The sequence below is a fragment of the Chelonia mydas genome, chromosome 6, assembly GCF_015237465.2.
Source record: "Chelonia mydas isolate rCheMyd1 chromosome 6, rCheMyd1.pri.v2, whole genome shotgun sequence".
In the NCBI taxonomy this organism is placed as follows: Eukaryota; Metazoa; Chordata; order Testudines; family Cheloniidae; genus Chelonia; species Chelonia mydas.
The window spans coordinates 126493908-126741238 of NC_051246.2; the positions used below are offsets into that span (position 1 = coordinate 126493908).

At 47.8% G+C, this 247331-nt stretch overlaps 1 protein-coding gene across 9 annotated transcripts; it reads left to right on the forward strand.

The window, feature by feature from the left end:
• The first annotated feature begins 79460 nt into the window (after positions 1 to 79460).
• On the forward strand, positions 79461 to 203441 carry TRIM9 (tripartite motif containing 9). 9 transcript variants are annotated; one of them, XM_037901330.2, is made up of 13 exons: positions 79471 to 80391; positions 146910 to 147005; positions 150234 to 150356; positions 167153 to 167263; positions 168915 to 169068; positions 175771 to 175916; positions 183093 to 183231; positions 189359 to 189547; positions 192736 to 192777; positions 193576 to 193599; positions 194811 to 195114; positions 196964 to 197126; positions 201264 to 203441. In XM_037901330.2, exons 1-13 carry the CDS (start codon positions 79570 to 79572, stop codon positions 201324 to 201326), a joined length of 2376 nt encoding a protein of 791 aa, XP_037757258.1. In that variant the 5' UTR covers positions 79471 to 79569; the 3' UTR covers positions 201327 to 203441. The 9 variants fall into 9 exon arrangements, with proteins under 9 accessions (XP_037757262.1, XP_037757258.1, XP_037757257.1 ...); XM_037901329.2 differs by having other exon boundaries at positions 79473 to 80391; positions 175759 to 175916; XM_043548933.1 differs by lacking the exon at positions 193576 to 193599 and having other exon boundaries at positions 79473 to 80391; positions 175759 to 175916.
• The last annotated feature ends 43890 nt before the right edge of the window (positions 203442 to 247331 follow it).

A 247331-nucleotide genomic window follows, 5' to 3' on the forward strand; every position in this document is an offset into this window, starting at 1 on the left:
GGGGTAGAACTCTTGACCGTCTGGCTCTTAATGTCCTTACATTGTTGCCATTTATTTTCATGACAGCATGGAGCCAGATGTTCTGATATGATATTTTTCTGTGCCATTATGATACTCAATCTGTAGAAAAGAGTATTTTTGTGCTTGTTTGTTTTTTAAACCACTGGAGGTTGTTGCAGTTGCCTTTCCCTAGCAATCACTCCAGATTCTGAATCGCAGAATCACAGAAATGAAAGACAGAGGAAATCTATTTGTTCCTCTTGTCCATGGGCCTGCCAGTGCAGGATTGTGTCTTACACTATATTAAATGCCATGGATGCTAAGGGAGTCAGATTCATTAGCACTTCATAACTACTCACCGGAGTCCAATAAAAGAAATTAATTTCACAGACGGGCAAACGAAAGTTGGGAATTTCCAAGCCACTGATGGGACCCAGCTTCCCTGCGTCTCCCTTTGCAAGGGAGACATTTCTCAGCTCAGAACCTCTTGCCCTTAGAGTCGCAGCTGATGAAGAGGAGACTGAAAATTGTTCTGGGAGAAATGCCAAAACAGAAACAAATGGGGAAATACATCTACACAGAAAGCAGAGAGAAAGTTGGGACCTGATCCAAAGCCGGTGGATGTCAGAATATCTCCATTGCCTTCAGTGGGTTTTGGACGTTCTTAAGGAGTCAATAGAATTCACACCTAGCCAGCAGGTAAGCACAAGGCCAGTGCACCACATACATCTTCAAATTGAGGTTAAGTCATGTCTAGTCCTTGGGCTTCCTGCACAGAAGTAAGTTTCATTTCGCCCACTGCGCTCATGGGATTTTCTGTCCGATGGAAACAGCAGGAAGCGTATGACAGCTGGGGACAATTCTTCTCCACTCCCAGCATCTCTCACTACCCATTGACTCCAGGAATCAGATTTGTGCACATAGAATCATAGGATTGGAAGGGACCTCGAGAGGTCATCTAGTCCAGTCCCCTGCACTCTTAGGGGGACTAAGTATTATCTAGACCAGGAGCTCTCAAACTGGGGGTTGGGACCCCTCAGGGGGCCACAAGGTTATTACATGGGGGGTCACGAGCTGTCAGCCTTCACCCCAAGCCCCACTTTGCCTCCAGCATTTATAATGGTATTATATAAAAAAGTGTTTTTTAATTGATAAGGGGTGGGGAGGGTCACACTCAGAGGCTTACTATGTGAAAGGGGTCACCAGTACAAAAGTTTGAGAACCACTGATCTAGACCATCCCTGACAGGTGTTTGTCCAACCTGCTCTTAAAAAAAACCCTCCAATGATGGGGATTCCACAACCTCCCTAGGCAAGTTACTCCAGTTCTTATCCACTCTGACAGGTAGGAAGTTTTTCCTAATGTCCAACCTAAACCTGCCTTGCTGCAATTTAAGCCCATTGCTTCTTGTCCTATCCTCAGAGGTTCAGAAGAACAATTTTTTCTCCTTCCTCCTAGCCTATTAACAGCCATACACTGGGCCCCACAGTCATTACGGGACCACGAGTTTACACGACAATGAATTGGAAAAATACAATAGTCTGTTATAGCGAGACATTAAGAACCTGACAGGCTAAAAAGGTGAGAGTAGCTTATTTTTCAGAGAGCAGCAACATTGTCTCTTATGGTTGTTCAGAATATGGAAGGATCAGCTTGCTGTTTCTTCCCCATGGAGGTTGAGACAGACAGGTGGCTCAGCCCAGCTGAGACAGAGATGGTGCAGACGTAGTTTGAAGCTCAAACCTTCCTACAAGCAGGGAATTTCCCCATCTCTTCGCTCCCACAGCATGGTGTGGGGAGGCAGGGAAGAGAAGGTTTGCATTGAAAGGTAGTGCAGAAGCAGCATATTTTCAGGATGGTTTGAAAGTGGATGGGAAATTGCTCGTTGGCCAAGAAGGGTCTTCCCGCTCCAGAGGGCAGCATGGAAGAAGGTGAGATGGCAAGAGGGGGAGAAGGAGTAATTGGCAGAGAGGTTTGAGAGGTGCAGAGGCCATCAGAGGAGGAATTAAGAGACTGATTAAAGGATTGGAAAACATGCTTTATAGTGATTGAATCAAGGAGTCCAATCGACCGATCTTAACAAAGAGAAGGTTCAGGGGTGACTTGATCACAGTCTAAGTACCTATATGGGGAACAAATAGGTAATAATGGGCTCTTCAGTCTAGTAGACAAAGGTCTAACATGGCTGGAAGTTGATGCTAGATAAATTCAGACTGGAAATAAAGCGTAAATTGCTAACGGTGAGAGTAATTAACCACTATTATTTACCGGGTCCTGGTGGATTCTCCATCACTGATCATTTTAAAATCAAGATGGGATGTTTTTCTAAAAGCTCTGCTCTAGGAGTTATTTTGGCTAAGTTCTCTGGCCTGTGTTAACAGGAAATCACACCAGATGATCACAGTGGTCTCGTCTGGCCTTAAAATCTATCAGAGCAGAGATCCACAGTAATATTTACGTGGAGCTGCACAGTGTTTTGTAGACTGGTTGCCTGAAATTATCTTCAGAGTCAGGAGACGAACTGAAGCATCTGGATTTGTGCGCACAGCTCCTGCAGTTAGGCGTGCACATTGGGATATGCACATGCAGATGGAGCTAGTTAGGCACCTAGGCAGCCAACTTGTGTGCGCATGCCATTATTGTCACGGCATGGATCGATGCAGATGGGCATGCATGGGCACCTGAGCCTCCAACTTCGGCGTATGTGGTCTTCAATGCACTCATCAGTGCCACATGTCCCTGAAAAGGTGGCAGCCACATAAGGGAAAGTCACCCGAACAAAGCTGCCGGTGTTGCAGTAATTGGATTTTCACTGTAAGTGAAGTTGTTACAGTGATTGTCTCCCGTGCTTTTGGAGATTCGACAATGGAGTCTAAGCTGCAGCTTTGGCTGACAGGCCAATTTACGTGCTCTCTCTGCAGGGGCTGGACAAGCAGAGGCATTTCCCAGATCTCAAGAGACCAGGGGCCTACGCCTGAGATGAAAGGCCTGGTAGCCATGTGTCCGTGAATACTCACTGGTGCTGCTCCAGCAACAGGGGTGGGGGATTCTGTGGTTAAGGCAGTTAAATCTTCACTGCGTGTCCCAACATCACCCCTAACCACTGCCCGCTGGCACACATTTTGGCTGCTACAGTATTATCGGGTGCTCCAGCTGGCCTCCCACTCCTCAGCTAGAACCTCGCCAAGCGGTGAGCCACAGTCATTCTTCCCAGCCTACAGGCTGTGCGTCATGCCTGTGGAGGATGTTCAGCGTATGGTGTCTGTGAAATACAAAGCTCTCCAAAACAGGAACATACCAACTTTCAGACTTGCCTGCTGCAGCAACTCCTTCACTTGGCATTTTAGTTTTGCCTTCATTTTTTATTCTGGTTCTTATTTTAATCACCACCTATTTGCAATTTATGCATGCAGCTGGAGTAATGTAGGAGTATCATTAATCGGTGTATTAGAAGCCCCAGCATGCCAAGCATTGTACCAACAGTAAGAGACAGCCCCTTCCCCAAAGTGTGTATGGTCCAAATAGACAAAGGATACAGAGGAAACAGGCCAGGTCACACAGCAGCAGACCAGAGACAGAAACCTGCTCTCCTGCCTCCTTGTCCCTGGCCCCACTGACCGTACATTGCCTCAACGGAGCATGCTGTGCACAAAATCAGCTGGGTCAACGTGTGACACAGGTCTTTTCCTCAAAATTTGCCTCTGATTGTTTTGCAAATACCCAGGGCTTAAATCTTGAATTCAAGCCAGGCTGTGCGACCACTGCCCATCCAAGGATTTGACCATTCAATGTACCACTTTCCTCCCCTTTTTGTTTTTCCAGCAGTCTTTAAAGCTTCTTTACTTGTGCATAAAAGTCTGACTAAAAATAACCCAATGCCATTTTAATTCTTGGCGTTGCAATTAAAGAGCTATCGCTCTGACTCACTGTGAGCTGAAATCCCTTTATGCATGCATCTCTGGAGTCAGAGCTCGTGTGTGTGTATATATATATATATATATATACACACACACATATGAAAGGGGAGAGTTAAAGCTGAAATCTGAGACTAACAAGTAGCTTGGCTTTGTGACGTTTGATTGTACGGTGATCAAGGTGGATTTAAATCGTGGGTTCTTGCTTGCTGATTTAAATTATTGATTTTAATCCTGTTTTGCATTCATACTTTTTAATTTTCCTTTAAAAAAAAGTTCATTCTCACTGGTTGGTAACCATTAAAACATGTTGATTTGCAACTAAATATAGATTTTACATAAGTTTGGTGCTTCTTTTTGCTAGCCAGGATACATAATTGCTTAAATAAATGTGTATAGATATAGTGTTTCTTAGTTGAAATATTTTTTATTTAGAACATGGTGAATGACATTTCTGATTTACCCGATAAGTTTTTGCTTGGGATTTGTGTCAAGCTGCATTGGATGGAAGCTGGAATTAAATTAAAAGCGTACAGAACAAGCATTTCAAAATTGTTTTTAGTTAACTAAAACTGCCTTGAATATGCTAGATACACAAGGGAAAAATGTAAGTTTCTCTAACATTTTGCATCGAAACCTAACAAAGGAAGGGATTTATTAAAAACTACCATTCACTATGCTTAGTGTATTGAGAGATTGTTCCTGGTTACCATGGGGGAGATTTTCAAAGGTATGTAGGCGCCTAAAGATGCAGAAAGCTGTCTAGTGGAATTTTGAAAAGTGCATGACTCCCATTGAAATCCACAGGAGCTAGGCTGAGCCACGAAACTACGTAGGCACCTAAACGTTCCCTCTGCATCCATATTACTGCCTCTGAGATGTGCACTGCTGCCTCTCTCTAAGCATCTGAGCACTGATCTCCCCGCCAGGCGCGATCCATGACCCAGGGCAAGACAGGCAGTCAGCTGCCTCAGTCGCGTGTGGGACCTGAACCATTAAGCGTGCTCAGAGGGCATCGCCTACTGGATCAGTCCCATTCAAAATCCAGTGGGAGAAGGAGGGGGGAGGAGCCCACCTTATCACTTTTAGCCCAGTGGTTAGAGCACTCACCGGGGATGTGGGAGACCCTCATTCAAATCTTTTCTCCTCCTCTGGCAGAGACAGGGCACTTGAACCTAGGTCTCTCCCATCCTGGATGAGCAAGCTAACCACTGGGCTAGAAGTTCTGAGGTGGCTCCTTCACCACAATGTTCTCCGCTGGCTGGATCATGTGGCGCGAGGCAGCTACCTAACTCATTCCCACAAGAAACGCCTCAGACACCTAAGTCGTCCGACTCCCGGTGGCAGGTGCCTGTTTGCAGATCGCTAAGTAGAGCTAGGCACCTATCTCAGAGAGGGGCGGAACTTAGTGCACTCCCATCTGATTGGTGTCTCCTACTGGCTAGCTTAGGCAGTCCACGCCCAGCCTGCTGGCTTTTGTGAGATCGCGTTCTTAGAGGTCTCTCTCTCCCCCCACCTTCATTGTATAGAGAGCCCAGGTGCCTACCAAGGCTTTGTGGATCACGGTGTTCCTGGGAATTTCCAGGTGCTGTGTTGTAGCACGTAAGTCCCTTCATGAATCCCACCCCATGTTCCCAATCTGCTGAGGTGCTATTGAAAATCCCCCTTGTTGCCAACTGCATCTTTAGGTGCTTGAAAATCTGATCCCATGTCTTCAGCTAGTAGATCTCATCCTCTCCCCTGCTTTTTATTCATAGATGGGAAGAGGAAAACAAGCTTTCCTGCTTTTCCCATCTCCCAGTCAGCTTCTCAACTCAATGAATTAGACCAAATGAAGGAAGTATTCTCTCTGTGCCTGCTCTGACAGCAAAAGTCATGAAGGCAAAAGCTTTTCTCCACCCCAGAACCTGGAAGTACTTCCATTTGGAAAAACAATATCAATCGTGACCCATGGACCCCTCAATGACAACTGGCAAGAGAATTTCCAATAATATCCTGACCTGTACATTTTGGTTCATCAAAGGTCATGTGAGGTCTTAAATAAAAGCCAGGGTCATGCTGGTCATTGATATCCTTGTGAAATGTATGTACAGATACCCTGTAAGGAGTTGTGTATATGTTCTAAAGTCTGTATAAAGTTGTGTATAAAGTTCTAAAGTCTAAAGGCAGAGTTGGGAAACAGGTTGTCAGACAAAAGATGTTTCTTCACCAGTCTCATGGTCAACGTGAGAGCATTGTAAGCCAACACAATGGAAGCCTTATTTACATATTAATGTCAACAGAGGAAGGAGGATGTGAAATCAATAGGGAGGCAACACACTGGAGAATAAACCACAAAGGTTATCTTGATGCAGGTACAGACAATGAATTTTGGAGACTATAAGGAGAAGGCAAGAAAAATCACTCCTTTAACCTGCCCCTAGGAAGTAATCGGGCAGTGTGATTACACTGATGAAAACAGGATCACAACCACCATGGTTGAAATGCTGCAAAGGATATTTGGGGTGAGATAAACTTCTTTAGACAGAAGGTTTGCCTGTTAAGTTCAGTCGAACAATCGTGTTGTCTGTCACCTTTCTGTTTCCATTATCCTTACACCCGGTCTCTGGAATCTTAAATCTTTGGTAATAAACTTATATTTATGGTAAAAACAACTCTATCAGTGCAATGGTATTCTACAAGGAGCTGATCCTGAGTGGACTCATTCAAGCTGATGTGTGCACTGTTTCCTTGGGGACAGCAGCACTGGTATTTCTGTGAGTGTTGGGTGCATAAGGGGAGTGGACACTACAAAAAGAGGCATTAGAAATAGCCGCACATGGAGCTAGAGGAGCGGGTGCATGAGGAGAGGGAGCACAGATGCTGGACACTACAGGGGAACGCTTCAAAGGAGCTCAGGGCCTGTTAACCTGCAAGGAAAGTAAGGGCTGGCATAGCCAAGAGGAGATTGTTTGGGGGGCTAACAGGCTGGTGGTGTATGATGGGACACACTCACCTCTTGTTGGCTGTTGTCCTTGTTAAGTGGGTCTTCAGAGGCTCAGTCCTCCAGCCAAGTCACACACAGACAAATGCATGAAGGAACCCCTTCTGGGGTAACACGGCCAAACAAATGGTTGGCCCTCCTCAAGGTCTTCAGTCCCATCTCTAGGCCTGTTAAAATTCTAGCCCCTTTCCTCAGGCTTTTAGTACCGAGTCTTATCCCCTCCTTGGGGCTTAGGCCACTTCCCCAGTGGCCAGCATGGGGACCCAGGCCAGCCCACTACTTTGGGATTGGTCCCAACCCAGGGGCCCTATAGATAGCCACCACATACTGCTTCCCGTTCGAGATCACTGCTGCTTTCCCTAGGCTGCTTCCCACTTAGTCCCTTCCTCTTCACCCTTCCCTCAGAGCTGAAGTTCAACCCTCTTCTTCCTCACTGAATGCCAATGCCACCAGAACTCCTCTGCTAGTTCTGTCTTGAATTCCAGTCACCAGCAAAGAGCACCCTTCTTTGCCCCTCTGATCCCCCCCAGGAACTGACCTGCTCAGGCCCCTCCAGCGCCTTTTAACTGAGCCTGCTGGGCTCTGATTGGCTGCTTCCCTGAAGCCTTTCTAGACAGGCCTGGAGGACCCACCTTCACTGCTCCTTTCCTGGGGTAGGGTGTGGTAGGACTACAAGGCCTCCAGCAGGGGGCCTCAAAGGGCCTGGTACACCCCATTGCATGGTGTCATGGAGCTGACACCCAGCTGAGCACAAGCAGCAAACCCTCACCCTGGAGGCAGGGGTAACAAGGTGACTCACAGTGAGGGTACCCTGAGAACAGTCACACCAACAAATCAAAATGGAGATATTTAGTGTAGTGATTTTGTAACATATTTATAAAGTTTGAGTTCAACTCAAAAGTTTAAAATGCCTCCCCCGCGCCCGTTCTACATGTAATTAAAAAAGAAATATTTAACTTATTCAAATCTGAGACGGGCTCATTGATGCAGCATTTTAGTATTTTTTTAAATGATGAATAGATAAGTAATTTAGGCCTTTCCATAAATTGTCATAATTTCAAATTTAATTTTAAACAGGTTTATTTTTTAAAAGAAAATTACATTTAATGTAAATTGTAAAAAAAAAAAGAGAGAGAAGAATACCTAGCTAAGCACAAAAATAAACTTGATTTTTTTTTAATCAATTTTTTTTATCCCCTCTGCCTGTGATAATTTGCTCAGATGGAGCAGTTACCCCGTAACAGAAGGCAGCAGGGAGTGATCTAAAATGCAAAGGAATTACCATCTTTCTCTTGTGCTGCTTCACCCCTGCAAATCCAGGGCCCTGCTGTGAGCATTCTGGCAGGGCATTGGTGCTTGGGATTCATTGGCTCTCTTTTTTCGGCTAGCTACTTTGGGTACTTATATTGAATTGCTATGCTGGGGTTTAATTATTTCACATTCTATAATTAAATAAATGGGGTTGTCTTGGTCGCTTAGTTACTGTGGCTAAGTGATTTGTTTCGTGTTGTCAGGTTATTTTAGTATTAGCTTAGTGTGGTTCCCCCCCTTCCCCTCTTGAAAAATTGACATCTCTCCCCGCTGGACCCTGGTGGCTAGGCTAAGCTGAAGAGGGGACACTGCCCCAGGAGGCGCACTGGGAAAGGATTGAGACTTGGACAGTAAGTATTTCTTCCTTCCTTGCTTCCTCCCCTGCTCCAGGAAATTACTGCAGCTCCACCAGCTGGCACCTTGCGGAGGAGGGACGGACGCAAGGTTGTGTGACTGTGCAGATCCAGCGGCCGGGCCCTTGGTGGTCAGTGCACGTCAGCCACCAGGCTACGGTAGCACTGAAGCAGCAGGAGCTATAGGGCAGCTCTGCTATCATAGAATATCAGGGTTGGAAGAGACCTCAGGAGGTATCTAGTCCAACCCCCTGCTCTAAGCAGGATCACCCCCACTAAATCATCCCAGCCAGGGCTTTGTCAAGCCGGGCCTTAAAAACCTCTAAGGATGGAGATTCCGCCACCTCCCTAGGGAACCCATTCCAGTGCTTCACCACCCTCCTAGTGAAACAGTGTTTCCTAATATCCAACCTAGACCTCCCACACTGCAACTTGAGACCATTACTCCTTGTTCTGTCGTCTGCCACCACTGAGAACAGCCGAGCTCCAGCCACTTTGGAACCCCCCTTCAGGTAGCTGAAGGCTGCTATCAAATTCCCCTTCACTCCTCTCTTCTGCAGTTCCCTAAGCCCAGTTCCCTCAGCCTCTCCTCATAAGTCATGTGCCCCAGCCCCCTGATCATTTCAGTTGCCCTCTGTTGGACTCTCTCCAATTTGTCCACATCCCTTCTGTAGTGGGGGGCCCAAAACTGGACGCAATACTCCAGATGTGGCCTCACCAGTGCCGAATAGAGGGGAATAATCACTTCCCTTGATCTTCTGGCATTGCTTCTACTAATACAGCCCCATATGCCATTAGCTTTCTTGGCAATAAGGGCACACTGTTGACTCATATCCAGCTTCTCATCCACTGTAATCCCCAGCTCCTTTTCTGGGAAACTGCTGCTTAGCCACTCGGTCCCTAGTCTGTAGCGGTGCATGGGATTCTTCCTACTAGAGTGGAAGGTTCCTTTCTCCCTGGATCCAAGCAGACAAGCTGGGTTTGGCATGGAGCTGGGAACCTCTCTCTCTCTATTATCAATTTCTCTGGCAGGTGGCTTTGCCCTCTTCCCTCCTCCAACCACACAGAGTCAGGAGGGAATCTCTGGGGTGATTTACTCCCTTTCAAACAAAGGTTCCCTCCAGATGGGCGGGCTCAATACTCAGAACTGGCAAAACAACCATCCCCGACTAGTAGCCTAGTGTCAGCGACTAGTTGTCTCCCATTAGCTTCCCCAGTGCACCATTAGGAAGACACCCACGTCCTTCTCATGTCAACCCCAGTTCAGCAAGGCACTTAAGCATGTGTTTAAAGCCCACTGACTTTCATGAGACTGTAGCACATCAAATCAAGCACATCCTTTAGGGACTAAAGCCCAGTGAACACAATCTATAAATGCTTTGCTGAAGAGGAAGGGACGCAGTTAAGCACCTGCTTAAGTGCTTTGTGGAATCAGGCCTCAGTGCATGGGGGGGGTTATTTTTAATCCCTGCAGTAAGTGCTGGGCTGAGGACAGTTGCCAAGGCCATTCCATCCATTGCTACCGCCAGATCGTCTATTTCTTCAGTGGGCCTGCTAATGATGGCAGGAGCTGCCAGGGAGGGTGGATAGTGTCCATTCACTTCATCCCATGCTGCTCCATCTCCTCTGCCTCACTCCCTCGTCAGCCCACCCTGTTGTCGGGGAGGAAAGCTCCCACCGTGCTTCACAAACTCCCCATTTCCCACTGAAATCCAGCTTGCTTTGGGGCGCTTTCAATGCTAAATAAATAAACGGGGGTGAGGAGGGCCTCAGCTTCTTCTTAGAGAGCCCTGAAAGGAAATGTAGTTTCCCGCCTGCTCTGAAGTGAGTCTGTATCGACACACAGCTGATTCTCTGACCTCTTCGTGCGATTGAAAAGCCACTGGAGCTGTCTAGCCGGGGATTCCCCTCGTGTGCTGGAGCAACCAAGGAGTGTAACATTGGCATTGCCAGCACATGCGCTACCCCTGCAGACATGAGGCAAGCTGGGGGTGAAAGGGTGTGGAGCCAGAATGAGCTATGCTCTGGCAATCCCCAGCTGGAAAACGTTTCTGCAGGGACAATAGCCAGGTGCCACAGAGCAGAGCAACCCCAAAGCTGCTCTAAACTATACCAGAGCCAGCACAGAGCAGACAGGAGAATCAGCCAGCCACAACGAGATCCTGGCACCTCCCAATGACCCGCTGCTCTATTGTGCAGAGGCTGGATGCAGCAGATAATCTAGGCCAATATGTTTAGTCCAAATGTGCTTCCTGGAGTTTGGTTCCAGTAGTAACGTCAGTAATAAAATAATCCTGAGCCTTCTCCACAAGCTAAGTTGATTTCAGGGTTCCCTGGCAGAGACCTCTTGATCCCAGCCCCTAGTTCCTTTTCCTTTTCGGGGGGAGGGATAGCTCAGGGGTTTGAGCATTGGCCTGCTAAACCCAGGGTTGTGAGTTCAATCCTTAAGGGGGCCATTTGGGTTCTGGGGCAAAAATTGGGGATTGGTCCTGCTTTGAGCAGGTGGTTGGACTAGATGACCTCCTGAGGTCCCTTCCAACCCTGGTATTCTATGATTATGTTGTTACTCCATGGAAGCCCCCACAGCCACTCCCACTTCCCAGGGACAGTTTTAACTAGCCACAGTGAGTCAGCAGCAGCTGCGAAGAGAATGCCAACACCTGCTAAAGGTAGCAATATCAGCAAAAGAGCCTTGCCTCCCCCTTTCAGCCATCTACTGGCCGGTGTCCAAGGGAAAGTCATTTGCAGAGACACGGCGTAAGAACAGCAGGCACGAGCAAAAATCCAGGCACATGGCCCAGCTGGTAGCTCCCATAAACTACTTAATCTTCGAGATGCCCGAGGAGGCAGTCACTGTAACTCAAACCTTTCCACACGACTGTTAATACAGGCCCAAATCTTGCTCCCATAGAACTCAGGAGCAAAACCTCAGTTCACTCCAATGGCAGCAGGATCCGGCCCATAAAGGAGAAGTTGCTTCAATAGTTATGATTGTGCAGAGGCAATGATTGAAAGACACAGCTTGGAACAGCCAATCTACAGCCTGGAGCTAACAGGAGAGTTCACACCCAGCTGAGCAGACAGCCAAATACGGTACCCATAGAGTGCATGCTTAGGACTTATTCTGTGGTACTCACCCAGGCCAAACTCGAGGAGTGCAGCAGAATCAGGCCTCCAGAACAGGACTATAGACATTTCAGGGACCAGTAAACTAAATATGCCCAGGAGTATATCATTGCCTGCAGCTACCTACCCAGGAAGGAGAGCTCTGATGCTGAAGGGCTCTTTAATCTAGTGGACCAAGCATAACAAGAGCCAATTGCTGGAAGCTGAAGTCAGAAATATTCAAGCTGGAAATAAGATGCACATTGTTAACGGGGAGGGTGATTAATCATTGGAATGGATTGCCAAGGGATGTGGTAATTTCTCCATCACTTAGGGTCTTTAAATCTAAATGGGTTGTCTTTTTAAATGATGGGCTCTTCTTGTTCAACCTCAACTGACAGGGCTCCTTGCAGGAATCACTAGGTGAAATTCTGTGGCCCATGCTATGCAGGAGGCCAGACTAGATAACCCTAATAATCCCTTCTGGCTTTCAACTAACATCTGGGTAGTTACATGTCCTCAGTATTTATTATATTTGTGGATATTTTGATAACTCTGTTCTCTGAATCTGTTGTATAATGTACACCCAGGAGAGCAAGCCTCCGTACATTATCCCATATATTATGACTTTTGACAGCAATGGAATTGAAAAAGAAAACAGAATATTGGCCCTGTTTGTGGATCGCATGTCCTGGTGTTCTTTCAGTTAGCTAGTCAGAGAGATTTATTTTTGTTTAGTGACCCAGAATGCAAAAATCATTCTCTTTATGTTAATATAACAGGACTAGGGAATAAACCTCTGAAAACATTGCTGTGTAGTTTATTCACAACAGACATAAGAATAAATGAACGCACGTCGAGCCCCATCAGCCATTGGGCTCTTGAATATTTTCCATCTCTGCGTCTGGATGTCTGACAGACGGTTTGTTTACAGGCTCATTGGGAGGAACAGCCTAAATTTTTTGGCTTGGCATCAGGACCAGCCTCGGTTTGTGCAGCCCACAGTGCCAGCTTCCACTGAATTTTAATAAGGTTTTAACAATGCCTGGATTTATTGTTGTTGTTCGTGGAAGTGTGTGAAAGGATGGGGAGACAGACACTTATTATGGGATATAAAGGGATTAATAATCTGGTTCCCATACATCTGTGCCACATGAGCTGTAATGAAGAGGTTCTTTCTCACTGGCACTGGACATAATGCAGCCCTGCCCGCCTCTAGAATGGGCTTCATCCTCAATCCAGCTGGATGACACAGGGCCAGCTTTTGCCGTGGTTTATGTTCTGCTGCCCTCTCCAGGGTTGCCCCCTGTTTCCACTGGGTGCTAAAAGAAACTACCCATCTGTTAGGAAGATTACGGGAGCGACCTACTGCTCTCTCTAAGGAGGGCACCTACCCCTCGCTGGCTCGTGCCTTGCCCAGCCCAGGAGCGCTGTTTTCTCACTTTGCGGTTCAAGGACTCGAGGCACTAGTCATCCATTGCTGATGGCTGAGTAGAGACTCAGACACCCGAGTCTGATTTTCAATAGTACTGAGTGCCCACAAGGTCTAGCGAGAGAGTAGCTCCTTAAACTGGGCGCCTCTTTTGCTGGAACTCCACAGCATCTGGAGAGTTTGCAGTCATCCAGCCTCGCTGGGCAATGCTTCTGACCAGGTGTCACTGTGCGCAGTGTTGAATAGTCAGGGCAGGTTTTCTTTCACAAGCTGGAGGAAACCAAGCTAGATTTCCCAAAAGATGCACCCAAGTTGGGCGTGCGGAAAGGGCATTTGCACAGGCAGTCCTTGCACAAACAGCTACATCTCCCACCGGCAGCACTTAGAGTGCAAGATCTATTGCAAGAGGCAAATGACAATACAAGGCTGCAGAGGGGTGTCTAGCCATCTTCCGACTGGCACCCTAGCTATCATATTAGAGTTTAGTGCAATCTACTCTGGGCTGGATTGTGTCCAGGTGCAGGGAGAGGAATGGAGAAAGGACAAGGAACTTTCAGCCATCAGCCACAAAGAAGAGACATGGAGTCCCTGCCCCCCTTTGCACCAGCCAGACTTCCTCCCCCTATGGTCAGTGTGGGGAGCACATGCTGGAGTTTATCAAAGGGGGTTAGGAGAACTGCACTCCATGGCCCTGCTAAGAGGCACTGTGCCTGCCTATTTCTAAAGGCCCCTCTCTAGCTCTTATCAAATTAGTGTGGGCCGGATTCTGCCATCTTTGCTCATCTTGAGTAGTCACACTGGAATCAATAGGATTACTTGCAGAGTAAGGTACCACTCAAGGTGGGTGAGAACATCAGAATACGTATTTAGATCTGTTTATATCAGCAGTTCTCAAACTGTGGGTAGGGACCCCAAAGTGGCTAGCTTAGACTTGCTGGGACCTGGGGCGAAAGCCAAAGCCTGAGCCGCACCACCCGAGGGCTTCAGTCCCAGGTGGTGGGGCTCATGTCACAGGGCACCTGCCTGGGGGGGAAGCCCTTGACCTTTGGCATGGGCCCCCTGCCCAGAGCAGAGGGGCTCAGGCTTTAGCTTCAGCCCCCCCTACCCAGGGTGGCAGGGCATGGGTGGGCTCAGGCTTCGGTTCCCCCTCCTGAGGTCGTGTAGTAATTTTTATTGTCAGAAGGAGGTCGTGGTGCAATAAAGGTTGAGAACCCCTGGTGTGTGTGTGAGATTGTGCATGTGTGTGTGTGTGATTGAGCATTAAAATTCTACAAAGAAACAAGCATGACAAAGATACGTGACACAAAACAGAACAATCTAAGAAGGGCAAAAGAGCGTAGTCCAATGTAAACGATCCTAAACAAACACAGTTATACTGGAAACACTTTGTCCTTCTCTGATCCACTCCAAGTATTTATTCAGGGAGAAAATAACCTATTCTGAGAGTGTGTGTCAGACTCCAATAAAACCTCACAGTCCAAGTATGTATGACGAGCTGCCAGAGCCTGTCTATGCCGTACCAACCCCAGCAATCTGACAGGTTTCCTCCTTTGTGAGGAGAAAGAAATGTCAGTTTCACCCCGCCACCAGGGCTTACAGGGCAGTGTTAGCTTCCAAAAATTATTTGCAAAGCAGCATAGATTGTAAGATCATTTGGGCAGGGGCTGGTTTTTGGTCTGTGTTTGTTGCTGATGTAGTTTATTCCATTTGAAGAACTGGTTTAAACTATACCAGCAAAAGACCTCTTTTGCCGGTAGAAGCCGCATCTCCAGTAGGGGGTTTAGCTGGTATAGCTGTACCCTTTGAGTGCAGACAGGGCATCAGAGGGAACGCCCACACAGCCTGCAGCAGGGAGCCTCCCAGCCTGGGTCGACAATTTGTATAGCCCAGGTCTCTGGGGCTGTATAGAGAGTGCTTTGAAGTTGGGTCTCAGGCTCTGAAAATCCCCCCAGCCCAAGCCACATCCTCTACACCACTATTTATAGCACTGTAGCACGAGCCCCCTGAGCCCAAGTCGATGGACCCAGGCTGAGAGGCTCACTGCTGGCTGCGGACTGTGTAGACATACCCTAGTCACAAGGCCTCCCAGGGTTTATTCTTACCCATGCTGAAGGCTGTGCCTAATGTCACAACGTAGCCCTCACAACACATCTGGGAGGTAGGGGGCTAAATCTTATCCTTACTTTACTTATGGGTAAACTGCGGCCGCGAGTCTTGCCTGCGAGTATGCAACAAGTCAGTGGCAGACCTGGGATTAGAACTCCCAACTTCCCGATTCCCAGCCTTCTACTCATTCCTCCTGATCTCTCTGCCAGCCCTTTGGAGTTTAAGGAAATCTGATTAGCTAAATAGGATGGGTCAAAAAATTCCATCAACACCATTTAACAGAAAATTGGGGTTTTGACAAAATGAGGTTTTTTGGTGTAACATGGCCCTGGCCAGGGACTCCAGCCTGCACAGATTCCGCTCAGCAAGAGTGGGGACTGCCAGGTGTCCAGGGAAATCTGATCCAGCTGGGGATCCCAGCCCACAGAGGAAAATGGGGACAGGAGAAGCAAACTATAATTCCCATGAAGCATTGCAGCTCCCCCCCCTTTTTTTTTGGCCAAAATATTTTGGTTTTCAAGTTTTGGGTGTTAAAATAAAATAATAATAATAAATTTGTTTTCATTTTCTTTGAAAATTTCTGTGGGCAAAATTTTTTGGATCAACTCCAGATCCTTATGAATGATTCCAGATTTATTTGCATTGCTGACATTTTAAAAAAAGCTGGATTCTGTATTGAGCCGTAACCAAGAACGGTGCAGTTGATGAGGCATTGCACAACTAACCTTCCAGTGGGAGATGCTTCATTTTACATGCTAATGAAGTTCTGTTACCCAGACGCATTAGCAAAAGAAAAGACGGGTGAATGGAAATTGACAGCACGTTTTTTGTAGATTACAAAGATCGGTGAACAGGAGAAGTTTGGATGTTTATCCAGCTGATTCAGAAGGATGATAGGACCTGTCTGAAATAGCTTCCTGTGTATTATCACTAAAGCGGAAATTATAACCATCTATATTGGATTTCAAAGAAATAGGAATCTTAATCAAAAGATCATGGGTATTTTTAACACCACACTAGGGGAAAGCTTTTTTGGTAAATACCGGCCTCATCGCACAAGAGATCTGGTAGAATGTAACTGGGTTGAGCTTTAAGCATAGCCACATAGATTCATAGATTCCAAGACCAGAAGAGACCATTGATATCCTCCAGTCTGACCTCCTGTATAGCACAGACCAGAGAACGTCCCCAATATTGTTCCTAGAGCAGATCTTTTAGGAAAACATCCATTCTTTGAAGAGATGTCCCTAGCATTACGTGTTCAGAAGAGAGCTCCCATTGACATCAGTTGCATCTGGAAGTTCTCAGCACATCTGCAGATCAGACTCCAGCTGCATCCAGTTGGGTACTCAGAAAATGGGGAATGCCCAGTGGCCACCTGTGAAGAGTTTGGTTTATGTGACTTGTGTGGCATCACTGGGGGGGCGAGGGGCAAGTATGTGATCATGTAACTAAAGACAGTATCATAAGACATATGCGCAAGGGGGACAAATTAAGGTTGCATGGACGACGTTTGTTCTGGCATTGCTTAACAGTTGGGTGCTTGACTTTGCAACCTTCATAATGTTCTTTTAACACAGTTTTTTTGGATGTAATTTCCTAAGTTTAAAAATTAAAAAAATTTAAAAACCAAAATCCTGCAGAACTATGCATATGCCCCAGATGGGATACTCTGCAGGACTGGGACCTCTAGATCCACAACTCAGCCCTCGACCACTTGAGCCGGAGTAAGTGATAGCAGTAGAAGCTGCCACGACAGGGAAGGGAGAGACACACTTTGCCATTATTTGCTAGAAAAGGAATGTTGGGACGCATGGGTCCTATTCCAGGTTCTGCAGGGGAGTGTTCTCTAATGGTTACAGACCTTTCTGCCACAACCCCCCAACCCTCTCCCTGTCCCCGCCACTACAGCTATCTCCCTCTTGCCCCTGATTCCTGCCAATCCCCCCAACTCATCTGGGTTTCAGTGCAGGCCCAGAAGGGCCAAATGACAGTGTTCCCTAACAGCACCAAAGTGCATCACTGGGTAAATGTCACCCGTGGGCAAGTGCACTCTCAGCAGCTGGTTTCTGTGGTAATCTGAACCCAGCCATATCTCCAGGTGAGTGCAGGTCAGCAGATAGGAGCTCAGAGCTGGAGTGGTGTGGGGAGGTTGATGTCAGCTGTTTCCCTGCAGTCAGGGGAAACCATGCCTACTCTCCCCAAGCCCACTTCCATGATGCAGGCAGGAGGTGGCTGGGCTTGCAGTCTGCCAGATCACCAGCAATGGTAGGTGTGACGTTGCACTCCATATGTTTTATGGAAATATGCAAATGAGTGTGAATATAATGTATCTGGAATATGCTTTATGCAAAAGGTCTCTTGTAAGGTATCATTTCAAAGCTTATAATCTACTGAGTGTGGTCATCTAATTTGTATGAATGTATCATTCTTGTATCTGAAACTTGGAATATGAAAAAACAACGAGGAGTCCTTGTGGCATCTTAGAGACTAACAAATTTATTTGGGCATAAGCTTTCGTAGGCTAGAACCCACTTCATCAGATGCATGGAGTGGAAAATACAGGAGCAGGTATAAACACATGAAAAGATGTGAGTTGCCTTACCAAGTGTGAGGTCAGTCTAAAGAGATAATTCAATTAGCAGCAGGATATCAAGAGAGGAAAAATAACTTTTGAAGTGATAATGAGAGTGGCCCATTTCAGACAGTTGACAAGAAGGTGTGAGTAACAGTAGGGGAAAATTAGTATTGAGGAAATTAGGTTTAGGTTTTGTAATGACCCAACCACTCCCAGTCTTTATTCAGGCCTAATCTGATGGTGTCCAGTTTGCAAATTAATTCCAGTTCTGCAGTTTCACATTGGCATCTGTTTTTGAAGTTTTTTTGTTGAAGAATTGCCACTTTTAGGTCTGTTTTTGAGTGACCAGGGAGATTGAAGTGTTCTCCTACCAGTTTTTGAATGTTATCACATATATCACATTGCCACCACGTGCCAACAATGCCCCTCTACCATGTACATTGGCCAAACCAGACAGACTCTATGCAAAAGAATAAATGAACACAAATCTGACATCAGGAATCATAACATTGAAAAACCAGTAGGAGAACACTTCAATCTACCTGGTCACTCAATAACAGACCTAAAAGTGGCAATTCTTCATGGCCACTCTTATTACCACTTCAAAAGTTATTTTTCCTCTCTTGGTATCCTGCTGTTAATTGAATTCTCATTAGACTGACCTCACACTTAAGGCAACTCACATCTTTTCATGTATTTATACCTGCTCCTGTATTTTCCACTCCATGCATCTGATGAAGTGGGTTCTAGCCCACGAAAGCTTATGCCCAAATAAATTTGTTAGTCTGTAAGGTGCCACAAGACTTCTTGTTGTTTTTGCTGATACAGACTAACACAGCTACCACTCTGAAACTTGGAATATGAAGTATAACTCTGAGGTCCTATTGTAATTATGCAAAGTGTGGGCCATTAATGGTGGTTTGGAAGCTTGATGGCTTCCATTGACTAGGACAATTGGTTGTAAATGGCTCTGTTTACTTGCAAACCACCCTGGGTATGTGCCAGCCAGCCCTGGAAGAATGAAGTCTCACAGGACATGTAACCATGTCACAGGATACTGGAATCCATCTTAAACCTGGTGCTTTTCCATTTAGAAGGAGAGGTGGAGATCCAGAGAGACAAAGGGTTCCCGCCTTGGGCCAAAGCTATAAAAGGGGGTGGAGCAGAACAAGAGGGGTCCAGTCATGAGAAAGCCCCTGCTTTTCACTTAAGATTCCTGCTGGAACTAACAAGAATTTTACTGGGGAAAGGATTGGGCCCAGACTAGGAAGAAGTCTAGTCTGTGAAAGAAGCTTATTGGAACATTTCTGAGGGTGAGATTTTACCTGTAAACAGTTTCTTAATGTATTAAGCTTAGACTTGCATGTTTTTGCTTTATTTTGCTTGGTGACTTACTTTGTGCTGTCTGTTATTACTTGAAACCGCTTAAATCCTACTTTTTATACTTAATAAAAACACTTGTTTATTAATTAACCCGGAGTAAGCGATTAATACCTGGGTGAGCAAACAGCTGTGCATCTCTCTCTACCAGTGTTATAGAGGGCGAAAAAATTATGAGTTTACCCTGTATAAGCTTTATACAGAGTAAAACCGATTTATTTGGGGTTTGGATCCCATTGGGAACTGGGTGTCTGGGTGCTGGAGACAGGTAACCTGCAGAGCTGTTTTTGGTTAAAGCCTGCAGCTTTGGGGGCGTGGACCAGACCTGGGTCTGTGTTGCAGTAGGTTAGCATGTCTGGCTCAACAAGGCAGGGTTCTGGAGTCCCAAACTGGCATGGAAAATTGGCTCAGAGGTAATCTCACCACATCAGGTGACAGTCCCAAGGGGGTCTCTGTGACCGAACTCATCACAGTAGGCAACTGCAGAACCCAGCCTGCAACTGCTGCAAATGTCCCATCCCTATTTTAACACGACCCTCCGAAGTGCAGGAAACGTGCTTCCCCTTTGCTACCAACACTGTGCAGGATCCCTGGTGGGATTGCATCTGCATTCTGGGCTCCAGTCAGCAAATCTGCCTCCACATGCAAAGGACCCACTCAAGGGTTACGCACCATTTAAGTCAGACTTCAGAAGGGCTTAAGCCATGCAAAGGCCTTGTGCAGGGGGTGAATTTCACCCAGGCTGATCATCTTCACTGGGAGTCTGATCCAAAGCCTATTAAAGTCAACAGGAATCTTTGCACTTTCTTCAACAGGGTTTGGCTCAGACCCTACAACAGGGCCACCTGCGGCTCCCATGGCCAGAGAAGTGTGCAACTTTTCTACTGAATAGGACCCCAAAATAGCAGACCATTACACAAAGGCAGAGTCAAAAGGAGTTCGAGAAAGGGTAATGTTTCAGATGACATTAGCCAAGGGGCTGCTTTTGGCTCCCTTGCCTGCTAAGAGAAGCACAGAAGAAAATAAAGCAGAATAGGAAGCAGTAGCTAAGAAGGGATTCGCATCATCATCTATTTTAGCAATGCCTTAGTCACAGAGCCTTGTGTTTCTCAGATATTTTTATCTGCACGGATTGGAAAGAGCATGCTTTGGGGACCCAGTTATATAACAGCCAGGCTCGAGGAGAGCAAATTGTTTATCCTTTCGCAGAGTTTTGCTGACTGTACTTGTAAGAATGAATTCTCCTTCCTTATTCTATTGGGCAGCTTCCCTTTGGCACCACATTTTGCCAGCAGTAAGCAAATATCATTGAGAAGGGTAGCTTCAGGTTTGCCCTTTTTATTAGGGGAAAGGGAACTGACCCGCATACTTGGGAAACCACAATAACAGAATAGATATGTAAAATCACCACCGGTACACAGGCCATCTAATTCCTTCCCACCCACCCCCAAGAATGTCCTACAGGTAACAATCTCCCTCCCCCATTCCCCACTGCACCCATCCCCAAAACTCCACTCACAGTTTGGCTGTAAGTAGCAGGAGCCCAAGCGGCTCTGCAAGTCAGTCTCCAGTCCCAAGGGAGCTTTTCTAATGTTATTTAGAAGTCCACTACTCCACAAAATCCAAGGTCATATAGCATTATGGTGACTCCACAAGTGTCGCTAGAGGAATTGTGGGTAGGCAGCCTATGCAAATGAAGCTATCTGTGGTCAAACTCTTCCCTTTTCACCAAAAGAGGGAGTGGAGAGCACTTTCTCCTCTGTAACTTCTGGCCATAGGGCTTACACAAAAAAGGCAAAATCGGTCATATAGCTAGACCTGAGCTAGGCAGTCAGCACAGTGATCGAAGAGGGGGTACGACCTAGGCTATGTCTACACTACAAAGTTGACTTAAGGTACATCAACACACAGCCACTGCTGTAATTAAACTGCTGTTGCACATCCACACGATGCTCCTTGTGTTGGTGGAGCGCATCCACCGTAGCAGCTCTTGCATTGACACAGCAAGCAGTGCACCATGGGTAGCTAGCGATCCCACTGTGCAGCTGGCCACAGGATGTTTTGGGAAGGGTTTGCAATGCCTCACGTCGGCAGGTTCAGCGTCACATGATGCAGGTTTCTCAATCCCATCCTTCCTTGGGCATCCTACTAGGTTTCCAGCCGCTTTTCAACTGCCCTGGTAGCCTGTGTGCCAGCCCTCTCTGTCAGAAAGCCTGGATCCTGCTCTGGTCTTCAGTATTGTGCTGTGCATTGCAAACACAAGGCTATAAGAGAAGCTGAATGCCGGGGGGCAGGCTATTCACCATCACCCTGACCCCAGCCCCTCCTCGTAGAAGTGGCATGTCTGTGGCTCTGCGCCAGAGTGGCTATTCACCTTCCTTGCCTTCTGCTACGCTTGCCACAGCTCTTTGATTTTTACACGGCACGGCTGTGTGTCCCTATTGTAGCCCTTCTTCCCCGTGCCCCGAGCAAGCTGTGCAGCAGGAGCCTCCCCCCACAGATGCTGGAGATCCACCACCTCCCGTGTACACCAGGCCGGAGGGCGTTTGCTGCACGGAGCCAGCAGGAGCAGTTGCTGTGTGAGCTCTTCACGCTGAGCAAACAGGAAGAGCGAGTTCAAAGCTTCCCAGAGCTTCAACACGGGAGGGGCGTTCACCTGTGTACCTGGCTGCGGGGCAGTGGAGTTCAAAACGGTGACCAGAACGGTCACGATGGGCATTGTGGGATACCTCCTGGAGGCCACTTAGGGCAACACACTGTCTACACTGGCACTGCGTCGCTCTAAATATGTCGCCCTAAGCTTTCTGTGGCTCGTCAAGGTGGTTTTTTAACGTCGGCGGGAGGAGCACTGCAGTGTGTACGCCTCCATAGGTAGGTTGGCGTAAGCTGCCTTGCATCAGCTTAACTTTGTCATGTAGACAAGGCCCTAGAGAAACAGAGAGAAAGTCCAAGGAAATTCTGTGAGCCTGTAAAGGGACTGAGGAGTCTTTGCACTTCTGGAATACGATGCTCAGTTTTGCTTTGGGTTGTTCCAGTGGATACTGGGCTGGAAATGGAGAGAGCAAGAGCCTCAGAGGATGTAGTTCTGGAAGACACTTAAATCTGGAAGATCACTGTCCAGGAAGAGTGTTGGTGAGGTAAGGTATGGTTCTGTTGTGCCGTCTGGCTTCAAAGCCTTTGGAAACCTTCTTGTTTTCCTCTGCTGCGTGGGTCCCGCTCTCCTGCAGCCACTTCTGAGATGAGTTGGCTTGCGATGACTGTGACTGCATGGCAAGCTAAGTATTGTTGCCATTTTCCGTATGCTGATAAAGCAGGGGCCTGTCCGCTGGCCTTTGGCTTTTCTGTTTCTCTGCTGACTTATGCAGGGTGACATTCCTGCAGATTAGGGGTCCACGGGGCTGATCACCCTTTTACACAGAAGGCATTTGGCTCGCCAGGCAGCAGAGGCTGGGTAAATCTCACACACCCTCTTCCAGGAGCTGCTCCTTCGCCACCTTCTGTGATTCTGGATGAAAAGGAGGGTGTGTTTTCCACTGGAAGGGGACCTCTGCCCACAGGCCTCCAATATATGGAAGGCAGTAATAAAGTTCTCATAGCACGGCACACCTATTAACCAACTAGCCCTCGCAAAGTGCGTGCAGATGGTGAGAATTCTGCTCCTTCCTCCTCGGGACTTTTCATGGTGGAACCAGGGTGGTTCCACTGTACAGGGGACGGGGAGAGGAAGGGGACAGAATTTTGGGAGACTTCACAGGAGAGTCCCTGTCCTGGTGCGGTGGGGGGGGCGGGAGAGGGGAAAAGGATGCAAGCAGGAGGATGTGAGGGCAGGGGAAGATCAAGACAGGGGAAGGGCCAAAGGTTTCATGATAGGGGACTTAGTGTAGCCCGCTGGTGAGTGTGTGTTACAAGTCCCCTCTGTGCCAGTCTACAAAGGCTATTAGTCTGTTAGAGCCCCCAGTTACAGAGCTTTGACTCTTTAGTTCAAGACGTTTATGCTTTTAGCTCTCGTGTCCTTGGTTCAATACTCAGTGCGTTGGCCAAGCCCATGGCTGTCTCATTAGCAAGGCATAAGTTTTAGGAGTCTCCAGCAGGGGGCCTCCTTATTGGCCAGATCTAGTCTCCAGTCTTTCATCTTCTGAGGCTACTTGTCTAGTCCCCCATTACCACAGCATCTGAGCCTCTCACCATCTTTAATGTATTTATCCACAGAGGAGGTCGGGAAGTGCCAATAGGCCCATTTTACAGATGAGAAAGAGAGAGGTTAAGTGATTTGCCTAAGGTCACACAGAAAGTCTGTGGCAGATCAGAGCCCCATACTGAGGTCTGCTGGGTCACAAGCTAGTGCTAGAACCATTAGACCATCCTTGCCCATGCAAACATTTTCGGCTAGGAAGAAGCAGACTGCTGACCCCAGCCGAGGCTTTTACTCCAGTCACATCTGCCTCCTCTTTACATCACCTTCCAATCTCTGACATGTCTGTGGAGGAACCACACCTATGACATCACTTTCCATAAATCCAGTCAGAGGAAGTGACATTTCCGTGGTACATAGAACTTCTTCCTCCCCACTTGAGTTTGACACTCATCTCTCTGACCCCCCCATGTATGAGGAGCCGCTTTTAGCAATGAGAGCTGTGTAGGTCACACAGAGACAGCTGCTTTCTCCCCAATTCAGGGCGTGTATAAGCACGGCTCTGCTTTTCCTTTGAAATGGCAGGAGTTTGTGTTTCTATAATCCCACTCTGGGTCTGTTTTAACAGAAGTTTGTGGCTCGACAGCCATCTGTCTGGCAGGTTGTTTAGAAGAGGTGACATGCTCAGCTTTTGCTTACCGGTTAATTGCCTGTTTACTTGTATTTCAATTTCAAGAAGGTTTTCAGGCTCCTTATTCCACTCGAGTCTCATCTAATCTGTACACAAGAGATGCTCGAAATTGGGGCGGGGGGGTGTAGGATGAAGGATTTAATGAAAAAGTCAGTGAATTTTTCCCATTCCCCCCCCCACACACACACACAAAATTTAAAATTTTCAATGAACATTTTCATAATTTCTACATTCAAAACATTCCACCCAGCTGCGTGGCACAATTGGAACACCTCATATGTTATTAAGAAACCATTCATTGTTTCTGAATTTAACTGTTTTAAGTTGCTCTAGCCTAACTCTTAGATGATTAATCAACTTAACTCTCCCGAAAAATACCTGGAGCTTGATATGCTTTGTTTAAGACACATTATCGTTCATCCCTTATGTTAACACTTTTAACACTCCTACTTCGGGACCTGTCTCATACATGCCCTGATGCTGGAAAGATAAACTCTTGTCTGTGCGGCTGAGAAATCAGAGGCTAAAAGGGTGATTTGAGGACACTTATCACGTAGCCAGCAAGGATGTGATTAATTCTGCATCCTGTACTAAAGTGGAATTCTAATATTGATTATAGGGTTGTTAATGAGTTGCAGGAGACTTAAGCTAATCCTATTAGATTTGGTTAATTGGTTTGTGGCTTCCTGGAGCAACACCAGCAGATATCCAACTCTTGTGCAGAAACTCATAAGCACATATAAATTGCATTACAAAATTAGGAATGGGCAAACAAGATCGGATAAGGTAAGAACAGATCGAAACCTGCCCAGAACTCAAAGCAAACTAAACTTTCTTTGGACTTCAGTTAACTTTGATATATACTGTTTACTATACACATTTCATTGTATTATTTAGGAGATACATTTGTTAGCGCTCATCAAGTATAGGACAATTCCCCCCCACCCCAACAGGGTTTGGCTCAGACCACACAACAGGGCCACCTGGGGCTCCCATAGCCAGAGAGGTGTGCAATTTTTCTACTGAAGAGGACCCCAAAATAGCAGACCCATTGCACAAAGGCAGACTGAAGAGGAGTTCGGGGAAGGGTAATGGTTCAGGTGACATTAGCCAAGGGGCTGCTTTCTCCTAGAAAATTCCTCTTTGACATCTCAGCTGCCCTCCACGCTTCTCTTTCCAGCTGGCCCAGCAACCTGTGCCATGCAATAAAAGACCACCATGGCCACGGCTGGCCCAGGTCAGCTGACTCAGGCTTGCAGGGCTAAAAACGACAGTGTAGAGGTTCGGGCTGCTGGAGCCCAGGCTCTGAAACCCCGTGAAGGGGCAGGAGCTCAGAGCCCGGGCTCTAGCCTGAGTCCGAACAGCTACATGGATTTTTAGCTCTGCAGCTTGAGCCCTGTGAGCCCAAGTCATTTGACTCAGGTTCCTGGACGCAGTGCTGCAGGTTTTTCATGGCAATGTAGCCATACACTTGAGGGTCTGGCCCACCCTGCTTAGCAATAGCTACATTTCTAGGCCTGGTTTTTAGCACTACCTAGGAGGGTGTCACGTTATTGACATAAACTGTGACCGTATAGATCATTGTTGCAACCACTGCTCTACATTTGCAGCAAATATTGCACAAAGGTTGTCATGTGAGGTGTCTTAAAAAGGCTATGATTTGCTGGTTATGATCATGCTGTCTGTATGTGTGTATCATTTTCGTATTTGAAGTTATGAATATTGGCAATGTACTTGTATCTCAAGATGGTTTGATTCTAAGTAGCTTCAGTGAAGCATTTGGTGAGCTTCTTGAGAAAGGACTTTTCTCAGTAAGTGCCCAATCAAGAAACACTTAACTGACAATGGACTTTGGGAGATGCCGATCCACATCTGAGCTTTCCTGGGAACATTCAAACTAACATGTAAACAATGGCATCGGCCTGTAAAGAACTGAAGTCATGCATGGACATGTGACTTGCCCATGTGACTCCAAACTCCATCTTGTTGCTGTGACTTTGTACAGAAGAACAAAGGGTTTCCGCCCACAGGAGAGAGAATATAAAAGGCCCTGGATACCTCTCCATTTTGTCTTCAGTCCTGCTTCTGACCTCTGGAGGAACTTTGCTACACTGAAGCTTTGAACCAAGGACTGAAAGACCCATCCCAGCTGTGGATGTTCTCCAGAGACTTGATTTGAACCTGCAGTTTATTCCATCACTGCTACAAGCCTGAATCAAGAACTGTATGTAACTGATTCCATTTAACCAATTCTAGCTCTCATCTGTATCTTTTCCTAATTAAACCTTTAGATTTTAGATTCTAAAGGATTGGCAACAGTGTGATTTGTGGGTAAGATCTGATTTGTATATTGACCTGGATCTGGGGCTTGGTCCTTTGGGATGGAGAGAACCTTTTCTCTTTTACTGGGGTAATGGTTTTCATAACCATTCATCCCCATAACGAGCAGCACTGGTGGTGATACTGGGAAACTGGAGTGTCTAAGCGAATTGCTTGTGTGACTTATGGTTAGCCAGTGGGGTAAAACCAAAGTCCTCTCTGTCTGGCTGGTTTGGTGTGCCTTAGAAGTGGAGAAACTCCAGTCTTGGGCTGTAACTGCCCTGCTCTAAGCCATTTGTCCTGAACTGATACTCTCAGAAGTGTCCCACCAGAGGCAGCTTCGTTACAGAGGGTCAGTTCGCAAGCTGTACTGGTGTTTTGCTAGACATACAAAGTCTGTTGTTACAGAAATGCACTGAACCTGGAAAGAGCTTGCCGTTGAATCGTTGCCCAGTGTCCACAAACTCTCAATCAGCCTGCTTGGCCTGCAGTGATCACCTCTCCGAAGCCTGGCTCAGAAGCTGCTGCTGGTTCTGGATAAGTCAGACAGAGGCAGGTTCTTCCCTCCCCAGCTCATGCAGCTTGAAACATTACATTCAAAATCTGTCACTGTGAAATTCTGCCCACACTTAAAGAACAGATGCTCGGTTCCCAGTCCCCACCGAAGAAGATATTAAATAACTCCCCCCTTTTTAGAATACCATTTTGTGTTTGCCTGTTCCTCAGAGGCTTCTACACCATATGTCCTGTAAGTGATGTGGCAAATAAAGAAAACATCCTCATTTAAAATATCAGAAAAACAAATCTGACATAGTTAGATGAAAATGCTACCGGCCTCAGTCTGCAAAGCCCAGCTCGCAAGATCCTACGCATGAGAGCTGAGATTTTCAGCAAGGTCTAGGGGGTTTAGACACACACATTTAATTAATAGGAACTGGATATGCACCTAAATCCCATAGGCTGTTTTGAAAAGCTCAGCCAAAACTCAGGAATGTGCCCATCACCCAGAGGGGGCAGGAACTTTTCGACCTTAGGCCAGAAACATTTGAAAAACCGAAAGGCTTTGGAAGCATATTTTAAAAGCAGTTAAATTTCAGGCCCAAAAGAAGGTGCTTTTATCCTTTTTAAACTGTGCTAAATTGTATATTGCCAAATGGACGGGGATAAGTAGATGAAGATTTCAGATGCTCAGATCCTATTCTCTCTCCTATCTGTGCTGCCAACACCTTTCCAACCACCCACCTCCAATTTACACTCCAGCTAATCGCCACCCACAGGCAGAGATGTAGCTGTAGCATCAGCCAAGCTGTAACATGTTAGAAAAAGAAAACCAAGGGTTTGGATCTGAGAGAGGCACAGAGCTCTCCGAGGCCCTGATCCTGCCTTGTGTGCCCTTCCAGCCACACAGCCACTCACTAACGTCACTGGGGCACCGCATGAGTGCAGAGCTCCTTGCACGATCAGGACCTAGAATGGTTGAGTTTCACAATTCTCCGAAGACCCCTGTGTGATGTTGCACTCCATTAGATTTTATGAAAATATGCTAATGAGTGCGAATATAACGTAACTGGAATATGCTTCATGCAAAAGGTCTCTTGTAAGGTATCATTACAAAGCTTATAATCTACTGAGTGTGGTCATTCTATTTGTATGCATGTATCATTCTTGTATCTGAAACTAGGAATATAAAATATAACTCTGAGGTCCTATTGTAGTTATGCAAAGTGTGGGTCATTAATGGTGGTTTAGAATCTTGACGGCTCCCATCAACTACGACAATTGAATGTAAATGGCTCTGTTTACTTGCAAGCCTTCCTGTGAGTCAGGCTACAAAGGGTCTCACAGGACATGTGACCATGTTACCTGGTACTGGAATCCATCTTTAACCTGGTACTTTTCCATTTAGAAGGAGGGGTGGGGACCCAGAGAGACAAAAGATTCCTGCCTTGTGCCAAAGCCGTATAAGGGGGTGGAACAGAACAAAGGAGGCTGCAGTCATGAGAAATCCCCTAGCTACCACCTGAGCTGGAACAAGGACTGTACCAGGGGAAAGAACTGGGCCCAGACTAGAAAGGAGTCTAGTCTGTGAAAGCAGTTTATTGGAACATCTCTAAGGGTGAGATTTATCTGTAATCAGTTTCTTAATGTATTAGGCTTAGACTTGCATGTTTTTGTTCTATTTTGCTTGATAAGTTACTGTTATTACTTGGAACCACTTAAATCCTACTTTTTATACTTAATAAAATCACTTTTGTTTATTAATTAACTCAGAGTAAGCGATCAATACCTGGGGAAGCAAACAGCTGTGCATATCTCTTTATCAGTAATATAGAGGGCGGACAATTTGTGAGTTTGCCCTGTATAAGCTTTATACAGAGTAAAACGGATTTATTTGGGGTTTGGATCCCATTGGGAACTGGGAATCTGGGTGCTAGAGACAGGATCACTTTCTAAGCCGTTTTCAGTTAAGCCTGCAGCTTTTGGGAGACATGGTTCAGACCGGGGTCTGTGTTTGTACCAGGCTAGCGTGTCTGGCACAGCCAGGCAGGGTTCTGAAGTCCCAAGCTGGCAGGGAAAACAGGCTCAGAGGTAGTCTCGGCACATCAGGTGGCAGTCCCAAGGGGTCTCTGTGACCCAACCCGTCACACCTGCTCTTTCGCATGAATTGCTATATGGAAAAACTGATTAACAGGGCCACTGGGTGAACGCGCAAATCATAACAATGATGATGCTAAGCACTGGAGCAATAGTCTTTAATGCAGCAGTTAGCTGCTGTTAGCAAGTCTTGCAGGTGAAATATCCAGTGTGAGACCAAATAGACCGAGGACATGGGACAGAGTTGTGGTAAACGAAAGATGAGGCAAGAGGTTGGTGGCAAGTAGAGTGATGCAGGCATCTGTGTTGGGCCCACTGGTGACTCCCAGTTGGAGGAGGAAACATGCAGCAGGCTGGGCAGCTGCTGGACTCGACCGATCCAGTGTGACAGTCCCTATGGTTCTGGGGTTCCTTTTCCAACCCTTCTTTGGTTTACTTTGGAATATGCTAGCCCCATCTCATTCCATGCCAGAGAGGGATCTGACAGCACCCCTGGCTACGAGGCCCCACCGCCAGATGCAGTGGTGACGGCCATCCTCCTGGCCCACGCACCAGGACTGAGCCAGTCTGCATTCTGCAAACACAAAGGGGGCCAATGGATCATTTATTTGTATTACAGCAGCATGTAGAGGTCCAAGCTAAGATCAGGGCCCCCTGGCGCTCGGTACTGTACAGCACAGATTAAGACACTGATTGCTCCGAAGAGGCTAGATGGACAAGACAGACCAAGGAAGGGTATTGTCCCTGTTTTACAGCTGGGGAGCTGAAGCCCAGAGAGACCAAGAGAGGAATTTTCAAAAGCTCCTAAGCAAGTTAAGCAATGGGCGTCACACCTAGGGGCCTACTCTGTGTGGGCACTTCTGCCTTGGTGGGTCCTGCGCTTATTGGCGGATTTGCTCACCTCAGAGGTTCATGGCAGCCCTCAGTTTGGCCACTTTCGTGGCTCAGATCTGCCATTCACTCAGTTAGCCTCATCACTGGCCAACATGGGGGAAAAGGAAGAACAATCCCCGCAGTCTCTGCTGATCTACCTAGTGGATCAGGGAACAGGCCAGAGACCTTCCCCTCTGGTGGAACCCACAGTCCAGGTCAACTCCTCCGGTATCAAGTAGGGAGTTAGGGGAATGGAGGGAATTTGGGCCTGCCCTCTACTCTGGATTCTAGCCCAGGGCGCTGTGGATTGCAGGTGTCTACAGTGGCTCCTGTAACAGCTGCGTGACAGCTACAACTCCCTGGGCTACTTCCCCATGGCCTCCTTCCAACACCTTCTTTATTCTCACCCCAGACCTTCCTTCTGATGTCTGATAATGCTTGTACTCCTCAGTCTTTCAGTAGTATGCCTTCTCACTCTCAGCTTCTTGCACCTCTTGCTCCCAGATCCTTGCACGCACACCACAAACTGAAGTGAGCTCCTTTATAAACCCAGGTGCCCTGATTAGCCTGCCTGTCTTAATTGATTCTGGCAGCTTCTTGATTGGCTGCAGGTGTTCTAATCAGGCTGTCTGCCTTAATTGTTTCCAGAAAGTTCCTGATTGTTCTGGAACCTTCCCTATTACCTTACCCAGGGAAAAGGGACCTGCTTAACCTGGGGCTAATATATCTGCCTTCTATCACTCTCCTGTAGCCATCTGGCCTGACCCTGTCACAGCACCTAAGCTCCACCTCCCCATTTACACTGCTAATTATGTCCCTGCTAGAGGGGTGTACTCCACACACCACTGCAAGTGTAGACATAGTCAATGAGTGACTTGCCCAAGGTCATGCAGGGGGTCTGGCAGAGCCAAGAACTGGAGCCAGGACTCCCAAGTCCCAGCCCAGGGCCTTAACCTCAAGACCATCCTTCTTCCCTTAGGCGCTAATAATCAAGTAGATGCTTCACTCAGCAGTCGTCTGGTTTTTGCCTTCCAATGTGCACGTCATTTCCTGTCGCCCTGCTTGGTGGCTCACTGAAATACACCATGACTTCTTAAAATTCACTTGCTTTAAAAGCAGTAACATTTGCCCATTTCTGTTGCCTAGCTATGTAAATCGTTAGTTATCAAAGCAACAAGAGGGGACAGACCTATTTTACAAGAGTTACCAGCATGCAAGGACACCAGCACACTAGAAAGGGCTAGACAGCCAGCCAGGAGAGAGCACCTGTGCCCAGAGTTCATTGGGCAAATAACTTCATTGCTCTCCACTGAGCCCACTAGCTGTTGTGATGGATTCTGATCTCATCTCCCTGAGCATCAGGAGCAATTCCACTCAGAGTCAGTGGAGTTATGCCAGTCTTCCGCTGATGTATGTGAGATCGGAATTAGGCTTGTTATGGGACATAGTTAGCAAGCTTTGAACCCGGGAGCACCAAGAATAATTGCCTGGCAACAATACTAATTTTGTGATGCCTCCTGGAGGGTCGCCGTAGTTGGGGACAACCAACCAGGAGATGGGTGGATGGGGTGCAGCAGCTGCTGAGTGCTTGAAGTCAGAGATGGATTGAAAATTCTGCAATGATGTCCCCAATAGTCAGACATGAATAAATGGATTTACTGCTCGCTGAGTCCGTTCCTACTCACTCACGCTGAGTGAGGGGCGCAGAACTAGGCCCCCACAAGGCGTTCTACTGCAGTTAGTCGAGCGACTAGGGCTGCAGGATCGGGCCCCTTTTCATGGCATTGATCCTCTTGTAACACTGTCGTGCGTTAACCCAGCTGGGACACGGGTCTTGACGAGGTAGTTGGGTCTAAATCCTGTCACCAACACACTATGGAGCCATATGTCAGGGCAGGGCACAGTCTCCTGCCACACAATAGGCTCTAAGCACAAACCAAATAGAATCATGATCACTGAACGGGGGTAGTCCTTCTGGATCAGGTTTGAGGCTGCTGTTGGGACAGACTGTGGAAACTTAACCTGCAAGTGCTGTCCAATCCTAGGCTGCCAGTCTACTTCAGCACTGCTGACAGCTGCCTGTTAAGCAAAAATGAACACCCGGTTATATTAGAGAGACAAGATGTGTGAACATTAAATCCCACCAAATGAGGGTAAATCCATCCTCATCATTGTATCCACGCATTCTACTCCACACCTGAACATAGCCATTATATGAACAACATACCCCCATATCTCAATGTCTGTACTTTGACCCATTAAACTTTTACCCCCAATCGGGGAGATTGCAGATTATGTATTCCTCATGCCACCCTTCTGAAACCAAATTTCACACCCCTTGATAATCTGTACCTTATTCCCTGATAACCAGAAACTTCTGTGCTTAAACTCTGTACCGTTTTCTTTTTACTTCAACATCATCTTAATAAAATTATTAAATCTGCTGTTGGGCCAACTTCTGTTGGTGAGAGAGAGAAGCTTTTGAGCTTATACAGAGCTCTTCTCCAGGGTATAAGCATTTTAGAGGGGAAGCCTAAGCATTAGAAAAGGCTACGGGGTTCTCACATGCCAGGATCAGTTAAGTTTATCTCATCCCAGACTATAATGAGCAGCCTTACACGGGCTGGAAGATGGATCTATGGGAATGAAAACAAGGGGAAAAATATAGACATAATCATTCCATCAATAACCCATAAAGACAAACACCAGCACAGATGGAAACGAACCAGGGTGACACACATCCCTGACCTTTGACCTCTATATAATGAGCCAGTCCCAGAGGGCCAGGAACAGTTCGGCTGTAGCCCACACACAGACTGCATCCATTTTTTAAAACCTAACTTAAAAGAAAGCTGGTGGTATTCGGGGAACATTAATCCTTTATTTACTGCTCGCTGCATGGAAGCCTGCAGGAAATATACAGCATTGAACTGATGTTTTGAAGGTTTGAACAATGACCTTTAACTTGTAGTGCTTACTTCATTTCCAAATTACAGTAGGCAACTTTCCCAGGTTTATTGGGTTTCTTCAACTTCTACAAATAATTCACATGATGAAAATACTGTGCTCTGTGCATTTCTGTGTAGCTGAATTAATTACTTGAGCTGCCCAGTTCTAAAGGGATCTTGTCCGATTTCAGGTTTGTTCGGGAGTTCAGTGTTATACTTTCAATAGAATTATGGATTCCTGATTATGGACCGGCTCCCACCCGCTGTAAAGTCAATAAGAAAAGGAGTACTTGTGGCACCTTAGAGACTAACCAATTTATTTGAGCATAAGCTTTCGTGAGCTACAGCTCACTTCATCGGATGCATACTGTGGAAAGTGTAGATGATCTTATTATATACACACAAAAAGCATGAAAAAATACCTCCTCCCATCCCACTCTCCTGCTGGTAATAGCTTATCTAAAGTGATCACTCTCCTTACAATGTGTATGATAATCAAGTTGGGCCATTTCCAGCACAAATCCAAGTTTTCTCATCCCCCCAACAAAGAAAATAACAGTCACTAGCCGTCACCTTAAGCCCCCAACTAAAAGCCCTCCAATGCATTATCAAGGATCTACAACCTATCCTGAAGGATGACCCAACACTCTCACAAATCTTGGGAGACAGGCCAGTCCTTGCTTACAGACAGCCCCCCAACCTGAAGCGAATACTCACCAGCAACCACATACCACACAACAGAACCACTAACCCAGGAACCTATCCTTGCAACAAAGCCCGTTGCCAACTGTGCCCACGTATCTATTCAGGGGACACCATCACAGGGCCTAACAACATCAGCCACACTATCAGAGGCTCGTTCACCTGCACATCTACCAATGTGATATATGCCATCATGTGCCAGCAATGCTCCACTGCCATGTACATTGCCCAAACCGGACAGTCTCTACATAAAAGAATAAATGGACACAAATCAGATGTCAAGAATTATAACATTCATAAACCAGTCGGAGAACACTTCAATCTCTCTGGTCACGCGATGACAGCCATGAAAGTTGCGATATTACAACAGAAAAACTTCAAAACCAGACTCCAGCGAGAGACTGCTGAATTGGAATTCACTTGCAAATTGGATACAATTAACTTCAGCTTGAATAGAGACTGGGAGTGGCTAAGTCATTATGCAAGGTAACCTATTTCCCCTTGTTTTTTCCTACCCCCTTCCCCACGTTCCTCAGACGCTCTTGTTAAACCCTGGATTTGTGCTGGAAATGGCCCACCTTGGTTATCGTGCACATTGCAAGGAGAGTGATCGCTTTGGATAAGCTATTACCAACAGGAGAGTGGGTTTGTGGGGGGGCATGGGGAGAAAACCTGGATTTGTGCTGGAAATGGCCCACCTTGATTATCATACACATTGTAAGGAGAGTGATCACTTTAGATAAGCTATTACCAGCAGGAGAGTAGGGTGGGGGGAGAGAAAACCTTTTGTAAAGGTTTGATAAACACCCATTTTTTCATGGTTGGTGTGTATAAAAACATCTTATGTATTTTCCACAGTATGCATCCGATGAAGTGAGCTGTAGCTCACGAAAGCTTATGCTCAAACAAATTGGTTAACCTTTAAAAGGCAACCTACAATGGAAGCAAAATTGGCTTGTGCTCTTTCCTGGACAAACAAGCCCTGAAAGTGTGGATTCTTTTTGAAAGGGGGTGTTTGTGCATGTGTTTTACACATTACAAATGTGGGTCCTGTCTCCTGTACTTCCTGAAAGACTCCATGGCTGACGAGAGAACTAGTAAGGCAGGGACAATATTGCAGGATGCGTACTGATCTTCCACTCTAAACCATCCTTTCGGGGAAGTCATTTCCTTGTGTGGTCTTAGCTTATGCATGCAGGATAGTTGTAGCTGTGTCAGTTTGAGGATGTTAGAGAGACAAGGTGGGTGAGGTAATATCCTTTATTGGACCAGCTTCTGTTGGTGAGAGAAAAATCTTTTGAGCCACACAGAGCTCTTCTTCGGCTCTGGGAAAGGTACTCCGAGCATCACAGCAAAATGCAATGTGGAACAGATTGTTTAGCATAAGTAGTGAGCACATATTGTAAGGGACAATTCAAGGTAGAGTGGCCTGTTGAAACCTCTGCAGGCATAGGACAAAACCAGGGGGTTAGTGGTCTAGACGAGTGGTTGCAGCCAGTTGTGATAAACCATAAATCCAGTGTCTCTGTTCAGTCCATGATCCTGAGAGTCTAGCAGAGTAATGAATTTAAACTCCCAGGCTCATCTTTTGCAAGTGTGGTGCAGGTTTCCTGTGAGGGTGAGGACTGAGAGGTCAGACACAGAGTGATTGCTTTGTGAAAAGTGTTCGCCTCACAGGAAAATGATAAATGCCAAAGAACAAAAACAAAAAACAACCCTATCAGTTTCCTGTGTAAGCTCATTTGAGAGTGTAGTGATTGCCTGGTTTCACTCACAGGGTTGTTACTGGGGCATTTGATGCACTGGATGAGGTACACCACATGTTGTGATCAGGAGCGCTGGAACCAGGCCAGGAGAGCCATGGTCCCCGCACTTTTAAAAGTGGGAGGGCTATGCCCACCCATTTTTTAACCTAGGCTTAGTTTGGGTATCAGAGGGCCATGTTGCCCCCCCAAAGTGCATGCCTCTGGCAGGCACAGAGTGGCACAGGCAGGGCCTGAGCTTCATGGTGGGGAGCTGATCTGCTGCAAAGTCCGCAATGCCAGCCTCTTCACAGTGAGGAGGATGAGGGGGGACTTAGCCCCCCCCTTGCCATTAGGCCCAGCCCCTTTCAGTGGCCCCGCCTCTGCACCCTGATGCCCCGCCCCCTGACCAGGCCAGAAGCCAGAGCTGGGCCATGGTAAGAGCAACCCAGGGAGCCCAGGCCACTGTGGGGAGCTCTAGACCCTCCACCAGCCCTGGGGCAGGGTCCGGGGTGCCCAAAAGCAGCCCCTGGCCCGTATTCCTGCCCCCTGGGGAGCACCGCACAATTCAGCTCTTGTATGAAACCAGGTAGCTGAAACAGGTGCCACCACACAAAACACAGGCACATGCAAGGAACATGTGGGCGGTGGGGTTTTGCTTTGTATTGTTTTAACAGAGCAGAAGGGGTGTGTCAGGGAGAGAGAGAGAAGCAAAGCCACGACTCACCAGCGTGGCACCTCCTGCTGGTCATCTCGGGAATTAGCTCTTTCCAGCCTTCGGAGCGCCCTCTGCAGGCCAGTGTCTCATCTGCTGCTGGCATCCATGTCCCTCCTGGACCCCCTTTACCCTGGGGTTCTGCCCCAGGGGTACCCTCACACTCTGGGTCACCCCTTCCTGGGGAACCCCCACCCCTCTAAACCCACCTTGCCTCAGTGGCTACTGCCAGTCATCATCTAGCCCCCGCTCACTAGGGCAGACTGCAGTGTAGTGGCCACTCATCGTTGGCAAGGGGTTAGGACCAGCTGCCTCTGCCCATTCCCAGGCTGCCCCTCTGCAGCCCCAGTACCTTTCTGGGCCTTTACCAAGGCCTGCAGCCTGGGGGTTTACCAGGCTGGAGCTCCCCAGCTCCCTTTGCCCTTCCCCAGCACTGCTCCGCTTAAGGTACCTTGGTCTCAGGCAGCTAGCCCTTCCCACTCCCAGGCTAGAGTGAGACTCCTCAGCTTCTGGCCCACAGCCCTCTTATAGGGCCAGCTGTGGCCTGATTGAGCCTGCCACAGCTGTGGTCAGCTACATAGTCAGCTTCCCCCAACTATTCTTAATCCCTTTTCCCAGCCCCAACCCCCTCCGGGCTGCTTTAACCCCTTCAGTGACCACCCTGCTACAGAAGGAGACACACAAGCAGTGAAAAACCACCACAGAAACAGACTCAGAGAAGGGGCAGAAAGCCCAAGGCAGAGACTGGAGATGTTCTGGGAACACAGCCCGCCCCCCAAAAAAAGTAAAGAGAGAGCATTTGGCTCTGAGCATTGAGTTGAAGGGGCTTGGAACTGTGAGCAAAGAAATCATCTCCTGTTCAATTCTTACCATGTTCAAGGAAATGACTGTGTACATTCTCTGTAAATAAACAAGCCTGCATCAAAGAAACACCTGATTCCCTCATCAATTTCTCCTTCTAATGGAGGCAACCCACAGGACCCCAAATTTTGGCTAGCTGCTTGGGTCACAAAGGGGTAACAGTATCTACTCATCCGTCTGCGTTGCAGTGACACTTCCATTCAATGCCATATTGCATTCATGGACCAAATCAGCAACAGAAAAGCCATCACCAAGCTCATCAGTCTCTTGCTCACAGAACAAAGTGGAAGTCAAATCATTTCCATCTGTTCAATCATTTAAATTCCTCATTCAATTCTCAACTTTTCTTTTCTTTTTAATTTGCCCATTTCTCAAAATGGTGAAATGAAAAACTGGAGATGGGCTTCTTCTGAGCCTTCTCCACATTAAAGGCCCTCAGCAAAGCCTATTGAAGTTAGTGGAAGGACTCCCACGGCTTTAAGATCAGGCCCAATGTGCAAAGCTCAGAATGACATTGGGCAATTAGAAGCCCGTACTCACACGTGCCCTAGGTCTCATAACCAATGAATGAGAAACTAGTTCATCCTGGCAGCAAGCTCACGCTGAGGAGATACCACGTGGGCTAACTGGGGCCAGCCCAGTGCCACTCAGTGTCTCTGAAGTATCACCAAGGCCACTCCATAGGGTGGAGCCTTGACCTCAGAGATCTAGGGAAGGAAGGACAGACTGCACTTATTCTTGGAGACCACAAACAGGAGGAACCCACTGGTGGGCGCAGCAAACAGAGAGGCAGTCCAGGGAGCATCTTAGCTGGAGCCACATAAGACACAGACTGATGGAATATTTTTGCCCTGCTGGCTTAAACCAGAAATTCTCAGTGCAAAGTCACCACCAGCTCTCCCTTAGACTGAAAGTTCTGCCGTAACACACGGTGCAGGCTAGAGAGAGGCAGCCTGCAACCACCACCCCCAGGATCCTGCCTGGGAGGAAATGTGTCTCATGAGACTACCCCAGGGAGCAGCATTTCAGAACAAATGTGTCTAAAGCCTTCATGTTATTTTATGCCGGTGGTACAGGACTATGTAATTATCTCTGGGCGTGTAGGCTTCACACAGTGGAGCTCACAGCAGGCTCTGCGTCAGCTAAGACTTATGTAAGTATTCTCTCCAGCAATGAGTATGCTGCACCCACCCACAGCTTTGCTTTAGATCCAAAAAGGTAAAAAAAATTCAGGCCAAGCCATAGTGGGAGGATTCTGTCCTTCATTAGCAATTCAGAGAGATCCCTGTTCACAGAGCATGTTCTTGGCTTTATAAATCCCGTGGGATCTCCCTGAGACCCCGTCTGACCTCTGGCCGGGTATCTCCCATTGCTTTGTTGATTGACATTGCTTTAGGTAACGTTTCTATGGTCAGCTGCAGCAGGGGAGGCCGAAGCCGTGACCAGAATCTATAGAGGTTGCCATGACAGCAGAAAAATGCAATCAGCCTTCGCAAACAGCTCTCAGAAACCTCTAAAACATCCAAGCTACCAATGCAAAACATACAGAATGGGGATCACTTGCATTCATACCTGTTTTATGTCCCTGTTTGCTCTGTAATACGTTTGTACAGAGCAATAAAACGGGCACGTACGGACAGAGACAGAAAGCTAGGACTGCTCTTTGCTGCAAGCTTGCTGAACACGGCTGGGTTTTTCCCCCTTTGAGAGCATTGGGCAACTGCCTCTCTATACTCCCGAGCCTGGAGCAGGTTTCAGCAGCAATGGAGAAGACAGGATATACATGACAGATCATAAAGAGGAATCAGTGATAGGAGTTCACACCTCCTCCCCCCCACAGCAGATTCTCATTGACAGAGAAAGGCTTGAGGTGAGCTACCAAGCATTAATAGCTTTGCTAGGCTGTGTACATGGGTGAATTAACTGTCCAGTTTTTAATCTTAAGTATATGAATACATTTGTGTGTCATTCAGCCACAACTCTCATCTTCTCACGTCTTGATTACTGAAACCTCCTTCTCTCTGGCCTGGACAAATGCAGTCTTGCCCTCGGATTTCCCTTCAGAAGGCTGCTGCAAAGATAATTCACCTAGCCCATGCTTTGACCATGTCACACACACCCTTTGTATCCCTCCTCTGACTCCCTGTTCTCTAACATGTCAGCCATAAGCTACTTGTCTTCACTTTCAAGGACCTTCACGGCCGAACCCCACTCTACCTCCCATCTCTCATTCACCATCGATATGTTAGCTCCTGCCCCCACTCAGCCCATTATCCCAGCCTCCAGCGCCCACTTTGTTACATTTTCAAATCAGCCGCTTTGTGCTTTCTCCCGGGCTGCTTCTCACATTTGGGAAGAGCTCCCTGTAAACATCCACCAAACTCACTCCTTGTCCTCCTTCAAATCCCTCCTCAAACCTCCCCTTTGCTGTGATGCCTGCATGAACCTGGATGACAGGCTGCTGTGCGCAGAGCCCACAGCCGATCAAGGCTGACCAGTATTGTCTCTTTGTTTCCTTGTACCCCTGGCTATCTGCATCCAGCTATTGTCTCTTAGCTTGCACTGGGATTGTAAGCTCCTTGGGCTGAGACTGACCTTTGTTCTGTGCACCCTGTGGTCATGGTCTGTGACTAGGGGTCCTAGGCATTACAATAATAGAAATAATATTTTATAATGCAGAGAATGGCTCCCCCAGAAAGCCATTAAGCTCCAGGATAATCTTTTCAAAAGCATCCAAGTCCCATTTTCACAAGTGATTCTGGCTCCTAAATATCCCTTAGAGCCAATGGGATTTAGGAACCTATGGCCCCAGCACCTCAAAGGTATTTAGGCTCTTAATTGCCATTGAAAACTAATCTTGACTCATGTGCCTAAGTCCCTTTTGAAAACGTTAGCCCTACACTGCAAATAAAAGGCACATTATACAGCCGTTGCTTTAACAGTCAGTAAGGGTTATACACATATTGACCTAATAGATAGTGTGTCCTTTGCACACATATACTAATAGGTCTTCTTATAGTTACTATCGTATTGCAGGTAAAGACCCGGGCCTCATTGTGTTAGGTGCTGTACGAAAATGAAATTAAAAAAAGACAGTCTGTAAGCTCTTTAGGGCTAAGTATGACAAGAGAAAATAGGAGCATATAGACAGATGGTGGGGGGCACAAAGTGATTATGAGACAGGCCCGGTCTGCACGATCTGGGCCTAAAATTTTACACTGAACTGACTCATTAACCCAAACATTGAATGCTTCAGCTGCAGTCACAATTTTGCACACATCACCACAGGCACCTTCGAAAGACAGCCCACAGAGCAACACCACGCTGCGGCCTTGACTCTGTTCCCTTTAAACTAACTGCCTGGGAGAAAGGCCGTTATTTTGTCAGGTGGATGCATGGTGTTACAGTGGAACCCCTACATCCCCCATCTTGCAATTGGGCAGGCCCCTGGGCCTCACTGACTTCAGCGTGTGATGATCCACCTGAGCCGCTGCAATGGCAGGGTCAATAACGGCATTAACAGTTCTGATTGGCTAAAGGAAGGAAATGACCTATTCTGTGGCAGCCAATCACAATTCAGTTGATTTACAAAGCTCACTTTTTAAAGGCTTCACTGTAGTTCTATGATTACGTGGCTTCAGAAAAGGGTTTTAAAAGCACAACAGTAAATCGGAGGCACCCATCTTGCAATGCAATCAGCTGACAGCAGTGACAGCAGTGACTTGGTACAGTAAAGTTACCTATTACCCCCTGTCACGTTATTGACTTGAACTGGGACCGTATAGAACATGGTTGCAACCAAGGTCCTGTAGTGGCAACAAATCTTGTATAAAGGGGGTCAAGTAAGGTGTCTCAGACAAGGTTATGGTTTGCTGGTTATGATTATGCTATCTATATGTGTGTATCATTTTTGTAGTTAAAGTTATGAATATTGGCTCTGTACTGTCTGTATTTCAAACTTATGCTATGCTTCTGGGTGACACCCCAGACAAGTTGGTGTCAGCTCTGCCTAGCCTGCTGGATGGCCCATTAAGGACCATCTGCTATACAACTGACCCATTGAGAGAAGGCAGACACACCTTGTGACACAGCAAGGTATGCAGGGACCTGCCTGTGGACAGAACTCTGAGGTGTTTCCAGGCCAGGTGATGGACAGCTTGTCTTTGAAACAAAGAAAAGAAAGACCACATGGCAAGAGACTATAAAAAGCTGCTGCAGCTCCTCCATCTTGTCTTCAATCCTGCTTCTGACCTCTGGAGGGACTTTGCTACCCTGAAGCTTTGAACCAAGGACTGAAAGACCCATCCCAGCTGTGGATGTTCTCCAGAGACTTGATTTGAACCTGCAGTTTATTCTATCACTGCTGCAAGCCTGAACCAAGAACTTTGCCGTGACTTTATGTAACTGGTTCCATTTAACCAGTTCTAGCTCTCATCTGCATCTTTTTCCTTTCATGAATAAACCTTTAGATTTTAGATTCTAAAGGATTGGCAACAGCGTGATTTGCTGGTAAGATCTGATTTGTACATTGACCTGGGTCTGGGGCTTGGTCCTTTGGGATCAAGAGAACCTTATCTTTTACTGGGGTGTTGTTTTTCATAACCATTTGTCCCCATAATGAGTGGCACTGGTGGTGATACTGGGAAACTGGAGTGTCTGAGGGAATTGATTGTGTGACTTGTGGTTAGCCAGTGAGGTAAAACCAGAGTCCTCTCTGGCTGGCTGGTTTGGTTTGCCTTAGAGGTGGAAAAACCCCAGCCTGGGGCTGTAACTGCCCTGCTTGAAGTAATTTGTCCTGAATTGGCACTCTCAGTTGGGTCCCACCAAAACCAGCATCATTACACCCCCCACCCCACCCCCAGGAATAGCAAAAGAGCGCCTCGTTAACATTCGTGCAGCAAACAGAGGAACTAGTGATAAATTGCCACTTATTGCAAAGTGCTACTTATAGGCAAATCCAGTTATAAATTAATTGTCTTAGACAAGGAGCCTCTATACAAGTGTCAGATGAGTGAAGCAGGGAGTGGAATTGTAAGTATATTATTTTCTCGGGTAAAGCAGACTTTTAAAACCTTACAGGATTCAGGGGAGACAGCAGCATCTGTGTCTGTCACTGGTTTTTCCCCTGTAGGCTGGGCCTGGGAAGCAGTGTTTGGATTTATGCTACGGTCTGGGGTTCAGGCTTGAGGCTAACCCAGAATTAGGATTTAGATTCTGGTTAAGAATTAGACAGCACTGAGGTCTTACAAGAGGTTTCTGCCACCTTGGGCCACAACCAAACTGGATGCAGAAAGTGGGACCCTTCAGGTCAGATCCCAAACTAGGAGTTAAACCGCAGAAGCAGATTCCGGGCCTTGACCCAATCATCCTCCCCACGCGTCTCAGAACATTCCGGGATCTGGATTTGTTTTTCCCAGTCTGGCCCCAATGTTGGTAGTTCAGTAGGTTTCCAGCAATGGTAACATCTATGCACTGCAGAACTGCTGCCTTCAGTAAACAGGAGTGCTGCGCTTTTCAATGGGAGTCTAAGGGCACATCTACATCGCAATCACTCACAGCTCAAGCAGCTGCAATCTAGCTAGCTCCGGTACCAGTGCAGGGACGCTGCGGCAGCCTGCACTTCTGTACAGGCCAGCCCTGTGAGTAATTACCCACGTTTCTAGGCACGCTTGTGCAACCCGCACTGAAATGCATGCGGCCCCAGCTTCGTTGCTCCAGGACCTGTGCGTGCGAAATTAGAGCTAGATCAGGTCTGTCTACACAAGCTGCAATCACACCTGGTGATTACAGTATAGACACCCTCAGGGCAGAGACTCTGATCCAAGCCACTCCCCCAGCAGGCTGGGGTAGCTGGTTCCTATGCCCCCATCCCCACAGCCCCTGGCACACAGCATGCACCAGGGATGGGGAGGAGAAGTGGGCATAGCATGGTGCATGCGAGTTATCTCCAGCTGGTTGATGGTGCCAAGGGTGCTCTAACATGGGCTGTGCAGAGAATCAAGGAGCTCGAGCCACAGGACGGCTCATCAGCTTTTTGTCCTCAAGATAAGGCTAAAAATAGTTCTTCTCCCAGCAATGGGAAAACAGCTCAAGTATTACGGGCCTTCTATTCATTGATTTTATTCTAAAAACAGGACTGGAGTGTGAGGCTGCAAAAGTGTCTCACGTCAGTGGTTAGGGCACTAGCCGAAGCATTCAGGGTTTGTCTACGGCAAAGAGAGACCCGTGGAAGCGAGTCTCAGAGCCCAGGTCTACAGCCTGTAGTCTGATTTTAGATTATGTATTAATTATATTGATAACTGGGAATTCTTAAGTAATCACTTTGAGGGTTGACAGGTTTTTGCCCCAAGATCAGGTCCAGTATTATCTAAATTATTCTATAATTGGGAGCCCTGATGTGCACAGCTGCATCATTTACACTATAGGAACTTTTTTATATTTACAAATATAGTTTATTAATACATTTAGCACAGTTACAAACACCCCAACTTAGTAAGATAGAGATAATATAGAATGTACATTTACACACCCATATACTTACACCATTCCTTGTAGAACAACCTGAAATATTAGCCATCATTTTTCTTATCACCATCACCTTCCCCATCATGACCAGTGGCCATCATTCTGGCACCTCTGAAGGACTACATCTCTCTTTCCACTGCCCCTAGGCTGGGATGCCACTTTTATACCGTGTTACACTGACGCTGTTATGTTCGATGCATATTCAGTAGGGGATTTTTTCCTTCTTATTTGTATTTCCTCATCTCACTAATATTGGGGTATCTTTTCTCTATAGGTTAGAATATAAAGGATTTTAACTTATTATATAAGTCAGTTCATTACCCTGGCCCTTTTGTGGTTACATATTACATTTGTTATTTTTGTCCTAACTGGTTATTTTGGTTTTCTCCAAGTTTTAAGTTGTGGTGTACCTGTTAAGTTTAAAAGGGTATTAACTTAGGAAAGCCCTTATGCCAACCTGCTTTAACGCATCCTCTACGTTAAACGTCGCAGTCATACATGGACCATATGCTTTAGCTCCATTTATCTAGGTCAGTGCTACTCAAAGTGGTGGTCCGTGGGTCTGCGCGCACATTGGAAAAAGAAATTGCCGGTCCCCCACATCAGATAGCTTGAGAAGCGCTGCTCTAGGTGAAAGGTCCCAGACAGATGTATGCTAACTTTGCCTTAGCTCACAATACAGAACGTGGCCTGCAGGTCCCTTGTGTTACAGCCAAAATATACCCTAACATAAACCTTTTCTAATAAAATATATAATTAAACCTATAAGAAAATAAGAAACTTATAAGAAAAGATATGTATATAGGCAAGCAAGCAGGCTAGCCTTAAATGTAGCTCATGTACCTGTTATGTACGCTAGTTCACTGCCAGGACACTTCTGTGGTTGAATTATTTACCTGTGGTCAGAACTTCCCCTCAGACTCTATTTTCAGCTCCCCAAATACTTGGGGTTTTTCCACTGGGCCATTTATCTGTTCAAAGATCATAGGCCTTAAACCTTATGCTAACTTGAAGCTAATGTCTTACAAGATACAGACAGGGGTGAAAGTAACTGAGGCCACTTACCGCAATGGGGCGGGGCGGCTCCGGCCTCGGGTGGAAGGGGCGGGGCCTCGGGTGGAAGGGGCGGGGCTGGGGGGGGAATCAGCATCCCCCAGCCGGCCCTTCCAGTCCGGCTGTCCCACGCCGCCCAGGGCTCCCGTGTTGATTTAAAGGGCTCGGGGCTCCGGACGCCGCTGCTGCGTCCGGAGCCCCGGGCCCTTTTAAATCGCCGGCCCCAGGGCAGCTGCTCCCTTTGCCCCCCCCGCCCATTGGCGGCCGGGGGGGGACAAAAGGGGCAGGGACGTTAAAACGCTGCAGGGTCCATTGCCATGGCAGCGCTTTACCGTTGCTGCCCCTTCCCACCCACCCCCCAGGCCGTCGGTGGCCCTGCTGGTACGGACCCTACCAGCAGGGCCGCCAACGGGGAGGCAAAAGGGGCAGGGAAATTGCCGCGGCAACGCTTTAATGTGGGCTGGGTATGGGCCGGTGCGGGTTCTTACCGGTACGCCGTACTGGCCCACTTTCAGCCCCGGATACAGGCCTGTAGGTTTCTTGCATTACTGCTGAATAATACAAAGCAAAGCAGTAAATATCATAAAAGCAAACTAGGCTACAAGCCAGGCTTGTGCTATGGCGCTGAAGAATAGCCATGGAGCCGCTTGGGCTCTGAAACCCGGGAGCGGGGATAGGTTTCAGACTGAGCCTGAATGTTTTGAGCACCGTAGCCTGAGTCTGGACAGACAGGCTCTCAGACTTGCTGTCGGCCCATGTGGTAATCCCAGTCAATGTCACCGTATTGAGTTTTAGGCACTTGCTTCTTCTCTGCGGTCAGAGAGAAGGTGGACCTCAAAGAGAGGCGATTTTCTCCCGGGCAGTACTTCTGGCGGTGGCTCTTGAAAGAGATGCCCTGCTGGCTACAATCATGCAGCCTAAAGCAGCCGGAAATGTATTGAGAAGGAGTGAAAACAGACTGGCCTGAGGGCTCATAAAAAACAAAACAAAAAAATTACCCCCTAAAACTAGAGCTAGAGGATTTGTGCTCACTCTGAGCCAAACCCAAAATGCTGCAACCTCAGATACTAACCTGTGCTCTTGACCTAATGGGTCTAGCAAGGCAGCTGAAATGCAGATTTTGTAACGTGGGGCGAATACATTTTAAAGGGCTGGTTTCTCCCTGCCGTAAATGTGTCAGATTTCCATTAGCACACTCCTTTTATCCTTTGCCATGTAGCGGGCATAACTCACCTCCAAACCCAGCGAGATGCTCAGCCTGTGCAACGCACTTCAATGGTGCTCTTAACAACATTCCTACACTAATTAATGCAAGCTAAGCACGCAGCTAACAGCAACGCTGCCTGACAGACGTTCCCCGGGGAACTGGCCAGAGGCCTCACAGGAGACACACAGCTAGCTCATGTCTTACTTATAAAGGCTCTTTCTAATACACTTCCTGGGGTTGTCAGGAAATCTGCTGGCTTAGGATGGTCCCTGAAAATAGCCCAGTGGATGCCCACGGTAAGCCAGGGCCTATGACCTATAGTAAAACAGTGGAGTTACAAACACAGCTGATGAGCTGCTTGCTGGCACATGTTTCAGGATCACTGGGGGGGCATTAAAAGGCACTGAGGGGGTTAAATAAAGGCCATCTAGGACATTAAATGCATTGGCAAGGGCTTAGGAACCCTAAGCACTGGAGTGTTGGGAAGGTTGATGCGCCTGCCAAGCAGACCTGTAATATAGCAAGGAGGAAAGATGGCCCAGGGGTTAGGGCCCAAGCCTGGGATGCTGGAGAGCTGAGTTGAATCCCTTCATCTGCCACAGACTTCCAGTGTGACCTTGGGCAACTCACTCTGAGTCAGTTCTCTCTGTAACATGGGGCAAATAACCCTGCCCTACCTCACAGGGGTGGTGTGACAGTAAATACAAAGATTGTGAGGTGCTCAGATACTATGGTAATGGAAGCCGTGTCAGTACCATAAATAGATGGACAGGGATAGTTTTTACAGCGCCTTTATGTTGCCAGGCAGGCATAAAAAGGTTCTTTGTGTAACAGACTCAGGCCCACAATCCATTTCTTCAACCAGTTTATACCTGCCGCCTTGCCAGCCGCTCCCCTTTTTTCTTATGTGGCATCTCTGCGACTAGAGGTTTGCAACTCTGGTCGTCCATTTTGTACAGTCATATGCTATCTTTTTGTTGCCCTTTTCTGAACCTTTTCCAATATATATTTTTCGAGATGTGGTGACCACATCTGCACACAGTATTCAAGATGTGGGTGTACCATGGATTTATATAGAGGCAATATGATATTTTCTGTCTTATTATCTATCCCTTTCTTAACGATTCCCAACATTCTGTTTGCTTTTTTGACAGCCGCTGCACATTGAGTGGATGTTGTCAGAGAACTATCCACAATGACTCCAAGATCTCCTTCTTGAGTGGTAACAGCTAATTTAGACCCCCTCATTTTACATGTATAGTTGGGATTATGTTTTCCAGTGTGCATCACTTTGCATTTTTCAACATTGAATTTCATCTGCCATTTTGTTGCCTAGTCGCCCAGGTTTGAGAGATCCTTTTGTAGCTCTTCGCAGTCTGCCTGGGACTTACCTTGAGTCGTTTTGTATCATCTGCCATTTTTAAAATTGCTCTTCCTGTTTGCTTGGTGTGGAGAGCTCACCTAGCAGCTTTCCAGCTGACCGCGGCGGCTCCCCGCAGCAAACACGCTCCTGCCTGGAGTACAACGAAGTTGTTGGATCTGCCGGGTCGGTGGGGAGAAGGGGCGGTGCAGTCACAGCTCTGCTCCAGCTGTAGGAACTTTGATACTTTGTGAGCAGATACAAAATTACTAAAGATAATTGAGACTCTCATCTGCACATTTTGCCACCTCACTGTTTACCCCTTTTTCCAGATCATTTATGATCTCTTTTGCTCTTGCCACTCTGGTGCCGACTTCAGCATCTGATCTTCCATCTTCTGGAATCAGGCTTCCTAGGTAGCAATAATTTTTCACTTGGTGTATGGCTGTCAGGTTTACTGCACACCATATTTTTTGTTTTGACCACATTCAACTCTGGATCATATTCATACATGATCTCCACTAACTTCATCAGACCTTCTTCTGAAATCAGCCAACAGGACTGATTCATCTGCTGTTCACTCATTTTCCATTCATCGTAATGCCGTCTTCTGTTTCTTTGATTCATCTCAAGCACTCGATGTGAATAAAGTCAGTGACATTATGCAACCTCGTTTTGCTTTAGGGCCAGATGATGAGAATCAGGGTCCTTGCTTTGTTTGTCCCTCTTTCATCTGGGAAAGAAGGAACCTCCAGGACTCTCATTGCAAAGAGCACAAGGTTGGGCCATTTCCATGGCTGTGACCTGAGCTCTAATGGAAGCACCATTCTTTCCCCTCACCAGAATCTGGTGGATGCGCACGCAGGCAGGGGAAGTGGAGTGTTATGGGAGGCCCTTTAGCGGTGAGTGAATACGATCAATGCTGAGAAGGAGATGTAAGCATCTCTTTTCCTCCAGATCTTTGCAGTGTCCCCAGCATGGAAGGGACACTCCAGTTCTTTACGTTCCTACATGGAGTGTTACCCAGCCACTGAATGGAGCTGTGTGGCAGAAGCTCCTACTGAGAGGCATGACATGCAGGCAAGTTTGAGTCTCCTTTTTCAAGTAACCTTCTCCTGGGGGAGAGGAGGTGGGTAGGAACAACAGCCGTTTCATCTCCAGCTCGAGTCCCAGAGAGTCCAAGCTATTTCCTGGCAGCTGTCTGCCACCGGGAGCCGCCTAACTGTGGCTAATCGAAGGCATCAGAGGTGTGGCAATGAGCAGTCCCCGGCACAAAAGCAGGCATATTGTGCCGAATGTAAGCGAGCCTCGCAGCAGACGATCAAGCCGGGGTTCCAAGGCAACAGCAGGCTGGGGCTCAGAGACCATTAGCAGAAATAATACCTCCACACTCAAGCTAGAGAAGGCCTAGTTTTAAGAAGTGCTCCACACCCTCAACTCTAAAGTCAGTGGGAGCTGGTGGACGCTCAGCACCTCTGACAGGCCCATAGTTTGGATGGGCCCTGTGCTTTATGGAAATTAGGCCCCACCATTAGTTTGTCTCCTTTTGGCTGCTGTATCTTGATCATTCATGCATTTTGCTCCAGCTTCCTCTGTACAAAATGTACTCTGCCCACACACGCACCCATGCTGACGACTAGCAGCCCAGAGCGAGGCGACGCTCGCTCCCCTTCTGTCACATTTCCTTTGACGAAGCAAAGGAGTCAAGATTTTTATCTAGCTACACGGAGCCAAAGTGCTGTCCTCCCTGCTTCAGCAAGTGCCTCCGCTTAGCATTTTGGGTAACGTATAGCAAAGAACTTCATTAGTCCTGGTGCAGAAGAGAAAGCGTCTCCCTGTTTAGAAGCCACAAAGTCAAGCTAAAGGATCAATCACAAATTGCCTAATGGACAAGACTTGGTTTCTCTCCATATTATTACTAAGCCAGACGTGCTGGAGGCTGCCACGATGAGTCACCGGACAGTTCTGAGAACGTACAGCCGATAGCATCTGAGCCCACGTTGGATGGATCATCGCTCTGATATTTGTTCCCTTCCCTCTTGGTGTGCTCTGAGTGATCATCCGGATTGGTACCCTCTGATGCAGATCTCTGTGTCCTGAGTGTCATCAGGAAACGTTGCCATAGCTTCCAGAGCCAACGGCAGCAGGAAAATCTGGGGCGATACGCATGCGTCATCTCCTATTAGAGACGTGCTCTCACGGTTAAGTCCCGATCCCGTAGTGAGCTGCACGTGGGTGGACTGAAGCCAATGGGGCACCCCCCGGGTATTGAGAGGCCTAGGGAGGCACTCCTCCTCCTCCTTTCTGGCACAGCTCTGGCCATAACCCTCCAGTGTCCAGAGGAGTTTTGCCTCAGTAGAGATCATAGAACTAGGCCTTGCCAGTAGTAAAACTTCCCTATTTCGCATAATTCAAAGGTGATTTCTAGTCTACTCCACTACCTCCTATTCCTTGCTGGGGGAAGATAAGCCACCTGTGACTTTTCCACTCAGGTCCTCACTGCAATCAGCTTTTCCTGCTCAGAGGAGAAAGAATAGAGGCTCAATGCATCACTGGTAACAAACCCATTGCCATTTGCACTAATGGTAGAGCTTAACCTGCTTCTTTTTGCTCTGGCACTGGCCTTCACCTCCTCTTCCTGCATGGATTATGCTGGTCTCAGGGCTGGCCAAGTGAACCTTCTGGGAGAACATGTCCCAGGCGCTGGTAGCTTAATTCATTCTTGAACCACCAGGAAGATGCTTCAGATGGTCAGACCTGGACTCCCTGAAGGCATTTGCTCTCTGCCTCTCACTGTGCAGGCTGCTCGTCTGCTTCAGCACCTGCTCTCCGAATGTCTGAATTGACCAGGCTTGCGAGGGCTAGGCTGGGCTGGCATCTCACTAGGTTCACAGTCATTAACTCCACTCTGCAAGGGATGGTGCCAGAGAATTCTTCCCACTTCCTTTGAAAAGGCCTTTTATTGAAATACCAGGAAATAGCTAGTATTTCAAATACAAATTGCTCAGCTCCCACCCACTCATGTTGATAACATAGGTCACCTCCTGTCTTTGGGCCCATCTTCCCGCCAACACTGCATAGCCAGAAGTCCAGGCTGGCTTCTTCTATTACCCCAGCTATTAATCTGAAAAGGAGATCGGTTCCTCTCAACACCCTTTTCCAACTTGGCAGTGGTCTTCTATCAAGCAGGATGAAAAATGGGGCTTTGTCAGCCAAAGGGGAGAGCCTTAATTAGAAGCAGGCTGTCAGCGCTGGAAAAATGTGTGCAAGAAAGGTAAGCTATAGTCTCCTCACTTTCATTGCCTCATTAATTCCCCTGCGGGTGTCACTGCATACCAATGGGCTTGCCCGTCCTCACGCGCCAAAATATCCTATTTGCATCGGGGTTTGCTGAGTATTGAAGCTAGTGATTCCAATTCTGACTTCGACCCTGTGCTCGACAGTACTGATTCCGCCCCAGTACTGGCCTATCGCAGAACTCTTCACTTTTCCTTCAAACAGACAGCTGCCAAGAGAAATCAAGGCCTGTTCAATACTACTGGACCAGGTCCACCATTCCTGTTTCTTCAGTTAGGAAGCTGTTGACCCAATAAACAAGCCCATATGCTTATGGGCTCTTAAATCAACCAAGCCTGCTATCTCCATCAGCAAAACACTGAATTGCACATTGGGCCTCCCTGAACAGGCCATCTGTCACTTTGCCACGTTCCCATGCACCATTAGGAAATGCTCCAAGATAGCTGGCAGTAACTCAGCGCTCCAGCTAATGTGTCAAATGACAGCATGTGTGAAGATGCCACTGGAAGTTTGGTGCTAGACTTGGATTTCACTTCCTGCAACTAGGGAACACCTCTGCTGCCGCCATTCACCCTAAATGGAGACACTCCATGTCAAGCACATGGAGAAGCTCACACTGGTAACATGCAGTTGTTTCCATCAGTGCACACACAGCATGGATACATGTTGTTACAACTGAGTGGATGTTGCACGCTGACCTACTGTGATGAGGCAAGCACTCCCTTCCTCAGTTTCTCTTCTCTCAGGGCCCCTTAAGAACTCCACACGGTCCAAAAGGGTTTAAAACAAAATTCCCCTGCTGGGGTTCCACATTACTAAATACAAGTAAACTTGCAATAAAGTCTCTTCCGTTGGGCTTGCGGGTTGCACAGCCCTGTCTTCAGGGACTGTGGTTGTCTAGCCTGGGTCCGGACTTCCCTTAAAGGGGCCAGCAACCCTCTCACAGCAGGAAACGGCATTTAAGCCTTTGATCACCTCACAGCCAATATGTGATCTGATACGATTATCAGCTTCTGCTCAAGTGAGACTGAGTGTGCAAAAGCAAGACTGAGGCACACTGCCAGATCTGGGGGGCGGGGAGGAGGGAGACGTTCATGGCACAGCCAAAACTTCATTAAAATAACTCACCAGGCAGGGTCTAGGACTAGCAATGTATTATTCTGAAATAATGGGAAATAAGATTTCCTGGAAAAAAGTCTGCATTCAACAACATAACTCATCGAAGCAGATGTTAAACAGCCACATTAAGTACCTAATTATCATGTTAATGACATTAATATCAAAAGAATAAAGGCAAGCGGATTGACTATTAAAGTTGTTCAGGACCTCTAGCCTAGAGACAATGTTCCCCAAGCAATTACTGTGACACTGAACATTGTTCAATAATTATAGATTTTAGGTCAGTTATGTTGTATGGCAGCGAAAGCTGGTTGTGGTTTGACATGTATGGGAAAGCTTTTTATTTTTAGCTAATTTGGTTACTATGGTAGCAACAAATATTTGCACTAGACTAGAAGAAGAAGTCGGATAAGTGGTGGGTTTGGGGATTTTTGCCTTTTACTCAGTTTATCCATAAGCTTTGAAACAGATTTCCAAAAAGAAGTCTTTAGCTATGAACTGCTCTATATAATTTCCACCTTAGAATAAACTAGTTGGTCCATTTTTCTTTACTCATTATCTACCCTTGAAACCTCTAGCTAATGCTGTTTGTTATGGAAGGTTACCTGTAGGCATTCATTTTCATATACACTTTTATTAATTCATTTCTGAAAACAAACCTATTATTCTCCTTTTAAAAACCAAGAACTCTTCCATTGCACAGTTCACGCAGATAGCATGGTTTTAGGAGTCCATCGCAATGCATGATGTAAGTTTTGCTAGCAATGAGCAGTATCTATACGTGAATGGATAAATACTTTGCCAGTAACGTCCCTGAGCCAGATCCAGAGCTGTGCTCAGTGCATCTGGTGGGGTGGGAATAAGTGACATCAGGGCTGCTCCCACTAGCACTGGCTGGAGCAGCCCCAACAAGCTGTTCTAGAAGCCCAGGCTTGCAGCACCATCAGCTGTCCACCTCTGATATGCTCCCTACGCTGCGGGAGGCGGTACAGAGTCAGCTACACCACCTTTACACCACCTAGGCGTTCCTGTGCAGAAAGTGAATCCTCAGCCAACTCAGTAAGGGTCTGATTAGACTCCCATTGATTTTAATTGGGATTTAGTTGGATCCGGTTCTTCCAAGGGAGGGAGTGGCAGCCAGGATCAATGGTTTCTTGTTGAAATGGATTGGCTTAGATGCTGCCTCAAGCAGGATCTCTTCTCATTTTGCCTTTGCCAGCAGGTGCATTATGTCAGAAATGCTTGGACTTCAGAGTGACCAACTTTTATCAGACACGCCAGCCATTCTCAAGGAAATGCAATATCTCTAGAGGCCTCTCATTCGCTTTCGGCCCTTTCTTCTACAGACGGTTTCAGCCAAAGGCGTGACACGCAGTTCATCTCAGCGGCATGTAGGCAGAGGGTATGGTAATGACATGGATTATTTGATTGCAGTTTTGCTTAGAGATTCCGAGATTGTATCAGTGAAGTGCCCCATCCACTCCCACAGATAGGTCGTTTCCCTTCTTAAAGGGTGAATGGATAATTACCCTCCCATTACTAGAATAATGAATGAAAGAAAAACTCACTTCCCTACCCAAATGACCTAAACAAATCCTGGTATCTTCTGCAGCTGTGAGCACAGACTTGGGTGAGAACAGAACCAGGAGTTAAGAATCATATTTGTTCTTCTCACAATGATGCATTTAGGGTTGAAATGCAAAGATGAAATGAATATTGCCCTATGCCCATTTATGTGCTGAATTTCTCTATTTACTGGACTGTAGTACAGAAATACATTGTCCTTACCTTTAATAAATATTTCTCCTTTTGCGCATTCAAAGTTATTTTCCCTGACACATCACAGGTACACTGAAATTATCCCAGAATTCATCATGCTTTGACATCACAAGATATCAAGGGTTGCTAAGAGACTCCTGCTATCTGGGATGTCACAGAATGCTGTATTACTCATCATGCTTTGGCACTTGAATCCCAAGACCATAGGTGCCTTATACATGCCTAGGACAGATAGAGAGGTTGAAGACATTCCAGCATCAAACAAACTGGAATTGCCAGCAAGATATCAGAGAGGGGAACAAGGCTTTTGTAGAAGAGGTATGTCTTTGCTGAATGACCTGTTCAGCCTGGTTTAGCACATGTCTGACCCTAACTCAGGCACTGAGCCAGATTCTCATCAGGTGGCAATGGCCATAATTCCATTATTTCCCGTAAAGCTAAGCCAATGTACATCAGCTGAGGATCCAGCCCATTATTTAAGTCGTAAATATTATGGGCAGACTGTAACTGTCTGGGAAGATTCTTACACCTAACTCCCAGATTCCAGCTACTTTCTCTCTGCCCAGGCAGGGATGCACTAATTTCCAGAAATCTTCCATATCAGAACAGCATATTGGTAATGCGTGGTTTTGGCTTGGGAAAGAATTTGCAAAACTGCCTCAGAATTACATGGCTCGCGCTCAACCAATCATTAGAGCCATATCTGGAGCTAGACTCTGTACCACAAATGTACTCCGTTTGTTCAGGTGTCTTGTTTCCACTTCAAAGCGCACAACAACGTTTCTAGCAATTCTCTGATCTGAAAATTCAGTCATGGTTCCTACAGCAACTGCCACTCAGCTGCATGGCACATATGCTGTATGCTTTGCCAGCCTCTAGGTGTTTCACAGGATGACAAGCTATTTAGAACAAGTTCACCCACAGCTGCAATGAAGCCATCTCTGGGGTAGGATGTGGCAACCAATCGAATGTGGCCAGCCATACTACAGAGCAGCTTTAGGCTATGTGAAGGAGAATGCTGTAGTCTGTCTCCTTCCATCCCAGCTAAGTTTTCTAACATCTCCTCATCCTGTGTCAAGCCACCAACCTAAGCCTAGCCAGGCCAAAACAGATCTCTTCATGTTTCCTCCCATGCCTTGCCCGTCTGCCCTCCTTTCCTCATCACTCTGGACAACATCACTCTCCCAGTCACTCAGGCCTGTAACCTTCCCTTGGACTCTGCCCTAGTCAACAGGCAATGTCCAAATCTCGCTACTTCTTCCTGTATAACATCTCCAAGATAGGCTGGCTTTTCCTTCCGGCAACACAGCCAAGCCCTCAACTTCTCATTTCCTCCTCTCTCGCCTTGAGAATCCCATCCCATCCCTCTTACATCCATTCAAAACGCTGCTGCAAAACTCTTCCTGGCTCGTTGGTCCAACCACGTCACCCCCATTTTTGCATCCCTTCATTGGCTCCTTGTCTTCACTTTTAAGGCCCATACCTATCATGACGTATTGGGTAATAGGCCATGGATGGCTACCTAGCAACGCCAGCCTTTATTAATCATCAGTCTTATTCTCCCTCAAACACCTTTGTATTCTCTTCCATGCCTTGGCTCACGTGATGCCTTGTTCTGCTAGATGGAAGAGCCATCTATGGGCAGAAATCTTTCCCATGAAGGAACCTATCGGATTGTGACCAAGTCACCTGTTAACTTTCTCCAATAAAACTAAATAGATTGAATTCCTTAAGTCTCACTATAAGGCATGAGTGATGTTATTGACATCAACTGTGACAGCATAGATCATTGTTGCAACCAGGGTCCTATGGTTGCACCAGTTCTTATACAGAGGAGGCCAAGTGGGGTGTGTATGGGAAGGTTGTAGTTTGCTGGTTATGATTATGCTGTGTGTGTGTATCATCTTTGTATTTGAAGTTGTGAATATTGGCTATGTATTTGTTTGATTCTAAGTAGCCTCAGCGAAGCATTTGGTCAGCTTCTTGAGAATGGGCACTTACTGAGAATAGTCCTATCAAGAAACACTTAACTGACAATGGACTTTGGGACACGTCAATCCACATCTGAGCTTTCCTGGGAATGTTCAGACTAACATGTAAACAATGGCGTCAGCCTGCAAAAAGCTGAATCATTCATAGACATGTGACTTGCCCAGGTGACTGCAAACTCCATCTTGTTGAGGGGATTTTACACAGGAGAACAAAGGGGTTTCCACCCACAAGAGAGGCCCTGGAAGCCCATCCATTTGTCTTCAGCTGGCTCAAAAGATAGCCTCTCCCCCCCAAAGGGATGCCTGAAAGAAAGGACAGTAACTATATTATGAGGAAGTCTAATCCGTCAAGGAAGCTTACTGGAACATCTCTGAGGGTGAGGTTTGCCTGCATTTAGTTTCATACTGTATTAGGCTTAGACTTGAGTGTTTTATTTTATTTTCCTTGGTAACTTACTTCGTTCTGTCTTATTACTTGGAACCACTTAAATCCTACTTTTTATATTTAATAAAATCACTTTTTGCTTATTAACCCAGAGTACGTAGTTAATACCTGGGGGAGCAAACAGCTGTGCATCTCTCTATCAGTGTTATAGAGGGTGAACAATTTATGAGTTTACCCTGTAAAAGCTTTATACAGAGTAAAACGGATTTATTTGGGGTTTGAATCCCATTGGGAGCTGGGTGTCTGAGTGCTAGAGACAGGAACACTTTCCAAGCCATTTTCAGTTAAGTCTGCGGCTTTTGGGGAACATGGTTCAGACCTGGTCTGTGTTTGTAGCAGGCTAGCTTGTCTGGCACAACAAGGCAGGGCACTGAAGTCCCAAGCTGGCAGGGAAAACGGGCTCAGAGGTAGTCTCAGCACATCAGGTGGCAGTCCCAAGGGGTCTCTGACCAACCTGTCACAGCATGTAATCTTGAATCATTCTTGTAGATCTTTTCTCAGCCTTTTCCAACACCTTTTTTGAAGTGCTGACACCAGAACTGGACACAGTATTCCAGTAATGGTTTCATTAATGCTGGATTCAGAGGTAACACCACCTTCTCTTGCTACTAGCTATTCCCCTGCTTGTACGTCTGAGGATTGGGTTTACCCTCTTAGTTACAGCACTGGGAGATTGCGTTCACTTGGTTATCCACCATTACCCCCCAAGTCCTTTTCAGGGTCACTGCATTCCAGGATTCCCCATCAGTTCCAGCACCTATGTTCTGTTCCTAGATGCATGACTTTGTTCAAACAAGCACCCCTTCCCCTGCTTAACCAAGTGATCCTGGTCAGCCTCGATTCCTCACCTGTCACACCATTATTCATCAATCCACTAGTTTGTGTCATCTGCAAGTTTTACAAGCAATGCTTTTATATTTTCTTCCCAGTCATTGATAAAGATATTGACTAGTGTTGAACTCTAGTGGTTCAGAGAGCTCTCAGCCAATTCTCTTAATACTCTTTGGTGCAAGTTATCCAATACTGCAGATTTTAAAATATTTAACTTCAATAGTTGCTGTTTAACATCCTCCCTAGTTACAGATGGAATAGAAAGTATTATCATTAATGAATACATAATCTAATTTCTTTTCAAATACAGAACAGAATTATTTGTTGAATACTTCTGCCCTTTCTACGTCATGATTGACAATTTTACCATCCTTGTCTAGTGTCAGGCCTATATCATTGCTAGGATTTTGTTTGCTTCTGATATAATTAAAGAATTCTTTCTTGTTGTCTTTAAATCTGCTGGCCGTAGATTTTACACTGATACCTTTAGCTTCCATTGTCAATTGCCCGCATTTCCTAGCTGCAGATTTGTACTCGTCACTATCAGCTTCCTCATTTGCTGTTATTTTAACTGAGCTTTCTGTAACAGTGTCACACCAACCTCTCGCAAGCACACCTCTCTTCTGTTCAGGTGTCTGCACTCTTTAGACAGTCCCAGCTCTGCTATTGGGCCATACCCCCAGATCTTCTGCCCTGGAGGCAATAGTTTTGCCTTCTTGGTCTGTTCCAGCTGGGCTTCTTAGCAGTTTAGTCCCTCTTCTAGGGGTTTATCACCGTCTGACTGTAGGCCAGTTCCCCAGTGGCCTGTAGGGGGGGGGGGTCCCAGGCCAGGGATCCTAAGAATAGCAGCCATCATGGCCCTTTAACTACACTGCTTTCAGTTTCCTGGGCCACATCCCCATGGCCCCAGCCCTGACCAAAGCTTCGCCCTTACCTCAGGGCTCACCTAAGTTCAGGCCCCGCATTCAGCCAGGAGCTCTTCCTTGCTGCCCAGGTTCCTGTCAGCACTGAGCTGTCCGTTGTGCTGCAGTTCCCTTTGGCCAGCCAGGAGCATTACCTACCCTACTCTAATTCCAGCAAAGAACTGTGTCTCTGGTTCTGCAGCTCCTTTTATATGGCCCTCCTGGGCCCTGATTGGGTGTTCCCTCCAGCCTCTCTGATTGGCTGCTTCCCTGCAGTCCCCTGTTTGGAGGACTCCTCTACTGCTGGGATGGGTATGGCAGAACGCTGAGGCCTCCAGCAAGGGGCCTCTGAGCCTAGTACACTCTGTCACACTTTCACCTCCTTCCTGAACCAGGAGGGGTTTGTTTGTTTTGTTTGTTTTCACCTTTGAGAAACTGGCTTGCTTAAAGCATCAAGCATATAAATATTACTGGTCTGACTATATCCTTTTTGCACATCACAAATCAATTTAGATCATGATCACGCGATCACTTAAAAATGGGGGCTGTTTGAAGTGGAGATCACAGTGGATCTCAGCGGAGATCACAACTGGAACAGCCTATCAAGGGTTGTGGTAGGTTCTCCATCACTAGCAAGATTTAAATCAAGACTGGAAGTTTTTGTAAAAGATATAACCGAATTCAAAAAAAGAATTTATTCTGGGACATCCTGTGGCCTGTGTTATACAAGAGGTCAGGTTAGATGATCACAGTGGTCCCTTCTGGCCTTGGAATCTATGAGATAAAGTGTGCAGAGTGCAGGTGAAACAGTCAAAGGAGCATGATACTCTTAGTTTAACTCCTCAGATTCATTAGCAAACTGGGGGCCAGATTTAATTCTCTCTTAATTAAAATTAGGAGTCATTCAAAAACACTTGAGAGTAAGAAAATAATTTCACAAGCACCATCAATTTCTTGTTAATTAGCAACAGTAGAGTTGTTGACTGTTGAGTAATCCTAGCTCGGAAGCATAATGTAAGTGTCTGGATTTTCTGTGGGATGCCTGCGACCAGCATTCAGCCTGGAGGGAAGGACTTCCCTGGGTACTGTTATACTAGCCGGGCCAACTTATGAGTCTCACAAGAGTCTCATAAGAAGGGCCATACTGGGTCAGACCAATGGTCCACCTAGGCCAGTACCCTGACTTCAGGTAGAAGCCAGGTGCTTCAGAGGGAATGAAGAAAACAGGGCAATTATCAAGAGATCCATCCCCCATCGTCCAGTCCCAGCTCCTGGCAATCTCCTGAAGAGCAAGTTTGCTGTCTACTTTTAGAGTGCACTAAATGGCACATATTTTCAAAGGCATTTCAAAGGGATTACCCACAATTCCCCTCCCCCGCCCCAGCAAACACATACACATTATTCCTCCGTCCTCACTCAGCAAATTACACAGCCTTCCGGGGACCATACTCAGGACCTTGAATGACTTCAGACAGAGCGGGCAGTAGTAGACTTCTTCTCCAGGGTTTTAATACACAGCAGGCTGCCGCTTGATTAAATCCTATAGGCGAAAATTCTCCCTGTTAATATTCCAGTGTTTGCTTCCACTTCCAACAGCAAGAAATGGAGATTATTTAATACTATAACAAATGCTTCATGACAACGGAGTGGTGAGTTTTTAACAAGAGCATGTTGCCTCCTAAGGCAGCATTATAGTTATTAAGTGTTTGCTTTTTTTAACCATTATATTTCACTACAGGCACACAACTGATGATTTTAATACAGAAAGCATGTGTGTGTTGTGTTTTTAATTACAGACTGTTAAAAAATCACTAAATATTTCAAATGCTTCTAGTAATAATTTATTCATTGGGATTTGGACAGCAGGGGTGGTTTCCTTATGCTAAGGAACCAGACTCCTAAGAAAGAAAAGAGTCGTCTCCACCAAATAGCACAAAAGGGCAAATACTGACCGCACTTGCACTCATGGGCCCCTGTCCATTTCCGTTGGTGTGATCACATGGGCATTGATTATTATTAATAATTATTATTTTATTGTATGGATGTGGCACCCAAACTGTGCTCCTGTACATGCTTCATAGATGGAAAGAGACATCGGGCCAGATTTTTTAAGGGATTTAGGCACCTACAAATGGAGACCAGCACCTAGGACCTAACTCCTACTGAAAGTGATTGGAGCTAGGCATGTAGGGTTCTGGAAAATCCTACCAGGCATCTACTTGCATCTTTAGGCACCTAAGTACCTTTAAAAATCTGGCCCAAAAGCTACCGCCCCAGAGTTTACGGTCTCAGGCACCGGGCCTGCCAAAATTCATACATGGGTCACTTCATGTGTGAGAATAGTCAGTGGTACACTCCAGGCATAAAGACTACGTCTCTGCAAAATGAATAGTAATCCCAAGCTCTTATAAAGCACGGTTCATCAGCAGATCTCAAAGCACTTTGACCAAGGAGCTTACGATCATCATGTCCGGTTTACAGGTGGGGAAACTGAGGCAGGGAGTAGGCCTGTACCTTGCCCTAGGTTACCCAGCTGGCCGGAGCAGAGCCCGGAATAGAATTCAGGTCTCCTGAGCCCCAGCCTCACATCCGTAAGTATTTGCAGAAATCAGGCCGAAGGTCCCTGCTGAGAAATAGCCTTGGTAGCGAAGCAGACCAGTTTAGCTACACCACTTCATGCCTGGGAGAAGGACCAGCTCCTCCCTCTCCTGACCCCAAATGCTCCCTGCCTGCCCCACTGTGTCCCTGAATCCCCCCTGCGCTGGGAGCTCTGGGATGCAAAGCAGGGGAGTCCTTTGCCTTGAGGTTATTCCTGCAAGTGTACAGGGCAGGTGTAGCATATCCTGCCTGCCTGACACACAGTGCCCCAAAATGCACCACCTCCAGCCCCCGCATAAGTGATGCCTCATGCTGAGAGCACCCTGAGGCTGTTTGCCAGAGGACTTGCTGCCCGTCAGCTGCAGCTGTTGCTGAGCACCCCCCCTCGTACTGCCCACTGTCGTGCTGTCGCACACCTTAGCCGACGCTCTTCCTCTGCTTGCTTTGTGGATTGCGCGGGTGCAGTTCCTAGTTGGGAACCAGAACCCTCGAAGTCTCCACTGACAATCTGTGTGAGCCAGCCAGCCGCGCTCCCTGTATATTAAATGCATAAATATAGCAAGATTGCCAGTCAGTCGGAAAGCCACGAGTCTCATCGCTGGGACTGAGGCTGAGAAGGAAGAGGGGACATCTTGGCACCTGTTTATTTCAGAATTCAAGTAGGGCCTGATCCAAAGCCCACTGAGGTCCGTGGCGAGATGCCTCCTAACTTGGGTGGGCTTCGGAGCAGGCCCCTGTTTTCTCCTTTCACATTTGCAAATCTTATCATCTACTTAAAAGGGTACAAGCTAAATGACACCTCTGCCGGTCCTCTCACATGGCTCTGCAGCTGTAGGTACACCACCTGTCATGAACGGGGACCAGGAAGCCGGCTACCCGAGCCAAGAGTCTGGCACCACAGCCGGTAGGGCTGGAGAAGGGGCAGGGTTGGGGACAAGGCAGGCACAGGACCGACAGCAACAGCAGAGAAGCCAGAGATCAGTTATTGCTGTTGGGCTTGAGAGCAGGCTTGCTGAGTGCCTTGGCCCATCCGGCTGGCCAATCAGGAGCCAGGCTGGGGCTCAGCTGTGCCCACGGGCTGCCTGGAGATTGGGCGGGGGCAGCTGCAAGTCCTAATTGCGGACACCATCTCCTGGAGTCGCTGCGGCCTGAAACGTAACACACGGAGGTGTCTCCTGTTCAGTATTAAGGATTATCTAGAAAGAGATTTCCATTAGCAGGGTCACAGATTCAATGATCACAGATTCAATTGAGCCTTGCTTCGAGCAGTGCTAGACCCGGCACGCAGGTGACCCAGACCTCTGGCTCAGTATCAAGACACTGAATACAGAACAGGAGTGTTTAATTTAATTTGCCCAGCTGTACATCCCACACCACCTCCCATGTTATATCTCCCACCACCTTTAATCATCTTTTGCGCAAGGCGAGGGAATGTCTAATTGCATTTTCGAAGCTGTCGTAATGTCGTAAGCTCCATGACTCACAATGAGCCTCCCCACTCCCTGAGAGGCAGGTGGGGTTATCCGGCCCTCACAGACGGGGCTCCTCAAGCACAGGGGGGTGAAGGCCGAAATTGACAAGGATTGTTGGGACATGAAAGATTTTGAACAGCTGTAGTAGGAATAAAGAAAAGGAGTACTTGTGGCTTTTCTTTTTGCGCATACAGACTAACACGGCTGCTACTCTGAAACCTGTAGTAGGAATGTAACTGAATAGCAAGGCAGAGATACTGACGTTGGTGCCCAACGCTGGGGTATGGAATTATGAAGTCTTAACTGTCATAACGTGGTGTAAAGCAGGCAAGATTGTCCCTTTCCCCCCCTCACTCAATAGAATATGCACACACTGCAATGGGTCCAGCTAGCCCTCACATCTGGGAGTAACTCCAGTGAAGTCACTGGCATTAAATCAGTATAAATCCCAGCGTACGTGAGAAGAGAAACAGGCCCATTCAAAAATCCAAACGTACCCACAAACGGGTATCTCAAATAAGAACAGAAGACACACCTCAGCCTATGCTTCCTCTCCAAACTTTACTGTTCCTTGCATTTCCCTGAAAGACTGCTTTGTCTTGTTCCTCCGCCCGCAAATGAAAGTGTACGAGAGAGAGCCACTGCGGGCCCTTTTAGCCTGGCTGGAGTTAGCAAGGTGTGCCTGCCACTCTGGCCACGTCCACCATACACAGTTTTGTCAGCAAAAGTCAGCTTTCGTCGACAAAACAGTGGAGGTGACATACTGCAATGCTCCTTCTGCCGATTTAACGCTTCTGCTATGCCGACATATTGAAACCACCTGGATGAGAGGCAGAGAGCTTTTTGCGATGAAGTTAGAGCGACGTAATGTCAGTGTAGACACCGCGTTGCTTATGTTGCCCTAAGAGTCCTCTAGGAGGTGTCTCAAAACACCCATCGTGACCGCTCTGGTTACCAGTTTAAAATCTGCTGCCCTGCAGCCAGGTACACAAGCATGCGCCCCTCCTCCTTTAAACATAAGAACGGCTATCCCCGGTCACCAAAGGTGCATCTAGCCCAGAGTATCCTGTTTTCTAACAGTGACCAATGCCAGGTGCCCCAGAGAGAATAAACAGAACAGATCCAGTGATCCATCCCCTGTAGCCCATTCCTGGTTTCTGGCAAACAGAGGCTAGGGACACCATCCCTGTCCATCCTGGTTAATAGCCATTGAGGGACCTAACCGCCTGAATTTATCTAGTTCTTTTTTTAACCCTGTTATAGTCTTGGCCTTCACAACATCCTCTGGCTAAGAGTTCCACAGGCTGACTGTGCGTTGTGTGAAGAAATACTTCCTTTTGTTTGTTTTAAACCTGTAATTTCATGGGGTGACCCCTGGTTCTTGTATTATGAGAGAGTAAAGAACACTTCCTTAGTTACTTTCTCCACACCAGTCATGATTTTATAGAACTCTATCATATCCCCCCTTAGTCATCTCTTCCAAGCTGAAAAGTCCCAGTCTTATCAATCTCTCCTCATACAGAAGCCATTCCATACCCCTAATAATTTTTGTTGCCCTTTTCTAAACCTTTTCCAATTCCAATATATATTTTTAGAGATGTGGTGACCACATCTGCACGCAGTATTCAAGGTGTGGGCGTACCATGGATTTATAGACAGGCAAGATGATATTTTCTGTCTTATTATCTATCCCTTTCTTAACGATTCCCAACATTCTGTTCGCTTTTTTGACGGCCGCTGCACATTGAGTGGATGTGTTCAGAGAAGTATCCACAATGACTCCAAGATCTCTTTCTTGAGTGGTAACAGCTAATTTAGACCCCATCATTTTATATGTATAGTTGGGATTATGTTTTCCAATGTGCATCACTTTGCATTTTTCAACATTGAATTTCATCTGCCATTTTATTGCCCAGTCACCCAGTTTTGAGAGATCCTTTTGTAGCTCTTCACAGTCTGCCTGGGACTTACCTTGAGTCATTTTGTATCATCTGCCATTTTTAAAATTGCTCTTCCTGTTTGATTGGTGTGGAGAGCTCACCTAGCATCTTCCCAGCTGACCACGGTGGCTCCCCGCAGCAAACACGCTCCTGCCTGGAGTACAACGAAGTTGTTGGATCTGCCGGGTCGGTGGGGAGAAGAGGCGGTGCAGTCACAGCTCTGCTCCAGCTGTAGGAACTTTGATACCTTATGAGCAGATTGCTCGTGTCATGCAGGAGAAGGGGCACAAAAGGGACACACAGCGGTGCCGTGCTAAGATCAAGGAGCTGAGGCAGACGTACCAGAAGGTAATGGAGGCCAATTGTCAGTCTGGTGTGTTGCCACAGACATGCCGCTTCTACAAGAGACTGCATGCCGTCCTCAGTGGTGACCCCACCTCCACCGCCAAGAGCCCCGTGGATACTAAGGGGGGACTGGAGGCAGCAGCCAGTGGGGTGAACCACACGGACAAAGTGGTGGATGCGGAAGTGGAGCAGGAGAAGGATGGGGGACAGGAGGCAGGGACATCCGGTAACATGGTGCATAGGTGCCGACTTCTGCTTCCACCAGTGGGTGCTCGACCCCCCTCTGTCCCCAGCCCTGCCCCCACTCTACCCTTTCCATGAGGCCCTGCCCCGCCCCAACTCCACCCCTCCCTGCCCTATTCCAACTCCTTCCCTAAATTCCTGCCTCAGCCCCACCTCTTCCCAGCCTCCTCCCCTGAGCATGCCACGTTTCCGCTCCTCCCCCTCCCTCCCAACACACCATCAAACAGCTGTTTGGTGGCAGTCAGGCAGGAAGTGCTGGGAGGGAGGGAGGTGGAGGAGCGGGAACGGGGCGTGATCGGGGGCGGGAGGAGCTTGGCTGCCAGTGGGTGCAGAGCACCCACTAATTTTTTCCAGTGGGTGCTCCAACCCCGGAGCACCAACGGAGTCAACGCCTATGGTATGGCGAGCCAGGGCCTTTTTTTTAAGTCCAGAGGGCTCTAGCCAGTCCCAGCACTCCAGCTCTGGCACGCTTGACCACAGTAAGTACTCATTGTGCTTTGATATTGCAGGGAGATATGAGGTAGAGCTCTTCTTTTTGTTGTTGTTGTTGTTCTAGGGTAGAAGAGGGATAGAAATAACCAGCACCAGCACTGTTTGCGTCAGCTCCTTATTCCCCTGTGCAATGAGGCAGAGGGGGCCCTGCAGAAAAGTTTGTTGATGCACACTGGGATGTCCTGCAAGTCCTCCGTAGAGATCTCTAGGAAACTTTCCTGGAGGTACTCTGCAATTCTCTGCTGAAGGCTCCTTCTTGTTTCTTCCCCCAGGCCAATCAGCAATCACCTCTGCAAGCATCATAGCGGCACACAGGCTAGCGGCATATGGACCCAATCTGTAGCCACACGCATGCAGGCGTTACACCCTTTCATCCTTGGTTACCCTAAGGAGCATGATATCAGCTACTATTACCCCCCTCCCCCGCCTGTGGAAAACAGTGTCAGTATTCACAATAGTGACCCTGAGCACTTCTATTGATATCCCTGTGAAACTCACCACCACCACCCTTTCTCTCATCTCTCATGCAAAGCCATGCTCTGAAGTGTCCCTAGCTTCTGTTTGCCAGAAGCCAAGAATGGGCAACAGGGGATGGATCACTTGATGATTGGCTGTTCTGTTCATTCCCTCTGAAGCACCCTTGGCCATTGTAGGAAGCAGGATACTGGGCTAGATGGACCATTGGTCTGACCCAGTATTACCGTTCTTATGTTCTTATCTTGCCCTTCCCCCCTGGGCCAAACTCACCATGGTTAGGGCTCTCACCGCACTGTGTGTCTGCCAAGGGAGAGCGAGAAAGTGATCTATCTAACTTTTCTGAATCAAGGCTATGAGTGCACTCATAACAGTGCCTCGGTCTATTGTTTCTTTAGCTTCTCCAGATGTGCCCTTGAGGGTTTCCTCCTGCACACCAGCTGAGTGGCTCCGAGTGATAAGGAGACAAACCAGGAAAAGTAAGGAAGACATGTTCAGGGAGGTGTTACATTTGTCTGATGCAGCTGTTAGCGAGCAGAGAGCAGGGAGAGAGACTATAAATGAAAGACTGAGAATGGATAGCCAGGAGAGGAAACAGGGGCAGGAGCAGATGATACAGGGGCAGGAGCAAATGATACAGCTTCTGGAGGACCAAATAGACATGCTGAGCTCCCTGATTGTGCTGCAGGTGGAACACATGCATGCTTACCTCCCTCTGTAGCTCATACAGAACTGCCTTCCATGCCTTCCTCAAACTCCCCACACACATTCCTCTCATCTTCCCAGGCTGTCCCAGTACCCCAGGCACTCCACCCCTAGGAACACGTTTCAGAATGACAGATGGACATACACCCAGCTGTGAGAGCCTCACTTCAAAAAGTGCTCAAGTGTCATGTCCCTTTTAGAAAATAGAAATTTTTGTATTGCTGATGATTAAAAATGTACTTATAGAAAGAAAATGAATTTTTATTTGTCTACAAATCACAGTGGTTGCTGCTGAAATTTATACACAGTGCCAATCAGTGTATTTGCAGAAACAGTGAATGAACACACAGCAATCATTACAAGGGTCAGACTACAGTACAAGAAAGCAATGCCTGGCTCAAAGTATTATAGAAAGGCACATTACTGGGGCTCATTATCAAAATGCTTCTTCAAAGCCCCCCTAATTCGAACAGCACCCTTTTGAGCCCATTGAACAGCGCTCGTATCTGGCTGCTCAAAAGCAGCCACCAGCCAATCCACCTCAATGCTGCATCCCTGCGGAAACTTTTCCCCTTTAGCTTCACAAATGTTATGTAGAGCACAGCAGGCTGCTCTGACCATGGGGATATTTTCCTCATTAAAGTCTAACCTGCCAAAAAGGCAGCACCGCTGACCCTTTAATCTGGCAAAGGCACATTCAATGGTCATTCTGCACCTGCTGAGCCTGTGGTTGAAGCGCTCCTTGATTCTGTTAAAGTTTCCGATATAAGGCTTCATGAGCCCAGGAGCAAGCGGCTGGGTCTTCCAGGATCACAACTGGCATTTACACATCCTCAATTGTAATCTTCTGGTCTGAAAAGTAAGTCCTTGCTTGCAGCTTTCTATACAGGCCAGTGTTCCTTAAGATTTTTGTGTCATGCACCACTCCTCATTGAGATCAGTGAAACGACCCCAGTGATTCACCAGCATCTGCAATACCATAAAGAAATAGCCCTTTCTCTTGATGTACAGTAATTCCTCGCTTAACATTGTAGTTATGTTCCTGAAAAATGCTACTTTAAGTGAAATGATTTTAAGTGAATCCAATTTCCCCATAAGAATCAATGTAAATGGCAGGGGGTTAGGTTTCAGGGAAATTCTTTTTGCCAGACAAAAGACTATATGTATACACACACAGTATAAGTTTTAAACAAATAATTTAATATTTTACACAGCAATGATGATTGTGAAGCTTGATTGAGGTGGTGAAGTCAGAGGGTGGAAGAGGGTGGGATACTTCCCAGGGAATGCCTTACTGCTAAATGATGAACTAGCACTCGGCTGAGCCCTCAAGGGTTAACACGTTGTTAATGTAGCCTCACACTCTACAAGGCAGCATGAATGGAGGGAGGGGAGACAGCATGGCAGAGAGAGACAGAGACACACACACCATGTGTGTGTGAGAGAGAGACGTGCATTGCCCCTTTAAGTACTCTGACCCCACTCTAAATACACTGCTTTCTTAAGTAGATCAGCAAGTTGAGACAGCAGCTGCTGCCAGCTCGGTCCTGAACCTTGTCCCGTCCCCTCCGCTCTGTGGAGATGGGGTAAAGGAACGGGGGGCAGGAGCGGGGGCTAGGGGAACACCCTCACATTAGCACCCCTCTTACCCCCACTTGCACAGCAAGCAGGAGACACCTGGGAGCAGCTCCAAGGCAGAGGGCAGGAGCAGCACATGGCAGTGGGGGGAGGGACAGCTGAACTGCCGGCAATTGATAGCCTGCTGGGCAGCTGCTGCACAGGGAACTTAGGGGAGTGGGGAGCTGATGGGGGGGCTGCCAGTCCACCCTGCTTCCGAGCCCCCACCAGCTAGCTCCAAAGGGCTGCTCTTCCTGCAAGCAGTGGACAAAGCAGGCGGCTGCCAAACAATGTTAGAAGGGAGCATTGCACAACTTTAAACGCGCATGTTCCCTAATTGATCAGCAACGTAACAACAAAACAACATTAACCAAGAAGACTTTTAAATGAGGAGTTACTGTACTCCATCACAAGGTGATCTAGGCCAAAATGGGGATATGCGTTCCACCTATCACCCCATCACAGTTAGGGAATTCCATTGCCACAAAGCCACCCATTATTTCCTGCACATTGTCCAGAGTCACTGTCCTTTGTAGCAGGAGGTGATTAATGCCCCTGCACACTTACATGACTGCAACCCCCACGGTGGACTTCCCACCTCCAGACTGATTTGCGATTGATCTGTAGCAGTCTGGAGTTGCCAGCTTCCACACAGCGATCGCCACTCGCTTCTCCACGGGGAAGGCAGCTCTCAATTTGGTGTCCCTACGCCAGAAGAGGGGGGCAAGCTCTGCACACAGTTCCAGGAAGGTGGCTTTGCGCATCTGAAAGTCCTGCAGCCACTTACCTGCATCACAATGTGATCCCGCCACTCAGTGCTTGTTTCCTGAGCCCAGTACTGATGGTCCACCCTGTGTGGCTGCTCCATGAATGCCAACAGCAGTCTGGAATTGTTCCTTTCCATGGCGCACGGCAGGGCAGACACCACGGTGTCATCATCAGATTTGCAGCTCATGAAATACTGTAGGATCAGTCATGTTGTGTTCATAGCACTCATCACAAGACTGGAGAGCAGTGCAGGATCCGTGCTTCCAGGCAGAGACGGCAAGCACACAGTTTACAGGGGCTGTTGAAAAGCAATACGAAAGGTAGTCAGAAGCCCATAGAATGATGGGACGCAGAAAACTGCATCACGGGATGGTGAGCCCGCCCCATTAGGCACTGCGATCCCTTCCCAGAACTCCCAGCGGCAGATGGTGGTGAGTTGCACAGTAGGATAGCTACCCATGGGACACTGCTCTCTCTGTCAACGCAAGAGCACCTACTGTGGACACACTCCACCGACAGAAGGAGCGTTGTGTGGTCACTCAACAGCAGTTTAATTACATCGACTTCAGTTGACGTAACTTTGGAGTGTAGACATGGCCTCTGACTCCACAGTCACTGCCCGACATGAGCATTGGAGTATATGCCACCAGAATGACTTGGCTGGAGTCGTTGGAGAAGAGAGCGGGAGGAGCAGGGCAAAGGGATGACATTTTTTCTCTCTCAACTTTGGACACTCACATTTTTGAAATTCAAAATGGCCAACTTTGAAAGACTGTGACCAGCTTGTGAGTCCCCAGAGGAGCCTGGCGTCCCTGTACAGTGTCTTAGAGCCTGCCTGGGGTTACACAAGGACACATGCTTTCCCCTTCAGTCATGATAAAAAGGCTTGCTCCCTGAAAAACAATGCAGCCTCTTGATGCTAGTTGATCGCCTTTAAGCCTTGCAAAACCCCACATTATATTTTGGATGTGATTCTCCCTTTATGGAATTTCTCCCTGATCTTTAAATACACACACCAGGAGGTTCATTTTTAAAAACAAATATCCGGGCATTTAAGCAAGATTTTCATCTCACTCCTTAAGAAGGGAATGGGTGCTAAAGAGCTGGCTGTTAAATAGCTTCCATCACTGGGTGAGGGAGAGATGCCCCATTCTGATTTCAAACACGACCAGCAACATTGCCACCAGCTGATCTATCAACTTCATGAAATCCTGGGGGCGGCTCACCCAGGCTCTGAGTTTTACCTGCCGGGAGACTTTTAATGGGCTGCATCTCTTCGCAGACGGGCAGAGACTGATCGTCTTACTGCAGATGGAGATGGCAGATTAATTGGCGACAGACAGCCTTCAGCTTCACGCTGCTTTTTGCTCCAGTATCCGATGGGAATATCTTACAGATTTCCTGAGCGCTGCCACTCCCCACCCCACCACATGGCCTGCCTCTTTCACACTTAGCTTGGAAAGCAAGATCATTAGCTCAGAAATCATTCGAAAGAGTGTACCTGTGGGCAATAGAGGCAACCACTTTCCTCTCCTTCCCTTTGTCCGGGAAATTTTACAGGCGGAATCTCTCAATCCACTGTGTGTAATTCTGCGATACACAGCCCTCAGTGCCTTGTTATTATTTTATATCATGCAAAATGTGTTAAATCCCCTTTGCTCTGTGCTTGCTGGACAACTTAAAGATTTCTGAAATGGGCAGCTGGAGATGCCCCTGGGTTGAAGAAATGCCCAGTTGGCATAGCCAGCTAGCTATACCATCACCTCCTGTCTCCAACCTCCAGCATAGGGGGCATGCTGCAGGAAGGGACAAGGATGGCTGGAATGCACAGTTCTCCAGTGACTCCCACCAGGATAAAGCTTCTAGGAGCCTATACCAGCAGGTGCCAGTTACAGCAGCCAGCCCTGAGGCGGATTGAAGTTGTGCCAGGTTCCCGACCTGTTCCCAAGAGCCCGGAAGATGGTGAGACCACCTCTGTCTCCAGCTTTGACAGACCTGAAGATGTGGCCCACAGTCTCTACCCCACAAGCTCACAAACATGACATAACAAGGAGGACAAACCACAAGGGGGAGTGTAGGGGACTTCTCTATAATGATAACAGGGCACAGAGGCTACAGAGAGACAGATTCTCATTTACACCAAGGCCTGTTTTCGCCATGGAGATAGAGAAGTGGAGACAGAGAGTTCAGGGACTCTGAGACAAACCCCCGTGCATTCATTTTATTCATGAGGAAACAGTTTAACGAAAGCAGTTCCCTGCAACCTGCCACGTCCAGCTCCCTCGAGGATGCTCCAGCACTGACAAGGCCCTGCCATGACATCATGAGTTTGATTTTGACCCAAGGCCGGTTCTAGGGACAGGAAAGCCAGGTAGTCACCCTGGGAGGCGACTTCCAGGGAGCGCCAGACTAGCTTTTTTATTATTTTTGCTCCACTCTGATTGGCCAGCCATTTTTATTCCACTCATGGGTCGATTGTGGTGGTTTTCTTTCCTTTTCTTCTCTTTTTTTTTGGCTTGGTCGCTCAGGTGGGAGGTGCCAAAACCTATTTCTTCCCTGCACAGTAAAATGGCTTAGACTGCTCCTGTTTTGACCAGTACAGTCTCTTAAACACTTGCAGTGAAAGATCACTGAGGAAGAAGAACAGGTTTCCCCAGATCAGATGGAAATTCAGAATCACTGTTTAGCCAGCACTGTGATGGACGGGCAGTCCAGGGGGCATGTTACCTCCCACCAGCCAAACTGTATGTCTGGTCTGAATGGGAGTCTGATTACCAGCGCTTTAGTGAAAGTTGAGGCTGCACCAGATGTTCTTTCAGACTGAACATCCTCTGATCACCTCATGTTATGTTTCCCAATTATGCTCTTCCTAGAGTTGTCCAGAGAAATTGTGCAGAGAATACATAAAATGGGAAGATGGAAAAAGAAAACATTCCATCAGCTCAAAGGATACAATCTGTGCAAGGAGATGCACCAACACTCCCCCGGGGAAAATACTCCCATGGGATATTAAATCACCAACAATAGCCACTATGCAAAATAGCTTACTCTGCTATTCATATGGGGCTCAATCCTGCAAGGTGCTGAGCACTTTTGCGAGGGGCTAAGTGCCCTCAATTCCCACTGCAGGCCCCAATTCAGCAAGGAACTTAAGCACATGCCTAACTGTAAGCACATGAGTAGTACGTAGTCTCTACGTAAAAGAATAAATGGACACAAATCAGAGATCAAGAATTATAACATTCAAAAAACAGTTGGAGAACACTTCAATCTCTTTGGTCACTCGATTACAGACCTAAAAGTTGCAACTCTTCAACAAAAAAACTTCAAAAACAGACTCCAACAAGAGACTGCTGAATCTGAATTAATTTGCAAACTGGATACAATTAACTTAGGCTTGAATAGAGACTGGGAGTGGATGTGTCATTACACAAAGTAAAACTATTTCCCCTTGTTTATTCCCCCCCCCCCCCCAGCACTGTTCTTGTCAACTGCTGGAAATGGCCCATCTTGATTATCACTACAAAAGGTTTCCCTCCCCCCCGCTCTCCTGCTGGTAATAGCTCACCTTTCCTGATCATTCTTGTTACAGTCTGTATGGTAACACCCATTGTTTCATGTTCTCTGTGTATATAAAATCTCCCCACTATATTTTCCACTGTATGCATCCAATGAAGTGAGCTGTAGCTCACGAAAGCTTATGCTCCAATAAATTGGTTAGTCTCTAAGGTGCCACAAGTCCTCCTGTTCTTTTTGCGGATACAGACTAACATGGCTGCTACTCTGAAACCTGTCACATGAGCAGTGTCACTGGCTTCAAGTTAGTACCACACAGAATCGAACCCATGATATATGGAATATTGCTCACAGCATATCGAATCCCTTATGCAAAGAGGGATGGCCGAGTTGAAGCCTTGGGTCTGACTGGACTCCTTTTGTGTTTAGGGCAGACTCCTGAGATTATCTGGCAGAGTTTTTGTAGGATGACTCTTCTTTGGGCTTTGTTTTTCTGTCGATTTAAGAAGCCTCACAGAAATATAGGGTTTTTAATACAATAGGTCATGAGAGAGCCTTTGGAAAAGGACCTGATTCCAAATTCATCCAGGGTATAATAACTGTGTTGATTTTAGGGGATGAACTTGGCCAAATGGATGATTGGTAACTTGTGAGGAGCTGTTATTGCTCATGTCAATATCTACACGGGTTGTTCATGATTTTTAATCCGCATTCGCAGCAGACAATGTAAACGCACCGGTGGACTGGGAGGGTGCATAGGGGCATGCTATGAATGGTTGAGAGCAGTAAGTTGGGATCCATAGTTACAAGACTTGTGGAAATGTAACGATATGCTGCAACCCTTACTAAGAGCACTTATTCGTAAGAACAGTACTTTACGTCAGCTGGGTGGTGCTTTCCACACACCCCAAAACACAGCTTTGTTGCAACAGAAATAATAACAGGCTCTTCATTCTGGCAGCATAAGCCCGGGCCATTTTAATGCTGCGATAAGGTTGCCCCTGTTACTTATTCAGGAGAACCTGGCAAACAGGACATGATGAAAGCAGAAGCCTGTAAAACAAGACAATTTCCCGTTCCTTTCACTTTTAATTGCTGATCACAGTGACATTTTTCTAATGAATCCCAAGGCTGGGGAAAGCAGTTGTTGCAGATTTTAAGCTACACCGTGTACATCTCGCAGGGTGAGAACAAGCAGGACAAGAGTAAGGAGCAGGCCATCAAAGCACGAGACTATTCCGCTCTTGCTGAGATAAAAGTAAAGAGAGAAGCCGCTGTGTCAAAAAGAAAACTGCAACGTGTTTCTGACTGCGGGGGTCTTCTTAGAGAATCCGGTGGCTGCATTCGTTTCCATCCTCTTTGCTTCTTTATACCTACCCTATTTACATGCTACACATGGAATTAAAACAGAAAGAGCAGCACCTACCTGTCACAGTGAAAAATGATGGAGTGAAACCACACAGACAAACAAAACAAGGAAGGAGGGTTTCATTTAGGCAAAAGGGCAGCTAGAGGGATGCAAGCTGCGAAAGAAATGTGCTAGTGGAAGCAACCATGGGCAGATACCGGGTGTCTGTAAATGAGGGACACCCAGCAGAATTAAGCGGACATACCGGTTTTCCTCCACACTGTTCTCAATAGATATGCAAAAATTGAGAGCTTCTGCAAGGAATCCAGAAAAGCCCAGGCTGCGTGAAGAAAAGTTGAGGCGATCTCGATCCCATCTCAGTTCTTCGCGAACTAGCTTGCAACCCTACCACCATACACTGTGAGCTTGCTCTGTAAAAGCAACGGAGAAAGGAAGGAAGAAATAGAAAGAGGGGGCAAAGAGAAATATATTTTTCTCTCTCTTGATTTATTCTTCCTTCCTTGTACAACTCAAGGACAATCTTGTATTCCTTGTGTGCCTTAAAGTCATCCCACTCCTCCCAGCACATTGAATGCAATTTGATGAGGCCTGAAATTTTAGATACACCCGACTGTGGATGGCCCTGCATGAATTTACAATGGTGGGGATGGCACAAGGAGCCGCCCCTTGGTCCACCTCCTGCAAATTGTGCATCTGCACAACCTCAGTGAGCCAGCCCCACTAAAATCCCACTTTAATCTTATCGATATCTACCAAAGCTGCTCAGGCAGCAGTGCTCGCACTCTCACAAATGCATACCACCAAATGCCTCCAGTGGTGTGTGTCTGTGAGTGCATTCCATATATCCTGCTAGTCAAAATTGTCTATCACTCTCCACCTACTGCTCAAGTCTTGGGGTCTTCTGAGTGTCACCACCTATGTCCTATTAGCCAAGACTAACAATCACTGTCAATATCTGGGTCTGTTCCATGAGCACACTGTGCGCTTACTGATGGAGGGCGACACACAATGCTATTTGATTGACATCTGCAGGAACTAAATTTTATGGTCCTTGTGATGCTGTTTTGTCTTCTATCTTAGGGCCTTGACAGCCATGCGAGAAGACATGGTGTGCAGCAATGGTTGATGAGCTACAGACACTTCTTTTGGGACACTAATACTTGTCCTTCTCCATGATTCTGGGTCATCCTGACTCCAGCCTGATCGATGTGGAGAGATTTGTGCTCCATAGAAGGCACCATTGCCACGTTGGTGACTGTGCAGGTGCTCCTGGGGGGAAGGTATTCACTGTCTATACCGTGTGGAAGCTCGGGGTTACGTTAACAAGGTCTGAGGCAGTGGTGCAGAGCATGGGGAGATGTTGCCCAGTAACAATACACATTTACATTGGTTGTATGGTCCCCGTGGGATTGCTGCCTTCTGCCCTGCTGGAATCCATTCAAGGGTTCTGCCCTGTGCTAAGGTAGTTCAGTGCAGGTGGGACCATGGCGCACAACTTGAATTTCTGAACTAAATGGCTGGTGAGTTGTACTAGAGGCGGGTTCAGTTCCCACCAATATCCCTTTAATCCACCCAAGATGCAGACTATGCCAAGTTGCCGGTGATTAACCAAAGGCAGCTAGAGCGAGTTGTTATACAGCCATAATATTTAATTTCTCACCAATACTCTGATTTCTCTGTACGTTGAGGATGGAGGTTTCTGAGGGTTGTGGGAAGCATTAATAGGCCCATGGCCATCGCAATTTTGCAATGCTAGGAGTGTGCTGGGATGACCTGAGTGGTGGACTCTGCAGACTTGTGCTCTGGCTGTGCTCATCAATGGACCGGCTGCGGAGAGGTGGTACTGATGAGCTGAAGTCCTACCACCATGGCTTGGCTTGATTCACGTGTGTTGTGAGCCATACAAAAGCACTTCTGGATCCTTAGGTTTGGGCCACAGCGCATCACTTCTGTTTCATCTGGATGACAACAGCATTTGGGCTGAGATTTGCCAGATGTCCCTTATCTGGCCAGGTCCATGTGACCCTGGTTTATTTTATACACAGCCGTTCCAATCGTCTTCAGCCTCTTGCTAAAGGATGCTTTCCGTGCATACGGCTTCTTCAAGCCCTATGGCCATCCAGCTCAACCTAGACCCAAACATTGAAAAAGACCTTGGCAAAGTGGAGAATTGGCCTGAAATCAACAAGATGAAATGCAATAAAGACAAGTGCAAAGTACTTCACATAGGAAGGGAAAATCAGATGCACAGCTACAAAACGGGGAATACCTGGCCAGGTGGGGCAGGGGGTAAGAGGGCGTCAGCTCTTTCTGAGTCAACAATGGGAGGCAGTTGCAAAAAAGGCAAATATCATTCTGGGGTACGTTGTGGGAGCAGCAGTGATCTGTATGCCCTGTATAATCTGTATGTTCAAAAGGTCTGTTACACCTTCCCCCCCACCCCCTTTTTGTCTCTTCTCCCTCTTTGAATACCTGTGAAGTGGCTTTCCCCCTCCCTCCTGGAATGCTTGGGGGATGAATGAGCTGCTTGAGCAGCAAGAAGATCAGAAGAGCTCCCAGGTAGACAAGGTGTCTGACACTCTGATTAGGCAGTGATCACATGCCCAATGCATGGACACTGCCCGAGGTGGAGCTTGACCAACCAGATGTGGCCAAATCATCTCTAATCGCAGGCCATGAGGAGCAGGTCCTTAAAAGGGGAAAGGGCCATGTGCTCAGGAGTGCACTCACAAGATTGTACCTCCCATGAAGGCTCTTCACCCGGACCGCCTGGCCAGTGGTTCGCCGCGTTGCATTTCATCGTGCCTCGGGAAGACTTACCTTCATCGCCCTGTCCATCGCTGCGCTGTGGGACACTTACCTTGAAGGATCCTGACATCTCCAGAGCCGTGCCTGTCCTGGGAGCGGGAGTATGTGAGTGTGAGTGTGACTCCCCCCACCCTACTTTTGAGCTTAGCTATCAGTATAATAAACGTGCTGCTTTCTGCCAAACTCTGGTGGGTCATTAGTCCGCCCTAAGCTTACGAGCTGGCCCAATTTTGGGTAACAGGGTACATTAACAGGAGTGTTGTAGGTTTGTTTTTTTTTGCCTCTGTCTTCATGAACAAGATCAGCTCCCAGACTACTGCACTGGGAAGCACAGCATGGGGAGGAGGTGACCAGCCCTCTGTGGAGAAAGAAGCAGTTCAGGACTATTTAGAAAAGCTGGACAAGCACAAGTCCATGGGGCCGGATGCGCTGCATCCGAGAGTGCTAAAGGAGTTGGCAGATGTGATTGCAGAGCCATTGGCCATTATCTTTGAAAACTCATGGCGATCGGGGAAGGTCCCGGACGACTGGAAAAAGGCTAATGTAGTGCCCATCTTTAAAAAAGGGAAGAAGGAGGATCCGGGGAACTACAGGCTAGTCAGCCTCACCTCAGTCCCTGGAAAAATCATGGAGCAGGTCCTCAAGGAATCAATTCTGAAGCACTTAGAGGAGAGGAAAGTAATCAGGAACAGTCAGCATGGATTCACCAAGGGCAAGTCATGCCTGACTAATCTAATTGCCTTCTATGACGAGATAACTGGCTCTGTGGATGAGGGGAAAGCAGTGGACGTGTTATTCCTTGACTTTAGCAAAGCTTTTGACACGGTCTCCCACAGTATTCTTGCCAGCAAGTTAAAGAAGTATGGGCTGGATGAATGGACTATAAGGTGCATAGAAAGCTGGCTAGACTGTCGGGCTCAACGGGAGGTGATCAATGGCTCCATGTCTAGTTGGCAGGCGGTATCAAGTGGAGTGCCCCAAGGGTCGGTCCTGGGGCTGGTTTTGTTCAATATCTTCATTAATGATCTGGAGGATGGTGTGGATTGCACCCTCAGCAAGTTTGCAGATGACACTAAACTGGGAGGAGAGGTAGATACGCTGGAGGATAGGGATAGGATACAGCGGGACCTAGACAAATTAGAGGATTGGGCCAAAAGAAATCTGATGAGGTTCAACAAGGACAAGTGCAGAGTCCTGCACTTAGGATGGAAGAATCCCATGCACCGCTACAGACTAGGGACCGAATGGCTCGGCAGCAGTTCTGCAGAAAAGGACCTAGGGGTTAGAGTGGACGAGAAGCTGGATACGAGTCAACAGAGTGCCCTTGTTGCCAAGAAGGCCAATGGCATTTTGGGCTGTATAAGTAGACGCATTGCCAGCAGATCGAGGGACGTGATCGTTCCCCTCTATTCGACATTGGTGAGGCCTCATCTGGAGTACTGTGTCCAGTTTTGGGCCCCACACTACAAGAAGGATGTGAAAAAATTGGAAAGCGTCCAGCAGAGGGCAACGAAAATGATTAGGGGACTGGAACACATGACTTATGAGGAGAGGCTGAGGGAACTGGGATTGTTTAGTCTATGGAAGAGAAGAATGAGGGGGGATTTGATAGCTGCTTTCAACTACCTGAAAGGGGGTTCCAAAGAGGTTGGATCTAGACTGTTCTCAGTGGTAGCAGATGACAGAACAAGGAGTAATGGTCTCAAGTTGCAGTGGGGGAGGTTTAGGTTGGATACTAGGAAAAACTTTTTCACTAGGAGGGTGGTGAAGCACTGGAATGCGTTACCTAGGGGAGGTGGTGGAATCTCCTTCTTTTGAGGTTTTTAAGGTGAGGCTTGACAAAGCCCTGGCTGGGATGATTTAGCTGGGGATTGGTCCTGCTTTGAGCAGGGGGTTGGACTAGATACCTCCTGAGGTCCCTTCCGACCCTGATATTCTATGATTCTATGATAAGGTATGGGAAGTAATTCTCCCACTCTGTTTGGCACTTGTGAGGCCTCAGCTGGAGGACTGTGTCCAGTTCTGGGTGCCACAATTTATGAAAGATGTGAACAAATTGGAGAGAGTCCAGAGGAGAGCAACAGCAATGATGAAAGGTTTTGAAAACCTGACCTATGAGGAAAAGTTAAAAACACTGAGCATGCTTAGTCTTGAGAAAAGAAGACTGAGGAGGGACCTGACAATTAAGGGCTTAAAAGTTTAAATACTTGAAGGGCTGTTATAAAGAGGACAGTGATCAATTGTTCTCCATGTCCACAGTAGGTAGGACAAGAAGTAATAGACTTAATCTGCTGCAAGGGAGATTTAGGTTAGATAGGAAAAATTTTCTACCTCTATGGATAGTTAAGCTCTGGAACAGGCTTCCAAGGACAGGCTGTGGAATATCCATCATTGGGGATTTTTAACAATGTGTTGGACAAACTCCTATCAGGGACAATCTAGGTTTATTTGGTTCTGCCTCGGCACAGAGGGCTGGACTTGGTGATTTCTCAACATCTCTTCAAGACCTACATTGCTATGATTCTGTGATTATCCGCTGGACTAGTACATTTTGTATCACTATATAGTTCTTATATGGGACCTACAGTAAATACCATATGGGGGGGTCTAAAGAAAAACATATTCATTGCAAGAATGTAGAACTCTCTATATATCTTACTTTTTTCATCGAACACATTGGCAGTGCCCCAATCGGTAAGTGCTTTAAGTTATAAAAGTCAGAGCATGCAAAGGTTGCAAGACACTTTTTAAATTAAATTCCACTTTTGTTCTCTGCATTTTGAAACAATTAGTTTCCTCCTTACTCCAGACCCTATAGATTTCTTCACCAAGTAAATCAATGCTGTACACAGCTATTTATAGGGAATCTTACTATAGAGGGATTTCAAGATGCATGTTTTGCAATAATATCTAGAGGAAATTAACACAGCTCAGCGATAAGATAGAAGCAAAACTGTTAACATTATTTTGCAAATGCTCACCGAGGGAGCTTTCCTGAGAAACTCCAGTGAAGTATTCTGTTGTGTCTAACACCACGCTACATGTACCCAATAAGGAGAGATTCACACATACACACGTACAGTGCTAGACTTGCTCTGTGTGTTTCCAGCTTAGGTTCAGGGACCTTTGTAGTCTCTATGTCTACTTCTAACAGGGGAGCCCACGAGACCTCTCTCCCAGAGACTGTAAGACTTGTACTAAGCTTGTCTCAGCTCCAGTGTCGAAAACAAGGGGGAATAATGAAGAGAGACAATCCTGCCCCGGTGGAGTATGTCACCTTCTCTGGAGGGTGCTGTAGCATCCCGACCAGAGGGGATTGTTATGCCTTGCTCATAAAGAGGCTTATGAAGACTGGATTTTGTTGTCTTGGCAATGTACCAGATGACCACTTTTCCCCCTGCCCACTTGTCCAAGGAAGGGATTGCCCTAGGCTGCTGCAGAGCACAGGGGGGCTGGCTGCCAACTTTAGGTCGCAGAAGGCGCAGGGGCCTGGGCCCGGGGGGCTTCGGAGCAGACGGGAGGGAGGAAGTGGCAGGCTGAACTTGGGGGGGCCCTTATTCATACGACAAGGGCCCCTCGGGGCCCCAGCTGAGCCAGTGGCCCAACTGTGCGCGGCGCTGCACAGCGAGAGCCAGACTCGCGCAGGCCAACGGGAGGGGCGCATTGGGAAACCGGAGAGAGTCCCGCGCGGGGGCCGCTGGGAACGGAGCCCCTCACGCCTCAGGGGCGCCGCCGCCGCCCCTTCTCCCGCAGCGCCCCCCTCTCCCCCCGCAGTCTGCAGGGGCGGAGCCTGGCGGGCGGGCCGAGCCAATGGCGCCGGGGGGGCGGGGCCGGCGGCGGCCAATGGGGCGGGCCCGCGGGGCGGCGGGCCGGCAGTGGAGCGGCGGCGGCGGTGCGGGCGGGCGCTCGCTGGCCAGGGCGCTGCGCAAAGACTCCCCGCGCCGGCTCCGCTCCGCGCCCTTCCCCGCCGCCGATGGAAGAGATGGAAGAGGAGCTGAAATGCCCCGTGTGCGGCTCCTTCTACCGGGAGCCCCTCATCCTGCCCTGCTCGCACAGCCTGTGCCAGGCCTGCGCCCGCAACATCCTGGTGCAGACGCCCGAGGCCGAGTCCCCGCAGAGCCGCCGGGCCTCGGGCGTCTCCGACTACGACTACCTGGACCTGGACAAGATGAGCCTGTACAGCGAGGCGGACAGCGGCTACGGCTCCTACGGCGGCTTCGCCAGCGCGCCCACCACCCCGTGCCAGAAGTCCCCCAACGGGGTGCGGGTCTTCCCGCCGGCCGCGCCGCCGCCGCCCCACCTGCCGCCGCCGCCGGCCGCCCTGGCCCCCGTGCCCCGCAACGCCTGCCTCACCTGCCCGCAGTGCCACCGCAGCCTGATCCTGGACGAGCGGGGGCTGCGCGGCTTCCCCAAGAACCGGGTGCTGGAGGGGGTGATCGACCGCTACCAGCAGAGCAAGGCGGCCGCGCTGCGCTGCCAGCTGTGCGAGAAGGCGCCCAAGGAGGCCACGGTGATGTGCGAGCAGTGCGACGTCTTCTACTGCGAGCCCTGCCGCCTGCGCTGCCACCCGCCCCGCGGCCCGCTGGCCAAGCACCGCCTGCTGCCGCCGGCCCAGGGCCGGGTGAGCCGCCGGCTCAGCCCCCGCAAGATCTCCACCTGCACGGACCACGAGCTGGAGAACCACAGCATGTACTGCGTGCAGTGCAAGGTGCCCGTGTGCTACCAGTGCCTGGAGGAGGGCAAGCACTCCAGCCACGAGGTCAAGGCCCTGGGCGCCATGTGGAAGCTGCACAAGGTGAGGGGCTGGCGCCGGAGGGGGCCAAGGGCTGCTCAGAGGGGGGCAGGGCTCAGACCTGCAGCTGGGAGCCAGCCCTGGTGTGGGGTATGTCTGTCTGTCTGTCTATGGAGCCGGTCTGTCTGTCCACCTCCCCCGGGGCTGTTCTGTAGCGCCCCTCTCCGTGGTGTCTAGGCACTGGCGTGCTTGGTGTCCCCTCCGCCTTTGCTAGCCCCAGCGCTGTGAACCGGGGCCTTTTTCTTTCTGAAATGGGCAGGGGAGGGGGGAGTGCACCCCAAGGTAATTCTTGCTCGTTATCCATAAGCAGCCAGGCTGGTGCTGCCTGCAGTCATTCAGCCTTCCCCAGGCTCCCCTGGACTTCAGAGAGGGTTTTGGCTAAGGAAGGGGTAAGCACAGCAGGGGCTGGCCTAGGGTGGGCAGATGCATCTGCTCAGAGTACCGGCCAGGCAGGTAACAGGGCATGACGGTTTGCAAAGGGCAAGTGTGCAGGCCTCCTGGGGCGCAGAGTGCCAGGCTTGACGCAGCATTGCTGACGAAGGGCTATGTGTGGGGCTGTGCATCTCTGTGTACCCTCAGTCAGCTGGAGTTGGGGGGAGATGAGGAGGAAGGTTGGGAATGGGTAGGCAGCTCCCTGGCTACATGCTTTACTGTATACGGATCAGCTGCTTTCTTGTGCTCTCCCACTTTATAATGCATCTTCTTTGGCAAAGGGCAGGTTAGGAGACTCCTGTAATGAAGCAGAATAATGAGAGGGGGCTGCGATTCCCACTCCTCCCCCCATGCTGAGAAATTCATTTTTAATCCAGGACTGGGATTAAGAGTTGGCCGGGGAGCTGGTGAATACTGGTTTAAACCCAGAACCTGGGATTTTATTAGAATACATGAATGAAAATGACTGAAAAATAGTTAACAATCTGATACTGGATTTGCAGTAATCTGGTCTGTTTAGTTCTAATGAAAGGGAATAAAATAAAATCCAAAAGAGCCTCTACTTAAAGCTGAGTGCTGTTGTCTTGGCTACCTCAAAGAGAACCTTCTCAATCTGGGAGTTCCCCTTCTGCGTTTAGCAGTGAAAATTAGGTGTTTGTTTAGTAAACAAAGAAGGGGGATTCCCAGGTTGAGAAGTTTCTCTCTGAGGTAAACTGCCAAACGTACTGCCCAGTCCAGTACTCTCTCTCGACCTGGCTGGCTGGAGTGCAAGTGTTGGAGCTGAACAATGTGAGTACCGTGACTCACGTTGAAATATTTCAAGATGCGCAAAGGTGGAAGACCACTTGACCCGATTCATGGGTTCATGAGAGAGTTCAGGAAGGTGGCACAGAGAGTCTTAGATGCTGAAATTGCAAAGAAAAAGTGAGTGGGAAGGCGGACCGTATGAGGAAACATTTTGCAAAATGCAGCGAAAAGAACAGTGAGATACCGGAACCACTGACTTTGGCTAAACGTGTGCAAGTATTAGAATCAGCTGCTAAGGACAAAGGGTATGGACAATACTGCACTACCATTGCCAAGCACATTGAAAGAAAGCCAGATCCAGGTTGGCCAAAGACAACGAGGAGGAAGTGCCACGGTTTTTCAACCACGAAGGCATATGTTGGTAACAAAACCAACTCCAGAACTGAAACGAAAGATAGATTTGAAAATTGCAGAATTTTTTTTATGGCTGTAATATTCCCTTTTCTGTTATTGAGCATCCAACGTTTCAAGCAATGATCTGCTGCCTAAGGCCAGGCTACAAAGCACCCAGTTGAAAGCAGGTGGCAGGTGAACTGTTAGACACCGTTACTGATGGTTTGAGGGTGGAAGCACGCCATGAATTACATGGAAAAGCAGTTACGTTAATACAAGATGGCTGGAGTAATGTGCACAGTGACCCAGTGATAGCGAACTGGGTGCAGATAGGGAAAACTGTGGTTTATGTATCGGCAGTTGATCCTGGAAGTAATAGGAAGACTGAAAAGTACTATGCTACACTGGCAAGAGAAGCCAAGGATTTAGCCAATGAACTGTATGGTTGTGGTGTTAAGAGCTACCTGACAGACAATGAGAGAACGATGCAAAGTATCAGAAGTGATTTGGAACTAGATGACGACACATTAGTTACGTATAGATGTGCATCACATTGACTCAATCTGCTTGGACAAGACCTTACCCCAAGTGCTTTGGTGACACGTGTTGTAGATTTACAAAAGTATTTTTGTAATCACCATCAGCCTGCAGCCTGGTTAAAAGAATGCTAAGGATCTGTACAACCCCAAATCCCTGGTGACGCACAATGGAACAGTCAAATAACATGTCTGGAAACATACATTAAAAATCAGCCACATTATCTCAGGATTGTGAGTGATCATGAGGCAGAACTTGAAGAGAGAGTGGTCAATATAATTAATCAAGGGATTTACCAAGAAGCAAAGAACTTGATCAATCAGTTGAAACCAATTGCCGGGGCATTTGACACACTCCAAAGGGACACATCAGCAATTGCTGTTGCATGCGAAATATGGTTGGATCTAGTGATAAATGAAGATCTTGCAGCACACAAAGCAAAAGTACAAAAGAGATTTCATGAGGCCATTACTCCTGTACACATGTTGACCAAACTCCTTCATCCAAAATATGCAGGAAAGAAATTGTCAGCTGAACAAGAAGAAATTGCCAGGCAGTGGTTGCTCAGCAAAAATCCCGACTTTCTGCCATATTTACTTGCATTTAAAGTAGAAGAAACTCCATATCCAAAATCAATGTTTTCATCCACTATCAAGGAAAAAGTTTCCCCTGTAACATGATGGAAGTATTTGAAGAATGCTGATATTCCATCTGACTTCATAGAACTGGTGGTCCAGCAAATTCAGTGGGCATAGAACGAATCTTTTCAAACGTTGGATACATCCATTCAAAACTGAGGAATAGGCTTGGTCTATCCGCTACATCAAAATTGGTCTTCTGCTACAGGATGCTGCGTGGCCAAAAGGACCTGGAGTGGTAATCTGCAACTCTGCATGTTTCTGATGGCTGCTCTGCATTATTGTCAATTCCATGTTTTTGATTATTGTTGATAAAATATTGAAAACTGACATCTGAGTCATGACACCTATAACCTCCTTAAGAAAATACCAAACCGAAATGTACACAGATATTCTGATGCTCAGGTTTATAATCATATATATTAAATATGTCTACTGCAGTTTAACTTTTTTCTTTGCACAACCCTAAATTAATCCGCAGCCATATGTAACCACAATTGGAATAGGTAACTAAAACGAAATGTAATGGGGTGTGCATTAACAAAACAGTTTTTAAAATAGAAAATGCCGTAAATGGAGACTAACTAGGTTTTCCTGGAGCGATTTTAAAAAAAACCCCAAAACATTATTTGACCTGGTAAATCCACCGCTGGTAAATACCATACCATGCCTGCTCAGATGTATGTTGGTGACCTCTCGTTTAAGGTAACTAGGGCAGAAGTGACTTGGATGTAGGCAGACAGAGCTCAGTGAAATGTGTATTCTGATGAGACATGAAAGCACAGCCCCGTTACTCGGGCTAACGTTGAAATAATTGCCCCTCTGTAATAAACAGGAGCTAGAGGGTGGGGCACATTGGAAGGAGTAGGTGTGATGTAAGAGATATTGACATGTGTGCCCATCTCTCCCAGCCCCTAATGAAATACTTTCCAGGAACATCTTCATTTATTCATGTTATGTTTTGACACAACATATGGAGGCAAACAGCCTTGTGGAGAATACACCAGGACTGCTGTGCTGTAATTCAGTTCTCTGTAAATTGGGCATGGGGGTGGGGGGCGTTCTCCTTGCTGACAGGCTGTCACTTCGCTTGACAGCTGTGCTGTTCCGAATGGAAAAGGAATTAAAGGCTTGTGCTACACTAGGCAATAGCGTACGTGTGTTGGAAAGAGGATTGTTCTTCTGGCATTTAAAGAGCTGCAGTGTTGATACAGCTGGGATGCAATGGCTGCATTTTAAGTACAATATTATTAGGCTTGGAAGGATTAGATTTTGACTGGTAAATGTCAGTAAACATAGATTTCACCACACACACACAAACCGACAACAAATATTTCCATCGATGATCAAAATTTACAGATAGGCAGAGTAAGAAACCTGCTGCCTGAGAATTTATTAGAGTTTGGTTTAAGGATACTTGCACTGTATATTTGGACATATGATGTTGTGTTTATATTTCAATGGTTATAAAGCTTTAACTTGTTGAATTTCAACATCTAGTGTCATTAAATCATTATTGTCTGACCACTTTCTTGCCTGATGTTCTGTCCCTCCCCATAATTTCCTGCAATTGTGGACATTTAAATCTATAAAAATAGGAAAAAAATGCTTAAAAGTAAACATGGATATTATCCTTCACAATTATAGAAAAATAAAAATTAAAAAAGAATGTAATATTATTGATAGCAACTAGTAGTTTTCACACTGATCTTTTGATGTCTATATCATCCGGCTGCTGCATCTTACAGCCTGACTAACATACAGATCTACTAATGAAACTCTTCTGCGTGTTGTGGTCCATCAGTGTGTTAATATCTCATGAGCCCTCAACTATTGTGAGTGTTGTGCTAGGTTTTACAGTGGGTGAGAGAAACAGCTCTTTCCCATTGAGGAGAATTGTCTGTTAATTTATCAAGAGCATCCTGTTTTCACACGGAGGACCCTTCGGGGCCAGATCTTCAGCTAGGGTAAATCAGTACATCTCCTTTGAAGTCAATAGAGCTTTGCTGATACACAGTAGTGGAGGACCTTACCCCCCAAATCATGCATGTAAATGTCTCCAAAACAATGGAACATCATGGGTAAGAGGTTTTTTCATTATGGTTTGGCTCTGAGCCTATCCCAGTTAACCCTTTATCTTCTGGTGCTCTTTAGCTCTTATGCAGCAAAGCGCTGAATTATGTGCTTAAGTTTAAGCAAATGCGCAGTCCTGGTGACTTTAAAGTTTAAGCATACACATACAATCTTTGGGGCTTTTGTTCTCTTGATTAGGCTTGGCTTTTCTAGTGTGTCTTCATTTTTAATGTCCTTTTAAAATAAAACTCTAGTGGAGAATTCTTGCTCTGTAAAGTCTTGTCTTCGGTGCCACACGAGCACACACAATTAGATTTTAATGCTGTTTGAAGTTACCATTTCTCATTCACATTTCCTCTTCTCCTGGAGAATTGAATCAGAATGTTAAATCGTGCTTTCTCCTGAGTCATCCGAAGTGTCTGCAGGTATTTGAAGGGCTTGCTGAGCTGCCTGCCGTGACCGAGAGGGATTTAGTGTTGTTTTCTGCTGGGGATGTGTTAGGGCAGGAGGGGATTGTCTGTTAGCTGGCATTTGAGTGGGGGTATGGTTGTGTAATTGAATTTATGACAGAGAAGCCAGAGCATGGGTCAGTGCCTTTGAGATCTCATACATCACAATAAATCAATAACATCAACTATTTACGCATAGGGCACACCTGTGCTGCAGCTGGGAGTGTCATTCCCAGCGTGGATAGACATACATGCTCGAGCTCTGCTCCAGCTAGCATGCTAAAAATAGCAGCATGGCAGCTGGGGGTAGCTCCCTGAGCATGTACCTAGGATTTCAGCTGGGCTTGTACCTGAGCTGCTGCCAACGCCCCTGTAGCCACACGGCTATTTTCAGTGCACTAGAGTTAGCATGTGTACGCTTCCCGAGCTGGGAATTACACCTCCCAGCTGCAGTATAGCCATAGCTTTAGGTCTGATCATGCAGGGGGGCTGCGTGCCTCGGGGAAGGTACCAAAGGGCCTCCAGCAGCCCCTTCTAGGGGACCCTCACAGGATCAGACCCTTAAACACAACCAAGCCTGGCTAAAAGAGCTACTTTCAAAGACTGAGAAATATTGTTCCTATTTGCTTAGTCATTTTGCTGTGACAGAGGTGGATTATTGGCTCAAATGCCGCTCTGAAGCTTGCAAGAAGGAATGACAAAGATTGCCTGTACATTGTGAACCACCTGCATAATTATAATACATGCAAAATATACTTTGCGCTACATTATCATTAATTTTAATAAAAGATTAACATGATCATTGGTTAAATCTATGATGAACGAAGAATGCCTTGAAAGCAATATTTATATATCGATACGCCCATGCAATTGCTGTTAAATATAGTATGCTTTAGTTAGGAATGAGATCAACCAGCTCCCTCTATACAGCTCTTTAACAAGTGACCCAGTTTTTCACCATCCCGTGAAAGCGGGCTGAATGCCTCGTTCTCTCAGATGATTATTTCAAAACACTAACTGCATTGGGGCACATTTAACCGTACATATTTCAGAGAGCAGTGACTTTGAAAGTGCACACAGATAAACAGAGAGATCCTTTTCTTAGCTGTCCTGTTTTCCACGGCAGCTGTTGAAAACGCCTTCATGCGAACATAGAGGAAAATGGCTTTACAGTCTGAAACATCCTCATTTTAAAAATATATAAAAATTGCTGCTCTCTGGACTTTCTCTGCAGACAAACCTGATTACTTGTTCTGTCAAAGGGAAAACCACAACATGGGTCTAAGTCCTATTCCTTGCACCTCCCAAGCTCCTCTTGATCTCAGTGGGAAATCTGAGAGTATAATGTTTGTTATTCATTATTATTATTTTATTATTAGTTTATTTATTATTAATCGTGTTTATTACAGCAGTGCCTAAGGGCCAACCAAGCATGGGGGCCTGTAGCAAAGTCAATGACCCGGCGCGGCACCTCCTGCTGGTCATCTTGGGAATTAGCTCTCCAGCATATGGAGCGCCTCCTCCCGGCCAGTGTCTCACCTGCCACTGGCCCCGTGTCCCTCCCAGACCCGGGTGCCCCTTATCCTGGGTTCTGCCCTCGCAGTACCCCCAAACTGGGTCTCCCCTCCCAGGGGAACCCCCAACCCTCTAAACCCACCTTGCCTCAGTGGCTACTGCCCGTCATCTAGCCAATGCTCACTGGGGCAGACTGCAGTCTGTAATGGCCACTCATCATTGGCAAGGGGTTAGGACCTGCTGCCTTTGCCTATCCCCGGGCTGCCCCTTTGCAGCCCCAGTACCTTTTGGGCCTTTACCAAGGCCTCAGCCTGGGGTTTTACCAGGCTGGAGCTCCCCAGCTCCCTTTGCCCTTCCCCAGCACTGCTCTGCCTCAGGTACCCTTCTCTCCCAGGCAGCCAGGTCCTTCTCCCTCCAGAGCCAGAGAGACTCGCTCAGCTCCTAGTTTACAGCCCTTTTCTAGGGCCAGCTGTAGCTGCTTCCCCCAATCAGCCTAGCCTTTCACAGCCGCAGCTCTCTTCAGGGTTGCTTTTAATCCCTGTTCTTCAGGAGTGGGGCGGCAGCCCCACTCCAGGGCCCATTGTGCAAAGTGCCGTACAGATGGTGTAGTAGGCGGTCCCTGCCCTGAAGACCTTACAGTCTAAATAGACAAGACAGACCCACACTATAAAGGCTATACCACAAGAATGCCAACACAGACTTTTGCCAAGGATTAAATATGTTTACAGGTTTTCTGAGTTAGTCACTGAAAAGGCCTTGGCATGGTTATTTCTGCCTCTCTAAGGGTTTTAGCCTGCTGCCCATCACTATAGTATCAACAGCACTAGCAAAATCCCTAGTGGACTCAATGAGGTCACTGGCACTTCTTCCTCTTTGGGGTAAAAACTCTCCTTGGGGTTGTGTTTTTGTTTTTGCCTTTTTAGATGGACTTGTTTTGTGTTGATTTGTTTGAGTGTTGTTTCGGGGCGTTATTCGGGTTGCTTGGGGTTTATTGGGTAGGAATGTCATTGTCGGGAAGATCTGTTATATGTTAGCCCTAGTCCCAAATGCCCCGTCACAACCCACATTAGTGCAGCCCAGAGATTTGTTTTCATCCTTTGTACAATTTAAGGGATTCAGCTGTCCTGACATAGCATGCAGGAAACTGCCACAGGAGATCACTGAAATATTTGATGGCTCACTTGCAGTGCAAATACACTGGAATCCGGATCAAATTTTATGGCTTATTCACAAACACAACCATTTGCAACAAATCAGGATACACACACGACTGGCAGAAAGAAAGATATAGGAAGGGAATTGGAAGAAAAAAGGGGGCTTTTGTGGCAGACCCTTGCTGCATGGCTAGGCACAGTTCTTTTCCTGCTGCTGGAATTAGAAATCTAGCTGCTGGCTTGCAGCAGTGATCTTTTGGGGTCGGCTGGGCTGAAATTTCAGTCGACACACTTGGACTTAGCAGGAGGCCCTTTCGGAGTCTGTGTTGCTGGGGTATCAAGAAGAGCAGAAAGGAACTAAGACAGAGGTACAGCAGAGATCAAATGAGATGTCACATCCCATCCTTCGGATTCCACACCCTTTTTTTTATTTGTTTGTTTTTAATAGTGCAAGCTAAGCAGCTCAACAAACAGCCAATGTATGCTATGAGTTGGGTATCTGAATACGCCATGCGACTTCCCCAGCCATTCAGGCACATCAACGTGATCTTATCATCTTCTTCTTCTCCTCCATCGTCTCTTTCTTCCTGATGTGACTTGGCATCAGAGGATCATCCCTGTAAGACCATAAGAGCGTAGGATGGGATGGGACCTCCTGGTCATGCAGTCCAGTCCCAGCTATCACGGGCAACCTCGGCATACGATCCTGTTCATAAATTTATCAAGCTCTGTCTTAAAATCAGTTAGGGTTTCCTGCCCCCGCTCCTCTTATGGGGAGGCCGTCCCAGAACCTCACTCCTCTGCCAGTTAGAAACCTTCTTCTGATTTCCAGCCTAATTTCCTCAGGGTCCATTCATCCCCATTTGTTCTTCTGCCAACATTGTTCTTTAGCTGAAACAGCTCTTCTCCCTCCCTGATGTATTCTGACGACCGCCTCATTCAGGCGTTCAGTGTAACATCGCTCACAAGTGAGAGAGACCTGCTGATGGGAGCCCCGGGTGAACCAAACGTTGCCACCCTTACTGATGCCGAGCGGCACAGTGCTCTGTGAGCAGTGCCACTGAGTTCGAGCCAGTGTTGAGAGCTGGCATTTCTAACCTACCCACGGATTTCTGCAATGGGCTTTTAGAATTGCATTTTCTCTATGTAGCTGTTTGAACAATTTTCCCTAGAAAACTAAGCAAGAGCTCCGAGTTTAGATCCAGGCTCACTTTTAATGAACAAGAGGTAACACCCTTCTTCCCCTAAGGGTGGGGAGCGAAGCAACAGGAATGATGGGCTGTCATTTTTTCCACATCTATCTCTTTAAAATTGCTTTTGCGTTTTTAGCCAATAGATCTTGAACGGGACCAGTGTCCACCCATGACTCTGAAAATGGAGCAGATTAGGAGATGGATCCAATTCCCAGTGCACTCAGTGAAAAGACTCCCACTGATTTCAATGGAAGTTGGATTGGGCCCTAGATTATAGGTTTCAAGTGGGATTTTAAGTGGTGATGGGCCTTGTACTGGTTGATCTGCCCAGGAGAGAATTTCACCTCCCAGAACAAGTCCATGGTAGCCCTCTTGTCTGATGGTGGATCTTTGCCCCTGCATCATCTGGGGAATCTCAGGTCATGGCAATTTTAATGGCTCACAGTAGCAAAACAAGGGCTTCACAAGTGACACTCCAATCTTTTATAGGCTGTCAGTAGGGAGAGGCTAATTGACTAACGTGTGATCTGGATATCTGTTGATCCAGGATGATGATGGAACAGATGAGGCAAGTGATGCAAAGAAGAGCTAATCTTTTATGAGTCATGAAATGAAAGTTCTTGTGAACTTAATTTTCTGCCTGCTGCTCTGCTCATCTGCACAAATAGAAAGTGAATAATGCTGCCTACACACTAGTATCTGCCTTAGGGACAGTAAGAGTCAGAGCAGGCGGCAGAGTCAAGGTACTGAATGGAAGACAGCGTTATTAATTAACTTACTTGCCTGGCCCAGCTTTATGTCATCTGCTGGAGAAAGAAGCTTTTGCAGGTAACCACTGTCTTGTGACACATAGTCACCGGCTCTAGAGGGATTCCCTTAACGCATGATGCTCATGGGAAAGATCCGAGGAGTCGCTTTGCAGGCAAAGCTGTATTTGCATTTGCGAAGTAAAGTATTCGCTATTAAAACAAGAGTGGCTAGAAGCTGCACTTTCCCAAGCTTCAGCGTTTTACTAAAATCCCAGTTTTATTTTTTTCCCCCCCCCCCACAGCCTCTTCATTCTTGCTTCCCAATGGCTAACTTCATTCCCGATCCCTTCATTTTTCTTTCTGATTTCTGGAGGCAGATGCTCAGCTGATGGAAATGAGCGCAGATCCTTTGAAGTCAAAGTGAGGTCAAAGTTTCATTGAGGTCAATAGAGTTACATGAGTTTACATCAGCTGAGGATCTGGCCCCTGATGGTCTTTAGTCTTGCTTTCCATAAATGTGTATTTCGTATGGCTTTCTGTCAATTTTTTTTTTCAAGCTGTGCTGCAGTTAACAGAATAATATGCAATCCGGAATAGCTAATTAATCAAAGCTAATTTAATACATCCAGTTTTACAGCACATTCTGGAGGATTTTGTGCTGCATTGGATGCTAGTAAAAGCCCTTCCAAACACTTGCAAATGAAAATGGACTCTGGGCCATATCTTCAGATGGTGTAAATCAGTACAGCTCCACTGACCTGAGTGGTGATTCCTAAAATGAGTTGATTTCAGTGAAGTTATGTTGAGTTACACCAGATGAGTATCTAGGACCAGATTTCTAAAGGTCTTCAGGTGCTTAAAGATGCAGATAGGTGCCTAGTGGCCAATGGGAGTTAGGTGCCTACGTGCTCTGGAAAATCCCACTAGATGCCTATCTGCATCTTTAGGCACCTAGATACCTTTAAAAACCTGGCCCAAATTCCTTGTTTTTTAATGGAAAATTAATTTCAGCCATTTCCATACATGAGGATCTCCTAGTCCTGATTCGCCTCACACTTACACTGGTGTAAATCAGGAGGAAGTCAGTGGAGAGAGACTGGTTTAAAACCAGTGTCATTGGGAGGTGAATGAGACGTCCTGTATTTCTGTTGGAAGCTGCAGCTGGTAGCAATGTGTCCTTTGATTCTCTGTATTCCAAGGATGAGAAAGCAGACAATTTAACATGCAGTGTAAACATTGCACAGGGTATTAAGTAAAAGATGTTAAGAGTGAAAAAAAATTGTTTATATTTAAGCTTCACAAGATGCACAGTGAGAACAAACAAAGAGTACACCCGCAGAGTTCAGCCAGGAATACTGTCCCAAGGAGATTACGCTTCTGTTCATCCGTGCTGTTTCTTCTCACTCCTCAATAAAAAAAAAAAACAACAATCCCCCACGGTCAGAGGGGTCATATTTTAAATAGATCGTCTCGTTTATTAATTTATATTCCCCCATTCTGTGAAGCTCCTGCCCTTTCCATCACTCTATTAGAAATCTTGGCTGTGCATAACTGAGAAATTGTACTGTATTTCCATGACAATAACCACTTGTGGTTAATCTTTTAACCAAATAAGAGGGTTGTTCAAGAAACAAAAGAAAAGGGCTAGTCTTTTAGAGGCTGTGAACCTTCTTATAGGGCATATGCTTTCTAGACATAAGAACAAATCATTCTGAAATATGAAACTTTCTTTCTTAGAATGTGAAGAAACTTCTGACCTCATTTGACATCACATGGTGGCATTTCCATCCAAGCTGTTGTTTTAAACAGTCATTTTCAAACTGCTAACAGCTGCCTTTGCAGAAAGGGCTTTTTCTTTAAAAAACGCCTTTTTTCCTCAAAGAGAATCATTTAAAAATGAGGCTCAACCCCGTGTCATTACACTGCCGCAACGCTACACATTGTGATGTTCTTCTTTTAAACATTACATGGACAGCAGTTTTTTTGTTCCAATTTGATCATGGCTAAGCCTTCCTCTGTACTTAGGATTTTCTTTGCTCTATTCGGGGTGGTAGATTGCCTGACAAACAGTCCAGCTCATCCTTACGCTCATGCAAGGTATCCCCACTCATTCCAAGTGGAAGAATTGTTGGAGTATGTGAAGTAGTTAACCAAACCGAACTAATAGAATGAATCCGACAAACACCATGCAGGTAACACTGAGGCTGACCTATCTGAATTCCAGTTATCGTAAAGGATCTAAATGATTCCTATTATGTCGACCTCCTGAGGGAAAAATACTAAGCTTCCTGGACAATGGAAAATATAGTTAGGCTTGGAAGAATTCAATTTTTATTCGTAAATGTTGGTAAACGTCGATTTCACAAACTGGTGAAAAAGTATTTCCGCCCATAATAATTGAAATTTACAGAAAGGCAAAGTACCAAAAAGGTGCTGCTTGAGAATTTATTGGAGTTTGATTTAAGAATATTTATGTTGTATATTTTGACATGATGTTGACAATTTGTGTATTAATGGTTATAAAGCTGTAATTTTTTTGAAATTCAACATCTGCTGTCCTTAAATAATTGTTGTTTGACCATAGAATTCCCAGTTGTTTAGATCTCAAGCAAAGCTCATGGGGGAATTGGTTGCAATTAGAGCTGGGTGAAATTTTTAATGCAAATTATTTTTTTACACTGAAAAATTCCAATGCAGGTGGACCGAAACAATTGATAGATCTGGGTCGATTTCTGCTAATTGTTTCGGTCGAATAAATTTTTTTGAAAAAAGAGAAAAGTCAAAACAAAATGTTTTCACTTTTTTGTTTCAGAAAGACTTTTTCATTTTGGAATGTTACTCAATTTTATTCTGTTTTAAATATGTTATGAAACCCACAAAGATAAAATGAAGCATTTTGGTTTGAACAGAAAGTTTCATGTGATCCCAAATGATTTCTATGTGTGTTACTTTTCCAGTTTACCAAAGAAACTGGAAAAAAAATCTGTTTCGGGTTGATCCGAACCAATTTTTTTTTCTTTAAGTTCAACCACCACACTGAAAAATCTGTAATTCTCATAGCTCGAGTTGCAACATATCTTTATTTTGCACATTTGGGGCCACATTCTGTTGGTGTGTAACGGAGTGTGACCCAGGTGCAACCGAGGGCAGGAGCTGGCCCTTATGTTTTACAATACACAATATTCTGGGATTGATTGATAATCCTGGCAGGTGGATGGAGAAATGTAGTATTATAATATCTTAAACAAGGGGGCAGAACTCGTAGCTAGAAAAAGAAAGTGAACGTTTGTTTTGAACATTCTCTTAAGCCAGCAGTTGCCCTAACAACAAATTAGATAGTCAAGACTTGAGGCTGCAAGATGTCTTGTTGAACTACCCAAAAACACAGGTTTCAGGGTAGCAGCCGTGTTAGTCTGTATTCACAAAAAGAAAAGGAGGACTTGTGGTACCTTAGAGACTAACAAATTTATTTGAGCATAAGCTTTCGTGAGCTACAGCTCACTTCATTGGATGCATTCAGTGGACAATACAGTGGGGAGATTTATATACACAGAGAACATGAAACAATGAGAATTACCATACACACTGTAATGAGTGATCACTTAAGGTGAGCTATTACCAGCAGGAGAGCGGGGCTGGGGGGACCTTTTGTAGTGATAATCAAGGTGGGCCATTTCCAGCAGTTGACAAGAACGTCTGAGGAAGAGGGGGGGAATAAACATGGGGAAATAGTTTTACTTTGTGTAATGACCCATCCACTCCCAGTCTCTATTCAAGCCTAAGTTAATTGTATCCAGTTTGCAAATTAATTCCAGTTCAGCAGTCTCTCGTTGGAGTCTGTTTTTGAAGTCTTTTTGTTGTAATATTGCAACTTTTAAGTCTGTAATCGAGTGACCAGAGAGATTGAAGTGTTCTCCGACTGGTTTATGAATGTTATAATTCTTGACATCTGATTTGTCCATTTATTCTTTTACGTAGAGACTGTCCAGTTTTACCAATGTACATGGCAGAGGGGCATTGCTGGCACATGATGGTGGCATAGATCACATTGGTGGATGTGCAGGTGAACGAGCCTGTGATAGTGTGGCTGATATGATTAGTCCCTATGATGGTGTCCCCTGAATAGATAAGTGGAGACAGTTGGCAGCGGGCTTTGTTGCAAGGAATGGTTCCTGGGTTAGTGTTTTTGTTGTGTGGTGTGTGGTTGCTGGTGAGTATTTGCTTCAGGTTGGGGGGCTGTCTGTAAGCAAGGACTGGCCTGTCTCCCAAGATCTGTGAGAGTGATGGGTCATCCTTCAGGATAGGTTGTAGTTCCTTGATGATGTGTTGGAGAGGTTTTAGTTGGGGGCTGAAGGTGATGGCTAGGGGCGTTCTGTTATTTTCTTTGTTGGGCCTGTCCTGTAGTAGGTGACTTCTGGGTACTCTTCTGGCTCTGTCAATCTGTTTCTTCACTTCAGCAAGTGGGTATTGTAGTTGTAAGAATGTTTGATAGAGATCTTGTAGGTGTTTGTCTCTGTCTGAGGGGTTGGAGCAAATGCGGTTGTATCATAGAGCTTGGCTGTAGACAATGGATCATGTGGTGTGGTCTGGATGAAAGCTGGAGGCATGTAGGTAGGAATAGCGGTCAGTAGGTTTCCGGTATAGGGTGGTGTTTGTGACCATCGCTTATTAGCACCTTAGTGTCCAGGAAGTGGATCTCTTGTGTGGACTGGTCCAGGCTGAGGTTGATGGTGGGATGGAAATTGTTGAAATCATGGTGGAATTCCTCAAGGGCTTCTGTTCCATGGGTCCAGATGATGATGTCATCAATGTAGGGCAAGTAGAGTAGGGGCATTAGGGGATGAGAGCTGAGGAAGCGTTGGTCTAAGTCAGCCACAAAAATGTTGGCATACTGTGGGGCCATGTGGGTACCCATAGCAGTGCCGCTGATTTGAAGGTATACATTGTCCCCAAATGTGAAATAGTTATGGGTGAGGACAAAGTCACAAAGTTCAGCCACCAGGTTTGCCATGACATTATCGGGGATAGTGTTCCTGACGGCTTGTAGTCCATCTTTGTGTGGAATGTTGGTGTAGAGGGCTTCTGCATCCATAGTGGCCAGGATGGTGTTTTCAGGAAGATCATTGATGGATTGTAGTTTCCTCAGGAAGTCAGTGGTGTCTCGAAGATAGCTGGGAGTGCTGGTAGCATAGGGCCTGAGGAGGGAGTCTACAATCCTGCTGTCAGGGTGCCACTGCCTGAGATGATGGGGCGTCCAGGATTTCCAGGTTTATGGATCTTGGGTAGCAGATAGAATACCCCAGGTCGGGGTTCCAGGGGTGTGTCTGTGCAGATTTGTTCTTGTGCTTTTTCAGGGAGTTTCTTGAGCAAATGGTGTAGTTTCTTTTGCAAAAAGAAAAGGAGTACTTGTGGCACCTTAGAGACTAACCAATTTATTTGAGCATAAGCTTTCGTGAGCTACAGCTCACTTCATCGGATGTAGCTCACGAAAGCTTATGCTCAAATAAATTGGTTAGTCTCTAAGGTGCCACAAGTACTCCTTTTCTTTTTGTGAATACAGACTAACATGGCTGTTACTCTGAAACCTAGTTTCTCAGTGGGATCAGAGGGTAATGGCTTGTAGAAAGTGGTGTTGGAGAGCTGCCTAGCAGCCTCTTGTTCATATTCCGACCTATTCATGATGACGACAGCATCTCCTTTGCCAGCCTTTTTGATTATGATGTCAGAATTGTTTCTGAGGCTGTGGATGGCATTGTGTTCTGCACGGCTGAGGTTATGGGGCAAGTGATGCTGCTTTTCCACAATTTCAGCCCGTGCATGTCGGCGGAAACACTCTATGTAGAAGTCGAGTCTGTTGTTTCGACCAAAAACACAGTAAACACAATAAATACATCTAATTTCAAAGATACATTTTTGCATCTGATTAGCCATCAAACTGATTGTGTTACAAGAATATAGAAATGCTAATAGATCAGTGCTCTGTTTCCTAATAGGGCATTCAGTAGATGAAGGTTTTTAAGCTCAGCCCAGGTCTACACTGGGGGTGGGATTGACCTAAGATACACAACTTCAGCAACGCGAATAGCGTAGCTGAAGTCGGCATATCTTAGGTCAACTTACCTGGCCGTGAGGACGGCAGCGAGTCGACTGCTGCCACTCCCCTGTCGACTCTGCTTCTGTCTCTTGCGAGCTGGAGTTCCGGAGTCAAAGGGGAGCACGTTCGGGGATTGATTGATCGCATCTAGACGAGATGCGATAAATTGATCCCCGATAGACCTGCCCTAATTACGTCTTTCCTATGACTAGCCTTTTATTATCTGAAAAAGTGGAGCAGACATGAACGTTAACATGGTGCGACTATTGCAGGCTCCCCGGGGTGCACGGTGTTAGCCATCGCCCAAAGATGAGGGGCTCAGAACTTCAGCTGGTGTACAGTGGCATAGCTCCATTGGAGCAAATAGAGCAGCACTGATGTTCTTGGGTGTAGAATCTGGCTCAAGCTTTTGAATGCCTGCTGTGGAGTTCCCAGTCTGATTCTTAAATGCAGTATCTGTTTCATCTGAGGCTGGCACTTGCATTTTAGAAACAGAATAATCACCTATTGAAGTCTGGTTTGAGCAGTCCTCAGAAATGACGGGCCAGATCTGCAGATGGCGTAAATAGCTGGAACTCCACAAACATCAGCGAAACCATGCTGTTTGCACAGCTGACGCTCTGTCCCTATGATCGAAACCTTCGCATTCAGTTCCATGATTCCCTTCTTGACATGCTGACCTTGGGGCGTTAGCCTGTCAATTTCCCCCCTCTTGTCACCGTTCTCTGCGGCAAGTTTGTATAGGGGTGTGCAAATGAATGAAAGCTTAAGGTTGTTTTGACAATTAGAGGCTGAATAATGCATTTGTGGCATCATTTAAGCCATAGCTCTCGGTCTGTAGCTACTTCTGTATTCCACCCCACGCTTAGAGCCTGGATTCTTCTGTGATGGAATCTCTCTGTACCCTTGGTATTACACTAATATGATCTTTTGTTGTGGTTCAAAGAGAATTAATAGGAATTTAAATAAGACATTAGATGAAGTGAACACTGCGTGTGTTTCAGGGGTTTCTCTCTTTGAGGATGGATGTAGCATTTGAAAGCGCTGCAGAGACATTTGTACATCTCCTTTACGATAATATTGTTCATAGTCGGAGGCAAATGAACTAATCCATAAACCTGAGCAGATGGCCAGTGAATATTCTGCCTGCCATTCTGCTGTCCTGGCAACATATGCTAGGAGATCAGCTTGGCCAAGGCATTCTTCCGACTTCTCCAATTTCCTTCTCCCCCTTACCTCTTGACCTTTGCACACCGCTCACACGCATCAGCTGTAGGCTAATGAGAAGATACTGCTTTCCGCCCACCCCCTCACTCCAAGCAGCCTGTGTTAGGCAGTTCTGGCTTAGTCTACGAGTTGCTGTTGACATCAGTTCCTCTGAGCCAGTCGGCCCTGCGCTTTGGGAGCAGTTTTTATGGACCCGCAGAAGAGGCCCGAGAACGCAGATTTGGATTGCATGCTGATTGTTTAAAATAAGACTGGGTCGTCACTGCATGACTCTGGTTTCAGCTGTCACGCCACTGGAATGAAAAGCTGGTGGTGAATCAGGCCTTGAAATTGCAAGTGTTCTATGCTGGTATATCAGGATATCGATCTTGAGAGCTAGAGGTATTGATCTGGGACCAGATTCACCAATACACTTTGTGCTGCTGTGTTGTCTCAAAGCAGCCATGACTTAGATCTAACCAGAGTGGCACAAAGCAGCTAGAGAACACTGGTGAATCTGGCTCTCAACATCTGTACCTGCGTTAATGTGTGAGAGAGATTTATAATGCAGCAAGAATGGGAACTGTTACCATTTCTTTGACACCCTTCTGAGGATACTTGAAAGATCAAGGGTGGGTTTGTGATTCAGGAACTAGAGTGGGATTGACAAGATGTGGATTCAATTTCCTACTCCGCCACAGATTTCCTGTGTGACCTTTGGCAAGTCTCTTATTCTCTGTGCCTCAGCTCCCATCTGTGCAATGCGGGTGTAATACTCTCCCTTGTCTGTTCTGCTTGCAAACACTTAAGAGCAGAGGCTGTCTCCTGCTGTGCATACCTTCAGCACCTAGTGCAATGGACCCGGATTTTATCTGGGGTCTCTACGAGTTAGTGTAATGTAAATTAATATAATAATGATTATGGTAATAGACCTAACATACTTCTACTGTACATGTTCTGAAAAATTAAGGTATGCTGAAAGCTTCCATGGGACTGGGCAAGGACTTTGTTAATCCAAGGTGCTATTTGGAATCCTCTCTCAGAACATACCAAGGGCTTTAGCTGGAGAATCTAAACCATGCCCATCCAGGAAAGCGCATGAGCTTAACTGTAAGGTGAAGTCACTGGCACTTAAGCACATGCTGAAATGCTGTTCTGAATTTAGGGATCAGAAGAGAGAAGTTGGTCAGGTTTATGGAAGTGGAAACCATCTTGGGCTTGGTGCAAGTCTAAGAATGACTAATAATAAATAATCCGAATTGCTATGTAGCCCAAAATGGCAGGTATTTCACTGTCCCTCCTCTGCAAGTAGTCCTCTTTCCCTAATTTTGCATTCTGAGAAAGCTGTTGAAATGCCACTCCATTGTCCCAGAGCAGTGTTTTACTGCTTGCCTGTCGTTTATGGCTCCCTCTTATTCTTTTCTTAATTTACAGGCCTCTCTGTGTAAAGGTGCCAGTTTATTTCTTCCGGTGAGGGAAAGGTTTAAGTTTGCCTCCTTGTAGGAAATGAACTCAAAACTCTCCAAAGAAGGCAGCGCTCGGCCACATGGACTTCAAGATATCCAGGGTTAGCGTTCCTGCCTTCTGTCCTGTGGAAGCTTTTGCTGTCTCCCTCGTGATCTGGTTGATATGCTGAATTCTCTGGGAATGCAAACAGATTGGAGCTTGAGATAGATTTATATGCCATGCATCAGCCAGAACTCCTGCACTAACACCCAGGTGACGTTTCTCATCGCCGGTTTTGTTAGTTTGTTGTTTTCCCCATAGTGCAATGTTTAGATATTGTAATCAGCTGGAAAATCCTGTAATAAGGGAAGGGTTTATACCCAGTGTTATCTTACGTTTCAGCCTTTAGCTACATAATAAAGTAGAGGAGAAATAAGCCCCAAATCCTTTCCCCTTCAGTTTGCTAATGGCAGATGATAATGTAGATCGGGGTGGGCAAACTTTTTGGCCCGAGGGCCACATCGGGGTTGTGAAATGGTACTGAGGGCCGGGTAGGGAAGGCTGGGCCTCCACAAACAGCCTGGCCCCCGCCCCCCATCCGCCTCCTCCCACTTCCTGCCCCCGACTGCCCCCCTCAGAACCCCCAACCCATCCAACCTCCCCTGCTCCTTGTCCCCTGACCGCCCCCTCCCGGGACCCCCTACCCCTAACCACCACCCCCCCCCGGGACCCCACACCCTATCCAATCTCTCCTGTCCCCTGACTGCCCCGACCCCTGTCCACACCCCCGCCCCCTGACAGGCCTCCCTGGACTCCCATGCGTATCCAACCCCCTCCCCCCCGGCTCCCTGTCCCCTAACTGCCCCCCCCCCGGGACCCCACCTCCTATACAACCCCCCCGCTCCCTGTCCCCCCCAACCCTCCGGGACCCCACCCCCTATCCAACCCCCCCCCGATCCCTGTCTCCTGACCGCCCCCTCCTCCCCGAACCTCCGCCCCATCCAACCGCCCCCTGTCCCCTGACTGCCCCCCGGGGCCTCCTGCCCCTTAACCAACCGCTCCTCTCCCCTTACCCTTACCATGCCACTCAGAGCTGCAGGACAGGCTTATTTGAAACCCTGGGAGGTGGGCGGGCGCAAGCCGCGTTGCCCGTGTGGCGGCGTTGCTGCGGGGAAGGGGGGACGGTGAGGGAGGGGCCGGGGGTGAGCTTCCCCAGCCAGGAGCTCAGGGGCCAGGTAGGACAGTCCCGCGGGCCGTAGTTTGCCCACCCCAATGTAGATTGAGTGTGAATGGCAAGAAGGTTTTTATTGCATTGATTGTGCAGTGGCTGCTGCTTATTATGCTGCGTTTCTGAAGCTACTAACCGATGACTGATTGGTCGATAAATCTGAGACACGGATTGCTGGCTAGACTCTGTCGGTTTCTGTGCACCGTGTCACGTTCTCAGATGGTGATGGATTCTGTCTTTGCAAGGCGCTAAAAGACACCGCCTCCCTCTCCCTGTGGTAGCTGTGTGGACGGCTGGGTCATCCAATTTTTCTCTCCTCTTCTGCAGGCCCAACACAAGTCAGGAGTTGTGAAGAGGGGAGATTATGAAGAGGTTTATACCCTTCTAGTCCCTTCCTACAGCACTGGCTGCTTCCTTCCCTCTCTACCTTATGGCCAACTCCTGTCAGACCATCTCAGAGCTAGTGCTTGAGGCAGTGTAGTCCAGCGGACGGAGGCTGAGTCGGGAGGCTTAGGTTTTGTTCGTGGCCAATGGCTCTCTTTGAGTTTAAGGCCAAACTGCTGGCCCCAAGTTTTCAAAAATGGCCTCTGGTTTCGGGTGCATGAAAAGAACATCCCCCCCCCCCCCCCCCCAAAGAGAGAAAAGTTTCATTGTGTCGTTCCGGAAAATGGACAAGGGAATGGTTCTGCTTTGGAGTGGACTGAAACTCCCATAAAGGTGCTCAGCCAAAAGCAGATGCTTTGACTGCGGTGCTCCTTCATCATGCATTCCGCAACTAGCAAAGGAATATCGAAGCAACGTGTCCTGTTTTGTGAGGTTCTGAGATTGTCAATAATCGAGGGTTTTTTCTTGTAACCTACTGCAGTAAATGATGGTAAATGATATTAAATGTGACTCTTCTTTATCGCTCTCGCTACTATTTAGCTTCTGCTTCCGCTGATTACAATTTCCAGTTATTTGGTATCTGTCCAAGTACTACAGTTACTGTATTTAGTAAATACGTACTTACAGCATCTGCAATACAGGGGAACAATATTTATAAGGCAGGAGGCTCTGAAAAAAGACAAGGTAGTAGATGTGTATTTCGATGCAGGTGCTGCTTGTATAGAGTATGGGCCAGATCCACAGATGGTGTAAATTGGTACAGCGCCATTAATTTCACCCCAATGTACATCATCGTCTGAGGCTCTGAAAATAAATCAGGTAGAATGTCTGCAAAGGCACATCTTCCTTTTGGGTAAGTTGGGGCAGTTCCATGAACTTCGCCGTTTTGTTTCCATGAGTTACGATGAGATCCGAGAAACGAAGGCTGTACGCCGCTCTTCGAAGCCGTTCGTTTCATGCGTCGCACCTCAGCCAGGTTTCTTTCGCTGTGCTGTTTTGGGGTAGGAAGTGTACAGCAGCGTTATGGGGCTGCTGTTTTAATTGTTAGGTCCCTTTGTAGCTATATGGAGTTCACCTCAGGCGAATGAGACCGCGTAAGGTAATTTGTGGCGGTCCGCATCCAAGAGTCTTTCCGCAGTAGCAGGTGCAATCAGCATTTGACATCTTGTAATGTGTCATGAGGAACCTGGGAAAATAGTGTGTGCCCACTGTAGCAGTCTGCTCCTAGCAGAGGAAAGGAGACTGCGGCTGTATGCCAGGTACTTGCCATCAGTAAGGTTGCTACAACTGTCATCAGACTCATGGTTGTTATGATATTCTTGGTTTTGAAAAAGCATCTGTGACTTTTGCCCCATTAGGACTTTTGCATGCCAGTGGCTGGGCAATTGGGTGGGCCGGTAGGTTGGGAGATATGAGTGAGCCCATGTGTGAGTGAGTGGACAAATGGATCTGTAAGTACCCAATCCTGAATCTCGGCAGTGGGTTAGGACTGCAAGGGTCATCCAGTCTTTCAAACCTTTTGATTCTAAGTGGTGGGTAAATGTGCAGGCAAACAGTTGTGTGCAATATACAGAGACATGAGTCTTGATGAGAAGGCGTGATTAAAATCTCACGCAGGTTTTGCACGTTTATAATGCCACTGACTTCAGTTACTGATCCTAGAGCTATTCAGAACACACCGCTAATGTAGACAGAAGCAAAGCCCATGATCTAAATGAACTCCTTTAAACATTAATTTATACACAATGGCAAAGGCAATTCTCTGAGCATTCCTGTGTATTATATATCTCAAAGTAACTCATTTCACCTGTGTATAGAAATCTGAATTAAAAAAGACTCCGGGTCGAGATTTTCAAAACTGACTAGTGATTTTGGGTGCCAAACCTGAGACACCTCAAAGTGGCCTGAATTTCAGAAAGACACCTGCCTTCTGTAAATCTAAAGCATCTCCAGGTGGACATCCAAAAATCAGAGGCACTCAAAAGCACTGTTCGCGTTTGAGAATTTTGCCCTCAATCTATAGCATCGAGGCTATAAATAGGTAATCGCTATCAAACACAAAATCCCAGTTATGCTTAGTGGATATTTGTGTTTGGCCTTATACAGCACATATCTAGACATTTTATCAGTCCCACCAAGGCACGTCAGCTTTTCCCTTTAATTGAACATAGAAATTCCCTGCCTGTAGATAGTAATTACTCTGTCATACGAGGGGAAGAGGTGCTGAGCATAAAAATAAATAAATATTATATTTAATAGCAGCAGTAAGACAAGTATAATGCGAAAAGACACATGAGGAGTACAGTGTATATTTACTTAATTACTGCGTGCTGAGCTGTTATACACGTGGTATGTTATACTTCACTTTACCGTTACCAATGCCTTCACTCTAAAGTTTCACCTTCAAACTCAAGAAAATATGGTAACAATTTAATGCACCCTAAGTTACATTTGCCTTAGTCTAAGTATAAGGAAATGTATAGGATCAGATCTTCAGCTGGTGCAAATCCGCATGCTTCCATTGACTTCAGTGGAGCTGCGTTGATTCACTTGAGCTGAGAATCTGGCCTGTAGCAAGCAGCTTATTCAGCAAGTTGATTACCAAGGAGTCTGAGCAGAAATAGTCAGGTATCTAAAGGCTGTGCAGAGTTTTTAAACCTCTGCTAAATATTTGGAAAATCAATATTGTTTTATTGCAGTCTCCGTTTTTAAAAATGAATACTTTACATTATTTTGGACCCACAGTTTAACTTCTTGTAATCCCTTTAGCGGGGGTGCTCCATGCTGAGTCTCTAGAGGACTTACCCCTGGACTATGGTATTAGGGGAGACAGAGGCGCGGGACTCCATTTCCCAGGTTGCCTAGAGTCCAGGGCGAAGATAGAACAGGCTGGAAGCTACTGTAAGAACCAGTCTTAAGCCAGAACTTGGAGACAAAGGGTTTGTTTTTACTTTCAGTTTTAGCTGTTTGAGTGGAGCAGGGAGAGACACGTCAGTGTCAGGGACTGGGGTGTAGGCGTCACATCTGGGCTGAGGTCTGCCCACTAGGGACTGGAGTCACCAGGCAGGAGTTGGAGGAATCGCAAGGCCAGGTCCCATAAACAAGAGTCAGGCTCAGAGCCAGGCTGGGGTTGAAGACCGGAGATCAGAGGCAGTGCCAGGTTAAAATCGGGAGGCAGGAGCAAGGTCAAAGTCAAGCTGGAGCCAGAGGCAAAAGACAAGACAAAGTCTGGCATTACAGCAGGCTGAGGTCTGTGTGGTTTGCCAGACATCTTCCTGGGCCAACCCCTGGGGTTAAGTAGGGGCACTTGGCCAATCAGAGGGCTGCAGGGTACTGTCACTCTAGGTTTCTTGGGCGGTACTTCCTGCATTGCCTACTCTCCACAATGTTCCCTGTCTTATTGACTGAAGGGCTTTGTGCAGAGGCTGTGTTTTTAAGTGTTTTGCTGAATTCGCAGCCCTAGTTTTATTTCTTGGAGTTAGGATCAAACAAGGTAAATACATTTTTAAACAACCGTTTGGCCTTTGAGCTCAACTGGATGCAAATGCTTTCTCAGTGATATTCCACAGCAAAACTGCCTGTGATCGCTCAGTGCCTGCCGCGGTGTTTGCTCCTGGAATTCCCACATTTGCAGTAGGTACATTTTGCTGCTCTTTATTTAGAGCCTTAACTCCACCACCCTGATGAGATAAACAACGTGGTTTCAAAGTGAAAGGACGCACATGGGTAAGCTCTGTTAATTAGTTAATGGTTTTTTCCCTTATGTGTTCGATATTGACAATAAGTTTAATGAAGGCATAATTAAGACAGGGTCAAAATCTTGAAGGATCAAAGCTTCTAACTAATTGTATGCTTTGGGATTTCTTTTATGACTTTGGAAGCTTTGGAGCTTTGCGAGGCATGTTAATGTCAGAAACCCCCTGTCAGCCCCATCTGGTGATTTATAAGGCTCTTCGTTTTCAGAGTCTGCGGGTGTTTGAGAATGGCTGCAGCTTTGCCCAGCACCTTTTCATCAGCACATTAGCATTAGAGATGCCTTTCCCAGGCCCCCAGAATTTTAAGGAGGAACCCTTCAGTTTTTCCTCTATGATTTATCTTCTGACTTTGCTCTGTGCTCTTCGGGAGCAAACATGTGAATATATTATTACTTCCAAAGTCATTGTTATGCTTGGTGGATATTTGTTTGGCTTTGGAATCCTTGCTTTTATTCCTTTTGATTATACCTTTTTATTGCCACGAGTAGCCATAACATTGTGAGAGCATCTCAGAGCCCCAAGTCATGGATCCAAGCCCCCGATTGTGCTAGGCACTGAACACACATGGGGGAAGAAAGATGGCACCTGCCCCAAGGAGCTCACAATCTAAGTATAAGACAAGAGACAACAGATGGATGAAGTCGGATAGGGGAATACCAGGAAACAATGAGACAATGTGGATCAACATGAGAAGCAGTGACCTGAGCACACCAATAGCCTAACCATTGTCAAGTTTTTGGTAGGCATCAGGGCAAAGGAGAAGTTTAAGGAGGGATTTGAAAGAAGATAATGGGGTAGCTTTGCAGACAGTGACAGGGAGTTCCTCCCAAGCGTGAGGGGCTTGCTTGAACAGTTTAGGAGTTTGGGAGTTCCTCCCAAAGCATGAAGGTGCTTGCTTGAACAGTTTAACAAGCAGGCCATGGAGGATGGCATTAAAGAGCTGAGGTGGGAGTTGACATTGCAATAGCATAGGAGAGACGGTAGGTAGGGTTGGGCTAGGCCAGGAAACCAAAGACAAGCCGTGTATGTCTGATGCAGTGGAAAAGAGGGAGCCAGTGGAAGGACACAGAGAGAGATGGTCAAAGTGACCAGCTGGGAAATTGAGCTTTACAGCAGTAGTGTGACTGGATAGAATTGGGCAACACGGCAGTAGTCAGGAAGTGACATGAGAATCTGGAGAAGAGGTTTAGCTGTGTGGATGGAGAGGAGAAGCCTAGATCTTAAAGATACATTGTGCCTGGCTTTACGTATATGTTTCAGTGGACATTTCAAAGGACTCGCTGAAGTCAGTTGGACCACTCATGCGTAGAGTTAAGCACATGAATAAGTCTTTGCACTTAGGATGGAAGAATCCCATGCACCGCTACAGACTAGGGTTTGAATGGCTAGGCAGCAGTTCTGCAGAAAAGGACCTAGGGGTTACAGTGGACGAGAAGCTGGATATAAGTCAACAGTGTGCCCTTGTTGCCAAGAAGGCCAATGGCATTTTGGGCTGTATAAGTAGGGGCATTGCCAGCAGATCGAGGAACGTGATCGTTCCCCTCTATTCAACATTGGTGAAGCCTCATCTGGAGTACTGTGTCCAGTTTTGGGCCCCACACTACAAGAAGGATGTGGAAAAATTGGAAAGAGTCCAGCGGAGGGCAACAAAAGTGATTAGGGGACTGGAACACATGACTTGTGAGGAGAGGCTGAGGGAACTGGGATTGTTTAGTCTGCAGAAAAGAAGAATGAGGTGGGATTTGATAGCTGCTTTCAACTACCTGAAAGGGGGTTCCAAAGAGGATGGATCTAGACTGTTCTCAGTGGTAGCAGATGACAGAACAAGGAGTAATGGTCTCAAGTTGCAGTGGGGGAGGTATAGGTTGGATACTAGGAAAAACTTTCACTAGGAGGGTGGTGAAACACTGGAATGCGTTCCCTAGGGCGGTGGTGGAATCTCCTTCCTTTGAGGTTTTTAAGGTGAGGCTTGACAAAGCCCTGGCTGGGATGATTTAGTTGGGGATTGGTCCTGCTTTGAGCAGGGGGTTGGACTAGATGACCTCCTGAAGTCCCTCCCATTCCTGATAGTCTATGATTCGAATTACCAAAAAGGTCAAGCCCCGATAAGGAGGAAATTTGGATTGTGTATAGATAGATAATCTCTTTAGCCTTTGACACAATCCAGCAACCAGCACCTCTTTATTCAAGGATGGACCAGCCCAGAATGCTTGGGATGTTGAAAGTCTGTCTGGAAAATGGGTTGTATTTTTGCATGGCAGGGCACAATTTTTAATGGCCACCATTTACCAGGCAGACAAAGAGGCCACTGGGAGAATCTGCATTAGAAATAAGGTCAGGTCCCCCAGGTTGTGCTATGAGGGAGACATGTTCACTGTGGCCTTTAGTTAGAGCATCCTGTCCTGTGCCCAGTCAGATACCTTTAACCTACACCCAATCTGGTCAACAGCTACTCCTCACCCTGACCAGTTCCTCTCTCCCCTCCACTAATCTCCCTGCTGCATTTGTCCATGTGCAAGTAACGGGGGGAGTGAAACCAATCTCCGTTAGTTTCGCTTCCCCTACTGTTTGCCCATGAAACATAGCAAGGAGAATATAGAGCATTTTAACATGCGTCTCCCATGAGTCCCTTCCAGCACATCACTGGTTTGTTTGCTTTCTGTGCCAGACAGAGTCTGTCCCATTCTCTTTCAAGTTTGTTTGCTTTGTGGCATAGCTGCAGATTGGAATTCAGGGTTTTCTGGCGCACACCGCCTCCATACACTGTGTATTACGCTGCAGATTCGCCCGGGTAGTGTTATGTTTGATGTTGAACTTATGAATGTTACAAAACCACCTCTCTCATCAAGGTTTGAAAATCCTCAAAGAGCGGATTCCAAGAGACTTCTCATTTTCCTTAAGGTAAAGCAGTGGTTTAAAAAAAAAACATCTAAGAAGAAAAAAGCTGGGGAGCTGAACTTTTGCTGATGCAAAGGATCCTCTGGTGTCCTACTGAATGAGGATCAGGCCCGGCTTCCAACGACTCTGTTCCCCTATTTTCAGGTTTCCTTTAAAAAAGATATCGGAGATGTCATTTCGGCATGGTTTTGTACTCACTTTGGCTTAAGTGGCCTTTTCGTCATGTATTGTGTGGAAAGCTAAAAGCCTCCAAGGCTTGCTTGGGTGTTGAGATACCATCTGCTACTGCAGTGCAGAGCTCTTTACAAGGAAGTGTAAAATTCAAAGGAAGATACATTGTCATATCTTCATGGCTAAGCCTACCCTCACCCCCTTCGCCCCCACTTGAACGAGGAGCGACTACTGCAGCCACATGGGAGAAGGTAAAAATAATGTTCCATTGCCTTTCGTTTTATATTACCTTTTAATAGTTGGCAGCATGAGCAAATCAAGGACTGAGGCTCTGGATCTTATATTACTATGACCTTGCAGTAGCATACCTTCACCTTGGGGACTGAGTCCTGTTTTCCAACCCGGGCAACCAAACCAAATGTCCAAAACCACGTTTGGCTGCTCAAATGGGCATTTAGGTCTATACATCTCCATCACTGTAAACACCATCAGCATCTCCCCTGTCATTCAGACCCATAACTTGGCTGTCATCTTTGTCTCGGCCCACTCGCTAGATGTGGGGCGGGCAAACTTTTTGGCCTGAGGACCACAGCAGGTTTTGGAAATTATAGGGAGGGCCGGTTAGGGGAGGCTGTGCCAGGCTGTGCCCCCACCCCCTATCTGCGCCCCCTTGCTTCTCACACCCTGACAGCCCCCACCCGGACCCCTGCCCCATCCATACGCACACCCCCGCTCCCTGTCCCTTGACGGCCCCCCACCGCCCCATCCAATCCCCCCTCCTTCCTGACTGCCCCGCCCCCGCTCACCACCCTGAACTCCCCTGCCCTCTATCCAATGCCCCCTTACCACGCAGCACAGAGCACCGGCAGCTGGCGGCTCTACAGCCACGCTGCCCAGAGCGTTGCGCCAGTGTGGTGTAGTAAATTGCTCCCCGTAGCTGCTACCAGTAGCACGTTCCTACGCGGAGCAGTTTAATGCACTACAGCCTGCCGCGCTGACGCTGCAGGGGAGGAGGAACAGCGGGGGAGGGGCTGGGGGTGAGCCTCCCGGGCCAGGAGCTCAGGGGCCGGGCAGGAGGGTCCCACGGGCCATAGTTTGCCCACCTCTACGCTAGATCCTCACCTCCCAGGTTGTGCCTGAATCTGGCTGATTCTTTCGGTATAACAGCTCCAAGATTGGACCTTTCTTCTCCAGCCCCACAGCCACATCTCTCATCCAGGATCTCATCTTGTGTCTCAGCTACTGCAGCATCCTACTCTCTGCTCTTGACAAATCCTAGCCCACTGCTCTGACCATGTCTTTGCAACCCTCCACCGGCTGCCCTTTTTCTGTTGCATCAAACACAAACTGCTTGTCGTCTCTTCCAAGGCCCTTCCCACCTAGCCACACCTTACCTATTATCTCATGCTCTACTGAGATGCCAATCTCCTGCCTTTATTCCACAAGTAATGCCAATCTTGATTGTCCATGTTTTAAAACATTCAGTAGCTCCCTGGAAACACCCACCAACCCACCTTATTGTCCTCCTTCAAAGCCCTCCTTAAAACTCTCCGTTGTGGTGACAGCTACAAAAAACTTGACTGTGGGAATACACCTGGTGTGCGGTGGCCACTACACTTGCATGCTGACCATCTCATTGTTCCTTGTGCTCCCTCTGTCTGTTTGTTGTATCCACCTGTTGTCTCTGGTCTGACTCGAAGATGGTAAGGTATCCAGGGTGGGGACTGCCTCTTTCTTATATGTTTGTACGGCACCTAGCACAATGGGGGCCCTGGCCTCCAGGCCTAAAAAAATAAAGACCCATTATTGTTATTTATTCATAATTTGTCGAGTGTCTAAAAATGTTACAGGTACCTCACCATTGCGACTTCAGTTGGACTACTGTGTTTTAAGTGAAGCACATGCTTAAATGCTTTCCCGAATCAAGGCCTAAAGACAAGGCTGGATCCTCAGGGGGCAGCTTTCTTTCTGACATCTTTGTGCCCACCCTCCCGTCCTACCTACTGCAAAGACCGCTTATTTGCTCTTCACGGTCACCCCTAGGTTTTTCCTTGCGTTACTATTTCCTAAGTGTCTTGCTCCCATTGAATGTATCTGATTGAGATTATTACATGCTGTATTTTTTCAGGCTTTCATTTTTATTGTTTCCTATCCATATTACTAGTCCCAGACGGTCCCTTTGGGTTATTTCTCCGCCTGTACTGACATTTGCAGAACCTCACAATTTAGTATCATCTGCAAAGTCTGAGGCATTCCACTAGACCCCCTCCTGCGTACAGCATGGTGCATTGCTTTGCATATTACCCATTGTGGTTGGTCCTTCTGCTGGCTTTCCATTTACTTGCAATGCTCAGATCATAGCCAAGCCAATATGAATGAATGCTTTACTAAAGTCTTACCATATTGTGTCCCCTGATCGAGCATGCATAGTTATTTATAAAACCACGCTGTTTACTGTTCTTGCTTCCGTCATCTAGATGCTTTCAGATTTATTCACTTACTGTTGGGTCCGTTATTTTATTAAGATTTAAGTTGCCCTGACTGGAGGGTAACTGGTAGCCTTGCATCTTTTTCCTTTTGAAAGACTCTTACTGTATTGCATTGGATTTTTTCCAGTCCCTTGGTGCTTCCCTGGTTCTCTCTGCCTTTTCACAAGTAATTGCCTGTGGTTCAGTGAGTTCATTAACTACTTCCCTGAAAACCCCTGAATGCGTATAATCCAGATGTGCTGACATGGATATATTCAGGTACTATGTTCACTTGTCTGTTAGTTCTTAATAGATGTGTTGACAGTATCTTGGTTACTTCCTAATTGTCCATATCGCGTCTATTATTTTTCTTATTAAGAGCGATTTTTAAAAACGGTGTTCATTTGCGCAGCCATTTGCAATTATTGTTGATGGAGATGCCTTCCTTTTTTCACAATGGAATGACCATCTCTTCTTAATCAATTTCTTAGCATTACCATTAACTGCACGTATCTTTCCTTGACTATGTTCCTGTGTGGTTTTGCCGCCTCCTCCTCTCTCCCCAGTGCCATTTATGTTTCCATGAAATCTTCATGAAGATTCTTATGGGGCTGTAAAGGGCATGTCTTTTGCAGTGGAGCTGTGGCCCATTGTGCCTTTAATTATGGTGGGGAACGTTTTCAAAAGTGACTAAGTCCCATGTTCAAATGCGATTTGGGTTCCTAAGTTATTTTGAAAATGATTTCATCTAGGGTATAGGATCTTTTAGCGTGGCCCAACTTTCTTCCACAGACAGGACAACTTACAAAACCAGCAGGACACAATTTGATACTGAAGAAAGTACCAGCAAACTAAGTAACAATATAAAAATAAGCCAGAGGGTGAGAAGTAGTCGTCAGCCACTGAAGACACCCAAAATGTCCTACACTGTGGCCAAAGAACTAGCTTCTGGACTGAGTGTAAGGAGTCAGAATGTCACAAAGATTAAGGCCAGAAGGGACCACTAGATCGTCTCCTCTGACCTCCTGTATAGTACAGGCCCCCAACCCAGCACCCGCACTCTAAGCCCAACAACCAGCACAAGACCAAAGTTTTACAGCCCACATGAGCTTGAAACCAAAACCCCATCAGGACTTCAATAAGTCCTCTGGTTGCACCACACTGAGTGTATTTCTTAATTACCTTGAAGATGCTTCCTTGACATTTAATAGCTTTGCATTGTCATGTGCTATGAACTCATCCCAGAGTATATGGCATTCAGATAGCTCACAGTCACTATGTCCAGCCTTCCCATACCATCTGCTTCTTAATCATGTTGTCCTCTTAGGTGAGAAATATATCCAGGATGGTTTCACCTCTGATTGAATTATTTGCTTTAAGTTGTCCTCTATGTAACTTTAGCTATCCATGCATCTGTTGGGTTATTAAAGTCTTTGAGTCCAACATTCTTTTGTTTCAAGCTCCTCAAATGTAGTCCAGAAGCTAGAACTAGTTCGGGCACAGTGTAGGGAGTATGGAGGGGTTTTAGTGGATGATGACTACATTTTCTTGCTTTTTAGTTTTATATTGTGACTTAAAGTAGTTTGTGGCTACTTTCTTTGTTCTCAAATTGTGTCCCCCTGGTTTTGTAAATATTTCTCGCTATATATCCTACACACTTAGACAATCCCCACCATTGTGGTGTCTAAATTCAGCGGTTTTCCAAGTCCCTCCATTTGGCCCTTCAGAATGGAAAGAAACTTTCAGTAAATTAATGGGTTGGTAGCCTGATCTTTATATGGAAGAGAGCTATCCTGTTGGTTCCTCTAATGGCTGTATCATGCACTCTCTTCCCGTTTGAGAAACTCACCTGTTTACTCTCCTCTTGTTCGCTCCCTGCTAGGTTGACATGGCTCCACTCCCATGTCTGGCTCAGCCCTGCTCTCTCATTCACAATCACTCACAAACTCATAATTACTTTTAAAAGTATATCAAATGAATCAGTGTATTCCAATAATAACATGTGTAGTCTGTGGGGAATACCTGTTATACAAAGTAGAAGCAGCCTTAAGTAATATGGAGCAAGAAAACTTGCCCTATTTTATTACCAATTGTCCAGTCAGAGAACAGGCACAATCCCTCCCATGTGATTTAGCTGACCAATTATATGGTGCAAATAACTAATAGCAAACACAGCAGCCAATCCAGGAACAAACCCTAGGTTGCACTCTATCTGCCCAAATTATTTGGCAAACAATTGTGAACAACAGACAAGGTCAGAAAAATAAAAAACCGTTCCTAGAAAACTCGCAAACCGAAAAAGAGCAGAATTCATTAGCTACATAATTAGAAGTTAATAATTAATCTCAACTTTGCTGTTCACTGCCTTTGGCACTTAGGGATATCCAGACTGTCTCATCGTTCAAAGCAAAGCTAAAGAAATGTGTAGTCTCTATAGCTTTAACTGTTCACATGTGCTGATAATTTGTTCTGGTTAATTGCACAGAGCCTTGGGACAGAGCTCTGAAAGACAGCCTAGAAACACAGGCTGTGGAAAGGCTGACTTTTAAACCTCTGCTTTCCTCTCTTCGCTTGTATACAATAAACTAGAACAAGAAGCACGTTTACAATTGAAAGATACAGGTTTTCAAGTAGGTTCAATCCCAGATCCTTTGGATTGTGCCCAGCCCTTCTAGAAGTGAAGGATTTCTAGGAAATTAGTCACGCTGACTTGAGGCAAAAGCAGTTAGGGTCCTGTTGTGCTTTTCAAACAAGTTAAGACATTTTCAGCACCATTGACAGCTCCTTGGTGATAGAAACTCTTTCTCGAAACCCCAGCTGGATGATAAGAATCTACAAGAGACTTGTGGTCAATTGGAAGCAAGTGCTCTTCCGGAGCGTTGACTCCCATGTGACAAGTCTTCCATTCTCTTATGCAGAGCAAGGAAGGAACAAAGCAGGAAGAGTAAGAGATCCAGACGATGCGTCTTGTTTGAGTTTTACCCTTTACTGTATGACACAGATGTGTCCTGTTAAACATCAGAACTAGCAATAAAAAAAGGTGGTGTGTTGTTGAAAAACAAGAAGTATATTTGGAAACTAGCCCGGCTGCTACAGAGCTCTAGCTTGACAGCACCATTCACTTCTCCCAGTGACACTAGTGTGATTTATCTGTTTGTATTATGGCAGAATGCAAAACCCCACCCCCACCCCCCAGCCAAGTTCGGGGCTGACTCTGACGCTTAAGTCCCCCCCATAACCATCAAATCCAAGCACTTCACAGTCCTTACTGTGCTTGTCCTCACAACACCCCAGCAAGGTAGGGCAATGCTACCATCATTGTCCCCATGAGGATCAGAGAGATTACGTGACTTAGCCACTGTGACCTGTGGCAGAGCATGGAACTGAGTGTGGGTCTCCTGCGGCTAGAGCCCAAACTGATGGACCAGCCTTGCACTCCATTGGGCAGCGTCCACACCCAGAGGAGAAAGAGACTGCCTTTGCCCCAGAGAGCTGATAAACGACATGGGCCAGGCAGACGGGTTGGTGGGAGAAAGCTGGTATGTTCACCCTGTTTTACAGATGGGGAACTGGCACGGAGACATTTGAGTTGCCCAGGATGACAGAGGATCTGCAGCACGTGACATGGGCCCTCCCATTTTATTATATATTTAAATCAGTATCTTCACATTGCTTGAAAATTATTGAACAGTCCAGAAAGAGAAAAGTCTGTAGGGCCCCATACGTTGTCCTTGCTCCCCATGCACATTCACTGCAGACCAACACCAGGCCAGGAGCAAGCGGCTGCAGCTCCTAGGGGAGTCAGCCAAAGCTGAGTCTGGCTGATTGACTCCAACAAGTGTTTCACCTTGGCTTACGGGCAACAGGTCACCCTTAGAACGGAACTGAGTCCGTGAGCAATGTTAAACACCTTCCTTCCACGCTGAATGCCAGATCTCCAGCTCGGGTACATCAACGGAGGTCCATTGTAGACAAGGCAGGTACACTGGTTTAGAGCTACGCCAGCCGAGGAGCTGACCCTTAATTTTTTGTCACAGGTGTCCCCATTACAAGGCTAGCAGCATCACCTCTGTCCCCTTCCTGGGTTCTTTGAGTGCACCCTTACACGTGTCTACTTAGCCTGGGGTGGTGGTCTTCAATTCTCCCATTTCTAGACTGGGCCTAGGCTGCTGTCCCTGTGGATCAACCCTGCTTACCCAGGGGGTCCGACAGAGTTCTGGCACGTGTCATTCTTCCTTTTGGGAGCCTGGGACCAACCAGCCTTCTTATGTCAAAGTATTGTTTGCTTTAAAACAACAAGCAGCCTGCATGCATGTCTACCTTACCTACAGGCTAACCATCCCCTGATGGTAACCTAGGCAGGCCTGATTTCTTCAGACAATCCAGCAGGGTCCTTGTGTCTCAACCTGGGTCCTCTGAACAACTCCCCCCTACCCCTCCAGACCCCCTTAAACTACTATCCTCCTTTTGATCTCCCGTGTTCGTGGGCCTTTTCCTGTCCTGGCATTGTCTCTTAACAGAAGAGACAATTGTCTCTGTGTTTTCAGAAAAGTGGCTTATCCTGAATAATTTTCCTTCCAGATTTTTTTTTCTTGCAGCACCTTATTAAACTAGATCAATATATCCAAACAGCCAATATCCCAATCACCAATATACAGGATTCATAAATCCTTAAAGAGCAGCTGCAGTTCCATCACAGTGGGTTTGATGCTTCAGTTTGTAACTATTTTCTGTCTTGTAGCTCTATTATTCCATTTCCATGACAGCAGCTGTGCAGCACTTCAAACTCCAACACATTTCCTTGAAAACTACCAAAAGCAGCCAAGAATGTCTTTAGGGAATGAACATCACCGTTATCTACTTGTCATACCTTACCCATTACATGTGAACTTTAAAGAGCTAGCCAACAGCAACATCAAAAAGCCAAGAACAAAGAACTCACGTCCTGTTAAAGGCCTGTCAGTAAAACAGACGGATAAGGACTGTGTTGTGTAGTGTACAGTTTCATACAATTTAGGATCGTGGGAGTTGCCAGACTAGATCAGACATGTGGTCCAATGTCCTGTCTCTAACACTGGCCAGTACCAGATTCTTCAGAGGAAAGTGCAAGAAACCCTGCAGAAAGCAACTGTGGATTAACCTGCCCATGGGGGAAAAGTCTCCTCAAACCCAGCCTACGCCCTAAAGCATGAGGGCTTCCATTACCTCCAGAATTCCTGTTTTCTCTTCAGTCCTCACTATTGTAACTCTTGATGCTCTTTTTATCCATATAAATGCCCAGACCTGTTTTAAGATCCCGCTGAACTCTTGACCACAATGATATCTAATGGCAGTGAGTTCCACAGACTAATTGTGCATTGTGGGAAGAGATTTTTCTTGACTGGCCACTGTCTTCACTGAAAGTTGTGCTACAGGGTAGAAGAAAGAAGGCAACAATACTTTAGTGCTGGAGTAGTGGCTGTGGAGTTCTTACAGGGTATTGTTGGACACCACATATTTAGTTTGGATAATTTGGAACATCTGCAGTTACACAGGATAAAAGTAGAGAGATAAACCTTTCTGTTTCTACACATAAGCCAACCACCTACAGTTGGGGGTGGGACAGAACTACCTCAATAGGCAGTTATTCCATAACTGTCATGACTCCACTTTGAGGAGATTGGTGGCAGAACCATAGATCTCGTCAACAGACAGGCATTTGTCACTGAATGAGATGTCTTCCTTTCCCCCTCCGACACAATAAGTAAGGCTGTTTCTTGTGGCTGTTGAAAAGCTTCTGATTAGTAGTGAATGAACCAACAGCCCTTTCCTCTCATGTAACACAATACAAGGGACTGAGTGTCATTTTGGGTGCCGAGTCTTCGGTAACAAGGTTGCTTCACTCTAGTGCCTTGCAGATTACTCAGGGTAAGGCCTTGTCTACACTATGAAATTAGGTCGATTTTATAGAAGTTGATTTTTAGAAACCGATTTTATACAGTCGATTGCATATGTCTGCAGTAAGCGCATTAAATCAGCAGAGTGCGTCCTCACTACCGTGGCTAGCATCGACTTACAGAGCAGTGCACTGTGCGTAGCTATCCCACAGTTCCCGCAGTCTCCGCTGCCCATTGGAATTCTGGGTTAAGCTCCCAATGCCTGATGGGGCAAAAACATTGTCGCGGGTGGTTTTGGGTACATGTCGTCAGGCCTCCCTCCGTCCGTGAAAGCAACGGCAGGCAATCGTTTTGTGCCTTTTTTCCTGGGTTACCCATGCAGATGCCATACCACAGCAAGCATGGAGCCCACTCAGCTTACCGTCATGGTACGTCTCGTGGGTGCTGCTGGCAGACGCGGTACTGCATTGCTACACAGCAGCAGCTCCTTGCCTTCGCAGCAGATGGTGCAATAGGACTGATAGCCATCGTACAAGGGGTAGGCTGGGTGCTCCTGGCAGACCTTGGTGAGGTCGATCAGGGGCGCATGGACAGATATAGCTATTCTCCTCTTAGAGCACTGAATGGGAGCCAGAGACTGCAGGTCATTCTCTTCTTTAAGTTTCGTCTCATGGAGGTTCAGTCCTGCCTGGAATATCATGCAAGCTGGAGGCTTCTGCCTCAGGCTGCTCTCCCAGCTGGCAGCACCGCGCGGTCGCACCCAGCCTACCCCTTGCTCCCATGGCTTATGAAGCCTGGACAGTAGTAAGGTGCAGTTCAACTATAGGTTGAGCAAGTGCAGACTGGTGGTAGAATGTGCCTTTGGACGTTTAAAAGCTCGCTGGTGCTGTTTGTTGACTAGGTCAGACCTCAGCGCAACCAACATTCCCATTATTCTTGCTGCTTGCTACGTGCTCCATACTATCTGTGAGAGTAAGGGGGAGACGTTTATGGCGGGGTGGGAGGTTGAGGCAAATTGCCTGGCGTACAATTTTGAGCAGCCAGAAACCAGGGCGATTAGAAGAGCACAGCAAGGCACACTGTGCATCAAAGAGGCTTTGAAAACCAGTTTCATGACTGGCCAGGCTTCGGTGTGACAGTTGTGTGTGTTTCTCCTTGATGCAAACCCACCCCCTTTGTTGATTTTAATTCCCTGTAAGCCAACCACCCTCTCCCCTTCAAAATAAAGTAACTATTGTTTTGAAACCATGCATTCTTTCTTTCTTAATTTTTTAAAAAAAGAGATAATGGACAAGGTAGCTCGGGTGGGGTGGGGGAGGAGGGAAGGACAAGGCCACATTGTTTATTGTAGCCACGCTAAAAATCAAACTGTTTGAATGACAGTCTTCTGTTGCTTGGGCCGTCCTCTGGAGTGGAGTGGCTGGGTGCTTGGAGTGTCTCTTCTCCCCCCTCCCCCCCCCACCCCCGGCGTTCTCCGGTGTCTGGGTGAGGAGGCTGTGGAACATGGGGAGGAGGGTAGGCGGTTATACAGTGGATGCAGCGGGGGGTCTGTGCTCTTGTTGGCTTTCCTGCAGCTCCAAGAGACGCTTCATCATGTCCGTTTGCTCCCCCATTAGCCTCAGCATCGTGCCCTGACTCCGTTCTTTGCACTCACTCAATTCTTTCTTGGCCTCTGCCAGTGAATGCCTCCATGCGTTAAGCTGTGCCCTATCAGTGCGGGAGGACTGCATGAGCTCGGAAAACATGTCATTGCGAGCGCGTTTTTTTCGCCTTCTAATCTGCGATAACCTCAGGGACGGAGATGATACAGGGAACATAGAAACATTCTACGCTCTACAATTCTGGGGGGACTGCATGGTCACCTGTGCTGTTGAGTTCACCACGCTAACCACACAGGAAATGAAATTCAAAAGTTCGTGGGGCTTTTCCTGTGTACCTGGCTAGTGCATCGAAGTTCAAAGTGCTGACCAGAGCGGTCACAATGGAGCACTCTGGGATAGCTCCTGGAGGCCAATACCGTCTATTTGCGTCCACACTACCCAAATTCGACCCAGCAAAGTCGATTTTAGCGCTATTCCCCTCATCGGGGAGGAGTACAGAAGTCGATTTTAAGTGCCCTTTAGGTCGACGGAATGGGGTTGGTTGCGTGGATGCAGTCATTCTTAAATTGACCTAACGCGGCTAAATTTGACCTTACCCCGTAGTGTAGATCAGGCCTAAGAGCCCACAGGCCGAGACTTCGGGTCTGTGGGGTTCGAGGCAGGTGCTGCTTCTTCATTGCCACCAGGGGCCCAGCCACAGCTGCCACTAAGAGGTCTTGAGAGCCCGAGTCCTGCAGGAAGTCCCACCCTAAGGGGCATGAGTGACTTCCCTGTGTGATTCCCTGATTGGCTGGCACTCCCCACATAAACCATGAAACCATTTCTGGGAGGTGTGTGAGCAACCCAGATCTTTGGTGTGCTTCTGCCTTGCTGTTCCTTACTGTGACTTGCCTTGATCCCAGACTCCTGGCTCAGCCTAGGGTCAGCTCCTGACCCTGATCCCAGGTTTACTGTCTTCAGCTTAAGACCACTGCTGACCCCAGTGAAAGATCCTGGCCCGGCCTGGCCCAGATTCTCACTTCACGCTCTCCATTTGGTAACAGGCTCTGATCTTGCAGGAAAATCAGGAAATACCAGAAGTCAGATCACAATGTTCATGTGACCCCCCCTCCCACCTTTGTGTAGGTTTCACAGGGAGATTTTCAAAGGCACAGAAGGGAGAGGGTGCCGTATTCTCTTTGAAAGTCCCAACCATTGACTCTCAATGGGAATTAGACACTGAGCTGTCATCTGAATATCTCCCCGAAGTCGCTAATTCCAGGAACGCTTTGCTATTTGCTCTTCAGGAGCCCTTGACTCAGTTGAGTTCCAAAGTGGACAGTGCAAGAGGCAGATGGTTGCAAGAAGAGACAGGATGTTTTCTTGTCTTTAAGGCCCCTGTGACCCAAGAGACCTGAGTTCTGTTCCTAGCTCTGCTACGGATGTCCTGGGTAACAGGGACCGCAGGTCTTGATCTTTGCTCTACAGGGCTCGTTGTCCCTAGTAAGCATCAACCTGCCACCCAGCGACAAGCTAGTGTCAGAATAGAAGCTGGACTCTGACAAAGGACTCTAGTCCTGGAATCCAGTTGGCAGAATGATGGGGGTCCTGACTGGTACACAGCTCTATATAAGCCCAGCACAAGAACAGGAAGCTGTCCATGCATCATGGGCACTGTACAGCCACAGGCCCCTGCCTCGAAGATTTTACAATCTAAACAGATAAGATGGAAACTGAGGCACAGAGAGATTAAGAGATTTGCCCAGGGTCACCCAGGGAGTGGGTGGCAGAATCAGGGTCTCCTGAATGCCAGATCAGTACTTTAACCACTAGACAAGAGGTTCTTCTAGCTGCTCACCTTGTAGGCCCACTTTTCCTCTCCCATTTGTCAAACATCTGTGGAATTCCACTGACTTCAGTGGTGTCGCTCCTGATTGATATTGGGGTGAGGCAGACCAGAATCAGGCCCAGAGAATGTAAACTGAATCCACTGATGAGATGTGAGCCTTTAAATTTCATAAATCAAGGGAGATTGTTCAAGGCTGAGGAGCCTGTGAGACAACAAACAGCTTTTGCAGGCGATTCAATGGCAAAGCGGAGACATCTGTTAACTGTCATGGCTGTTTATGAGTAGAGTGGTGCACAACACCTAGACCTTTATAGGACATGACGAAAGGCACACCGGTATGACACGGTATAGAACGAAAAATTGCCCTATGAGTCTTTGGACCTGCTACACTGCTGCTTTCTTGGATGTTTCAGGGCTTGGGCCAGGACTGGTAAATCTTTATTTAAACAGTTCATTGGGCTTAAACACAGTTCAGATCAGTGTAAACAGGTTTAAACAGTGGAAGGGCAGAGCTACAAAGGAAGTAACTGAGGAAGTGCTTGAGCCCTGGTCTACACTAGGACTTTAGGTCTAATTTAGCAGCGTTAAGTCGATGTAAACCTGCACCCGTCCACACGATGAAGCCCTTTATTTCGAATTAAAGGGCTCTTAAAATCGATTTCCTTACTCCACCCCGACAAGTGGATTAGCACTTAAATCGGCCTTGCCGGGTCGAATTTGGGGTACTGTGGACACAGTTCGACGGTATTGGCCTCCGGGAGCTATCCCAGAATGCTTCATTGTGACTGCTCTGGACAGCACTCTCAACTCAGATGTACGATTGTCTGCCATTGCTCTGACGCAGGGAGGGGCGACTGACGACACGACTTACAGGGTTGGCTTACAGGGAGTTAAAATCAACAAAGGGGGTGGCTTTACATCAAGGAGTATTTCAGGCAGGACTTCACAGAGGGTTCCAATAAGAAATGGTGCACCTAAGTCATTGTTCTTATTGGAACAAGCAGGTTGGTCTGGCCTCACTAGATTTACCTCACTGCACCTTCTCTGTGAGTGACTGCAGTGTGACCTAGAGGAATGAGTCCCCTAGACGGGCGGGGGGAGGGGGGTTTGCAAATGAGTACAAAACAAATCTGGTCTATTTCTTGTTTTGCGCTACACTCCATCTATCTTTTACATCTTTGACTGGCAGCAGACGGTGCAGAAGGACTGCTAGCCATCCTCACCTCCTGCCTGCCCGGCAGAAGATGGTACAAGAGGACTGCTAGCAATCCGTATCGTCTACCTGCTCACCATAAGATAGTTCAATAGGACTGACTGCAGGACTAAAGAGAATGACCTGATCAAGTCACTCAAATTTAGTCCCTGCGCCCTTGTCTGCCCAGGCACTCCTGATTGACCTCACAGAGGCGACGAGGAGCACCTCGGACATGACGATGACAGCTACCAGTCCTACTGTACCGTCTGCTGCCATAAGGCAATGGGTTGCTGCTGCTGTGTAGCAATGCAGTACCACGTCTGCCAGCACCCAGGAGACATACGGTTACCTGAGCGGGCTCCATGCTTGCTGTGGTATGGCGTCTGCACAGGTAACTCAAGAAAAAAGGCGCAAAATGATTGTCTGCCCTTTCTTTCACGGAGGGAGGGAGGAAGGGAACGGGGGCCTGACAAGATGTACCCAGAACCACCTGCGACAATGTTTTAGCCCCATCAGGCATTGGGATCTCAACCCAGAATTCCAATGGGCAGCGGAGACTGCGGGAACTGTGGGATAGCTACCCACAGTGCAACACTCCGGAAGTCGACGCTTGCCTCGGTACTGTGGAAGCACTCCGCCGAGTTAATGCACTTAATGAACTTAGAGCATTTTCTGTGGGGACACACACACTCGAATATATAAAACCGATTTCTAAAAAACCGACTTCTATAAATTCGACCTAATTTCGTAGTGTAGACATACCCTGAGTGGAAGAGAAGTGATTAGGCTGAATGTGGACAGGGACAAAATTTAAAGACAGGAAGCTTGAGATCTGCCAATGCAAAAATGCACACCCATGACACCCAGTTGCACACCTACCATTCTCTGCATGTGATTGGATGTATATGTGACTATTTGGGAGGCCATAGGGCCATGTGCATGCACAATCTCCTGATTGCCACGTATAACTGACGGTTCCCAGGAGTGTCGCTGTGCAGTTGCACATCCATTTTTGCATGCAGACCTTAAGCCTTGGATTTTGACAATTTGGCCCAAAAAGCCAGAAAGGATTTCCATGATTGTGGGCAGACCAGCGGCTCACTTGTTCAGAATTGTGATCAGCTAAAATCCTTTCTTTGCCGTAATTGAAGAAATAGAAATAGAAATCAATGGGAGTTGGGTGCCTAGCTGCTAGTGGGATTTTCAAAAGCATCTAATCTGCAACCAGGGATGCCTAAATACCTTTATAAACCTGGCCCTCAGCAACTTCTCTGTGGTTTGAAATTAATGCACTACGCCTGTCAGCTGACAATGGCTGTGTTCTGATATGGCGGAGAATCAGTATGCCAATAAGATCCTTGTAGCTGCTCCTTTATATGGGAGATGCGGTGAGTGTGGGAATGTAGATTTATTAACCCTAAGGGAAAGGTGTTATCTATAGCGCTGAACTTTCATTATACCACTGCTAATAAAAGTTATCTGTTAAATGTAATTTTTAATAAATGAAGTTCAGTTTTATCAACTGCTGGCCGCTCTAATTAATACAATTCAGTGAATTTATTACCTTTTAAAACAATCATAATTAAATTTAAGTTGCTGTTATAGACTTGGATGATTGTGCTTTCGGAGCCTCTGCATTCTGACCTGCAGAACATTCCCTAAGAAGCCAATTTAGGTGCTATCCAGTATAGTTTATAATTAGATCTGGTGCTCCTGTTGAGTTTATAATGATGAATCTTATTACTCTTTCCTTATTACTATTCTCAGTGGTAGCTGATGACAGAACAAGGAGTAATGGTCTCACGTTGCAGTGGGGGAGGTTTAGGTTGGATATTAGGAAAAACTTTTTCACTAGAAGGATGGTGAAACACTGGAATGCGTTACCTAGGGAGGTGGTGGAATCTCCTTCCTTAGATATTTTTAAGGTCAGGCTTGACAAAGCCCTGTCTGGGATGATTTAGTTGGGGATTGGTCCTGCTTTGAGAAGGGGGTTGGTCTAGATGACCTCCTCAGGTCCCTTCCAACCCTGATATTCTAGGATTTATTTATCCCATGCTGGAATTGACGATATCTGCATTTTGCGTGAACTGATACCTTTGCCAGTCTTTACTGGACGTTAATTTGGTGCTAATTCTTTGTTTCTACAGACATCTTTAGCGTTGTTTATTTTATCCATCTGATTGCAAACAGACCTGTATGTCCGGAATCTTGCTTACTCAGGAAGTCCCATTTGCCCTGCCACGACACCACCAGGGGAGTAGCGTCCACATATATGGATCTGTTTGCATGATTAGGCTCTTGGAGCCGAGATTGGGCCCTAAACTAAACAAACCCACAGAAAATTTGCATACACGTGAATAATAAACACCCCACTTTTCAGTCCATATCTGAACCCCAACTTTCTGAAGCTTCCATGTTAATATAAGCAACAGATGTATTTTATTGATACTTTTTCTAAGATCAGCTGTGTCTGTAACATCTGTCCTTTATCAAGGATTGGGGGGATAGATCTGTTGGCAGGGCCAGAGTCTTCCCTCCTTTACACCAGTACCTTTGGTATGGTCACAGTTGTGACACAGAATAGAGTATGTTCCAGATGGTGGTGAATGCTACAAGGAGCTCTTTGAGAAGAGTCAGATGAACCAAACTATACCTCAGTAGGTCCCATCAGAACCTACAAGAATTGCAGTAGCTCAGCAAGCCAGGATACCACATATGCAGCCTCCCCTGTGTACAGCTCCATACTAAGCAATGAGTCTATCATGATGCTCAGAACCTGTGTGGAGCATCTGAAAGGGTAAGGAACGATACCTTGCCTTAAGAGAGAATAATTGGGCAAATATGGTCTCAGTCCCAAGAGAAAGGTGTATGGGAGTTTTAATATCACAAGAATGAACAAAATAAATGTATGAAATTATTTCCATTTGATTCGTTTAGAAAATTAAAAGAGCCAGTTTAGAAATCTAATGTGTGCCATGCCTCACCAATTACGGAAAAAGTCAGAAATATCTTCCAGAGCCAAGTCCAAGGAGGTGAGTCATAAGGATGGCAGAGGGATTCTTCTTCTTCTATGTCACCTGTATTGCAGTGGTGCCTTCAGGACCTGCTCAAGGCCCCATTCCGCGCACACAACAAAAATTTCCCTCTGCCCCAAAATTATCTATAGCCTAAGTAAGAGTTTGCCATCCGAGCTAACTCCAAATCCTCCTGACTCAAGCATCAGTCACAAATGAGCCTGGGCTACTCCATGACCCAGGAAACTGAAAGTAAAAAATTATCATATTAACTCCCATTCACAAACACTTGCTTCATTGGAAAGGGGATGTTCTGTCCTTTCAGGGCACGTGGGGGCTCCATCAGCCTTGAAACAGTCCTGTCTCATTGGGGGTTTTTTCAGTCTTTTTAATGGGATTCTGTTCTGCTAGTTTGAATTTCCTAGCCCCTGTTCTAATAGCAGCTGACGTACAAAAGAAGTAAAACCCCATTGTCAAACCAGAATTAGCACATATCACCGGGCAGAGTAAATGAGAAGCTGCTTTTTAGACAACATGTTGCTCTCAGGGCCAGCTCCTGCAGCTGGTGCAGATTGGCATAGCTCAGTGATGACACCGGTCACGGACACGACACCGGCTGAGGGACTAATCTGTAACTCTGTCTGTACTCAGACGGTTTCCTGTCCATGTGACCACATCACGCCTCCTGACACAGGTTACCTTGTGTGCTGAGACTGGTAGCTGATTGCGTTCCTGGTCAAGGCACGTATTGGGTAAATGTTCCAACAGCGCAGTGGATGGAGGTGCCTATTGGAGAGACTCATACATGGTAAAGTTCCTCTGCGCGGTGCCTGTCTGCCCGTAGGCTCCAAACCCTCAGAGAAAACAGACCTGAGAGAAAAAAGGGTCTTGTTTTGTCAGAGAAACTCTTCTCCCCCATCCAAACCAGGAAAATCGGGGCCAGCAGGAAAATGAAAAAGTGGAGAGGGGGCAGAATTAAAAACTAACGGGCTGCAAGGCAAGATGATTGATCAACATCTCCAATCCTGCCAACGCAGGGTCATGGCCAGGGAAAAGGGGGCCTGGCCAGGACGACCAATTGCCCCAGCAATCTCTGTCAGCCACTATGGCCCCTCGTGACCATTATTTAGAGCAGCCTTGAGGATGTTATAATCTACACTGGCGTAACGTCCCAGTGCTTGGCCATTGGGAGGATTGGACGGCTGCAGAGGGGGTGTAAAGCCACCTTTCCCTTGCACACACATAGTGCCTTGCACTGAGCAAGGCTCAGCTGAACTGGAGAGTCTAGCCCACTATCCTTTCCTTTTCTCTGGCAACACTTGCATACATGGGGGGGTCACTGTCTTTGGGAGGGGAATTTTTTTCAGCTTTTCCAGAGAGGAATTTAGACTGTTTTGTTATGTACTCTTTCTTCCTGTAAGATCGGTCCTTAATGGGCCAAGTCCTCAGCGGGGATAAATCAGCAGCGCTCCATTGACTTCAGTGGTGCAATGCAGATCTCCACCAGCTGAGGATCTGTCCCATTACTCGCAGACTGAGTCCCAGAGGGAAGCTGCCTGCAGCCCGCTGAGCTAAATCACTGTTAGTTGCATGCACTGTTCTCTGCTTTTCCCGCGGCTGCAATCACATTCATCGCAAAGGACGTAAAAGCAGTGACAAATGAACCCCCCATTTCCCAGACAATTTGGAAATGCCACCAAATGCGCATTCGCAGCCATATATCCGCGCGCCCTATGCCAGAGAGCAAACGGCCGTAATCAGCAGTCATTATGCCGACATTCCTCGAGGCGTGACTCAGTAAGTCATTACAGAAAATGACACGTTTACAGTTGTAACGTGTGTGCCTGCCTTTCGCAGTGATTTATCCGCAGCAATTTGCACTGCATCCGAGAGAGGCACTAATTTCTCAAATAGCTTATTTCTTTTATTCCTCTCCTAGCTTCCTAGTATCAGCACATTATCTGCTGTATGCGCTGATGCTTATTGGTCTGACGCCAATTGCCGAGATACCTGCTTTTGTCAGATCTGCAAGTGTCTTCAAACAAAGGTTGAAAAGCGGCAGGCAGTCTACTAGGATGCCCACGGCAGGATGGGATTGAGAAACCTGCATCGTGTGATGCGGTTCCTGCTCCAAGAGGCATTGCAAACCCTTCCCAAAGCACCCTGCGGCCAGTTGCACAGTGGGATAGCTACCCACAGTGCACTGCTCTCTGTGTCGATGCAGGAGCTGCTAGTGTGGATGCGTTCTGCCAACATAAGGAGTATCGTGTGGACGTCCATCAGCGGTTTAATTATAGCGGCATAACTTTTGTTGTCAAAACTCTGTAGTATAGACGAGGCCTTAGTCACTTTGAATTGTTTTCCTGGTTCCTAGCTGACTTTACGCTTACAGCAGATGGTGATAAAGTTGCAGCAGGCGATTTTCAAAACTCCACCTTTAGAAAGAACCTTTAGAGAACCTAGGGCCTGATTGGCATTTGCGCTACGATCCCTTTACACCCCCTGAGCAGTGCAAAGGGGCTTACAGTGAGCGTCTGTATCCTTGCCAGAGCAGTGGCAGGGGGCGTCAGTGTAAATGAGAATCAGGCCCCAGTAAGGACGGGCTGCTAGAGAACATACCCATTGCTGCTACTGGAGATTAGAACGTTACCAAGACCGTGCAAAATTAAACATGCCAGGGCTTAAATGTAAATTAGAAGTTGCTAACAGCAACAGCGTAAGAGGCCAGAAGAAGGCTGAGCGCCGACTGTCTCTCCCAGGGGTCAAGCTGAGCTCCCAGGGAAAGGGAAATCTCTGAGACGCACAAGAGGGAATGAAAGGATTTCTGAAAGGGCTGAAAAGGATCGATCCCCATCTTATTTACAGCCCCCCCGGCATTTGAATGTATTCTGCCTGTGAAAGGAGATGCACTGTTCTTTTCTCTGTGCGTGCGGGGCCAGTGGGGCGGGCATGTTTGTGTGTAAAAAGTATTACAGTATAGACATACCTTTTAATGTCTCCTTTCTTGTCTCCTGTGAGCATGCCCTGTCCTACTACAGCTCTGTCTGCCTATCCCTGCTGCTTTCCCAGGGTTTATACACACAATTCCCCATCCCTGTCTCTCTTGATTACTGAGCATAGCCTTTGCGTTCGCATGAGCATTTTTAATAGCCCCTGGGTTACACAAATCTAACCTGGCCTGAACGGATAACAGCTGACCTTGGTCACCCCAACACTTGATAGATGACCCTGGCCCTTGCTAAGGTGCTTAGAAAGGCATCGCAGTAAACGATACTGTGGCTTTAACAACGCATTGACAAACTCTTGGGCAGCTCCCAGGGGAAGGGGGAAATGCTCAGCACAGACAGGACTGGTATATTTCTAGGGATGGGGGCAATAAGGGGACACGGTGGTTTTAGCTGAGATGTGCGTTTTGTCTCACAGTTGTACATAGGAGCTGGCCAGCAGCACCAGGCTGTGTGAACTTGAATGGCCCCGTGCCGCCTACCTCTGAGATGGCTTGTGTTCCTCGCTGTTACTGACTGGAGCCTTGGGATTGGCCGGCAGCCTCCGCCTCTGTGGCTCCTGTCTAGACAGCCGTGACAGCCGCCTTTTACATGGCGGTCACGCCGAATCTGTGGGCTGCAGATAGTGGCGGGTGTGAGATGGGAGCGGGAGAAGGGGGAAGAAGATTAGCTGCCGTGCCACCGGCAGGCCTCCACTGCCAGAAACAAGCGCTCGTCATTTAGCGCCGCCTTTACATTGGCTCAAGCCAGCCAAATACCCAGGAGAAAGCTTGTTACGCTGCACGCTGCTGGAGGCAGGGCTGCAGGCAGATAACCTCCCTCGCCCAGGGTTTTATTCTGGCAGAGGAACCTGCCGGCTCCGTTCCGACATTGGCTATCACTGCACCTGTGACTTGGTAACGGCACGGAGCTCCTGCCTGGCACCCAGGGCAAACAGAAATGACATCAGCTGGGAAACAAAGCCCAGGCTTTGCTTTTGGATGCTGGAGGAAGGACACGAGCGCTTTGTGCCGTATATATGCTTCCTCTTGTGAAGAGCAGAGCATCCTCAGTGGAAACTGACCGAGCGGAATGCATATTAGAAGCCAGCAGTTCTGCTTGTAATTAAGACGGGTACTTTATGGGTCAGATCCTCGGCTGGTGTAGATCCATGGAGCGCCACTGAAATCAATGGAGCTGTGCTGATTTACACTTGTTGAGGGTCCAGCCCTAGATCTTTGAGCATTCAAGGCACGCCCAGAGGGCTAATGAGAGGTCAAGAGATGGTGGCAGTTCTCAGAAAGGCCTGTATCATCGAGGAGGGAAAGTAAAGCTGCTCAGAATTGTCCAGATTTCCCCCCTCGTAACCCACGTACTTTGTCTTGTCACTGTGTGAGGTGCCAGGAGGACCTCACAGCTGTACAATGCAGAGTGTTCCCTGGTTATCAGGCGAACCGGGGTGAATCACAGACGTGACAGAATTGTGTCTGGAGTGCTTAGGGTTGAGGGGGGCCTGCTGCATGGGTTTTGTATGGGGACAGAGCCAGGAGTTTTTCCTCTCTAGAGCTCAATAGGCAATTGAGAAGATTCCAGGGTTCGGGATAAGATTCCTCGGCAGCTTGGCTGGCTGACTGCACAGGCTTGGGCTTTGTGGACGGTGTCTTAGGTTAGCACAGAGAAGCAAAGGTTAAGGCCTTCCCAAGGCTCTGTTCCAGTTGACTAATAAACCCGCCTTTGTTTTGAAAGCGCTGCCTGGTGTCACTGCAAAGACATGGTCAGGGCCCTGGGTCGTTGAGGAGTGTAAAAGTCTCTGACCCAGGAGTCTGCCTTAGTGGGAATCACTGGGCAGAGTAAATAAACCTGTTAGTCTTTAAGGTGCCACCGGACTCCTCGTTGTTTTTTGGGGCAGAACTCGTGGTGTGAAACAGGAGTTTTGGAGCCCAGAGGCCACGTGGCCTACCCTTAAGGCAGAGTGGGACCCCTGAGGGTCTGGCACGCTGAAGGGGTTCCTCCCAGGGACTGTTTCGAAGCTGGGCATAGCGCAGCTCTTGTGGATCCATGACCAGGTGTTCATCCCGACAAGTCTGATGAGAAATATCACAAGAACTCTTTGGCTAACAGAGAAGCCATCTTCCGTATTGGTCTAAACATCACAGCAGATCATGAGAATGTTATGCAATATTTTATTACAAAAATAAACTCAAGTGAAAATATTTCAGACTGGAGACTGGATGGCTCACAAACCTCCATGAGACAGAGGGGTGTGAATGTGCCCTGCTATTCACATGACGTAGGGATAAGTTAATCACAAGCCCCCGCTTAAGACAAAAGGGGAATGTGAACCTGCCCAGGATGACCAGGCCTGGGTGGGCGACCAGCTTTGAGTATTTTGTGTGTGTGTTTTGCTTCTCCACTGATAATGGGAGAGTGAGCCAGGCAGAAGGAGCAGCTGAATGCACAGTGTCTGACCCTGGAAAAAGCCAGAGGAGAGGCTTTTGGGTCAGAGGTGCAGGCTGAAAAGAGTATTCTTGGGGTTGTGAGCAAAAGAAGCTCTTTCCTATTCTTTGATTCCTTCTGTGTTCAGAGACACGGGACTTTGTTCATTCTTTGTAAATAAAACTGATTCAGAGAAATACCCGACTATCTCCTTCAAACCGGAACAAACTATTAGACCCCAATTTTGGCTCGCCGCTCCTGTCAATGGGGTCATAAAAATCCAGTGGTGATTTTGGCAACTACCCCCATCTCCAGGCTGTTTTCTGAAGTCTCTTTCCTGGAAAGTGCTGGGGAGTTGCTATCCTTTCCCCCATTAAATAAGGAGACAAGCTGAAAACAAGGATGGGAGGTGCAGGAGGTTGGTGCTGATGTGGATTTTAAGTCCTTTCACCCACCCATCTTTCCCGCTGCATGCGCTGTAAGGTGACAACATCACAGGGTTCCGACATCCCAGAAAAAAAATCCATGTTAGGGTTTTGCACTGCTGTCCATCACCATAGTACATAAAGTATATTGGCAACCGAGAGCCTCAGCCAACCCCCAGCTCTTGCACTAAAACAGAAATACAGGAACTCAGCCTGTCAGCCTCCTGTGTATCCAGCGCTTTGTATTAACACAGCTTGCCCGCAGGGTGAAAGCTTTCTCAGACTCTAGAGAATCTTCAAACCCAGCTGAATAAAACCTGAAGTTCCCCATTTAGCAGATGCAAAGATCCTGTCCTAAATAGCCAAACGTATTTTTAGCAAGCACTCCGTGCAGTACGGAGCTGCCCTTGTACGTTACAGCATCCAAGACTAGGGGCAAGAGGTGCACCAGAACTACTGTGTGTCTGTCTCTGCCACTCTGCCACTGATGGGCACCAAAACAGTGCAATGTCAGGAATTCTGCATGATAGCTTCTGTGGACAGTGAAGGTAAATAACTGTTAGTCCCCTTCCTCTTCGCTAATAGAAGTGTCTACTGCATTCTTAATGCCACCCTCAAACCCTGCAGCATGTCATAAGCATGGACCTATCAAATCTGTGCATAAGCACGCATCCATTCATCTGTCCTCGTATCTGTGCACACAGTGTCAATTCACCCAGCAGCCAGTCTATTCGCCCATCAATGTCTCCATGTCTGTAGCAGCATATCTGCACCCGTGGGGTCACTTTGGGCACAGCATCACAGGCATGGCACACAGCCTAATTCCATAGCTTTTAGTGCTCTGTGCCGCTACGGTTTATCCTTGGTAATCTGTATTTCTCCGTGACACTCCTCCCTGGTCCCAGCAGTTATGACCAAGCGCTCAGCAAGGATCATAGCCACACTTCAGTGCACTGTCATGATGAAACAGCTGGCACGGAACTGAAAAAGACCTTGTGGCATTTAGTGCAGGCCACTTTGAGAGAGACGGAAGCCAAGTTTCTTACCCCTTCCCTGCCCTGTGCTGGCATGCAGCCATGTCTCGGATGTGAAGCTGCAGGAGGAGCGGCCCTTGCAAGTGTACCCAAGGACCTTCATGAAGCAAAGGCACTGGCTGCAGCAGCTCTGGTTCATGCGCGGCCTGATTTCGGTAGCAATGCTGGCCCTGGGGCCAGCTGGTCTAGTACAGGGCTTCTCAACTGGGGGTACAGGTATAGACTTGTTTATACTGCTCTATAGACTATACCCTGAAATGTAAGTACAATATGTCTATTCCAATTGACTGATTTTATAATTATATGGTAAAACTGAGAAAGTCAGCCATTGTTCAGTAATATGGTGCTGTGACACTTTTGTATTTTTATGTCTGATTTTGTAAACAAGTAGTTTTTAAGTGAGGTGAAACTTTGGGGGTATACAAGACAAATCAGACTCCTGAAAGGGGTACAGTAGTCTGGAAAGGTTGAGAGCTAAGTTCCTTGTAAGCTTGAACAGCACCCTATTTAGTGCCTTGCAGGCGCTCAGGGAACCTGCCTGGGGACCTGCCACGGCCGGGGACCGGCCAGGGGAGGGCCGCTCCTCCCCCAGCCCCCACCTAGCCCGGCCCCCAACCTGCTGCAGCCGGGGCGCAGGGCACCCCTCCCCAAGCCCCAGCTCTGCTGCGGCGCGGCCCAGGCTGGCCCCAAGCACGGCCACAGCGGCCCGGTCCCAGGTGCAGCTGGGGCAGCCCTCCCCCGTCCTGGACCTGCTCGGGCCGGAGGAGGGGCGCCTATCCTGCAGCCCCAGCCCCAGAGCCCCAGCCCACATATCAGCTGAGAAATGCACACCCTCCCCTCTGCTACTGGCTCTTCGCTGCTCTCTCGGGAGCTTTACCTCAGACGGAGAGCGTCCTAACAGCAAGCTGTGTAAAGCGAAGGTGGGCTTGAGCCAAATACATGCGACCCGAATATCCCCAGATTTGGAGAGAGATCTGATATGTGGGCCCATCTGCCGTGCAAAGAGGGAAGGATGTGGGACTAGCACAGGGACTGTGGGGCTGCATCAGACCCACAGGCAATAGAAAGCATCATTCACCCAAGTCTGCTTCTCACATAAGCACATGGGGCCTGATCCACAGCTCAGAATCAATGGCAGCCTTTCCATTGACTTCATGTGGCTTTTGATCAGGCTCCCAGCCTGAGGCATTACAGAGATTTCCAGACAGCCGCGCGGAGGGCGGGGTGGGCCTGACAACGAGGGCAGCTGTCCAGGGACACAAAGTGGCTCGCTGGGTTTCACAGCAGGGTATTCTGCATCCACCCACGAGGCTTCCAGAGCGTGAAGGAATTCCAATACTCTTCTTCTTCGTCAGCGGCCGTGAAAACCCCTCTCTTCCGTGACCCTTCACGAAACAAGCCTTTGGAATTAATAGCCTGTCGTCGTTAGAGGGTGTGCTGAATGTAATTAGCTGGCTGCCTTGTGCCTGGGTTGCAAATGCTGCTTTGGGGGACCAGGATTAGTAGAGCAGAGCAGCTGGGGCCGGGGGGAATGAGAGAGGCTGGGGGATGAGTCAGAAGGAGCGACGGGGAAGGCTCCCAGCATCCAATCTGAAATTAAAGGGGAATGTATAATCAGAGGTTCTGCTGGTGTGGCCTTGACCCGTCAGGCTAGTCAGCTGCAAGGGGCAGGGAGGCGCAGTACAGGAAACTATACCAGGTCCTAGCTCTCTGGCATGAGTTACTCACCGCTTTACAATGGGCCAGATCCTGAGAGGGCGTAATTTGAAGTGGCATTGTGGCAGTCAATGGAGCTATGCCGATTTACACCAGTTCTAGCCCTGTGTATAGAGGAAGAGCAGGAATGTTTTAAAGTCCCTGTTATGTGTTTGGGGCTATCTCCAGCCATCCGAGTGGATGAGTGGGGACATATCTTGCATTTTTCCAGCCTCATGAATGGAGCTTCTCCTGGTCAGTATCTCAGTGCAGAACATCGCAGAGACTGGACTGTCTTCCCTGTTCCTGACACCTGCTCAGAAATCAAGGCAGTCGCCACCAAGTACGGCTCCCCAGGCTAGTGTAAGGGAATATATCTTTTTGGGATCTTGCAGGGCAAGAAGAGAGTATTAGTACTGTGTACTGCAGTAGCACTGAAAGGTCCCATCTGGGCCCATTGTGCTAGGTTCTGTGTACACACACACATGCACACACACGACAGTCCCTGTCCCTAAATAATTCACACTCTAAACAAGACAAAGGGCATTTTATGCTCCTTGTTTACAGATGAGGAGCAGAAAGGTTAAGTAACTTGCCCAAGGTCACACAGCAAGTCTGTAGCAGAGATGAACACAGATTGCTCAAGTCCCAGTGCAGTGACTGAACCACCAGGCCATCCTTCCTGTCTGCCATGAAGTGAAGCTGCACAGTTATGGCACCCTAAGCAAGGCCATCCATGATCCACTGACAAACAAATTAAACCAGTCCTTTCCCTATTGAAACTGCTACGATCTCTGTGCTTCTTTGCTTATTACTTGCCGCCTCACCAGCCTTCATTCCATAACATTCAGAGGGCTGCGTGAGACGGCTCTCAGCATAATACGGGAGTGTAAGGGCTTCAGGGGATACTGAGCACTGCTTGGCTGGTGGAGATGTGAAAATGTCTTGTTCTCCGCTCCCAGGGGAGTTTTTGGGAGTCCTTTTTTGTTGCTGTTCCATTACTCTAGGTGCGTAGACACAACCTGCATTTCAGGTTTGAATTAATCCAAAAATCGCAGGATAAAAACTCAGTGGAAACTGCCAAGTTTTTACCCGTCCCCGGTAAGGACCCTGGGAAACCTCTGTTTTTTCAGATAGTTTTCACCTGAGAATACAATCGCCTGAAGATTAGTTTCAGTTGCACCAAAAGGTTGGCTGAGCTATAAGGGACTGTACGATGGCTGTCTCGTACAAGAAATTACTCTAACCCTCACTAAGAGGATGTGGGTCTCTGTCCCACTCTCATGGCTGGACACAAACTCACAGTTACAGAGCCTTTGGTTTTAGCTCAAGTGGCAGAGGCTCGTGTCTTTAGCACTTGAAGGTCCTGAGAGCAAATCCCCTGTCAGCCTAAGCAAGTCAAGTTACTGAAAGGGTGCACTAAGGTGGAGCTTGCTGGGATGCTTTTAGTCCTAAACTCAAACCCTCCCTCTCAGAACAGAAAGCCAATTAACAGCCGTTTAGCTTCATCAAGTTCTGCTATTTATTTTTTAATGAAACACCCAATTCTAATTAGCCAGGCGTCACACACAGTAACCTTGCAGCAAGAGCGGAAGGACGTAGCTCTCCTGCTTTAAAAAGAAAACCGCTCATGACATCAGCCCCAACCTCCATTATAGTTCTTCAGACATTCAGGGTTACTAGCAGAGCTGGTCAAAGATTACTTTTTTGCTCCTCTTTTTGTATGAACTCATTTATGCCACACGCCCCACTGGCACAGCACCTGTAACCACTCTGTCTATCTACCAAGGGAGATACTTTTGTGGGCCCCATCACTGTAATACCTGAGTGCCTGTCAAGTATTTAGAAATATGAATAATTTACCTCTCTCTTTTCCCTTCCTCCTTCCCACCCTATAGGGAAAACAGCCTGGGTAATTACAGGGGGGCAGTCGGGGGAGGCCCACGTGCAGAACTTGTTGATGAAGCTACGCTGAAGAAATGAGCTCGCCCTTTAGTTCTCCATATGGAGCGGTCCCAGCTCATGAGTGTTAGGGATGGCACGATAGTATTTAGGCCTGTATATTTGCCTGAGATAGAAAGTTGGGTTTGTTTGCCCGTTTGATTTTTTGTATTCTTATATCCTTGCTAACATGTGTGAACAAGGAACAAAGACACTGGGTGTTGCTTCTGCCCAGCCAGGTGGGGTTTGTTAGCACAATGAGAAAAGACAAAAAATAGAGCTAAAGGGTTGCTGATTTTGGTGGGAGTTTAATATATGACTGCCTCGACTCCTATCTCAAGACGACCTCAAGCATCCAGTTGGGAGGGGCAAAGAGGATGGCCGGGGGGAGGTATAAGAAACACTAAAAGCCAAAGGAGAGGTGGCCTTGGCTGGTGCACAACCTCACTCCCTACCCCTTCCATGAGGTGGGACCAAAGCCCCCGGACTCAAGACCCTCCAAAACTGAATATGACCTTCAATTGTAAGGGGTGGTACCAGGGGCGAGCACTACCGGTATAATTAAGCCTGTTGAGAAGGAGGAACGGGGAAGGAAGCTCTGCCGCTGTACAGAGCGGTGGTTATGCTTGCTTGTTAACCCCAATAAACATCGCATTGCCTGCACTTTGGACTCTGGCCTTCCGCTTGTCTGCGTGACAAGAGCCAAGGGAGGGCAGGGGAGCCCTGACAATGAGCTCCAGGATCTAGCTTGTATGTCTGTGGTGGCTCCTGCACTCAGAAGTCTCACCCATCATTGTTCTAGTGGAAGGCAGCTGCCCTGGGTTGTCATGGTTGCAGAGGAAAGGGTAGCTGGAGCCAGTCCCAATGCTTTGAATATCAGAATAGAGACCTTGGGCTGCTTATTCAATGGAGAGCCAATGCAGAGCACCTGGGTGATCTGTTTAGTGTTGACAAACAGATGAGCTGCTGCATTTTGTACCTGTTGGTGCTTTTTCAGGGTGTACGGCTCCGTTCCTAGGTAACACAGATTGCAGAACTCAGCCCTAGTGACCCTGGATGCTTAGCAGACCTGAATCCACTAGCATGGGGCACAATCTTCTCTACAATCACAGTCATGAGTGGATGATTTTGGCTGCTGTGTTTATTGGGTCATCCAGAAGCACAGGGGTCTAAAAGGACCCCAATTTAACAAGCTGAGGACAGATGCCCGCAGAAGTGAGGGATGTTAGAGAGGAGACAGCATCCCTCCTGCTCTTCATCTGGGTGCTGATATTGAAGGAGCTGGGGGATGGTGCAGGAGGGGTGTTTTGTGTACTCCTAGCACGTCGGCTCGTGTTGTCTCGCCAGTTCTCTCAATAGCTTCTTAGAGATATTGAGTAATGAGGGGGGAGTGGAAGTTAAAATTCTCCTGGGAACCACCAGGTTCAAAACTATCCATCAGGGAGAGTGAAAACATTGCAATATGCATTACAATACAGTTTTTCTATTGTTGCCTTCATTACAATAATGATCAATACATTTAATTTAAAAATGTCATTGGCTAAACTCACAGTCAAAAGGCCAGTATTACCGTCACTAACACAGAGGATGAGCTTGCTTGCAGAATATTAGTCTGTGCTTTTGGTGTAATGCTCTGATTAACTGTCCAAATTTAAAGGGTTACTGTGGCATCTACATTGCTAAGAAGAGAACATTACAGCAATATGTTGATCCAAATATGTCTCATCACATGTGTCAAGAGATACTTTGGGTGCCCTTAGTCAAAAGGGGCACACTGCCCGATTTCACTGTGCATTCTCTTGACGGTTCAGTGAGTATTGTCAACAGTTTACTTGGCAAATCTTCCCGCTGGCTCATTAAGTGGGCTTTTCACCCAGTCGGACCTTTTTCACGTCTGCAGTCGCCAATACATTGAGATTTTAATCTCCCGATGTGCCACTGAAAGCCAATAAAGCCTAAAGCGAGGTAATTCTCATCAGACCTGCTTGTTAGGAAACCAGACTATCATGCCCGAGATCTAGTCCAGGGTCCTATTTCCAACAATAGCCAGTACAAGACCCTCCATTTTGGATCTCCCATAATCTCTAGTAGTTAGAGATTGGCAAACCCTGGTGCATGAGGTTTAATACCTCTTCCAAAAAGTATGTTAACATTAGGTGTTGTAACTCTGGATAGTCACATAAATGCCTGATCCCTTTTTGAATCTTGCTACATTCTTGACCTCAACAATTAACCTGTGGCAGTGAGTTCCTCAGTCTCAGGGTGCGTTGAGTGAAAACGCATTTCCTTTTATCTATTTTGAATTTGCCACCTTTCATTTCCAAGGCATTTCCCCTTGTTCTTGTGCTGTGAGACTAGGGGCCTCCTGTCTTTTTGTCTGTGGGTCCAGATGATTCCTACCAGCTTGCCTTTCTCTACTGAGCACCATGCCAGGTGCCTTTCCCAAATATTTGTTCATTCCACGTTCTCTGACAGGGTGCTGCAGCCTTTGCCGTAGAGGCCTGGTGCCCTGGAAGTGGCAGACGTACCCCAGTAAGGACTGGGACACAAGTAACTTCCAGGGCATGTGAAAGTTGCACCCATTTAACTGAAACTGTTCTTTAATCTGAATTAAGATGAACCGATATAAACTAGTTGGAAACCAATTTAAGAGTGTCCACACAGAGGACGATTGTGCCCTTTTATTTAAGTCGATTTAAAAACTGATTTGTTAAACCAGCACAATTCAGGTGTGTGAACAAGGCCTCAAGAAAGGCTGCTATAGACCAGAGAAGCAGTTATTTTTCTTTTATAATATTTGGCATGTTGCCCAGGTAATTTCTGTTACAACAACAAAGGAAAGTCCAAAGGAACAAGACGTATTCCAGGCTCTCTGCCACATGGGGCTATGGCTCCATGCAGATTCGCACAGTAGTTCGTGATGGCCTGGACTCATGTTGTTATACAACGGGTTCTTGCGCATACTATGTTCTGAGTTCTTCCTAGAAAGGAATCCTCTTACTGTCCTATCTACTCTCCTGGTCACTTACCCGTAGCTAGCTGATAGGGTAGCTTGAGCAGCAGCTGAGATCACTGCGAGGTCTGTTTGTGTTGTCCCAGCTCAGGAACCAAAGAAGGCATTTCTGGCGCAGTGAGTACCCCGAATAGCTCCATCTTGCTCCTGTCACTGCAGTGCCAGCTATATGAGTTCCCAACCCTTCCCCTGGCCGCGGCTGGAAACATTACCGGTCAGGCTACCACAACTCCTCGTAGAAATGAGACCTTCAGTCATGTTTTATCATTCAAAGTCTAGTGAGACTGAATGGATTTAAAAATAATAGACCTCATTCTCCTCTCACTTATTCCAGCCTAAATCTGGAGTAACTCCATCCATGTCCACTGGGCTCCCCCAGTGTGAAACTGAAGAAGAGGGAGGAGAACCAGAGGAAATCTGGATTTCTGCTGAATAAGGAGAAAACACACATTGTCCTGCCTGGAAACCCACAGCCCTGCCCTATCGCTCTCCCGGAGTCACAGCATGTCAGTCAATCCCTATAACACAAGCTTTCGCTGTCTTGGTACTGGAGTGCATTCATTCCAGCTCTGGGATGGCAGAAAATCCGAGAATGACAAAAATCCCCTGGTAAGCCCTCCCTGAAAAGGAGGGATACACAGCTATTACAAAGGGCACAGAACGGGGCTGTGTTCCCATCTCAGTGCTGTGGGAATGGGGATTTAAACGCATAACTCCCATTAACGCTAATGCGCGCTATGCACGCCTCTTCTAGCACATTGAGGGGAGCGTGTCAGGACAAGCAGGGGCTGGCTTGGAAAAAGGAGCCACCGCCTTTGGTTTGAAGACCAAAACGAGCAGAGCGTTCCTGCATTTTAATTGTGCTCATTCACCTGCTCGCCTTAGCTCTGGATTGCAACCTCTGCTGCTGTTCACGGCCTGTTCCTGGGCAGGAGTGGCCCATAGTTACAGAGCCTAACTGAAAGCCCACTGCTTCGAAAGGACCAGCGCCCACGGCGGAGAATGCTCCGAGCTCACCCCGTGCAAACAGTCCGTACAAGTGACCCATGCACCACTTATGTCCCATGTCGGAGCCTCCGAGGGGCTGAGCGCACTGCAAAGCACTTGAGCACAGGCTTCACTTTAAGTGCCTGAGCAGTCCCGCGGGCGCCAGTGGAAATATGCCGATTGACGCCAACTGAGGAGCTGGGCCGTGGAGCGAAATCAGCTGAAAACCAAGCTCATCACACAGGACGTTAGACCGAACTTCACCTTAACTCTGCCTCGTGAATCTAATGACTGTCAAAATGTCTTTTCTGCCAGCCTGAGAGCTAAGCAGTGCTCCCACGTCTTCGGCGTCTGCCTCGTTCATGCCTCCCCACCTCAGTTATCCGGCCTCCTTACCCACCCTCACTTGGTCCTTCTAAATCTTTGTCACTTGTTCTGTTTCCTCTGGGATCCTCCCCCCACACACGCACAGACCTGTGACTCACCAGTTGGCACATCCGCTTGTGGCTGGGCGTGGCATTGCAGGCTGTCTTCCTCTGGCGCCCTGGGCCGGCAGCCACGCCCGCCCTACGGTGGTCTGCTTCTTCTCGTGACTCTTCGCTGCGGCCAAGTCACTAAGAGTCCCACCTTCCGGGGCAAGCGAGAGTCCCAGCAAACGTTCGAACAACCTCACATCCGGACTTCGGCCCGACTCTAGGGTCGATGGTTCTTTGTATCGGAGGCCTTTCCCACCGTGGTCCTCGGGGGCTGATCGGGGAACCCAGGCCCTTCCGTACCCTGGGTTCCAGTCCCGGGACCCTGTAGTGAGCAGCTAAGGCCTGTTCCGTCAGACTCCTTGCTTCCTCTCTTGGCCTGTCTCTAGGCTCTTTTCCTCAGTCCCGCCTGGGCTCACTTCTCAGCAGATCCTGCACCCCTTCCCAGGCTCAGCCGAGTTCTGCTTGGCTCTTGTACTGAGCAACACCTCCCAGGACTTTCTCCCTAGACACCCAGCTGCTGTTTGCCTCCCCTAAGGATCTTTGTGTGTCTTGCCTCCTTCCTCCAGAACCCCAACTCCGGGGCTACCTCACTGGGGTCTGGCCCTTGTCATAGGCCACACAGGACTATTGTGATCATCTGGCCTGACCTGTGTAGCGCAGACCAGAGACCTTCCCCCAGATAATTCCTAGACCAGAGCTTTCAGAGAAACGTCCCACCTTGGTTTTGGCCAGGCTCACTACAAGAGCTTGCTCCTCCCCTATAGCTTCCCAGAGCTCCCTTCTCAGGCGAGGACCTCAAGGCTGACCCTCTCCCAGGGCCTCCTGCCTCTCTTCTACTGCCCTGAAGTCCTACCTTTGTTAGTCACCCTGCTCCTCGCTGCTGGGCCTACTCCTAAACTGGGCCTGGCCCATCCTTCAGGTGCAAGCAGGAGCGCTAATTGCCGTCTGGCACCAGAAAACTCATTCTGTGCCGGTCTGGGGTACAAACCCCATCACAACACCCTCCCCCAGTGCATACCCATGCTGTCCCCGTTCTGTGGATGCTGCAGCGCTGGTGGTGTCTTTCGCCTGCACTAAATACGCCCACACAAGTGTGGCTTGCTGAGTTATTTTCTCATGTAAAATCTGTGTGTCCGTTTAATGCGCCTGACTGTTTAAATCCTCAGAAGCAAAAGCCTGTCGTAGAGTTAGGGTCTCTTCCAATGGCAGAGGTTCTTAGGAAATGTACTAGCAGGCTAAGCTTTACAGACCCAACAGACCAATTAACAGCTACTGCTGCACATTAAAAAACCAGTAAGCCATTGTTTCTCTGTGCCCTGTCATTGTGAATGCAGATTGTATTCCATGTTGTTGCACTAACCTTAATGAGTATGTTTTGCATTCATGCAAGTCCCCCGCATGCATTTCCACAGGTGCTGCATTGTCATTTAGCATGAATTAACGTTGCTTAATGGACCAAACATGATGACTTGGAGCTTTTAGATGGTCTCGCTACGTTTCTTTGCAATAGCAGGTGGCCTAGTCAGACATTGTCTTCGTGGGTGCAGTGCAAAGGGCATTCACAGCTGGGTATACCGGGATAGCAAGCAGATAGTTGGTAGCTAATTGTTGTGGGTTGTACAGATATCTGCTGGAGGTCTTCGTGCTGAACGTGTCTCCAGCCCTGCTGGAAAGGGGTTTTCAGTATCACCTTTGTACTCTCAGTCATCCTCACTCAGCTGATCCTTCAAGCCTGCTGGGCTGAAGGCGCGCGCTCAGATTGCGAGGCCACAGCTGGGAGTGTATTGTAAGCCACCCCGCTGCAGAGCGCTGGTATGCACCAGGGCCCTGTAGAGGCTGGCAGAGTGCCCGTGTGCAGCGGTTTTGGAGGCCAGTGCTGCAAGTTGTCCGGGCACTGGGCTCTGCGGGCCCTGGCACTCACACATTGACAGGGATCACAGAGGAGGCTTTGCCCAGGCTCTCACAATTCCGTAGGCTCCAAGACTTCATCAAAACCCCAGCCCAGCCGCCCCTGGGGGAGTGCAGTAGGGAGCTATAAAGGTAACAGAGTCTCAGGGCAGGGTCCGGGCCCGCCGCGTTTTTGCCATCCTGTGTAGGGTTGTCCCCACGCCTCCTGCTTGTGGGCTGCTGCTTTGTATCCTGTGCTGCCAAGCCCTGCGTCCAGTCCCACCTCTCAGGCTGCCTGCGATCCACGCTTCTCTCTACAGCAAGCTGCCAGGCTCCTGCCTCTGCAACCTCTCCCACCCTGCACACACCCGCTGGGGATTATGGAGCCCTCTACTGACAGGGCATTGAACTGGGTGACACAGCACCCTCCACTGGCTGGGTCCTTGCCCGCCACCGCAGCCTGGGTAGGGGGAAGGTGCCCAGTAGTGGGTCAGCAGGTTCTTTAGCATCTGCTCCTGACAGTCAGGTAGGGCTAGCTGTGTAAAGACAAACACAAGCATTGGCATTGGGCTACAGTGGGAAGAATAAGTGACCGAAGACGGGCTATTGCCAGGCGATGCAGAGCCCTCTGGCCTCCGCAGTGCAGATCACTTCATTAAAGTGGCTTGGCTTTAATTATGGAAATGACTCTCACCCACCTCTGAAAGCTAAGGGAGTAATGGGGGCTGGCAGAGCAGAATCCTGCAGGGAAGGGGGCCACCTGGCACTGAGATAATGTTCATGTGCTGACGGGAGGCGAAAGCCAAGTCTTGTATTGCCACCCTGAAGCCGCTGCATGTTTCATTTTGGCGCTGATGTAAGGACCAAGTGTGGAAGCAAGACCATGGTGCTGAAGACAAGGCTTTGTGGCTGGGTGAAAGTCACTGCAGTGGCAAAGGATCTGGACCATTACAGGTGAACAGCGAAGCAAACGGAACCGTCGGTTTATTTCCTAGGCTGCTTTTATCCACAGTAATTGGATGATGGAATTCTCAGACCCAGATACTAAAAACGAATGGGTCAGATTCTCTCCAGGTGTAAATACATGCAGCATCAGTGCCTTCACTGGAGCCGCACAAGTTTGCACCAGCAAAGAATTTGGCCCACCACCGTGCCCAGTTACGCTGATCTAGCCAGGGGTCAACTCTGTAGGGCCTGGTTCTGATCCCACGCCTCTTTTACACCAGTGTTTCTCCGCTGCGCTCTCCTGATTTACACCAGGGTAAGGAAGATCCAAATCAGGCCCTGCTGCTCTCTGGGAAAAGGGTCTCAGCAGCATCCCTTTATCCCACGGTGATGCAGGTGGGGAAGGGGTGCGGGGCTGACTGAGCGAAGCTGTTTTTATTAGAGACACCTTTACCAATTAGCTCCCTGTCCTAATGACTCTGCCACAATAAATTACACAGGAAATGCAGAAATCATGGAGGTTGTATTAAAGCTTCCTGTGAAAGCAGCACTAAGGTGATTTTCTGGACCATTAAACTGTTGCCACTCGTTTACAGTCTAATCTCTTTGATACAAATTTCTTTTTTTTTTTTAATTTTAGCCTTGCACAATGTTGCCAGGCACTGCACGCTATGATCTCCTGTCCCTTCCTGCGCTGTCAGTCAGTAGTTCTTCATCCTGTTTCCTTGCATGCCCGTGGTGAGCAGAGATTTGGAGTAAGACGCCAAGGTGGAAAAATAGTGTCTTGAAATCAGGACCAATGGAGAGAAGCCTGCAAGAGCATTGTGCAAAAAGCACAGGAGGCTGAAACTGGCGGCGCACAGAACACGCGGCATGCAGAGGACAAATTGAGCTCAGTGCATGTCACTGACTCAGTAGCTGCAGCATTTGACTTTGCATCTCAAGGGACTGCCACAAAAAAAAGAACACGAGCCTAAAAACGGCCAGCAAATTACTTGAAGTGAATTGCAAAGTAAACAGCAAAGAAACGACACTCATTCCTGTCCAGAAATTAAAGAGACAGCTGTTTGAATTGTACCTCTGCCCTCTTATACATAACATATGTGGAGAACACAGGCTAATGCACTATGGTGGAGAGAAAGGCATTCCATCTCCCTGGCTCCAGCAGTCTGCTCATGGTTTTACCGGGGAGGGGGGGTGTGACGTGGAGCCCAGATGCAGAAAATCTCCATTACGGTTCAAAGGCAAGAATTAAGTGTGTTGCAAAACTAAAGCAACAAGCAATAATCACTGGGCTACCTTTCTGTGCAGGGGAGAAGCTGCTAGCTAGGAGCAAATGGAAACGGAACTACTGGGACCGATTTGTACAGCTCTTTTTTTGTGTGAGAGACAAAATGTGGTTCCCAGGGTTTTTACTGCCTTCCAGCTCAATCTCCACAAATAAAAGACGGCCCCCTGCCCTGTTTCCCACCTCCAGCCCCGGCTCTGCCGATCTCTTTGGAATCACTGAATTAGATAAACAGAGACAGCTCTTGGGGCCTGAGACAGGGAAAAAAGCTCCGGCCGATGGATTTCCTATACCTACAGTTCCCTCTGCTCTGCTGCTGTCCAGTTGCCTGTAATTCCCTGGTATCCCTTCCTCATTTGCTGCCATTGAGCAACATTCAGCATTGCTGTGCATCATCATGTCAGCTCCCTGTTTGCATAATATAGGAGCGATTGACTGCAAGGGTGTAGTCACGGGAGTGAGCAGTTTTGCAGCTGGAGCTCCATTTTGCTGAGAGCCAGCCTTGCCAGTAATCAAGCCTCAGACCTCCAGCCACGCTGACAATAATGAAGGCTAAAAGGAAGGAAGGAGCAGTCGCATCGCACACCTGCTGTGCAGTCATTGTCACCGCCGACCCCTTTAAAACAGCTCCACTTGTCAGACGGTTGGGACTTCTAGAGTGTGTGTGTGGGGGGGCTTTCATGTTAATAAGGTGGGACAATAGCTGCAGCTTGGAACTTGGATTCTAGAGACCTAGGCTCTGTTCCCAGCTCTGCCGCTGGCTTGCAGGGAGACCCTGGGCAAGTCCCTCCACCATGTCTCCCCTTGTCTGTTCAGACTGTAAACTCTTGGAGCTGGAGATTGGGACTGTACACGTATGCATGGACAGCATAGGGTTGCCTGAAAATCCGGTCAAAAAGGGAATCTGGTAATGTCTGGTCAGCACTGCTGACTGGACATGAGAAGTCTCGTTACCTGCAGTAACCAGCCTCCACCACTGGAGGGCGGGAAGAGCAGCAGCTGCTGCTGGAGCCTGGTGGAGCACTCAGGAAGGCTCTGGCAGAGAGAGGTGCCAGCGGCTCCCCCATCCTGCCCCGAGCAGGGCTGCCCCTCCCCCATCCTGCCCCACTCCCCCACCCACCCCTGGAACGCAGCTCCCCCGCCTTGCCTGTGTCACCCATCCTCACCCCCAGAGCGCGGCTCTCTCTCCCCCCCCCCCCCGCCCCCCTCACCCCCCACTCCCAGAGCCCAGCCTCTCTCCAGCATCCTGCTCCAGTCACCCCTCCACCACCCTCAGCTGGCAGGGGGAGGGCGGTGGAGAAAGCAGCGAGCGACGGGGGGGGGCGGGGGGAAGAGGAGCGGCGGGGGCAGGACCTGAAGGGAAAGAGGTGGAGCAGGAGATGGAGGATGTTCTGGCATTCAGTGTCCAATTTTCACAAATGAGAAAGTTGCCCACCCTAGTACAGCACCCTGCATGCTGGGGCTTCTAGGCACTTCCGTAACGTGAAGGAGAAATATGTTTTACCCCTGAAATCGTTTTTCTGCCAATTACGTTCTGCAAAACTTTTGGAGACAAGCCCACAGCAAAAGCCTTAAAACGGGACCCCCGGAACTATGGGTGGGGGGGGGGGAAAGGAGTGCTGAAATCTGGGGTTCAACTACCTATCCCAGGCCTGAAAGGGGCTGCTGATTTTGAGTGCCTGTCTTGCGACACGTACGGCCTGATTTTCAGGGGTGAGGAGCACCCCGCAGCTACCAGAGTCAATGTGGTGTCTCCAGAGGGGCACCCAAAGTGCACTTAGGAGAATGGTGCCGTGGATGGGGTTGTGTGCATTGAGCATGAGTCCTGGTGTAGCTGTCTGAACCCGGGACTGACTTCTAATTCCAGCTCAGACACTGATCCCCGTCCAGGCTGCTCTGCCTCATTATCCCGGGGGTCGGATGGAAGTGATCAGAAATGGGTTGATAAGACAATGGTTGAGATTGTCAAAATGAATTTTCATTGGCTGTGTTTGTGTCCCTCTGGCAATCACTTTCCACAAATATTCTAGCAAATACCTTCGCCTGCAGGGATGTTCATAGAAACAGCAGCGTTGTAGCCAACGTGATGGCGTATTCCAGAAAGCGAATGTTGCATTTGTATTCATGGGCATTCGCACTGGAGACCTGATTCAACGAGCTGTGCCCATCCAGTCCGTGAACGGAAACATAGCATGTCATCTCTGCATCCAGTGAGAATCCTTCTAATTTAAATAACGTGCAACTTGCAAGAACCTGCTCTCAAGCACTGTTTGCAGGAATTGTTCAACCAGTGTGTGTTTCAAACAAAAAATTGCAGTGTGTTTGTTGACAATTTGCAACCGACAAAAGAGGCTAAATCCTTTGAGTAGGTTGTTGGCTGTTGATTAGTTGCCTAGATCTGGAGATAACACTTATCAAAATCACGGGGGAGTTGGGAGGATCCCTTAGTTAATGTTTGGAAAGCCCTATGAAAATGAAAACTGCCAGATATTTAGTAGTAGCAACAGTATTGTGTTTTGCTACTCAGCTCTATCAGGTCCTGCTGGAGTACACCAGGTGGGAGGTTGCTGCACTGTTAGTGTTGAAAGGGACAGGTGCTAACCTGGGACCCAAGAGAGCTGTGTTCAATTCCTTGCTGCGCCACAGATTTTCTGTATGACCGTGGGCAAGTCACTTAGCCTCTCTGTGCTTTGGTGTCCCTCTGTCAAATGGACGTAATAGCACTACCCTGCCTGTCAGGGGAGTTATGAGGGTAAATATATAAAGATTCTGGGTGGAGCTGGTTGCAGAATGGAATTTCCAGCTTGTGGGAAATTCCAACCTTTTGAAATATGTTTTCCCCCTGACTCAGGATGAAAAGTTCCAATTTCAAAATTTCTCACAGGACCGAAGTTCCAAAAATAACTTATTCAGAAACATTGAAACAACCTTATTGAAAGGTTTAGTTTAGATAAAGTTGAAACATTAATAAATATAATATAATTTAATTAATTAATGGCCGGCAAGTGGAGGGATAGTCACAGTGTGTGTAGAAGAAATTAGGGGGAAGATGAACTTGGGACTCTTAATGGTAGATAGGCTGGAGAGTGCACATTTGAGGTGGGTGGGACGTGTGATAAAAATGGTAGGAGAAAGAAAGCGTGGGAAGAAGAGGACAGCAAGAAAGGACGTGGAAGACTGAGGATACGATGGGAAGACTCTGGCTAGACAAATTTGAAGAGAAAAGGACTGGAACTTCAAGACCTACAGACTCATGCCATGGACCATAAGGAGTGACGAAAAATCGTTGGCACCTCCAACCCTGTGTAAATAGGAAAAGGAGTCGAGAAGTGAAGTGAATTGTTACTATACTATACTATATTTAGTAGTCAACATGAAATAAAAGTCCATTTCAATTTCAAATAATTTCTAAATGTTTTCATCAAAAATTTCATCAAAATCGCCACATTCCTGCAAAAACATTTCAATTTTGGGAAAATAGCATTTTCTTATGGAAACCCGTTCAGTCGAAAGTTATTTTAATAGCTCCAATTGAGGGTGCTCGGGTACTGCGGCAAAGGGGGCTCTATAAATCTAGGAAAATCAAAATAACAATGCAGTTAGGTGTCATTATCTGCCATGGGGACATAGAAACCACTGTAAGGTAGTTTAAAAGAGATTCACTTTGACATCCAAAAAGTCACCTTTTGAGCCAGGAGTGCCACTAATTTGTTCCATTTTGTGTACCAGGCTGATAAACTACCATAAGTATTTAGATAAAGGTGCCGAGCACAATGGGACTGATAGTGCTCATCTCCTAAAACTCAGGCCACTTGCATAGGTGCCTGCATGTGGATTTAGTTGCCTAGCTTTAGGATCCTGAGTTTGAAACTTTCAGCCTTTGTGTCTATTTATTATTCAACTAAAGGCTCGTCAAATCCATCCATTCATCTTTGAGCTGCCCTGCAGTGAAAGGCTAGTGCGGATTAGATTCACATCCTAGTTTGCCGCAAACTAAATATTTGTGTAGACAAGCCCTAAGGTACTGGGCCAAGGTCACACAGGAAAGTCTTGAGGGGAGCTGAATCCAAGGCTCCCAGGTCCCATGGTAGTATCCTAACCACTGGACCATCCTTCCTCTCACTGTTTACATTTGGGGAAACTGAAGTGCAGGGTTAACTCCAGTGATTTGCCCAAGGTCACACAGCTGAAGAGGGTCTGGGTTTGGACCCTGAACTCCAGGGCAATCACTAGACAATGCCTCTTCCACTTAAGGTCTGAGGCCAGAATACATGTTCCTTGGTGTGAATTAATGCCATCCCTTGACTGCCTGCTCCTGTGTGCCCTGTTTATTGCTAACCTGCTTTGTATTTCTTTCTGCATGCAGAGCCAGCTCTCCCAGGCACTGAATGGATTGTCAGACAGAGCCAAGGAAGCCAAAGAGTTCCTGGTGCAGCTACGAAACATGGTTCAGCAAATCCAGGTACCATACCAACCCGCTAGAGAAACAAACCCCCAACAGGTTAATACGCCATTTGTGACTTCATGCATCACCTCCGTGTCTTGTCTTTGCCTGGTGACCTCCCTACCGCGTACACTGCTGGCCCCACACCAAGGGACCCCTTTGCATCTCTCCTCCAGACTCCTGCACTGCTGGGCTAGTTCCACTCACTCCCCTTCTCTCTGGGATTGTCACTAATGCCTCCTTGTGTATCTGCAGCCAGTCTTCCACCTCCTTGCCCGCAGAGCAACACTGACTCTCAGCCTGTCCTGGCTTTGACCAAGGAATGTGCATCTCTAGCAGCAGATACCAGTTCTGCTTCTAACTTGCAATCAGCAGGGCTGTCAGTGAGCCAGTTGTAGGAGAAGCAATGTAAAAGGCTCGTCTTCCTAGCCCCGCCCACAACATGTGGGAGCGTAAACATGTTGGTCCGATTTTTAAGGGAATTTGTTTGAAGTTTCTTTTGCTTCAATTCTTTAGCTATTCTTTGGGAATACTGGAGTCACGCTGTTTTGTGTGTGTAAAATCAGGCCGTTTGGGGCCAGATTCTGACCCCTCACTGAGCAGTACCTTACTGCACTGAAATCAACAGGATCTTCCATACAGCAGAGTGTGATTCGGTGGGAGAGGGGTATCAGGAGCAGGATGCAGGCCACAGTCTGGCCCTTTCTGATCCCCAGCTGGAGACAGAGCTGCATATGGTTTTTCAGTGGAGGCTAAATGCCAGCTGCCCTGTCCCTGGAGATCTGGGGATGGCATGAATGTGGATTCCTAACCGAAGCCTTCCACATGAGTGGAATGAGCATGGCACCGCAGTAAAACATGCTTTCAAGGTTAATGTTTAACAAACCTTCAGACAGAAGTGGCTTAAAATCTGACTGTGTCAAGTGCTGCTCTCTGTGGCTGGACAGCGCGTGTTGCTGTCCACTCAGGCCCCCGGAACGGTGACCCACTTTCTGTCTTTCCCAAGGCAGCAGCGGCTGATCCCTCAATCGGTCTCTGCTGCTGCCAAATTCAAATACCCACTTCCCCGCCCCCTCCCAGCCAAAGTGCAGCCTTCCCCTGTGCCTAGCTTCTTCCTCCCAGCGTGGTGGGTTTAGTTCAGATGCCATTTCCAGCAGGATTTCCTGCCCCCGTTTGTACGTGGCTGATGTGAACCTATCTCCGGGGGAGCAGTGTGGATGGAAGCACTTGATAGTTCCAAAGCCTGGATGTCCAGGAACTTATTTCATGCAGGCAGTTACTGAATTAGCTGTGTCCTCCCCATTATGATCCTGATCTCCAGCACTTGCTCATTCAGGGCCTGATTCAGCCACACGTAATCACACTGAGAGGTGTAGCTCACTCTGTGAGCAGCCACATCTCACCCAGTGGGGCTACTCAGAGTAAGGTAATATTCAGTGTAAGTGGCAAAGTCTAGCCGGCCTGTAGTTCTTCCTCATGCAAGTAGGCCCACTGGGTGAGATAGTGCAGCCCTCGCCCTTCCTGGTGAGCACTTCCTCACACGCGTTGTCCCACTGGCTTCACTTGCTCACACGAGTAGCCATGTTCGATTCAGGGAGGCCCCAGCTAAGCGAAGCACTTAAACAACGTGTCCTCAACTCTAAGCACATGAGCACTCCCAGTGAAGATTACAGGGCTACGCTCTGGGGCAGGGGCCATCTTTTTGTTCTATGTTTGTACAGCACCTAGCGCAATGTAGTCCTGGTCCAGGACTGGGGCTCCTGGGTGCTATGGCAATATACATAATAAATAACGATAATGGTAACCTAGCCCGTTGAATTTAGTGAGATGTCTCACCTGAGTAAGGGCTGCAGAATCAGACCCTGCAAAAGGTAAACTGGAACCTCTGACCTGATGACCCAAAACCGTCACCATAGCACTGCACTGATACTTGTGATTGATTAAAACCAATGTGTTATTGACAAGATTTCGTGTTATAGGCTGGGCCAATTGCTAACAACTTGGCCCCATTTTACGCAGCCTTTTGAGAGAGCTCTGCTGGACGTAGGGACGAGATTGTGCCTTCGCCGGGTACAGAGGTACCGCTCAGTGTTGTGTGCAGTGACTGTTTGGTTTGATAACCCCCGGAATCAAGGCTCACAACCCCGTGAAATGACCAAATGAATGTAATAGCCTCAAAACATCAGGATTTCCCCATCCCAACGAACACCCCCAAACGAATATAAATTCCGACAGCTCAGGGAATTCTTCAGAATTCAGGAATTATTAAAGGCCCAAATGAGCATAACGTTGATAACGTACAGATGAAAACTGAAATCTTTTGGGGATGAGACACATTAGCCCTAAGGCAATAAAGCCATTTACAGCACTGCATAGATGTGTATGGTTAATTACTTAAAGGAACTTTCCTTCCATGTAGCCTGCCCTCGAGCTCTTAGGGGGCTCAGAGAAGTTCACAGGTGGCTATTCATGCCTTCACAATCCCGCATTATCTCCTTGCTCCTGCCACCCTTACTCCCTAAGTATTTCTCATTCATGCCACTAGTCCCATTACCTTCGATGGGCCTGATTACGTGAGTAAAATTACATCCCTGAGTCGGGCCTTGCAGGATTGGGATCTGAATAAACACCGCTAGATATAGAGCGATCACAGGGGTCCGGAGCTGTTACCCAGGGTTCCTGCAGTTAAGGGTTAGTATGTCGCACAAAGTAACTCTTTCACTAGATGAAGGCAGGAAGAACTAACTTGTTTAACCCTTAAAACACTGGGACAAATATATTCACCCTCAGTAAACTCCACCTGGTTTCTGCTATTCCAGTTCCTTCTATATTTGCTCACAGCATCTAATCTAAGCTCCCAAACGCATTCCAGCCTCCTGTTATCCCTCCCCAAGACAACCTTGCACAGCCCCTTCAGGCTCCCCCCCACTCCCAGTTCCCTCCCCTCACCCCACCCCACACGCCCTCCCTGACCAGCCAGTCCGCTGCTGGAAAACCTCCCACCCTTACCCAGATGTGGATTCCGCTCCAACCCACCTCCCGAGAGCTATTTCCGATCCCAGTTGACTGGCCAGCGAGAGGCTGAAGGGACATGTCTAGAGGGGCAAGGGGCCAGTGGGAGCTTCCAGAGTCAGAGCAGTTAACATGTGGGGGGGACCCGTCCAGACGAGCCCTCCTCCCTGCTGGAGGGGCTGCAGCAGGCGCAGGGAAATCCCCGGGGCTGTGAGCTGTGCTTTGTTAACACAGGAGAACAGCGTGGAGTTCGAAGCTTGCCTGGTGGCACAGTGTGATGCCCTCATTGACGCGCTCAACAGGAGGAAAGCCCAGCTGCTGTCCCGAGTCAACAAGGAGCACGAGCATAAGCTGAAGGTCAGTTCAAGGCTTTCTGATTTCTGAGCCTCTGCGCCTCTTGGTTACCGGTCATAATTTTAACCCAGCCCTTGAGTGAAATCTGCAGAGCCTTTCTGACTGAAGTGATTCAGTCGTCCTCACATCTTTTCTTAACCCGTGTTCTGTCGCAGATCGTTGTGACAATTCACGAACCTTCACCCCCTGTTCAGAAGGTAGGCTTACCGTTAAAGTAGGCCCTGCTCGGCCGCAGTTACGACAACAGCCCTCAGCTCTGTTGACTTCAGTGGGAGATGAGGGAGGTAGGGTGACCGTATGTCCCGTTCTGGCCGGGACAGTCCCGTTTGTAAGCGCTGTCCCGGCCGTCCTGACTTCTTTTTACAAAAATGGGCATTTGTCCCGCTTTTGCCCTGATTATTTGGGAAGAGCAAACAAACAAACGCCCAGTTTACCAAAAAGGTCGGTGTGCCCCCCAAGGGACGGGGCAGAGGAACGTTGGGGGTATGGCGACACGAGGTGCCAGGCAGTGGGTCTCGGGGGCAGCCCCAGCAACGGGAGGCATAGGGCTCGGGTGCTCAATCCCAGCCATGGGTGTCATGGGGTATGGAGCTCGGGTCGGGGGGGAGTGAGCCCCAGCCCTGGGCAGTGCGGAGCTCAGTGCGGGGGTCAGCCCCAGCCACAGGCAGCGCGGAGCTTGGGGAGGTCATCCCCAGCCACGGGCAACAGGGGGTTTGGGGGCCAGCCCCAGCCATGGGTGTCATGGGATATGGAGCTCGGGTCGGGGGGGAGCCAGCCCCGGGTGGTGGGGAGCGGGGGTTCCTTGAGCTCAGGCAAGCCCCAGCCATCCCGTTTTTACTTTAGGAAATATGGTCACCCTAAGGTGAGGGCCCCCAGCATCTTGTAAGATCAGGCCCTAAATTAGCCGGGTGCAAAGGGGGCAGTACAGGAATGCAACAGGAAGAGGACAGTGATTGTGTTTGCTCTGCATGGCACGCACCTTTATGTTGGGGGATCAGGTCAGACATGACAGTCGGGTACTCGAGGGGTGCCACAGGAAACCCCCAGACAGATAGCCCAGGAGAGGAGGTGCAAGAAGTGAAGCTGAAAGTGGGACATGAAGGAGAAGGGAAGGCAGCGTTACCCTTCAGTTCGTCACTCTGCGGTTCCCTGAGGAACAGGGCCTGCTCTCTTCAGCTGGCTTGTGGCTGCCAAGGGGACTCTGGGGCTTGGGCTAAACAGAGACTGTCAGGTGGGCGTGAGTTGACAGGTTGGTGCTAGCATGGTATCCATTGGCTGGTGTAACTGTACATCAGCAAGCCAGCCACGCAGGCCCAGGGCAATCCCACTGAAGTGGGTCACCCAGAGCCTGAGGTATTGAGAAGACACAACCGTCTCACGCTGAGCTTTCGGGGCTGTTATCTGAGCGTGTTTCAGTTATTTGGCTGAAACCTGCTTGCGGAGTTTTCACGTCTCCTCTCTCTCTCCTCATACGTTTGGCACATAGCGCGGCGTTGGGCCATCTGAATGGCTTTGACTCATTTTGTAGACCTTTCCCAGGATGGACCTAGCCAGGTTTTCCCACCCTGAGAGCTGAGGGAGCCTGAAAGGCATTGTCGTTAATCTCACGTTCACCCTCACAATGAAGAAACCGGATGCTCTAGCTTAGGGCTTCTCAAACGTTTTCATTGCATGAGTCACATCTTAGCAAGGAAGCTGCCGTGTGGACCAGTGCCCCACCTCCCCATTTCACAAGTGCACAGATCACCTCCCCTCTCGTTCATGAAGGCATAACAGCCTTGTCCCTGACACCTTTCTTTCTTGTCCTTGTTTGGCCACCAATTGAATTCCCACCTCCAAAGTCAGGGCCTCTGCTTTGCCCTGCAGCGCTGACAGAAGTCAGAGTTTAAAAACAAAGCCGCTCTGCTGTGTAGCTGGGCATTCCTTACAGGGTAACCTGATGAGTCTGATCAAAGCCAGCCAGCTGTCTAGCTTGGCCCGGCTACGTCAGCAAGAGTGGGACAGGGCTGGTGGGCAATAAATTCTGCGGGGTGAGGAAACTGTTTTCCTGCCAGTGTTTTAGAGCCCCGAACCCAGTGCTGGTGCTCCATCACAGAGAAAAATACCCAGCCACAAATGGGACTCTTTTAAACTCTAAACACAGCCTGAATTTTCAGACGTGGCTCCCTAAAGCCAGGCACTTACATTCCTACTTAGGCACCCATCTAAAAGCACTCTCCCTTTCTGACGTGCTGCGTCCCCACAACTCCCAGCAACTTCCCACCGGCCACTTCTATTTAGGGGCCTTACTGCGGGCAGCCACATGCGAAAATGTTGGCCAGGGCTGGTCTGTGAATGCAGCTGCAGCAAAGGCTCCTGGGAAGAGGGAAGGTTGCCCAATGCGACTGGGTTCAAAGAGCCAGCAAGAAGGGCTCATGCCATATTCCGGGTCCCCCAGTAGCAGTGACAATTGAAAGCTGGTTTTAATTTCTTACTGCTGTGGGGTAGACTCTCCAAAGCAATTGGTCTTTCTAATCCAGCGGCCATCCCCCGCGGATCAGTAACAGTTTCAATGTAGGTCACATTTATAGACTAAACGACTAGACTGTTCCCTTTAGTTCACATGCTAGGGAATAAGTAATAAAAGTAGCAGAACTGGTACTTTGAAGATTATCGGGGAGTGTTACATAATATGGTTTTGTCTTAATTGTGCGACAGAGTCCTATGCAACGCGTGTGTATACACGTGTCATGGGGCTTTTGCATTGTTAAGTTGGTATGCTCACCCTTTGCATAAAGCCTGGATAAATAAACACTGCATGGCGGTCTGGTAGCATCCTTCCCCTGGAGGCCAGAGATGGGGCATGCATGGGGCACCTCTTCAGTTGTGCCATGGCTGCTACCATCAGCCCAAGAGCTGCGTGTTGGGCAATGGGGCTATGCAGTTCACAGACCCGCCAGCCACGCCCCTGCCACTCCCCTAGCCCACGCACATAAATGCCCCTGCTCCAGTGGGCTGCCCCTTTGGGCTGAGGAATTGTCATTGGGCTCTGTATTTGGCACTGATGCGACCACTGCTAGAATAGTGTGTCCAGTTCTGGTGCCCACAATTCAAGAAGGATGTTGATAAACTGGAGAGGGTTCAGAGAAGAGCCACACGAGAAGGAATAAAGGATTAGAAAGCATCCCTCCTAGTGATAGACTCAAGAATCTCAATCTACGTACCGTAAGAAAGAGAAGGTTAAGGGGTGACTTGATCACAGTCTGCAAGTACCTGCATGGGGAACAAATATTTAAGAATGGGCTCTTCAATCTAGCAGAGAAAATTTGAACATGAGCAAATGGCTGGAAGTTGAAGCTAGACAAATTCAGACTGGAAATAGGACACACATTTTTAGCAGTGACCGATTGAGGGATCGGCCGCTGCTGCCTTGGGAAAGACAGAAAGTGGGTCACCGTTCCGGGGGCCTGAGTGGACAGCAACACCCGCTGTCCAGCCACAGAGAGCAGCACTTAACCCTAACCCTAACCCTAACCCTAACCCAAAGGACCCGAAGCCTGCCTTCTGCTATCGCTGTGCCGGCACAGGAATAGCGGTTGGGCTGACACTGCTGTCAGGGTCAAACGGGAACTCCGCCGCCATGGGAAGGGGATGCAAAACGTAAGCAGGGTTGCGCTTGAAACTACAGAGCAGCTGTCATTCCAAAGGGGACGGGACCGCAGCTGCCACTGAACCTGAGGGAGCATTGTGATTGGCATGGACTGTGAAATGTAACAAAGCCAATAGCATTTGCACTGAGACGGTGGAGCATTGGAATTGCTGTACAGAGGGCGGAAATGTTACGGGAATCTGTCAAGAGGGAAGCTATCCAGTATTCGGCAGTGCCGCTTAGGACGTGATTCCTCCTTCCCCTGCAGTCATTTATACCGGCACTAAGCGGGCATGAGACATTGCTCAGTCAGACCGGTCGCACTTGCATTCTGCACCGGGCACTCAGTTTGCACTGCCACGCAGCAGCAGCTCTTGAAAGGATCTTTCTGCTAGACCCACCTGCTTGCAGTGGTGCCGTGGCTCTGTTTGTAAGCGAGGAAGAGGCGAGAGAGCAGAGCTTTGCTCTGTATGCTGGATCGATGCCGCAGATTTGTCCACGTAGCCAGAATTTCTGTTCCCATGCAGCATTCCGGAATGTGTGTTAACAGGGCTTCCGAGCTGACCTCATTTATCTGACACACAATTTCACTGACAAAGCGGCACATCGCCACGTTTGCCCAAAGAGCCGACTCACATTTGTCCCCTGGGTGGAAATATTTGTAAGAAAATTACCTAAAATGGGACAATTTTTCACTCTTCTTCCCCCCGCTCCCCTCCTTTTTCCTGATATTGCAAAATGCATGTGGAGATCAGAACTTCCAGAGCAAACCCCTCCGTATTCGTGCTCCATGTTAAAGGCTTAGTTTTTAGAAACAAACAGTGCTGTCCTTGTGAGAAGCAGTGGTGGGCATCATTTTAAATCACCACCCAAGAATCCCCCTTCATCCTTAGCTGTAATAACCCCCCCAAGCTGTATTTTTTCTAGTGCTCACTTTTGGTTTTATTTCTGAATTCGAGATGCTGCAGAATGTGATGCTGTCCGAAAGCAAGAGACCAATATGGTCCAAAGCCCAGTAGTTTGGGCGAGTGACATACAGGCTTCTCTGCACAGTTCTCCAAGGGTGAAATTCGTGTAGGGGCAACCCAAAGCATAACCCTACCTCACGCTCTAGATAATAAGGCTTACGTGGACCATTCCGACCTTTGGATGGATGGATGACTTTTGCCCTCAATGCATTTTAACCTGTAACTACACTAACCTATCTGCTGGAGTCCTCACTTCTGAACCCCAATTGTCAGATTCCCTGGAGAGACTGATTACGTGGACAGATGTGTGTTAAGGGCTATGCTGTGGTCACAAAATTTGTACCACTCCTGACCTTAGCCAGTGTATGACCTTAGATCTCCAGAGGTGAAAGGCTAATACGTTCATGTCCTGTACTCACGTAATGCTTCTGGATCCAGGGGAGCTGGCTTCAGAAATTAGAGCTGAGATTTTTCCAAAAAAAAGTTTAAGGCAATTAGCTACCTAACTCCCATGAGGCACCTAATTCCTTTAGGTTCTTTGAAAATCCAAGCTGAAATGTTAGAGTTTTGGGAGTTGGGGTGAGGGGGGGAATTCGTGGAGTATTTTTTCTGCTTGAAGTTACCACTAAGAGCCTCACACGATTAAAATGAGCCTCTTTACTCTGGGCTGCACTACAAACTTAAGTCGACCTATGTTGGATCAACTTACAGCCGATGACCGACTTATAGTAATTACTGTGGTGATTCATGTCCACGCTGCCCTTTCTGTCGGGGGTGCACGTCCTCACCAGCAGCACTTCCACCGACGTGGGGGGCTGAGAGCCTGAACTCTCAGCTCCACGCTGCTCCCCGCCAGGAGCCTGGCTGCCCACCAGGCTCTCGGCTCCCTACTCCCAGCAGGGAGCTCAGAGTTTAGGTGCAGCCGGGCTCCCAGCGGGGAACAGGGAGCTCGGAGCCCAGGCAGCAGCCCAGCTTGGAAGGGGGAGTGGGGAGCCGGGACCCGGGAGGGGCAGCAGGGCACCCAGCGAGGAGTGGGGAGCCCAGGTGGCAGCCCAGCAGAGCCCTGCAGGGCAGAGGGCTCTAGCTGGAGCCCACCTCCCACTCCAGTGTGACAGCCCCAGCTGTGAGTGGCTTTCTTGTCAATGTCACAGCGCCAGCAGGGAGCCGTGAAAGTGACAAGAATGCCAGCCAACCGCCAGTGTAATAACCCGCAGTGTCTGCACGGGCACTGCGTCGCCCTGACTACACCGACAGAAGCCCCACGCCTCTCGTGGAGGTGGAGTTATGATGTCGGTGTAGCAGGGCACTTACACTGGTGGGAGCAAGGCTGTAGTGTGGATACTGACATAATTAGGTTGACGTAGACCAGGCCTCAGTGTGTTACCCTTTGAGCAGCTGACATGAGACCTTCCTGTGCTTTCTTTTACAAAAACTCTCCAGTCCCCACATTGTCTCTCAGTCTTTTATATCTTGCTCGTGCCCATGGGAGGTATCTGAGCACCTTGTGGAGGTGACTCGGTACTGGAGAGTGGACAAGGCAGAGGGAAAAGCTATGAAGAGAGGTTAAAGGCTGGACCGTTCATTTTTCTGCTGCCTGAGGGAGGATTGATTGTAAAAGTTTTCAAGTATTGGACACAATATTTTGGCATTCTGCCTGCACATGGAGAGATGGCACTAACGCCATGTGCAAGAGACCATCCTGCAGAGACTCTAGAGTAAGGACTGGGATCGATAGTAAGAGGCAGTTGAACCTGGGGGCTCCTGACTCAGAAGCCATCTGACTCATTCTTCTTAGAACAGAGAGCTGGCTCATTGATCCGGAGAGGCAGCAAGGACTGCAGAAGAAAGAGATGACATTGCAAAATGCATGAGCTTGGGAACCTGTTAAAGAAGTCAAATGTAAATGGACTTTCTATCAACATTTATTTTTACCCTGAGTTGTCCCTTTAGTAATGAGGTTTTACGCCTCTAGCCTTCTCATACCACTTTGCTTTCTGCTGGTTTTACTAAATTGTTTTATTAGCACTAACTTCTCAGGGGCTTTTTGGTTTGTTCTCCATTTGTGTATTTTGCACTGGAATCTGGGCTCGGAACTGCACCTTACAAATCCTTAGATGGAAATCGTAGAATCATAGGATTAGAAGGGACCTCGAGAGGTCATCTCAATCTCATCTCATCTCAAATGAGATCATTCAAGTTTCCTGCATATGGTACCTCCGGCATCATGATGACCATTAATGCCACTGCAATTCCAGTTACAAACCCCCTCTGATCTCCACTGAAACATGTCCGACTGGAAATACTTCGTACAAATTACACATAGGCATTGTAAGTTAGGCCTGAATGTCAGAATCTTTCCAGTTGTTCTTTCCACCTGCATTTTAACCACTGCTCCCATTAGTTCTGTACCATGAAAGGTGCATTGCACCCCTCCTCCCCTGACTAATAACCCTTTTCTCTGTCTGCATTTGAGAAAACAACCCCTCTTTAGTTTCAGTTGTAGATTTTAAGACCAGAAGGGACCATTATGGTGATCTGTTTTGACTTCCTTCATGATACAGGCCAGAAACTTCACCCTACACATGTGGCCCAACTTGTGGGGGACCTAGAGCACATCTTGTAGAAAGAGACATCCCAGGCTGGTTCAAAGACTCCAGGTGATAGAGAATTTACCCCACCTCTTGCTTATTTGTTCTAATGCAGGGGTAGGCAACCTATGGCAAGCATGCCAAAGGCGGCATGCGAGCTGATTTTCAGTGGCACTCACACTGCCCAGGTCCTGGCCACCGGTCCGGGGGGCTCTGCATTTTAATTTAATTTTAAATGAAGCTTCTTAAACATTTTAAAAACCTTATTTACTTTGCATACAACCATAGTTTAGTTATATATTATAGACTTACAGAAAGAGACCTTCTAAAAACGTTAAAATGTATGACTGGCACGCGAAACCTTAAATTAGAGTGACTAAATGAAGACTCGGCACACCACTTCTGGAAGGTTGCCGACCCCTGGTCTAATGGTTAATGGGGGCACTAGGTATTTGATTTTTATATCAGCCAGAAATGAACAGCAGCTTTAAACAAGAGAAAGAGACAAGGCAAATGTCAATAATTTAACCGGCCTTAGCTTTCAGTCTGGCTGGCTATTAAAATGCCTTGTGATGCCCTATGGGCCCATTGCTTTCGATTTATAGGGTTTCTCGTGAAAAGTTCCAGTTGGGCTATTGGATTTTGAAAATAATCTCGTTGGTTAAGTGAAACTACCGTCATCGCTGTGCACTATGGAACGGCCTCTCTTGGGAGCATCATCAGGCCATAATAATAAGTCAGTGATGTCTGAGCTCAGCTTCTCCACTCTAGGACACAGGCCCTGTTACTACCAACAGCAGACAGAGGGGGGCAGTGTATTGTCTTTGCTCGTGTGTCGTACCCCTTTTTGATTTGACACAAGATTTTGGTGCAGCTCTGTTCTGGCTAGTAGGTAAGGCTGACTGTCAGACCCACCTCCCCCTTTTCTGTAGGACCAACCTTTGCCATTGATGCTATGTTCTTCCCTCTGGAAGGGTGGGATATGGGAATTTCCTCAACTCAGTATGTGGGACGATGTTCAGTGAAAGGAGAAGGGGCTCTTAAGAGCAGGGAACAATTTAGGCACTCTTCTCTCAGGGCACCAAGAACATCACCTTATTAACTCAGAGTCTAAGGCAGCTCGAAAATGTTCTGTCAAAATTGGGTTTTGACAGAAAATTGGATTTTGTAAAGAGAATTTTTTCACAAGTAGTCTCCACTTTCTGTGGAAACTCTCAATTTTTCATCAAAAAATGAATGCCTGAAAACCAAAATACTTTGATTGGGAATGCCGCTGCAGTGCACTATGGGAGATTTAGTTTAGGTACCGCATGTTCCCATTCTTTTGATATGGTCTCCCACAGTATTCTTGCCAGCAAGTTAAAAAAGTATGGATTGGATGAATGGTCTATAAGGTGGATAGAAAACTGGCTAGATCGTTGGGCTCAACAGGTAGTGATCAACGGCTCAATGTCCAGTCGGCAGCAGGTATCGAGCGGAGTGCCCCAAGGGTCGGTCCTGGGGCTGGTCTTGTTCAATATCTTCATTAACGTTCTGGAGGATGGCGTGAACTGCACCCTCAGCAAGTTTGCTGATGACACTAAACTGGGAGGAGTGGTAGATATGCTGGAGGGTAGGGATAGGGTCCAGAGTGACCTAGACAAATTGGAGGATTGGTCCAAAAGAAATCTGATGAGGTTCAACAAGGACAAGTGCAGAGTCCTGCACTTAGGACAGAAGAATCCCATGCACCGCTACAGGCTTGGGACCAACTGGCTAAGCAGCAGTTCTGCAGAAATGGACCTAGGGATTACAGTGGATGAGAAGCTGGATATGAGTCAACAGTGTCCCCTTGTTGCCAAGAAGGCTAACGGCATATTGGGCTGCATTAGTAAGAGCATTGCCAGCAGATCAAGGGAAATGATTATTGCCATCTATTCAGCCGTGGTGTGGCCACATCTGGAGTATTGCATCCAGTTTTGGTCCCCCCACTACAGAAAGGATGTGGACAAATTGGAGAGAGTCCAGCGGAGGGCAACAGAAATGATTAGGGGGCTGGAGCACATGACTACTAGGAGAGGCTGAGGGAATTTGGCTTATTTAGTCTGCAGAAGAGAAGAGTGAGGGGGGATTTGATAGCAGCCTTCGACTGCCTGAAGGGGGGTTCCAAAGAGGATGGGGCTAGGTTGTTCTCAGTGGTGGCGGATGACAGAACAAGGAGCAATGGTCTCAAGTTGCAGTGGGGAGGTCTAGGTTGGCTATTAGGAAAAACTATTTCTCTAGGAGCGTGGTGAAGCCCTGGAATGGGTTACCTAGGGAGGTGGTGGAATCTCCATCCTTAGAGGTTTTTAAGGCCCGGCTTGACAAAGCCCTGGCTGGGATGATTTAGTTGGGATTGGTCCTGCTTTGAGCAGAGGGTTGGAGTAGATGACCTACTGAGGTCTCTTCCAACCTTAATGTTCTGTGATTCTATGATTCTCCTCTATGGGCCGGGCTCCTACACCGGCTTACATCTCCCATGCTGCACGATGGCCAAGGACTCCCATGATGCACAGGGTCTGCCTCCAAGAGAGTAGACCATGGTGCATCGTGGGAGATGTAGTCCGACCAGAGAACCCAGTCTATAAAGGAGAACAGGAGCACGAGGCACCACAGCAGAAATTCCACATTGACTTTTTCCTAGTTTTGACCACAATTTTTCAGTATTGAATGTCAGCCAAAAATCAACATCCCCACCCCACCCCACTGCCATTTTTCAGCCAGATCTAATAGGGACATAAGATTTTCCATGCCAGATCAAATCTTTGGTCCATCAAACTGAGGGCTGTCTTTGATGATGGGCCTCCACTAGTGGAAAAAGCATAATGCTGCTGGCTAATGCTGTATAGGGTGATTCCTTCCTGACTGTTGCAATAATCATCTCAGGAGATCGAGGGCTTGTCTACTTGGTGCTTTGGTCATAAGCATATCACACACTAACTGACCTATGTGGACACTGCTGACATGCGCTAAAAGTTTCTTAATGTGCATTAGTGTAGTTCTGTTTCAGACAGTACTGTGTTAACCCACACTAGGGAACTTTTCATGCACACCAGCAGGATCTACAAGAGCCAGTTAGCTCATAACACACTAGTGCAGACTAAGATTTACACACCTCCGGTGCACACCAATGCACCATGGAGACAAGCCCTGAGAGTGATCACAGGTGACATGCAGGAGTTGGAGTCTCACGGGGTGTCCTAAACTGGAGTCCTCAAGCATGGTAGCTCCGGCCTAGCTCACCCTTTGGACCTCTGAGGGGCCAAGGTTTGGTAGTGAAGGTTGCAAAATCCAGTAACCTAGTGTCGAATACTGAAAAGGAAAGCAGACCCTTGTGCAGAGATGAGTGCAGATGTTATTGTCTTTTAGGGGCTGTATTAAAATGTAAATTACAGCTAATGTCATTTTACCGGGAAGAAAAGCTTTTGGAATAAATTGCCTATTTTAAGGTTGCAGTGAGCTGCAGGGGCTGACAAAAATGCTCCATGACAGGCAGTAATTAGCAACAGAGGGTTCTGGTTGGTGCCCCCCTTTAGCATGTAAAGAAAAAAAATCCCTTTGCGTTGTCAAAGAGATCACCACCAAATCATAAGCAACTGCTCTGAACTCTTTCCCAACCAGCCCAGCACTGCCAAACTCCCCAACATGACTTACCCAGTCAGTTACATCCTGTTAGCCTCTTCCCAGCGTGTTCCATAATTCAGCAACGCTTGGTTTGTATCCTTGGTTTGTATCGTTCCAAAGTAATGCGTGCAGCAGAGTTGCTGGACTCTTCTGGTCTTTTCCAAATCCCCCTGGAGTCCATGAGAATCTTTCTATTGACCGCAGAGGGGTTTGGATCAGGCCCTTATATAATCTGGTGGGATTTGCAGGTTTGAAGTGGTGGAGCCCCCCAGCCTCTTCCATGGGGATGCAAGCTCCAGTGCTCCCTCCTGCTCAAGCAGATGAATTACAGGGAGGCCCTGCAGTTGCAAACTGGTGCAGTCTCCCCTGCCCTGCACAGATGAGTCCAGCTTTGTGGGTGTGAGCAGTGGGCCCAAATTACAGGACGATTGTGCTCACAGCTGAACGCTCAGTGTCTATTGACATACGCAGGAATTTCATTAATCCTGCTTCATAAACGTGTTGGACCCGGTCCAGGCCCAGCTAATCACACTGCTGATGACCACTGTAAATGTTTTGACTTTGCATAATGTTGTAGGTTTAAAATTACCATGTTCAGTCTTGTGCTTCATCGGCACACATCCAGGGCCTGCGCTCTGCAGTGCAACCCGTACGGTCACTCGCATTGTCTCCTGCACGTACGCGTCAGTGCGCTCTGCTTTGCAGCGAGTAACACAGGCAGTGCAGGAAGAGTACAAGGCCTGATGTGAACCAGCATTGGGCTTCTGATCTGTAGTAGGCTCCTGGGTTAGTCTGGCTTGCCACTGACCTTAGTCTCTCCTTGAAACCATTTTCTTAATTTAACACTTAGCCGAAATAAAACCATCTGAGATTTACATGCATTGCCAGGTATAGCAGATGGTGGTTCCACTGATGATATTATTAAAGCATTGGCTTTGTAGGGAGAAGCCCATGAATTCATTATCCGGCAAGAACTGAACCAAGATTTAAGTCGCAAAGAAGATTAGGAGATTGTTTTTCCAATCCCATATTTGTTGCCTCCCTAGCAGTATGTGCATTTCCCAAGGGAGCGTTTTCACAGCAGGATGGGATGAAGGGAAGGCTGCTGCTTTTATGTGCATTTGGCCCGGCGATTACACAGCCCATCAGTGGTCCGACCGACAGAGAAACACACAGTCTCTTCAGGTGGCGTTCACTGGGCGTTGGTGTTTGTGGGCAACGTGCACTTTAGGAACCAGAGCAGGTTCCATGACTGGGCAGCGACTTCTTATCATGCAGAGCAGCTGTATGGCCAGAAGCAGGTCGTCCGGAAGGTTGCCAATGAGGAGAGAATCTGAGAAAGCCACGGGGTCTACACTGTGATAAAAGACATGGCCGCGGCTGGCCCAGGTCAGCTGACTCAGGTTCATGGGGCTCGGGCTGCACAGTTAACAAATCTGCAGTGTAGACATTCGGGCTTGGGCCAGAGCTCAAGCTCTGGGACCCTCTGTTCTTGCAGGGTCCCAAAGCCCAGGTTCCAGTCCAAGCCCAAATGTCTACACTGCAATTTGACAGCTCAGCAGCCTGAGCCCCGTGAGCCTGAATCAGCTGACCCGGGCTAGCCACGAGTTGTTTATTGCAGTGTAGACATCCCCTTACTTACCCTAGTGTACCACCACTGAAGACGATCAGATTACAGGGGTTTAGAACCGAAGCACCTGAGACAAGAATCTGGCCCAAGAAGTCTTTTGCACCCACTTTGACCAACGTAAATGACTAGACCAGGTTACAAGGCAACAGGGAATCAGCCCCAAAGAACCAAGAAACTAAGGGCTAACGATAATCCATGCGGTGTCTCAGGACTTTACATGAAGTGAATATGCTCGACACAATGGTGAGAGCCGCAGAGATGGCTTTGGAGTGAGATGCCAAGTCCCAGAGGAGCAGTGTTAAAGGTATAGACGGGGTTAGATTTTTATTGGCCCGTGAACAAGTTACTCTCAGCTTATTCAGGCGATGAAACTCGGGGCCCAGTCCTACTTCTGTTTCCCCTTTACAGTGCAGGCAAGGCAGGAGCTTGATTCCCCTGGCCATTGTAAACTAGCCCTAACTATGCTCTGAAGTGGTTTAAAAAGCTGGACTGCAGAGCAGAGGCAGGCCATGTCTGCGGCGACTAGGGAAACCAGCCTGACGCCTTGGCTGGCAGGGAATCTGTTCACGCACCGTTCCCCCGAAAGGTAAAGCAGACTTTAGCCCCCTGAGTTTAGGGCCACGCATCGTGCTGCAAACAGCTGCTGTGTATGGGGCTGTCGTTAAAACCGGCTAATTTAAAATGTCAAAGTATATCAAGCGACCAAAGTGAGTGGAAGCCGTGACCTTCACTCGCTGCAGTGTGCTGTGGAAAGAACAGCGGCTGAGCCAGGAACTTCACTCCCCATGAGGCACCAGCTTTTTGACAACAAGAGCCAAATCCCAGTTCATAAGGCTGGATACAGAGGAGCTTCTTGAGAAATGGCTGGCAGAAGGAATAGAAGAGGTGTGAGGGGCTGGTTGGTGTTAGACAGTGTATTTTATGAAGATAGGCAATATATTATCATTTATATTACACTTTTGCTAAGAGGTTCTATGCTAGGCACAGATCAAACCTATAGTGAGAGACGTCCCTGCCCCAAAGAGCTCACAATCTAAATAGACAAAGGAGGGAAACTGAGGCACAGAGAAGGGATGTGATTTGAGCACGGTCACACAGCTTGTCAATGGCGGAGCCAGGAGTAGAACTCAGGGCTCTAGTCTACTGGCATGGCCGCTAGGCCGTGCTCCTCCCTCTCAGGGTAATTGTTTCAGCTCACTTGGGTGTCAAATTAGCATTGAATTACATCTTCCTCAAAATTATAGGGAAATCTTTAATATGTCTAGGGCAAAACTCTGATGTGCTCTTCTAATTACCATACCTTGGTGAGGGCAGCCTCTCTGCATTATGTCCTGGCCTTGAAAGATAACCCATCGCTACTGCATGCTGCCACAAAATTAAAAGCAAACTTTAGCATTCACCACTTTGGTATAATGACAGGTTTCAAATTAGCAGCCGTGTTAGTCTGTATTCGCAAAAAGAAAAGGAGTAGTTGTGGCACCTTAGAGACTAACCAATTTATTTGAGCATAAGCATCCGATGAAGTGAGCTGTAGCTCACGAAAGCTTATGCTCAAATAAATTGGTTAGTCTCTAAGGTGCCACAAGTACTCCTTTTCTTTTCACTTTGGTATAGTGGAACATACCAAAAAACAATGTGTGAGCTCCCCCTGCTGGTTTTACCTCAACAGTGCACTAGTTAACACTGTTCCTGGAGTTGTGAATCCTCTTGGGTTGATATGGTTAGGGTTGCTGGTGCATGGAAAGACTAGAGTTGTCTTTTCAGTACATTGGTGCAACTCGTGACTTCAGTGAACTTGGAGCTGGTTTGCATCCGTGTAAGTGAAAGCAAATTCAGACCCAGAGAATTAAACCAAAGGGGATTTCTCTGGCTTCAGTTTCACAGCAATCAAATTGAATATAATGTTTTCCTAGAAAGAGGGATAAAACCAGCAAAAGGGTTTTTGCACACAGTGGAGAGTCGATACAAATCAGGAGCTATATAGAAAATTATTTGTTGGCAATCCTTTAACTAATGCATTGCTGCATAAGTGGGCATATCAGCCTGAGTTACATGGAGCTCTGGACAGTTTTCAGTGTGGTATGTAATTCTGTATAGGTGGTTAAATTATACCTGAGAAACACAAGATTTCCTTGATTGGCCTGAAGGAGTGATTGCACTCTTAACAGCCAGTCACATTGGCAGAAGATTAGCGCATGCTTCATTTCACCTTACGGTATCTGAGCAAGGAGGATGCTCGGGTGATACGTTTCACTTGTCATCAGATGAAGCTACCTTGCCAGTAAGGCTGTGTATTCACATACCTGGCTGGTGCATAGATACTGTGGTGTAACTACTGTAGCAATGAATGCAAAACTGTGACCTCCATTTCCATTGACTGCAGGCTTTTCAAATGGTTTGTTGCTGCATATGATGATGGAACATCCCATCAAAGCCCTGGCTGGGATGATTTAGTTGGGGTTGGTCCTGCTTTGAGCAGGGGGTTGGCCTAGATGACCTGAGGTCCCTTCCTAATCTTCTCTGATTCTGTGCTTTATTGTCTGTATTAAACATTGTCCACATTGTACTGTCCACATTAAACAAATAGGATCTACTGAATTGGTTAGCTTGATTGAGGCCTAAAGGAGAACTTTACAAAGCTTTGGGCTCTTTTTTTAAAACGTCTCAGACCTTCCATTGGAGCATTCAGCCAAAAGGATAAAATTACTCTCACTGACCTGTGCTACAGGTCTCTTATCCTCCACGAAGCATCTCTCTTGCGTACCCTGTGCACAAAACTTCCATCGACATCAGCTGAAGTCCTGTATGCTGAATAAGTGCAGAGTATGCAGCAAAAATCCGTTGCGGCAGGTAAGAGATTGGCAGTAAAGGTCAGAGGGGAGAATTTTGCCCTGAAGTGCCAGCCGGTCGTAAGCACTGACGCCATCTCCCAGAACTCACTGTCAGGAGACCCAAGGGCCAGAGCTGAGAAAGATTGACTCATTCCAGTGACTCACAGTGAAAAAGGACCATGGGGAAGGGTCAAAGATGGGCATGTTAATGTTCCCGTTACTAGGATTCAGCACGGTGATGTTCTGTGATTTCCTGCCTGTATAGACGTCTGGTATAAATTGTTGCTATTTTTCTGGGCAGATCAGGGTCAGTGCACCCATTTGTATTCTGCTACTAGGGTCATGCAGCACTTCCCTTTCTAGGGACCCCCTACAATTGAACTGATGCGTCTTCATAGCGAACATGGTCTGGAGAGCCACAGAGTAAATTACATAAAGAAGCAGTGATTTTACGGGGACTGTAAAGAGAGATGTAGTGACTGTATCTGTGGAGTGCCAGGCGTTCTTGCGGACGGATTCTTGCTGGTCATTTGTGGGTAGCGCTAAGTAATTCACCTTGACCTGTCCTCCAGATCTGGGGATTAATAAACGAAGGAGGCGTCTGAGGACCCTATTTTTACTGACAGCACTGGCATTTGGGAAGAAGTTAGTTTCACTACAGCCCACCACTAGGGGAAGGAGGCAGTGTAGCCTTGTAAGTAAATAAGGGCACCAGACTGGGACTTAGGAGACCTTGGGTCTAGTCCCAGCTCTGCTTCTGGTTGCCCTTGGGCAAGCCACTTCACCAATCTGTGCCTCAGTTTCCCCATTGGGGATTGTGATTCCTCTTTTGAAAAGCGCTTTGAGAACTGCTGATGAAACGTGCTAGATAAGGACTAGGTGTTGTTACTGCTAATAGTAATCGATAATGTTGAAGTTTATATGTGTTTAGTTTAAAAATACAGGGCCGGACCCTGAGCTGATAAACAGGCACGTCTTCCTTGGAAACAGAGTCACTCCACTGATCGACACCAGCTGAGGATGATAGGAAGTAGGTAGCCCCCTTTTAGAATACTTTGGAAACCCTCTAGTGGGTCTCCCTGTCTTCTGCTGCAGAAGCCACTAGATCCTTACCAGAGTGGCTGTGTCTATCTGTAGCTGGGCCATGTGTGTTGTGTATAGTGAGTAAACAGTTATTTGTAACTCAGCTGTTTCTGTGTTGTGTCCTCGTATTAATGGTGTGCTGTGGGCAGAGATACATCTAACCCACTAGTCTGAATAATTAATCCAATCCAGTTGTGTGCTCTTCATGGATTCAGGGCTCTGGAGGCCAATTATTTAACTCCTGTCTTTGATGTTCTCTTTAGTCTTTTGCTCCCGTCCTTTGATAGAGTTCTTGAGTCTGATCCTTTTATGGTCTGATCCTGTTCCCAATGGCAAAGCCCCTGTTAACCTTTTGGGGGCGGGCGCATGCCCTTCAACCCTCACTGCTTCCACCTGCACTTGGAAACTCCTCTCCTCATCCTGTTGCAGGTGGTACGAGACCAGATCTCTCACTGCACAGTCAAGCTGCGCCAGACCACAGGCCTGATGGAGTACTGTTTGGAGGTCATCAAAGAGAACGACCCCAGTGGGTTTTTACAGGTGGGTGTGTGGCTGTTCACTTCCAGGCGCCTTTGGACGGAAGAGCTGGGCTGGCTGGGAGGGCGAGCGAGTGCAGATCCAGAGGCCACATTCATCCCCGGTGTAACTAGGATGACATCAGTGGAGGTACACCACGGAGGAGTACAGCCCCAGGTTGATGGGTCCATGTTCGTTGTCATTAGAAGAATGTGCCAATCCCATCAGGAATATTTAGGCACTAGATAATACTTAGTAATACTTAATATATACTTAGTAATACTTAATAGCGCGCGCTCTTACACACACACACACACACACACACACACACACACACACACACACACACACACACACACACACACACACACACACACACACACGTCTAAAAATACTTTGTAAAGGATTATTAAAGCTCTACGCCATCCCCATCCCCTTCCTGCCACCAGCATAGGAGCCATATCAGGGGCCTGGCCAAGGAGAGGAGACATGGCCAGCAGCAGGGTGCTTCTGCTTTCTAGTGTAACAGGCCCCATGGTTACCAGCTAGTGTAAGGTTGCTCTCCCTTGCGCCGCGGGCTGATGCAACCCTAGGGATTTGTGGGGTGTGGAAGAGGGCTCCAAGGTGGCATATTGGATTGGCCCCAGTCATCTAGGGAGATTTTCTTCCTGCCAGTTTCGGTCTAGCATAGGCATGATGTTAAGAAGATTCCTTAGTATTTTGGGGCCCAGTCCTGTTCCACTGGAACTCAGCAGCTAAACTCCCATCAGGTGTAACATGAGGAGGATCAGACCCTGTATTAGCTGTGTATTTCTAGAGATTTTACCTGTCAATGAAGACCGAACAAGGGAGACATATCTCTGTGCCCTAAGAGTGTGTACTGCTGGTTGGTCACAAGAAACGCAGCGGCACTAGCTATGAGGCAGGTCCTGATACCCTTAACCCACGTGAGTAGCACCTTTCTCTGCATGATTTCAATGGCACTGTGCAAAATTACTACTCATTGTGAGCAAGGACATCAGAAACTGGCCCTCTGTAAGGAGAAAAAAAAATCTTACATGGACGTCAGAGACTGAAACAGGCTGGAGAAGGTAGGGCATGTAAGGTAGGAAGCAAAACAGGAATGAATTCATCCTGTGAGAACACTGGAACACAGACACTGGGAGAAGAGTTTAGAGGAAGATTCTTATTGTATCTCCAGAATAAATATTACAACACGCAGCCCTCCAGGACCCTAATGGGAGACAGACTCAGTACGTGGCTCACAAGAACAATAATAGTTCATAAGAAGGGCTTTTCACTGCAGCCAGTGAAAGCCCTTGCATTGACGTCTCTGGGCATTGGGTCACCCCTATAAGATGGCATTGATTCATTTGGCCTAACTAAGATGCTCAGTAGCTCCAGATACATGATTTGGTTCTGCTTGAAGTACTGTACAAAATCTAAACCTAAAATGAATGGCCTTGGTAGAGCCCTTGGGTGACACCCTGGCCGCATTGAAGTCAATGGCAAAACTCACGTCACCATGAAACTTTAGTGACGCCAAAACTCAACGTGGGCAAGCCTTTGATTTCAAGCCCTGTTGACTTTTACTGTCATAAAGAACCAGCTCTTTCTAGGGCACAAGGCATTTGCTGGAGTGGGGCGTAATAGCTGAGGTCTTTCTTGCAATCAGATTTCCGATGCTCTGATCAGGAGAGTGCACTTGACCGAGGACCAGTGGGGAAAAGGGACGCTAACCCCAAGGATGACCACAGACTTTGATTTAAACCTGGACAGTGCGCCTTTGCTGCAATCCATCCATCAGCTCGACTTTGTGCAGATGAAAGGTAAGCCTATCTTCAGTACATTTAACAAATAACACTCACCTGTCATTGGCTTGTGCGCACCACAATCTCTGGGTTTAATGAAAAATCACTGGATGTAAAGGGGCAACACATTGGAGCTAATTTTATCTACTAGGGACTTTGGTTTTTTAAGATATTTGTTTCCTTACAAATAAAAATTAAGAAGGTGGGTTTAAAACCTCAGAGAAGGTCCTATGGTTAAGCAACTGTTCCGGAGTTCCAGATTCAATACTCAGCTCTGCCACAGGCTCCCTCCGGGGCCTTGGTTAAGTCACTCCGTCGCTCTGTGCCTCAGTTTCCCAGCTGTACAATAGGGGTAGTAAAGTAGTCCTTCCTTTCTGCCACCGTTTGTGTCTAGAGGAGAAGTTTTGGGGGGAAGGACTGTCTCTTGCTCAGTGCATGTGTGCGCATGCACCATGTACAAACAATTGACAATGGCGGGGCCGCCCGTGTTTTGCAGGAGGTGCCCAGCACTGGGATCTGATATAGTACCTTCCCTCCAAAAAGGCCAGTGCACTTCACAAGTTGTAATTGCTTTCGCCTCACAACACCCATAGGTATCAGCATTATTAAGCCACAGCACAAAGAGGCTGAATGACTCAGATGAGATCGCTCAGGAAATCAGAACCAGCCTTTGTTTTCTTTTTTTTCTTTGCCTCCTGGCTCAATTTTGTCTTAACTGGAGGAACAACCTGCTGTCCCTGCATCTCTGGCTGCCCAGGGTGTTCTCTTCTAAACGAGAGTCAGGGAGAGCACAGCTGCACCTGGCCGTGCTTTGGAAACATTCCCGAACCCATGATGCTGAGGCCACCTGTTCCCCAATTGTGCAGATCTCAAAGGAGATGAGGTTTTTCACACTCGGAGCCAAATCCTGCTTGACTGATTGATGCGCGCTGTCCCTTTGGCTTCAGTGGGAATTCTCACGCGTGTGAAGTGGGGAGGGTTTTGAAGCAGTATAAAGAAATGCCTACATCCCTCACACATGCCCACAGCTCTCACACACGCTGCTGAATGGTGGTTTGCATTGCCTAGATAACGTGCTGTCTGTCTCCAATCTGAATGACTTGACTTGAAAGCACAGCTCTCAAACAAGAATGCAAATTTGCCTGAGCCCGAGAGCGTTATCATCTCAGACGTGCCAGAAACATTCTGCACGCTACGTTGTAGCAAAGAACCACAACATCCAGATCATTTGGCTTTTTCCTTGGGGTTTGTTTTTGTTTGTTTGTTTTTTGTGTTTTGTTTTTCTTTGTTGTTTGTTTTTTAAGCACTTCATCTTAATTTTAATTTCCTCCTGATTATATTCTCTGCTCGTGGGCAACTGGTTCCGCGGTGGTCTACCTCTGCGAAGTCTCATTAATTCACAGAGCGCAGAGATCCGTCGCAACCTGGGAGCAATTTCCGACTTGTGAAGTCCCTGGCAGTTGAAAGAAGATGCTAATTGTCTGTGACACAGCAAACTGTGATTGGGTGGAGCCAAGCTTACACCTCTTGACTGCTTGTGGTGTCCATTGGGGTAGCTCTAGTGACTTCAAGGTCACCGGCTCAGGATCTGGCCCTGGGCATTCATTGCTGTCTCAGCTGGATGTTCTGATGTGCAATTAGTTGATAGATGACAAACACCTTGACACTTAGCGCACCCATGACTCACCGTTAGTTAATTGGACCATTGTTTTAAAGCACCAGCTGTATTTTTAATAGAGTGGTGAAGACTGAAAGTCTGATCAAACTCAGTCAGGGCTGAACTTTCTCTGCAGCTTGCACACAAATCGTGCAGGCCGTGGGAAGTCTCCTTCCTCCCTTGTATTAATAATTTAGCCTAAGGGTTTGTTTTTAAGTAGCAAAAGCAAGTCTGCCGCTGGCTTAGCTGTCTTTCCCTTTCCCTTTGCATTAAGAATACACGGAATTCACGAGAATCACATAACTGGGCAACCACACAATGAAGACCATTTCCCGACGTGGGCCAGGAACGCCGTGGGCCTGAGCAATAGGTGCTGCACAAACTGCACCAACCTGTGGGGAGGCCCTGGGCCTCAGAGGTTCCCCTCAGAGCTCCAATCCCGCTGCTGCCCCAGGATTGTGCTGGGCAGGAGTAAATTGCTTCCGTCTTTAGAAGCATGCGGCATGCTCCCGCTCGGCTGACTGGCGTGGGGGGGGAAAGGGGTACAGCTCTGCCCCTGCCCGAGCGCTACGAGCCGTGGGTGCACACCTGCTGCCCTGTTCCCACTGCCGTGTTCCCACGACTTAGAATAGAACAGAATATCAGAGTTGGAAGGGACCTCAGGAGATCATCTAGTCCAACCCCCTGCTCAAAGCAGGGCCAGTCCCCAATTTTTTTTTGCCTCAGATCCCTAAATGGCCCACTCAAGGATTGAACTCACAACCCTGGATTTAGCAGGCCAATACTCAAACCACTGAGCTATCCCTCCCCTCAGTACTCGGTTTGGAGGGGCAGGGCCTTATTCTTCTCCCTTTGCAGACGTGTTTGATGTAGCCCCGAATGGCCGTATTCTGGAGCTCTGATATTGGGTGTAAGATGATTGAGCCCCTCCCCTTCCTTTCGGAGCTAAGTAATAATGGAAGGAAATGGCGGCACATGCTGGGACCCTACCTAGCACGCTCGGAGAGGGAGGGACAGGCCAAGAAAGGGCATGGAAGGAATGAGGCGAGTGAGTGGGAGTGCGCTTCGTCCCTGGGAGGGTACAGCAGAGTCTCCTGTACAGTAATTCCTCACTTAACATTGCAGTTATGTTCCTGAAAAATGCGACTTTAAGCGAAACAATGTTAAACGAATCCAATTTTCCCATAAGATTTCATGTAAATGGTGGGGTCAAGTTCCAAGGAAATTGTTTTTGCTAGACAAAAGGCATTATATACATAAACAGTATAAGTTTTAAACAATTTTAAACAAGCAATTTAATACAGGTACAAGTTTTAAACAATTTAATACTATACTCATCAATGATGTTTGTGGAGCTCTTCCCCCCTCCCCTCCAACCTCCTGAATGCTGGCAGAGTTCGGTCCCGGTTGATGGTGAAAAATTAACAGGTGCTCTGCACCCACCGGCAGCGAAGCTCCCCCCGCCCCCGCCTCGCTGCCTCCTTCCCCGAGTGCGACGCTTCCCCGCTCCTCCCCCTCCCTCCCAGAAAGTCCTAAGCGCTGCCAAACAGCAGTTTGGCAGCGGGGGAAGCGCTGGGAGGGAGGGGGAGGAGGCGGAGAAGAGGACGTTGTGCAATGCTCCCTTCTGAAGTCGCTGCTCTTCCACAGAATCCTGCAAGCAATGGACAGAGCAGGCAGCCAAACGACGTTATAAGGGAGCGTTGAACAACTTTAAACGAGCCTGTTCCCTAATGGAGCAGGGACGTAACATCAAAACAACGTTGCGCGGGAGGGCGTTAAGTGAGGCATTACTGTATAGACAAGCTCTTCGGTGGGTGGAATACATGACCTAGCGCTCAGCCTGCCGCGTAGAAAGACCCCCCAGGGGCACATAGGATATGGACGTAAACTGGCTGATTTCCAATCTGCTGCTGCTGATGCAGCCGTAACGGCTGGCGTACATGCTCCGCCACGTAGCCTGCTGACAGCACAGTTGCACCCTCTGCGGCGGTGGGACCAGGGCCGCATTGCCCCCCCGGGGGGAGGAAGTGCCATTTCAGTTCTTCAGAACACAAACCTGCTGAGCCAGGAGGTGACGAACCAGCGCCAGCTGCTCGCGGCCCAGAGAGCAGCTCCTGCCCTAAAGGCACCGATGTGGGGGAAGGCCCTGAGCTGAGATACTGGGTATAAAGGGGGGGCAGATCAGACTTGAGGAATGGAAGGGAACACGCAGGACAGCTGTCACACTGGAGCCATAGGGAGCACACTGCTGGGAAAGGACAACGTCTCACAGCTGCTGGAGAAAAGCCTGTTTGCGCAGTGCACTGGAGAAACCCCCTGAGACAAATCGTGATTACCCCGGGGAGGCTGCCCCAGACATGAGCCACATGGCTTAGGTCTCCCAGATATGGTCTGTGGCTTGTGATCTGCCCTCCTGGTGCTGCTCGTGTGGTGCCAGGGGGTCATTAACAGGGCAGCTGAGGGTTCCTCCAGTGTATCTGAGTGCCAGCCTGTGGCTTTTCTCTTCCGGCGTTCATACCTTTCCCTTTGCACACTGCCCCTATCTCCCTTCCCCACCTGCCGCCTCCCATTCTCCTCCCCTTTACGCCTGTGTTGTGCTTTTCCTGTTCCCTTCTTTTAAGACTGAAAAGGCGAGAAAATCTGGGGAAGGGGGGAAGCCGTGAAGCAGAAAGACCCCGCCAGAAAGGCGGCCAAGTTGCTGCTTTGCTGGGATGTGCCTTTAAGCCAGCTGCAGCACTGCTGTCGGCCTGTGGCTCTGGGGACCTTGTGAGACGGGGAAACACAGGGCTGTGCGTTTTAGGTGTGTCGGAAGCTGGAGATCTGGTCTGCCGCCAGGCTGTCGGAGAACGAGATTCGTTCTGCTGTTGAGGGAATTCAGCCACCCAGGCCCTGTGGGCCCAGTTTAGACAAAACTTGCCAAGAATCTCTCAAACCCCTGGCACCAGGATTGCCCCATACGCAAAGCCTCCCTTCACCCTCAGCAGAGCAGGCAGTCCCCACTCCCAGTGCTGGCATAGCCACAGTTTACATGTTACAGGTGTCTGACCTACCCACTGAATTATACCGAACAAGGCATTTGTCCCTCCTTAAAACCTGCCGGTGCCGTGATGCCCACACATCACTCCCGTCTGGCACTAATTCCCCAGGTGACCCTCTGCGACTTCTGCCCAAGAAGTTTTGATGCAGCTCAGCTATATGTGTCGAATCATTAAAAGTAATTCCGTCTCTTCTTCCCCTAGCAGACTGGATTGTAATACATATCATTTCTCTCCTGTTGTGCAAGCTGGCAAGTGCTATATAGATAGGGAACGGGGCTGGAATATGCGAAGTCTGGACTAAGGAAGTGGGTGGGGTTTTTCCCCCGTGGTAGTAAATGTTTCAGTAGAGAGGTTAAGTATCACTGTGGGGTCAGCTAGGGGCTGGGAGAAGCGGGTCCCCTTTCCCTGTGGGGTCTCCCCCAAGTCTTTTGTAGAGCAGGAGCAGACCTCCTTCTTTGTACTTTTTGTTTATTGCAGATGAGCTAATGCTCCTGCTGGAGCAGAAAATACCATCAAATGACTTTGTCTTGGGCAGGAGCACACACGGAGGTTTGGCTATGAACTATTCAGCCTTTTTCCTCTCCATCACTGGTTCTAACGCAACAAAGACTGGAGACTGAAAGTAGTTACCGGCTGGTCCCTGTTTGGCGGCCTCCGTGAAATCAATTTATTGCTATGGTTTCAGTACACTTCCTAATGGACATGAGCACCGACAAAACCCACCCCTACAACTGACTCTGGCAATTTGCTTGAGTGAGTCAGCAAAGAAGCCCAGCCATGAATGCCACCTGGGGTACGTCTACACTGGAACAATAGACCCGCAGCACAGCCGCGGCTGGCCAGGGTCAGCTGATTCGGGCTGCGGGGTTGTAAAACGGCAGTGTTGATGTTGGGATTCGGGCTGGAGCCTGGGCTCTGGGACCTTCCCCTTTGCAGGGCCCTAGAGCTCGAGCTACAGCCCAAGCCCGAACATCTACACAGTAATTTTACAGCCAAAGCCCTGTGCGCCCGAGTCAGCTGACCTGGGCCACCTGTGGGTGTTTAGCTGCTGTGTGGACGTACCCATGGAGTCCATACTATGTTCACTGGTGACTGTGGGTTGGCTGAGGTACAGTCGCAAGATTTTGTGGTGAAATTCACTGTACCGCTTTTGAAGATCGTTGGCCAACTTTGGTCAACAGCGATGTCCACCCAGAACATTTACTCACACTGAATTAGCACAATTGAAAACATATTTATCTCTTGTTGTATGTGGCTCACCGCACCCATCACAGCGACACCCCCCCTCCTCCCCAGAATTACTGCTCCTTCATGACCCACCATGAGGAAGATCAGGTGCACCTCAAGCCACAAGTCATTGCAAAGGCCGTGAGCCCGACTCACCCCTCTGCTATTCTATTGATACACTGCTGTAACTCTTTTGATTGCAATGAAGTTGCATGGCGGAAACCTGGGGTAACAGAGAGGTGAATTAGACCCACTCTTTCCCCTGATGCTGCAACCAGTGGCCGTGATCTCATCCGGGAATGATAATGCCTGTCCCTCTGAAGCCAGACTCTCAGAGTACATCGGGAAGGTGCTCCTTTGACCTTCCTGGTCTTTGGTTATGCCGTTGTGATGGGAGGCTTATGTATGGGAGCCTCGCTCTCACACCTGGGGGTGTGGTGCTATGTTTTCACACTCATCCAAAATTTATTCGAAAGCAAATGTAAGAGAAAATGAAGTAGCCCCAGTAAAATTTCACGTTGACAAGCTGATGAAAACCCAAATTCTGCAAATCTTCTCACGGGAAGTAAGTGAGAAAACCCAGTCCCTTCTTGTTCCTCTGTGCCTCAGTCCCATGAGATTTTACCTTAAATCCAGTGCGAAATGCAGACTAGGTAACAAGCTTATAAACGTGGCCTCCATATACTGGCCAAAGTGTGCATGAGTTTACATGCTATTTGAATGCGCTTGCTACGCCGGATGTCCACTGCGGTCGTAGAAGCCAGGGTTACACTAATTTTTGTTTAGCTTCCTCTCCAGTGCCGGCACCCCCAATCCTACAGCTAGAAGAATGTTGCACCCACAACAACAGCGCCACGTTGTCCTGGAAACAGCCCCCTTTGTCGACCGTGCAGGTGGAAGGATATATTCTAGAGCTGGATGATGGGAACGGTGGTCAGTTCAGGGTAGGTATTGAGAGCACCTGTTCCACTGATAAAACATGCCTTACGTGGAAGACCAGGCCAGTGATGAGCGAGCCACACAGGAGCATTGCGGACAGACAGGAAGCAGGCTTCTATTCTGCAGAGATACACTGGGCTGGAGAGCCTGCCACTGCCTTGTAGAATCAGAGAAATCTTAAGCCTCATGTACTGTTTTCACTCAGGTTACACAGGTGTGAATGATCCCACGAGGCGCACGGCAGTGGGGCATCAGGCCGGTTTTGTATTGTTTTTAGAAGAGTTCGTATGTTGTTTATTTCTATACAGTAAAAGCTTCTCCCGGATGTGAACTGAATGTTTCACTTTTTGTCAACAGCTTCAGTCTGGTTTTTATTCCAATGAATATTCTTATTGTGAGGGACTTGATGCGGGTGATAGTCTGTGGCCTGTGTGACCCAGGAGATCAGACCAGATAGCCAGAGTGGTCCTTTCTGGCCTTAAAAGTCTGTGGATTAAAAACCCAGCTGCCTAACCTTGCAGGGGGAAGTGAAGTGGTCTCACAACAGTCGACTGTAGACACCAGTTCAGAGATTGTTGAAACTATCAGCCAAAGAGTGCTTGCCATGATGGAAGACACCGCACAGTTGTTCTGTAGCAGTGGCTCGGGATAGATTATTACACAGGGCCTACCAATTCTACATGAGAGTCACTCCTGCAAAGATACAGTAGTGATAGCAGGACCCTGCAGGGAAATGGCTTCCCCGGTAACTTTCATTGTTAGACAGTTAAGCTGTTAGTCTTTAGCCATGACCACATACATCAGGTTCCCTCTTGGAGAAACTCTCTCTCAAATAAATTGGTTAGTCTCTAAGGTGCCACAAGTCCTCCTTTTCTCTCTCTCTCTCTCTCTCTCTCTCTCTCTCTCTCTCTCTCCACTTTTCATTTCAGACATTGTATCTGATTCTCTCCTTCACTTGGAAGGAGCCCTCGTGTGGCTGAAAAATTTAAGTTACACATAGGGGCAAGGTGACCAATAGCCAATCGTGGGATCAGGGGAGCACAGAGGTGGCTGAACCTAAGGATAGGTCTTCAATTTTTTTTAATCAGTTTGCATTCCTGCCTTTTTTTATCTATGCGAAAATATTTCCAAACTGCGGGTGGATTTTTTTCTTGTTTTCAAATCCACTTCCAGACGCATTTGCACTGCAGATACTCACAAAATCCTGCCCCTGGTTACACTGTTCAGTCTGACTCACTTTATTTCCCATTGTCGTCGAGCGCAGAATTTGGCCCCAGGTGTGTGTGTAGTTTGTTTACTGGGGGTAGATAGGAGAGTGGAAGTTCACTTAAGGCTGAAGCCTGCAGCTCCTACTCACATGAGCAGGAAGATTACTCACATAATGGCTGCAGAATCAGGTGATGCTTATGCCTTACCCTTATAATGAGTGATTGAGAACTTCTCCAAACTCTTCATCCTTCCTTCCCACTAACGTCAAAGAATGGTATTTGGGAGGTCAGGTGAACTGAGGCTGCAGGGCAGAGTATTTTGTTGTTGTTGGATAATATCTGCCTTGATGATCAGCATGCTTTGGAAATGAGAAGAACTCATTTTAAAGCAATTTTTGAACAGCTTAAAGTAGGCTGCCAAACATCTCTTGCAAAGGCTGCTAATTCCCATGGAGGATTGCGGTTTGCTAGACTACAGGCAGTCAGAGGCGTTTAAGTCTTGGGGACTTTTAAATTGCTGTAATTATACAATTAAAATGTGATTTTTCTCTGATCCGACATGCTCATAATTATTCTCTAGCATATTCATCACCATTCAAAGCAGGCAGGAGAGAGCAGCCCACCGTGTTTCCTGAACTCCAGCTGCACATGACACAGCCGGGCGAGATCCAGAGCAGAAGCTGGGCAGTTGACAGAGGGGATGTATTGAGTTTAATGAGAGAAAGGTGCAGGGAATAAAGCTTTCTAGCTGGGGCCAGGAAGTAAAAGGAAATCACCTTTTGTTTCAGAATCCCACAGATGTATTACTTTTGGGGGAATTCTGCGCCACTGCGTGTGTGCAGAATTCATGTCCCCTGCAGATTTCTTTGCTTTCCTGCAGAAAAATTGCTTCCCTGTCAGAAAGACAAGGGAAGCTGCAAGAGCAGTCCCGTACCACTCGCTAGCAGAGCAGGTACATTGTTTCAGGCAGCTGGCAGAGGGGTAAATCACCCAGGGGCTGGGGACACCCCAGCCAGTGGCTCCTATCCTGGGCTGGGATCAGGTGCTAGTTCCAGCTGGGCTGGAGGCAGGACAGGATGGGACTTCCTCTTCTCCTGCAAGGAGTGGCTGGGGCTGTGTCAGACCCACCCCAAGAAACCTCCCTCAGCTGCAAGGAGCTCAGCATCTTCCCCTGCTTCCTGCCCCCATTGCTCCTCAGCTGTGGGGGGGAGGGGTCACTGTACAGGAAGATGCTCCCCCATCCACCCAACCCCCGTGCATCTGGATCTTCCATAGCCAGACACCCCTGCCAAGCCTCACCCACTACATCCAGAACCACCCTAGCCCTCTATACCTGAACCCCACCCCACTGAACCTCAGCCCCTGCATCTGGAGCCCCCTTGCATCCAGAACCCCTGCCTCTGGACCTCCACCCTTGCACCCAGACCACCCCTCACTGAGCTCCCTGCACTTAACCCCCCACCCCGATGCCCCACCCCCTGCACCACCCTGAGCCCCCACACCACTAACCCCCAACTAGCTGCACCCAGATCCCCACTCCACCAAGCCCCACTTCCCCAGCACCCAAACCCCCAACTGAGACCCCCAGACCCTTCCACTGAACCCTAGCCACCTTCACCTGGAAGCCCCTGCAGAGTCCCATTACCCCTGCACCTGGAACCCCGCCCCCCAAAATGAGCCTCTGTGCATCCAAATCCCCCTCACACCTAGACCCCCGCCCTGAACTGCCTGCACCCAGATTGTCCCACACAGAATCCTCTCACCCTACACCTGGATCCCCCCACACTGAGCCCCTCCACACTTGGATCCTGCCTGGTTGAGCCTGCTTGCCCCACACCTGGTGCAGAGGGGCAGAGCCCCAGGGTATTTCTGGGGCAGGCCCAGGCCCTGCTGTGTCAGGGTCGGGTGCAGCCTCACTGCTGAGTCCGTGTCCTGGGGGTGGGCAGGCAGGCTGCAAGGCAATCTCCTACCTCAGTGCAGCCAGTGGCCTGTGTTCCCCACTGCCATGCTGGAGCCTCTGCATTTATTTATTAACAAATAAAACTTGCAGAATTTTAAAATATTTTGGACAGAATTTTTAATTTGTTGGCTCAGAATTTTTTTAATTTTTTTGCCCAGAATGCCCTCAGGAGTAAACATATTCATAATGTGACTGAAGGACAATTAAACTCAGCTATTCAGTGTCCTCTCTAGAGGACTCTCAAAGCCTCAAGACCACCAAGTTTTTTACTTTAGCTGCCTCACTGTCAAAGCCTCCTGTTCCTTCCAATAAAGCAGGACTGGGCATGGCTGCCTGGAGTCCCTGCCACTCCAGAATCAGACAGGGTCTCTGCATGCCGAGCCGCGCCAAGTTCTCCACGTCCTTTCTCCCAATGCTGAGAGGGCTGCCTCCATAATGTGCCCATGATCCCAGGAGTCATGCACCACCAGCTGCATAGTGGCCTAGTGCTTTAAAACCAGCTCATGTACTCCGATAGGGCTGGAGCCTGCAGGTCCTTGCAAGGGGCTGCAGTGCTCCAGCGTGGGTGAAGTCACATCCCTCATGTGGCCGTGCCCTTGCTCACCATTGCACAAGGTGATGAAGGATGAAGACGGGATGATCAGTAGCCATGATCCCAGTCGTGCTAAAGGGGTGCTTAGCTACACGTCCCCCACTAAGGCCTTTCTCCATGATCTCCCTTGGAGCCTATTCCAGAGTTTAACAGCCCTTACAGTTAAACGTTTTTCCTAATATCTTATCTGAATCTCCCTTGCTGCAGATTAAGCCCATGACTTCTTGTCCTACCTTCAGTGGACATGGAGAACAACTGATCACCATCCTCTTTATAATGGTCAGCATATTGGAAGACTGTTATCAGGTGCCCCCCCTCCCCCGCCTTCTTTTCTCAGGACTAAACAGGCACTGTTTTTTTAACCTTTCTTCACAGGTCAGGTTTTCTAAACCTTATCATTTTTGTGGCTCTTCTCTGGACTCTCTCCTATTTGTCCACATCCTTCCTCAGTGGTGGTGCCCAGAATTGAACACAGTACTGCAGCTGGGGCCTCACCAGCGCCAAGCAGCTTGAGACAGTTACTTCCTGTGTCTTACATACAACACTCCTGTTAATACACCCCAGAATGATACTAGCCTTTTTTGCAACTGCATCACACTGTTGACTCGTATTCAACTTGTGATCCACTGTAACCCCCAGGTCCTTTCCAGCAGTCCTACCTCCAAGCCAGTTGTTCCCCGTTTTGAAGTTGTGCGTTTGATTTTTCCTTCCTAAGTGAAGTACTTTGCACTTGTCTCTATTGAATTCAATCTTGTTGAATTCAGACCAGTTCTCCAATCTGTGAAGGTCATTTTGAATTTTAAACCTATCCTCCAAAGTGCTTGCAACCCCTCCCAGCTTGGTGTCGTCATGAAAGTCTGCTCCAGCTGACAGAGATTAGAGCACTCCTGAGGCTGCTCTAACTTGTGACGGGGGTTCATTTGATAGTGGGAGGCAAAAGGTGGTTTAGGATAGTGGGAGGCAAAAGGTGGTTTAGAATCAGCTTTGCTTCCCCTATGGCACAGCTGTTTATTAAGTCGTAGGATCTTTCGGATAACAGTGGAGATTATCCAGAAGAAAAGCATCACCGGCCAATCAGATCACTAAGTGGATTCCAAACCCTGGGGTCACATCTTCAGAAGCCATTTACGATACAAAATTTAAATCTTATCACATAGTTTATTTGACAGATGATTTGGCAATCTGGACTGTCTCAAGCATTATTACTCCTGATCAGAGTTATTCTGAGTTTTCAATCGTAGTTGCAACAATAAAGAATGATGGGTTTGCCTGAGTCCTTAAAGCTTTGCTCCTGACATGGCCGACCAGATCTGTTGTGTTATCCACTTGTGCTCGGAGATGCAGCTGCTATTTCTCCTCACGCCAGCATCTCAGCCATTGCCACGTATGCAGAAGTGCAAATCAATGTATAGCCAAGCACTCTGTCCGTGAGGCATGTCAGAGTCTGCCAAAAACAGGTCTGACCTGTTTATGTGCTGCAGCGAATAATATTTTGCTTTTCTATCTGGGGATTTCGAAGCACTTGACACTCACTAATGAGTTAACTCTCATGAACATCTCCGTGATGTGGGAGAGCATCAGTAGCTGGGGTTATTTTGGGGGGGCCAGGGGAAGATGGGAATAGTGAGTTTAGAGATTTTGGCTCCAGTACAATGGATGAGATTGGCCTTATCCAAACTGAAACCAAAAGGTATGCACCTCCAGAGTTGTTCTGAATTGGACCCCAAGCCAGAAGGGAAGAGTTTGAATCCAGGGATTTGGCCCCCCGCCCCTGGAAGTTCTGGGTGTGGCTTTTCTCTAATTTACCAATCATTAGGTTAGACGGTACATTAAATCCAAACAGCCAGATTCTATGAAATCATTAAAAAAAGACCGAGAACAAATTGATGTAAAAGTGAGCTGAAGTGTTTATGGTCGGGGCTGACCCACATGCCAGGGCACTCAAAGTGATTAAGCTGTTCAGTGGCAGTTCGTTTTCTAATAATCACATCAAATGAGTGTCCTGTTGGACAGGGATAAGATGATAAAGTGGGAACCCAGTATGTTAAGTGAGGCAGTAATAAACCCCGCGTTTCTGTAAGAGCATTAGAACACAGCTGTGAAGCGGTTTCTGTAACCCAGTGCCAGGTGTATTTCACTTTTTATTACATTTGCTCAGTAAAGTGAGTTCACAGCTCAATTTGCTCTGCTAACTACTGAGTGCTGACAGGTAACAGGGTACCTGAGCAGAGCTGCAATTTACGTAACTGCCAGCAATGGTGCCTGATTTAATTAATCTGCTCAAGACTGAGGGAAAAGATACAGAGCAGAATTTTGTGTTCTTTGTCCATGGGACTTTTCCCAAAGGAGTCTCATGGGTCAGTTAGGCCCAAAAGTCCTGGTGAAATGTGCAGTACCTTGAAAACAAGACGTCCATATTTAAGCAGCGACTGTTTAAACAGACGCATGCTACTCCAGTCTGTTACTCCCAGCAGAGATACACAAAGGATTCCTGGAAGAAAGGAGAGAGTGGAGGATATTTCCCAAGGAAACCAAGAAAAACCCTTCCCCAGCAACACAAACGAAAGCAGGCAGGAGCTTAAATCACATCCCCTCTGATTAAAAGCAAATACTGTAACTGACGTGTTCGAGGATTTAGTAGTCTGTGGGCTTGATACATTGCTGGTCGCTCCAGCATTAGGCCATTGTGACTCTGTTCATCTGAACCGAGTTACACTGGCATCAAAATAACACATTGGTGAATTGGCCATGGATCTGTGGAATAATCCTATCTTTCAGTAGCCTCTGTTTGCCAGAAGCTGGGAATGGGCGACAGGGGATGGATTACTTGATGAGGACCTCTTCTGTTCATTCCCTCTGGGGTTCCTGCCATTGACCGCTGTCGGAAGACAGGACACTGGGTTAGATGGACCTTTGTTCTGACCCAATGTGGCCGTTCTTATGTATGTTCAGTAAAGCATTGGTCCTGCCACCTGAGTTTACAAGGAAGTAGCATCTAGGTGCAAGTTTCCGATTACAGAACTTCATTGAGTTTATAATCTTTCTTCACTCAGGCAAAACTCCCCTGGACTTCTCTGGGAGTTTTGCTTGAAGAAGGATTTCAGGATTTGGTCCAACATGAACAGCAATGGCCTTACCGTACAGCAACTGGTTTTACCTGGTAGGTTTGTCAGAGCTCCAGTGGCAACCCATAGGATCATTTTATCGAGACCCAATCTTATCATGTTGTGCTATCCCGCGCTGGTGAATCTCATCCATCTCTTGCCCTGTGGCAGACAGCGTAGCATGACCAAAAAGTGCATTACTTGCGTGTCTGTGTTTGAGCAAGCTGTGGAAACATTGTACAGCAAATCTTCGTAGGAAGTCTGCACTGTAGAGTCTGTGCTTCTGACCCTAACGCAGCTCTCTGTTTGCTAATTAGGAGGTGTACGTTGGGAAAGAGACGATGTGCACTGTGGATGGTCTGCACTTCAACAGCACGTACAGTGCTCGCGTCAAAGCCTTCAACAAAACAGGAGTCAGCCAGTACAGCAAGACCCTGGTCCTACAGACGTCCGAGGGTAAGAGGCTTGAGCAATGTCACTGTGAAATGATACACCAGAGACAGTGCTGCCCACACATAGGGTCCATAAAATCCACGTCGCTTAGCATTGCGATGCAAGGAGTAATTCCATGGCTCCAGATTTAAAAAGCCAAACACTGCAAAACAAGTGACTGTGACAGGAAGAGTAAAGGTTATGTCAGCAGGCCAGAGCAATGTCAGCAATTGTCTTCCAGGCCTTTCCTTCGCTGAATATATTTAGTGAATTACAGCACTCTCCTGGGAGGAGAGCTGGTGACGTAATGACAGGCACTGACTCAGAGAAGAGCATTTAGGATTTGAATGACGACAGGTTCGCACCTTGGATGGAGTTATATTATTTTAAAATGAAGCTCAAATATCTTTAATTCCCTTTAAATTAAAAAAAAATTGCTGAGAAACCAAGGACTGTGCTTGGCTGCGCTATGATTGTCATGTATGGTGTTTAGTGATGCACTCTGTGGTGTACTGTAAGGATGAGAGAGACTGTGGGACCGTCTGGGGTTCTTTCTATATAACAGCAAAGCCTCACCAGTTCCATGTACAAAGCTGATTACAGCCACCTCCTTCAGCTGCCTTGGTTAGAATATTAAATGCTGCTGTTAAGCATAACCAGAGGGAAACCTTTCTCTTCCTGCCTTTAAATACATCTGTCACACCAGGCAATTTATCCATCTTGGAAGATAGGCTTGATTCTGACATTCAGGTCAGGAGTCAGACGGCTAGTTTAGACAAATGACTTGGGAGTTAGAAACAGCAGGTGGTAATCTCATGATAAGGGCTGTCATCTCAGTGCCAGCACATCTGCAGTCCTTTAAAGTATAGTTATTAGCAGAAAGTGATCCTTTCTTTGTAGTTCTCCACACCTACCAGTATTCCCTTTCCATAATTTCCAGACCCACATCGCTCCATTTTTCAAGCCAAATCCAGGTGTCTCTAACCGCCAGCACTGCAAGCTTAGCCTGGCTCGAGAAAACCAAGCCATTTGCCTTCCGCTTCATGCAGTTATCGTTAGCGCTAGAGATACTGGAACCAGAATCATAGAATATCAGGGTTGGAAGGGACCTCAGGAGGTCATCTAGTCCAACCCCCTGCTCAAAGCAGGACCAATCCCCAGTTTTTGCCCCATATCCCTAAATGGCCCCCTCAAGGATTGAACTCACAACCCTGGGTTTAGCAGGCCAATGCTCAAACCACTGTAACTAGTCGTTCTGTTGATGGTGCATAAGGCAGTTTAAACACAGCCTGTCCGTACGCAGGAGCTGCGGTTTTTGAGTGTTGCCGAGGAAAAAGGTGTTGTGATCAGAAACATCAGCACAGACGCACAGGAGCAGATTCGGATGTAGCCATTTTCACGCCTCTGACTTGTCGTGCGTCAGGAGATGATGCCTATTGTTCAGAAGGAAGCCATAATGCTTCCCTCTGTTTTGAGTATGTCGGCAATACAGATGGATGAAGTGTAGTGACATGTCTCAGAAGACAGAGCAGAGAGAAGCTGGAGCAAGGGCTGCTCTTCCTCCTTATCTGAGCGGCTGGAGAAGCAAGCCTTTTCATTACAAACCATGGGCCATATCTTGGCCTCCGACACATCCATGCGTCCCCCGCTGGCGTCCGCATGAGTTCTCTGTGTGTTGGCGCAGACCGATGTGGGGCCCATGAAAAGTGCCGTATTCCCCCAAGAGCTCACAGGATCTACAGAACGACAAACCATCTCCAAAAGGGTTGGAACATTGAGGGCCCTCGACGAAGCTCTTCTGCACCACTCCTGCTGCCAAAGGGAAAGCTGGAGAGCTGCGCTAAGCAGAGATTTTCAAGCGTGGAGGGACCCCCAGCTGGCGTAGAGCTCTGTGGCAGCTCAACACCAACCAGTCCCAACCCTCACCAGCCCAGGGACAGGCAGGGGTGTGGCCAGAGTACCATAACCTCGTGCACCCCCAGCTCCCAGTGAAACTCAGTGGGATTTGTGATCCTAACTCAGTTAGCCACTTTTGGAAGTTTCTACCCGTAGTTGTTATTTTGCAAAGAGAAAATAGTGCAGAACGTACCGAGGATCGTCAAGGCCCCCTATTACCGTCAAGAGAGAGACTCTCAGTGACAGCACCGGGAGCTGGATTGGGCCTTTACAACACACAACAGGGCCTCCCATTCCTCTCCAATTTTTATCCCATAAGCAGCTTTTGATATTCAGCTTCCTGCCCAAAGCAATGGCAAAGGGAAAACCCTTGTTACATGAATCAGTCAAACCTGGGGAATGGAATTTGTCCACCAAAACAACTGGGGTGGCCAGGGTTAAACTGCTTTAACTAGCCCAGGTCAGGAATGTGCAGGAGCCCCTGCTCAGTCCCTGTGACTCAGGTTTCCTCTGGGTGGATATTTGCATTGTGGTATCCAAGGTCCACATGGCGCAGGCCCCAGATAAAGGAGCCCATCAGAAGGATTCTGTTGATGGTCCCAGCACAATGGCGTTGTGCTTGGAGCCTTCTTTCCAGCATTTGCCAGGAGACAGGCTTTCAGAAACCGATCTTTTGTTCACTGGAGTCTTTTTACTGAATGGCTCCTTTTTTGTTATTCCAATGAAACAGAAAAAGAGCTAAACGTGTCCCAAAGCATTTTCTCCTCTCAGAAGCACTCAGAGCTCTTTGGGCCCAAAACAGAGAAACAAATTGTGCCTGTATTCAGCTTAAGTGTATCTGAGTGAATCATTGAACAGACCCCTGCTGCACTGACAAGTGGTTTGGGGTATAATTTCTGGCCTATACCGCAGAGTTGGGCTGCTGAGTGCAGATTTGCATGAGCATGGGTTTGGCAGAGTGCTTTTCCCTTCTGCTCTGCTCCGCAAACTACTGGAGCATTTTAGTGGGAGGGGAAGTGAGAAGAAAAGAAGAGGAAGGCGCAAAGAGAAGAAGATGGTTCGGAACAAGGCCGTGCTGTTACCGTGGTTAATCTCTTGTTAGTAACTCGTTACTAACTGCTCAGCTGAAGGCACTTGGAGGTCTGGTTCATTTGTTTAATTACTGATTTCCAGCTCTGGCATAAAGGGACGGATCCAAAATCCACTGAAGTCAAGGGGAGTCTCTCTGCTGACGTCAGTGCACGCTGAAATAGACCTAGGGAACCATGTGCCACGCCCGCACCACGACCTGTCGTACAGCCGCAGGAGCAGTGAAATAAGTTTTCTCCCTTAACTAGGGAGACAGTGTGAGGAGCAAGTGGGGCAGGAGGCTCAGAGGGGACGATCTGGGGAAACCTCACCGGGGGGAGGAGGTAGCGGTGTGCTAGTATCTCTCTGGGCACTTTCACCCTGCATGAAGAATAGGACGGTCCAAGCTGCAGGAGATTGGTAGGGCGCGTTTTGTAAAGTAAAAATGTCGCGTTGCAAGGCAGGTTCCACGGGGATTCGAGTATCTATGAACAGGGCAAGGGTAATAAGCTCAAGTGTCACAGCGTCTGTAGACATAGGCCTCGATCCAGCTCAGTACTACAGCCCCTGCTTAGCTGTAAGCACACACGTGAGAGTGCTCCTCGAAGCCAATGGGACTGTTCCCAGGCAATAGATTCCCAAGGTGGTAGGGACCTCATAAATCTGACAGACTGACAATCCTCATAAGCGTGCTCTCGGTTGTCTGAAAGGGCAATGTTGCTGTCCGTTTTAAGAGATTACAATTTGCTCTTTTAAGGGTCATGCTAGATGCCTGCAGCAGGGCCGGATGGACTCCTAGCTATGAGGAGGTTAAATGCTCAGAGCCCTTTTAAGCAGACAGTCCCACAAGATGAGCAAAAACATTCTCCAAGTCGCCTTTTTGTTTCCCAGACAAGAAGAGCCACATACCCTGTATTTAACCATCCAACCTAAAAATGGCAGCTATTTGCTGTTGTTAGCAAGGAACTGAGCGCAATTGCGGCTGCATGATAGCTTGAGATCGTTTCATCTCCCCAAGTTGGTGGCAGGTTATTGTATGGGTAGCCCTAGAAAGAGGTATTCAAGCAGACACGTCTCCTGTCTGTTCTCGGATAACAATTTATGTCACCCTCCCTTAGCAGGTTTACAGGGCATTGGTACTGTAAATGTGGACTAGCCAGACTTAATTTTCTATCGTTGGTTGCTGATGAGATCCTTGGATGAGGATCTGGTTTATTTTTCGGTCTGTCTTTTCTTATCTTTGTGGTGCCCAGAGTAGGTGATTTCATAGAAGTTTTAAAGCTCCAGTGAAACCGGCTTCCAAGAGAGGCCTTAGAGAATGGCCTGGTTCTAGTGCACTGCTCAGTAAAACCTTCAGATCTGATTAGGACACAAGCAGACCCTCACACGAACAGCCGGTTTTCATGAGGGCAAAGGACAGGCCAGGCAAGAGGTAACTCGGATTCACTGAGCAGTGCAGAAGGTGAGGATTAGAACACAACAGGACTGACTGGCAACCTGCCTTCCCCAGTAGGGAGCAGTATTGCTGGGGATGGAGACCTTAGATCTGGTTTAACAGAAGTGTGACAGCATGACTCTGTGTGAGGGCAGAATTTAATCCAGACACTGAGTGCCAGAGCAGTCTGACAGCACAGCGGGCTTCTCCAAAGCTGTTACCCTGTCGTAGGGTTGGCAGACACAAAAGATCAAATACCCTTTAAGGCAAGTGTACATGTTGCAGACCCTTATGCTCAGATCTCATCTCCTCCTTCCCTCCCGCTATCGCCCAGCATCCCTCTGCCTTTTCTATCAGCTCGATATTCTCATTCGACCAAGCTGCATCCAGGCCCCATCGTAAGACCCAATTATCATGTAAGGCTTTGTGCTAGGATGGGCTGCTGCATGCTGGCTCTGAATGACTTGGAGCCCATTCTGGTGGAGCAGGTTACCGTGAAGTCCTCTGAAAGGTAAGCAAACTAGAATAAGGGTTGGAGCTTAGGTTTCCCATGGGTATCACAAGCCTTCAGAATCACCAGACAAGGGATGCTCTCAGCTTCATCGAGAGCTTCTGCTCACAGCTGCCTGCCTATGACGTACGGAAAGGTTGTCGGGGCAGGCATCAGGATAATGTCAGTACACTTTGGGAATAGGGTCGTCACAAAAGACCTGGATTGCCATGGTGTGACAATGAAATCTCACCTACACAGCGTGGTAGCCTGCAGTCACTGTGAGACAGATCCGCTGCCCATTGAAGTGAATGGGAGGACTCCCAGAAGCTCCAGTGGCCATTGGATCAGGCCTTCAGATCACAGGGGTTAACTCCTAACAAAACTCCTATTGGGAGGATCAGGTGTTGGTGTTGATAGGTACAAAGAGTTATCCAGAAACTCTTAACCTGTGGAACTCATTGCCAGGGGATGTTGTGAAAACCAAAACTATAGTGGGGTTCACAAAAGAACTAGATACCTTCATGGAGGATAGGTCCAACAATGGCTGTTAGCCAAGATGGGAAGCTGGGAGTGGACAACGGGGGATGGTTCACTCGATGATTACCTGTTCTGTTCATTCCCTCTGAAGCACCTGGCATTGGCCCCTGTCGGAAGACCGGATACTGGGCTAGATGGACCATTGGTCTGACCCAGTCTGGCTCTTCTGATGTTGTTAAACACACCATCCTGTACCACCTTTGGGTAAGGTGGGTTTTTGAGGGCACTTTTAGTAACACAGTTTAGATCAGCCTTGCAGAACTGCAGTGACAGGTTACCAGCCCAACACAAACCCTGCGCAGCATGCCCTTTCCTGTGAGGAGTACAATGGACAAGAGAGTATGTGATAGCATTTAAAATACATCTGCTGGGCCTTAGGTATGGTAAGATGTGCATCTCCCGCGGTGGGATACGTTACTGTGACACCTTCCAGCATTTGCTACAAAGAGGATTTAGCCTAAGAAACGCTGATCAGATTTATCTTCAGCTCCACAAGGATGTTTTTGAAGATCCAGATATGTTTACTGATCACAGTGTCAATGATACAGTATTATTGAGTGATATCTGTGCTCCAGAACTTCCTGTGGCCTCCTGCCCAGCACACACGCTGAGCCTATGCATGCTAAAGTGTCTGTGTTTTGCACCGGGGGCTCAGCTCCGGTAATGGTTTGAAGTCAGCCCGCAGATTTCTGATGTGGGGTTTGCATTGATCTTACGTTTAGACACAGAGTCAGAAGAACAGACCCTCCCTTTTCCAGTGCCTTTGGAAAGATTTCAGCTCCGTAGAATGAGTCCTTTCTCCTCCACACTTAATCTACAACCCAGCTTCTCGGGGAGATCCTACTTTGAGCTAAGATCCTCGTCCCACCCGCTGAGCTTGCATTCTTCTTTGCAGTCTCTGAATTCAGCCGGTGAGCCGAGCACGTCTGGCATTTCCTCTTGATCTGTGCTTTTGGGCAGCTCTGAAGTATTTGTTTTTGTTTTGTTTTGTTTTTTTCCCATGACATTCATATGCCGGGGGACACGTTATTCTGTTTGTCAGTGGCCTGCTCCCGAAGTGAAGGGAATTTGGATGATGTAGCTTTGTGGTGTATATTTCTATGTAACAACAATACCATTGTCGCTGTCATTTAACGGCATTGATTAGCAAGCCCGGGCGCAGTGCAGAATTCCTTATGTGATAGCTGTTATGACCAAGGGAGGAGCCGGGCCAGAATTACAGGAATAGGCCTAGCACAAGCCTCTGAGGGAATGCTGGGGAGATACGGGAAGGTTCCAGGAAAGCCAGCTGCTGCTGTAAGATTTGTTCATTGCAACTCTTTTTAAGGCTCGACTCAACAGACCTTTTTAAAAAGATATGTTAACTAACACAAAAGCAAGCAGGGCATTGAGTGGGTCATAGCCACAACTCTTCTCATCTGAAGACGGTAGAGTCCCTTTTTAAAAGGTGCTGAGTATCTACTGCTCCCTCTGACTTAACTTTGAGTGGTGGGTGCTCAACACCTGGCAAAATCAGGCCCTCTGATATTTAAAGCCTCTTTTTCTGCAGAGGGGAGGAAATAAGAACATGAATAAAATTCCGAGTAGCGTGCAGGACAGTTGGTTATAAGCACAGCCCCCCAGGTACCCTGCCTGCCTCCATATTCCTTGCTTTAGTGGGTTGTGACAAGGGTTTAGGCTGATTCACTGTGCAAAGTGCAGCCAGAGTCTCCTTTGCCTTGCGGTGAACAGCGACTAGCACAAGGAGCGGCAGGCATAGCTGATCTCTTGGGTGCTGTTTCGTAATCATGGAGAACAATTTTTTGCACATTTCTTATTTCTAAGATCCCAGGGCCTCATTCTCCTGTCGTGCCGGGTTTAAACCAGTGTCACTCCAGTGGCGTGACCCCCCACTTACTCTGGTTAAGCAAGGGGAGAGTGGGGTCCCTTTTATTTTGTTTCCATCTCACAACTCGAATTGAGGAATGCTGCAGCATGACCGTTGCCAGAACATACAGGGGCCCCTACCCCCTGTCAGCAGCCTTTCTTCCTTTGTGCTTTTCTGTTGTTCATTGTACTGCTGCTGGCTTGAACTATGTTTTGTTATTGGACGTTTTGACTTTGTGTCCAATGTACCGAGATCTATTGTAGCGGCTTTGATTAATACCTGTATGTGGAGCGTGTATCTTCGGGATCACGGGCTGAGGTCTGGGAAGCGGGTGGGAACGGGGGACAGGGGTTGGATTTTTACAAACACATCTGACCACTTTGTTCTTATTTGTCCTGCTGATGGGTAATTTGTATTACAGTCGACCCCAGAAACCTTGGGGGAAAAAAAACAACCCTTTCGAAAGGGGACACAGGGCATGATTCATTAAAACTGCCTCAGCTACCATTGCACCATTTTACACAGGAGGAGTTAAATGCTGCGTGAGTTTCAATGAGAAATACACAAGATGTACCCTGACTGGAAGGACCGGTGTGAATGTGCTAGAGGAAAACATTGGCACAGAGAAAACACCTCCATTTTTTACATGCAAATAGATTGAAATCAGTCACAGACCCATCCGGAGCAGTCCAGCCCTAACATAGTCAAACAAAATGGGATCGCATCACTCGCATGCTGGTTCGTCTTTCCCCCCGGGGCAAAGATATCCCCTTTTCTCGACAAATCACTAAGGATTAATATGGGAAGAACAGTTTGTATGAAGCTACAATAGCGTCTTTATCAAATTAGATACATTTGGGCCCAATTCTCTGGTGTGGTGCAGCCACTTTGCCCTGTGATGCTGGCAGAATCTGGCTGTAGAGTTGATGTAAATGACCCTAGTCAGATTACCCCAGTGCAAGGAGAACCCTTCCTTCGCATGCAGACAATATGGAGGATTTTACACCACGTCCTCCCCAGCCATCAGTGAAGCTGGGGAAAAGAGGAGATGGGTGGTGAACTCCTACACTGTGCAGTCCCCTGTTTCAGCCCTTTGGAGCTGTCTGCAGCCAGTAGTTAGAGCAGTCTCCTGGCTGAACGTAGGAGCTCCAGGATATGTCACGGGAACCATGGAAGGAGGTTGCATGGCACCTGTGCACACTCACTCTGGCTCTGCTCAGTGATCAGCCTCTAATTTTCATGAGTACCAAATGCCATCAGTAAATGTTCAGTGTAATGTCGTATAATGACGCTTAGCTCTCTCTGAGAGGCACTGTAGCATAATTATTCTTCAAATATGGCAGTAGCTAAACTAGAGTTATGTAGCTACGTAAAACTCACCTACGTTAACATGAAAAGTGATCAAATGCTCAGTCAACCTTAATCCACGTGCTCTTTTTTGGGGGGGGGGAGTTGGATCTCAAATGATTTTTGCAGAATAACTAGATATTCTCCGTCTTGCTGGAGAAAGTTCTCTCTACGTCAGATGCTGTCTACCCATCTTGTTCTGATTTCTTTCCCCAGAGGAAGTTGTGGACAGTATTTTTGAACGTGCCGTGCATAAGGAGATTTACTGAATGGGGAAAACGTTTACTTTTTGCTGCTGGAGACTCTTTTTCAGAGGCCAGTACAATCCATTAGACTCTTATGAAAATAGAGGCCAGGATCTTCAAAAGTGTCCACCGATTTTGGGTACTTTTGGTTTTTAGGTTCCCACCCAGAGACACTTTAAAGGGTCCTGATTGTCAGAGAGCAAGTGTTCAGCTCTTTCTGAAAATCAGACCCCTTCCAGGAGTCTCTAAATTGGGTACCCAAAATCACTAGTTTCAGAGTAGCAGCCATGTTAGTCTGTATCTGCAAAAAGAAAAGGAGGACTTGTGGCACCTTAGAGACTAACCAATTTATTTGAGCATAAGCTTTCGTGAACTACATCTCACGATGAACTGAGCTGTAGCTCACGAAAGCTTACGCTCAAATAAATTGGTTAGTCTCTAAGGTGCCACAAGTCCTCCTGTTCTTTTTCCAAAATCACTAGTCACTTCTGAAAATCTTGAACGTGGTCTTTGGCTTTTAATGAATCAGGCCTTAAGTGATCAGATCGAATGGAAATTTTGTAAGTGTTTACAAGTATTTTTTGTGAGACTGGTTGTTACGTCTTAGCTTTGATGTGTGAAATATAGTATCTCTTTATAGGGTGCAATTTTGAGACACAGTCAGCGCCTTACTCTCAATTAGGCAAGTATATTTATTACAATTAAGTGGTTCATACTTTGTTGGTCATTTTTTTATTTTTACGTTAAGCCTTTTTTTGACAAAGTAAATAAACAGCTCACTATAATCAAAGACTGTTTCCTACTTTACACCCTGTTTCTCAAATGCCATCCCAGTGATTTGAATGAGGAGCGGTCATTTTGGTTTGGTATTAAAGGAATTTTAAGTTCTTCCACTTGTTGGTTTTAAAGAGAAACCTGAAACTGGGCTGTGGAAATGGACTCCCCATCAAACTTTTATCCTTAAAATAAAATACATTTGGACTGTACCTCACTAAGGTGCTTAAGCATGTGTCAGACTTTAAGTACATGATTAGTCCCATTGAAGCTAATTGGATTATTCATGCACTCAAAGTTAGACATTGGCCTGGCTGAATCAGGAATTTGGGTCTGATTTTTACAGGTGCTGAAAATCTGCATTTCTTGGCGATTTCTGTTGGAGTCGCACGCGCTCTGCAGCTTGCAAAATCAGGCCCCTTAATTCTTTTTGGAAAAAGCAAACCCTTTTCAGATGACCCACCTCAGCTAAATTCACCAAATGATTCGTGCACCGTGTAGTTTAAAGTGCACTGCATTTACAGTGGAGGCCCATGGGGAGTCTGTGTATACACAAATTTCAGGACATGAAAAAAAAAAAAAAAGATTCGTGCAGTACATGGAAAAGTATGTGATCAAAAATATATTTCTGAATTCTTTATTTTAATAAATGCCAATTTTACTTCCTGTTTCTTTCCTGCATGCCTTTCATTTGGAATGACAACAGTTGACATTAAAAAACTGGTGGCAGGTATGGAACCCTTTATATTGAGCTATAAAACCAGTAAGTGAGCTAGCCTGTGAAAAGACTCAGCAAAGCAATGAATAAATCTGTTTTATTTTCAAGCAGTGTTTACTTGGGTGAGAATATGTGCCCAGGTGTGAGACTGTGTTGTGGATATGTCAGTTCACGTTTGAACTACAGTAAATGCACAACAGGCCACAGGAGAGAACAAATCACCTATGAAACGTGGCTAGTGGTTTATGAAATTCTGTTACTCTGTGTATTGTCAAAAAAGTGATGTTCCACCTGTCCGGTTTACCGTATCCAAGTTGCAGTGTATTTAGAGGTTCTCAACATTTTTCAGAGCTCACTAGATTTTATAAAAATAAGGTTGAGGGTTCGCTAGGGAAGTTACTCGGAGTTGTTTAATCTGTCTATCCATGTAGATTTTTGTGTGTGCTGTTGATTACTGGACCTGCAAGCACTGCCCCCTCACGCACACTCACACAGAGTGTCTGCTAATCGTTAATCCCCCTTCCCACACTGAACCTCAAAGCGTTACTCACATGAGTAATCTTTAGTCGTAAGAGTAACTATTACTGATATTTGTATTATACTGCTACCTAGAGGCCCAACCAAAGTCAGGTCCCCATTGTGCTAGGTGCTGTAGAAACATGTAGCGAAAGGCAGTCCCTGCCCCAAAGAGCTCACAGGCTAAATAGATAGGACCAGCAACAGGTGGGAAGGAACACAGGGAAGCAGTGTATCTCACCCAAGGTCACACAGCAAGTCAGTGGCAGAGCCAGGAATAGAAATGGGCTCTGCAGCATCCCAGTCCTGTGCCCTACCCACTAGACCATAACACCCTCCAACCTTTGTGTAAAAGTTTGCACGATCAGGCTCCATGACTCTGGTGTCGCTGGTCTGCCAGTTGCCAGGCCCAGGTATCAATAGCTTCCATCAGTGATTCCATGCCCGCAGGGATCACTTGTGAGCAAGGAGACCTTTTCCCATGGGTAAATTCTACTGAGCCAGTCCAGTCTCTCTCTACTTTCCTCTGAGTTTATAGAGAGCCAGTTCCCTGCTGTACTTGGTGATAAGCACAGCCTAAGCCCACTGCTGGGTGAGCTTCCTTCCTGCAAGGTGGTGCATGGTGCTTCTCATCCCATCTGTGTGGCTTTGTTGCTGGAATGGGTTGTTTCAGCCATACTAAACCGCTATCCTTTGTGTATTTCCAGTGGCCTGGTTTTCGTTCGATCCCGGCTCTGCACACTCTGACATCCTCTTTTCCAATGACAACCTGACTGTCACCTGTAACAGCTATGATGACAGGGTTGTGCTGGGGAAAACTGGCTTTTCCAAAGGGCTCCATTATTGGGAGCTGTCGATCGATCGTTACGATAACCACCCAGACCCGGCCTTTGGCGTGGCTCGTGTTGATGTCCTCAAGGATGTCATGCTAGGAAAGGACGACAAAGCCTGGGCAATGTATGTGGACAATAACCGGAGCTGGTTCATGCACAACAATTCACACACCAACAGGTATGCCACAAACCCTGGAATCAGGTCTTCTCTAGACTGTCTTTCTCTCAGAGATCAAGGCCCAAACTCAACCCTGATGTAAGCCACTCTTCAATGGCAGCTGCACACATGTACACTGGGAATGGATTTGCTCCCTAGAGCCTAAAGTGAAGTCCTTATGCTTAGCATAAACTAGGGGCAGTTCAGGCATCCTTGGTATTGTACCTGCTACAAGAACTCTTCACCTACTGTACTAAGAATAAAATGATCCTGGTCTTTCTCTGCTTCCTAGTCCTCTGAACATTCATCCGTCTATCCTTGCAGAACATTTCACCACCCGTGAGTAATGCACTCATCCCACACTCGTGCCAATAAACCTTTATCATTTTTATACCATCTGGAGTGCTGTGCTGAGGTGTAGAAATTCTGTCTCCATTTATCCGTGCAGGCCAGTGTGTCAGGATCGTACGCTTATTTTGTAAGCAGTGCATTCTTCCCACAGGCTCTTCTGCCCTGTCACTGGTAGCATATGGTTAACAACTGAGTGCAGTTGGTCACCACTAGACCAGATGAGTAGATGGACATGTGGTGCTCAACCTAGGGGGTTGTAGGTGGGTGAGACCCACCTGGATGCCATTAGCATTGAGCTCAGAGAATTATTCTGATTGTGTTTGTGTTTGAGATGAGACTGGCATGTGCAACCATCTTAGAATACACTCTGGAGGGGGTCTCATAGCTCCTGTGGCTCTGCCGTACTTTTAAATTGACAGCATGTTACCCTTTTGTGTCTCCTACGTGTTCCCTCCACATAATTCCCTATGACCCTTCCTTCCTGGAGGGAAAGGAACAAGGGACAGTGTCTGCGGGCACCATACAGTGGAGGAATGGTATTAAGTTGGGTCCATTAGGCTGTCCATTGTTACTCTCAATCTTAACATGGGAACAAGAGTTCCCCATACAGTGCAAAGCTATTTTATGGCCCTTGGGACTCACCCATAGGGTTTGGGAGTCTTTGCATTGACTGCAATGGGAGCTGGATCAGGGCCTCAGCTGCTAAGTGAAAAGTGAGACTCCGTAGTAATACCGACTAGAATTTTAAAAGTGGTGATAGACTGTGATGTTCGTTATGTGTTGTGGAACACCAGACTTTGGCGTGTGGCACAGTCTTACGGCACTAGTGTGTACGATTCCGGGAGATGCTCTGATTGTGTAGTGGTTGCCTTACTTCTTTTATCATGGGTTCTGTAATCCACAGTTTGGGCCAAATTCGGGGATCCATACTCATTCCTCAGCCTGGCAAATGCCCACTGACTTCCCAGGTGACTCCTTATGAATGGCTGAGCCGCTGTTTTAAAAGTTCAGAGAAGCCAGTCTTTTCCCAAGTCTCTGCAAACTGTGTGATTGTCCTCTGAGGCACAATTCCGCCCTGAGACACACCTCCCTGCAGACGCTTCGGCTGAAGATAATGGGAGCCCCGTATTTGTATCCAAGGGGCAGAATCTGGCCCATCATCACTAGGCTACAGTATTGTGCAGTTAGTGTGTACACGTGTATTTGTCCCTTGAAGTGTTTTTAGACTACACTGTTTCACTGAAGACTGCCAGGAATCAGGGACGGGGCTGGATTTCAAATTAGGGGCGCCAGCATTCTAGGGGCGCCATACCTCTCTAAAACTGTGGAACACAAAGGCCAGCTGTAGGCGTGGGGGCGCTGAAGATGCTGTGCCTAGCGGCGCATAAGGTGTAAATCCGGCTCTGATCAGGGGTGTTGTTTTGTGCATTTCAGGGAAGCCATTCTGTACAAACTCTGTAGCAAGGACTGTGATGGCATTAAGTGATGCACATCATCTGACTTCCTCTTTCCCCAACAGGACTGAAGGGGGAATAACAAAAGGTGCCACAGTGGGAGTGCTCCTTGACTTAACCAGGAGGACCCTAACATTTTCCATCAACGAAGATCAGCAAGGTCCTGTGGCTTTTGAGAACATGGAGGGCCTGTTCTTCCCTGCCGTCAGTCTGAACAGAAATGTGCAGGTATGTGCTTTGTCAAAGAAAGCGTTTTCACAACAGCAGCATATGAAAGATCTGAAGCTGATGGCGAACTCCTCCTGCCTTTCTGTACATTTAGCACCATTCTTATCCACTAGAGCATTCTCAACAGTGTAAGAAAAACCACAGCAGCTGCTAGAAGGGGTGAGAGCCTTTGTGGAACAGGGCAGTTTGGAAGATTAAATGTAATGACCCAGGTCACTGGTGAGCCACTGACATCAAAATGTGCCTTTGGACAGCGCATAGCTTGTTCCCTATACTTCTTCTCTCCCATGGATGGCAGGAGAACCCTTTGGCTCAGAGGAGCTTGGCCACTCAGTTTATCAGCATCCTCCAGGAATCGCACTAGTTATTAAAATGCACTTGTGTGATACCAAGGATGTTCTACGTCCTGTTCCGCACACAGCAATTTCAAACACAGGCTCTCTTTTGAGTTCTTGACCATTCACGAACTCTATCTCTGCAATGAAGACTGGAAGACTGTTTAATATTTGTCTTGCTCTGAGCTACTCTGGTATTTTTAGTCTCAATTTTTATTTGCTTCCATCCCCCTTATTGTCCTCTTCAGAGCGTTATTGGTTTCATTCTCTCGGCAGACACTCACTGAGCCTGGTTTTGGTCAGCCCACTTCATCACCCTTTGCTTCTCTAAGCGCTGCACCATTGCCAAAGGCTTGTTAAAATCTTCCTAGAAGATGCCAGGAAGAAATAAGCTTGAATCGGTTAAGTCAGGACCTTTCAGGCAGTTTGATGAGGTGCCCACGTGGTAGGTTCAGTTATTTATTTGGGACTATATTATGGACATCAAAGGTAATCTTCCCTCGGCAGGAGAGAGAGACACAATGCAGCCATGAGCTCTATCCAGCACGCATGAATCAGAGTCCCATTGACTTCAGTGGGATTTGGATCAGGCCCTTGAGCATAAAGGGGGAATTGGCTAGAAGTGCAAACATTACTGCACCATGCTGTTTGGGCAGGTTGTAGGCATAGCCTGCCCAGGAACATACCTGTAGTGGCAGGAGAGCAGCCCTGGGAGGAGCCTTTGCGTCCCGTTTTCTAGGGGCGGAGCGAATGCAGCTGGTGATTGAATTTTTCCCAGCTACTGGGGTAGCATTATGCCTGAATAAAGGGCATCCCCCATCTCTGTGCCCCACAGGCTCTAAGAACCGTAGCCTGGCCCTTTCTTCACAGCTGATCCAGCGTTAACCTGATTTTATGGAGATCTGAGACTCTGGTGATTATTCTGAATACCATTATTAAATTGCTAAGCAACGCAGTCCTCACTAACATTATGATTTTATATTGAGCCGTGACAGTGTGTTCAACGCTCTGTGGTACTTGTATGTGTATCTTTGTATGTGTGCATGGGTGTGATACACATACACAAGCACCATTGCTGGATGAGTTTAATTCCCATCTCTACATCCTTTACTTTGTCCTAAGAGAGGAGAATATTTATCAAACCCCATTGCTTCCTGACAGATCAATAGAAGAGGTAACATTTAAAATCCCCAAGGACATGCTGATAAAAGTACTGCTCATAAACTCAAGACATTCATTATCCTTTTCCCCCAAAGGTGTGTGAGTAACTCAAATGGCTTTATTAGGATTCAGAAGACTTTATTTTGGATAAACTCATTTGTAAATTTGACTCTAAAACCCCTACGTTATTTTGTAAGTAAAGAAATGAGTTATGCTTCCTTCCCATGATGAATGTGAGAATTAAACGGTGCAGAAAGGAGAATAAATCTGAGAAGGGACAACTCTACACAGTTGTATGCATATCAGTGATCTAGACAATAAAGCAAGCTACAGACTCTGTTACACTGCTCACAAAAACGGGCAATCCTTATAGGTTTTAAGAGTGTAGGTCAGCCAATTACAAGAACAATGAAGGACATAAATCCACACCAAGTAGAGGTCAAGCATAGGAGTTTATTACGTACAGCGCTGATGGAGTGTCACCTCGCTTATTAGGCTCAGAGACACTGTCAATCAGTTGATTACAATGGAATATATGGATTTTCCATGGGCGGGGAAAGTGACAGGGTAGGCAGTTCCACACCCCCGGATAGGTTTAGCTGCAAGACATGATAGCACAGTAGCCAATGGTCAAAAGGTTACATAATGTCTCCGCCCATGGTCTCAAGTTAACAAATTAACATTTAGCATTTAATTAGTACTTTAATAAATGTATTCGTACAGAATATATGTTGGATTCAATTTGGGGTCCATAGGAATGAAGTAGCTCCTTTGATTGTCCAACAGATACACATCTAGGGGTAAAAACAAAGAAACAGTGAAAGTGTATGGCAATAAAGATTGTCTTTCAAGTTGCTTATTTGTGTTTTAAGGCAGGCATTGGTTCCTGGGAAAGGGAGGTGGGAGGAGGCCATATCTTATACTGGCATGTTTGAACCTTTTATAAACGCAAGGTTGGATGTGTGGGAAGAACATCTCCCTACAGAAGAAACTAGCACAACAGAAACAGGGCTTCTTTATTCTATTTGCAACTTTGAATAAGACACAATTATTGACCCCAACATCTGGCATTTTGCTGACCAGGCGTATCTTTGCAAAAGCAAGGTTATCTTTGGTTATTCTGCTTTCTCTTAGCTATTGCTAGGCCTCTGACCTCTTGACCAAACTCTGGACTTCGGGCCTGTACACAAATCCATATACCAGGTTATTACATCAGCAATGGATTTTAACCCTTCAAACAACCAGATGGGTTATTTTCCCTAAACAGAAATCCAGCAGTGGTTTGGCCATCTCTCTGGTTGACTGATGAAGTCTTCTCTTTGTCAATCATTTTCCTGAGAAAAGCAAATATCGGTTTCTCTAATACGCATGTCATAACATGAAAGAGAAGTGCTCTTCTGTATTCCCTGGATCTGTAGTGAAATCTGTGCATAGAAAGATCTCTCCTGTGTATTTGCAGAGATTGTCACAGACACAAAGGGGAGTGAGGGATTTGGGCTCCTGATTCCTTTTTGTGCCTTTGAAATCCTCTCCATTGCATACTCCTTGTTCTGACGCAATTGCTGCATCTGTAGCCGCTCAGTTATCAATGAGGGGACAGCCCCTTCCCATGTCTATATTCCCGCCCAGAGAAAATGCTACCAGGGGACCTGCTGCTGCCGGAGACCACACAGCAGAGGCGCTAAGGGCAGGGAGGCAGGCAGAATTCCTGGAGCCCACAGTTGTTCTAGGGACCCAGCATCCCCACAGAGTCTTCCTCTGGGAGCTCGGTGCACCCAGTCGTGTGATCCCTGCTCCTCTGATTACCAACCACATGTGGGTGATGCTCTTCTGGTGCCACCCAGCCTTTCCTGCTCTGTGGCCTTTGCCTTGCGTCCTGCTCTCGGTTCTGCACGGGGATGGAAAGATGAGTGGGAATTAAAGGCACCGTCTCAGGACAGGCCTGCCAAAGATGTCAGGAGAGCATCCCTGGTGTTCTCGACGCCACGGGTACAAGGGCGAGCAGGCAGCCAACACGCCACTGGGCATGAGGCAGCAGCAGGGAATACCAAACGAGGGGACAAGGAGGAGAAGCATGGAGACGATGAATATTACAGGGGAAGGATGCATGGCCGGGGGGCCCAGGGCTCCCAGTGATACACTTGGCTGCCCTCTATCACAGCGGGGACCTTTCCTCGCTGCAGATTCCTCTGGGCGTTTTGGAAGACTGGTGGTTTTTAAAGATGGGAAACAAAGCTTGAATCATCGTGGGATGAGAACGGTGCAAGTTGTACGCTCTCAGCCAGGTCCAGTCAGGGAGCTCGTGCGCCTCCACAATGACACCAGAGGCGTGTCCTGCCGAGCGCTCTGTGCTGCTCCTCTCACACTGCTCCTGCTGCTGCTACGTGCGCTGCTGATGGCAATAGGCATGCTCCAGGGACTGCGGGTCCACCACAGCCCTGATGCGCCGTGGCCTGTAGCCTGTTTCAGTGGTCAAGCAGAGCAGCCAGGGCACTCTTGTATGCCAGAGCAGAAGGCCAGCTGCACACGGTGCTGCTTGCACGTGGAGTTTAGACCCCTTACTCACATAAGCAAAGTCGGGATTTAGCCCCAGGTGTGTAAGAATGCCGATTGCTCTCTGGTAACAGGGCTGTCGTTGCAGGTGACTCTCCACACTGGTTTGCCGGTCCCTGAATTCTATACGTCCAGGGCATCCATGCAGTAATGAGACTGCTGAAGCCAGCTGCCTTTTCTCAGGCTGAGTCAAGAGAGCTGCTTTACTTTGTGAAGAAGAGACCTCCTAGGAGCCGGGGAATCTTTGGTCAGCTGGTAACTGGAAAACCAAAAAAAGAAACAAAAGCGAGAAGAGAAGAAACTGGCCTTCTCCAGTCTTTGTACTCCACGACCGCACGGCAAACCCGCTTGGCGACTCTGGCACTGTACTGTGCGCGTTTGCTTTGCTGTTTAGCTCTTTTGGCTGATAAAGTACCTAGATAGCCTGAGATGTTACTCTGTGTCAGCTTTTCGGTTTGGGTCATTGGTTTGATTTGCTGTTATTTTTAAATGTGGGCTTTTAATTTCCTCCTCACAGTGTGGTTGCTGTTGACCAGTTTAGCTGCTGCCGTCGCAAGTGAAACCCTTCCAATTACTTTCGACTGAGTTATACATCAGACAAAAGATGCTGTCTAAAGAAACCAAGGAGAGACTTGGGAGCGGGGTGGGGGGACCCTCTGTGGGCAAGCATTTTCTGATGCCAGTCAAATTACCTCCAGTGATTGTTACTTTCCCTGCAGCCTTTCTTGTGGAGCACCCTCAAGCATATTTGTAGACATTGGTCTTGGATTACCAGTTAGTCTATACAGAGCCAGGTGGAATGCATCAAGTATTGGGAGACCATCATATCTATTATAGCAGATAGGGCCAGATTCTTCCCTCACGCGTGGATGTGGCTCACACTGAAGTCAGTGCATCGCTGGGCAGGATTTGGCCCAAAGATATTACTTTTAAATACCAAGAGATTTGCCAGGGCTTCATCAGACCACTGTAATTAAGATGGATAGGTAGCCTGAGAAGATAATTACATTTCTGATGTGATGATCACTTGGTTTCAGCAGAATAATTAGATGTTAATTGAACAGCTCTGGTTCTATAATTTATCATTTCCAAAGGCTTTTCTGTTTAGCTCAGTAGGTGGACCGGGCTGTTTACCATCCTCCTGTTCCCAAGCACTGCAAGGCAGTGCGGATTTGCGAGAGGACTTGATACGAGCATTTGCACCCACTCAGTGGCTTTATAATCTGCGCTCTACATAATGGTGCCAGCTGACAGTGTTGCCATATCTCACAGGGCCTGCAGTTGGCCCTTTTGATATTCGCATTTATTTTTTTATAGCTACAGCGAAAACCTAGCCTTAAAAAACCACCCGACAGTGTCCTTTTTTTCGTAGAGAGGATTCATTCTGTTCCGAGGTTAGCATCACGTGGGGATCAGGAGAGAACAGAGCAAGAAGAGGAAAGAGAGAGTTGGAATCACAGTCCATGGCATTCACATTCTCAGGAATAAATATGCTTGTTGCCATGCCTACCTGTGCCTAACATCAACTCGAGTTACATTCTGCTTCCATTCACAAACTTAACTTTCTGGTAATTCAGACAAATGTCACATGTAAAAACGACAGATGATTACCACTGTGTTTAAATGCCAGAACGTTAACTTTTACCGTTTCTGTAGTGAACAGACTGCATGCCGCATGTTATTACGCTTTCCTTTGGTTGACGACACTCTCTAGATTAGTTTCAGGGGCTGGAGAAAGATTCCGTTTTGTTGCCCAACCATTTGCCAACTTGCCAAGCAATTGGGTTTGTTGAAAAACATAGTTAGTTGAACTGGGGATGGGGTGGGAGGGGAAGCTAATGGAATAATGTTCCAGCAAAAAGACATATGTAAATAGATAATCATTTCCTTTTAGTGCTTACCATCCTATTTAGAATGTTCTTATTTCTTATATTGTTGTTCTGGTATTAAGTTTACCTAATTTATTGAATGGGTGCTATCTTGTTCATTTAAACCTATTAGTTTATCTCAGCTACAGAAGAGCTGTGTTGCGGGACAACGCTGATCTGTTATTTGTTTAATTTCTTATGAGACTCAGTTGCCGGGCCACTGTGGACTCGTTTTTCATAGTCGTTACATTCCCAGTTCTTTATGATGTTCATGACGCTTATTAGATTTCTAGTGACTTGTAACACGTAGTTGACGCTGTACTGCAATCATAGCTGCGTACAGCTGCTGTACTAAAGAAAAGTGTTTGCTGTTCTAATAAATGACTTTTATGAGAGAACTGCCTGGGTCCCCCGAGTGTCTTTCGGTTTTCCTTGTGCAGTCACTGGGGGTATTTACCGTAGTGACAGAATTTCCTGTGTTCGGAGCAGGAGATGCTTAGAGGCCAGCTGGCCACCTCCTACGCTCTCCGTGACCCCAGGAAGGAGGCCTGCGTGTGAGTGCCATTGACACAGGGACGAGCGTGTCGGTAAGCAGGTGTGAGCAGGAGCCAGGGCAAGGGGCTGGGGAGGATACCCCCGTACACAGAGCACAGGGAGCAAATGGAGCTGGGCCTGGTATGTGGGCTCCACACAGGAGAGGGAAGAGCCGGTAGGACTCACTTCTCCACTTCCTCCTTTCCAGAAACTGCCCCTGGGAAGCCCACAGTGGCAGCGGTGCAGACATGCCCAGGCAGGTATATCACCCTGTGGCCGACGGTCTTTTCAGCGTTTCATTGCAGGATGTCTTGGGGGGTCCCTGCCGAAAACTAAGAACTAGCTGATCGTCGTGGCTATTGCGAGATGTTCATACGGGAAACCATTTCAGAGTGATGTCACGTAGGCTATTGCGCTCCAAAACCGCTGGAATGAAACTTGTCACCTGAGGCGGGGGAGGTCACAGAACTGACGCAGTCAGCACTGAGTACACTCAATAGCCATGGGGCCAGCGCAAGCCCTGTGTTTACTGTCTGGCCCAGATGCAGGCTTGAGCATTTACAAAGACAAAATACCGCAAGAAAGTCTCTGAACAGAGGGGACACACACACACACAGACACAGACACACACACACACCGGGCTACATGCCAGTAGTCTGTAGCTGTATCGGAGAAAAAGACGGCACAAGATATTATCCATTAGGGAGGAGACACTCTACCCGCGGGAGGGTCTCCTGTGAGGGGGATCCCAACTTTCTCGGCTGGACAAGCACGGTAAGGACTGACCATTGGGTGAGAAATACCATATTAGACAGGAAAGGAACTTGTTAATAAGCATAGGCTAAAGATAGCCTTTTATGTTCTTCTTTTACCTGTAACCTTATGTTTCCAAACCTCTGTACTTACTTTTATTTGATCTATCTCCAACGCTGTTAAATAAACTTCAATTTGTTTTTACTATAGACACATCTAAGTGCCTTGTGCTAAGGAGAGTGTTAAACTGAGGTGACACCGGTGAACTGGGGATGCACTGCCTCTAGAGAGGCAGTGGATTGGCATGCATTGCGGGTTTCCAGAAGACAAGGGACTGGGCATTTGAGTGTAAGAAAGTGGGTGTGTAAATTACTAGCCTGAACTAGGAAAGAGCAGGGCTGCTGGAGCCCGGAGCGGAGCGCTGTGTTGTCAGCAGATGATGGCTGAGGTGTTTTTCCCCTGGTGGGCACAGACAGGGCTCCCTCCTGCGGTGAGCAGGTGATAGTGATACCCCGCAGACAGTTGGGTTAACCCTGCAGCGTGTCCCGGTAGCGCTGACGGGATCCCTGTGGTGATACGAGAGGCCGTCAGAACAGTGAGGTTGTTAGGAACAGCATGCTCATAATCACATACACAAATAACGTTCTGGCTGCCCAGACAGGCTGAACCCCCCCCCCCCGCAGCAAACCCAGCTGTGTTCTCTGGAGCAGCCCCAGGGCCTGCGATGCCACTCTCAGGGCTAGACTGTGTGCCCGTGCAAGGCAGTAAGAGGGAGACAGAGCTCCGAACCCCCAACAGTCCCCACCCCTGATTATCTAATCCAAGGCCACAGCATGCTCCCTCGCTTTTCGTTGCCTCCTCTGCAGGGGAGCATGGGGGCTTTGCCTGCTCTCGCTCTCCCCCCAGAAGAAAGGAAGGGAAAGAAACGGAGCCTGCGTGTTCTGTTATAGCCCAAGGGGAGTGTGTCAGGCAGAGTTTGCCCCTGAGCACAGCCCCCAAAAGGGGTATCCCCCGAGGCCGGCGAGTTGCTTGGAGATCATGAATTCCCCCTCTCAGCGGGATGGCAGTCTCTCTGGCCTTCCCCAGACCTCTGAACAGAGCGAGCGTCCCCAGCCGGGAGATATGAACATAGTGTGCCCACCTCAGAGGTGCCCATGTGTCTGGTTTTCCTCAAACCTCTGGAAAAAAGGAGTGACTGTCCGCAGCAGCGACACGCATGGTCCTAGCAACTGGCTTGCCTGGTATCCGGCACCCTGCTTCAGCTTGCGGCTGTGCTCCACAGCAACTTCTCGACCTCCACAGCGTCCGGGCCCCGAGGTGTCCCAGCCAGCCCTCACTCTGGTAAGTTCTGCTTCGGTGGGTAACTCTCCTGCCCCTCCTTCTACCTTTCCAGATCCCCTGCCCCTTCCTTAGACTCTGCTTCCCCCCGCTAGCCCAGCCCCATATAAACAATGCAATTCCTCGGCTAAGGGATCTGATGCTGTCCAGCCCCTCAGTAGCAGCCTCCCCACCCACTCCAGGACCCAAGGGTGCCTAGGCCTGAGGCTTCTCTGCCTTCCTTGTGCTTTTCTGGGTGGTTTCCCTTTCCTCTAATGCCACTGCAAAGCCCTGTGCTGGCTGCCAAGCTCCCCCAGGCCCACTCACTACAGCTAGCTCACCTCTGGACCTGGTGTCTCGGGGTTAAGATAGAGGTTTGAAATCGCTGCACCCCGATGTTCAAACCTCAGCCCAGGAAACAAAGCAAGCACCCTGCTTTTGGCTGGGGAAAGGGGAAGAATCTTTCAGATGCAATGTAAACTGAGGCCCTGTTTTTATATACATGCTGGTTAAGCCCCCTGTTACAAGACTCACCCCCTGAGAGCGCCCCCTCATGGCAAAACTTGGTATTGCAGCACTTCTGCCTCAGTTTCCCCACAATAATATTCGGCCTACTTCACTGTCGAGGTGGCATAGCCCCCCAGCCAAGCCACTTTAAAGTGTTCAAGGCCTTCCAGGAACCAGAGTGCTCAAGTCTGAAAACAAGAGTCTTCAGCCCTTCTGGGCTCAGCCTTCCACTCTCCACACCCCCCTCTTATGGGCAGGCTGCCAGGAGCCACAGCCCATCTTGCAACCTAACCGCTGGCTCCTAAGCACCAATCACCCCAACTATCCACGCCAGGCCTAGCTGCCTACCAAGAGCCTCTCAGCTCAAAGCCCTCAGCCAGTTCCAAGTGCGAGACCAGCTTCTTGCTTCATATTAGAGCAGCTTCAGTTTTTCAGGCCTTCCAGCCTCTTTCAGGCTAGCTGAAGCCCAGCTGCTTATCCCAGATCAGCCCCTTCAGTCTCCTCCCAGCAAACCCTCATCTGCTGGGCTTTTCTCCTTTTTAAGTTCCACACCCTACACAGGCCTAACTGGCCCAAGGCCTTCTGGCCTTCCGGGGTATGTCTTCCCTGCGGCTGGGACCGAGCCCCCCAGCCTTAGTAGACCGACATGAGCTAGCTCTGCTCCAGCTACTGTGCTAAAAATAGTTGAGTGGAGGCTGCTGCACTGGCGGAGGCTGGGGCTAGCCACCTGAGCTCACACCCACCCGGGGTCAAGTTGGTCCGAGCTCGGGTGGCTAGCCCCAGCCTCCACTGGTGCAGCAGTATCCACCCTTCCATTTTCAACACACTAGCTCATGTCCCACGAGCACGAGTCTGTCTACTAAGGCTGAGGGGCTCCCTGCCAGCTGCAGTGTAGACGTACCATAAAGGGGCAAGCTGCACATCCCTTCTCCTAGGGCCCCCCTCCCAAGCCAGGCCCTAGAGTGAGGGCTCCAAGGTTGGCATGCAGGAACCCGCGCTTCTATGTATCTCTCAATCACAGGGAAAGGATCATCTCTGCTGCCCTCGTTTTCAGGAGCAGGTTTTCCCTCCATTTTCTGCTTTGCCCCAGGGACCCCAAATGTCTCTCAGTAAAACAGAAACATGGTTGTTTTCTCAGGCCTCTGAGCAAGGGTTCATGTCTCTCCGCCATGCTTTTCTCTGGCAGTTTTCCCTCTAATTCGCTTGGGGCTGCATTCTCCCTGGCCCAGGAGAGGGATCTCTGCTGGGCTCCTACTGGCCAGCCAGCCAAGACATGCCTCTCAGCTTTCTGCTGCTTTCCTTATTGCGTCACATCTCGGCGCCTTTAACTAATGTCCTTCACGGCCAGCTAATTGCACAAGCTTTCAAGAAAACTGATTGTTCACACCCAGCTGTAGGCTGGCTTCCTCCTGCACAGAGAGCGCCTCCTACTGTGAGATTGACTGCCTGCTGCACCAGCCTTCAAGAGAACAGGTTGTCCAGGTTCGCTTATGTGTTAGTTTCCTGTTACTCAAGTTCTGTCCAGTTTAGAAGCACCCTGGTCCCTCAGACCCGCCCTTAGGGTGCAGCTTTCCAGAAGGAACACAACCCTCAGGGTCTGAAGGGTGATATGGCCTAGGAGGGCTGAGGATCATTTCTCTGAGGGAGGTCCTATCTGAGCCAGCTCTTATTCAGCACTCGTGAAATCTTCCATCTTCAGGCTGCCGGTCACCTGCAGCATCTGGGGTATACATTTTGGGAGAGCGCCTGAACTTGTCTCAATAATGCGGTCCATTTGTCACACATCTGGGTTTCCCTAAGCCTCCCACCTAGTGCTTTTCATGGCAAGTATAGAGCATTGGGCAGCTGGCTGCGTTTCTCTGTGGCGGACCTTCTGGTAGCTGAGCCAGTGCAGTAGTAGTGAGGGAGTAATTTACTGTTGCTATAGGCCAGCAGTGAATTTCTAGCACCTCCGGCGCAAGGATGGGGCAGGAGAGGGGTGAAAGGGCTGTCTCTGAGGCCCAATGCCTGCTGGGGCTGCCGCTTTTGGGGTCGGGGGGCAACTCGCACACGACCCTTTGCTAAGGCTATGGTCACAAGCTAGGAAACTGCAACATGATACAAGGCACAAGATGATAAAGGACACACAGTCGTAGTTCTGTGTAACCAAAAAGTAGGTTTAAGTTGAAATCCGTGGGATTTTTGTCTCAATAGAAGCTTCTGGCTAAGTTCCTTGATGTGACCCACACAGTGTTCGAGGCCACATTGGCATCATCTTTTATTCATCACCCCTGTGGGCCCAGGGGCAAGATTTCAGTAAGAAACCCCAGAAGGTCCTTTTGCCTTTTTGCCTCCTTTCCTGGGGACTGGCTGAACTCCTCTGAGATTTCGCCATTTCCACTGCGACGGCCGTGCGCCTTCATTAATAAAACATCAGCTAATATTACATTTGAATTACAAATGAGCACCGTGAAAAGAGGCATTCTGCAAGCTAGGGGATCAAGGAGGAATTTTTTTTATTAACCCCCCCCCCAGTTTGGTATCAATTATTAAAGAGAACATCTGCACTAGTGAAGTGAATCAAATGGTCTGGGGGGGGATGGGAGGGGAAGCTGAATAGAGCTATTCCTACTGGAACCTGGCGGGAAGGTGGGGTTATGTTGAAGAAGCCATCAGTAACTGCCTAATTTTAGGAGATGTAATACAGCTGTTTCTGTCACTTCTGTTAGCATCTCTCGCATAGCATAAAAAGATCGGAAGGCAGGCCCAGTTCATTAGAATACACACAACCAACGCTGATGTTTGCAATGCAAGGCGGGTTATCTATGTTACTGCTTATGGGCCTGTCTAGCTCATAAGAATGTCTGATCCCTAGACATTCATTGGTTGATTATAATGTTATTTTACTCACATATTAACTGGAGGCCACTTAATTATAACAATATATTTCAGTGGCCAAATTCAGCCCTGGCTTATGCAGGTATTAATTCTACGGAGATGACCAACTTTCTCATACAGTATCATGTAATTACTCCGTAATTATTATTTCCACTTTCTAAATCACAGCCTGCATTACATAGTAATTGCTCTTTGGACTCAGTGAGCCTAATTAATTACCAAGCCAAATACAGAAACATGTAATTACTTACAACGTAATTACAGGGGGCTGCATTGTGCGGACTGGTTTTTAAGCAGAGCTCTTCAACAAAATTAATAGGGAGTTCTGCTAAACAATTGCTGGGACATTGGTAAGCCATGGTATTTGCTAAGGAATCCATTGTCTGGGAACACAGCATCATCAGCAAAAGTTATTCAGATTCAAGATCCCACAGGCCAATGTCCCAGGTACGTACTGACTGAATGTCTGCAGGGGAAATTCTGAAGAGACCCAAAGACTTGGACCCTTTCAAGCAGGGGCAGATTAAGCACATTGGTTTGTGGATTCAAATCCTGGCTACCGGGGTGCTCAGGGCCCAAGAGACCTGAGATCCACAGATCCAGCTGTGGGGCAGAGACAGGGTGTACTAGCCCCACACTGGAGCAGTCATGGTAGGGAGCAGCCCAAGAAGGGACTAGCCAGTGTCCCAGAGGCAGCTGGCGTGTTGCGGGTGGATTCCCCGCTGACTTAGTGGTGAACCCATTTGCCACTACCAGGCCCTGGGCTGGGACCCAGTGGAGCAGGGAGGGCCTGGTTCCCCCTACCCGGCCACCCCCTTTGCAGGGCAGCCCACTGAACTCCCTCCTACTGACTCTGGCCCCGAGGCCGTGTCTCCCTGTAGCCAAGGGGAGTTTTGTTGGCTCCAGCCATTGGGCCCCACAGCCCAGAGGTTGCAGACAGCCATTCGGCCTTGACCATGGGGCTACCATGCCCTGGCCCTACCCCAGGGGGATGGGGTGTACTGGCCTCGCAAAAGGGGCCCATCTTCTGGCAGAGAGTGACCCAGGTGGCACAGAAGCTGGGGACTAGTGTGAGGATGGAGGTTGGCTCTGCCAATCCTCTGTTGCCTTCTGTGTTTAAATGTACAATGTTATGTACTGTATATCATCTCCAACACAGACAAATGCCATGCTAAGTTCAAACGTGAGGCAGTAAAAGGCAGGAGGCAGGTGCATGTGGCAAAGCAAGAACTTAGGCAGCTGAGCCCACCTGTTATCAGGTGCTTGGGATGGGCCACACTGGGAATGCCACACTCCGGGCAGACAATCCCCAAGGCTGGTGGTTTACTCTATAGTTAGATTTACCAAGCCAGTAACAAAAGAGCTTCTGCACTACCACACTGGTTAACCAGGAAACAAACACAGTCCCCTTTAGGCATTCTAGCCATTGGCTCCCATCCAGACAACCAAGTCTAATATAATGAGGGGTTATTGAAAACCCATTTTCACCATATGTGAGGTTCTACTAATCCCAAAGGATCAGACACTTATCTCCAGGCCAATATGAATCTCAGATCTTACCCAAATATCACGCTGTCAGCCAATCCTTAGTAAACTAACTGAAGATTTATTAAGAAAAGAAGAGTTGTAAATGGTTAATAGACCATATACATACAAATGATTGCAAAGTTCTTATATTGGGTTTGTAGCTGGGATGGAACAGACTGATGGCTTGTAAAGTCTCTCTGGAAGGTCCTCAGCCCATAGTTCAAGATGCTTCTGTTAGTTGAAAATCCACAGTTCAGAGAATTAGAGCAGGAAAGAGCAAAGGCGAGGTGGCTCAGGGGTCTTTTATATCCTTTGCCATGTGCATGGAAATTTACTGTCCCAAACAAAGCCCACAGACCTAGTGCATGGAGAGTTACTGGACCAAGATGGAGTCCAGGGTCACATGTCTGTATCACATGTGCTTACATGCTTTGCCAGCTCACAGAGGCAGCCATTGCCAATATTCTTTCTGAGGTGTCCGCAGGAAAGGCTTACTGGGCGGGATGAATTTCTTCAATGGCCCATTGTGAGCTGAGTGTCCTTAAAGGGCCGTCAGTACATAGCTGTCTGGTCCTGATGTAAATCTATCTGGAGGATGTCACCCAGGAACAAAACATGTTTAAGATACAAGTACAAATCCAATATTCATAGCTTCAGATATAAAGATGATACATGGATTTAATCAGGATAACCATACTCCATAGATTGTAAGTTTTCCATTGACACCTTACATGATACACTTTGTGCAAGATGTGTTGCAATTGTATAACAGCGGTAATATCAATGATATAAATGGTCATCTTTAATCATACAGCTTCCAAAGAACCACAGCGTGAAGCAGTGATTCCAGAACCATTCTCTGAGAGGAGAAGATATGTTCCTGTGGTTATGGTGAACCACTACTGCCATCTTTCCTTGTAGATCCTTGCTTCCGCAGTCCAGCACTGGAGTAACCTTATTACTTTAATTGGTTTGCAAGGGTTTACCTGGAGGAAGAATTAGCCCAGTATATTTAGAAGTAGTCCAACAAAATTCCAGGTATTTAGCATCCCGGAAGGTAGAGACAGAGGATAACTTATTTCGTTTCATCAATTCATTGACAGTTCATTTGGCCCTGAGATACCAAAGTGGGGGGGGGCAGAGGAGGGGAGGGAAAGCCCTTCAGCTTACAGATAATATGCCATTCTTCTACAGCATGCAGGTGGGGCTGCTGGGTGTAATGGCGGCTGCTATACGGTTATTGTTTTCATGATGTGAGTCCTGGAATAGATGGACCTTTCCATTCTGCTCAAAAGTTTTTGCTAAAAAGAAAAAAGAAACTCATTGTAAGTAAATGAGTTTCATTTGGAAAGCAGTTAGGTGACAAATCTAGGCCCTGGTTTTGCATTATGTGAGCTTTCCTCCTTGTGTGATTGAGCAAATATTTAAACTCTTTCCAGAATAAAATAAGTTGTATAATATAACGGTACCAAACTTGATGCTACAATAGCACGGAAAAGCATTGACTTGATGGGCCCAATGAATGAACCGACACCCCAGTCTCTTCTCTGAAGGCTCTGAAATGTGCTCAGTTGGCAACTGCTAGTGCTTAAAACTACTAGCGTCTCTGTCACAGGCTGGGATGTGAATCCTCATGCCCTGTGGCTGCAGCAGGAATTAGGGGCCAGATCCCAGAGCCCCCTCCTGCACCCAAACTCCCTACTGGAGCCTGCACCAAGACCCCTCATCTCCATCCCCATCCCAGAACCCGCACCCACAGCCGGAGCCCTCACCTGCCCCCACACCCCTGCCCCAACCCAGCGTCCCCTCCCACTCCCTGAATCCCTCATTTCTGGCCCCACTCCGGACCCTGTACCCCCAGCTGGAGCCTTCAGCCCTCCCCCCCCACCCCCCGATTCCAACCCCCTGCCCCAGCCCAGTGAAAGTCAGTGAGGGGGAGGAGAGAGAGCAATTGAGAGAGGGGGGCTGGAGCGATGGGGGTGGGGCCTGGGCGAAGGGGCGGGGCAAGGGTGTTCGGTTTTGTGCAATTAGAAAGTTGGCAACCCTACTGTAGTGTAAGTCCCAAAACACAGAGCCAGATCCTGAGCTTGTGTAGATCAGTGAGTTCTGGTCCAGTCAGTGGGACTGAGCCATGTTACACTAGCTGGGGATCTGGCCCTTAGAGTCCTTGACTGAGACATATTGAAATTCTCAGCGTGCGACGCCGGAAGGAATTAATGACAGCCTTGGACCCAAACGCTATTTAAAAGGAGCTGTTTGAATGGAAAAGCTGCTGCTAGTGTCCGATCTATTTCAGACTCTGGTTGTAGCACCCCCTCAAACATGCAGTTAACGAGACCATAATGAATGAGTCATCGTTTGGAAATGAGATTCCTAATTATTTTTGCAGGATGCTGATTGCCAAGTGTGGTGTTTGCAGTTTATCTGAATGATACCATATAATCTCTTCACTGGCTGGTGCATCACGTGGCTGAAGCACAAGGAGATAAATAGCCATCATTAAACACCAGGCAGGCTGGGAAACAGGGGAGCTGATAAGAATGGAATATTAATTTAGCCGTTCAGAAAGTTTCTGTTAGCACGTTGGCCAGTGAAACTTCTGGTTCTTTGCCTGGCATGATCCGTGTGTGCATACAGCCGTCACCAACTGCTGCCTGCAACACTGAGCAAGAGAGAGGGAAACCGAGGGAGACAATGAGGAGGCCCTTACTCCCCAAGTAGTCCTGGTGGAACCAATGGGACTTCACGCAGAGTAAAGGCCTCCTCAGCATGAGGCTATCCCCGGGGACAAAAATATTAGGGAGCCGAGGGGAGAAAGAAACAAGAGATACCGCCACGAAGGAAAGAGAGAGAGGGTGAGTGAGAAACTCTAATCCGCCCTCAAAAAAATGAAATGAGGGAAGATGCACGCTGAATGCCGTATAGTTGCTCTCGTTTGCCATGGGGCTGATCTTGGCCTGGAGGACATCATAGCAATTGCAATGGCCTCTTTTTCCATGTGACAAAGCCCGTAGCACGATCTTTGTAGCCAGCACCAGTAGAGCTGGGATGGCTTAAAAGGGGTTTGGGGGGTGGTTAGGTTAACAATTTTTGGTGACTATTTTCTATGGGAAGTTGTGTGAAGCATTTTGCCCCCTCTGATTGTCATTCCATAATCACACAGGCCAAAAAACAACAACAAACAAACCAAAAACCAGTACTGTGCTAAGGATTTACTCTTGAAAAGCTGACAAATGAAAATTATGGATTTGCAAATGTGTGTGTGTATATATGAGTTTTCTTGTCAATGTCCTCTACAAGCTCCAAAAGGACAGAACAGGTCAGACATGGGACAAATAAAACTAATATACAGATAGAAAACTTGATGAAGCTTAAATGCACTGTTTTATTACTCATACATTCTAGATTTATTAATATGTAAATGGCAACTGTTAATCATTATGTTACAATTTTATCTAGTATCTTTGGGAAGAGGCTGGGAATCGTTCACATTTAAAGAGCTGAGCTAAAACTCCCATCCACTTTGATGGAGCCAGGATTTCATTCCTCTTGTTTTGGTCTATCATTGTAGCCCCGATCCTGGCCCCCTTTTGGCGGGCGCAGCAGGGACTGACGTTGGGCCCTCAAAGCATGAATGGCTACAGCTTGAGACCAAACCTCAGTAGCTGTAACAACTCATGCCCTCTGGGGATCAGAGAGGGGTGACTTAATACACTCAACAGTGGGTTACGTAAAGACAGACGTGCTTAATTTTAAACACATGAGGAATCGCACTGAAGGTTGTAGGATTACTTGTATGCTTAAAATCAAGCATGTGAGTCAGCATTTGCAGGACTGGGGGGCTAAGTCTTGAGCGTCCTGTGTTTAATCCAGAGGTCCCCAAACTGTGGGGCACACCCCCCTAAGGGGGTACAGAGGAATGTTCAGCGGGCCTGCGCAGGGCGAGGAGGGAGCTCCTCCTAGCCCCTCCCTGCCCCAGCTCTGTGCCAGCTCCCAGCCCTGTGCCTGGCCCCCTCCCCAGCCTTGGCACGGCTCCGCATGTGGCTGGGGGCCCAGCTGCCAGCCCCCACCACGGCCCAGCAATGACTCCACTCCCAGCCTTGGCCCCTGGCTGCGGCTCCATTCCCAGTCCGGGAAGAGGGGGAGGCTGGGGACAGAGGCAGAGCCGCGAATGGAGACACATGGCCGCCAGCCTGGCTGCCGGCCCCCATCATGGCCGGGCTGCAGCTCTGTTCCTGCTCCCAGCCTCAGCCCCTGGCTGCAGCTCCATCCCCCATCCCAGACCCACCCCCAGCTGCAGCCTCAACCATAGCCTAGTTCCAGAGGAGGGTGGGGGTATCTGGACAGGATTAAGGGGGGCCACAACCGATTTAATCTATGTTAATAGGTAAATGGAAACTTGTAATAATACCGATTCCAAAAGTAGGTCGTTAATTGTTTTTTACAAACATACATATCTGACTCAACAGGTACTTCATACACCTTTGTCATAGTTAATATTAAAGTCAGTCTTGTTCTATTATATTTTAACCATACTGAGATGTGGGTTTCTGGTAGGGTGACCAGACAGCAAATGTGAAAAATGAGGACAGGGGGTGGGGGGTAATAGGAGCCTATATAAGAAAAAGACCCAAAAATCGGGACTGTTCCTATAAAATCGGGACATCTGGTCACCCTAATGTCTGGTATTAAAATAAGTAGGGCTATGGGGAAAGGTGCATGGAGGTTTACAGTCACTGCTGTCATGCATCCGATGAAGTGAGCTGTAGCTCATGAAAGCTTATGCTCAAATAAATTGGTTAGTCTCTAAGGTGCCACTAGTCTTCCTTTTCTTTTTGCGAATACAGACTAACACGGCTGCTACTCTGAAACCAATCACTGCTGTTAACTCATGGGGTATTCACACAATGCCAGTGATGATACACAGCTGTGAGAAAGATTCATTATAAAACACACCTTGGCTAAATAACTGTAATTAATCAGCTACCTCTGCTAAGTTTCTCACTGTATCTTTGGATCTCTATTCCTTAGCTAAAGTAGAGACTAGAGCATTACTGTAAAGGTATGGGCTTTACTAGCCAAAGTAAGATTTAAAGCAAATAAGAAATGACAGAAAGCAAAATAAATGTGGCTAGCAGATAGCGTTTACAATATTTAAAACAAATTCAGCATGGTGTGGTGCAATTCCTCAAGTGATGATAAAGCCGTCTAGTTGCGAAGGCGACTCTTTTTGTCATTCTGTACAACTCTGGGTGGGCGATTGTGGGACCAACGTCAAACTATGGCTCCTTGTGGTCACAGGGTGGCAGGTCCCTTTAAATGAAGCGGGTTCCCCTGTGCACTCCAGGTACTCCCAGTTTGACCAATCAAGAGGACAGGGCTGCACCTGAGGCTATAAAGGGAGGGGGTGTAATAGGTGCCTATATAAGAGAAAATCCCGACTATCGGAATTGTCCCTATAAAACCGGGACACCTGGGAACCCTACCAGGAGGGCTTCCTGACTTCGAAAGCAAAGAGAAACTTTGAGGCTATCAGCAGGCTGAGAGCCATTTTGGCATCCGTCACTTGAGGAGATAAACCCAGCGATTTGAGCTCTGTGTTGGATCCTGGCCAGCCAGAAAGAACGACTGTGGTGAGAAAACCTCTGAACAAAATGCTCTAGCTTCAGTGAGGTTTTAGTCTGATAAGTGTATGTTTACTGTTTGGTGGCAACCATCTCTATCCCAATTCCTTCTGTGTGGTGTCACTTACATAGCTGGTCTGTGTTAATAAACTTAACTGCGTTTTGTCACCCAACCATCGCCGTGCTGTGTTTCAAACTGAAGAGTAAAATCCTCGGCCAAGCTAGCAGGCTGGTACTGTGTGCTGTCTCTTTAAAGCCGCAGGCAACTTGGTGGGGTTTTGGGAGTGCTACACTGGGGGGGGCTGAGCACTACAGAGGAGATGGTTTGGGGGAGACTCGCGAGTGGAGGGGCTGTCGGTGTCACCCTGCATGGAGTGCCCAGGCTGGTGGAAGCCAGGGTGAGGCCATTGTGATGTGAGCAGGCTGCTGGTGTCAGGGCCAAAGCTGTGCCCCACACAAGCACCCAGGGAGTGACACACTCCCTTCCTGGTCTGGGGGAACCCCCAAAGTGTCACACCAAGATGTGGGCACTCACGGTGGGTTTGGGAGGGAGCAGGAGATGTATAATGCCATTGGAGGAGTCTGTTATTTGAGCATAAGCTTTATTTGAGCATAAGCTTTCGTGAGCTACAGCTCACTTCAGCGGATGCATGCCACTGAATGCATCCGATGAAGTGAGCTGTAGCTCACGAAAGCTCATGCTCAAATAAATTGGTTAGTCTCTAAGGTGCCACAAGTCCTCCTTTTCTTTTTACAAATAGAAATGTTTTTTACTGCTACAAATTAAAATGTGTATCACGCAGGGAGAATTCACTATTAGAAAAATCAGCTTTACTAGACAAATATTTCCAAAAGGTTTAGACAAAAACAATGTGTTGTATTTATGGCCATGAGAAGCAGCAATTTAATTTAAAAATAACTCCTATTCATCGTGCTGCTTTTTAGCCTGGTTTTACTCCCTGACTTAGTGAACAGGCCTAAGAGTGAGTCAAAAAACCAGCAACACGGTCTGACCAGGCAGCCTTAATTCTGGTATTTCCGAACTTCTGAGTGCTTGACTTTGCAACCTTAATAATGTTCTTTTAACGTACATGGGGGAGGGAAAAGAAATTAAATCCTATTGGATCATATTGATCCCCACATGGGTCATCAGCAGGGTTGGAACTTTTAGATCCACCACACGGACCTCTGCCACCACAACAGAGTAAATGGTAGCCTTCGAGCAACTTGACATCCCATCTGGGGTCCTGCACTAGAGGAGAATGAGACACTTTGTCAGGGGGTTTCACGGATACTTGCTAACAGAGCAATGATAAGACTCAGGAATCTTGGGCTCCGCTCCAGGCTCAGGAGGGCAGTGTGATCTAGTGGGCACAGATTCTTCTGCCTGTCGTCGTCCGTCCCCCCCCAGACACACACCCCTAGCTTGATCCCTTCATCCCACCTCATCCTCTCCAACTTATTCCTGTCCTGTCTCTACCCCACCACTGGCTTCTCATCCCAGTCCCATTCTCTCTGCACCTAGCTGATCCCAGTCTCCACTCCTCAGGTCTCTCATTGCCATCCCAATCCCCTTGCACCAGATATCCTAGTCTACTTCCCTGGACTCCTTGTCCCAGGCTCCCCACAGCTGCTAGATTTCCCACCTCCCTGCCTTGCTCAGATCACGTCTCTTTACTCAGCCAGCCCAAGTTGTCCCCCTCCTAGTTCCTTGTCTGATCTGTCTGTCTCCTTCCCACCCCCACCCCTCAACCTCCAGTAGTGTCCCCTCCCTGCATTACGCAATCCCATTGGCTTCCAGTTTCTCTCCCCAGGCTCATCCTCAGTCAGTGCCCTCCTTCCCCAGGCTCCTTATCCCAGTCTCTTTGCCCAGCCAGCCCCAGTTTTCCCCGTGCACCCTGGTTACTCATCAGATCTGTCCTCCCTTCCTCCTAGCTTCCCCCATGTTGGTTCTCAGTCCCAGTCTCTTTGCCCAGCCAGTCCCTGTCTCCCCCATCCCAAATCCCTGTCTCAGTTGTGCCCTCCCCCAGTGAATTTTCCAAAGATTTATAATTTAGCCACATTTGGATGGCTTTTCAAGAGGATGGCAACAGGCCTTTCCCTGACATGAAAGCCAATTCCCCTGCCAAATTTCAAGTTCCTGATCCAAAGCATGTGAGTGACATCGGGGCCTGAGGCAGGAGAGATGCTGGCCAGCAGGGGGTGCTCCGAGTATGGGAAAAGAGCTAATTCCCGGACTAACCAGCAGGAGGCGCCGCGCTGGTGAGTCAGCGACCTGCTACAGAGCAAAACATATTTTTCATTAGCCTCAAGCTCAGATATGGCTGGACTGTTTTGGCTGAATTTTTTCCAGAACATTTCAGCCCAAAGGGTTACGGTTTGGCGAAGTTAGAAACAACTGAAAAGTCTCTTTAATAATGGGAGGCGCTGGCCAGCCCTAATCGTCGGTGATGCCCTCAGCCCCATCTAGTGTTGGTATAGAGATGGTTCCCCCCTCTTTACAGAAGTCTAAGCCATGGGCCACGCTGTTGAACAGTTTTAGGCTTCTCCCATCTCCTTGGGTAGCACTTCCCCGCAACCGTGAGTGTGCGATGGAAACCTGTGCCCCAGGATCCGCCCGAATTCTACCTGGGTATCCAGTGATGTAGCATTTGGGCCCGATCTCACTGGTAGCTATAAGTTCTAGCTTTGGGCCTCCTGATCCGAGGATGGAGGCCTGGCATTTGATCCCCGATCTTGGTAGTTTCCCTTGCCCAAACAGCTATTTTGCTGAGAGCGTCTTGTTGGAAGTGACCTGAGCCACTCCAGAAGCTTGAGCTTTATGTTATAGTAGCTTTGGACATATATAAAACCATGCATCTCTTGCACTGCTTTCCAGCCTGCTCTGCTCTGCCCTGAGCTCTCCAGTGCCGGGCACGGCCTGCTCCACCCGCTGGGCTCTCTGCTCTGCCCTGAGCTCTCCAGTGCCGGGCACGGCCTGCTCCATCTGCTGGGTGCTCTGCTCTGCCCTCAGCTCTCCAGTGCCGGGCACGGCCTGCTCCACCCGCTGGGCGCTCTGCTCCTGTCTCTCAGTGGTTGTGTCCCTGGCTCAGGGCCCTTGCTGTTTTGGCTGCACACTCTGATGTCTTGCTCTCCCTGTCAGGTGCTCTGAATGCACTGTGGAGAGCAGGAATTGATACTTTTCTCTGGGTGCACTTCCTGGGGGCAAAAAGGGGGCTCTCCTCGGGGTGACTCCGGGGTTGGCATGTGCCCACAAGGGCACGCCATGGCCGTTATTTTCATTGGGCCACTATGGAATCCTGCCTGTTCCCATGCTGGTGTTAACTGGCCTTTGCCCTGAGACAGCCTCCGGATGGGGTGCTTATGGGGTGTTGTGCACATTCACCAGTGGGTGAGTCGACACCTGGTGTGTTTGGACCCAGACTGGGCAAGGCAGTGCTCACTGCACCGTCAGGTATTCAGCAGCCGCTCTCCGGGTGGGCATGCTGTGAATGGTCATGGCATTGTGTGAGTGGGCAGATGACGAGGAACGTTAGACATGGCCCCAGAGTCTGGTGCACTGAGGCCTTTGTCGGTCTGAAAGGAAATTGGGTGGGAGGGAGACTAGGGGGCTTGAGACCAGGCTCTGTGCTTACTCAGGGATGGTGCTGCCCATGGGGAGGTGGGAATGGTCCATACAGCTCAGCCCACTGCTACCCTGTCTATGGCTGCAGCAGATTCTTGGTGAACTGTGAAGCAGCCCGTGAACCTCACTGCTGCTGCCATAGGTTGAGGCTCGCGAGGTGAAGTGGCATGTGGTGTGGACGGTGTGCACCTGGCACTTTGCTTGCCATGATCTCAGATGCAACAGTCTCTTACTTCATCCACAGTCAGACCCTTCTGCTGCCTCAGCTACCCTCCTTCCCCCCCCACCTACCCTATCATGCCTGTTGCTTTTCAATCACACTCCCTTACCTCATAGCCAGTTTCCCCCAGCCTTCTTCTCCAGCTTCACCGATCCACTATGCCCCCTAGACCTCTAATTTCCTCTTAAGGGTTTTCCCCAGCAGGTAGATCTAGTCAGGCCTTTCCCTCTGGCTGGCATGGAGAGTTTCCTGTTTTGATGTCTCTGACACTGGGTCCCCTCTAGATCCCCTGTAGGAGCCCCACTCTCTCAGCTTCCCAGATGCCTCTGAGCAGGGGAGCTCTGCTAGGCCCACTCCAGCTTCTGGGCCTCTCCAAGAGCTCTCCCCATGGTCTTTCCTAGCCCCTGGTCTCCCTCTCACCCTAGGGCAGGCTCCCTCCTATAGGAAGTTCTAGCCCTGGGCTCCCATCACGCTATGCCAGGTTACCTGAGCCAACCACTAGTCCCAGCCCAAACCCATTGCCTGGAAGATGGATAACTAGGCAGGGGTAGGAAGGTGAGCAGGGTTGGGCATGAGAAGGAGGGACAGGGTCCCTACGGATGCCAGCATGGTTCAGGGGGAATCAGTTCTGAGCTAGCCCAGAAAGAGCAGGCTTAAGCAGCATATTTTGTGCCCCTCCTTCTTCCTGGACTTCGATGTGCTCACCTGCCATTTGATGTGTCTCTGGGAAGGACATCCCTCAGGTCAGTGCAACCAAGTCTTTGCAACTCCGATCATAAAGAACAGGCTCACACAGCTCCAAGCCTTACAAGCCAAAGCCACTGGCCCAGCCTTGGATCAGCGTCCGATTAACCATTCATGCCATCAGCGCCCCGTGAAGTGGGGAAGAAGGCTTTAGTGGCACGGGCAGCCACCCTGAAGTACTGGAGCATACTGATGAATTTACAGATCCACCAGCCTGAAGTTCCTAACCGCTATTTCAGTGAGAAACACCTACAGGCGATATCCGGCTGTGGACCCGGGCGCGGCATTCCCCACTGACCTCAACAGAGTCTTGAGTAAAAACCAGGGACCTCCACGCATGAAAATAAAATAAATCGCTGGCCCCCGGGACCCTGTGAAGCGTATCTGAGCAACCCAGTAGGGTGCACCGTACCTGCACTTGTGGGTCATACTGAGCCAAAAATCCCATAGGTCAAAACTGAATCGATGTGTGTCTCAAAGTAAAAGTGGGGGTCAGAAAACGTAGTCTGCAGCCGGATCTCCATCAGCGGAATGAGATTACTGATCTCTCAGCAACACACCAAGAGACAAAATTAGAGCTCAGTCAGTTTACTGTGACGGTCGGAACATATTGGTTACTGGCTTGACTGCAAAGCTATTGACTGAGACTCAGCTGTATTCTAGAGGGGGGGTTCTCAATCGGGGGAGCGTGACCCCAAGGGGAGTTGTGAATCGGCACCTGTGTTGTTTAGCAACTGACAGCAGCAAGTCATAGATTTACACCCAGACTCTGTCCCAACAGGGCTGTCGATTGGGTGGGGGGGGGGTCGTCCTGTTCCACCCGAGCGTTTGGGAATCCAAATTAAAATACGAAATACAAACCAGAGCTAGTGAACACCCTAACGTGGCTCTAGCCTCCCTTTTCAAATGCCTCCACGCACTTTGAAGCCTTCACTTCACTTTAGCCAACACCATACACGTGTGTTAATATACCCAGGGGAAAATCCTGCTCCCAAGGAACCCTATCAGTGCTGTGTCATTAACTCCAATGGGAAAAATACCTGAACCTGCTATACTGAAAAGCGGCCAATCCAGAGATTTAACAGTGGCTTGAATTGGAGGCTCCTACTTGGCACCTCACTGCTGGGTTGTCAGAGATTGGAATTACTGCAGAGTTAGCAAACGCTGAGTTATTCTTTAGCTGCTTGATTCAGAAGCAGTAATAACTGGCTGAAGAAACCCCACATCTAGCTCTCCTGTCATGATGTGAAGGATCTGTGGTGTGTTTGGGAGGGGGAAGAGGGCAGGAAATATAGGACAAAATCGCAGGAGTTGCTGTTGGTTTAAAAAAGGGGTTTAAGGACTCTTACACACACACAAACAAATAGAAATGTTTGATACCACTACTGATTAAAATATGTATCATGGACAGACCATTTTGCTATTAGAAAAAGCTCCCCAGATCTACCTGATGGTATTTCCAGGAGGTTTTGACAAAAAAATACTACATACTTTATTAATGCGCATGAGAAACAGTGATTTCATTTTTTAAATCATTCATATTCTTCATATAAAGCCCTTTTTTTCCTGCATGTGTTTACTCCCTGAGTACATATGAACAAAAGGGGGGAAATTAAATCACCATCTCTAAATTAACTTAAATTGCAATCAGGCAAGAGTCATTCCATGTTTCTCATTCATTAGAAACACAGGCCCATCCCAATGCAGCATGTTGAAAGTTCAAGTACCCCACCTGCTGTTCTCAAGGGGTTTTTACATCTCTCACACATTGGCTTTTCACTGTACCGTTCCAAAACATGGCGTTTTTTACTAATTATGCTAGGATTAATTAGCTGATGTATAGCACTTCAGATATGCAACACACTCTACCTGTCCTAGGTATTATGTCACACAAGGGAATAAAATGTGCAGTTTTTTCAGCTGGTTCTTCCACTGCACTGACTTTTCTTGACTTCTTGGCTTTCCCGTAGGAAGGACACAACTTGTCATTAACACAGGAAACTCAAAGGATTTGAGAAGGCAAGTAATAATTATCTAGGGCATGTCATAATTATCTAGTGTGACGGTGTATGACTGACCCCAGCAAGAGAAGGATTCTGTTAACTTGGAAGCCTCGCCAAAGAGAGGCCATGTCCACCTGGAGAGGATTTGGTGGGTTCTGAACCCAGGAGTCAGTGTAGGCACAAGGGAGAGAGACCTGAGACCAAATCACAGAAGTGCTCATATGCGCAAGATCTGTTCGTCCCGACAGCTACAGCCCAGAGCACCTCTGCAGGTGAGGAGATTGGTTTTGGCAGGAAACTGTGTCTGTTGCTCTGAGACTAGTGGATAGCCAGATCTCCTGCTCTGTTTGCATTACCTGTTCCTTGAGGGTCTATGAACGAATTCCACATGGGAAGAGTCTCGGGAAGAATGCAAAGCACTCAAAAGGCAGGAAACGCTGGCATTAAGAGCTGTCAACATTGTAGATAGGGACTGTGACAGTTCTGGAGTTAACTGCGCCTCTCCCCGCTCCGTGGTCTCCTCCAGGGCATCCCTTTAGGTCTCAGGACTCCAGCTTGGGTGACCAGACAGCAAGTGTGAAAAATCAGAATGGGGGTGGAGGGGGGCAATAGGGTCCTACGTAAGACCAAGCCCCTAATGTCAGGACAATCCTGATGAAGTCAGGACACCTGGTCAGGTCACCCTAAGTCCAGCCATCTCTTCTCTATGGGTGGGGACTGTGAGACTTTTCCTTAGCCAAGGAGTCTGGGGTGAATCATTTCTGCCTGCTCACGGCCGGAGGGTACCCTCTCCGTGCCCACCAGTGGAAACACTCGCCACTCACTGGCTGCTGGCACTGCAGGTGCTGCCAGTATAGGCTAGCAATGTACACACCCCACTTGGTTACACTTGAGTGCCCAGTCCCTTATGTTTTGGTCACCCACAATGCACAGTGCCTCCAGGAAAGCAGTGCATCTCCAGTTCACCGGTTTCACCTCGGTCCAATATTCTCTGTAGCACAAGGCACTCAGGGCAGGTCTACACTGCAGTTAAAGTCCTTGCTGATGGGCTCAGGCGTAGGGGCTGTTTAATTGTGGTGTAGACATTCAGGCTTGGCTAGAGTCTGGGCTCTAGGACCCTGCAAGGTGGGAAGGTCCCAGAGCTCTGCAATTAAACAGCCCCTTAGCCCAAGCCCGGGTCAGCGGGCATGGGCCAGCTGCAGGGTTTTATTGCAGTGCAGACATACCCTGAGACAGGTTTATAGTAAAAACAAACTGAAGTTTATTTAACAGAGCTTGAGACAGATTTCAAAAGAAAGTGAGTTTAAGCATGTGGAAACCTAAGGTTACAGGTAAAAGAAAAACGTAAACTGTAATCTCTAGCCTATACTCATCAACCGGTTACTTTCCAGTATAATAAAGGTTTTTCTTATCCACTGGTTCATTCTAGCACTTGTTCTGTTGAGTGTTCTGGGATCCACCATTTACTCCTGACGGCATTCTGCGCCAAAAAATTCTGTGCCAAAAACTAAAAATTCTCCACACAATATTTTAAAATTCTGCAAAATTCTCCAAATGTTATTTGCTAAATAAACGTGGAGGCTTCGGCATGGCACTGGGGACATGGGCAGCAGCTACAATAGAGTGAGGCAGCTCGCTTGGCCAGGCGCTGGGCTGGCAGGGCACAGGGGGAGGCTGGCCGGCGTGGCTGGCTGGGAGTGGGGGGGCCGGCAGCTCGGCCTGGTGTGGCTGGGGCTGGCCTGGCGCTCATCAGGGCTATGGCCACCGGGCCGTGGCCAGCAGCTTGGCCCGGCGCTTGGTCCGTCCAGGGGGCGGTTTGACCTGACATCCTGGCTTGGGGGGGCTGGCAGCTGGGCCCGGTGCTCGGGGTGGGTGCTGGCGGCTCGGCCCGGCGCTCGGCCCATCCAGGGGGGCCGGCAGCTCAGTCCGGCATGGCTGGGACCGGACTGGCACTTGAAGGGGGGGGCAGCCCAGCATGGCTGGGGTGGGCAGGCCGCGGGGCTCCTCCAGTTGCCGGGGGTGGGGGGCGATGGGACGCTCAGGGCTCTTCCTGTTCTGTGGGAGAAGGAGGTTTAGGGCACCAGCATGCAGGGGGCAGGGCCTCGGGCGGAAGGGGCGCAGCCAGCGGGCTAGCCTCCCCAAAGTGGGGGTTCAGCCGCCCTCCATGGTTGGGGAACACAGGCCACTGGTTGCACAGAGGTGGGAGATCACTGTGCAGCTCCCCCCCAGGACATGGACTCAGCGGTGGGGCTGCACCCAACCCTGAGACAGCGCAAGGACCGGGCCTGCCCCAGAAACACCCCAGGGCCCTGCCTCTGTGCCAGGTGCACCAGGTGTGGGCAGGCAGGCTCAGCCCGGCAGGATCCAAGTGTGGAGGGGCTTAGTGGGGGGTGGGGGGTCCAGGTGTGGGTTGAGAGGCTTCTGTGTGGGGCAATCTGGGTGTGGGTGGCTCAGTGGGGGATCCAGATGACTAGAGAAGTAGGGACCATAAAGACAAAACAATAAAGATGTATAGATTCCACACCCACAACTGTTGATAAGTGATTCCTTGCCAGACAGATGCTGTCAGACAGAGTTTTGTTTAAACATCTTAAGATCCGTTTCTTTATCTGGTGATGGTGGGTACTATTAGGACAGGATCTCCTTCTGAACAGCCCGATATTGCACTGAGGATGCGACTTTCTGCTTCTTGGCTCATGGCTGCTGCTCTCCTAATATGGCCTCAGACCTTACCGGGGCCCAGGGCAGAAAGCCGAACCCCGAGCCCCGGCATGTGGCTTTCTGCCCTGGGCCACAGCGAGTCTAAGGTCAGCCCTGCCAAAGCCTGAGCCCTACCGCATGGGGCTGAAACTGAAGCCGGAGCAAGTTAGCTTCCTGGGGGCCCCCTGTGGCATGAGCTCCTGTAGTAATTTTTGTTGCCACAAGGGGGTTGCAGTGCAGTGAAGTTTGAGAACTGCTGATCGGCTTTAACATGGGGGTGGGGGTTGGGAAGTGCCTAGTTTTATTTCAAATTATCTGCAAATCATCCCTATCCGCCAGAGGCCGCCTCTGTAGAAGTTTCTCCCGATCTCATTAGTTATTCTGTGAACCAGACATCCTCCCTACTTCATTCCTTCCAGGCTTGTTACTTATTATTTTCAAGGCTTTTCTTCTCCTTCCTTGTCACGGCCTTTCTTTGTGGAAGCAAGGTCTGAAGGTTTCAGAGTAACAGCCGTGTTAGTATGCTCAAATAAATTGGTTAGTCTCTAAGGTGCCGCAAGGTCTGAAGGAGCTCTCCCCTGACAGCTAGCAATGAACTGCGGGGGAAAAAGGCTTCAGGACCGGACTGTATTTACATGAACACACTTACTGTGCCTCGGTATCCAGCACACACAGCTGTGTTGCCTCTTCGGCTATGTCTACACTACAAACCTCTCAGCGGTACCACTAGAGCGGCGCTGCTGTAAGGTTTCCTGTGTAGCCGCTCTATGCCGACGCCTCTCACCAGCATAATTAAACCACCCCCCCATGAGCGGCGGTAGCTTGTCGTCGGGAGAGTGTCTCCCGCCAACATAACGCTGGCCACGCCGGCACTTTCGTCAGTGAAACTGATGTCGCTCAGGGGGGTGGTTTTTTCACACCCCTAAGCGACAAACGTTTTACCAACCAAAGTGCTAATGGAGAGCAAGCCTTAAAGGTGCCCAAGAGTGGTGTTTAATTTTCCCAGCTATGGGGTGGGGGCTCGAGCCGGTTCTGTGTTATATTGTTAAGAGGGACCCCTGGATATTGAACCCGGCCCCTGTGGCTGCTGACTCCACCTGGAAGAACAGCTACATTTACACCACCTACATATTTCCTCAACCAAACATAAGATAACTCTAATTCTTTAATTTCATATTTATCTTCCAGTGGACCTGCAGATCACACAGGAATTCTGAGGATTGCTTTGTAATTGAGGACTTAATACCTTTAACTTTAAATTATTCTGAGAATTACTTGAATAATATCTTTATTTTAACAAGATAAATTAATCTCACCTTTACAATTATCTAACACTTTAATTATTGGGGCAAACAGGTTCTTAGGCTTTGTCTGCATGACCACTTTTGAAAAAAACACCCCCCCTCGACCGACATAAGTTTCACCAGCAAAAGGGCTGGTGTGGACAGCCCTATGTCAGCAGGAGAGGCTCGTCTGCTCACAGGGAGGCTGGAACAATTTGTCTAGTGGGGGTGCTGAGAGCTATGGAACCAAACTGTAAACCCTGGATATGACGGAAACCACTTCAGGGTGCCAGGGGGTGCAGCAGCACCCCTAGTTCCAGCACCTATGCCTGCTGACACAGCGAACGCCGCTCAAAGTCATTGGGGGTGGTTTAATTCTGCCAGCAGGAGAGTGCTGTCCTGCTGGCAGAGCAGCTCCACGGGAGACCTTACCGTGGCACAGCTGCATTAATGCAGTGGTGGATTAGCCAATAGGCCCATGGGGCCCATGCCCAGGGGCTCCAGCTAATTGGGAGGGGGGCTGGAAAAATGGGCCCCCCAGCAGAAATCTGCCACGGGGCAGCGGAAGCCCAGAGCCCTGGCAGAAGCCACAGGGTTGACAGGGGAAGCCCCAGCACCCCGATCCTGGTCCCCAGCAGAATCATGGGGTGGGGGAAGCCCCAGTGCCTGGACCCCAGCAGAAGCCACGGGGTGGGCAGGGGAAGCCCCAGCACCCGGACCCCAGCGCTCAGCAGAATCAACAGGTGGGTGGGCCGGGGGAATCCCCAGCGCCCGGACCCCAGCTGCAGCCCTGGGACTGCAGGAGTTCTCGCTCCCTGCCATAGCCTCAGGGCTGGAGGAGCTCTCACTCCCCACTGTGGCCCCGGGGCCATGGCGGAGGGACAGAGCTTCTCTGGTCTTGGGGCCACAGTGTGCGGGGGAGAAAGGAGCGAATGGGGGGGCAGAATGGGGCGGGACTGTGGGTAAAATGGGGGCAGGACCACAGTGGAAAGGAGCGGAATGGGGGCAGGGCCATGGGTGGAACAAGGGTGTAGGGGGCAGACCAGGGTGGGGCCGTGGGCAGGGCTGCAGGTGGAAGGGGTGGGGCAGGGCCATGGTTCCAGCGCCGGGGCGCCCCCACTTGCTGTGGCCCAGGGAACCCAGGAGATCTTAATCCGCCTTTGTTTAGTGGAATCTTTAAAAGCCGATTTAATTCCCTTTTTTAAGTTCCTGGCTTTGTTCTTTTTCTTCACCTCTGTGGTAAACAAAACACACAAATGTCCAGTGTTCGGAGCAGTTAACCACGTCCTCCAAGGTAGGAAGCCCACCCTCTTGGGTAGAAATATAATACGTTTCCAAAGCTTTAAGGTCATTTAGCTGAGCCTCAGCCATTCTGAACATACCACAACAGCACCAGCAGCTGAGGGCATCCCCACCTTACTCACTGCAATTTAACCAAGCACGGAGTACCCCGCTGCTGTTTTCCTTCTGCCTTAAGTGAAATATCTGGGTGTGCCCACGGGGCCTTCAGCAGTCTGCAGCTGGAGCAGAACCAGAGGAATTTTGCATCTCTGTGCTTATAACAGAGAAAGTGCCCAAACGCTGTTTTCCTTTCCTGTTTATGCCCCTTGTGGTCAGCACAGATCCAGGGGAATTTTTTTGTCTCCCGGCTGACAGCAGGGAGCATCCAGTTTCTGGATTTTCTCCCACCTTCCCACTTTACACATGGGGCATCAGCCGTCTTAAGCTGGAACCACAGGGAGGAATTCTACCTTTGCTGTCTTTTCATGCCATCAGCCATGTTTAGACCAGAACAACACAGAGGCGTTTTACTCTTTCTGTCATCTCACATTAGAGAGAGGAATTCAAAAAGAGGAAGTGTCTGTACTTCCTTTTCACTGCACTGCAGTTCTGCAACTTATTTTCCAATTATTACACGGGCTGAGGAGACAAACCAGATGTTTTTTGCCTGGAAAATCTTCCTCATCCCTGGTCAAAGTTGTGACCTTTGAAACCACGGCAATCCCTACTGCATGTCTCACCAATCCTGTTCATGATACCACTTGTAGCCTTTGATTAATTTAGAGTGCAAAATTCACAGGTCACTAATAACCGGTTATTTTACTCAGGTGGCTATATAAGTTTATTACAGGAGATGAGATTGATCAATCACAAAAGACATGAGGACTTTTTTAGTACTTAAATACATGCATGTATAATAGCAATCATAGAAAAGCAAAATAAGTTAAGCAAAACAATCCCCTGCGTTGTGCATACTCAGAACCTCCTGGAGACCATTAGATGTATCAGAGAGGGAGAGGATGGAAAGAAGAGTAACCAGAGAAGGTCACAAGTGAGATATAACGATCCAGGCTTCCACCAGCCTGTCACCCAGATATGCCCATTAGATATTGGACTTACACCTTAATTTATACCTTTTCCCGCACATGTCCAGTGATGGTTGTCTCTTAGACTCATGTCTATGTGTGGCTGTCCAGAGCTGGGGTTCCAATTGTTGACATAAGCTATTTGTGTCAATACATTTCCCAATATCTCCCCCACATTAATATGGTTAATCTGATGATTATGTGTACCGAAAATCCCCTAAGAATCTGTTATTTCAAGCTTGGTTTTGTTCTTTTGTGGTTTTCTTGTTTGCCGCAAGATACATATTACAAAGAGCCCCTAGAACCTAGGTCAAACACTCACGCTAACTTACAACAACTGCCAGGCCTATTTTAAAAAGTGTTTGAGAGCATGTTTCTCCCTTTTTTTCATAATAGCGTTTCCTTAAGCAGCTTGGCTTATCGTAACATAGATACGACAATACAGAAAGGAATTTCAAGATCAGTCAGGGATCAAAGGCGTCCCGGATGAGTCTCTAGCACACGTTCACAGCAAGAGGGCGCCCTCTCTGTGCCCACCGGGGGAACCGTGCCCCACTGGCACCGGCTGCTGGCAAACACAGGCACTCCGCTCCGGTGCTCCGTGAGCCATGCCCTATCCCTCTGCAATTCACACACCCCACAGTGTGACACTTCGTAAATCTCCAGCCTGCATCTAGTGCAGACAGTAAGCACAGGCCGACTCCATTGCTGTCTAGTGTCCTCCTGTCGCTTGGGTCGGCTCTTAGACTCCCGCTCCCCAGGTGGCAGCAGGTTTTACTCCCAACAGGCTGGGAGCACACTAGCCCACTTCCACCTTAATTGAATTGGCTCGTTAGCACTGACTCCCCACTTGGTAAGGCAACTCCCGTCTTTTCATGTGCTGTGTATTTATACCTGCCTCTGTATTTTCCACTCCATGCAGCCGATGAAGTGGGGTTTAGCCCACGAAAGCTTATGCCCAAATAAATTTGTTAGTCTCTAAGGTGCCACGAGGACTCCTCGTTGTTTTTGCTGATACGGACTAACACGGCTGCCCCTCTGAAACCCAGCCTATATGTTACCTCCCTCTCAAACTGTTTCCCATACAAACATCTCACAATAACCATGATGATCAGCTGGTTCAGGGGCGGCCAACCTGTGTCTCCGGAGCCACGTGCAGCTCTCCAGAAGTTACTAGGCGGCTCCTTGTACAGGCACCGACTCCGGGGCTGGAGCGACAGGCACCAGCTTTCCAATGTGCCGGGGGGCGCTCACTGCTCCACCCCAGGCTCTGCCCCCACTCCACCCCTTCCCGCCCCCTCCCCTGAGCCTGCCGTGCCCTAGCTCCTCCCTCTCCCCCCCAGAGACTCCTGCACACCGCGAAACAGCTGATCTGGAGGTGCGGGGAGGGAGTGGGAGGCACTGATTGGTGGGGCAGCCGGTGGGCGGGAGGCGCTGGGAGCAGGGGTGGAGGGGAGCTGATGGGGGGCTGCTGATGTGTTACTGTGGCTCTTTGGCAATGTACATTGGTAGATTCTGGCTCCTTCTCAGGCTCAGGTTGGCCACTCCTGAGCTAGTTCTTAGCTTTCGGCAGAGACCCCCACATGACCCCCTTGGTGGAACACTGAGAAGATGGCCAGACACAGGGGTAATATATCTGCCATCCTGCTTCAGACCTCTTCAGATCTAGCCTTGCAGTCATCCTGCAATTCACTGCCCTGATCCCAGCAGGTTTGACTTGTGTCTAGTACCTGCCATTCTGTCCTGTGGTATGGGCTAGGACAGGCTTACCAGCGGCCAGCCAGCTTTCACAGAGCACAGTAGGACTCTAACCGCCAAAGACTATGAATATCCCATGGGCTGATCGCGTGTGGCACATCTCAGTAGAACAGCCTGTGGAAGATCCGTGCTTCCGGGGTCTCATATATGTCACAGCGACTTGAACTAGAAAGGTTTCAGAGTAGCAGCCGTGTTAGTCTGTATTCGCAAAAAGAAAAGGAGGACTTGTGGCACCTTAGTGACTAATCCGATGAAGTGAGCTGTAGCTCACAAAAGCACCTTGATTATCATACACATTGTGAAGACAGTGGTCACTTTGGATGGGCTATTACCAGCAAGAGAGTGAGTTTGTGGGGGGGGGGGGGGGGCGGAGGGTGAGAAAACCTGGATTTGTGCTGGAAATGGCCCATCTTGATGATCACTTTAGATAAGCTATTACCAGCAGGAGAGTGGGGTGGGAGGAGGTATTGTTTCATGGTGTCTGTGTATATAATAATGATATTCTGCAATTTCCACAGTATGCATCCGATGAAGTGAGCTGTAGCTCACAAAAGCTGATGCTCAAATAAATTGGTTAGTCTCTAAGGTGCCACAAGTCCTTCTTTTCTTTTTTCTTTTAAACTAGAAAGTGCTAATTGATCTTAACAACGGGTGTTGCTGCTGCACTACCTAAGATAAACCTGGTGGCCTGCTGAGACAGCCTAGATGCCTGGGGCTTAAAGTACAGAGCTGGATGGGGTAATCTGCCAGCTGTTCAGAGCTCTTACTCAGCAAACTCCCCTGAAGTGCTGACTAACATCAGTGCAGCAGGTGATTCCCGGCAGCGACAGTCAGACCCGAATCCAAGCAGCTCACCTACATTGCTTAAGAGCTTTTTTTTTTTTTTTTTAAGTGACACAAGATCACAAACTCAGATCATCACTAAATTGTGACTGTCCAACCCTGCTTCCTCCTGTTCAGATTTGGGTCCTATGTGCCCCCCTTCCGGCTTTAGAACAACTGCAGGCTACAGTTATCAGAACTAGGTCAAAAGGCAGCGGTCCCACCCAAAATAAACAAATCCAAGCTGAGGTATAGCAAGAGAGAACCTGTACAAAAGCGCTTAATAATCAGAATGAGCCTGTTTGTTAGAGGAGGAAGAATAAAGGAGAAAACCAGTGTCCTGGATTGCAGAACACATGTCAACTCGGGCTTTTCACTAAGTAATAATTATGCTCGTAAATAAACCATCTGTTTGAACGGAAGGAACCCACTTACCCATCACTATTTATGTAAGAAGAGAGGCTAAAGAACAAAAAAAAAACCAACCAAATAACACCTAGCATTACCAAGAGCAAATTATTATGTATTTAAAGTGTATTCATAACAGGTTTTTAGGCCAGTGTGTTCCCGGGCCTCTGGATTTTAATTCTCACACAAGCAACACAAACATCAGCTGCCAGGTTTTCAGCAGAGGACTGTGATTTTGGGTTCCTCAGTCTTTGGGTGTCCAAGTTGAGTCATTATGCGTCTCACTTTCAGAGATGCTGGCCATATGCAGCTCCGACTGACGTCATCTGGAGGTCTGGGTGCCCAGTGCCTCTAAAAATCAAGCTCCAACTTCTCACATTGGGCACCAAAATCAGTGGCCACTCATTTTTGAAACACTTGGTTCAATGAAAACTTCTCCTCTGTGGCTAGTCAGATGCTATATCATACTTTCCTTGGGCAAACTCTCCTTGATTTCAGTGGAAGCTTTGCCTCAGTGGGGAGGGACTGCAAGGACTGGGCTCATAAGGGGAAATTCAATCCTGCTCTGCTTCTATGCACCTCCCTCCCCTCTACGTTGGGAGCACCCATTGATGCGCCCCCTGTGGGTTCTACTGCAGGTAGGAGGAAAAGTAACCAAGCCGTTATTATGCCCTGGTGATCAGAGCTGGCGCTAGGCATAAGCCGACTAAGCAATTGCTTAGGGGCCCTGAGCAGCTCCAAGGGGCCCCTCTATTAATTAGTATGTGTTGTGGGGGGGAGGGGAAATATTATTTAGTAATAATAAATAAATAATTTAATAATTTAATAAATAATTAATTGTTTATATTATGGTAGTGCCTAGGAAACCTGATCAAAAGTCAGGGGCCCATTGTGAAAAGCGCTGTACAAACACAGTGTTGACAGTTGACAGATAACCACTCAAGTTTAAATACTGTAATAGCAAAGTTAAAAGCTTAAAGTTAAACAGGAAAGAAGATTTCTTATGTGAGTGCAATAAAGGATATATGCCAAACTATGTCAGGAGGATATGACTAGAGATAGGACTCCTATTAAAATGGTGGTAAAGTGTAAGAGGAGTCTGTGATATATATGATGTTTTTAAAGTTTATAATGCAAGTTTGAATTTAATGTTAGAACATTTAAATTACATTTAAAGTTAATTTTAATATCTGAGCGCATTATGGGATCAGAGTCCAGCACTAAAGAAAACAGCTATCACAGAAAGGGGCTGTATTAATTGCATTAACGTCTCTGAATTATGTTTATCCTTTCAAAAGGGAAAACTTACCAGGACTCAAGATATCTGTTTAACCTTCTTACTGCCAGTGAGACAATCAGAAAGCAAATCTAAGCCAATCACTAACGATTTAATTCATTGGCTTGAAAACATGAATGTTACTTTTCACAGATTTTTGTCCTACAGGCAACAGTATAGCAATTCTAACTATTTTTCAGAACAACAATCAATGCAATGTGCAAACCTTGGAATTGAAACCACGTGAGTAAACTATGAAGCAGCCATGTCAAAGTATAATGACTGGTTTAAATTCTCTCTCAATCTGCAGCACAGTCTACAGGGGAGTGGAGGATCAGGTGTCCGCTTCTTGGCTGGCAACTCTCTTTTCTTAGCTGGGCTTAGATTTAGAAATAATTCAGTTGATTTACCTGGCTGTCAAGTTGCCCTGCGGTGACTGAGGACTGTGTGGCCCAGCCTCAGGACAGATTGTTTAGAAGCAGGGCGCAAACCCCGGACTGGTTGTGAGTTCTGTACTCAGGGCAGGTCTACACTTAAAATGCTGCATCAGAGCAGCTGCACGCCCGGAGCGCTTAAGTGAAGACACGCCTACACCAACAGGAGAGTTTCTCCCGTCAGCATAGTTAATCCACCTCCATGAGAGGCAGTAGCTGTGTTGACAGGAGAAGCTCTCCCATTGACACAGTGCTGTCTACGCTGGGGGTTAGACACCGAGCAGAGGTGTGGATTTCTCATGTCCTCGAGTTATACTGATCTAAGTCTGTAGTGTAGACCTGGCCTTTGTTTTCACCAACAATTTGTTAAGTGTAACCTCCTCAGGCACTATAACAGCCTAACCATGGAGTCACAGACAGTCCCCTTAGATCAGTGCACCCATCTCATCACCCAGATAAGCCTACCTTTGTGATAGATGGTCCCATACACAATATTTAGGTTACTCCCGGTCCTAAAGGACCAGACACTTACCCCAGGTCAATTGCACCTTAGATCTCACACCAAAGACAACACTTGTAGCCAATCCTATAATAAACAAGCTAAAGATTTATTAACTAGAAAAAGGAAATGGAGAGTTTTTTACGAGGTGACAGCAGGCAACATACATACACGAATGAGTTACAATCTTACGTTTCAAAATGTAATAAAAGCTTCTAGAATAAGCAAGCTCTATCTGTACCTTAGGGCTAACCCAGCTTACAAAGTTGCCTACAAAGTTCTCTTACTTATGCCTACAAAATCTTGCCTTCAAGCAGCCAAGCAGCATAGAGATAGTGTTTCTTCTTGTTAGGGGTTTTTATCCCATTCCCTCCTGGTGCTTCTCAGCTGATGAATCTTGTAAGTGAAGTCCTCCCATCTCCAAGGGGAAGGGAAGAATAATCAGCAGTCATTTGTCCTCTTTTGGGTTCCATAATAGTTCATCTGGTGTTGATGGGACTTCTCTGTTGGGCAGAATTTCAGACTCGTCAATGTCTTTCTCATGTTTGGTGATTTACACGGTTACAGAAGATTACAATGCAAACACTTAAATATTACCTTACAATATGGGATACAGATATCATGAGATTAATGCATGCAGCGCCTTACAAGAATTTCAAAAAGTCTAAAACACAGTCTTCTCATTCTAAAACAGGTGAGTCAGACTGGGTCCAGCTAAGTATTTTTCCATGTTCAGTTGAGACCTAGGGGCCTTGGCATGAGCTGGCACCTGGTTTGCCAGCATCACGCTGGCTAAGGATATTATTTATATGTGTGCTCTGGGTTTGGCAACAAATACTTGGAAAAACCACTCATGGCATTTGAGTGTGGCTCTTGTTAAACAGGTTCTAACAGGGAGGGTAGGTAATCATTCCCCCAGTCTCTATAGGCAATTCTGTCCCCTCCTATATGGCTACCTTCAGGGCATTATTCCTCCCTCTCCCATTTCTGACCCACTGAAGGATGCTTCTCAAGCCCAGGAATCTGTATATGAGGTGGGCTAGTTGTTCTACGCAGATAATTCCCACCCCCCTGCACCATCACCATGGCAAGGAATGTTAACTTCTCCACAGCCCTCCCAGGGATCTGAGTGTTGTGGGGTGGGAACGTACCAGGCAGGGACTGTTGCAGAAGCCTCCATGCCAGCGGTTCTGGCCTAGATCTGAGGTGGAATCTGTTTGAGGTTGTGCAGGGATGGGACTGGAACTTGGGCCTGCAGGACAGCCAACGCTTCTGGGCCGCTAGCTGGCAGCCATGGAAGGCCTGTGTGCATTACTACATAGACCCTGTGGAAATAATTACCACAGGAAGTACTGCCTCATCACAAGGCCAGACTGACAGCTTCCCTCATGGTCCCTGCTTGAAGCCCAGGAGATGTTCTAGGAAGTGTTTGTGTAACAAGGCGGACTTCCCGGTCTGCCGTAGTGACGGATCTGCCTCTCGGCTCACTCTTGGAAGCCTGACCCTGGCTTTGACCTATGGCGCTGACTCCAGCTCTGACCACTAGGCATGACTGCCCAAGCCCCAGTGGTGAGACAATTTGCCTGGTTTGGAGGATGAAGCCTCTGTTTTGTCTGCAGTCGTCAAACCCCACCAGCCCCCTGATGGAATCCCAGAAGGGGACGCTCCACAAGGGGAACGCCACACGTTTCCACCCCACAGACCCATCCCTGTTTCTGCAGGAGGGTGCAAGCCCCACCACACTCATTTCCCTGTCAGATATAGACTTGGGCATCCCTTTGTCTCAGACTTTATAAGCTTCTCTGGCTGTAACTGATCCATGCCCCTAGTTCTCTGTCTTCCTCAGTCTCCCTGGAAGTTTGAAACACGTCTCCATCCATACTTGGATTGTTTATTGACGGTATATGGTGTGACCGTTATAGCTAGTTGTTTCAGTGCAGGGGACAAGACAATCACATATTTCAAAAATTCATACTGTTCCAAAAAAGAAAGCAAATTGAGTGATTCTTCCACTTAGGAACTTCATTCTCTCATGGCCAATCATCTCCTGTTCTTGGGAACAGACCTAAATTTTTTTTTTTTTTTTTACCTCAGTGAAGGGGCTGCTTGTAAAGATACAACTAAAGCAATGTTAAACCGAGCCTTTCCAGGTCTGGTACAGTGCTCCTACAGAAAGGCAATGGCAGTTAACTGGGAGTAGTGCAGGGCTCAGTCAGATTGCCAGCAGATCAATCTGTGTGTGTATAAATTACACCCTCAGTGACCGCACTCAGCTTTGTTAAGTACAACAGATTGATCTCTCATATTTAGAGCTGTCGAGCACTTTTCGATGGAACAGCTTTCCATCGGGAAATGCAGTTTAGTTGAAACTGAAACATTTCGTGGGAATGTGTCAATGTCAATGAAATTTTCAGTGGGAAAAAGTTGAAACAAATTGTTTTCAACTTTCTTGGTCTGTTAATGTTGAAACATTTTGTCTTCACTATCATTTTGATTCAGCTTGTTTGGAATTTTAATATTTCTATATAGTGCATGATGTGTAATATGTTCTCTTAAATATTTTATATTATGTTTCAATGTTATTGAAATAAAACATTTTGATAGTTCTGCATCTAAATTTTTCAGAATTCCCATTCCATGGGACATTTTGAAATTTCAGCTTTTCATTCCAATTGGGGGGGTGTGTGTGTGTGGGAATTCAGAATGTCTTGTAGAACAGAAATTTCAGTTTCTCACCAGCTCTGCCCATATTATTGCCTTGTGGCCAGCATCATGAGATATAATGGGGAAATTAAACACACAGAAATATCCCATTCCTCATGAGCATCTTGTTTTCTGACTCCCAAGTCTCTACCAATTCTCATCACTCAGTGTAGGGTTGCCCTGCCCTCTTATAAGAACTTTTCCCAGCATGGCTTTCTGTGGGCTGGTCCTTTACATTTGGCAGAGGCAAGCTGCTGTGACTCTACTGTGGCCATTTTGTGTCTTTGTTTACACATCTTCCCCTCTTTCAGATGGTATGTTTATTTCCTTGTGAAAGGAAGTGGTATGCTCTCACAGATTGATTGTGAATCTAATTATACTTAAGAATTTAAAAATACCCAGAGGCTTAAGTACAACGGGTGCATGTTTATAAATACAGCAGCATCTTGCAGAAGTTGAGGATAAGATCCAGACTTCAAGCAGTTAAAATAGTAGGATCCATAGATTCACCGCCCTTTGAAATCTCTAAGTAGTCAGACATTCTGCATTTTGGTAGGGGAGGTGGGGGGGGGGAGTTTCCAGTAACCTGTGTAACCTCACTTTGGGCCTGTGTCCTTTCTTCAGCCTTTATAGTTCTTAGAGCTCTTTAGTGTGTGTTCCTTGTACACCTACAATTTTAATTCTGCTGCATCCATCCATAACTTTATCACAGGTGGACGTGACTCCATGAAAGCTCAGCTCCCTCAGTGGGCACTGCAATTAGAGCTCAGAGTGTTCAAATCTTTCAGCACAGGATCAGGTCCCCAAACCTGCTACAGATGCCACTTGTTTCACCAGTTTCTAGCTTTTCCTCAACTGATGTAATGGAAGCCTTCATCAGCAATCTGAGCATGCAAAGATTCCAGAAGGACTAGGACTGATTTGTCTCTAAGCAGGCTGCTTGCTTAATTTTCTTAGCATTTTGGCAGTGGTAGCCTGTGAGCGTGAATAGCATGGAGCAAATTAGATCTGTTTGGTCCTTCTTGCTGGAGTAGCTTCATTACTTTACGCAGCAGGAAAAATCTACGTACAGAATCACTGATGTAATAAATTATAACCATCCACTCACCAGAATGACAGATTCTACCTCCAATCTATTGCTCTTTTAAGACCATTTTAAACATCCATGTACTTAATTTCAACTTCCTCATTCAACATATGTAAATAAAAGCTACTTACTTCCTTTCTGACCAAAAGTAACATTGCAACTGATGGTCAGACCTTAGTGCATAATTGCTTACTATGGATTTAAGATACTGTTGCAAACTAAAGGGCACACTCTCCTTGACATCTAAATACCATTTATAATCAGTGAGCCTCTCTTCTGTCTGGAGTTAGCATCTACTGATGAACAAATAGTGCCTAAGCTTCCCTTTACACAATAATCCTTTAATTTGCTCTTTTTTAAATGAGAAGGGTTAGTTTTAGACAAGTCCGTCTCGTTCCTACTCAGGTGTGTGCAGTTTTCACATTGTTCACTAAACACACAGAGAACATTCCCTCCTGGATTCCTATTTCCCTGTGTAAAAAAGATAGGGTATAAAGCAAACCTGGGCTAAGCAACTGCTTAACTGATTGACCATCCCACCTTTCTTAAAGTTATTTTAATGTATATTGCATAACTGAAGAAAAGGACCCAAGAGCTGAGTTTACTTGTATAATGTTTTATTAACTACTCTTAACAATACTAACTAATAGCGAAGGACATCAGAAGGCAAAAACAGTATTGGACTATGACTTGGCTAACACAAACTAGAAATTTGGTTGGTATAACCATTCACGTTTTCAGAATCGAATCGCATAACCACAATAGAAGATAACACATTCTCAATTACAATCTTGGGGAGGGGACCTTTTTTTATAGATTTTTGATTCAGAATAGGGCCTCATTTGTGCCAGTTGGTTATCAACTCCATCTCTGGTATTGCTAACACAACAGAGGAAAAACAATCCAAAACTAGATTACATGCCAGTGGGGTCATGCCAGTTTACCTACAGGCCAATTCACCAAGGTCTCCTTCCTAGTGGATCTATTGTAGTCAATCCTTTTTAACCTATTTCCCAATGAATATATACCCGAGGCTCTGCCTAACACTCCTAACTACCTAAAATAAACTCCGACATTTATGACACACTAGATAGACGCTATATCTTACCTATCAGCCCTCAATCTCAAAGGAAACCCGCACAGCACTTTCAAAAGACAAGCCTGGGAGCTTAAATTCATTACTCTGCTAGACACCAAAAATCATAGGCTGAACAGAGACACTGGATGTATGGCTTCTCACAACAATCTGTAACCCACTGACCCCCTCTTTTTGTTCCATGACTACAGAGCTGTTAATGGGCCACTCTACCTTGAATGGTCCCTTACAATGTGCTAACTACTTATGCTAAACAATCTATTTCAACTTGCATTTTTCTGTGATGCTGGGAGTTCCTTTCCCAGACCTGGAGAAGAGATCTTTGTGGCTCAAAAGCTTGTCTCTCTCACCAGCAGAAGTTCAGTCCAACAAAAGATAGTACCTCACACACCTTGTCTCTATATAGACTGAGCCCTGGTCTACACTAGGAGTTGAGGTTGAATTTAGCAGCATTAAATCGATTTAACCCTGCACCCGTCCACACGACGAAGCCCTTTTTTTTTTACTTAAAGGGCTCTTAAAATCGATTTCCTTACTCCACCCCGACAAGGGGATTAGCGCTGAAATCGGCCTTGCCGGGTCGAATTTGGGGTACTGTGGACACAATTAGATGGTATTGGCCTCCATGAGCTATTCCAGAGTGCTCCATTGTGACCGCTCTGGACAGCGCTCTCAACTCAGATGCACTGGCCAGGTAGACAGGAAAAGGCCGGCGAACTTTTGAATTTCAATTTCCTGTTTGGCCAGCGTGGCAAGCTGCAGGTGACCATGCAGAGCTCATCAGCAGAGGTAACCATGCAGAGCTCATCAGCAGAGGTGACCATGATGGAGTCCCAGAATCACAAAAGAGCTCCAGCATGGACTGAACGGGAGGTACGGGATCTGATCGCTGTATGGGGAGAGGAATCCGTGCTATCAGAACTACGTTCCTGTTTTCGAAATGCCAAAACATTTGTCAAAATCTCCCAGGGCATGAAGAACACAGCCCATAACAGAGACCCGAAGCAGTGCTGCGTGAAACTTAAGGAGCTGAGGTAAGCCTACCAGAAAACCAGAGAGGCGAACGGCCTTTCGGGTCAGAGCCCAAAACATGCCGCTTCTATGATGAGCTGCATGCCATTTTAGGGGGTTCAGCCACCATTACCCCAACCATGTTGTTTGATTCCTTCAAAGGAGATGGAGGCAACACGGAAGTGAAGTTGTAGATAGCTCACAGCAAGCAAACGGAGAAAGCGGTTTTCCCAACAGCCAGGAACTGTTTCTCACCCTGGACCTGGAGACAGTACCCCCTGAACCCACCCAAGGCTGCCTCCCGGACCCGCCAGGCGGAGAAGGGACCTCTGGTGAGTGTATCTTTTAAAATACTATACATGGTTTAAAAGCAAGCATGTTTAATGATTAATTTGCCCTGGCATTTGCGGCTCTCCTGGATATACTCCCAAAGCCCTTGCAAAAGGTTTCTAGGGAGGGCAGCCTTATTCCGTCCACCATGGTAGGACACTTTACCACTCCAGGCCAGTAGCACGTACTCGGGAATCATTGTAGAACAAAGCATTGCAGTGTATGTTTGCTGGCGTTCAAACAATGTCCGTTCTTTATCACTCTGTGTTATCCTCAGGAGAGTGATATCGTTCATGGTCACCTGGTTGAAACAGGGTGCTTTTCTTAAGGGGACATTCAGAGGTCCCGTTCCTGCTGGGCTGTTTGCCTGTGGCTGAACAGAAATGTTCCCCACTGTTAGCCACGGGGAGGGGGAGGGGGCAGGGGCTAGCCACGCCCTGGGGCGAGGCAAAATGCGACCTTGGAATGAAAGCACATGTGCTATGTATGTAATGTTAACAGCAAGGTTTACCGGGAAAAGAGTGTACCCACTGTTCTATAAAATGTGTCTTTTTAAATACCACTGTCCCTTTTTCTTCTCCACCAGCTGCATGTGTTTCAAGGATCACAGGATCTTCTCCTTCCCAGAGGCTAGCAAAGATTAGAAGGCGAAAAAAACGCACTCGTGATGAAATGTTCTCTGAGCTCATGCTGTCCTCCCACACTGACAGAGCACAGACGAATGCACGGAGGCAGACAATGTCAGAGTGCAGGAAAGCACAAAATGACCGGGAGGAGAGGTGGCGGGCTGAAGAGAGGGCTGAAGCTGAAAGGTGGTGGCAACATGATGAGAGGAGGCAGGATTCAATGCTGAGGCTGCTGGAGGATCAAACCAGTATGCTCCAGCGTATGGTTGAGCTGCAGGAAAGGCAGCAGGAGCACAGACCGCCTCTACAGCCCCTGTGTAACCAACCGCCCTCCTCCCCAAGTTCCATAGCCTCCTCACCCAGACGCCCAAGAACGTCGGGGGGGGCTTCCGGCCACCCATCCACTCCACCCTAGAGGATTGCCCAAGCAACAGAAGGCTGGCATTCAATAAGTTTTAAAGTTTTAAACTTTTAAAGTGCTGTGTGGCCTTGTCCTTCCCTCCTCCACCACCCCTCCTAGTGCTTCTCTCCTCCACCACCCCTCCCGGGCTACCTTGGTAGTTATCTCCCTATTTGTGTGATGAAATAATAAAGACTGCATGAATGTGAAGCAACAATGACTTTATTGCCTCTGCAATCGGTGATCGAAGGGAGGAGGGGACGGTGGTTAGCTTACAGGGAAGTAGAATGAACCAAGGGGCGGAGGGATTCATCAAGGAAAAACAAACAGAACTTTCACACCGTAGCCTGGCCAGTCATGAAACTGGTTTTCAAAGCTTCTCTGATGAGCACCGCGCCCTCCTGTGCTCTAACCGCCCTGGTGTCTGGCTGTGCGTAACCAGCAGCCAGGCAATTTGCCTCAACTTCCCACCCCGCCATAAACATCTCCCCCTTACTCTCACAGATATTGTGGAGCGCACAGCAAGCAGTAATAACAGTGGGAATATTTGTGCTGGAAATGGCCCAACTTGATGATCACTTTAGATAAGCTATTACCAGCAGGAGAGTGGGGTGGGAGGAGGTATTGTTTCATGGTCTCTGTGTATATAATGTCTTCTGCAGTTTCCACAGTATGCATCCGATGAAGTGAGCTGTAGCTCACGAAAGCTCATGCTCAAATAAATTGGTTAGTCTCTAAGGTGCCACAAGTCCTCCTTTTCTTTTAGTGGGAATATTGGTTTCACTGAGGTCTAACCGAGTCAGTAAACTGTGCCAGCGCACTTTTAAACGTCCAAATGCACATTCTACCACCATTCTGCACTTGCTCAGCCTGTAGTTGAACAGCTCCTGACTACTGTCCAGGCTGCCTGTGTATGGCTTCATGAGCCATGGCATTAAGGGGTAGGCTGGGTCCCCAAGGATAACTAGAGGCATTTCAACATCCCCAAAGGTTATTTTCTGGTCTGGGAATAAAGTCCCTTCCTGCAGCTTTTGAAACAGTCCAGAGTTCCTGAAGATGCGAGCGTCATGTACCTTTCCCGGCCATCCCACATTGATGTTGGTGAAACATCCCTTGTGATCCACGAGTGCTTGCAGCACTATTGAAAAGTACCCCTTGCGGTTTGTGTACTCGCCGGCTTGGTGCTCCGGTGCCAAGATAGGGATATGGGTTCCGTCTATGGCCCCACCACAGTTAGGGAATCCCATTGCAGCAAAGCCATCCACTATGACCTGCACATTTCCCAGGGTCACTACCCTTGATATCAGCAGATCTTTGATTGCATTGGCTACTTGCATCACAGCAGCCCCCACAGTAGATTTGCCCACTCCAAATTGATTCCCGACTGACCGGTAGCTGTCTGGCGTTGCAAGCTTCCACAGGGCTATTGCCACTCGCTTCTCAACTGTGAGGGCTGCTCTCATCTTGGTATTCATGCGCTTCAGGGCAGGGGAAAGCAAGTCACAAAGTTCCATGAAAGTGCCCTTATGCATGCGAAAGTTTCGCAGCCACTGGGAATCGTCCCAGACCTGCAACACTATGCTGTCCCACCAGTCTGTGCTTGTTTCCCGAGCCCAGAATCGGCGTTCCACTGCATGAACCTGACCCATTAGCCCCATGATGCCCACATTGCCAGGGCCCGTGCTTTGAGTGAAGTCTGTGTCCATGTCCTCATCACTCTCGTCACCGCGCTGACGTTGCCTACTCACCAGGTTTTGCTTTGGCAGGTTCTGGTGCTGCATATACTGCTGGATAATGCGTGTGGTGTTTAATGTGCTCCTAATTGCCAAAGTGATCTGAGCGGGCTCCATGCTTGCCGTGGTATGGCGTCTGCACAGAAAAAAGGGGCGGAACAATTGTCTGCCGTTGCCCTGACGGAGGGAGGGGCGACTGACGACATGGCTTACAGGGTTAGCTTACAGGGAATTAAAATCAACAAAGGGGGTGGCTTTGCGAGAAACAGAATGGCCCCCTCAAGGGTAGAACTCAAAACCTCAAGGATAGAACTCAAAACTGGGTTTAGCAGGCCGTTGATTTCACGCAGGGAGGGAGGAGATACTGAATACAAAACAAATCTGGTCTATTTCTTGTTTTGATCCACTTCATCTATCTTTATACATCTTGCTGGCAGCAGACTGTGCAGTACGGCCGCTAGCCATCGTCATCTCCTGGGTGCTCGGCAGAAGACGGCGCAGCATGCCTGCTGGCCATCGTCTTCTGCTGGCTGCTGATTAAAAGACAGTGCACTGCCGGTAGGACTGAATCGCCATGAGACGAAACTTAAAAGGGAAATGACCTGGCTGAGTCACTCCCATGTTTGCCCAGGCGCCCCTGACCTCACTGAGGTCAGTTAAAAGAGCACCCAGGACTACGTCCATGATGGCTACCAGTCACACTGCACTGTCTGCTGCCAAAAGGCAATGAGCTGCTGCTGTGTAGCAATGCACTGCCAGCACCCAGGAGACATACGGTGATGGTGAGCTGAGCGGGCTCCATGCTTGCCGTGGTATGGCGTCTGCACAGGTAACTCAGGAAAAAAGGCGCAAAACGATTGTGTGCCCTTGCTTTCACGGAAGGAGGGAGGGAAGGGGAGCCTGATGATATGTACCCAAAACCACCTGCGACAATGTTTTAGCCCCATCAGGCACTGGGATTTCTACCCAGAATTCAAATGGGCAGTGGAGACTGCGGGAACTATGGGATAGCTACCCACAGTGCAACGCTCCGGAAGTTGATGGTTGCCTCGGTACTGTGGACACACTCCGCCAACTACATGCACTTAGAGCATTTGTGTGGGGACACACACAATTGACTGTATAAAAATGCTTTCTACAAAATTGACTTCTGTAAATTCAACCTAATTTCATAGTGTAGACATACCCCAAGTGTAGGTCAAAAAGCTTGCACACTTGGTCTTCTTTCATGTTTATCTACATCTGGAACTTGAAAGGCAGTGTGAAACCATTAACCATTATAGAACCAGTGTTCTATAAACCTACTTAACTATAGTAACTTATTCAGTTTTAAAGCTACTTTATATCAGTCTTGATTGGAACTTGTTACAAAACAAATTCACATATTGTAACTCCGTGAGACGCTTTAAAACACATACACAAGCACGTACACTTCCTTGATAACTGAGTTAAACTACTCAGTTTTAGGAAGTGGTAAATTAACTGATTTGGGTCATCATCCAGGAAAAAGCCTGTGGGTGTTACTTATCACCAGATCTTTAATAAGCCTGTCCATCTTCAGCTCAGTGATCATTCACAGCAAGAGAAGACTCTGCCAGACAGAAGCGGAACAAAGGACAGGCAGGACTATGAATCTTGTCCCTTCCAGCTATCCTTGGCTTTCAGGAAGCAATGTGCTGATGAACACAGGCCATTTTATCCTGTTTCTGTTGGGCAGTACAACTTGATTCCTCTTTTTGGAGGTGCTGGCATGAAGCAATCAGATGGTGAGCCATACTTCTTCTGAAGATTCAAAATGTCCAACCACAAGGAGAGTCATCCTTTCTCACCATCCAATCAGGGAAGAGCCAACTTCGGGTTTTGAGTTCTTGCAACTGGGACTGGAATTTTCTAGTCTTTTTGTGCAACACATCTTGTCACACCAGCTTGTGTCAGACAACTTAGGCCATAACTGTTGGTATCGCATTTATGCTACATACCTTGAACACAAGCTGGCTTGGTCCAGTCAGCAACTAACCTCCACAAGTCACTTTCTATGGGCCCCTTTGTGGTGCATCCCTTGGCCAGTTTTGCAGTTATGCTTGCTCAAGTTGCAGTTTCTCCTTCTCTGTTAGCTGCTTAACTGGACAGTTTAAAGTTCATATGATTTGCCAGAAGCTGGGAATGGGCAACAGAGGATGGATCACTTGATGATTACCTGTTCTGTTCATTCCCTCTGGGACCCCTAGCATTGGCCACTGTCAGAAGACAGGATAGTGGACTAGATGGACCTTTGGTCTGACCCAGTATGGCCGTTCTTATGATTTATACAAAGTCCTCTCCATATTCGTTGATGCTCTTTAAACTTGTTCTAGTAGTCCATTATAAAATAGAAAGTCACTTGAAGACCTGTGGTTTTCCAGCAGGTCGGAACAGTTGTGTAAATCTTCCTTTTTGGTTCTCCTTGTTTTAACAACAAAGGTAGGACCTTGGTATGTATGTCTAATGGCTGAACGGAGTCCGTGCATTACCAAACAGTTACATTTCTGATTATTCCACTCTGTGGTCAAGCGTCCCTATAAATACACTATTAGGTTTCAATTCTTTTTATTTACTGCCTCTTTCAGCACTGGTGTATTTCATTAATTTGACAGCATAAGCATGCTTGATTGCAAACATTAGCCTTCCTTCCTTCTTCACTTTATGACTTAAACTAAAAAAAATCAATATGAATGCAACCTCTTTCTTTCCTAATGAGCATCTCATAATGTAATTCCCATATGTGTTGGGCTAAGTTTCCAAATAGCTCTCAGCTCGACATCTGATTGAACCTCTGATCTATACGCATAAATTGCATGTGTGCATTCTGACTATCAGTTAAACATCTAACCACTTAACATGTCAATATAAATACTATTCCCCCTGAGATTTAAACAGCTAAAGTTGGGGCCTGTCAAAGGGTGGGCTCTCCCTTCCAGCTGTGAGAAAGGTCCGCAAATAAAACGAGGTTTGCCTACCATTTGCAAACTTTAGCAGAGTCCCAAATAAAAATCCTCTCTTTCCTGCTTATGACACACTTCCACCCTTTTCTTTCCTGCCTATTATTTTAATGTAGTGTAATAAGCCCAGCTGCATGTATTACACAGTCACTTAATTTGTCCTGGTCAGATTCTGGCCTATCCAGCATGGAAAGCAGGGGTGCGGATTCTCCTTCTACCAGGGTGGCACTTCCTAGAACCCAGACTGGTAACATGTAATACCCCATCACAGAGCCCAAAAATGTAGATACCCCAAATCAGAGGTTAACATTTGAAAAATTATCCTGCTAAATGTGTGTGTGTCTGGGGGACGACAACCATGAAACTTCTTCATGATGGACACCATGGACACAGTTATTTTTCCAGTCATCTTACCAGGTGGGTGCATTACATTCTGATTAATATGGAGGAACTCTCACTGGGCCAAAGAGTTTAGTGGCAATTAGCACATGGGACTGCAGTTAGCAGGTGACCATTAACACAGGCTTAGTTTTACTAGTGGCCTTCACATCTCTGAATTGTGTAGCAACTATGTGTTCATTCACATTTTCTATATACCATTTTTGTAGCTGTTCTTAAAGCATTTATTTTATGGAGGATGTAAAATCTGTTCTTGGTATGGCACTTGAAACTGACAACTTACTCCACACCCTGCCACAGTTTGGACTGGCCGGAAGAGGAAAGCCGTCTGCTTTTCTCACTCGTTTCTTTGATTTTGTTGGCTTTACTGAGATGGGCTACAATAATACACAGGACTGGAGAATCAATACAAACATAGCTGTAGGTTAACAGAAAAGTAGAAGTAGAATTTCATTCTTTATCAAGAAACTTGCCCTCAAGGCAAGATGAAGGTAGACAACAAATATTTGGAAGCAAGATAAGATCTAATTTCTGGAGTGGGGTATAATAATTTTATTTAAGATGATGTTGAAGTAAAAAGAAAATGGTACAGAGTTGAAGCATAGAAGTTTCTGGTTATCAGGCAATAAGGTACAGATTATCAAGAGG

What these genes read in the sequence shown, in the direction of transcription:
- TRIM9 (XM_037901329.2), top strand. Translation starts at nt 79,570, where the DNA reads ATGGAAGAGATGGAAGAGGAGCTGAAATGCCCCGTGTGCGGCTCCTTC. An exon ending in AGCGCCTTACTCTCAATTAG is followed by an intron (nt 192,778 to 193,575) that starts GCAAGTATATTT and finishes GAATGACAACAG; the next exon opens with TTGACATTAAAAAACTGGTG. An exon ending in AACAATTCACACACCAACAG is followed by an intron (nt 195,115 to 196,963) that starts GTATGCCACAAA and finishes TTTCCCCAACAG; the next exon opens with GACTGAAGGGGGAATAACAA.